The 243,793-nt window shown below is 46.5% G+C and overlaps 1 protein-coding gene across 5 annotated transcripts; it reads right to left on the minus strand.

The window, feature by feature from the left end:
* Positions 1 to 23,133: 23,133 nt before the first annotated feature.
* VPS13D (vacuolar protein sorting 13 homolog D) lies at positions 23,134 to 242,433 on the minus strand. 5 transcript variants are annotated; one of them, XM_084875263.1, is made up of 70 exons: positions 242,294 to 242,433; positions 238,989 to 239,161; positions 233,236 to 233,313; positions 229,850 to 230,040; positions 229,671 to 229,751; positions 227,005 to 227,121; positions 224,005 to 224,109; positions 222,731 to 222,901; positions 222,222 to 222,322; positions 221,272 to 221,440; positions 220,579 to 220,680; positions 220,248 to 220,431; positions 219,076 to 219,255; positions 217,809 to 217,939; positions 216,370 to 216,445; positions 215,799 to 215,969; positions 214,421 to 214,551; positions 212,642 to 212,774; positions 207,288 to 209,492; positions 205,310 to 205,461; positions 201,727 to 202,761; positions 199,346 to 199,436; positions 196,983 to 197,109; positions 195,314 to 195,494; positions 189,103 to 189,285; positions 181,694 to 181,916; positions 178,650 to 178,860; positions 176,455 to 176,626; positions 176,167 to 176,279; positions 174,206 to 174,418; positions 169,034 to 169,299; positions 167,606 to 167,739; positions 165,065 to 165,220; positions 163,353 to 163,563; positions 162,770 to 162,844; positions 162,238 to 162,444; positions 160,986 to 161,075; positions 158,402 to 158,542; positions 156,235 to 156,357; positions 153,540 to 153,614; positions 150,124 to 150,226; positions 148,881 to 149,033; positions 147,024 to 147,159; positions 145,609 to 145,656; positions 143,426 to 143,576; positions 143,118 to 143,328; positions 142,020 to 142,267; positions 140,413 to 140,604; positions 139,975 to 140,101; positions 138,049 to 138,191; positions 133,723 to 133,853; positions 133,331 to 133,506; positions 128,325 to 128,448; positions 127,332 to 127,567; positions 125,519 to 125,627; positions 122,486 to 122,649; positions 121,477 to 121,585; positions 118,802 to 118,981; positions 118,133 to 118,249; positions 117,334 to 117,483; positions 114,076 to 114,225; positions 111,771 to 111,867; positions 109,660 to 109,808; positions 99,623 to 99,757; positions 98,300 to 98,467; positions 68,573 to 68,705; positions 65,700 to 65,895; positions 33,395 to 33,526; positions 25,048 to 25,288; positions 23,134 to 23,644 (listed from the first exon to the last, which is right to left on the minus strand). In XM_084875263.1, exons 2-70 carry the CDS (start codon positions 239,083 to 239,085, stop codon positions 23,513 to 23,515), a joined length of 13,143 nt encoding a protein of 4,380 aa, XP_084731389.1. In that variant the 5' UTR covers positions 239,086 to 239,161; positions 242,294 to 242,433; the 3' UTR covers positions 23,134 to 23,512. The 5 variants fall into 5 exon arrangements, 4 of the variants coding, with proteins under 4 accessions (XP_084731389.1, XP_084731392.1, XP_084731391.1 ...); XR_014794224.1 differs by lacking the exon at positions 65,700 to 65,895; XM_084875266.1 differs by lacking the exon at positions 153,540 to 153,614.
* Positions 242,434 to 243,793: the final 1,360 nt, after the last annotated feature.

Here is a 243,793-nt window from a genome sequence, read left to right on the forward strand (position 1 = left end):
GAAGACCTGCTGGGGGCCCGCCATCGCCTCTGCCTCTGCCCCTCGTGGCCACTCAGCTTAGAAAAGCCTTTTGTCCCCAAGTGGCAGCAGGAGCTCCCGTCCTGAGGACTGGAAGTGTGTGTGTGTGTGTGTGTGTGTGTGTGTGTGGCACGCGCTTGCACATGTGTGTCTGAGGATGGGCTGGGGCTCTCCCTCCCTCCTGGGCCCACAGGACAACCCCCAGCAGATTCTGATCTCCCTTAGGCGACCCTGCTAGTGGTTCTCAACCTGTGGATGGAGACCCACAGGCTGAGATCCGCTGCTGTAGAGCCTGAGACCATCAGAAAACACAGATATTTACATTACGATTCATAACAGTAGCAAAATTACAGTTATGAAGTAGCAACGGAAATAATGTTATGGTTGGGGGTCGCCACAGCATGAGGCACTGGATTAAAAGGTGGAAGCATTAGGAAGGTGGAGAACCACTGCACTGGAGGGTGGGGTGGCAGCGGACTTGGCAGGCAGACACTGACTCCCTGAGATGTCAGCCCAGCAGGAAGAGGGCCCGCCTGGCGTGGTGACGTGTTAGGTGTGACACGTGTCGGGTGGAGGGGTGTGGGGGGGTGGGGGTGGGGGGGTGGCCCTCGGAGAGTGATGTGGAAACTGAGGCCTCGGCCAGTCCCCTTGGGAGGATCAGAGAGAAGGCCCAGCCAAGGAGTGTTTCAGGCGAAGGAGAAGGTCCCAGCGGCTGGAGAGTCAGTAAGGCCAGATCGTGGGGGACATGATGGGCCTGGCGAAGATCTGGAACCTTCCACCACCAGCAGTGACATGGTCAGGTTTTCACTGTGGAAAGATCACTCTAGATGGAGACAGACAGACCGACCGATAGATCGTGGGGGACATGGGCGAACCTCATGAGCAGGAGAAGCAGATATAGAGATGGGGGCGGTGTGAGGGTGAGGTGAGGGATGGCTGCAGGAGCAACCACGGCCTGGGAGATGCCCCATGCGGTGCTGTGAGTGAGCAGCTGCTGAGGGATGTCCGTCCGCAGCAGGATCGGGTCCGTGTACAAATGAGGGATTCCCTGTGTGCACACCGCCCGCCGTGCACACACACACACACACACACACACGCACGCACGCACACTTGTTTGTGGGGGACAGTCACTTGAGATGTGGAGCAGGATGGGCTGGGACTATTCACTCATTTTTTAAAAAAATGATATTTTTTGTTGCTTTTAGAGAAAGAAGGGAGAGAGAAAGAGAGAGAGAGAGAGAGAGAAACATTGATTGGCTGTGCACCGGATGACACTCAGCCAACGGAGCCACACGGCCAGGGCTGGGACAGTTCATTCTTTTTTCTTTTTAAAAAAAATATATTTTATTGATTTTTTACAGAGAGGAAGAGAGAGGGATAGAGAGTTAGAAACATTGATGAGAGAGAATCATCGATCAGCTGCCTTTTGCACGTCACCTACTGGGGATGTGCCCACAACCCAGATACATGCCCTTGACCGGAATCGAACCCGGGACCTTTCAGTCCACAGACCGACGCTCTATCCATTGAGCCAAACTGGTTTCAGCATCATTCTTGATGCACCTTTGTGTCTTCACGGGGCACTGTAACGTGTCCCTCTTATAGTTCTGAAAAGCGTTCTCATGACGGAATGAACAGTGAAGGCAGCGGTGGAGAGCTGGCTCTGGGTCGGAGTGCCCTGGGCTAGAATCCTTGTTCCCTGGAGACCTGGGGAGGGTGGACCGGCCCGGCCCGGCCCCTTCTTTCAGCCATAAAACGGGGCTGCTGTGTGGACCGTGGGAGATTGCGCCTATCCAGTGCTTTGCACAGGGCCAGGGTGCTGTCCTCACCTCTCCTCCCCTCTCCCTCCCCAGCCTTCCTCCCCAGCCTTCCTCCCTCCACCCACAGCCCTCCCTCCACATCCCCGCTGCCTGCGTCCAGAAAAAGGAGGCGAAGAGGAGGCAGTCGGGGTGCCCAGCCAGGAGCGGCCGGGACGGACGGAAGGCCACCCGGGGCCGGGAAGGAGGCAGCCTTCGCGCGGGGTCGCTGGCCCAGGCGTCCGGCTCCTGCCGGGCCGGGATGACAGATGGCCCCGGAGGAGAGGTCACTGTCCCGGGAGCAGTTGTGTGTTTGGCCGAGGCCGGCGGGTGGGGCGCCTTCCGAGTGCTCGCTTGGCCCATGTCTGGGGCTCGGGGGCCTGGACCTCGCCAGCAGCCGGACTTTATTTTGGTTACTGACGATGGGAAGGTCCGGCCATAAATTACCGCCCGGCAGGGCCGCCCGCCTCTCCCCCGGGGCCGCCGGCGGCCGAGGCCTCCTCAAGGCCAGCGTGGCCCCCGCCGCTCCCCGCGAGCGAGCGGGAGGTCTGGTGGCGGGCGGCTCGGAAGCCCAGTGGGGAGGCGGGGGGGAGAGGAAGGGGGTCTGGGGGCCTGGGTTCAGAGCAAGGTTAGCCAAATAGTGGATAAATTAGGCGAGGGAAACAGACAGCTCCCCTCGCGCTGAACTTTTCACCCAGCGAACCTGCTCCTCGCCCACTCTGCCTGGCTGTCACCCCCGGGTGCCACCTGCTCCTCCCGGCACCGTCACCGCCGCCCCAGGGGAGAGGCCGAGGCCGGAGGGCTTGGGACGGGCTCTGGGTTATGGGGTCTCGGGGAGAGGCTTGGGATCTGACCCAGCCTGAAGTTCAGACTTCCTCCTTCCCTCTCACCCCGCACAGCCCTCTCTCTCCCCAGGATCCTGGCAGACCCAGCGCTGCCTTTGGCAGGGCCTGGGGTTGGCCCTGGGGGTTCAGGCAGGTTATCCAGGGGGACCCTGTGCCCAGCCCCGGCCTCTGCTTGTTTCTGGGCTGAGCCACCCCTTGAGCCACCTGCTCTGTCTCCCGGGAGTCCTCCGGCCACCGGAGCCTCCTCTGAGCCAGGCTGGGGACAGGAATGGCCTCAGGCTCCAAGGTGGGGGCAGGGCCAACCCTGGGGAGGACCAGCAGGAAGGGGGGCTGCAGAGGAGTGGGAGGCAGTCCCGGGACCCCGTCTCCCATCATCTCCTCCCACCGCCCCGTTCACCAGAGGCAGCCCAGCCTGGGTACAGGAAGGCGCTCAGAGACACCCTGTGACCGAACAGAGAGCTGGGGGAGCCGAGCCCGGAGGGAAGGGCGGGCGGGCGGTCCAGTTGGGACACGCAGGGCACCTGGGGGTGGGCACTGGGCGTCGCCTGGTGTCCGCTCCATCGTGGGCACGTCCAGACCGGTGCCGGCTGCGTCCTGAGCGCGGGCCCAGGCCGGGAACACAGGCTGCGAGCAGGCCGGGCGCCCGGGGTGGGAGGGACGGCAGGGCAGGCAGACGTGGACAGACGGACAGGTACCAGCCCAAGCAGGTACCCAGGCCAATACCAGCCGTGACAGCGTGGGCGGAGAAGGCCTGCGGAGGAGGTGACATCCGAGCCGAGGTCAGAATGATAAGGAGGGGACAGCCTGGTCAGGGGAGTCGCGCGGGCCAGGTGGAGAGCGGGGCGGGCCCGAAGCCCAGGGTGACAAGCAGTGTCAGAGGCCAGGCCAAGGTCACCACCCCACATGTGACCTTGACCCTCTTGGGAGGTGGTCTCATTGCCTGCTCCCTGGCAGGGCCACCACCCAGTCCTACCCACCACGGGGGCCGGGAATGGATGAGCCCTGTGCTTGGGAGGGAGCCTTGGCTCTGTGACTCGGCTTCTGCATGACGTGGGCACCTGACTTCAGCCTGGGAGCCTCAGTTTAGGTTCCTGTGAAATGGGGATGCTCGCTGACCTTCCCCAGGCTGGAGGGAGAGTGGACGAAGCCAGCGGCGTGGGGCGGAGGCTCCTGGGGCGGGAGGGGAGGAGACACTGAGCTCGTAGTCTGGCCGGAGAGCTGAGCAGGTGGCCTCTGCTCGGCCACAGACCGGGGCCCAGGGCTGAGATGTCTGGGGAAGCCATGTCTGGGGAAGGGCAGGGCCAGCGTCTCCCCGCCCGCTCGCCTCCAGAGGCCGAGTCTCCGTGAGAAGCTGCAGATCCATCGCTGGGCCCAGAGCGGCCTTTTCCATAAAACAGATGTCGCTCATTTCAGGCCAAACAATGTCGAGAACTCTTATTCCCCTGGAGTTGTGTTCCTAGGGGGGGCCTGCCACGTGGGCCGCCATTTCTTCCCGCCGGTCCTTCTGCGGATCAGGAGCCTGGCGGGCATGGACCCCGGGGGCCTCTGGGCATGGACCCAGGGGCCTCGGAGGTAGGACTGGGGCCCAGGCAGAGGAGGGAGGGAATTGGTGCTCCTACATGAGAGCCCTGATCTCAGAGTCTTTCCCGAGTTCCATAAACCATCGCCCTGCTTTGGTCTCCGACCATGAGATTAGCTCTGTCTCCTGATTGGGAAAAGAAGATAGGCTTATTATTATTATTATTATTATTATTATTATTAATTGATTTCAGAGAGGGAGAGAGAAATAGAAACATCAGTGATGAGAATCACTGACTGGCTGCCTCCTGCACACCCCACATTGGGGATTGGGCATGTGCCCTGACGGGGAATCAAATTGTGACCTCCTGGGTCCAAGGTCAGCAAACTGTGGCTCGCAAGCCACAGCCGGCTCTTTGGCCCCTTGAGTGTGGCTCTTCCACAAAATACCACGGCCTGGGCGAGTCTATTTTGAAGAAGTGGCGTTAGAAGAAGTTTAAGTTTAAAAAATGTGGCTCTCCAAAGAAATTTCAATCGTTGTCCTATTGGTATTTGGCTCTGCTGACTAATGAGTTTGCCGACCACTGTCCTGGGTCATTGATCGGTGCTCAACCACTGAGCCACGCCGGCCAGGCTAGGCTGGTTATTTTTAAAAGTTAAAACAATGGCCAAACACACCACGGTCTCGGGAGCCCTCTGCCTGTGTGAGGGCTGCCTACCTGACCCCCCGCGGACAGCTGGACCTGTCTCCGAGGAAGTGCCTGTCCCGTGGCTAAACGAGGGAGGGAGGGAATGAATGAATGAATGAATGAATGAGTGGGTACACTTGCAGGATGACTGCTTCAAGAAGTCATCGACCACAGCACCCTGCCCCCCAAAGACGCAGGGTCCCCTCAAGGCCGGGCCTGGCACAGAGGGGCTTCCCTGGGGCGTGGCGACCTTCCAGCTTCCTGTCTTTCCCACCGCGCCCCGGCCAGGGGCTTCCCGGAGCAGATGGCCTGTCCATGGGCCCATTGTTGTGAAGCATTTATTTAGTATTCTTAAAAAGACAGCGTCGTGACAAGAAAGAAAAAAAACGAAGAAGAAGGAGGAGGAGGAAACACCCCCTGGGCATTCGCCGACTGCTAGCTCAAGGACACTGCCTCCTGCAGATGGTCCTGGGGCCCAGCTCAGCACAAATCTGTCCGAGGCGGCAGTTTTGCGACTGATGTTTACAGTGCAGAGCTTTTTACAGTGTCCTCCGTATTTCCACGTAACCTTTAGGTCTCCCCGTGAAGGCCATCGCAGTGGCCTTCCGGTACGGATGTAGGGGTGGTACCCGGATTTTTTTGTTTTTTCCTGCCATTGACAATGACGCAGCCGCACATGTGTGAGCAGCTGTGGCTTCTGCGTCCTCTAGACCTTCTCCTGGGGGTGAGTTCTAATGGAGGGCCGAAGGGACCAGGAACATGAGGGGTGCTCTGGTTCTTCTGGGTGTAGTCCCATTTCTTCTCAAAAGATGCCACCCCCAAAGCGCCCCCAGCCGTGGAGTAAGGGTCAGACCGCCTCTGCACCCCTGCCAGCGAGGGCTGGGGCCTCACAAACGCTTCTTTTGCTCACGTGGTAAATGTAAACGTCTCTCGGGGATTGTTAGTGAGGATAAACCTGTCCTCTGCCCCCCCTCTCCCCCAGGAGACTCCGAGCAGGCGAGCTCACGCAGTTCATGAATGTTAGCGACAGCCGGTCGGACATACAGGGAGAATGCCACCTTCTCGTGACATCACTGTGGCCACTGTTTTCTGGCTCGGCCCATCATTGTCCTTCTATTTGCATGTTTATAGGAGCGTGGGCCCAGGCAGCACTTTCAAAGGATATACTAGCCAAGTGGTCGGCAAACTCATTAGTCCACAGAGCCAAATATCAACAGGACAACGATTGACATTTCTTTGGAGAGCCACATTTTTTAAACTTAAACTTCTTCTAACGCCACTTCTTCAAAATAGACTCGCCCAGGCCGTGGTATTTTGTGGAAGAGCCACACACAAGGGGCCGGAGAGCCGCAGTTTGCCGACCACTGGACCAGTATATAGGAAAGAAAAGGTCTCTTCCCAAGGGCTCACAGTCTACTTTCCTGTTTCCATGACTCCTCAGCGCCGCCCTCAGTGAGCCTGTGAAGAGCGGCTGGAATATACAACAGCAATTCCATGACCTGCGGAACCCAGCCCAGCACCGCAGTGCGTCCATTATCCCAGACACGGAGGGCAGGGCTGTGAGCGCGAACTGCCGCCCGGCCTTTCACACCTGGCTGAGCGGATGGGAGGCCGCTGACACCTTCTCGGCGGGAGGCTGAATGGAGACCGCAGCGTGAGAGTCTTCTCGGAACAAGCAAGAGGAGCACAGCATCTCTTCGGGAACAAAGAGAACACGAGGAGCAGCTCACAGCCCCCTCCTTCCCATTTCTGGGCTGGCGTTCTCGCTGGACTTCCTGCGCTAATGACACGGGAGGTAAGCCTCTCCCAGGGCACACGCCCAGTGATCGCCGACTGCTTCCCGCCCGTCTCTCTGCACGGAAATGAGCTTTTCACGCTCTTTGCTCATCTATATCCACTCGTGATGTTTCTCTTGTTTATTTATAAATGCTCTTTATATATTGTAGCCATTCCCCAGTTATCTCCTGCTTCCTGACATTTCACAGGGGCCTTGACATTCAGAATGTTGGGAAGTTTGTGGGTTGGGGGGGTCCCCTCCTTCTGAGGGGTGGACTACATTGGGGCCACCCCACCCTGTCCGAGGGGAGTGGGCAGATGCAGAGTCTGGAGGCTTCCCAGTGGAGTCATTTAGTTGATCTTGTCTTAGGCTCAGTCAGCTCTCCCAGACGCCATGGCTCCCTGGGGGTTGGCTCATTGATGCATGGAGAATGAAGGACTCAGCACCTCCTGGCTCCGAGGGGCTCTGGCCCCAAACCAGATCAGCTTTCTCAATATTGTGGCGGTGGTTCTTGCTTCCTTTCTTCTTCTTCTTCTTCTTTTTTAAAAAATATATTTTATTGAGTTTTTACAGAGAGGAAGGGAGAGGGATAGAGAGCTAGAAACATCAATGAGAGAGAAACATCTACCAGCTGCCTCCCACACACCTCCCACTGGGGATGTGCCCGCAACCAAGGGACATGCCCTTGACCAGAATCGAACCTGGGACCTTTCAGTCCGCAGGCCGACGTCCTATCCACTGAGCCAAACCAGTTTTGGCTTCTTTTGTGGCCAAGTCAATCGGGCATCAGATGTCAAGGAGAGCCTTCCCAGTGTAAGATGCTGAGTTTGGGGCCATAGCGGTGAACAAAACAGACAGGTCCCTGACCCCCGGAGCCCACAGCTTATTGGGAGACGCACCCTGGCCCACAGCACCAGTCAGTGAGTCTTCATTGAGCATCTACTGTGTGCCAGGCAGTCTGCCAGGGGCTGGGGACACCGGGGTGAGCAGAGATGAGCCGTCCTTCACCCAGCGACCACATACATAACCACAGGGCGGCATAGAGCAGTGTGAGCTCGAAGGAAGGGCGGTGGAGCTGTGCAGGCTGGGACACGGGTGTGGCTGTGCTGACGGGGCCGGGGCAGGAGAGCTGTGTGTTAGGAAGGCTTCCTGGAGGAAGTGGCATTGGAGGTGAGCCCTGGAGGCTGCCTGGGACTTCACCAGGCAAAGAGGGACAAGACTCTTCCAGACAAAGGGAACAGCACATGCAAAGGCCTTGGAGACAGGAAGAAAGAGAACTCGGGAACCAGGGTGGGGCACTGGGCCTGGGCCTGAGGGCAGGGCCCCGCCCCTCTCCCGGCCCCGCCCACCCGGCAGTTCATGGGTCTGATGGCAGGAGAGGTGGCAGGAGAGCCGAGGGCAGAGCCCATGTGGGATGACGCCCGTGGCCGCCCTGCTGCTTCCTCTGACTCTGTTCGGCCCGGCCTCCAGCCTCCGGAGTCACCGGGAGGTAACGCTCCTCTCCTCCGAGCGGGGGCTGGTGCCTTCTCTCCGGGAGGCCCGCGAAAGCCGAGGCCGCTGTCCAGCTCCGTTCCCTCTCCTCCCCTCCCCGGCTCTAAGGACCAAGCAACCGTGACGTCCTGTCTGGGGCTTGGTGGGGGACCCCAGATCTGGGGACCCTGGGGCTGGGCCAGACTCCTGTGAGCCCCCTGGGCCAGAGGGGCTGGTTCCGGGGTGCCCTGCTCCCCAGGAGGGGCCGGGACCGGCTCAGGACGATGGGCAGGCGGCCACCGGAGCACTGGGTGGGCGCAGGGTTTCTGTCATGGAGGCTTGGACCCCTGCCCTCCGCAGGGCCGGGGCTGCCGCTGGCTCCCCGCTGTCCTTCCAGGGAAATTCCAGCCGTGACGCAGGCCTTGCACACGGACCTGGGAGCCAGACAGCTTTGGTCAGGATCCCCGATCCTCTCTCCTCTCTGCGGGACCCCGGGCAGATGCACCTCTGGGGCCTCAGTTTCCCCATGTGCAAGTGGGTTCAGGTCCCCTGTGGGGCTGCGGGGCCCACGGTTTGGCTCCTGGAGACGGTTCGGGCTGAAGTAGGGGGAGAGGGGACTTTGCCACCACTGGCTGCTCTCAGCCAGCCCTTCGACTCGAACCCGTGTGCAGGGGAGATGGTTGTAGACGACCCGGCAAACGGAGGTCTCGCTTGTAGGACCCTGTGGTCTCGCTGGGAGGCTTTGCCAACAGGTCTCATTTCATCCTCCCAAGAACCTGGGGTTGGAGCTGTAAACAGTATGAGCATTTCACGGAGGAGGGCTCTCAGGCCCAGAGAGGTTGTCAGACTCACTCAAGGTTGCACAGCAAGCCAAAGGCCCAGCACAGTCAGGAGGGGCGTTTGCCGAGAGCCCGGCCCAGGCGTGGGCCAGAGGCTGGAGCCCAGAGGACGACGTTTCCCGCACCAGCTCCTCCTACCAGCCCAGAGCTCCCCACCCCCACCCCCACCCCCGTGCACCACCCCTGGACCCGCAGGGGAGCCACTGCACCCAGAGGGACCCGGCCCCAGCGAGGGAGCTGCTTGTCATTCTTCCCCAGCCCCCGAGGAGCGCGGCCAGCGGGCCCGTCCGGCCCTTTGTTGACGCTGACAAGACGGTGCAGCAACCACACACTTCAGCTGCCAACTCGCCGCGGTCACTCAATCCATCACCAGGGGCGGGGGCTCCCGGCCGGCCGCTCGCCTGCCGTGTTGTTCTAGTCCGCCCGGAGCTGTGAGATAAACGGGGCATGAACTGGGCCCCTGGCAGGGGGTCAGCCCCTTCTGCCCTCATTAAAGTGCCAATCAAGAAGAGGAATGGAGACGAGCAGACGGAGCTCGGCCTCCCAGCCACCGAGGGGACGGCATCCGGGCCTCTCCCTCTGCCCAGAGCGCCCTGAGAATTCCACCCCAGGCCCAGCGCCCGGCTGCAACAGCGCCCTTGGTTTTCCCACAGCCGGAGGGGCTGGGTGGGGGCGGGAATCCAGGCAGCAAAGGCCCCTCGCTTGGGCAGGCTCCAGTTGCTGTTCGGTTACCTGCTGCCGTGTAACAGATCACCCCAAAATTAAGGTGAGCAGACGTCCCGCTTTGGGCGGGACAGTCCCGATTTTTAACAATTTGTCCCGCGTCCCATGGTGTTTTTAAAAAGTCCCAATTTTTGGACTCTTTCCTTCCACTCAAACCCGTGTGCAGGGGAGATGGTTGTAGATTCTTCCCCAAAATCGGACTTTTTTAAAACACCACAGGACGCGGGACAAATTGTTAAAAATCGGGACTGTCTCGCCAAAAGCGGGAAGTCTGGTCCCTTACCCAAAATGCCAGGGCTTACAACAACAGCCAGTTTCTTACCTCTTGAGTCCGAGCGTTGACTGGCTCAGCTCCGTGCATCTTCAGCTCCGGGTAGTGTCATCTAGGGTCCCCCCAGGCCAGATGGCTCATGCCCGAGTCCCATGCCTCTGAGGGCGACGGCTGGTCTCACCTGCCGCGCCCCTGGCTCACGCAGGAGGCGAGAGTGGAAGTGATGAAGCTATGTAGGGGACGACTGCGAACATCCAGGAGAGCCTGGCCAGAGTGGCTCCGTGGGTTGGGTATTGCCCTGTGCACCGAAAGGTTGCAGGTTCGATTCCCCATCAGGGCACATACCTGGGTTGTGGGTTCAATCCCTGGTTGTGGTGCATACCGAAGGCAGCTGATTGATATTTCTCTCTCACATCCATGTTTCCCTCTCTCTTTCTTTCTCTCTAAGCTTGCCCTTGGGCGAGGATGAAAAAACAATCATTAAAAAAATCCAGGAGAGAGAGGATGGTGAGAAGATGTCTAAGATTTGATGGTGGGTTGGGTGTGGAGTTTGAGGAAAGAGAATTTTCAAGGATGACTGCGCGACTGAAGAACTGGAAGGCGGGAGTTATTTGTTAAGACGGGGAAGAGCAAGGGAGAGACAGGCGTGTGAAGGAAGAAGATCCTGAGCCCTGTTCCAGACACGCTACGTTCGGGGTGCTTCTCGGACTTCCAGGGGGAGATGTTGAAAAGGACGCTGGAGCTCCAAGCCTGGGTTCCAGGGCACAGATCCGGGCTGCAGATAGCCGTCTGAGAATTGTGAATTGTTCGTGTTATCTAAAGCCCGGGGGCCCGAGGAGATAACCCGGAAGAGTGTGGTCGGAGAAAGGAAAAGATCTGATAGTGAGTTCTGACTCTCTAGTTTTCGGAGGCCAAGAGGAGGATAAGGAGGACAAGAGGACGAAGACCTGACAACGGAGACTAGAGGGAGCTACCGGGGCATCGGGAAGAAAACCAAGAAGTGGTGGCTTCCTCGAAGCCAAGGGGGAGGAAATGAATTTCAGGAAGAAGAGCAGGATCGACCACGGAGGAGGCTGCTGACCGTTCCGGTTAGACAGGCCTTCTCTCCCAGAGGAGAGTCCCAGTGATGACCTTGAGTAGAAAGAGAGGTTTGAGGATGGGAGCTCCATTGGAAAGGGCTCAGAGGGTAAAAGAGACATCTCTGGTTCTGCTTAGGGCAGAGTAGCTGGTATTGGACCCATCTGCCTGTCATACATAAAACTGGATAAAATACATGCGACGGCCCTTATCATCGAACCACAGGTAACGCAAGGCTGTGGCCCTTGAGAGAAGGGAGGCCCGAAGGCTGAGCTGCACATTCAACTTGACCTTCTGCCAAAGGGCCCAGAGGAACTGGTCCGAGGCAGAGAGCTGCGGTCCCACGTGGAGGGGAAGAGAGAGTCCAGGGTCTAGGACGGCCAAGACAGCCAGTGATTGCGGGGCGGGTCCCCAAAGAAGAGGGCTTTGAGTCAGTCTTCCCAAGCAACACGGAAGATGCAAAGGTTTCTACGCAGGCATGGGCTCCCAGGGAAGGAAGTGGCCCGTCACCATCGTTTCTCCTGAGCGAGAAGTGCCGGTACACGTGAAATCCGCACTCAGAGGCTCATTTCCCCCAGCGTGGCAAACATCTGAAAAGGTGCCGACCCACGAGAGGGGGGAGGGTGTGGGGAAATGCACTCTCATTCACTCCAACTCATACGTCCTCTTATTTATTTATTTTTATTTTCTCTCAACTCATAAATCGATACGCACTCTATAGGAGTAGTTTGGCAATATTCATAAAAACCACAAATGTGCAAAGAATCCAGAAATGCCTGTTCTAAGATTTTTAACTTAGGCTTCAAAACAATCTGGTCTGCACAAGGCGATTCTTGTTGGGAAAAGCAAGGAGACTGGAAACAACCTAAGTGACCGTCTGTAGGGATTGGTTACATGAATGACCGTGCGTCTGTACGATGGGCATCATGCCACTGGCTAAGAACACTAGAAAGCTCTGTATGTGCTGGTATGGAAGGGTCTCCAAAACGTACTATTGATATTAGGTGAAAAAATAAAAAACAACAACAACAAAGAAGTCATATGGTATAACTTCGTTTAAAAATATATATTAAAATTAAGAGGGAGGAGCCCTAACTGATTTGGCTCAGTGGATAGAGCATCGGCCTGCGGAATGAAGGGCCCCAGGTTCGATTCCGGTCAAGGGAATGTACTTTGGTTGTGGTCACAGCCCCAGTAGGGAGTGTGCAGGAGGCAGCTGATGGATGTTTCTCTCTCATCGATGTTTCTTACTTTCTATCCCTCTCCCTTCCTCTCTGTAAAAAATCAATAAAATATATTTTTTTTTAAAAAAGGGAGGAAAGTATATAGATATACAGGGTGGGGCAAAAGTAGGCTTGCAGTTGTGAGTACAAGATACACAGTGTTTATTCTTGTACCGTTATTTATTTGTTTTTGTATTATTTTCCATACAAACGACTGGAAGCCTACTTTTGTCCCACCCTGTATGTATATATCCTCTATATCTCATATCTCTATCTAGTCTGTGTGTGCGTGTGCGTGTGTGTGTGTGTGTGTGTGTGTGTGTGTGCATCTTCCTGGAAAAATACACAGGAAACCAGGAAACGGGATACTGGTTGGTAGGAGTGGGAGGAAAGAAAAGATAACGTAACCATCAATAAAAACAAACACAGGAGGCGACACTTAAACACACAACCCCTACTTCCTGTTCCCTTTCTACAGGCTGCGTTTATCTTCTCTATAGATATGCTCCAGGCATTCCAATCAGGAAAATCTGAAGAACATTTCCCAACAACATGACCGTACGTAGGCCGTAGGCGGACCAGAGGTGAGTTGTAGATAAGTCACAGGTCACACTTGCTGAGTGCCTACGCTGTGCTGGGATGACAAAGCCACACTCCACCACTAGCGGAGGGTGTTTACCGTCCTTGTTTTCCATCTGCTGACATGTTTTCGACACGATGAATCATGACACTAATACTCAGAGATCTTCTCTTCAGAGAACGTGTGAGGGCCCTCTGGGTGCAATGACCAGGTGAATGGGGAGCTGTGAGACGGTAAGAGGCCTCCTCCCCCCCCAATACCTGTGCTTTTGTGAACATGATTGGCATTGCCTTCCGGAGTCTGGAAGCACTGACTCCTGTGCTGGGCCCGGAGCTGTGGGTCCCCACCTGGCCGCCAAGGTCTGGAGTTGGCTGGCTCTTCCCGGACTCTGTCCCACTCCGGGTGTCCACGTGCCCATCTCCTGCCTGTGCCTTTAGACACCTCGGGCTGCGGGCCAGGGGCCTTGGCTTTGTTTACAGAGTTGCCCAATCTGATCCCGGTGTTTGGCAAACAAAGCTCTCCCAGCAAGGAGACAGAGCTGACCCTCTCGCCTCTTCTGACCCCCAGGGAGCTCCAGGGGGTCCAAGCAGCACCGGGAGATGCTCCCCACACCCCATAGCCAGGTAGGCTCGCCAAAGGGCCCCCGAGGCCACCCCAGGGGCCCTGGCAGGGGAATGGCAGCGCGGCCCACACTGGCACCCGGCTGTGAGAACCGGTCACCCCGACAGCCTGGGCCTTGCCCTCTTCCTGCGGAGCCCCACTTCCCTTCTGGACGGTTCCTCACCCTCCTCTCAGCAGATGGTGCTCCCACAGAGCTCCCCAACGAGACAGGTCTGTGACCCCCAAACCGGTAAGAACCTGCCCTCCACCCCCAAGTGCCAAGGCCTAACTCAGAGCCGAGTCCTCATGGTGGCCTGTGGCCGTGGCTCAGGGGGAGGGGAGGAGCTGGGGGGAGGAGCCTTCCCACAAACAGGTTCTTCCCATCAGGCATCGGGCCCGCGTTCCCCGAGGGCCCGGACCCAGACAGGTGCCCAAGCACTTCTTCTGCGTTCCTGCGTCCCAGCCAACAGAGGGCTGTCCTTCTGTCCTGTCCCGCCCGTCCAGTGTGGCGGCCGCGGGCTCCACGTGACTGTGGAAGGTGCCTGTCCGAACTGACTGCTCCGTCCTGGGAAACACACCCGTTGGGCAAAGCTGGCTCAAAACAAGAACACAGAGCATCACACTCAGAATTTCCCCATCGACGGCGCACGGCATGATCCTGTTTGGGCCCCGGTGAGTTACATGCATGAAGGGAATTAATTCCTGTTTCTTTTCCTTCCGTCAAACAGGAGGCTGTAATGACATGGTGGCTTGTGTGTATTTCTATAGGTCCACCTGGCAAAACTAAGAGCTACGTTTCCCAGAACCCCTTCCTGGCAGCCCACGGCAGAGCTGCCAAAGGGGAGGGGCATGAGGTTTGGGGGCAAAGGTGAGCCCTCCCGGTTGCTACGCCTTGAAGGTCACAGTGAGAGACAGACATAGACGGGCCGGTCAGTTCCGTTTTCCTTGCTCTTGTCTCGGCAGCCAGCCTATTCCAGATGGCGGCCTCACTGACCAACACTGACCACCGCCACCCCCTCCCCCGCTGCCTCCCCGCTCCCCCACCCCCATTGCCTTTGCTGCAAACTCACACAGGCAGCCGCAAAGGTGCCCACCCTGGTCCCCTCCTCAGTCTTATCCACCCACAGGAAGAGATCCGTAACCTTGACCTGACCTTCTAATGCCTTCAGCCCTCACCTCCCAGCTCCTCCCATAACTGCAGACAGTCTGACTCCGATAACAGTCAAACTCCGTTCTCTGACGGCTCTCCCGTTCTCGACTTTTGATCCATACCCAACCTTCGTCTAGTTTGATTGGGAGTAAAAAGCAAAACTGAGAAGATTCAACAAAATACTGGTTCATGTGTCAGGTACAACTGGCCACCCCGGAGGCAGGAGGCCTGCTCTGTGCTGTCAGGCCTGCGGCCCAGGCCTCCGGGTTCCCGTGGCACCCACCCTGACCTGTTCTCTCTCCTCCACCGCCCCCCTTCCCACCCGTGCTCCTGCCCATAGCCTGCCTGGCTCTCTGCCGTTTTACAAACACTAAAGGCAGAAACACCTCCTCAGGCTTTCTCTGCCGCCGTCTGATTTGGAAGAGATTTTACACCCACTTCTTCGCCTTTGGATTCCATTTCTCCAGCCCCGCCGGGAGAAGGCTGAGCCGGCCCGTTTCCAAGTCAGGAGACCTTCTCGGTCTTGCTCAACATGACCTCCGAGCAGAGCTACACCCCTGCCCGCCCTCCTCAGCCCTTACTCCCCAAGAGGTCCCTTCGCCATTCTCTCCTCCTGACCCCTCCCCTCTGCTCCTCCCTCCAACCCTCCGTCAGCTCCCCAGGTCCTACCTGCGCCCACGTCCCCTCTCCGCACCCTCTCTGAGGGCCATGATGGACTCCGTGGCTTACTGGAAACGCTCATCGCCACGGGCTGACTCCCAACCTCTCTCTTTCCAACCCCACGAGCCGGAGGTTGCAATGTGTCCAAAATAAAACTCATCAGCTAGCTTCCCATCCTCTCCTGCTTCTTATTCATTTTTTTTTTCATTTTTTTAAAATTCCAAAACATTTAATTTAGAAGTCTGGCATTTCAATACTTACCCATCTTGATTGGCATGGTGACATGGGCTGACACACATAGCACTGTCAGGATATACAGGACAATCACCAAAGGGTTAGAAAAGTAAATCCGTGATTCCTAAACAACTGCAACCAGAAAAAGTTACAGGTATCAACACTTGAGGTGCCCTGCGTTCAGAAGAAGGTTTGTGCTCATCGTACCTTTCAGAGGCCACCAAGGCACTATGAAGCCTCGAGTTAACAGTTTCTGTGAAGCCAGCGGAAGGAGCAAGCGTTCTCTTTCTATCAGCCCCCCTTAACAGTTTCCCATCCGCTGAAGGAAGATGAGGTGGAAGGGATGAATTCTTTTTAAAAAATATATTCTTATTGATTTCAGAGAGGAAGGAAGAGGGAGAGAGAGAGAGAGAAAAACATCAATAATGAGAGAGAATCATTGATCGGCTGCCACCTGCACGCCCCCACTAGGGATCGAGCCCACATGTGCCTTGACCAGAATCAAACCTGGGACCCTCAGTCTGCAGACTGATGCTCTATCCACCGAGCCAAACTGGCTAGGGCAGGGATGAATTCTTTTTTGCATGCACAAGTTGTACTGCTTACTAAGAAAACACTATCAGCTCATTTTAAATGGATCCTTTAATTGTCACTGAGGCCTGCTTCGGCTAACTCTCGTTTCTAAACTTCCCCATTGCTTCCACAGCTACCAACAGGCATCGCAAAATGCCTCATTCAGAACGCATTGTCTGCATGATCCAAAAGAAAGCCCCCTCCAGCGGGCTCCCAACAAAGCCGCCGAGGACTGATCTGAAACTGTGTGTGTGTGTGTGTGTGTGTGTGTGTGTGTGTGTGTGTGTGTATTAGAGGCCCAGTGCATGAATTTGTGCATGGGTGGGGTCCAGCCAGCCTGGCCAGGAGGAGGGGACATGGGTGGTTGGCCTGCCTTCCTGCTGGTCAAACTCCTGGTCGAGGGGACAATTTGCATATTAGCCTTTTATTATATAGGATATACAGTGAGTGGCCAGATTATTATGCGTTCAGAGATCATAATAATCTAGCCACTCAGTGAATATTTTTAAATTGATTACAGAGAGGGAGAGAGAGAGAGAAACATCAATGACGAGAGAGGACCATTGATGGGCTGCCTTCCTGTACGTCCCCTACTGGGAACGGAGCCTGCAATCCAGGCATGTGCCCTGACTGGGAATCGAGCCCTGAGCTCCTGGTTCATAGGTGGATGCTCAACCACTGAGCCATGCCGGCCGGGCTGTTTGGTGCTCTTGAGTCAGACCAGAATGAGCAGGAGGTGCCGAGTTTTATTGTCCCTCGGGAACTATTTACACCGTGAGCACTGCGTGGGCGAGGCCCGGGGAGACCGTGGTCCGGCTCCTCTGGGAGCCACGTGGGGGGAAGGGAAGGGAAGGCAGCTACTGGTGCCATTGTCCCAGCATCCAACGCTCTGCAGCGCCGACCGCATTCCCAGAGGGCCCGAGGAATTCATGAAAGCTGCTGTGTTTTCTCCTTTCTCCTCGCTGTGTTCACTCCAAGGACTCACTGCCGCTGCCGAGGCGAGAGCGGACTGACAAACCGCTCCCCCGGCCGCTTGGCGATGTAGGTCAGGGCTCTCTTGGACACAGAGCTAAAGACGATCGTGCAGGACTTGGTAATGCTGCCCGTGAACTTGTATCTGTAAGTACACGGACACCCGTCTATCCGCTTTCCTACCTGCCTCCATTTATATGCCTCAGAGAGAAGAGGGTTTTGCTTCCTTTTTTTTTTTTAATAAAAATTGGCCAAGTATTTGGGAAAAAAAAAAAAGAAACCCACAGCAGACTTTTAAGCAAATGTGGAAACCTTCAAGTTACATGAACTGATTATAATCCGATTCGTGAAATAACTAACTGAAGGAAGATAATTTTAAAAAATATTTAGAAATTGCAAACCCATTCCCTAGGTAGCTCCTAGACCAAAGATGTCAAAAGTAAAATGAAATACGAGGTAAAAAGAAAAGGAAAGAATGCTTAATTCCAAAGTTTGTGAGATAAACAAGGGACTGAAGATGCAATCCATAGAACTGCTTTGTTTTCCCTGGCCGGAAACGCATCCTGAACTTGTTCTAGAAAGAGAACAATGACGTCCTCAGAAACTGAGTTATGAAAAACAAAGAGTAGAAAGATACAAGCTGAGGAGTGGGAAAGGAAAAATAACCAGGAACCGAGGGCATTAAAATAATCTTAGGAGAACATGTGCAACGAGTTAACAGACCTAAGAGAACTGCGTGGTTTTGAAAAACCAAATAGGCCACAAAAATAGACCCGTGAAGAGAGGGGAAGCTTGAATATTCCAGGTAACAGAGGGCACCATGGGCTGATGGCTGAAGGGAACTACTGGAAAAATTCTAGAACCTGACGGGTGTGTGGCCCACTTTCATAGAACTTTCAAGACTACAACAGGGAATTCTAATGCCATTTAAGTACTGTGTGTGGACCATGGAAAACAGTCCATCTTATAAAGGCAGCCTCATTGTAATTCTAAAATCTGATGAAGGTACTAAGAAAAAAGAAAATTATAGACCCCCCTCATTTAATTTTTTTATTTTTAAAAAATTTATATTTTTTATTGATTTCAGCGAGGAAGGAAGAGGGAGATAGAGATAGAAACATCAATGATGAGAGAGAATCATTGATGGGCTGCCACACTGGGGATTAAGTATGCAATCCAGGCTCATATCGTGACCAGGAATCGAACTATGACCTCCTGGTTCATAGGTCGGTGCTCAACCACTGACCCATATGGGCTGGGTGACCTCCTTCATTTTAAAGATGCAAAGACTCGAAACTATTAGCAAACAGAACAGGAATATGTATCAAAAGAATGACAAATGAACACATTATGACCAAGTGGGATGAATTCCAGGGTAAGGGTGGTGTGGAATTGGGAAATTTATCCACATATTACATTGAAAAAAAATAATGGAGAAAAACAATACAGTCGTAATAATGGATGGAACTCAGCAGCCATTCCTAACTTAAATTCCTATAAAGGAAAATATGGCCCAATGCTAGGGAAACTGAGGCACCACTTTGTACCTGTCTGACGGACAGATGGACGCTGGGATAGGCTGCTCCCGCCTGCCGCGTTCCCACCAGCTTTTGGGAAAGTGATCATGCACCCTCTAACCCCTGACCCCTGACCCCTGGGAGTCGGCACGGAAATAACAGGCACATTCAGGGGAGGCTGTTTTTGGAGGGAAGCGGGGAGGGTGGCCTGAGAGCCAAGGGAAGGCCCCCAGGAAGGAATCATTGAGTGATTACAGAACTTTTTTTTTTTTTTATTAAATTATTATCTGTGTACATATTTTAATGACTACAGAGCTTTTGTATCAATATTACACAGCATCAAAAATATATAAACTATGCAGCATCGAAGAGAAGACAGGTACACCAACCTACAGGTGACACTGAGAAGTTGCAAAAGGGCATGTAGGATTCCAACTTCACAAAAGCAAATGCCGGGAAATTAAGTGTGAACTAGAGGCCTGTTGCACGAAGAGATTCATGCGATAGGCCTTCCTTCCCTTGGCTTCCAGCACCGGCTTTCCTCTGGCACCTGGGACCAAGGCCTTCGCTCTGGCTGGAGTCTGTCATCTTTGTCTTTGCTGCAGATTCTGGAGTCTGCCATCTTGTCTTCGCTGTGGCACTGCATTCCTGTAGATCCCCACCCCCTTTCATAGCAGGTGTCCTGCCCCGCCTGGCCACTCCATGCCTGGAGCAGCTGGGCGGTGCCATCTTTGGCTTTCTAATTTGCATACTCACTCTGATTGGCTGTGGGTGTAGCAGAGGTACGGTCAATTTACATGTTTGTCTATTATTGGGTAAGATGTGTGTATCTGTGTACATGCCTGAATGTGAAGACTATGGGAGTGTAGTGAGCACACGGGCAAAGGGCAAGGCTATTAGTTTTGAAGGGTTGATACTGGGGAGGGGGGTACAAAAAGGGAAAAATGCAGGAGTAACTGCCCTGAAATATTCTAGTGAGCTCTCTCATTGGGGGGGGGAGGGGGAGGGGTGTTAGCCACACCTCCACAGTCTCCCCCACGTAGAAGGGGCATTTGGTTTAGATGCTGGGCTTTGGTTTGGGAAGTGTAGGGTGTGTTTGATATTGGGCTCTCACTGGCTCTTGCTGAGTTCTGGGGGCATCAGCAGGTGGGGTGTTGGAATAGGCAAAGGTGCACAATCCTTGATTAAATCTAATTCTTTGCCTAATCTGTGCAGATCAAGGCTTCCTGGCCTCATTGTAATTCACGACCCCCAACCTCAAATGGGCCCTCGTGCTCCTGGTCAGCCAGCTCCCCTCCCAGTCCTGACTGACAGCTGTTCATCCTCTCCCCTCTCCCCCGCCCCCCCCCCCCCCTGCTCTGTCTGCTGATCTCCCAGGAAACAGAAGCGACCACAGGAGAATCTCCTGTTGCTTCCACACCTGCCACCGGCCTCCTCCCTCCTGTTACTGCCTTCCTTCATCCTGCCGGCCATCTGTCTGTCCTTCCATGAACAGATCACCCAGAGTCAGTGTCGCCTCCGATTCCTCTTTTCCCCTGGAAACTACTGTCATCGCCTTTCACCCTCAGGAAGGTCTTGGGACCTGCATGCTGCACACCCGACAGTAACTGCTGGTCTCCTGCAACCCGACTTCCCGGCAGCACTTGCTGGTTAATCCCGCTCTCTCCAACCATCCTGGCCGGCCCCGAGGCCCCACACTCCCGGCCTCATACGCACGTCCCCCACGGTCCTGCTTGGTTCCCCTCACTGTTCCTCTCCATCGGCCTGACTCTAAACTTGGGGGACCCCTGGGGCTCAGCTCTGGAGCTCTTCTCCTCACTGCCCCACTGTCCTCTGGGGCTTCCGTCCAGGGTCCTCTTGTCACTGGTGCATGGATGGCTCCCAACCGGCGCCTCCAGCCTGGACACCATCTCCTGAATTCCAGTCTCTCAGGCCACTGCCTTCCTGGCTTCTCCCTTTAACCAGCAGGACCCCGAACTTAGCATGTGCTGAGGGAGGCCCAGACCTGCTCCCCCTGAGTCTCCCCTTCTTGGTAAGTGGCAACTCCCGCTGCCAGGCCGAGCCCAGCAGCCTCAGCGTGGTGGAGTAAGAAGCAGCCAGGACACCCGGGCCCCGGGCCTGGGGACGGAAAGTGGCCAGTGCGGCTCAGGGGCAGGATTGGCTTCCGTGGAGCAAAGGGCGAGGGGGCGTGAATGTGCGCACTGTCACACACGGGCATTTGTCACCGGTGATGGTTCTAGAATCTGCGACACCAAGAAACCGGAAGAAAACCACATGTCTGGGCAGTCAACAAATTTTATTCCACAGGAAGAACAAGAACGGCCGCGACATGAGAAGCGAATGGAAGAGCCGGGACGGACTGGCAGCTGCGTTGGTGTTTACACACGGAGCCGGGTGTCTGTGCCCGGGGTTGCCTCAACCAGCCAGAACGGCGTTTTGAGGCACAGATGCTACTTAAAAACGAGTGGCCCTGGACCCTGGAACTTCTGAGCTGGAGGTGGGTACCACCCAGCAACAAGACACTGGGGCTGGGAGGCTGCTGTCCCCTCTCCGCCAGGGTGGCCAGGCCCACGGGTGCCCTCTGGCTGGCCTCTCCATGGGCAGAGCAAGCAGCTGTGGTTGGGCAGCGGCCTGGGTTGGCCAACTGGGCTGGGTCAGGGAGTGAGGAAGGCTTTGGGTTTCTCCTTCCATTTACTTCACTTTCCTCCAGAGGGACGTGACCCAGGCTGCGGGCGAAGCAGTGGAACCGATCCTCCCAGAGCTCCGGGCATCGCTGGCCGGAGGCTTGTAGGAAACGGGCATCCTCAGAGCCAGGGCCAGGGCTGCTTCCCCCAGAGCTCCGATTCTTTCCTGGCGAACCAGAAACCTGTGCCGGAGGCCTCCTCGCCACGCCTGGCATGCAGCGGCCAGGGCAGGGCGCCCAGAGCGCCCTCGGCTGGTGCCCACCTGCCCCCACCCGGCCCCACCCCGCTTGGTCTTTGGATCCCTGGACGGTCTCAGGCGCAAATGTCAGAGGAGTTGCGCAATCGGGGAGATGGACAACTATTTCGAGGGCTGATTAAATTAGAAAGGAGGATGGGGGGGCCTGGAGCCGGGGAGCACCGTCCTGCAGGAGCCCTCGCCCGCCCGCCCGCCCCGCTTTCTGCCGTCAGAGCCCAGAATATCCCGTTGCTGTGGGCGGCGGGCAGACTCGTCCTCTTTAGTAACACGAAGCTCCTCTGTGGCTCAGAGACTCAGGGGACCTCATTCCGGAAAGCGACAGGGGCTCGCCGGTGACAGCCCTCCGAGGGCCTCACTGTGAAGAGGTCCTGATGGCAGGTGGCGGCTGCCATCAGTGGGGTGCGGGGAGGGAGGCCAGGCCCCAGAGCACTGTGTGCGTGCTGCCCGCCGACTGCCCGCCGGCAAAACCAGCCAACCAGCCAGCCAACCAACCAACCAACCAACCAACCAACCACAGCCCCGCAGGACCAGGCTGCAGCTCTGCGGTCCCCAGAATCCAGCAACACCAGAGCTTGGAGTGCAAGGCCCCCCTGCAAACACCCTGAGCGGAAGCACGTGCACACGATGCTGGAGGGCCTTCTTGCTTCTTTGAAAACTCCCTCCCCGCCACAGCCCACCCCCAGGTGGAGGGAGAGGGAGGGAGAGATCGGCGTCATGTGTGTCTTGGAAGGACCTGGGTCCTGAGTTGGGAACCCGGAAGCCGTCTCCTCGCCCACTGGCCCACCAAGTCGTTCCAGATCTCGCTGCATGTGACGCGGTGGCACACGCTGATTGGCTTTATGAAAATAAAAGTTTTAAATCACAAGACGAGTCCTTCATTCTACAGTGACCCCACCCACCCACCCCCCAACTGTCTCTTCTTCACAGAAAAGGGAGACAGGAGGCCGGGAAGCGAGGCTCTCACACGGCCTTGTGGTGTCTGAGCCGAAAGCCAAGCACAGGAGAGTTTGGGGTCACATCTTGGTATGCAAAGTGGCTCAGCCTCTCCATTCTCACACTCCTTCCCTGTCCTAGACGCACCCTCTCGCTCACCCCTCCGTGTCCCCGCGACTGCGTCTGGCCGGCTGCGCGGGGCCGCGGAGCTGTGCCTGCGGCTGTATTCCGAGGAGTCCGGGGCCTTCTCCGCTGCGGCCCAGGAGAGCATCCTCACCGTGGGCCTCAGTAAATGTGTGGGTTTTTGTTTGTTAAGACAAAGATTTCTACGGGACTTTTCCTTCTAAATCAAACAGACTCTCCGATGCTCACCCAGGAAAGCTTATGGTGCTTGTAGGGCGAGTGCCGGAACAACACCCCATCTCCCTCCAAGCCTGGCTACGCCCAGGAGATGGGAGAAACCATCTGTCATAACCCAACGACTGCCTTTAAAACGGGAGAGCAAGATACATGAACGGTGGGTTCCTGGGCCACTCCCGCCTCTGCGAGGCCGGCTCCGGTTCCAGCCCGAGACCCGCAGGTCCGAGGGGGCCCTCCCAGCACCGCCTGCCCACCCCCCGGCCCCTGCGCTGGGAACGCGCTGGTTTCCGGCCCTGAGACCTGACACGCTCCGGCTTTCGGGTGCCTGTCAGAGTTCCCTGACCCAGACGTGAGGAATTAGTGCAACAGAAGATCCAATATAACTTTATATTACTTTACAGTCCATAAGCCTTTACACACAGCACAGGCCCTGCTGGGAAATACGCCTACATATTTACAAACACACAGTTGTACATATATACATGGTAACAAAATACAGGGCAGTCCAAGAATGAGGTTCATCTCAGACCCTTTTTAACGTTATTCAACCAATACCTTTAAAAAATTACTTCCCCATAATCTAAGGTCACCCCCGGCCCACAGATCAGTGCGGTTGGTTTCCATTAGTGTCCCCGTCAGCGTGTGCTTCCTCTGGTTCCTTGAGATCGTCCCCCAAACCGTGCTGCGGCTTGGCCTCCACCTCGGGCTCCCGATCGGCAGGTGGGTCCGAGCCGCGCGGCCGCGGCCTCAGGAGTCCAGCTCCAGCTGCTCCTGGTTCTCGCTGAGCCTCAGCATCAGCTGCTGTTCATAGTACAGGCTCTTGGCGTAGTTTATCTCCTGTGACAACTTGATGGCGAGGACCTCTGACCTCACGTGGACCTGCAGGACAGACGGAGTGAGCACCTGCCCGCCCGAGGGGACGGCCACAGGGCCCCAGCTCTAGACACAGGATGTGCACTTTTAAAAAAATATATATATTTTATTGATTTTCCACAGAGAGGAAGGAAGAGGGAGAGAGAGCTAGAAACATCGATGAGAGAGAAACACCGATCAGCTGCCTCCTGCACACTCCCTACCGGGATGTGCCTGCAACCAATGTACATGCCCTTGACCGGAATCGAACCTAGGACCTTTCAGTCCGCAGGCCGACGCTCTATCCACTGAGCCAAACCGGTTTTGGCACGTGCACTTTTAAGAGATGGCCTCCAGGGCCCTACTCGCAGCCAATGCTGATTTCAGGAGGGGGCGGGGAGGGCACGGAATCTGTGTCTTTTCACGTTCCCCGGTGACTGTGCAGCCAGCCAGTCACTGAGGTTGGGGATGCCTGTACCTGGGGACGCTTCAGCTCCCGCAGGCTAAGAGCACAAGAAAGGGGCTGCACCTTTGGGATTCCAATCTACATCCGGCCCACAAGGCCTCCAGGGGAGGGCTCACTTGCCTTAAAGGGGCAGCAATGCAGCCGGCCAGGCTCCCCATCACGGAGAGGAACTTGTGGAAATAGCTCATGCTTTTGGGTGTTAACGCTGTTAATCTCCCAGCCCTGACTTCAGCCAATGACCCAAGGGGAGCCTGCACAAGCCAAACCAAACCCAAGTGCATTCCTGGGCAGGAGAAGGTCAAGGGAAAGAGGCCCCACAAGGCTGGTTGCTATTTCTGAGCTGTAGAAAGACCCAGAGATAAGCGGGAGCGTTTTAGTGACGCATCCTTCCCACACGCGGGCGGCGGACGCCAGCCTTCCGGGCGAGGAAGGGGCAGGACGAGCCTGGGTGTCATGGAGACACCGAGCGGAATACGGCCAGGACGATGCTTCCTCCACGTGCTCCAGCCGAGCCGCTGTCCCTCCCAGCGAGATGGCCACGTGGTCTGGGGTCACACAGCACCTGGTTTTGAACCCCAGCTCCTTACAGTGATGGTTAATAGCAACGTTCTTTTTTTAAAAAAGGCCCGCCTTAGCAATACCATCTAGCCTTTCATACTGAAAAGTACACACTTTATTTATGGAGCATTTACCCAGGGTAGAGGCCTCTGCTAGACATTGCATCATGTCAGCGGGTCCCCACCAGCACCCACGGGCCCTCGGCACAGGTGCTGGCACGCGCCGGGCGCCCGCAGGCGGAGGAGAGCATGCAGCGAGGTCCCCCGTGCGGGGCTGGGCGGCAGCACCCCTGGGTACCGGCCCCCCTGGCCCTGCGGGGAGCTCCCGGGGGGAGAGGGGGCAGGCGGGGTGCCCTTGGCCTCGCTGTCCCTCCGCTCGGACTACGTGGTTCGGGGGGAGCACTCACCATGGGCTTCTGCTGGGAGGGGCCGGGGATGGACACGCCGCTGCTCGTGTTCACCGCCTTCTTGGTCACCTGCACGTACACCTTCCCGTGGTCTTTGGAGACGAGGCAGTGGTAGAGGTCGTCGTACTTGACTTCCAGGAAGATGGCCTCGCGGTCCACGTAGTCGCCGCTTTTCAGGAAGTAGACGGCCTTGGAGGAGATGAGCACGCAGTAGCTGTCGATGTTCTCCACGGCGATGAAGCTGCCAAGCAGAGGGGCGTGAGCGAGGCGCCCGGAGCCCGCTCCCTGTCTGAGCCAGCGGGGTGGGGAGGGGGTGCCTGGTGCCTGAAGCCTGACCCCAGTCCAGGCTCCCTCCTCCCCCTCCCCCTCCTCCTCCCCCTCCCCGCAGGAGGCTCAATCGCTTTGAGCCGGCTTCCTCCTTTGTGAATCAGGAACAAAAGCGAGGCTGGCATCGCGGGCCCTTCCACTGGGGACTCGACCAGCGTCAGCACATGACTGACAGCCAACGAGGGAACCTCTTCACCCCGAAGGTGACCGTGGGTGTTTCCAGGGAGACCCCTGGGCAGCGCCCGGCGCGGAGGAGCTGTGGCAATGCTTTGCTGGACAAAGCGGAGGAAGCAAACAGTGTCCGTGCGGACTGAGCAGCTGAGGAAGCGCTCAGCCAGGGAGGCCACCGCCAGCCGCAGGCAGGCAGGCCGGGATGGAGACGGAAGGAGGAAGTGGAGCCAAACAGGGCACCAAGGGGCCCCAGGCCCCGCGCTGGCACTCTGACATCTACTTCCTTCCGGTCTCAGCTCTGAGAGGGGCCGCAGCCTCTGCTCAGCACCTCCGGTGATGGCACCGGTGGGACCCCACTCAATTTTCAGAAACTCCACAAAGTAGAAGGTGCTTTTGCTAGTCAAGCTGCAATCCTGATTTTCCTACCTTTCAGCCATTGCTTCGTAGGGCATTTGGGCAGCTCGGAAAAAATCCCCCCCTGGAGCAGCCAGAGTAAGGGGAAGGTATGCATTGTAAGCCCTGGGCTCCGCTCCGCATGGAGGGCAGTGAGCTGGCTGAGCGGAGGCAGCCCGGGCCTGGCTGCCTCCCCGATCCGGTGACAGCCTCACCACGGGCGGTCCTGCCGGCCGGCGGCAGGAATCCTCAGAGCTGACCGCAGGCTGGCTGTCAGGCTGTGCCCCCTGGGCCTTGATGGCCTGAGAGGAATTTGCAAACTGTTGCTCAGAGCCCAGGCTCCCCCTGGAGCTGCTGGAGGACCAGGGTTCCAGGACGGCTTTGTCTCCATGTCAGGGAAGGAGGGGACAGGAGGCTTTTCTCTCCGTCCCAGCCTGTGCCAGGCACTTGCCCCCGGGGGGTTGAAGCTCCCAGACTCACCCTGCATTCAGAACACACGGTCCTCAGCCCACCTCCATCCTCCCTCTCAGCCCACCTCCATCCTCCCCTCTCAGCCCACCTCCATCCTCCCTCTCAGCCCACATCCATCCTCCCCTCTCAGCCCACATCCATCCTCCCCTCTCAGCCCACATCCATCCTCCCTCTCAGCCCACATCCATCCTCCCTCTCAGCCCACATCCATCCTCCCTCTCAGCCCACATCCATCCTCCCTCTCAGCCCACATCCATCCTCCCTCTCAGCCCACATCCATCCTCCCCTCTCAGCCCACATCCATCCTCCCTCTCAGCCCACCTCCATCCTCTCAACCATCTCCATCCTCCTCTCAGCTACCGCCATCCTCCCTGTCAGCCCACCTCCATCCTCCATCCTGAGGTCTCACAAGTCCCAACCTTGCACGCAGCCTCTTGGAGTTTCCCCATGGAGCACTCCAACCCCACTCCCTTTTGAACCCTAACTGCTCCCCTTCTGAAGCACCCCCAGACACCCACATGTCCCATCTGACCATGCTGAGGGAGCAGTGGGTCCACATCCCCTCTCCGTCCCACCACTGAGGACTCGCTCAGCAAGTATCTCCTGCTTCCAGCCGCCATTTAACATGGCCTCACATGACAAACTGGAGTTATTATTCTGTTCTAACTGGTGCCAATGCCAAGAATGCCGACCTGTGAAGTCTCGATGCTCAAATGAAAACTACCCAGCAGCTTTGGGGTCCAGGCCGCTTAGCACATAATCCCCACCTCCTGGGCCCTGCCAGTCTTGGGACACAGCTTGACCACTTGATGGAACTACATGGGACCTACACAGCTGGTCCAGGGGGAGGGAAAGGGACAGAGACAGACAGAGAGCGGTAAACACTGCTTCCTAATGGAGGGAGGCACCACAGGGCCAGCCAGGCTTTGCTGGGAAATCAGGTGCAGGCGGAACACAGCCATGACCTCCGAGTGCCGGTGAGCCGGCAGGGGCTGCTGAGGCTACACTGGGCTCTCAAAGGAGAGCCCTAAAGCTGGCCAGTGCAGTTGGGGTGCGAGCAGGAATGTGCACTAAAAACCCAACTGAGATGATTTCTGTTCTGGGCCCTCTGGGCCCTCACCCTGCCCCGCGCACACCTCAGCTGCAGCCCCGCGGTGACCTCCGTGCACAGCTCAGCCTGCAAAGGGCTGCCTCCCTTCCACGTGGTTGCCGCCCTCACATCTCCCGAGGGGCTGGCATCGGGAGCGCACTTCCCACCGGAGCGTTCACAGGCTTTAAAGCAGACTCCTTTTCCAGATGCCACAGATGGCACACGTCCTGGGTCAGGCCAGAACCCCGGGCAGGGCGGCCCTGAGCTGGGGGCCACACTGGGTGGCACCTCCCATGGTGCGGACTCAAGGCAGCGGAGGGAAACCCGCGGGCAGCGGGTACGCCAGGCCAGCTGCCTTCTCTGCGGTCCAGGTTCTTCATCTGACAGAGATGATACTACCTGCCAGCTTCCAGCACAAACTTAGTGAAGCTACAAGGCCATTCAGAATGGGGCGGGGACGGGAGCAGTAAAAGGCAGAGCTCCGCTCTGGGAGTCCAGAGGCCCATTCACAGGAAGGGAGGCAGGGAGCCACAGCAGGCCGCTGGAGCTCAGGGTCCCCACCCTGGCCGGCACAGGGTCCCACCCCGACCGGCACAGGGTCCCACCCCGGCAGGCACAGGGTCCCACCCCGACAGGCACAGGGTCCCACCCCGGCCGGTACAGGGTCCCACCCCGACCGGCACAGGATCCCCACCACCGTTAGCAAGGGAAGCCAGAGATGGACCATTCTCCATTTTCCTCCTGCCGCTTCCTCAGCAGCCCCCTCCACCCCCACGCTTGCGTGCGCATGCACACACACTCCTTTTTATATTACAAAATCTGGAAACCACATGGAAGAATAATTGAAAACTGAGCTCAAGATGAGGGCTTCTCCCTGGTAATGGAGACCAACCCCAAACTCGTCACTGCCAGAAAGGAGCCTAAAGTCGGGGTGTAGGAGAAGCCGGGCCCAGTAGTGCTCCGGGCGGGTTCCGCTGCCAGCACCGCCCTTCCTGGCCATCCCCCGCGGGGGGCCTGCCGCCACAGCTTCCCCGCCGTGTGCCCGCTGAGTCAGACCCTGGCTTCCCGCTCGGACCCGTGTCACCGCGCTGCTTCCCGCAGGGCTGCTCGGCCCACGGGGGCGTGGCGCTGGGCCACCCCGAGGCGGACACGACGACAGCCACCGGGTCTGGGGGGTCCTGAGTGCGTTCTGCTCGCCTCTGACCTGCTGGGGACCCCAGGGCGGGGAAGAAAAGCAAGTGCAGAAACAGAGCTGGGGATGGGGCCACCCTCAGACATGAGCACCGGGAGCCAGCGGGTCCGGAACCGTCTCAGGTTCCGTAGGTACAGCAACTCCTTACTGATCCACACAAAGCAGGGGTTTTAGGCTTCCGTGAAGAGGCTTACTTTAACGCTCCTGTGCGGAGAGGAAGAGTAACGCTGGCTGGAGACAGTGCTGAAAGTTTCTTCAGAGAGAAAGGCAGGCTGGGAGCTCGGGCACCCGGACACCCCCCAGACCTCGGGGTTTTCTCAGTGGCACTGGCGGCAGCGCCAACACCAGCCCGGACTCGCCCCGGTGGCAGGTGGTACGCCTTCTCCAGGCCGCATGGGCAACGGGCCTTCTCCTGCAGCACCCCCCTCCTCAGCCTGCGGGGCCAGCATGGCCCTCAGCCCCCACCCCCCAGCTTTCCAGGCGGAACGGATCACTTCCCGGTGGCCCGGAACACATGGCTCACACTTCCGTTCTAAGAGCAGTCATGTGTCACAGATAGCTGGTGATACCGTCTGTTCCCCTGCTGGACTGTAAATGTGCCGAGGAAACAGCCAAGCCTGACTCGCCCCTGCACAGTGGGACTCAGTAAGTGTCCGTGCTCGGTTGTCTCAGAAAATGACGATGAAATGGCATCGCAAGGTCAATGGCATGCTGGCTGCAGTCTACCCTGTGGTAAAGGTGAAGCACTCCCTCAGGACTCCCGAGTTTACGCATCAGAGACTTAGCAAGTCCTGAACCTGGGTCAGGACAGTTGGAAAAGCTGCCACGTGAACGTTTTAATTCAGTGGCATGTCAAAGCAGGTCCTAGGTGTCAATGGTTATGATAGATTATTTCCTGGTTTGGAAAAGGAAGCCATGAACGCTGTCCCTGCCTCACAAGGACCTGTCGTGTTTTTACTATGAGCTTTGTATTTATAATTACGTGCTATTTGAGTCAACACTCTGACCTGTGCTCAAACAAATCTTCCCGCTTGCGCTCTCTCTCTGCGATGTCTCAAGAAGGACAGGCAAGACACAAATACCATAAACATCACATTCACAGAGGGGGAATGGGGGGAAGTTTACTCTGGGTTTTATTTCTTCCTGTGCGCTCTGAACTTGCTAGCCATGCGTGAGCTTATTTCATCCAAAAGAGCAAGAACTTAGCTCATTGTGGGTCTACAGGCTATGTTTGTTTCATTTTTTATATTTTTCTGTACGTAACTTGGTCTGCGGTGAAAGATTAGAAATAAAATAGCTACTTTTATTTTTTTTTTTAAATAGATACCAATTAAATTGAAAAATCAATTTAATCAGATAGGACAAATTTTACTTTGACATCAGCTTAAGCCAGAGGGATCCTATTTCAAAACCCAAATTGAGAAAAATGGGAAGCCATGGTAATTCTGCAACATACCAGAGACATATTCGGTTCATTCTAAACTAAAGCCTCCGCAGCTGGCCAGACCTTCAGCCGCATGTCAGTAACTATCTTTTTAATACTAATTAATTAAATAACATGGAAAAAAACAAAACAAAAACGGGATGAAACTTGATCGGGGAGCACAGAGTTGAAGTAACCATGGCGCTGGGACTTTGTGGGGTTTTCGCTGCATCAGGAAGTAATTACACAATATTTTCCAGAAGTGAAACAGTGAGTCTAACTGGAAAAAAATGTGGAAACATTTAGTTAGAACAGTAGAGCAAGGTATTAAAGATCCTTTTAAGGGGTTAACTCTGAAGGAAAATATGCAAATAATTAGGTCTGTAAACATGTTCTTAATTACAATTCTAGGATAAAAGTCAGAGGTGTAATTGGCTCTCGTGTGCTTTTCCTGAAAAGCCCTTTCTTGCAAAGTGGTGATTCTAATGCTCCTGTCGCCGTGGGGACCCTGCCTGGCAGCTGAGGACACATCAGAGGAGCCCCGCCGCGTCCCTGGCGGCGACTCCTCGCACAGAGCAAGGCCGTGGGCACCTGCCTCCTTCCACGCTCACCGGCGCGATTGACCCCACATGCATGGACACACATGGTTTTCATCTTCAGTCGAACTTCATTCATGCCAATCTCTTCCCACAGTTCCCAAGAATTTCAAGAGTTTCAGGAAATCTATTTTATCAACTCCACTCGGATTCCCGTTTCCAGTTTGCCATGGCTGTTCTCAGGGGGTGTGGCCCCTTTCTCCGAGCTCCTGGCACATGTCATTCTACCGAAAATGAATTTTGCAAGGACTAGAGACGGAATTAAATGCACAATGTACAGTAATTTATAATCTCAGCCTCTGATGCCACTCCAAAGGAACAGTGAACATTAATATCATGGTAAACTGCAGCCACACACACATTTCCTGAGTGCCCGTGACGTGCCATTCCGGGTGCTGAGGGCTCTTCCGAGAATGGGGCAGACACAGCTCCCTGCCCTCCTGGGGTCACCATTCTAGCAGCCTCTGCCCTTGCCAGGCTGAACCTGAAGGATGGCTTCTGGGCCTTCTATCCTAAGGCCAAAAGTCCCACCAGAAAAGTGGCATAGCCAGGCTGGCATGGCTCAGTGGCTGAGCGTTGACCTATGAACTAGGAAATCACGATTTGATTCCTGATCAGGGCACAATGCCTGGGTTAGGGGCTTGATTCCTAGTATGGGGTGTGCAGGAGGCAGTTGATCAATGATTGGTGTTTCCATCTCTCTCTCCCTTCCTCTCTGAAATAAATAAAAAAATATATATTTTAAAAAGTGGTATAAAGAGCAGCTGCATCACCAAATCCTCACCACAAGGAAGCAGGAATATACAGTCATGCCTGGAGTGAGACCCCATTAGGATTCTGGATACTGGAGTGATGGCCAGGGCTGAGGCTGGACTAAAAGAACAGAATGTACGAATGATGCCTGCCATGGACTGAATTAAGTCCCCCTTCGATTCCTATGTTGAAACCCTCGCCCCAATGTGACTGTTTGGAGTATGAAAGTAATTAAGGTCAAATGAGGTTATAAGGGTGAGGCCCTGATCCTACAGGATTAGTGTTCTTATGAGAGACACCAGACAGAGATCTCACTCTCCTGGGCCACACCCACAGCAAGAAGGTGGCCACCTGCATGCCGAGAGCCTTCACCAGTAACTAAATCAGGCATCAGCCTGACCTTGGACTCCCCAACTTCCAAAAGTATAAGAAAATAAATTTATTGTTTAAGCCACTCTGTCTAGGGCAGGGGTCTTCAAACTACGGCCCGCGGGCCACATGCAGCCCGCAGAGGAGTCTGATCCTGCCCGCCAGGTTTTTTGGGCAGTGAGCGCAGCCGAGGTGTTACAGTAGGAATTAGTAGTTCATATAGTCCGGCCCTCCAGCTCTCTGAGGGACCGTGATCTGGCCCCCACTTTAAAAAGTTTGAGGACCCCTGGTCTAGGGTGTTTTGTCACAGCAGCCAGAGCTGACTGAGACAATCTAATGTATCTCCATCAAAAGACCTTCCAGGAACACGGCAGAGGGCGTGGGTTACACCAAACACATCCAGGGAGGTGCCATCCTATCCAGTAGGCAGCAAATGAATTCTGCATTTGCCTGCTGATGCCCCCACTCAAACGCTGCTACAGAAATATGAGATGGGGTTAGTATGCCACTGTCTCACCAATGACACCGAAGGCTATCCTGAGAGTTAGCCTCTACTTCGGACACTTATCCACCAACAGAAAGCAGCCACCGCCCTCAGAAACTTCCCTCGTTTGCTTTATCTTAAAGTGAAACATAAGCATTGCAAGAAATTAAACTAGCGCTGGCCAGGGATGGGGGGGGGGGGGTAACGAGTGGGGGTGGGTCGCTGTTTGGAGTGTCATCCCGTACGCCAAAAAGGCTGTGGTCTATTCCCGGTCAGGGTACATACCTAGGTTGTGGGTTTGATCCCCAATTTGGGCACCTATATGAAGCAAATGACCAATGTTTCTCTCTCTCTCTTAAATAAAGACTCGTAAACATATCCCTGGTTAAGGATAAAAAGTAAATAAAATAAATTAAACTAGCATTTTGCTACTCATCAGGCGTAACTAACTGCTTTCTCTGGGCTGGTGGCTCTAACACTTAGGCTAGCAAGCATTTCTATGAAAAAAGCATTTCTATGAAAAGTCTCCGGAGAATACCCTAAAATAGTGATACACTGAATTCTATCCTATCAACTCGGAAAAATTTCACTAGTTTAAAATACTACAAGATCCCAGGAATAGAAGGCTGCTCATTCAAAGAGTAACAAAACAATTGTAAGAAAATTGCATTCCGCGTATTTTCAGCTACTAGTTATTATTGGCGTATCTGCCTTGTTCCACTAGATTTCAGCAGCAAACACTAGAACACTAAAATTTAAGTCAATTTTACAGGTGGAAACAAAACACCTCAAAATTGAGAGTATTTTATTATCGTCTCTCTTTGATTTAGAAAAAATCTGCCATTTTCTAGAAATAAAACATGACGGCCTCACTCTGAAACTCAGTTTGAGAAGCACAGCTTGCAGTAGAAGGCTGTTTTCAAGCGGCTTATCTGAACCTCTGAAACATTTGGGCCTCGGAATCTCTGACCAGTTCCAAGGTCTAAGAGTCATGATGACACTGGGGTCAGATGGGAACTTCTCAGCCTCAGAGATGGAAAAGACAACTCGGCGACCAACACGCCGGGCCCCCACTTACAACTCGTCCTGGATGTTGTCCGTCAGCTTGAAGAGCTGCTCCTGGCCCTCGGCCTGGCTCTCCGAGTAGCGGGGCAGCAGCCCCTGGGGCCCCGTGCAGCACCGCGGCTTCCGCACCCTCTGCGCCTGCGTCCTGCGAGGGGAGATGGACACAAAGCAGAGGTTAGGTGTTAAAATGATCCCCAGCTTCATCTGAGACAAACCCACTACTTATGGCAACACACACTCCACATTTAGTGACTGAACCAAGCCACAGGATTCGCTGTGATGTTCAATGAGATTGGGGTTAAAGACACCAATTTTGAATTAAAACTTCGCTTTTGCCATCTCCTGGCTGTGTGAGAATGGACAGGTCGGTTAACTTCTTTAACCCTCGGTTCCAGTTTTCTCCGTAAAATGGGTGCTGCCACCTGCCTCGGGGGACTGCTGTGAAGATCAAATAAAATAATGCCTGACCAGCCTGAGCCTGACAGAACGGAGCTGCCCCCCGGCAGTGGCTGTGTCTGCTGTGGTCATCACTGCCGGACTTCCACCCGGGCACCTCCAGACTTGTTGGGGTCGGGGAGAGGAGTGAGGGACTGTGGGTATTTAAAAGCACGTGCCCAGCTGCTGGAGACGGCGTGAGGGGCCCGGGAATCACGTGGGGGGAAAAAGCTCCGGGGACGGGCCCGGGCCACAGCCTGTGTCCTGCAGTGGCTCTCACTCAGGCCCCTCGGCGTGTGCTGCCCGGAGGAATCTGCTTTGCATGGCTTTCGGGGCAGTGATGTTGTCTCTGTCCACAAACCACACACAGGGTAACTGATAAGTGCTTTCTGGTGTTTTCCTAGGAACAGGAGTCCGTATTTGCCTTGGAAAGGCTGTGCATATTTCAGATGACTGATAAGAGTGTGCCGGGTCTGTCTGCGGCCTTGTACTTGCTGTTCTTTTCATTATTTGTTCCCGGATTCCTCCAAAGCACAGCACCCCTCTAGACACATCGAGAAGAGGCACAGGCTTGCACCCCGAGTTGGCGCTTCAGAACCAGGTCCTTGCGAGGGCGATGAGTGCCCTGGGGGGCCAATTGGGATCATAATATGGGCAGAGAGTTAGCACGCTGCCGCAGGCCACGCAATGGGGTAGCTGCAAGCCTGGGGCAAGTGCAAACCCCCTGGACAGGCCTGCACTCTGCCCCGCTCACACCTTATTCTACTGCCCCCCGGCCCACTCTCCTCAGCGATGGGACTGACCCTTTCGGAATACAATTATATACCATTAGTCACGTGCTCCAAACACGTTTGCTTCACGTCTCACTTAGATCAAATGTTTGCTCCCTGCATGGCACGCACCAGGAATGTAAGCGCCATGAGAGAAGGATTTTGTCTTGGACAGTGCCCGGTTCACTTAGATGAGTAAATGAATGTGTGTGGGGTGGGGGCAGGGATAGGGGCCACTGTGACCACTGAGCTAAGAAAGGAAAGGCCACACGCAAATCGGTGGAGAGCTAGAAGATTGGAGTCTGGGCTCTGAGAGTCAACACAGTCAAGGCAAAATGAAAACCAGCTAGAACCCCAACTCCTGACGGGAACCCCAACTCCCGAAGGAAAGGGCCGGGGTGGGTCTGTCCCGTTCACTGATCTTCAAAGCAAAGGAGAAGCCTGGGGCAAAGCCATGAAGCTATGGCTCCGCTGACACGTGTACTTCCCTCATAAGAAACGGAAGTGGGAAGAACATGCCCCCAAGGAGAGGAAACTTACTTGGAGCCCTAACCTCCTCTGAGGGGACCCCGGAGCCAGAGAGGCCGAGGAGAGGCGAGCCCTGGGAGCCCACATCTTGCACAGCCTCGGACAATGGGCGATGGCAATCAGCGTGCCTCTCAGCACATCACCACCAGCTTTGGCTGCATGAATGGGTATAAAATGGCACCTTACTGTCCTCTCATTCCCACCCTCTCTGCTCTACCTAAAGGGTAATGGTGTCCAATAACAAAGCCGAGTGGCTAGCGACTGCCCATGGGCACCAGAACTGAGAGATCCCTGCTAGATTCTCAGGTCACCGCTGAGGTCCCCCCCCTCCACCCCCCCCGGGCCTCCCCTGCTGGCCCGCTCCTTTCTTCACCCTCACCCTCACCCTCACCCCTACTGTCCAGCAGACTGGCTGCTTCTAGGGCAGGTCTGGCACTACGTCCTGCCGATAACAGATCATTAAACAAGAGGTGGCAACACTCCACCCACTCACCTCTCGGCAGCTGACAGCACCTCTTGCTAAGTAACCTGGACATAAAAGGTAGTTTACAGCACGGGTCTGCCTAGCGCACATGCAGCAACTCTGACTCCGCGAACCTTTGTTTAGCCAGAGGTCTGTGGTGTACTTAATTGCTGCCAGCTGGGGGCTGCTCGGCCATTTTAAGCCCTCGGCGGCTGCGGTTTACAAATTTCACAGTGTATAGAAAGAAGCAGGCCTTCCAGTCAACCAGCTAATCCAAAATGTCAGCACCAAACCAACCCGGGCTTTGAACTCCACGAGCACGTCAGGGAGTCGGCTGCGCAGCACGGACGGGGCTCCCCGGGGAAGGGCTGCTGATACAGTGGCTGATACGCTGCAGATATCCACCGGCGAGAGAGAGATCAATGCCCAAGCCCGCGCCTGGCCGCTGCTCTCTGACACACGGAGGCCCCGGCCGAGGATCAGAGCAATGAAAACAGTCCTGTTATCCTCCTCCGGCAACAACAAACCCAAACAAGGTGACACAGGAAGACCTGACCGGTTCCACTTGGCTGAGCTCGCCTTTCAGCCCGGGGTCAATAGTTGGCCGGCCATTATTTGTTCTTCGCTCACACGATGAGTAACTATGTCATAGTTCCATTAGTTGAAGACAGATGTTGTACACACATACACATACCCTGTACAGCTGAAGCTATCAGTAGGCTGAGAAATCTGTCATGGCCAATGTCTATCAACCCAATGAGTTTCAAAAACAACCGCAGAGGAGGAGAAAGTGTGTGCCAAACGGGGGACTCCCCTGCACGACAGACTGTTTATTGTGCTGATAATGCCATCTTCCTCAGGCGCCCTGAGTACTGACCCCACGGAGTGATGGACGGTGCCTGCATCTACTTCACGTGTGCGCCCAAGACTTTTGTTGTAATTAAATCTCTTACTTCTATATCTAATCTCTATCTATCTATCTATCTATCTATCTATCTATCTATCTTTACTTGTTTGATGGCACAAATAGGCGGCGAACAAACAGCAAGTCAACCCAGACCATCTCTTTAGATATGGCCAATGGCTAACAGTTCTAAGACACCACGATTCTCGACTAAATGGTTCCATCAAGCGTGTGTCAGTCTCGAAAGGAACTCAATAGTCTAAACCAGGGGTCCTCAAACTTTTTAAAGTGAGGGCCAGATCATGGTCCCTCAGAGAGCTGGAGGGCCGGACTATATGAACTACTAATTCCTACTGTAACACCTCGGCTGCGCTCACTGCCCAAAAAACCTGGCGGGCCGGATCGGACTCCTCTGCGGGCCGCATGTGGCCCGCGGGCCGTAGTTTGAAGACCCCTGGTCTAAACAGTACTCTGCTCAGAGTGCGGTGGGTAAGTTTCCCCTGGTAGCACTGCTGGATAGACAGTGGCTAGAAGGCGGAGAAGCCTGCGGGCCACCAGCTACCTCTGACCTCTGGCCTGCGGGCCTCCGCCCTGCTGCAGCCCCTCCCCGGCGTAAGGGAAAAGCAGCCACACCAATGCCGGCCCTCCTGGAGGGAAGCCTAGAGTTCGGCTCGGTTTACATCGGAGCCCAGGCCAAACAGAAACCCACTTTCTAGAACCTACGCAGGGATGGTACTGGACACGTAGGGTTAATAACTACTGAGCTCTGACTGTTAAATCTTGAACCAAGAAATCTACCAAATACCTATGACAGTTTGGATTTTGAACACAAAGCCAGGCTGGGCGGAAAGGAACCCCATGGCAGTCGAGATTGGCTCCTAAAGGAAGCTACGGAGGATCCAAACCGAGGGGCCAGAAAACAGCCCTGCTCAGGGCCTGAGAACGGCTTGTGCCGCCTCTGCCCCAGCGCCCACCCATGCAGTGGACTCTTCCTGAGTATATGCCCAGGCCAGCGTCCGGCTCGGAAGACAGGCAGGAACCATGTTGCCAGGGGCCTCATGGAACCCAATGGAGGAGATGGACAGAAACAGGCAGCGAGGGCTGCGAGGACAGGCCCCGGGGCGGGGCGGCCTGGGGCTGAGCCCCCGTTTCCCCATTGACAAACTGGGACATATGTAAGGTGAGCAGACATCCCGCTTTTAACCACTTGTCCCGCGTCCGGAGGTGTTTGAAAAAAGTCCAAGAGATTTAAAAGAATCTTTCCAAAAATCGGGACTTTTTAAAAATGCCGCGGGACAAATGGTTAAAAAGCGGGACTGTCCCGCTAAAAGCAGGGTCTGGTCACCTTAGACATACGGGAAGTTGTGTAACTTCTGGAAGCCTTGGCTTCCTCATCTGTAAAACGGGGATAATGATGGGATCGTTGTGAAGAGTAAGTCAACACATGAATGTGTTTCAAACAAATAGGACTTGGTGCATAGCCAGCACTCAGTAGCATGCTGCCTGTGACGATGACAGCAATGACGCTCCTCCGCAGAGGGGGCCTTGGGTACGAGCGAAGGCTCTAGCCTAGCCCAGGTGGCTGAAGCCCAAGGTGGCTGGGTCCAACGTCCAACACAGTTTTCTTATGGGGAACTGGCTTCAAACTGAAACATTCCCCCTTCCCCTTGCTTTCTCGTTAACAACATTCTCCTCCCCTCCCCCTAGAGTTCTGAAGTCAGTTGTGTAACAACACCTAAATTCCCACATTGTATGGTCACAATTGCAAACGTGGGAAAGATGTCGGATCGTATCGTTAGAAATCCTATTACTGTCGCTGCACGTTTTAGGAATTTGACATTCTGAGGCGGGGGAGACATTTCCTGGGCTCAATTTTCTCCCGTCAGTGGGATTCACACCTGACTTGTTTATAGGGGTCAAGGCTTCCTAGAACCTAACACATATTTTGGGGACCCCATGACACTGCAACTGTGACAGCAGGTAGGGCTAATGCCACAGACATGCCTACCGGGATTTAAATCTAAGAACAGCACTACTACTGCTTGTTAACGAACTGCCTGGAGGGGAGCCTGCCTGCTCACGGGGTTGGGGGAGGGGCAGAGCAGACTGGCTTCAAAAAGAATTCCAACCAAGGGGACAACGTCACAGTGAGGTTACACCTGACCGAGCTGGATCTCCCAAACGCCTCACTTCTGCATGCATTCTGGGGAGGCCGTGCTTTAAAAGAAAAAATAGAAGACACTGATTAAGAGGCTTGCAACTTAAAAATGAGGTATTTTACAAACGCAAGCACGCTTAATTTGTGTTCTGGTCCACCACTCTGAGTCAGATGTGTACAGGAACCCTTCAGCTATGGCCAAGCTTCCTGCTGAACCGTCACTTTTAATGCCAATCCGAAGATACTTGACATGGGCCAAAATATACAATTTCTGTAAATGTGACTCTGTATCTATTAAGTACAAATTCTAATGATAACAAACTGACTAAATAAACCAGATATTTTCAGGTCGATTTCTAGAAAATGATTACATAATTAAAAAAAAAATCATTATGTTATCTATCTTCCCCCAAAGTTGATCTCACTTAAAAAAAAAATGATTTTAGAGAGAGGAAGGGAGAGGAGGGAGAGAAATATTGATCAGTTGCCTTTCAAAGGTGCCCCAACTGGGGATCGAACCCAGGACCTAGGTTACGTACACTGACTGGAAATTGAACCTGCAACCCTTCGGTCAGGGGTAGACGCTCCAACCAACTGAGCCACACTGTCCAGAGCAACAAAGAGTTGATCTTACTAAGGAGATAGAGTTTAGGAGTGTGTGGTACAGAGACGAACATAAGGCTTTGGAAAGAAACTGACAGAGGGAAATCACAGTCCAGTCGCTTGTTAGCCGAGTGATCCTGATGGAGCTGCTCTCAGCCTCAGTTCCCTTATCAATAAATGAGAATAGAATACTTATTGATCATATTGAGATGATATGTGAAAAGTGTCCGGCACAGAGCACACAGTAGGTGTCATAAATGTTATCTCCTTTCTCCTGCCCTTATTCACAATCATTGTTTGTCAAGTCAGTTTAAAACACCTCAGTGCAAAACTTAAAACGTGGTGTGAAGTTTGAGTCTGAGGGCTCACTGTGGACCCTGGCTTCCCCACGTGCCAGAGCACAGCGGGTGTCTAGACACTCCGGCTTTTCTAAGGAGCCAGCACCTCGGTTCACAGGCGCTCACTCACTTGGCCTGCCCCACCCAGAGCTTACTTACTTAAACTTTTTTTTAAAGAGCTACAGCTAAGCAGCCTAGCAGCTCGAGAAATGATACCACATGCCCAATTCCTCGGACTGGAATGACCAGCGCTCTAGCATACGGCCATCAGCAAATTCACCACCGCAGAGGTTTTCCGGGGAGAGCCTGCTCTGAGTGGAGTGGGAAAGGCAGCCTGAAGCCATCCACCCTGAAAATGAGATGCTGACTGAGGGGCTGGTTGTCTGTCCTCAGCACCTCCCCTGGGGGCCTCCACACTCAGTGCGTGAAGGGACCCCCTCAGGACCGAAGCTGAGCGGGTCTGGGGGTGCTGCAGCTGCCAAGGGGCCCACTTTGTGGTTTGTTGCTTTTTCAAGACCACCTACCTGTTCATTCAGGCCGGGCTTTTTACACAAGCTTTTGCTATCAAACAAACGAGGTGCAAAAGGAGAAGACGCTTCACAATGGACCAGGCCACTGAAATGTACAACTGCCCCAGGAATGAGAGCGTGCGCACAGCCGCCACACGCACTGGGTGGACAGGATCAGTGTCAGCCCTGAGGTCAGCCTGTGGGTGGAGAGGGACAAACTGAGACCCCGGGAGGGGGGTCACAGAGCCTGCCAGTGGCCCGCCCTCTCCAGCCCCAACTTTCTCCAGGGAGGGGTTCCCGTTCTGAACCTGGGCGAGGCCTGGACAGTCTGGTGAGAGCGGAATGGAGGCCTCGTGTGGCCAGAGTTCTAGTCTCTTCTCTGCGTTGTTGTGCTCCAGCACCTGGAGCCGTGCTGGCACACAGCGGATGCGCAGCACACACACCAGAAAGGAACAGACCAGTGGCCACAAGCCTGGATTACAACTGGGCAGAAGAGCCCCAGGGGCCACCTCTGAAGTCAAGAGAGTGGAGGCAGTTTGTCGTGGGCTCCTCTTCCTCCACCTTCTGCTCCTGCTCCTCCTCCTCCTCTTCCTCCTCAGAGACAGACTAGGGGTTTGGACTGACCCAGGAACCCCTGGAGCATAAGCATGCTGCAGATCCCATGGAGGAGTGACACTAGAAAGTTACTGACCGAGGTCACAACTAGGTTGTGTTCCCCCAGGACAACTGGCCCACGCCCGGCGGCACTTGTCCAGGAGAGGGAAGAGCAGTGGGGCCCAGGGGTCCGGCTTCCTGTGGAGGGTCCAACCCCATCTCGACCCGTAAGCAGCTCAGAACCTCCTGAGGAGGGAGGGACTCTCTGCACTGGCTCAAACGCCACCAACGTCTCCCAAGGGTTTTTCCTGTACGCCTCTCATTCTTCTAATCCCAACTTTTAGGTTCTTTTTGACCTAGAAACAAAGATGCCCACCAATCACCTACTCTTTGGCCAACTGGTGCATTCTTATTCTTTGTCTTCAAATGTAACCCTGGCCAAGCTTTCTCAAGATGCCAAAGCCACCACCAGTCAAACCTGCCCCTCTACATCCAAGAGATGGCACCTTCTCCTTGACCTTGGTCATCCTGGCTCTGGCCCATCATCCTAATGCCCTCAAGAGTATCTTGATTTTTCTTTGTTCTGGCTCTTGCCAGAGCCCGGGTATGAAGCCAGAGCAAGAACGAGGCACGAAGCACGCCCCTGTGTCTGAATGGGGACTGGTTCTGGGGCGGTCTTTCCCTTTGGACAGCAAGGAAGCAGAGCAGACCTGGCACCCTGCGGTGCCTCTAAATGGGCTACGTCTCTGCCCGGTGCCATGACGTTCACTCTGGTGACAAAAGGTTATTGTTCACCTGGCGATAAGAAGGCCCGAGCTGCCTTATAATTAAGCGCCCCAGCGTGAACATGAATGGGACTGATTGCCACAGTCCATCAACCCTTGGCAAACTGGTTTGTTTGGTCTGGACAGCAAACATTCTGCACTACTGGATTTTTTTCTCTCCCAGATCCCCCGAGGCCCCGTCACCCCCTAAACCTTTTATAAAAACTACAATCTGTTCTGCTGTCTCGAGTTACATTCTGTAAATAATAAGCAACGCTGATGAAATGCAAAAAGCTGAAAATTCGCAAAGCAGAAAGATCTGCAGTATGTCCCACATCTGTGTCACATTAAATGTGTGCTCAACAGACTTGCTGATTCCCGTCTAATCAGCACACCAGGGTGACGTGGGCCAGAAGGGCGCTCCTGCTGCGTGCCACGGCAGGGCCACCGAGGCAGCCCGGAGGGGCCAGCGCTGCACCGGGCGGGGGGGACGCCGAGCCCACGACGCAGAGACCGAGCGGCCGGCTCAGGCCTGGGACATGTGCACGGCAGACTGTGGGTCACCACTGCGGTCAGGCTGGGGACAGCCACGGCTCAGAACCCTCCTTCCCCAGCCTCAGTGCGGCTGAGCTGGACCCGTGGCGGTTAAACTAAATAACATGTTGTAATGACAGAATGTCTCGTTTGAAGGGGTTGGCTCCCTATACATTAAAGGCCTACAAAATAAAAATAGAACGAAAGGAAACCAATTAGAGTCCATTTGGCAGAATGCTTAGGGGCTACTAGCGATGTTAGTTGTGGTGCCAGGCAAAATCTGATCCCATCTTTACTTCTTCCAAACATTTTACACGCAAATGCACACACACGCTCACACATACATGCACGTGTGTGTGCACGCATGCAGGCACGCATACTCCCATTTAAGAAACATTGGCAGGGCCTCTGAGGGAACTTGGCATGCTTTAAACTTGTGGCGCTGTGCTAAGCCCCTGAATGATTAGAAGGCTCCGTGTCGGGGGGGAAAAACCAGATTCAGCCTTTACAGGGTCTGTAAGCAGAGGGCAGGGAAGCCTCAGATACACGGGAAAACGCAGTGCACTGCCACCTCAAGCAGCTCCCCCAGATCTGTATGTTTCCATCAGCGTCAGGGAGAGACGTCAGAGCTGAGACTGGGGGCCACCAGACGTCTCTACAGCTACGACTGCAGAGCTGACTGTGCCCGGGGCACTGACGTCACAGCACTCAGTAGGGAAGTGTGTTATTAGCACTGCGTTTCATGGAGGAGGAAGCCGGGCCTGAGAGAGATTGTGAAGTCCGTCCAAGGCCATTCCGCTGGTAAGTGGCAAAGACAAACCTGGTCTTGGGTTTTGCTGACTCTCTGGGACTCAGCACACTTACAAGCAGCATGACTGTGAACTAAAATCTAACTCTGAGTCCATCACTGCAGTAAGCATTCTGGAGATGCTGGAGGCCCCCAAAGAAGGCACTAGTGTGACCCCGAAAAGTTTACAAGGCAATTGAGAAGCCAAAACTTACATCCTTGCAATGACTATGGGAGAAACCTAGACCCTGGCACCCACACTACAGAGGGTAGGATGGGCCAGCTCGGGTGACCGGCTTCATGGAGAGCCCCGCCTAACAACAGAGCAAGATTTCCATTACTGAAACAATGTACAGCATCAGCACCAACCTGCCACGTTTTTGTTGCTTTAATCCTTCCCGATGATATTTCCCATTGCTTTCAGATAAAGTGGAAGGGCAGGGAGAGAGGAGGAAGAGAGAGAGAGATGGAGAAACATGGATGTGAGAGAGACACATTGATTAGTTGCCTCCCGCTTGCACCTTGTCCAGGGCTGAGGAGTGAACCTGCAACCCATGTACATGCCCTTGACTGGGAATCAAACCCTTGAACCTCTCCTTTGGTGTGAGGGCCAATGCTCTAACCACTGAGCTACCGGCCAGGGCCCAACCTGCCAAGTTTTCACAGGAATTAATGTTAAAAACTAAGAATGAGAAGGAAACAAACAGCACGATAAGAGCCAGTTAACAGACCACACCACATATAACCCAAGCACCTGTACTGAAGCCCCTCTCGATGCTAAACCCACCAGCTGAAGAACCATGAACAGTGACAGCGTTCCTTTAGCAGTCACGATGCAGCTTTAACTCACATGATTGAAATAGTCCAGGTGACTAATCTCACTTTCATTAATACCTGCAGAAAAGGTATGTACTAATATGGATGAGAAAGTAAGGAAATGACAACTCTTGGAAGCAGAGGACCAAGGCAGGATGAGAATAAACGAAAAACACACTAAAAGGGAAGATAAATTCTGACCTCAAGGGGGCTAAAAGGATTGGGGTGAAGAAACTATGCAGATAATTCACAAAAGAAGAAATCTAAATGCCAACTGAAATAGGAAAAGATGACTCAACCCTTCTATTTATCAAAGAAGTCCAAGCAGCAAAACAGACATGCTCTCACGTTGGCAGACTCAGCAGAGTGACAATGCCCAGCTCTTAGTACCGTATCCACTTCACAAAACTCCCGCTGGATTCTGAGTGAAGAGCCAGGACTGCAGAAAGGGGCCTCCCAAGCCTGTGGGTGAGAGTTCTCAAGTTGTTCCAACTTCCTAGAAGGCGATTTGTGACATTTGTGTTTCAAAACAGAAAATGTATACACCCTCTAGCCCAGCAATTTTATTTTTAAAATGGAGAACTAAACACATATGAAAAGATATATGTAAAAGATATTTACAATAGCAAAATAAGGAAAGCAATAAAGGACCAGTTAAGTATATTATTATAATTTATTATCATATAAGTGTTAAAAATGATTCACTTTGGGATGGAAAGATATTGTTGAGTCACTGTTAAGTGAAAAAAGATTAGACATCAATATTCATGCTCCTATTTATGTGAAAAAATATATAGGTACTAGTGGCTCAGTCCACAAAATTCGTGCATGGTGGGGAGGTTTCCTCAGCCCAGCCTGCACCCTCTCCAATCGGAGACCCCTTGGGGGATGTCCAACTGCCAATCTATGCTCCCGATTCTGTGGGATTGGGCCTAAACCAGCAGTCAGACATGACCTCTCGCAATCTGGGACCACTGGCTCCTAATCGCTCACCTGTCTGCCTGCCTGATCACCCCTAACTGCCTCTGCCTGCCTGATTGCCCCTAAACCCTCTGCCTGCCTGCCTGATTGCCCCTAATCTCTTTGCCTGACTGTCTGCTTGCCTCTAACTGCCTCTGACTGCCTGCCTGCCTGATGGCCCCTAACTACCCTCCCCTGCCAACCTGATTTCACCCCCAGCTGACTTCCCCTGCTGGCCTGGTTGCCCCCAATGGTCCTCCCCTGCCTGCCTGATCACCCCCAACTGCCCTCCCCTACCTGCCAATTTGGTTATGGTTGGTCAGTTTCTATGTTAGTCAGCATCTCTGGGCCAATCTCCAGGCCTAATCAGAGAGGTGGGGCTGATCAGCAGCCCCTGGGAGGCCTAGAAAGAAAGAGGTGTGGCTGCTGTGAAGTCTGAAGAGAAAAAGAGAGGCAAGGACTGATCAACAGGTACCACGGAGGCTGCGGATCAGACCCTGCCTCTCTGGGCCTCTCTCTGGACCTGATCCGTAGCCCTCTCAGCAGTCAGTGCTGGGTCACCATGGCAACCCAGCACTGACTGCAGGACTGACTTCTGGTGTTCGGTCGAGCCTTTCGTCATTATGGACCCTGAGTTTTTATCTATTAGGATTTTTTTGGTGTGTGTACATATAGACACAAATGCATATAACTTGGCATGGTTACCATGGTTAGCTTTTTAAAAAGGTGATTATTGGCCAGGGTTGAGTTCTTACTTTCTTTTTTCAAAATGGGAATAATAGTAGCAATCTATTCAGTTTGCTGTGAGAATTAAAGAGACAATAAGTACAAAGTCTTTGGAATACTGTCTCTACACTGTACATGCTCACATGTTGTTTAAATTTTCAGGACAGTTTCCATGTGTACACACCTTTAAACTCAAACAATAGAGCCACGGTTTACAGAGACGATCCAGGGAGCAGTCAGGCACAAATGCCAAAATGTCTCAAGCACACTTAAGAAGCAAAGCATGAATGAGGACACACTCCTGCCATCACACACTGCGCAGCACGGGCTGCGTGCAGGCTGGGAGAGGAGGAGCCTGCACGGGCAGGCCTCACCTGGAACGGCTCTCTTCTGGCAGCGGAGTCCCAGGGGAGCTCTCTCCAGAGGCAGCCCATGGATGGGCCGTCCCTATGGATGCTGCTTCTCCCAAGACTGGAGCCCGGCCCCACGCTGCATTGGACGGAGGTGGCCGTGGAGGCTTTGTTCACCTGAGGGTGTTCTGCAGGAGGCTCCTCCCCAGCCCGGCTGACTTACTTTCCCAGCACTATTGCTCTTTGACCTTGAACAGTGGGCGAGAGGGCTTCTCTTGCAGAAACTGACCAGCGCAGAGCAGCATGTCCTGACTGACCAGTGGGAGGGGAGATGCAGAGCCAAAACGGACCCAGGTGCTCCAAGCACTTTTTCTAAAGAGCCCGGTGAGGCAGGCACGAACGGCAAAGGGGAACGAAGAGCAGGTAAAAGAGAGGGCACTCTGCCCCCAGCTTGCCCGAAATCCCCTTCCTGCTAACGCAAGGAGGACATCTGGAACTGGTTTTGAGGCTCTCCAGCTGCGGAGCCACTAGAGTGAAGTTCGTGTTTCTTTGGAAATTGCATTTCAGGGGCTTAGAGACTGTCCTTTCTGATTGTCCTCAGGGTGAAGTACAACCCGGCAGACAGGCTGGTTCAGAGACCAACTAGCTTTGCTTTGAAATGTTCTCCTTTCCCCACCCCCTTTGACAGCAGAATTAATGGTCCAGGTGGTGAGAAATCAAAAACGAAAGAGAAGGACTTGGGGTCATCTCAGGTGCATTTCGATGTCTTCGGAAAAATCAGACACACCCCGTGGGCCAGAGCTGACACCAAACCTTCAGAGCACATGTCCTCCTCGGGAGCAAGGACCCACAAGACTGAATCCATTTAAATCGCTGGACTTGGGCTTGCCTCTTTAGGACCAGGGAAAAAATGTGGATTCAAAATGTACTAGAATTCACTGAAAGCCCAGGAGGCAGTGAGGAAAGACGTTAGACCACTGCAGACAGAGGGGGCGGCATAGCCAGGCCCCCCACATCTGGTGCCAGCGCCGCTCCTGCCCACCACGTGCTTTTGGCAGTTGGCCTCGGGGCACTGGGACAGGGGCTTGCGAGCAGCCCTTCCACCTGGGCCCCACTGTGCCTCTGGGAAAGGTAGGCGCACCGGGAGTCTGTCCGGGGCGGAGGCAACAGCATCTCTTCCCACTGTGTTAACGGTGAACACGAGACCTCCATTCTAGCCTCTGCCAGCCGAGGGTTTGTTCCCCCCTCTGGATGGGGCGGAGGCAGTTAGGGAGGGCAGGCATGTGGCTTTTCAGAGACCAAGTTCCTTGGGACGGAGAGAAGCAGACAGTCCTAGGACACCACTGCTGTGGAGAGAGAGTCACACAGGGCACGGCGTGGCTCCTCATGGCCCCCTCCCCAAAGAATCACTGACACAAGAAGCTGGGACCAGATCTCCTTCTGCATGTTACATAAAGCCCTGGAATTTTCCAGTCCTTTTTGCCTTCAGATTTTTGCAGAGCAGAATTTCTATAAATCCCTGTTAGTGGATCATCTGGTTTCCTCATGGCATCTTATTAAACTAAACAAAAAATAATTCAAAAGAGCAGCAGCCTTTCCCTCTACAACTTAACCACTCCCTTAGCATTTTTCTCTGCACATCCCGAAAGGCTAGCCACAGCAGAGCTCCTCGATGCCAAAAGAGCTCAAATACCGACAGAGAACCCTAAACGGGTGGCCCATGAAAAGAAGCCCAGGTCTGCTGGACTTTGGGGTGAGCAATCATTGCATGGAGTCCTCCAGCCAGGGGCTCGCTACCTGAGTCTGTTTCAGGCTTTGCAAGCATCCTGACCCTGGAAGCAGGACTAACAGGAGCCGACAGCCTCAGCGCTGGCCAGCCCTCCGTCTCCTCTACTTCTGGCTGCCTTTTCCAGGCCCCACCCCACAAGACGAACAGCAGTTATCCTTGGCCACCAAAAAAGGCAAGCACAGGGGCCTTCTCCTCCCGAGGCTTCCTGTCCTGGCATCAGGCGGAGCTCCCAGGTGACCAGCGGGGGGGACGGACCTGGCCGGACGGCAGAGCAAAGACAAGTTGGGAGCCAGGATGTCTGACCGCTTTTTGGTGAATCTGGCAAACTCTGAACACAGAAGGCTGCCGTGGTTCATCGTTGGAGGAGGGGTAAAGGGAGGGGTGGTATGCAGAAGAGAGGATCAGACGGCACAGCTCCTGGACACAAAGCTCAGCGACTGGTTCTGGGTTAGGCTGGTAGGGTGTGAGCCAGCAACAAGCACCCTTCACGCTATGAGGTTCAAAGTTTACAGTATCTTCCCCCAAAGCGTTAGCATCTTTCCCCAAACCTGGTTCACAGGCAGATATCTGAGTCCCACCCTCCACATCCGAGAATCAAAAGGAAGATGCAAATCATGGGAGCTTCTGACGGGAGAGACGGAGAGATGACCCAGAGGCGGCACAGAAGTCAGGAGTGTGCGCTCTGCAGTCGACTGCTGGGGTTCAGATTCTAGTTCCCTCTCTCACTACCTGCGAGATCTTAGACAAGTTATGCAACTTCTCCGTGCCTCAACTTTCCCATCCGTAAAATGGGGAAAATACAGCACCCACTTCACCGGGCCATTGTGAGGATTAAGCAGTCACTCATATAAAACAGCATGTGGCGCGTGTAAGCACTCCAGGTCTGGAGCATCGCCATCTAAAGCATGGGGATCCACCTTCGATGGAAGTGACAGCAACCAAATCTTGCTGGCGGCATGGACCAAGGACGGGCAGGTCCCCAGTCTGGCAAAAGGTGAGGTGAGCTGGTGGACAGATCCACCCCTCACCCACTTTTTCCCCAGGGTCCTCTGACCAGCCTTACACCAAAGCCTAGTGCCTGCCCCTTTATTCCATGTAGGTGACGGTGAGCACCTCGGCTTCCCCACGCCCTCCCTGGTGAGGACGGTGCCCCGACAGGCAGCACCCTGGCTGACAGGCCACTCCGGGGTCAGCCCTCCACCTGCCCTGCTCTAGCGTCTCAGCTCGGCTGTGAGGCCGCTCACCCCTGCAAGGAGGCTGCAGGGCAAGGAGAGGAGAGGGTCATCGGGCCGCGGCAGCGTGGCAACAAGCTCCAGCGCCGGCATCCAGCGCCCCTGCCACCGGCGCGGCCTCCTCGGAGACGGGTAGGTTTCCTGTTGTGTCAGCCCCGTTTCCTTCGGCAACATTATACTGCAAACACGGAGCTCCTCTCGCTGAGGCGCGAGGGTGTCCCGTTTCTGGCCGGGGGAGGGGGCAGACTGCCTCGCCGCTCCGGAGGGAGACATTACCGAGCCGTGACCCTCCGGGCAGCGCGGCTCCCCGCTCCCCCGGCCTGCAAAGCCGTCTGGGGGAAAGGGACACCAGGCTCCCCTCTCTGACCTCCGCTGGGCGAGCCCTGAATGGCAGCTGGGTCCATTACATGCAGTGTGAGAGGGTTAAATAGGACAGCCTCAACTCTTTATAAACTTTTGCCCTGTGGATATGTACTCATTGGCGGCAGTACAAGACTCGAGCTGTATTACACGCCTTAACGATATGGTTCAACTGTCGGTCAGGCTTGGGCCTGGCACCGGGCCAGACCGCAATCAATGGGACACAGAACCTCCCCCTTTCAGATCATCACGAAGGCTCATATTATCTCCTTTTCGTCGTGCTGGTTAAATTTATGGAGCAGAACCCTGCAGCCGCATTCCTCGGCCTGGGCCGGCCCACGCGGCCCTCCCTCCCTCCCTTTGTTCGGTACTGTAAGCGAGCCGTGCTTCGGCCGGCTGCAGGGTTGTTAGTTCAGGCTCTGACTGTTTGCTCACAACTGAAATGAAGAGAGTTCAGGGGAAGGGCAAAAGGACAGCCCAAGTGTAAAACCCCATCCCAGCAGGCCCTGGGCCCCGACATTTGGCCCCGCGCTGCTCCTGGATGTGGGCCTGCACTGTTCTCACAGAAGCACGGTCCGCCGGCCGATAAATCTCCCGTGAATCAACGGCCACGTCCTCCCAACGGCGCTGCCACGTGAACTCGTGGGCTTGAGGGACCGGGCAGGCGAGCTGGCCAACGCCCCGTGGCTCTGCAGCCATCTCCCAGCCTCCCCGGCCCCCGGGGATGGCAGTGCAGGCACTGACTAGGAGCTGGTCGCGTTTTTCGTGTTAATAAGAAAAGATTAAACTGATCGTTAGGCCCTCTCATCGGGCCTTTGGTGAGATTTCCTTACCCACTGCACTGATGGTCAGATAGGAGTTAATGGATTTGTCATTCGAAAGCCAAGGGTGGGATATGTGGGCAGTGCATGGGAACACGCGTGTGCATGTACAGTCTGGGAGGGAGCATGCGCAGCAGCTTCAGTCCCCCGGAATCAAGCAGAGGGTCCCATGCATCAGAACCTCCATCCTCGATGTTCCCGCCTGACTAGTGCACCAAGGGCTCAGCAGCAGCCGGATGCACAGGGCTTATGGCATGAGGGGTGCTCTGCAGCTCACCCCAGAGGATGCCCTGATGGCCAGAGAGTGGAGCGGAGTCCAGGATCCCAGGGGCCGTGAACCCAGGGCCCACCGTGTGTGTCTGTGGTGCCTCGGGGAGTCCCAGCGAAACAGCGCAAGAGGAGAAGGGAGAGGAATGGAGAGAAAGTACCCAAGCCAACCCTCACCGGACACAATGGGAGGAGCGGGTCTCTGAGGGGAGTCACGGTGACTTGCCACCAGCTCTGTCCTCCAGCCACTGTGAGGCAATACCAGACCAGGGCCCGAGCCTGCTTGAAAATAAAACCAGAAACCCCACCAGCAACAACACGCACGCAGGCTTTCCGATTCCGGGAGAGGCCGCTTCTCTGGTGGAGCCGAGGGAAGCCAGGGGTCTGTTTTGAATCAACTCCTGGTTCAGTGTTTCTGAATGGAAGCTGCACACGTTCTGCCTCTTCCCGTCCCCTGGGCTGGTGGTCAGATAGGAGCTAATGGATCTGTCATTCCAAAGGCTACGGCACCTTTTTGGGAGTAGCCAGGAGGTGCCATGGAATGGAAAACAGTAGCTTGCTACAGAGAACCCCTTTCCTATGATTGTTCTTGTATACTATTGGTCCTCATTTGTTAAAAATAAGCCACTCTCAAGTCAAAAAAGAACAGGCAAGAAAAAGTGAGATAGCCTAATTGAGAAAATTCTCTAGAAAAATGTGTAATCCATTCAATCTGTCTCTAGGTATTCATATACTAGTTCAGGGTTCAATTAAACCTTCAGTCATAATAAGGGCTCACACCTCCCGGGACCATCTACACGGCACTTGCACACACATTATCACGTAGGTTACACTCAAGTCGTAAACAAATCCAGCCTCTGGATTCGTGAGGTGTTGGTGCGTAACGGCGGGGCTCCTGGAGGCTTAGCATGGCCCACGCGTGCGCCCAGATGCTCTCTCTGACACACTGAAATGTGAACAACCGGACCTACCCTGAGAGTGCGACAGGCTGAGAACTTACAAACGGTGACCTGGATGCCCCCATTCCTGCTGGATGTTCTCCATCTCGGGGTCACTGTGAGGACCACATTCCAAGGACATACAGTCACAGGAGGCCGGACTCCCAAAGGGCGGGAACCCAGGCTGCTGGCATTGGGGCACAGCGGCCACTGCTGCCCACTGCTCCCTGTGCGTTCAGGATCGCCTGCTCCATCAGCCACCCAGCCCCGCTCTCCACGCTGGCACTGCGGCTCGGGCTGAGGACTAATTTGATACCAGTTTGAGAACCAAAAGGAAGTATGTTTTAGAATCTGCTTTTTCACACCATACACACCCCTTCTTGGTGCAAAATGGCCTCAGTCAAGGCTTTTTCTTTAAAAGAAAAAAAAACCCAAAAAACACTGATTCTGTGGCCATCAGCTAATGGAACTGTGAACACCCCAGCACCTCCACAATGACCAAGCGCGGGAATGGTCCATCGACAACAGCTTGCCTGAATGCAGTGTGCTGTGCAGGCTGTCCTCACAGCCTCCCTCCTGTGGCCTCGCCTGTCACGTCCAGCCACTTCAGTCTGCCCAGGGGTGAGGTCAGAGGGGGAGGGCAAGAGCCACAGATTCCACCCCTTGGCAGATTAGATGTAACCAACTTGAATCGAGCTTAGTCCAGATGAGGTTCAGCAAGGGCCAGGGCTGCTTAGGATATCTGAGGTCCACGCTGCCTCAGACCAGCCCGCCGCCTCTGTACTTTGCGATAACTTTACCGAGCTTGCATAGGCCCCGCCTGGCCTTTCTGCTTCTCCATGCCCGCTTCCTCCCGGATGTGGATGCGGAGCCAGCCCCAGGAACGCCACTTCCCCCTCCCCGCCCCCATCCTTCCAGGGAGTTTCCCAACAAGCTATTCACCTTGGCCAGGGGAGGGAGGCCCCCGGCGTGGGGAGACGGACTTGAGGGGGATAAAAAGCTGTTTGCGCAGGGCCACAAAACAAGAGCAGTGTCAGGGCTGGCTCCAGGGCTCTGGTCTCCCTTTGCAGTCCTCTTCCCATGCTGCCTCCGACACCAAAGGGAACACCCAGACAGGTTACTGTGACCACGAAGACCTGAGTCGAGGAGGAAGTGACCCTCCACAGACAGCTTAAAAGAATGTGAACCGCTGCCCTGGCCAGGTGGCTCAGCAGGTTGGAGCGTCGTCCTGTGCACCAAAAGGCTGCAGGTTCGATTCCCGCTCAGGGCACATACCTAGGTTGCGTGTGTGATCCCTGGTTGGGGCATGTAAGGGAGGCAACCGACCGATGTTTCTCTTTCACATCAATGTTTCTCTCAAGCAACACTTCACAAAAGAAATATACAGCCCTAGCTGGTTTGGCTCTGTGGATAGAGCGTTAGCCTGCTGACTGGAAGGGTCCTAGGTTCGATTCCAGTCAAAGGCACATACCCGGATTGCAGGCTTAATCCCCAGTAGGGGGCATGCAGGAGGCAGCCAAATCAATGATCCTCTCTCATCATTGATGTTTCTCTCTCTCTCTCTGCCTTTCTCTCTGAAAGAAATAAAAAATATATTTAAAAAATATATACAGAGGGCCAAAAAGCATATGAAAAAATGTGCACTATCACTCTCAGGAAAATACAAATTAAAACTAAATAAAATATCAATGTACACCTTCCTCTTTCTCTAAAAAACAATCAAACAAACACACAAACCAATAAAAAAAAGAAGAATGTGAACTATCACTTCACACAGCAATCAGACGATGCTCTGCGCTCCTCTGTCAGCTCCGCCCCAGCACGCTGGGAATAACAGAATTCCACGAGTCCTCCCCCCGCAGTTAAGAAGAATCTGCGCTCTATTAGACCTCAGCGACGGCTTCTTTAAAAGCTCTCCGCAGAGCACGCTGTACTCATCACCTGGGCCTGTGTGAGTCCGGGTCTCACAGGAGCTGCCGCGCCGGGAAGCCTCCCCCGGGAGCCAGCCCCCGTGCCCAGGGACACAGAACTTCCCAGGGGTGCAAAAGGCCACAGGAGCCACATTTCTGGAAACAGTTCAAATGGGAAGATGGGCTTTGGAACGAGTCGAGAAATGAACATTTATAATCTAGAGAGAGCTCATGTTCAAAGGCCCAAAGCCGACAATAATCACAACTTATCGGACTTTCATCCTGCAGACCCAGGAACGATAGGGCTGATGAAAGCAGCGTTTTAAAGAGCCCATCATACCTTGCTGCAAATGAAAGACACGGTTTTTCCTTTAAACTCCAGCCCAGAATGGAGAGCAGTTTGTGTGTGTGTGTGTGTGTGTGTGTGTGTGTGTGCGTGCGTGTGTGTGTGTGTGTGTAACAGACATCGGGGACCCCGACCTACACGATAACATTGTTGTGAGCCCGTCCTAGCGGGAGGCAGACAGATAAGCCCCGGATGGTTCCAGCGGCCCCGCCGAAGGGGGTCGGCTCCTCTGAGTCAAAGCCTGCACCGGGGCTCGCCAGGGACTGTCATGCGTCTGGAAAGCATAACCGTTTTTGAAGAATGCTTTCCAAGCCACGTCATGCTTTTAGACTGTTTATCAGCGGTGGCCTGCAGCAGTGCCAGCTGTTCCAGGGCCACATGCCCCTGCCCCGTCCGCAGGCGCTCCGGCACCCTCGGCCGCCCTCCCCGCGGCAGCCTGCGGATGCCAGCGCTTGGAGACACTCGCGACATAGCTCTGACCCGACAAACCTGGCTCCGGGACAGATTTCCATGTCATGTGGGGCTTTTGGCTGAACTCTGCTCGAACCCAGAGGCGTATCATTTACAGCAGACACTAACAATAGTTTGGGATCACCTGCTCTTCCCAGCGGGTTCAGGGCAAGTTCGTGGCCTCTGCACACCTTTTCCGGTGCGGCTCCCGCACACAAAGGCGGACGGCCCAGGTGAGTGCCTCCGCCCGGCAACGCCGCCCACGTGACGGTCACGGGTGGGCAGGCCTGAATCGAGCTGTCTGCGTGTGAACAAAGGACGGGAAGGACCAAACCCAGCACAGTGTACAACTCCTCGCCTGAGCACTATGCCAAGTGGTCAGCGAGACACATCCCTGTTTCACTTACGTCTCACATTCAGAGAGAATCCGGACACAGATGCCATCTCCCGAGCCCTAGTTACACAGCACACGCCGGGCTAAGAGCTTCACGTACATCACTGAGTCCACATCACCACCCACGGAGGCAGGCATTCTTAGTCCCAGTCCATGTGAGTCAAAGGCATCTCACCTCAGAGACACGGGTGGGGGAGGGCCGGCTCCGGGCACAGCTCAGAAACGGCCGTGTGATGACTCAAGCCAGGCTGTCTGACTCCTCGTTGCCCTCTGCCCTCCTGCCCGCAGCCGTGGGAACCAAACGGTGCCGCGGGAGCGCCCTCTCCTTCCCGCACACGCCTGCCTGCTTCTCACACCGGCCACCAGGGGCTCCTTCCACCTCTCCGCCGAACGGGGGGACCTGCGAGTTTATGTTCTCTCCACATCTCCTTCTGAAACAAGCGCCGCTCTTTGAAGCAAGACCTCTTGCCCTTGGAGTGTCAAGATAAGAAAACTTTCAGCAACTTCCCTTGGAAACTACCAGACACCCATCAGCACCCAGGATCTAAGTACAGTCACTCCCCGGCCGCCGGCCCCTCGGAATAGCTTTTATGGTTCAATGAGGGGTGGTGACAGGGCCATGTCACTACCGTGGGGTGTGCTCCTTCTTTCATGTTCCTGGGATCTGACAAGAGCCTTCTACAACCTGTTTCTTTACAACACACAGGACGGGAGATTAAAGGCCAGAGCCAGATGTGGAGCCGGGTTGGGACTCGCAGCGACCTCGCTCCAGTCTAAATCTTCCTGGGAAAGAGGCCACCGACTGCTAGGCACACTGCTCAAAAGTGGTTGTGCCGACCGAGGGAGATGATACGTGGAAAATACACAGGACAGTTCCAGCATCACAACCAAGGGTTCAAAACGTTAACAATAATGTTATCTTTTAATACCACCAAACTTCAAGACTGTTTTAGCAGAAATAACGGATTTCAGTGAAACTGCATTAATTCTAAGTTACTAGCGGGATGTGAAAGGGAAAGGACACCAAGAAAGGCTGAATGAATCAGTGAAAAGTCTAAATTATAGGACTTGTGATTAAATATGACAGATTGAGTCCAGAGACCCCTCTACAGGGAAGGCGGAGGGATGCAAATGGCACCAATCCAGAAGGATAACGAGAAGGTGTCAACAATATTTTAGAAGCTGAAAAGCAGATGGGCAAGTGGTGCTGAAATGTAAGCCTGAGGGAGTGGAAGCCACAAGCAGTAAGCTAATTAGTACGAAAACCCGCTAAATGTCAGAAAGATGGAGGCACCAGGCCGCTCTGAAGGTCCGGGGCACAGGGGGGAACAGGGAGGATGGAGTGAGGTGGTGAAAAGCCTGTGTGAGAAGCGTTAGACCTGCAGGTCCCTCTCTCACCCCCTCCAGCCTGCTCCTCCTCCGGAGAGGAGAACCCACCCGTCCCCAGCTGACCCACCTCCAGGAAGGCCCCCAGCCCCTTCCACTTCCCCAAGTCCCACTCTGCTGATTAGTGCCTCATCTTTACACAGGAGTAGACAGAGTCAAAAGTCATCAAACATCTGGGAACAGTCTCTGTTCATGAAAGAAAAAGACCAAATGAACAAATGAAAGAAACTCAAGAGGACTTGGGCACTAGCTACACAGATCTAGAAGCAACCAGTCCAAAGAGGAGCCAGAGCCATCTAGAGAAGGAATTTCCAAGAAATTGGTAAATCATTTAATACTAGTGGCCCGGTGCACAAAATTCATGCACATTAAAAGGGAATTAATTAGAGGAAATATTTCAATATTGCTATTCACGTCCCCCGGCCTGGTGCTGGGCAGGGAGGCAGCCTCATGTCTCAGGCTGGCACAAGTCTCCGCCCACTAACGCTGCAAGTCCGAGCGCCCTGCCCCCCTGCCCCCCGCCTGCCTCGCACACAGCCTCCTGCTGTTCAGTCCTTACGGTGTTATAGTGTGATGACCATTTGCATATTAGTCTTTTATTATTATGATATTTCTAAACACACAGAGGAAAGTTTATGGATAAATTAGTAATAGGCAGATAAAAAACAATTTTTTTCACGAAGTTACTGCCCTCGCTGGCCGGTGGCTCAGTTGGTTGGAGTTTTGTCCTGTACACCAAAAGATTGTGGGTTTGATCCCTGGCCCTGGTTGGGGCATGTGCAGGAGGCAGTCAATCGATGTTACTCTCCCAGTGATTTTTTTTTTTTCTCTCTCTCTGTTCTTCCCTTTATAAGTAAATAAATACGTTCTCAGTGAAGATTTAAAAAATAGAAGTGTGGATATTCATTTATTTTGGTAAAATAAAATTTAATTTGAAAAATATTTTTAAATTACTATAGTGAGATAAAGTAAAAGCACTATCCTTATTAATTGTAGATACTAAATAATATTTAGGAAATAAGGTATAAAGAATAATTGAAAATAATCAAGAGAGCCAAGACTGGTTTGGCTCAGTGGATAGAGCGTCGGCCTACGGACTGAAAGGTCCCAGGTTCGATTCCAGTCAAGGGCATGTACCGTGGTTGCGGGCATATCCCCAGTAGGAGGTGTGCAGGAGGCAGCTGATCGATGTCTCTCATCGATGTTTCTAACTCTCTATCCCTCTCCTTTCTTCTCTGTAAAAAATCAATAAAATATATATTTAAAAAAAAAAAAGAAAAAGAAAAAAATCAAGAGATCATTAGCCAATTATAAACCACTAAAGGTCCAGTGCATGAAATTCGTGCATGATTGGGGGGGAAGGGGTGTCCCTTAGCCCAGTCTGCACTCCCTCCAATATGGGACATTCCTCTCACAATCCAGGACTGCTGGCTCCCAGCCACTCGTCTGCCTCTGCCTGATTGCCCCTAACTGCTTCTGCCTGCCAGCCTGATCAACCCCTAACCACTCCACTGCCAGCTTGACCAAGGCCTAACTGCTCCCCAGCTGGCCCAATTGCCTCTAACTACCCTCCTCTGCTGGCCTGATCGCCCACAACTGCCCTCCTCTGCAGACTTGGTCTCCCCCACCTGCCCTCCTCTGCCAGCCGATTGCCCCTAATTGTCATCCCTTATCAGCCTGGTCACCCCCTAACTGCCCTCCCCTGCCAGGCTGGTTACCCCTAACTGTCCTCCCCTGCAGGTTCGTTAACCCCTAACTGCCCTCCCCTGCCAGTCTGGTTACCCCTAACTGTCCTCCCCTCCAGGCCCATTGACCCCTTACTGCCCTCCCCTGCTGACCTAGTCACCCCTAACTGCCTTCCCCTGCTGACCTGGACATCCCTAACTGCCCTTCCTGCTGGCCTGATTGCCCGCAACTGCCCTCCCCTGCGGGCCTGGTCACCTCTGCCTACAGCTGCTGCCCCTGCCAGCCATCTTGTGGTGGCCATTTTTGGCCACATGGGGGTGGACATTTTGTGTCTTGGAGTGGCAGTCAATTTGCATATTACTATTTTATTAGATAGGATTAGTTAAACTACAATGATTTGTTTTGAAAGCTCTGTGAAGGGCCTGGTAATAAGACTGGGAAAAAATGCCTCTATGTACCAAACCTCCACAATATACATCAACACACACATGCAAGTTTGTTGTTTTCAAGAACAAACAGCAAGTAAAATCACTAACAAAGGGTTATTTCAAGAAAGCTAAAGGACACTTGCTTTACCGAACATGTAAGACTAAAACAGTTTGATAATGTTTGAGAATCTAGAAGATTCTTCAAAGCTGTTTGTTCTCAAGCATTTAAATATTCTCAGCACTTACTATTTATTTAGTACATGCTTAGAATACAGAAATAGTCAACACTTAACCAGTTAATGAATTTCTACTGCCAATTTGCCCGCTCTTGAACAGTGTGCTTACTAAGCAATTGGATCTAAATATCACAAGTTCAGAATTATCTAAATTGAATCAATGGGGCCCCTCAATAGTTCAAACAAAGACATAAAAAGTCTTTGATGTTTGCATCTGCTCACAAGGGGTACGAAGGCATTCTACATGCAGTGATCCGGCCTTTGGGGCCTTAGGAGGTGGGCGGGTGTCAGTTATGGCCGCGCTAACCCTCCTGCCGGAGTCCATCCCTGACGTCTGGGGTCCAAGCTCACCCCCGCCCATCCCCGCGGCGCTCCGGGACATAACCCACCACCTAACTCACCAGGCTCACCAGATTCCTGTTACCCACCGGCCTTGGAATGAGAAGTGTTGCCCCTTTGAAGTTTTCTGCCGTCCTGGGATTTTATGAAAAGGCCCAGGTCGCCTCTGCCATGATCTCTGTTTAAAGTATGTTTGGGGAAAACCTACGAGGAGCTGGCTCCGGTGTTAACACAGAACAACTGCCTCATAAAAACTGCTTTCCGCAGGAGTTCAAAGGGCATGTCCAAGCACTGCGGGCTGTCCTGCCCCACCGACTTGCTAGGGTGGGAAGCCGAGGTTTTGCCAAGTAAACTCTGACACAGATAAACCCTCTCTGTTTCCTGACGGGCTCGGGGCAGAGCGAACAATCCAGTGGGCTTCTGACAAGACGGACCTCGCACTCTGAAGTCATCGGCCCCGCACTTTCCATGCCGCTGGAGCTAAAATTTATTGGGACAGTAGGTGAAGGTGAAGGACTAAATTAGGCGAATTATTGTGAAAAGTCTTTCTGATGTGTGATAACATCTTTCCAACTGGTACTTCACGGAACCCAGTAAAAGTCAGGAGCAAACCAGGAGGGCTGACAACTGCTGGCAGGAAGCCAGAGTGAAGCATCGCGTTACTGTGGCTCCTGCAGTTTAGTCCTCATTAATCCACCATGGCCGATAGGTGCCACCGATCAGCAAGGTGAGGGTCCTCACCATATTCTCAAACAGAGCCGCTTGCTAAGGAAGTTCACCGGGTACAGGTGGCTGTGGCTGGTGGCACATTCATGGAGTCACAGAAGGTGTGAGGAGTGGCCCTGTTTTCCATTTCTGCAAGTCTCTACGTCGCTTCACAGAGAACAGCTGTGTTCTCTTGTCTGCCCTTACGTCAATCTGCTGCAATATCACACATTGTGTAGCTTCTGCAAAACTCCCCTGTGCACTGGTTAGAGAATATTGTAAAATAGTTCCCTAACTATATGTGAGTTATTTAAAAGCAGGTTTGACCTTATGGGTCCCTGAAAGATTTGCCCCGGGGCCCCCAGACCATATTTTGAGAACCTCTGTTCTAAAAGGACCCATATGTGCACCCTGTGCTCATTAGAAATCGGTTTCCTCTAGGTGTTAAAGTAAATCCTCTAAGATGGAGATTAGTCACCTTGCTAACCGGATTACAGTTATAGAGGCCAGATATAACAAAATTATTTCTTTTAGCGTATATTGTGATAAAAATATCTTACTAATTCAATCTTATACCCACCCCCACCCTGCCCAATTTGACAAATTAGTGAGAAACTTAGCAAGAAGCTGTCTGAGAGGCAGTCTGGCGAAAAGACTATAAGTGAAGGCACAGGGCAACGAAACAGCGTTAACTGTACCACCCACGCCTACCTCTTCTTCCCCACAGATGACAGCCCTTCGCTTGTAATACAGTACTTCAGTCTCCAGTGCCCTGCTGGCCACTGTCCTCGGTGCATCTCAGAAGGACCTCCCAGTCTGCAGCTCTCTGAGAGCAGGGGATCTGAACTCGGACCCAAACCCTCGCTGGAAGGGAGAGTCCAGCTCCACCCTGGCACAGAGGGATGCTCCGTGAGGGAAAGCTGTGGCAGACAGGGCAGTCACCGAAAGCTAACAATCAGTCAACCCAATGCCTCGGCAGAGAAGGCCACAAACAGTAAATGGCCTCTTATTCTCCGGCAATGCTGGAAACGAGATTGCTTCTCATACACTGTTCTGTTTCTCTTGAAGTTCAAACCAAACATCTCAAAGGCGTAGCTTATGTACACAAGACTGGGTGTCATTCCAGAGTTTTAAAAAGTCAAATCACTGAACAAGGAAGGAATTAGAGGTGCACAATGGCATGATTGACCATTTGACTGTAAACGGAAGAGAACAAAATCAGAGAGCGATCACTACCCATTTCCTTTCTTTGAGCAAAGACCTGCTGGCTGAGATAGAAGGACGGCGCTTTGAAGATGTACACGCCGAACATCCATTTATTTTTACTTTTGGAAGCAGGGTTGTGCTGTTTCCATAAAGTCAGTCGTCTCCGCATGCCAAAAATGGCAAAAAATAGATGCTCTCTTTTCTAGAAATGATTATAACGTACCATGACCAAAAAAGTGGTTTTTCCCTAACAGACAATCTTGCATAGAAATGAGTCATGGGATTTCAGAAATGGAAAGGCTTTTCTCAAATATGTGTGTGCAGGAACACACACACCTCCCGCCTTTTCAGCAGCGGAGCCCCACTTTCCGTTAAGTCGTGTTCTAATGAGGACGGCTCTGTCTGGGCCTGTGAGTGAAAGGGGAATAGTGTATTTAGAGTTCAGCAAGAGGGAAGAAGTCTGTCTTAGAAAATAACATTTCTCTGCTTGTGTTCCTCTGGGACGGATTTTAACTTATAAGGCAAGAAGGACTGGTAGGATGTTTCTTAAAAATAACTTCTCTTGCAACTTCATCAGCTCAATGTCAGCCCGACAGAGACACCCTCTGAGCACAGCTCAGAATGCTGCTCCTCGGAGGCTCTCAGGAGCGAGGAGCTGCTCCCTCCACCTTCGTGTGGCCGTGGGAAGGCTGGCCTGGCGAGATCGGGAAGGAGAATGCCTGGCTCTCATCCCATGTGCACCCCAGGGTGAGCAGAGGGGGGATAAAGTGGCTGCCCCTTCACAGTTCTGTGTCACCTCTGGACAAGAGAAGAGTGACGTGAACAATCCCTTCCCTCCAGCTGGACACAGCAATTTTCCAGCTTCGCTGAAACCCAATTCCTTCTCATGATGAAGCGGACATGCCAGCCAACGCGCTGGCTGCCCCAGGCAGCAGATAGTTACCAAGCCGACAGACATTTATGCTCACAGATAAGAAACACAGCCTCGGGGTCAAACACAGCCTGGACTCTGGCTTTTCACCCTTACCAACACACAACTTCATACCCACGCTGCCGGCGTCCAGGGACCCAAGTGGTGTAGCTAAGAAACATTTTAATTTGGGTTAGATTTGTGCCTTTGGAAGTTCCCTAATGGCTCAAATGAAGCCAGTTCCGCTTGGTGTGTTATGTGTAAGACCGAGGCGAGCACATGGCTGCTTTCAGCGTGGGGTGAGTGAAGGCTGCATTGCCAAAGCAGGACGCAGAGCGGGGGAGTGCTCCCTACTTCCCTTTGCTGACGGCTTTCTGGCCTGTCCAGCCTGATGGGCCTCAGGCTCTGACTCAAGAGGGTCTTAACCCTTTTATCCCAGGGAGTCCCAGTAAGATGCACACACTGTAACTAAAAGGGCTTTTCCCTGAGAAACACCATGTCCATTTCTCATCTAAGAGGCCATTAACGGAAAGCATCTTTTAGAGATCTGGGGTGGTGTCGTAGGAGAGTTTGTACTGAAGAAGTGGAATATGCCCACCATCAATCTTTCCTGGGAAGTCCATCCAAAGGTTACTGCAAAGCTCTCAGCCAATGGAATGCACACGTGCGTGCACCGCACCGCTCAGGGCTGGAGTCCGGCTCTATCGGGCCGAGGGCTGTGTTCTCCACACTGATCTATCACGGCCCTTCCAGCTCCCTTCCTCCTTATCTAACTTAAATACTGAGATAAGCTGTAACAGTCCTGAGCCTTGCTAAATTAGTTCAAATATTTCAAGTTCTGCCAACTCACCCCCCACCCCCCCCCCGACACACACACACACACACACTGTTTTGGGTCTTGACTAAAAAGGTGAAGAAATATTTTGGAGGAAACTCAGGGCCCAGCTTCATCAATCTCCATGTGCTCCTCTCCTGAAATCCATGCAGCCCAGAGCCTCTCACACTATCACAGATGGTATTTAGGGAAATAAACAAGCAAGTCAACAGCCCTGCGTGGAACACTCCTCTCTCTTCGGTGGTATTTTGCCTTCTGTTGTGAAATGGCTGCTCCGGACTCTCTGCAGCTTCTACCAAAGTGGCTTTGCAAACACTACTGTCCAAGCCCAGTGAGCATGCCCAGAGCTGAGCACGGCGGGTGGGTGCCTGGCTTGGCCCGGTCTGTTTGAAGGGCGACAGGCTTCTCCCCGCGGCTTCCATGGCACCACCAGTGGCTGCATCGGTGCCATTTTCATAAACTTTACTTGGGAACAGACAAATGTGGCCCAGTACACGTAGACGAGACGATGCAACCTGAGCCAGCAGAACGTTGCCTTGGAAAAGGCTTCTAATTTCGGTTCCAAACCACACATACTTGTACAGTTAACAAATGCAGCAGGGGCTATTGGTCCACAGCATTCATGTGGAGGCCAAGGGCTCTGCTGTCCTCCGCCCTCCTCTCCCCACCCCCACCTGCTTCCCGAGAACTTGTAGACTGCGTGGGAAGTTCAGAGACCAGTCAGGGGGCTGTCTTTCTGGAATGCTTGCATGCTCCAACCAGGAGAGGAACTCGGACGTGTTTTAATCTAAAAGGACTCACGGAGGGGGGTTCCCTATAAATAACGCCGTGTTCCAATAAACACCAAGAGGGGCCAGTGTTTCCTGTAAGGCCACTTTTCAGATGGATTACTGGAAGGAGTATTCCTTCACAGTTTTATGACTTTCTTTGCTCTCATCTGCTTAAAATTTGGGTCATTTAAAACATAGATGCTAAGATCTAAGCCTTTACTTGGATGAAATATTACAGAGGAAGCGGCAAGTCTCATTCCAAGAGCCGACTCAGAGGCAGAACTCTTGGACTCCTGGGTTCTATTCCTGGCTCAGTCCCTGGGCTCAGGTCAGCGCTCGGTCAGCATCTCACTTCTAATCCCTTCAAATCATTTGTTAGTCCCTGTTGTCTAAACAGTGGGGGAAACCCTGCGTAACGCCCCTGGACCCTGTTCAGTCAACAGGGATGGCTATATCTTACTTCCAAGAAGCCAGGGTGACGCGTCCCGGAGCAGAGCTAGCATGCTCCTAAGAGACCACGGTGTCATCTGGCAGACCCTCAGGCTCTGGAACATTTCTCCACCTGCAAGAATTGCTGCTCCTTTCATCTGTGACCTGCAAAACCAGTCTCACCCGGCATTTTCTAGTTCTTTATAGCTTCGCATTAAGTAACTCTGGTTATTGAAGCCTCAAACCTCTGAGAGGCAGAATAAGTAAACAGGGATATTTCTCCCTAGTTTATAGATGAAAACTGAGGCTTAGATAGGCTAGGAGACGGGATCAAGGGCCCAGAGCTAAGAAGGAAGGGGGCTGTGTTCTTTTCTCTCTCACATGTGGGTAAGAACTCCACTTCCGGACCCAGGGGAACGGACGGAGGGAAGCTGGTTGAAGTGTTTCAGGAGCCTCTGTGATGCCTTCCACGTGCAATAAGGGGTGAAGGGCCAGTTTCTTGGAGGCCCCCGATTAGCATGGGTCTAGCACGTGTCCCACTCACCTCTGAGAGCTTCAGCCAGGGTGCTCCCACTCCTGGCTCCTCTGGGAATAGAGAGGAGATGCCGATGTTTAATGCCCCCTCCTTTGAGCTTCCAGGACCACAGGCCCGTGACTCCAATGCTCGTCCCTTATCACTGAAGCTTTTGCTTCCAGGAGTGAAAAGCTAGGCAGATAGCTGCTCTAGCCAGTGAAACGTCATGAAACTGCCCAGTTACTGTTTGCTTTGAGGCGAACTACATAGCTTCTCTTTCCCCTTTACCGGGAACACGATTCTCTTGTCACCTGGCCAACTCCTACTTGCACTTCAGGCTTCGTCGCAAACACCACTTCCCTAGAAAAGCCTTTCTTGATCTGACTGACCACAGCTCCGACAGCCAGCCTTTCCTCCCCTTCATCTCCTCCAATCACACAGTCTCATAGCACCTGCACATCACCTGTGCCATTTACCCTAACATTAGCAAATGATTCTTTACAGGGTTAGCTGGTTTATGTCTGCTGCCCGCCTTGACTGTAGCCCTTTGAGACCAAGGACAGCCTTGCTCTCTATAGCTCTGCTATGTTCCCAACCCCGAGTTCTTAGGGACTTTTCAACCAGTATTCACTGACTGACCATGCCTGAATGGCAGGCATACGCTGGCTGGCACCAAAGTGAACCTTCTATGGCCGTGCTGGAGAGCGGGTAAAGCGCCATGAACACCAACCATTGTGCCCTCCCTGTGCTCCTACAAAGAATGCAACATTTTACCGAGACTTCCACACTCACAGCATAGAAAAGCCAAGTGATTTCTTCCTGGCCAGGTCATTAAAGTTACCATCACAAACTAAGCTTTGTAAGTGTTAACACGTATACCTCAGACTTTTTTTGAAACCACTCACTCAATTCCTTGACTGCTTTGGGATTCTAAGAATAACGACGGTTCCTTCAGAACACTTTACTTTCACTTCTTTAGTCTCATTGTCCTAGCAAGAAGCTGGAGGTAGACTTCTTGGGCTTTGAGCAGACATGGAAAAAGTAACTGAAAATACTTTTGAAGGCTCTCCCTTCCCCTCTCCCTAATTTCATAAATGGTTCAAAATATACTCCAGGGCTGGTTGGGCTCTGTGTCTGAGAATAGAATGTAAGTTAACTAAAGTAAGCGCTACAGATCCTTTTAAAGAGCAGCTGCTTCCAGATGGAAGACCTTCTGGCAGAACACAGTAATGTGTCATAGGGAACGTTTCCTGGTGACAGACAAGTGGACTCCTTTTCATTGGGGACGATTTTTCTTCAAATCCTATACGAGGGAGCGAGAGGGTGTGGACATGGTCCAGGCCCTAGCATTCGAAAGGGCACACTAATTCACTCAGGGACCATCTATTAAGCAGGCAGCGGCAAAATCTTTCTGGGCTTAAGTGGAGGCCAGCTTGGCTGAGAGCTGTAATATTCATTACCGCGTAGCCTTTGTTGATAAAATCCCCAATTAGTCACTGAAAAAGGGGAGGCTAATCTAGGCCATGCACATAAATAGCTAAGTTAGAGTAGTCAGATTCTTGGGATTTGGAGCCATATGAGCTGTGGCTGATGTCCTGCCTCAGCGGGTATCAAGGCAAGAAAGCATCCTTCCGCAGAAGTGCCCGCCTGGTGGGGTTTCGTTGTGAGGTGGGGACTAGATGGCAGTTTCAAGTAGAAGAACTAGGAAGGGACAGACCCACGTGGTGAACTGCAACTTCAGGGATTCCAGAACTATGCCATGGGGCTCAGGAGCAAGACACCGCTTTTCTTAATGGGCAGGAGGGGATCTGGTTAGTTTGGTGAGCAGGGGAGGTTTTTAAGAATGTAATGCTATTTTCTGACCCCTCTAACGAAGAAAAACAACATTGTGAGTGTGTACCCAGTAAATACAGATACAGACATAGACGTGGATCTGCAAAAGTGCATGCCAGATTTGTGTGCCTTGTTTTCATGTATTTATATTAGGCAAGACAGAAATGTGAGTTGTGTGCAATCAGATATTGAAAAATCATATCATTAAAGCAGGTGAAACACAGCAGGATGGATTAGGAGAGGCAGCAGACCTGGGCTGGAAATTACAAAAGCCATTCCCCCCACGACCACTGACCTGGGGCCACTAAGCGTGGCTGTGTCTCTCACCGCCTGGGCTGTTTCTGATGCAAAATCCAGGGCGCCCGCCACTGGCTTGGTTACAGTGCCAACAAGCCCTTTCCCAAGGCCAGATATGAAACCGCTGACACCCCCTTCTGTTTTCACACCTTCCACTGTTGAGGTTATAACACTGGTCAATCCACCAATGATACCTAGCAAAAAAGACAAGGGCTATTTGTAACCGGGCCGAGAACAAAAGCAACAGCACTTCAAGCCAAACCCCTCAGTTCCATGCACCTGTCAGGTAACTCAGGGGTGCTTCCTCAATCTCCTGACAGGCCACAGGCAGGCCAACTCAAGGTGGAGAACCAGCAGATCTGCCTCTTGTTTGGAGGCAGAGAATGTATATTATATATTAGTCAGAAGTAAAGCATGTTCCAGTTTTAAAAATCAAAGAAGAGCTAAGAGTTTAAAAGTGGTATTTTTCAGTTCCAGAGCATGGGCAGCATATGGGTCACATAGAGGATGTAGACAGTGGGATTAAATCTAGAGTCAAGAAACTAGGGCGCTGGGGGAGACTCGGGGTTCCATAAAATGTAAGGCAGAGAGATAACTAGGTACAGATCCTCAGTTTTCAAAGAACACTATGTGACCTGCCAGCACCACTAAACGTTTGGAACGGGTAAAAGCGGTGGCACATGGAGCTGAAAGCAGGTGTAGGCGACCAGAGTAATGACAAAGCCTGGTGAAGGGCATCCTTAAAAAGCTGCCAGAGCCAGCGGCAACCTCAGGGAGTGAGTCTGAAAGATTAATCAAGGTCAAAAAGATATTCCAAACATTTTGAGAGTTGACAGCAATGACCTTAAAGAGCCTCCACAGAGGCCAGGAGTTGGCCGGGCTGAAGAGGACGTGGCCTCCAGGGGAAGCGGGCCCAGGCCGGGGAGCATTTCCGGGTCCTGTGCCAGGGACACTCACAGGATGTTTACCTGGTGGCGATGGGGGTGTGAGGAGGCTCTTTAGACGCTTCAGCTCTAGTGAGACAAATTGGTAAAGGAAGCAGCTTGGGTGAGAACGTACTAACAATGCACACGCTTCTGGATTCTGGTGCATTCGCCCCAGTGAGGCAATAGCCCTTTCCTGTCCTTCTGAACCAAGTAAATGCAGAGACAGACTCTTTCTGAACTGGTCAAGCAGGGCCTACAGACAGAACTGAGCATGACCCCAGCTTTTAAACCAAGGGTCTGTTATCGGTGAAGGGCCTTTTCATCGTGAAAGAAGGATCTCTCAGCTATGCTTTCATGGGTCCCCCTTGAGGCCCCTGGTTCTTGTCTCAGAATGAACAGCCTGTATTCTGAAGATGTACGTATTACCTAATGATCCCTGCTTGGAAGGGACTTTTCGACCTTGAAATGATTCCCTATTTTCTCACCACACTGGTGTGTCCATCGAGAAAGTGAGGACAGCCATGCTCTCTCCCTGCATCCCAAGAATGCTGGGTAAATAGAGGCAATAGAGCCTAGCAAAGCATTTTATGTTCATTAAAAACAGTCCTCTGTCAGTCTAATGCATGTCACTGCAGTTACTAGAAAGAAGGATTAAATCTCTAACCCCACATGATTGCCCAACAATCAACTTTTAAAGCACATAAACAGGTTAATTTCAGCCAAATTTTACTTCTAGCTTGATGTCTCCTTGGGGAACGCTCCCTTTCCAGTTGGGCAGGCTTAGGGAAAGAAAGGCATTTTAATCCAAACCTCGCCCTTAGAAAGTTGATAAACAAAAACTCTCTCCTAAACTCAAAGAGACATGTGATTTTTAATTATTGACATTCCTTCTTCTTTCAAATGCTGATAATTAAAACTTCTCAGTCTTGACATGACTTCTGATAGCTTCAGACTATTTCTACCCCGTTTCCCCAAAAATAAGACCTAGCGCCTGGAAAGATAAGACATCCCCTGGAAATAAGACCTAGCACAACTTTGGGAGAAAAAATTAATATAAGACACTGTCTTATTTTCGGGGAAACAGGGTAGTAATCTGGTACAAACGGTTCACTTTAGTAACCATTACTAAGCATGAGCTACATGCCAGGGATCATGTGAGGTAGCAAGGACAAAGGTGGTCTTCTGCTCTCCTGGCCATCACAGCCTATCAGGGAGGCAAGATGCACACAGCTGGCTACTTACACAGCCACGCTCGCCATGTGTGCGCTCATCATCATTAATTCTAACTGGGGACAGCGGAGTGGGGCAAATGTCCTTTGAGTTGGGACTTACAGGCTGAACAGAATTTTGAGAGGCAATGAAGTGAGGCAGAGGAGCAGTAAGAGGCCCTGGTTGGCTGGGGACAATGGTCGGGAAAGGTGGCTGGGTTGGTATTTCCAAGGGCCTTAATGAATGCCATGCTAAGAAGTTTTGAAAAAAAATTCAACAAAAGGAAAATGAGTCTGAAGCAAAGCATTAAAAGCCAGAATTCAAACAAATTCAGAGAATGGGTATTTACACAAAACATCTGGGCCACAAACCTGGCGGCCACTTGCACATCTCACTCTGTGGGAGGAATGCTCAGTAAGCGGAGGGCAAGTCTAGAAGCAGCAGATCCATATTCTAAAAAGGGGTTTGTTGCTTACACTTGGTGACCCCTTAGGAACAGAAGCCAGAGCGCAGGAAGGAATGGCCATGGGCATGACACTCTGAAAATGAATGAAGACTTCTCACAGGTGGTAGCAGTTGAAAGGGGAATAAAGTAAGAGAGCTTGGATGGCTACCGACACCACAATGCCAAGCCAGGATCGACACTGCTGTCAGCTCTTTTTCCCCGCTGGCAGTCGGATGGCTGAACAGGCCTCCCTGAGGGACCGCGGCGGAAGAGCCACAGCAGGCGACTTACCGTGGGCCAGGCCGTGGATGCCGGCCACCAGGTGCTCGCCGCTGGTGGCGGCGTGGTATCTGATGTACTCCCGCTCCGACTGATGCCGGTTGTCCATCGTCTTTCCTAAGCCATCCGACAAGGTCCCCGCAAACTGCAATGGATTAAAAACAGGAGGAGAAGTGTTTTAAACGCTTAGCAGAATTTTTATTACTTAATTATCTATAATAATAAAAGTGTAATATGCTAATTAGACTGGACATCCTTTCGAACAAAGCCGACTGCAAGGGAAGCTCGGGTCCTGGGTGCCTGCCGGCAGCTGGAGGAAAGCCTGGGTCCCAGGTGCCAGAGGGAAGCTGAGGGAAGAAAGGCCTACTCCTGCACGAATTTTGTACATGGGGCCTCTAGTTTTAAATAAATGCCCTCCCTGCTCATCGCTGAGATTCAGTGAATGCCAAGTGAGGGAGAGATAAACTGCTGAGTTACGTACACTGTGTGCACCAGGAGAGTGGTTCTCAAGCATGGGACGCTTACTGGTGGACACAACGCCTGCAAACCACCACTGACATCCATCATGACACTTACCTTCCTCGATTCTGCTGCAAACTTACCAAAAAAGTAAAGGTTTAACCAAATGGCCTGGGGGAAGAGATATTAAAGGACTGAGGCTCTCTGCTCTAACAGCCAGTGAGATACAAAATAGGAAACATGGCAAATTAGTGCTTTAGGGTCTGGCATCAAACTTCTTAGGGTAATCAACTGCCCCTAAGTAATGCCTTTTCTTTCACTTATTCACTAATTACCGAGCGCCTAGGTGCCGGCCCCATTTGTCACAAGCAGAAAAAGAAGCACATGTAAAAGTGGCACATGTGAACTCATGGCTTCCCATGTAAGCTCCGCCCCCACCAATCAGACAGAGATTTTATTTATCCTGGCCTATTTTAACCAGAGAAGCTGTCCCATTCATCAACGCTGGATAAAAAGGACATAAAAGTCTGTTTTGTCACAAGACAATTTGAAAAGGTTTAAAGTGACAGTTAATAAACCACAGGGTACTTATCCTCCTCGTTCAGGCATAAAAAGGGAAGGATATCAAATATATAATTAACCTTCTCGGGAAGGATTTACCAAAACAAGTGGTTTAAGTGCCAATGACCCAGGACTAACCTTTGAGAAAACACACAGGAATGTTGCTCAGATAGAAAGCGCAGTGGCGAGATGTGAGGCCCCGAAGACCCGGGATGCTGGGTGGCCACCACGAGGCCTGCCACGTTGTGGTCGGGAGAGGGTCACACAGATCTGCCTGGACGCCCTCAGGCATAGACTCACAGGGGGAGGGGCTTCTGGGTAAGAAGAGGGACTGGAGGAGGAGCAGCGACTCCATGGGAAGCAGCGGTCCCTGCAGCAGCATGTGGGAGCCCCCCTTTCCTTACTGCCCAGATGCCTTTATGACCCAGGGCAGTGATTAAGGACCTTTCTAGAGAGGCAAGCCCTGTCATTAGTTGCTTTTTGCCTTCCCTCCCTGTCATTCCCTCATTAGAGAACTGAAAGTACATGGAAATTAGTTTTACAATTTCCTTTAGGATGGGGACCCCCTGGAGTGTTTGTGAAGCCAGCGCTGTGAATCGCTAAGTGGGGCTTTTAGTCAGGAACCCACGGGCCTGGGCATCTGACCAAAACAGCTTCTAGCCCTCTCTCAACCATTCCAGTGGCTACATGACCCCGATGAGGAGCCCACCCTGGGCCCCCTCTCGGCATCTGCAGAGCAGTGATAGCACCGCCACCGCCATGTGGCCGCGGCTCAGGGTGCGGCATCGAGTCAGCATTCCTCCTGTTATCACCAGTCGCTCCAGTCCAAGGGGAAACCCTGCATCATCTGAAGAACGCCTTTCTTTCAAAGATTTAGCATCATGGTCATTTGCATTAGGACTTACCATCAATAAGGAGAAAGCAACCAACCAGCCCTGTCCGGAGTGAGCTTCTGGAGTCGTACCATCTGTAAAACTAGCGCTGGCCTCGGCGGTTTCCAAAGCCCTTTCCAGCTGACAGCGTGTGATCTATGACCCAAGCTAGCATGTCTTTATCAAACACGCATGGTGGGCCCGGTGCAGGCCTAGGTGCTGCCGGGGGTGGAGGTGGGAACAGAGGGCAGCCGGCCTAGTCCCAAGGAGGACAGTGTCGGTAAGACGCCTCCTCCACCCGTGGACGGCCAGCAGCAACAGAACGCAAACTGGGAGCGCCCAGGAACTGTGAAAGGAGGGGGAACTATGACCCTTGTTTCTGGAAAGGCCCAAAGTGCCCTGCCATGTGCAGGAATTCTGAGTTTGTACAACAGTGCCGCGGGATGCCTCCGGAGGTGGGGACAGGGGTGGTCGGGATGGGTGTGAAGGGAACTTGCGGTCCTCAGAAGTGCACTGTGGGGTGAGGGCTGCCTCCACCTGAAGAGTCACCCAGGCTCCTCTCAGGGCCTTGTTCGCATTCTCCTTAAACTCCTAATCTGCTTGAAGAGAGAGGTTTCATTGGAGGAGTATGAAGCGAAGGCCCATCTACCTATCCCAGCAGCTGACTAGGAAGAAGTTAAAATTGCCAATGTCCTGCCCCCTCCCCCTAGAGAATGTGGGAGAATAAGCTAGGCAAACTGCCCCACACCAGCCCCTCTGCAGCAACCCCCATCAATAAAGCAAGCCTAACACCCAAGGTTTATGAGTGAGCCTGGGCCACAAGCCTAATTGCCAACAGATTCCGGTGCAGCCGCCACGGCCCCCAGCACTGTCTGGTGGTGGGTTCTCTGTAGAAACCACTCTGACCCCAGAAGGAAGAGACGAGAGGGTCTAAGAGAGCACTTTTCCCTTAAATGCTGGGTCTTCCATGTGCTTGCTTCTCAGGTGCCCACCTTGACCGTGGCAAGGTGCCTACAATCTAGTCACCTTATTCCTACTCCTCTGTCTGTAAAGGAATTACTCATGCAAGCCAGCTGAACTTGTCCTTTGTCACTTGTGAGTAAAAGTAAAGGATACAAAGACACGAACAGGAAGTGAATATAAAATCTTCACCCAGGCCCTGCTGGCGTGGCTCAGTGTTTGAGCATTGACCTATGAGTCAGCAGGTCATGGCTCAATTCCTGGACAGGGCATATACCCGGGTTGCACGCTCGATCCCCAATGTAGGGCATGCAGGAGGTGGCCAATCATTGATTCTCTTCATCACTGATGTTTCTATCTCTCACTCTCTCTCCCTTCTTCTCTGAAATCAATAAAAAATGTATTTAAAAAGATAAAATCTTCACCCTTAGGAATGTGGCTTTGAGAACCCAGAAAATACAGGAAGATGTTGAAATCTCCGATCCATCCAACCAGACTGATGAAGGCTAATCAGATTTTACGAAAAGAGACATTTTATAGGAACTAAACTGAAGCCAGCGTGGAGAAGGGTCCTGTGGTTAAAGCCCGGGCCTCGGGCCAGCCGCCTGGGCTTCTGAGCGCTGAATCCAGGGCACCACAGAGCCTTCTCTCTCGCTGTGGGAGCACTTAGTCATCCTTAATTCCATCTCTCACTCCCACCTCAGTGGGAAAGCAAATCACACCCGGTATCTGATTTCTCCCTCAAAGACAGGGTGACAGCTTGGGCTGGAGAGGGAGGTGATTCCAGTAAGCTCGCTTTATGGTGCCCTCTGGCACTGTCTCCCCTGAGGCTGCAGTGTTATTTCACCAAGTCCTTGACTTTGAACATGGTCGTCAAAACAGAGCGGGGACACTCATGAGAGCTACCCCATCCCATGGGAGTGACGGTGCAAGACATCCATCGAATTTATTTCGAAAACTTTTCAGAGCAGATGCTCTCTGGCATGTTCGTGGCTGATCAAAATGGAAAATGAAGGCTGGAGGCAGGTACTCAGATCATGCCCAGGAAAACTATCCGAGGCGGCACTGGGGGAAAGGCTGCAATCATCAGGAGAGGAACAGATTCAACTCAGCTATGCATCAGTCAACCAACCCCAATCCTACCGCGTGCCAGGCTAGCAAGTGAGAACCATAACGAGAAGTGGTCCCTGCCTCCTGCCTTCAGGACGTCAGCCAGGAGGTATGTATGTTGCACAACGGGAAGACATTCATTCATACCAGAATTCTAATTCTGACCGTGCCATTTACTAACTGTAAGGTCATGGACAATAACAGCCTCTGTGAGCCTCCATTTCTTCCTCTTTGAAATGGGGAAAGACCATCCACTTACAAGGATGTACACAGAAAGCACTAGGCAGGACATGTAAAATACTTGCATGGAGCGTGAAGCGTCAATTACTTCACGTGTAAAATGGGAACAGTTAGATCCCACGGGGCTGCTGGGAGGACTAAGTGCGATGGCCTGCTTGCGAGGCGTTTGGCTCAGTGAGTGTGGAGGGGCATAAAGCACGGGGCAGGGAGCATGTGCCAGGCTTGCACACAGGGAAAGGGCTAGCAATTGGGAGGTAATTTGCAGATGATTTGTAACCCTACTCGGCATAAACATAACTTCAACACCACAAGGACCATTTGCAGAGACTTAAGTCAATATAGTTCATTTTGTAGCTATTTCAAGTCCACACATACAAAAAAAAAAAAATCCTTAAGGCTGCAAGTGAAGAGTGTCCTTGCTAAAATGAAAGGTTCCAAGGAACAGAATGTCCTTCAGAAAACCTGCTATTACATTTGCAAAGACAACAGTGCTCTCCGCCCTCCCCTCCCCCCCTCTTGCTCTCAGCAGAGGACGCTCAGAGCACACCACACTCGTGAATTCTGGCCACAGCCTGAAGTCATTGATTTCTCTGAGGCCATATTTTCAGCCAGGGGGTAAAGATGTCAGAACAACTTCAAGATGTCAGTTCTACTGCCTCGCCGACCCACAGTGTGTGTCAATACCCCGCCTTCCAAAAATAACCCCATTGTCTACAGAAACGGAGCCACCACAAATTAGGCTGGCTTTGGGGCTGGGCTCAGAACAGATGGTTTTACAAAACTGACATTCAGGGAGATGCTGGAATGGCGAAGGAGAAACATATTCACACTGTGTCCCTCTGTCCTGGCCGCTCGGTCTTCCTGACCCTTCATGATATGCAGCAGGCCTGGGATGCCAACGGCATTGGGCCAGCGTAACAGGAGCCTCGGCTTGGATTTCCCCCCCTTCTCCGGGGTTCTTCTTTCACAGTTATTGACCTAATGGAAATTTCCTCTTTCATATTCCTGCTCGCTGAGGAGCTGCCGGTGACGGTGCTTTTCTTGTCACCAGGGGAGATGGGGAGCACGTAGAACAGGAAAAGGGAGAGAAGGGCCAGGCCTGCGGTGTGAGGAGAGTCTGTGTTCTTCCAAGTCGGAGGCTGTCCAGCTGCGAGGCTCAGCCCCCAGCACAGCTCCAGCTCTGCTCGGCATTGCCCATGAGGAGCTGAACACACACATTTGCAAAAACCAGCTAGCTACATGTTGTGTCTGTGAGTAAGGAGGACGTGAACAGGCAATCAGACAGGGCCCACAGATTCAAGTTCTTATTCTATCCCTCACCAAGTATGCACCCGGGGAGAGCTGCTGATCTTCCCTGAACCTCAGTTTACCCACTTGTAAACAAACAATCAGACAGATGGCCTCGCCTCTAGAGTGCTGCGAGGGGTTTAGGAGGTGACGCCAAGGGCTTGGCCCGGTGGCCGGCACCCACGGCCGGCACGTTGCTGAGTTTCTGAGCAACGGTCCAAGGCTTCCAGGGCTGGCTCACTGCTAGGAAACCTCTTCAGGTCAGGATGACTCGTCCCTTGCAGCTAAGATGCCACCGCTTCTCCGTTTCATGATGTCAGCATGGCCACGGCTCAAAACGAGGCCAAGAGGGAGTTTGGCCCTGATGTTGAAAGCCCCTCTTGTGACACTTGTGAGCCAGGAGGGGTTAAAGGAAAACGGGATCCAATGAGCAGTGGGTATCTGTCACCAACACAAGGCAAACCAAACAGCTAGTCCTCACTCGGCCAAATGGGGAAGGCGGCGGCGGAGGGGGCAGGGAAAGGGCCTTTCAAAAGGGCATGGAACGATTGGAGGTTTGGCAAGAGAGAGGCATTTTTGGACCCCAGATCTCTATCCAGTAGATGTAGAGCAGGTTTGTCTGTTTTCAGTTCTGCTCGGTTGTGACTATGTGTGTAGCCCCTGAAGGTAGAGAAAGGGGAAAGGATCCAGAAAAGAGACCCTGAGTGAGAACAATCAGGACATTTTACAGCTCCGACTGACATTCTATTCTAGCAACACGCCTAAGCCAATGACCTTGCCTTTGTGTGTGTGTGTGGAGGGGGGTTGGGGGGAGAGGGGGGAAGTGGGTGTTCTCTGGAGACCCGAAGGCCTCCTGCCCTAAGACACACACCATGTTGCTCTTTCACGGATAAACACTTATCAGGCAACAGACACCCCTTTTCAGTTAAGAAACAAAGTCATCCAAAGCCACCCGGAATTATCTCGGCACACAAGGTCCAAACATAAGCAACAAAGTCAGACCTCACGATGGCCCTGCCTCCCAGAGCCCAGGCCGCACGCCTGCTGAACTGGCAAGCCTCCGCGGCGCGGCTGCTCTGACCCACTTGTGAACTCAGATGTGTTTCAGATTAATCTAGAGGCTGGGAGTGGTGTGAAGCACTCGGATAGGGTTTTGCTTTTTCTTTAATAAGGAACGGTGGCGTTCGCTATGAGGCTAGAAGCACAGAAATAAGCAGAAAACCCACAGGAAGACTGATTTTCATCACCACACAAGTGTCATGGCTTAGTCACGTCCTCTTTTCCCGGTCTCCTCCATGCAAATTAGAATCATGTGCGGGGTGAATCTTTAAACCCAGCTGTGGACAGGATGTGTCCCCCCACCTTTCAGCTCTTCATCAGCGAGGCCTCATGCACCTTCCGCAGAAGGGGATGGGGCAGTGCTGAGAGTGCAGCTCCCAGGCAGAGTCCGAGGGGGGTTTCTGCACAGTGAGGGCTACACGAGGGGGCACGCCTTCCCACCCCACGGGAGACCTCCCGGTTTGCCATCTAACAAGGTCACTATGCATAAACAGCCCATGCCTCAGCACCAAACCCCGATAGAATATGACGTGAAAGAAAAAAAGAAGAACCCTGCGAGGTGGTCACACCACAATGTCTGACTCGGCAGATAGACTATTTCAACACTAGGAAAGCACACAGGCTTTGAAAGGCCAGGAATCTCAATCCCAACTCTGTCACTAGATGCAACGGGGTGAACTTGAGCCACACACACACACACACACACACACACACACACACACGTTCTCTTCAGGGTTGGTGTCTTCATCTAAAGACAGGAGTACACGACCCACAGACTTGCTAATCCAGAGAGGCCTTGGTTTTCAAAATACTTGGGGGAAAACACGAAGAATGTGTAAAGGCAGAGGTTACCACTGCAAAGTCTGTTCCTCTGAGTGCCCCACTGCCCCTCCCTCCCCAGCTGAATGCTGTGTGTGTCTCAGCCTGTGACCGAGGAATCACCCATGCCCATTCTGGAACAAAGAGAAGGAAGTCAATTATAACAAAAGAAAATCTCCAAATACGGAAACTTAGAAATGCAACCAAACATTTTACAACAGAGAAGAAGCTCAAGCTTATCGCATTCCCAGCCACAAGGACTTCATTCCTGTAAAGAACGCTGCATTTCAAGTGAACAGATAGATTCTCTCTAATGCCAAAAGCCCGGAGAAAGGTGACGGGTGACGTCATGGAGAACAGTCCCAGGTGGCGGGCACCGGTACAAGCTGAACTTCTTACTGAAAAAGTCAGGTTTGTTTCAAGGGTTTGAAATACCTTGATAAGATTTTCAGGAAAAAATCTCCCCAACGGGATGTTCAAATAAAAGAAGGGTTAGGTGAGTAAATAGCAAAACTGATAAAGAAAAGCTTCCAACTGCTAAGACCGAAGTGTGACCTTTGGAACTGTGAACACGGGTCAGCAACACTCACCTCAGGCACTGCTCTGCAGACTTAACAGTTGGGAAATCATTTAATCCGTTTAATCCTCACAACAAACACACGAGGTGGGTTCTGCTATTGTCACTGCTGTGCAGATGAAAAGACCACGACTATCTCTAACAAGAGTCTGCTAGGTGTTACCCACAAATGATACTGGGTAATATAGGATTTTTGTTATTATCACCATGGGAAATTCCTTCCTGAGCGCCAGTAAAAATCTCATAGAGACCCCAGGTGAGGTCTCTTTCTTTTCCAAGCAGTGGGGTGACAAAGGAAGGCGGCTGAGGGAAGTGTGTCAATGACCCAGTTTCTGAGAAATTACACGTGATCCCTGGACAAGGAAGAGCCCAGGCTCGGACCCCTTCTTGAGCGATGCTCCCACTCAGACACTTCACACCTTCCATCACCTGGACCTGCCCTCAGGCATGCAGCCCAGGCTCCCCCTCTCCCTTCCCCAAACTCTCACTGTCACCCCCTGGAAAGGCCCAGAAAGAGAGGACGTTCTGTAAACATTCATTAGGGGATCACTTACAACTCGCATGTTCCAGTGAGGCTGGGAAGAAAGATGGCGGCCAGCTGGGGCAGGGACCAAGGCCAGTGATTTCCAGAGCTCCTGCCTGTGGAGTGGCCTGCTATTCCGCCCCCCCCCCCCCCCCCCAGCTTCCGGCAGAGGATTTGCTGAAGGAGGTGGCGTGCCGAAGCCTCAAAACTAAAAGGTTTAATTACTCAGAGCTGGTCTGATCAAGCAAACCCAACTCCAGAAACTACACGGGGAGAACAGCACAAACCACCCGTGCTCCTAGAGCAGAGCACGATCTTGAAAGGGCACCCCGTTCAGCCTCCATTCCTCGCCTCTCCATCTCTGCCACTCCTCTCTCTCCCACCACCACCCAGCCATCCAGGAGCAATGCAACTGTCCCAGAGAAGCCAAGGTGCTGTTCCTACCGCCTGCATTTGTAGGAAGCTAAAGACACAAAGGCCACCCTTCGTTCTGGTCCTGTTCAGGGAGGCCATGCCTCAGCAACTGTGACGAATGCTAGATGAGACCACAGACTGGGACTAGGTCTTCAGCATCTGGGAGACCCACGGAGGTTGAACCTCTTTTGTGGAAGGGGGGTGGCGGGGGGGGGGGGCAATAGAGAATGGAAGGCAGATAGATCCTAGGTACTTAAGTCCTGTCTCATTTCTCCTGAGCGTGGCTTGGTCCCAGGCTCAAGTGAAAGGCCAAAGGAAGATTCTTTTTTATTTCTTTATTTTTTATTTATTTATTTTTTTAAAATATATTTTATTGATTTTTCACAAAGAGGAAGAGAGAGGGATAGAGAGTTAGAAACATCGATGAGAGAGAATCATCGATCAGCTGCCTCCTGCACACACCCTACCGGGGATGTGCCCGCAACCAAGGTACATGCCCTTGACCGGAATCGAACCCGGGACCTTTCAGTCCACAGGCCGACGCTCTAGCCACTGAGCCAAACCGGTCCCGGCAGAAGATTCTTTTTTAAATGGAAAGTTTCCACACTGTCAGGTGGAATAAAATAAAATAAAAATGCAATTGGGCTTAGTTCTATTTCCCAGAAGCTCCTCAGAAGCCTCTGGGCTCTGCCAGGAGGCCCCTGGTGGCCTTTCAGAGGGTATTCTTACCTCTGGCATCTTACAACCCTATGAAGGTTGGGAGCGGACACTGAACATTCACACCCATCTGCTGGGTTTGTGGGGTTTTTTGTTTTTGTTTTTGTTTTTAGCAGAATTAGCCCTTCACTGCTGAATTAGCCATTCCTAGGTTAATAAATTTCAGCCTAAAAAACAAGTCCTAGAATGAGGAAGAAAACACAATTCATTGCGCTCAATAGCTAGCTGCCTTTTTGAAGGTGACTCACTGGGACTATTCTGATGGGTTGGTTTCAAGAGAAAACATTCAATTACTAAAAGAATAGAAAATGGGCTCTGGTTCAATATACTTCCTACTTAAAAGAGAGCTAATTAACGCTTGCTTATCAAAAAGATTCATCCGTTTTCTGATCTAAATAGAACTGATTCTTGAAGGCCAGGTTTCCTTAAGGGCCTCTGTTATGATTTCAAGAGCTGAGGCCGATTCTCCAGCCCCCTTTCCATGGCCCTTCCCCAGAAACAAATAATCCTTCCTCAAGATCCTTCCCTTTAAATACCAGGCTTTGATCCTTACTGAATACAAGTCCCGCTGGGAAGTTCTTGCTGTTATATACCCTTTACTGCAAATGAAAGGCTCAGAAAACAAGTTTTGCAGGGGAGGTACACATGGGAGGAAATCAAGCACTGGGCACCAGAAGGAAAGAAGAAATATGAATCCTCTCTGGAGAAAAAGAACTTTTTTTTGTTTTGTTTTTTTTCCACAATGTCCAGCATTCAATAAAAATTACTAGATATGTGAGTGAATAAAATGACTGAAAACTGAAGGAAAAAAGAAACAGAAAATCACTCAGCAGTTATCCAGACATTAGAGCTATTTGATACAATGTTTAAAGGAGAATACAATGATCTTCCAAAAGTTATAAAAAAGATAGAAAATTTTACCAGAGAACTGAAATTAGGATTTTAATAGATGGCTGAAGAGCAGAGTGGACAGAGTATCAAAAAGGATTAGTGAAGTAGAAAAAAAGTCAGCAGAAAATATCCAGATCAAGGCATGAATAAAAACAAGAGGGTGAAAGACAGAAAGGAACTTAACAGACATGGTTAAAAAAAAAAAAGTTCAATTTCTAGGTAACTGGAGTCACAGAAGGAAAAGAGAGAAAGAGGGCAGAAGCAGTATCTGAAGTGACATTAACCAAGAATTTGTAGCAAGAATCAAGCTACAAATTCAAGATATTTTATAAATCCCAACCCAGAGAACCATAACTAGGCACATTTATTATTATAAACTAAAGACAGAAAATAAACATTAAAAGCAGTCAAAGGAAAACAGGCATATCACCTTCACAGAAGCAACAATAACACTGACAGCTCCTTCAACAGAAATAATAGAACAATAACGGGATCATTAAAGGGCTGAAAGAAACTTGCCAATCCAGAATTCTAAATTCAGTGAAACTATCTTTAAAAATATGGGTGAAATAAATATATGTTCTGGAGGGGAACCAACCTGAGAAAACCCATTACAGAGGACCCACAAAAGGAAGTTCTTTTGTGGATAAAGACCCTGTATGGATACGCAAAGAAAAGAATGAATGATAACAGGACAAATATGCGTATAAATCTAAATGAATATTGACCATTTAACACACACACACACACACACACACACACACACACACACACACAAATGGGACGAATAAATACTCAATGACCCAGTAATTCTACGCCTCAGTGTATATTAGAGAGACTCTTGTGCGTGTGCTCCAAGACCTTGAACAAAGTCACAGAAACATTGCTCATCATAGCAAACCACTGGAAAGCAGTCCAAACATAGACCAGACACACTATGACACATTCAAACACTGCAGGACTAGATAGCAGTGAAAACATGAGCTACAGATAAATATGGATGGTTATCAAAAATGTAATGTTGCCCAGCCAACGTAGGGCAGTGGTTAAGTATCAACCTTTGACCCAGGAGGTCACGGCTCGATTCCCGGTCAGGACACATTGCCCGGGTTGCCGCCTCAATCCCAAGAACGCAGATGATCAATGATTCTCTCTCATCATTGATGTTTCTATCTCACCCTCACTCACCCTTCCTTTCTGAATTAAATAAAAGTATATTTATAAATAAGTTAGTTCTACACTTATTGCCTCCCCTGCCTATTTTTTTTAAGTCTTTGTAATTTCTTTTTTTTTTTTTTAAATATATTTTATTGATTTTTTACAGAGAGGAAGGGAGAGAGATAGAGAGCTAGAAACGTCGATGGGAGAGAAACATCGACCAGCCACCCCCTACATACCCCCCACCGGGGATATGCCCACAACCAACATACATGCCCTTGACCGGAATCGAACCTGGGACCCTTCAGTCCGCAGACCAACGCTCCACCACTGAGCCAAACCGGTTTCGGCCCCTGCCTATTTTTCTATTGACTGAAGGGTCTGAAGGCATGTACCACAGTAAATAAGACAAACATCAAAACACCTAACGGTATCCCTCATTACCCGTATGTGTGGCCGAAGCTGGTTTGGCTCAGTGGATAGAGTGTTGGCCTGCAGACTGAAAGGTCCCAGGTTCAATTCCGGTCAAGGGCATGTACCTTGGTCGCGGGCACACCCCCAGTAGGGTGTGTGCAGGAGGCAGCTGATTGATGTTTCTAGCTCTCTACCCCCCTCCCTTCCTATCTGTAAAAAAAATCAATAAAATATAATTTAAAAAAATACTCAGACGTGCAGATGTAACAGGAAACATAGGAACCTAGAGAGGGAGTGGCAGCTGATGAGCTTTCTTAGCACCTCTCAGCTAAGCAGGAGCACGGACATCACTTGCTCTGGGGCTGCCGACAGAGACCTGCAGGGCGTGTCTGAGATCAGCACCAGGGAGGAAAATCAGCCTTTCAGAGCCCCTGGCAAAAAGTAGGAGGCCAGACAGGAAGAACTCCCGGAGGCGGATGGCACAGCCATCTCCTCTGCCCAGCATGCCAATGGTCTGGGGGAGGGCCAGAGGAGGTCTCAGAGGATCTTGAACCTTGCCGACTTAAGTCCCCAAGTGGTCAGAGGCATGAGGACACAGGAATTCATTGCCCTGATGTTTCAGGGCAATGCCACAACCTCTCCTGTTAGCAAAAGAAGAGTGAGTGCAGAATGGACTGAAAATGAGCCTCGGAACTTCAGAAAGAACAAGAGGAGAAAGTCCAGTTGGGAGATAGTTCCTTTAAAAAACCCAACAACGACACAAACCTGAGTTGTGTCATTGTTGGGTGGCTCCAATGCTGTTGAGAACACTGCAGAGAGAAGGGGAAGCTAGGGCGGAGGCAGGGCTGCTTCAATAAACCAGCCGAACGCCCCTGGCCAGCGAGCATCAGGGGGCGGTGGGAAGCAGGTGTCCACACATTGGCCACGCAGCCACATAAGTGCGGTCTTGAGAGTGGAAGGACCAAGCTGTCTCCACTCTGCCCTAAGATTCTGTAGGAAAATGTTAGGGCTCAAAGTTCCAAGAAGCCAACAGGAAACCTACAAAGATTGTTTAAACGCTGGTGAGAAACAGTGCCCACTGCTTCTCACAATACATGTCCCCTTTGAGTTTACCCAAGTAAAACCAAAATTCCACTCAAACACTGTCACCCGCCTTGACAGGAACAGGAGAGGAGGGATTTCCAGAGAAAACCTCCCAATGTGGAGAGAATGGGGCAGGGGAGGGCTGGAGGTAAAGGCCCATGGAGCACACGCCTGTAGATGTTCTTCCCTCTCAAACCGAGGTCACCTATGGGTTAGCTCTGCCTAAAGAAAATGGTAACACGGTTTGATGGACTGGTCAAATGGGGTCAGGTAAATTAATTTCCCCAAATGTGGTTTGGGGCTCAATGGCAAACGTTCCATCTACTGTGCTCCAAATTATGCAAATTATGCACAGCTGAAGGGACCCGCCCCCTTCTTCCTGCCTTGCGAGGCCGCTTGTGTAAGAGAGGGTTAAACCAACGCCTTCTCCCCTTTATCAGAACCGAGTCAGTTTGCTCTGGGTTCTGGAAGGGCGATTTTCCGCTATCTAGATCAGACACTATTAGTTAATTGGAGATGCTGGAGGCAGCCCCCGGCTTAGTCTGGGGCGGAGGTGCCCTGGCCAGAAAGAACAGCGGGGCTGCATTTGCAGCCTTTCTGCTCTGAACAGGTCATGATTTGGTTTTAGCGCTAATTCTACAGGAAGCAAGTCAGGTTTGGTTTTTGTCCCCCAAGAGGGTAGGGGGCTGTTGATTTTATTTTGGCCTCTTCTGTGAAAGTGTAAGCTCTACCTATACACATAAAAATACCTGTAACACTTTAACAGCTAACATTTGATATATGCAGAAATGGTCGTATCATGACAATAATACTGGACTTAAAAAAATAAACATTTCGGTTTGGTCTCTCTCTTCCCTGTGGAACTCACTTATATTGGTCAGGGGAGAGAGAGGGGCCCAGGGATGTAAAATGACCGGCCAGCCTCTCCCAAGTGACCAGTCGGTCCAGAGGCACTGGCTGCTTCTCCCCAGGGCTGCGGCCCACACCGAGCCTCCCCACCTGGGCTGCCTTCGTGTGTCCTCTTGTACCCGCCACTTCATACCCACATGGCAAATACCTCCTTGGACTTCAAGGTTCCTTCCTCTGTTAGGCCTCCTTTGCCCTGAGTAGGGAGGTCTGCCCCACCGAACCATAGACTTCTGACCTAGGGCCTGGGACACTTTCTCCCTGAAGCCTTAGTTATAGGACCTTCTCCCGAGCTAGACAGAGATCCTGGGGAGGGAGAGGGAGATCTGACTTACTCTCTCTGCTGCCCCGCACGGAGCACAGAGCCTGGCACCTTTAACTGTCCCCATGCTGATGTGGCCTTACTGTGTAGATACATAAGCAGAGGAGTATGAGGTTATGGTTCCTGCACACAGGTCTATGCTCAGACAGCTCTCGTGTGGCCTGGAACCCCGTTAAATCACCGCTAAGTGTGTGGGGTGGGAAGAGCATTTCTGGGTCTCAGCCCACACCCTGGCTCATAAGGGCGGAAGAGCCTCAACCAAAGAGCTACAACAGAGGCTGCTGCAGGCAAGCACTGAACTGTGCCTCTGATTCTCTGCAGCCCCTTGGAACGCAGCCTCACACGGTGAATTCCTATGAACATGACATCGCACAGGGTCCAAGAGGGAAGCCCACTCGACAGGCTCTGACCCAGACGACCCAGGTTCCTATCCTGCTCTTCGTAGCCTTGGCAAGCTGCTCAATTCCTCTGGGCCTCCGTGTCCTTGTATACGAAGTGGGACTACACTTCACAGGGTTACTGTGAGGACTAAGCAGGCTGGCGCACGTGAGTCTAGAATAGTACCTGGCCACGGGGAAGCCGTCAGGGAACACTAGCTAGGAGCATCTTTAAAGATGCCACTCGCTACCAGGTCAAATGCAAACGCCCTTCAGCGTGCAGTCCTGTTTCTATACAGCAGAACTGAGGAATAAAGCTAAGAAGGGCAATGAACATCGTCAACACTTCAAGCGCGTGTACACAAACATATTTCACAAGGCCAACCTGATTCCTCCGCTGTAACTACTTCACCGAGTGCAGTGAAGAAGCCTCCTACTCTGCTTGGACAACAGACTGTGTGAGACAAAAGGCAAGGAAATACAAAATTAACATTGTGGTCACTCCTTATCAGGACGCAGACAAAGCGAGCTAGCCAACAGGCCGGAATGAAGGAAGCAGGTTGTTGGCTTGATTGGAATTTCCTAGGATTGCTACCATGTAGCACGAGATTAACCCAAATGTTTCTTTGCACGCAGCTAAGTTTATGCGAAATGTATCAGAAACGATATCGTTAGGGCTCCGGGTTTGTGTGTGAACAAAACTGCTTTCAAGAAATGTAGAAATGTAACATTGCGAGGCTGATTAAGAAAATGCCACAGATTTGAAGCTCCCTGGATCTATAAATATGTTCATTCAGCGCTGGTTGGGGTGGGGTGGGGTGGGAAATCTTCGGGCTAAATAAACAAAGGAGCAGGTAAACCAAACACAGGGGACCTTGTTTCTGAAGTGGGCGTGATTGTCAGATGAATTATATGCCACCACCACGCAGCGTTTTCAAGATGGTGCGTGCTCATGACACCCCCACCTCAGCAGCTAAAACTGAAGAGCATCATGGCGCATTATATTAACTTACCTCATCCTCCCAGAAGCACCCTCCCACACAGCTGGCAAGTGGATTTTCCAAGCGAAAGGGGAAAACCTTGAACACACCACAAGCAGACACTCATTGCCCAGATGCGTCAAAGTGGGGAAAGAGGACAAAAGTCAAGCAGCTGACCTCGTATTTCAAGAACAGGATGTCTCCCGGGAAAATGTGGCAAAATATGTCTTTGATGATAAATGTAACTCCACAAAACGAGCAGCTAAAAGCAATATAAGCACCGGGCAGAATGAACGACAACTTAAGGTTAGAAATAACCAAATGTCAGACGCGTCCATTTGTTTTCTTCTCTTCGGAGGGATGGAGAGAGGAATAAAGAATGTGCTGGAAATTTGGGGCATGTGCTCCAACCCCCCACCCTCCCACTTCCACTTCTTTCTCCCTCTATTCCTCTTTGTAAAAGGCCTTTAATTAGCTCACATCCTCTCCTGACCGGGGCTCCCTAATCCATTCTGACACAGCCTGTTGGCCGGGCAGTGGGGACTGAGCGCAGGCCCTATTAGCTGGCTCCCAGCGGACCCGCTGCTCTTATCTCTGCAGATGCCTGATGAGTTTGGTATCTTCCCTCCCAGGCCTCCTGGGAAGCCGCCCCAGCAGGTGCCCATTGGCAATAGTTTTGTGTTACAGGCCTGAATGAATGATCCCCGCAGGAGCTGCAGACTGTTTTCACAGACTCAGAAGGCAGTCAAAAGTCCACCGCGTGAACTTGAAATGACCCCAGCTGCAGAGTCACTGGCGGGTTCACCGGGAGGGCAGGCACGCTTTATTAAACAACTAATACTCTTCACAGATAACTTTCCGAAAAAGCAAAAGTGTTAACTCTTTGCGATCTCGCTCTGACAAGTGGAGGGGCTCCGCTGTGTGACTGACTGTTTGAACCCAGGTGAGGATTCTGGCCCGGAGGGGGGTCGGGCCAGGCACCATTTGGTCTGCTGCTTTGTTGAAGTGTTCCAGATGAAAGAAAAAAGGCAAAAAGGTGAAGGTTTCAGGCACCTATTCCAGTGAGGACAGAGACAGCCCGAAGCCAGGCCATGCCCAGCGCCATGCTGGAAGCCGTGACGTACAGAGGCCCTGGCCCACTCGCCCCTTTGCCCGCACGCCACTGGGCCACGCAGGAGAAGAGGGTGACCAGGCCAGGAAAAACTTCCACCGCCAGCAGGGCCGGCGTGGAAATCGTTTTGCTCATGGCAGCCAGAGGCAGCACAGTTAATTCCTTTTGAAGGACGATTCAGAAAAGGCACAAGTTCAGATCAAAGTGTTTATAATCAAGTTCTTTCCAGCTTGCTGGACAGAGGGTAATGGAACATACCCAGATTTGCAGTGTTCACTGAGGGGTGGCCAGTGGCCTCTTCTTCCCTCGATTAAAATCAGTAAAAGGTCCACTTTTTCCTTTTCTTTCTCTCTCAACTCAGACTGTAGAAGGAACCCAGTGACAATAATCATAATTGATAATCATAGAAGCATTAAGAAGACATTTAAAAAATTCAGTTTAACCAACGAAGTTACATTCTTTTTGGCATCAACCAAGGACTGTGTCTATCAAAATTTTACCTCTACCCCATCTCACCAATTGCCCTCCAAATCTGATTTTGGAGGGCCTCCCCACTTATTTGGGGGAGATCCTGTCTTGTTTTCAGATGGGGTGCCCTTGCCTGGGTTTATTCGTGCAGGGGTTTCTGCTGAAGGACGATGACATGTTTCAGAGGAGACACACTCCCTCCCCATCCAGGGGAGCCACCCTCACACAAAACACAGCTTCCGCTCCCCGAGGGCTTGGGGTAAAATCACCCGCGTGGACACGACCTAGTACCCGGTCCTCAGGAGCTCAGTCTCGTGTAAAGACCCGGATAAACAGATAAATCCGCATAAAGGATGCTGAGAGGAGGCACACTAACCGCGTCAGGGCTGTGGCCACGACTTTCTTCTCCCTCACCCCGAAAAGGACAAGCAGCAGGTACCCACAACTGCTGCCTCTACTTCAAAGCCAACAGCAGGCCCGTAGCCAGAGGCCTGAGTTCTTGTGCTGGCCCTGAGGCTAGTGAGCTGTGAGACCCTTCCTGGGTCTCCGTTTCTCCATCTGCAACCTGAGAGGGCGAAAAGCTGATCTCCGAGTTCCTTCCTAGATCTATGTCCCGAGTTTCCACTAAAGTGCCCGACGGTGCTGAGGGCCCAGACCCAAGGCGAGTGGCGGCCACGCGCGGCTGGAACGAGTGGGACGGGTGTTGGGGTTGGGACCGCCCTTGGGAAGAACTTGAGATGGGTTTCAATGGAAAGACAGATTAGAGAGTTAAGATACCATATTAAATGTTATTAAAACAAGGTCTCTCAAGTACTCTTTTTTTTTTTTTTTAAACAAAACTTCAGTAAGACACTGTTCACTATTGTGTTCTATCTTTTGCAGAAAAATAGTGGCAAATTCCTCCCTGTGTTTAATCTGAGATTTTCCTCTCTCCGCATAGCTCACTCAGAAAGAGACCTTGATGTGCCCTGCCAGCTGACTTGGAATGTGGCAGTCCTGCGAGCTGCCCTTGCTGCTGTGGCGGGACACAGATCCCACGCAGGCCTGGAGGCAGTGACAGCATCCGTCCCGCTGCCCCCGGCTTCATTTCTCAGGGACCGGGAGCCTGGAGGTCTGCAGGTCCCCTGAGGTCGTCCGGCCGACCTCTCACGCACCCCGCACACGGCCGGGACAGGGAGGCCCTCTCCAGAAGGAAGGCCTTTCCACAGCTGTCTGCCCCAGCAGGAAGCTCCTCCGAGAGGACGCTGTCTGGCAGGGAAAGCAGTGGGCTTAGCCGGAGGCCTGGGAGCCAGCCCCGACTGCAGGATTTTGGCAAAACTATTCGAACCCGTGGAACGGAATGTCCCACCACGAAACAGGAAGTGATGATCACACCTGCCCCGCTGGCCCCATGGGGACGCTACAAGGTAAAATAAATTTTATTTAATTCATAAGGGGACATGGGTGCTTTCTAGAGCAGCAGTGAGGTGGATGGGACAGCTGGGATAGAGAGGAGTCCGGGGCCTCGCCCTCGTCTTAATAAGTCAGTTACCTTTGCTGTGACTCAATTTCTCCTTCTGTCAAGAGAAACTAATAACACTTGCACTCCTTAATGCATAAGCTGGGGGGAATTAAGCAACAACAGGAGCATGCCACAGGGTTTTACATTTCTATAAAGCTCCAGGAGCTGTCAGTAGCTCTTCTTTCAGAACCGACTGGCATCCTCCTTGCCAATGTCCAAGTTACTGGTAAAAAAACAACCCGCTGGCCACAGCCTCCTGCTGGGAAACATCACAAAGGCCATAAAGCTGAGGCAATGGCTGCTTCTGGAAGTAAGTTCTTCTTAATTTTCATTTCAGTGAAAACACGGAAAGTCACTGCTTCCAAAACAATGTGTTCTTATATAAATGCAATAGCTTGCAGGAAATGTTTACTTAAATATCTTCCTCTAATAAAGCAAACAGGTATTTCCCACAAATATTATTTTAATTCATCAGATTAAAAGATGTGCCCTAGCTGGTTTGGTTCAGTGGATAAGAGCGTTGGCCTGTGGACTGAAGGGTCCCGGGTTCAAGTCTGGTCAAGGGCATGTACTTTGGTTGCAGGCTCCTCCCTGGCCGAGGCAACCAATCGATGAGTTTCTCTCACATCAGTATTTCTGTCTTTCCCTCTTTCTTCCTCTCTCTCTAAAAATCAATGGGAAAATATCCTTTGGTGAGGAGTTTTTTAAAAAGATGAATGAAAGGACTGGAGGAGGGTCAGTTTCCCAAGGCTTCCTATACCATAAGCAGAGCCTGGGCCCGATCCAATAACGCACCCCTGTCCTCATTCGATCCACATCAGTATCTTAGATCCGAGGGATGGGAGGGAGAGAGAAGAATCTAAAAGTCAACCACCTTTTCTCTCTGCATTGCTACACATACAGTGAAGTTTTGGATGTAATTCAGCTTATGTGTGGGAGGAGAGTCATGAACTTTTAAAAAGCATCTTGTTTATTTCACATAAAAGCCATAAAATAGCCAGACAATAAGGATACATCCAGCAGGTATTTCACTTATTCAACAACTATTTGTTGAATGTACAACATGTGAACATGATATACTGGATAAAGGAGAGTCCACAACCTGGATCACTTCAATTTTTCCTACAACAACTATTCATGGTTAGTCACGGGGGAAATTGGCAATAAAAATGGTGACAGATAAGATCTTTGCCTTCCAGGAGCTTCGAGTCTCCTGCGGGATGCGGGATGCAGATGAATAAACAGACGGCTGTGTGGAGCCTCTCAGCTCAAGGCCATCGCCGCCCTGAGGAACAGAATGGCGTGTTCCTCCTGGGCCCCACAGCTCCTTATCTCCGGGACTGGAAACCTCCACACGGATTCCAGCCCCCACCCTTGTTCTCTCTGTACCACACTACTGACAAGTACTTCTTGTCCGCCTGACCTGTTCCACCTCCCTCCAAAGAACAGCTAAGCCTTACTTCCCTAAGCCTCTGCCACAGGGCCTAGCACGTGAGCGACACTGTTAACGTTTGTTGAAGGGCTGTTTGAGACGTGCACGAAGGTTACTTTCCAAGGAAAAGTGCGGCCACTGCCTTAATGCAAGCACCAAGTGCCCTGGGGATTCAGCGTGGAGAGAGCCTCACAGGGCATCTGGGTTAGAGACCTTACCCATTGGAGCCCTGTGGCCAGAGATGGGGAGAAGGGCCATTCCAAGCACAGGTAAAATTATGAGCCAAAGAGCAAAGGTGCGAGAGAGCCGCATGGCTGGGGACACAGGAAGGGACCGGATGGGCGGCTTTCTGCCACTTTCTCTTCACCCTTTCCTTGGCTTCCCCAACGTGGCTCCTAGTGTTTGAGCTTATCCCAACCTCCTCATGTGCCCAACGAGGACATTTCCCCAGAGTGGCACGGGAGGACTTTCCCACGGGTATTTACAGAAAAGAAAAACAGAGATGCTGTCTTCCCATTTGCCTGGTTGAGGCTAGGGATTCCCAGATAATAAAGATGATCCAAAAAGCCTAGAAGACCAGTGGGAAATCGCAAGGTCCAGCACGAAGGAGTTAAATCTGGGGACGAACGGGAAGCTGTTTGAGCGGTGCCTGTAAATGGTGCTGTTTCCAGCTGCTTGTGTTCTGCCTCCAGAGCTGGGGGTTGGTGAGAACTACACCTGAGAGGCTGGGGAAGCATACGGCAGACTCCCAAACTCACTTTGATCTAAAGCTTCTGGATCCCACATTGACTCATGATTAAACTTCAGGTGAAGGTAACTGGGCATCCCAAGTCCCACTTTCTCCTCACCTATGAAATGGAGCTGACACCTCCTTCTCCCGGGTCCATGTGACAGTGAGGCGGATGGAAAGCTCCTGGTCCACCCCTGATACAGAGCAGCTGCTCCGTGAAGGATGCCAGGTCTGTCATCACAGCCCTTCCTGGCTCATAAGCATGTTTTCGACCAAGGAACCCCTTCTTTCTCCTAAGAAAACACTTAGATTCAGCTTTTCTTCAAAATGGAAAGAGACTTATACAGATAACTAGAGGCCCAGTGCATGAAATTTATGCATGGGGTGGGGGTCTCCTCAGCCCCGCCTGCACCCTCTCCAACCCAGGATCACTCAGGGGATGTCTGACTGCTGGTTTAGGCCTGATCCCCGGGATCGGCTTAAGTAGGCAGTCAGACATCCCTCTCACAATCCAGGACAGCTGGCACCTGGTTGCCCCCAACCATCCCTCCCCCTGCTGGCCTGGTTGCCCTGCACAGCCTGCTGTTCAGTTGTTTGGTCGTCCCTCACTAAACCCCCTGCTGGCCTAGTTGCCCCACGCAGCCGGCTGTTCAGTCGTTACTGTGACGGCGGCCCGGACAATTTGCATATCCCTTTATTATTAGTATAGATTATAGGGAAGGAAAAATAAAGGAAAATAGAAAGAACCTTCCAAACAGTGTTTTGACATTTCACTGCCAAAAGAGAGTTTGATTTGCCCTTCAGATGTTTATAAGAAGAGGTTATAGTTCACCTTGCCTTAAGGTGGTCAGTTTTTCAGGAAAGGCCAAGTACTGCTATGAGTAATATTAGTGCCTAAAAGGGATGCGGTGCCACACCCCTGGGGTAACCGGCCAACCTAAGAAAGCCTGAACTGATCTTCTCACCATGTTTTCACCAGGGTACAGAACCGCTACTCTTTGGGGGACACAGATATTTCCTGTCTTTTCAATTTAGCAACTGGACATACTTTCCCACCAAGGAGTGTGCAGTTTTGGAATATGAAGTGAATTCCTCTGAAGCAAGATGTTCGGTCTAAGATGACTCAAGGACCTGATTTTTAACCGAGCTATACTATTAGGAAGTGAAGAAAAGTTTTAATTTTTTCCCAGCTTTCCGTTTCAAAACTACAGCTTCGGTGGTGTGGGCCCTGCTCCTTGACTTCTGGCTGAGCTGTCTGATCAGGGCGGGAAGAAGGGAAAGCTAAGCCCGTCCACTGAGTCCTCAGAAGCGAGGCCGCTGCACAGGGTGGGCGGGGCAGCCTGGGAACTCTGGTCACGAATGTGGTTCTCATGCCACCACTCAGCTCCCACCCTCCCTTCCCCACCCAGCACACTCCCACTTCCCACAGAGAGTTGAGATATGACCAAGTTAGGATGGGTCACTGATGGGTCATTTGGCCTCTAAAACTTGCCTCTAACCTAAAGGAGCTCAGACCAAAGGAATCATTTTAGTACTCAAGGTTATCAGAGGAAAATAAAACAGAAATTCTGTTGCCAAGAATTTGAGTCATTTCTCCAGATACGACAACGCGAAGGCACCTCCTCCTGGCTGGAAAAAGAAATCCCTTGGGTGACTTATTTAAGATCAAAGTCTTTTTGAAAAGAGAAAACTCTACATTCTCTAAGGGATAGATTACTGTCTGAAGTGAATTTCATTTAACACGAAGTTTTGTGCCAACTTAAATACACTAAAAACCCCAATGCTTATAAGAAGGCATTCACCTATTACTCGCTTATAGGTACATGGAAAAGCTATTATGGGGATAATCAGCTCAACTATAAAATCGAGCAGTCATACATAATGACAAAAACAGATACAAGTCATAAATTGCCTTTTTCCCCCCGCAGAATCCATGCAGGCAGCCGCTCAGTGCATTCTTTTGTGCAAAAGATAAACTTTTGCCTTGACGAAACAGGGCTTTTAGTCTTGTTTGAGCCTATAAATACACTCCCTACAAGATAAACATAAGCAAATGCTGTTTCTTAAGCAAAAGGCAGATGGACCCCTTGGCCCTCAAGAAGGTCACAGTACACACGCCAGGAGGTTGGCCCATGGCAGGGCTGGCCGAGACCCTCAGGGGCAGGGGCAGGGGCCGGAAGTCAGTTCCCACTGATGCCGCTACTCCCTGAAGGGAGGCAGCTCCCCGCATACTGTACCCCAAACAGAGACGAACACAATCGAGCAAAATAGTATCTGAAGTCCTAGCTGGGTTTCCCACTGAACTATCTGAACAGTCTCCATTTCTCCCTCCCTATTTCCCTTTTGCACTTAACCTGCTTGTACTTACTTCAGACAGTTTTCCCAAAAGCTACGAAAGTTCATTCTGAGACCAGGCAGGGCTTCGGTTGTTTGCTTTTTGTTTTTCTTATTGTTGTTTCTATGTTTTAATATAAAGAGACTTGTCTAGAACAAACAAAGCAGTTAGCAATGTGTATCTAAAGTGTAGCTAAAGCCCAGAATCAAGACTCCAGTGCAAAAGGTCAGGTCTTGGTTCTGCAGTGACCTGGCTGACCGTGGGCAGCTCACCTAAGCTCTCTGGCCTTAGTTTTTTCATTTACATAATGGGGCTCAGACCACCCCTCCTATCTGCCGGCCAGGTAATTTTGATGACCAAATGATGCCACACGAGTCAAACTATGCTTGCAATCACCAAGGTTCTAGGAAGAACCTATATGCCTGAAAGGAGATGGTGATGGTCAAGACAATCCAACATAAGAATGAGCACCATCACCATTTCTTGACGCAAACGATATGGCAGCAGTCACCTTGCCAGCTAACAAAGCTTCTGGTGGAAGTTAGCAGTAATTAATTTTTTATATTCCCTATAATGCGTGGAAGAAAGCCTTATATAAACAGAGGAAATACATTATATAGGGGGGAAAGGCCTTTATTATAGAATTAGCTAGGCTTGGTTTCAAATCCATCTTGCCATTTCTAATTGTATGATCTTGACAAAATTATTTAATTTCTCCAAGTCTCATCTTCCTTGTCTGAAGACATTAGCACACATATTACACCCAATGAATGGGTGTAACGGATTTACCACAAGAGCTGACAAACAAGTATTCAATAAATATTTAGAACTTAGTACGTGTTCCATAGTGAAGGGTGTTCAACCCTGTTCTCTCATCTTTTTCCTACTAATGCTGTTGATAACAAAAAATATTAGGTCTCTATCCAGTTCATAACTAACAAAACTTACTAAAAACAATAAAACAATGAATTACATAGAATAAAATATATTAAGTATAAACCAACAGAAAGCTCACATTGCCTTGACAAAAATTTAGATCTGCAGAATTTGAGCTGGGAAATTTGGGCTCATTAGAAATAAATGCCATAAAGCAAAAGAGAGAAATGAACCTACCATGCCTGCCCATACCACTAAAAAGTTATCAGTAACATGAACATGCAGTAAATAATGAACCATGAATTCTATTTTCCATGAACAACAACTGACTTGGATGAAAATGATTTCAGTTAAAAATAGGGAAAATTATGAAAATATTTGCATTCATAAGCACAGAGTCAAAACATAGCTGGGATCAAAAAAGTACCCAGGATCAAAAGCATCCTATATGGCCTTGATAATGACACAAAGAGAAAATGGGAAGCAGCACAGAACAGAGCAGAGGTCCCGTGATGATCAAAAGTGCTTCTCTCCTTTGCTGGAAGAAATTAAGTCTGCTGCTGGCTTTCTTCCCTTCGGAACCAGGTGACAGCTGGAGAGAGCAAACCCTGCGTTTCCACAGGGGCAGCAGAGAGAATGGGATCATTTGCTCTATTGTTAACATCTGAGGTTTTCCCAGTTTGAAAAGAACTTGTATTTTTTTTTTTTTAGAACTATGTAATTTTCCTGCAAGTATAAGAAAGTATTACACAATAATTACAGACAGAAGGAGAATTGGAGTCTATATAAGAGAGGGAATTTGTCCAATGGGCGTCTCCCCAGTTGTCTGGCTTTGCAGGTAGTCACATGACACTCAACTAGGAAAATTCATGCTGCAGAAAGGAGCCGTTTCTCTGACAGGGTCTCAGGGTTTGAAATGCTGGGCTTTTATTAAGTAAGTCATAGGCCATGAAGGGATTTCAGGAGTGGCGGGTTTGCCATGGCCTTAGGAATGGAGTCAGATCTTTGAGGTTCTACTCAAAGGGTTGGAATCATTTTTCCAAGATCCAGGCAAGTGAGTTGTGGGCCAGAGGCCCCTAGCATGATGGCTAATTCCAGGGTCCTATCTTCTTAGAACCAGAATCCTGAACCTGATTTCTGAGGGTTGGGGAATGAAAGGAAAAAAGATAAGAGAAATAAAGGGCACAGATTATTTTCTAGCTGTATTTCCTTGAGGCTAATACTAAATAAATTAAGTAACTGTTTATGCAATGAGGACTTCATTATGTGAGACCTGAAATTAAGCAACTGGACTGTAAAATTAAAAATCTGCTGTGACGCCGAAACCGGTTTGGCTCAGTGGATAGAGCGTCAGCCTGTGAACTGAAAGGTCCTGGGTTCAATTCCAGTCAAGGGCATGTACCTTGGTTGCGGGCACATCCCCGGGGGGGGGGGGGGGGGGGGGGAGGGGCGGGGGGGGGGAGGTTGTGTGTGTGTGCAAGAGGCAGATGTTCCTAACTCTCTCTCTCTTCCTCTCTGTAAAAAAATCAATAAAAAAAAACACAACATCTATCCAAGATAACTAAGACCTGCAGGCCTATTGCCTTCTTAAGTGGCAGAATGGATTCGCTCTTAACTTCTCACTAGATTTTCACCTACTTCATCTCTTTTGCTCCTCTGGTCAGAGGGTCAGGGGAAATGACCATCACCTTTTCATAGGTTAAAAAATAGCTTTCAAGATTAACAGAGAAAAGGATTCTTTAAAGGGGGGGGGAGGAATATCTGGCCTACAAGGCCCACAAACAAAATCATTTGGCCTGGCCCTGCCAAGGCATTAGGAGTTAATGAAATGTTTGACCAAATATAGCAGGCTAATTTTTGTTGATAATTTTGTATGGCCCGAGAATGATGTTATAAATATCCAAATGGCCCTTGGCAGAAAAAAAGTTCCCCACCCTTGATTTAAAGGGAGGAATGGGACTGGAACTCATCAGCTCTAAGCTCCCCTTAACACACAGCCCTATGTCTACAAGAAAGACAATTTTTGGGAAGGCATGAACCTCTCTGAGAATCTAATAAAAACCTTAAGTCCCTGATCAGGAAAACACACACACACACACACACACACACACACACACACACACAATTAATTTCAAGAGGTTTTATGAGTTTCTGTACTTCACTCAAATCCCACGGAAGCAAAGTCAGAGCCCTCTAGTCTTCGCAGCCCTGAGGGGCTGGCTGGCTGCTGGGGCTCTGTGAAGGGCAGTCCCGTGTTCTCTGACCCCTTTCTTTCTTTCTTTCTTTCTTTCTTTCTTTCTTTCTTTCTTTCTTTCTTTCTTTTTATATAAAATATAAATTAAATGCACTGTGGCTTTCTGAGAGGCCTTTTTCAACCTTGACTAGAAATGCACCTTATTGGCTTTCTGCGAGAATAAAAGGAATGTCATAAAACCCAGGACCTTTCATCAGCTCTAAGCTCCCCTTAACACACAGCCCTATGTCTACAAGAAAGACAATTTTTGGGTCCTGGGTTCTTTCTTTTATATAAAAAGAAAGAAAGAAATTTAATTTATATTTTATATAAAAATATATTTTATTGATTTCTTACAGAGAGGAAGAGAGAAGGATAGAGAGTTAGAAACATTGATGAGAGAGAAACATTGATCAGCTGCCTCTTATACACCCCCTACTGGGAATGTGCATGCAACCAAGGTACCTGCCCTTGACCGGAATCGAACCTGGGACCTTTCAGTCCTCAGGCTCTATCCACTGAGCCAAACTGGTTTCGGCTGACCCCTTTCTTTAATCACGGCAACCTAGGCACTCTTTAAAGGAATACTTCCCACAGGCCAACAGTTGATTATTGTGGTCATTTGCACTTCCTTAAACTCCTCTTTTATACACAGAAAAGCAAACACAACATTCCCCCAAAGCAACATTAAAAGTCTGAGTTCAACCCACAGCACTACAGGAAAATGGAGATCTTTAGCCACTCTACGTACATGCAGAATCACCGATTACTTGAATTGGTATTTAGTCAATGGACTTGACTTTTGGAGCTATCATTTCTGATATGAAGTAGTAACTTTAAGTCTCTTTGCTTTCTTATCTTAGAGATATATGGACTAATTTTTATAACATATGCAGTGTTCTTAGTATCAAGATAAATTACACAGCAATTCCTCTGAGTAGCAGCCTGTGGCGCCAATACTGACTAGCTTACTAAAGGCGAGAGAACTACATGCGGAAGGACCCACCCACCGGGGAAGCCAGCTTCCCATTCAAGAGCCTTGGGGCCTGGAAGGCAGTACTTTATGCAAACCCACCAACAATACAAAGCATGAAATCCAATAAAATGCATGACCATTGACACCAGGCCCTGGGACAGGTTTGGGAGAGAAGATCGGGTAAGGAGTATTGTGCCCTCTCTTTCTGCTTAAGTTATATTCTCATGCTGACTCTTAAGCTTCAAAAAATTGCCAGGGGAAACGAGAACCAGAAAACCAACGAGACTGCCATAAACGAGAGAGAATAGAGAGAGGGCCGACCTTCTTCCTCGGATGCAGCGGAGGAACTCTGGGAAAGCCCATAGGGCTGACCTACGGAGAGTCTCCAGCTTCTTCCCTCACACCCAAAGGTTAACCCTGGAGGGCTCCTGAGGCCACACTGGCCCGGATGGAGCCTGAGCCTCCGCTCTCTGTGCCTGAGGCCTCCTCCTCTGTAGGCGGTAACGTACTGGCTTTCATTTCACGGGTATTAATAGTTTCCTGGTGGCTACAGGCTGAACGTTTTACATTCAAATCGAAGCCCATTTCTCCTGCTCAGTCTATATTTTTTATGACATTATATCTCCTTTTATTCTCGCAGAAAGCCAATAAGGTGCATTTCTAGTCAAGGTTGAAAAAGGCCTCTCAGAAAGCCACAGTGCATTTATTTTTCAAATGAAAGCAAAGCCCAGGGATACAAAGAAATTTTAAGACCAAGGAGACTTGCTGTGCTGATTAGAATTTAATGAAATTAAATGAAATCTTTAAACTGGCACTTACAGCTAAACATTCGCACGCACCTGTCCGCACCGAGCGGGTGGGAGTGTGCGCCACGACGGAGCAGGCCTGTGCTGCCGGCAGGGGAAGGTCCAAGGGCAGTGCAAGAGACGGGTCAAGGCTGGAATGTGTGCTCATTCGACTCTGAACCCGAGTATGTTCCCAAACACGATTACAAAATCTCTTCCTCCCGTCCTCTAAAAGCCAGAGGGTTGCCTATTTTGAACCACAAATTAAACTATACACTTTGGGGCTGGTTTAATAGAACTACAGGATTGAAAAAACTGATCAGCTCTAGAAAAGAGTTTGGAAAACAGGAATACATTCCCAGCTTCCACACATTACCAAGATGGCTGGGCAAGATAGGGATGCCACCAACTCCACTTCCTTACCTGCCCTTCAGGATAAATTCCTATGTGGGGCCATCAGCGTCTCCCCTGGGAGCGCCACTCTTACACCTAGTGGCCAAGGGCGCCCAGGGTTTCCCGACAACAAATGCTCTACAGCAGTGTTTCCCAACCTTCTCTCATGATGAGAATCACCTGGTGGAGTTGTTAAAACACAGATTCCTGAATCCCAACTAAGAAGTGCTAAACTAGAATTTTTGGGAACATATAGGTAAAATTGTATACTTAACTAGTGCTCTAAGACAGATGTTATATACAGAGCACTAAGTTAGGTATGCAATTTTACCTATATGTTCTCAAAAATTCTAGTTTAGCACTTCTTAGTTGGGATTCAGGAATCTGTGTTTTAACAACTCCACCAGGTGATTCTCATCATGGGAGAAGGTTGGGAAACACTGCTCTACAGTAAATGAGCAAGGGCTCAGGAGCTCTCCAGCCTGCTCCCTCGTGAAAAGGTCAATCTCTACAAGTCTGTGCAGCTGACAGGAAGGGGAGGAGGACAGAGACCTTTAGTGCCTTTTGTCTATTGTCAAATGGCAGCCCCCTTTCAGCTGCCGGCACCTTTCTCAGCTTCACACGTGAAATCAGCCCCTGCCCAAAAGGAACTGCAACAGCATAATGTCCACCAAACAAGAGGCCAGTGAACGAAGAGCTGCCGGGACAGCCAGGCTTGGAGGACTGCCCCGCTGTCCTGCTGCTGAATGCAGACAACCCAAAGGATCGCCGTGTTCTAGAAGGCCGTATTTCAGTTTGGACTTCATCGTGTAAGGTGGGAGTGGGCACTGGGCAATTCTAGACAGGGAAATGGCACAATCAAATCCCACGTTTTCAAGCTCACTCTGGGGGCTCTGGAAGACGCAGTGAAGTCCAGCAGGAGGACTGCAATGGCCCAGGGAAGACACCAGAGTCTGGACGAAGGCAGTGGTGATGGGGAGGAGGAACAAGAGATATTTCAGGGGTTCGCGCAGTGGCCGGTGCCGGTTATCAGAGGTGAGGGGAAGACAGAGTACATGAAGCAAAGACCACGTATGCAACTTCTCACAACCTCGTACTGTCTGTGAAATGACTGGAATGCAGAGGACTCACAGGGCTGATGACGATGGAATATCACCTCTATTTCCTTACCTTGGCCGCAGAGTTAGATACTCCATGGGTAACGTTTCGGATAAGGCCCCCGACGTTTCCATACTTGATCAGTCCCGTGACCCCTTCAGAAACGTCATTCAAAAGCCCCATGGGATTGCCAAGGAAGTCCACCGAGCCCAGGATCCGCGCTGCCTGGCTGAGGAGTTCCTGTCACGTGGAGGAGGGAGACAAGAAGAAGATCAGCCCGTTTACACTGCAGACAGTGTCCCAGGCACAGAAGCTGACATCAGCCTAGTCCTCCACGCCCATCAACACCAACAGCCACCTTTCCATCCTCACCAACTACAAGCTCCTGCCCTTTCACAAGCTCCACCTGAACTTCTCTCAAATGCACACATCCCAGGGGGTGCCTCCAATAATCATACATTTTCTGTAAAAATATTCCTCAAAGCCATTCAGAAGAAGAAAAAAGGTATGAAGCAGGAAAGATTCTTTACACATAATTACATTAGTGTGCACTTGATATTCCCCTTCCCATTGTTCCCACAAATAGGGAACTAATCAGCAGCAGAGAGAATGTGAAAAGTGAGGGAGGAGGGAAGATCTGGGGTCCCTCATGATCCAGGCCCCAAGAGGACACGTTCAGACCTATCAAGAGCCCCTCCATTTTCTGTGCACCTCCACTGCCGGGGTCCCGGTTGAGGACACTGCCCTATCACGCTCCTTACAGCTCAGTGGAATTATCACCAATTAGGAAGAGCAAGGGAGGAAACAGGAGGAAAGGAGGGAAATGGGGAGGAGGAGGAAAGAAAGCAAGAAAAGGGTATCTTTTGACTTTGACAGAGAATACATTTGATATGACCGTGACCTATCTATTCCTTGAGGATTATGCCTTGGCTTTATGTTTTGGTCTTTGCAGCCTAGATAATAAGTACAATTGGAAAATGAACAACTTGATAAAAAACTTTTTTTTTTAAGTTCAACTCTAGGGCAGGATCTCACAGGCTCTAATCCCATCGGAGTGGTTGCTGAAAGGAGGCCCATGCCTGGTAAATAAAGAGTTCACAGCATTTTGTGTTATCATCGAAGCATCAGCTAAAGTCTTGAGAGTTGTGACTAATCTCGTGGAAGCCTCTGAGGCTAGTTCTGAAGAACCAGACTCACGGTTCATAAATCAAATTCGCTGTTTTGGGGTTTTCATGATGTGTACAGGCTTCCTGGGGTATGACCTGACCCCTGACTCAACAATCTCAGCTGAAATGTGGGTTCTCAATAGGAAGGTCTTAGTAGCCAAAGTTCCCAAACAGCTAAAACAAACATCCTGCTTATGCTCCAGCCACGAGACCCCTCTCCAAAGCTCACCTCCTGGAAATGTTTGAGGATGTCATTGATGATGAACTCCTTGGTCTCATAGGGATGGACCCGAGTGAATGGGTCCAGATTAATCACAGCATCTTCGAACCGAATCAATGGGAATCCCAAGGTGCTCTTCAGAGCCTAGTTAGGGGAGAAAGAAAAGGACACAGTTAGGCTGTATGACGGCCTTCCAGGTACTTAATTCTGGAAGGTACTTAGCCCACGAGAGTTACAAGTCATGTCAACTTTCCCACAGGAGTAGGGTTCTGATATTTATTTATAAGCAAGGGATTTCCCTGTAATTATAAAAGTAAAATATGAGGGGAAAACATATATGTATCACCCAAAGCAACATGTATCGCAGCATAATTCTTTCTGATGTTTTGTGTCTGTTTGTTTGTCATGTTTTACTTTTTGACTGAAGTATACCAAACATACAGAAAGGTGTACTGATCAAATGTATACAACGACTCTCCCGAAGTGAACACAACCGTGGAACCATCCACACTAGAAAATGGATTATTATCTCCAACCTAGAAGCACCCATCCCCATCTTCAGACTGCCAGTCACTACTCCCTCTGCCCCTAAGTCCACCAGTAATCTAATTTCTATCACAGCAGATTAGTTTTTCCTGCTCTGAATCTTTATATAAATAAAACCATAGGCCTGTACATTGTTATAGATGGCTTCTCACAGTCAACATTGAGTTTGTGAGATTCACAAGATTGCTGCACATAGCTGCACTTTATTTTTATTCTGCACTGTATTCTAATGTATGACTAGAACACTATTTAATCATTGCTGTTGATGAACAGTTGTGTTGCCTCAAATTTTTTGCTATTATGAATAATTCTGCTATGAGCCTACTTGAATATGTCTTTTGGGGCACATTTGTATCCATTTTTCTTGATATATACCTGGGAGCAGAATGGCTGGGTCATAAAGAATGTATAAAACAAACACACAAAACAGAAACAGACTCAGAGATACAGAAAACAGACTGACAGCTGTTAGAGAGAAAAGGGTATGGGGGCTGGGTGAAAAAGTTGATGGAAATAAGCAAAACCAACCAACCAAACAACAAAAATCAGACACAGACAGCAGTATGGTGATTACCAGGGGGAAAGAGGGGTTGGGAAGTAGAAGAGGATAAAGGGGGATAAATGGTGACAGAAGGAAAATGACTTGGGGAGGTGAACACACAATTTATACTAATAAAAAGATAGGTGGCCCTCACGTGCCACGTCGCCACAAGATGGCTGCACGCACAGCCCAGGTGGGCCCCAGTGGCTGCTCCGCATGGTGAGGCCTGGGGGGTGGGGGGGTGTCCCACGGCTCCACACAGTGCAGAGGAAGCTGGTCCCAGCGGAAGAGGCAGATTGTGGCAGGGGAGGGCAGTTGGGGGTGATCAGGCTGGCAGGAAGAAGTGGTTAGGGCCAATTTGGCAGGCAGGCAGGTGAGTGGTTAGGGCCAGCAGTCCCAGATTGTGAGAGGGATGTTCAACTGCTGGTTTAGGCCACTCCCTGCAGGATCACTAGTATAATATACAGATGATGTATTATAGAATTGTACATTTGAAGTTTATATAATTTTATTAACCAACTAGTGGCCTGGTGCACAAAATTCGTGTATAGGGGGTGGGGAGGGGAAGATGTTCCCTCAGCCCAGCCTGCACTCTCTCCAATCGAGGATCGTTTGGGGCATGTCTAACTGCCAATCTACGCTCCTGATCCTGTGGGATTGGGCCTAAACTGGCAGTTGGACATCTCTCTCACAATTTGGATCCTAACTACTCACCTGCTTGCCTGCCTGATCGCCCCTAATTGCCCTCCCCTGCAGGCCTGATCTCGCCCCCAACTGCCTCCCCTGCCAGCCTGATCTTGCCCCCAAGTGCCCTCTCTGTCTCGGCCCCCACCACCATGGCTTTGTCTGGAAGGAAGTTGGATGTCCAGAGGATGGCCGGTCGACCTGGTCTAATTAGCATATTACCCTTTTATTATTATAGTATAGATAGATTATATAGGATAGGATTGCTTAAAATGGGGTGGGGAGCCTTTTTCAGCAGGAAGAGATGCTCTCGGTAGACAAAAATACATTTGGACTGATAGCCAGCCATATGCACTATGCTGCCAAACCGGTCATTAAAAAATTGAACCACTTTCTTACACCTTACACCAAACAGCTGTTGCCCTTAAAACCCCTCCTCAGCCCCCACCTTAGGTTCTGCCTTTCCAGTTCACCCAGATTAGGTTCTGATTGGTCGGTTTCTATGCCAGTCAGTGTCAAAAGCTCCACTTCCTAGGCAGCCATTGGCTCCTTGCTCTTCACCCAGATTTGGTTCTGATTGGTCAGTTTCTATGCCAGTCAGCATCTCCAGGCCTATCTCCAGGCCTGATCACAGAAGCGGGGCTGATCACCAGGCCCCCACCCCCAAAGGCCCGTAGAGAAAGAGAGAGGCAAGGGCTGATCAATAGCTGCCACGGAGGCTATGGATCAGATCCTGCTTCTCTGTCCAGACCTCTTTCCAGGCCTGATCCACAGCCCCTTCAGCAGTCAGTGCTGGGTCACCATAGCAACCCAGCACTGACTGCAGGACTGACTTCCGGTAGGTTGAGCCTTCGGTCATTACAGACCCTGGGTTTTTATATATTAGGATGTCACCCCAATAAATTCAATAAAAATTTAAAAAATATAAAATAAAATACCCCCTAATAAAGAATGTACACGTTCAATCTTAGTATACACTACCATGTATTTCCAAAGCACTTGAACTGCTTTACAATGAAATTTGTCTATGAAATTTCTTATTCTACATCCTCATCAATACTTGATATAGAAAGGTTTTTTAAAAAAAACAAATATTCTGAAGGGTGTACAATGGTATCTCAGTGTGGTTTTAATTTCCATTTTCCTCTTGAGGAATAAGATTAATTTTCTTTTAATATGCACACTGGCTATTTGGATATCCTTTTTTAAAAATATCTATTCAAGTCTTTTGCTCATTTTTAGAGAGTTGTCTGTTTTTTCTTTGCTTTGTAGGAATTTTCTTATACATTCTGTATACAAACAGTCTGCTGATTAGATATATTATAAATATCTTCTCCCATTCTGTAATTTGTCTTATTACTCTTGATAGTTTTGTGATGGTCACACATTCTTATTTTTTCTTAATGAGGTGCAAATTATTACAAAGTATTAGAATGGAATAAGATTACTTCATTGAACAGAAACTGCAATCAGAATTCTAACATGTTATCCCTGTCACACTAACAAAACATCAGTATAACAATTCAAATCATCTGACATTCTTAGTTTTAATGAAATCTTTGTGTCCAGATTATTATCCACACCAATTCATAAAAGTATTCCCATATGTTTACTTATAAAATTTTTACTATTTTACTCTTCACATTTAAATCTAAAATCTACCTGAACTTGATTTTTATATATTGTGTGAAGTAGAGCTCAAAATCCATTTTTCCCCCCAAATGATTATCTAATTGACTAAGTAACAATTATTGAAAAGATCATTCTTCCCCCTACTGCAGTACAGTGCAAACTCTGCCTCAGTCAAGTGACTGAACTTACATATCTGTTTCTGTATTCTCTTTTCTGATTCATTTTCTCCTGCCTTCTATCAATACCACACTGTCCTAATTACTGCAATTTTATAACAATCTTTGAAATCTAATAGTGTAGATTTTCCAACTTTATTCTTTTTCTTCGGTGTTACCTTGGTTACTCTGTACTTTTTATTTACAAATAAATTTCAGAATCAGCCTGTTAATCTGCCACATAAAAATTGCTGGAATTTTCAACAAGATTGACTAAAATCCAAAGATCATTTTTAGGAGTAATGACAATTTTACAATACTGAATCTTCTAATATCCCTTTTAACTATTTAAAATTTCTTTCAATAATGTTTGTTTTCTGGGTATATTCTTTGTTGGATTTATTCCTAGATACCTGTGGTAGATTAAAAATGACTATATACCTAGCCAGTTTGGCTCAGTGGACAGAACATCAGCCTGCAGACTGAAGGGTCCCGGGTTCAATTCCGGTCAAGGGCACATGTCCAGGTTGAGTGCTTGATCCTCAGTATGGGGCATGCAGGAGGCAGCCGATCAATGATTCTCTCTCATCATTGATGTTTCTATCTCCCGCTCTTCCTCTCTGAAATCAATAAAAATACATATTTCTTAAAAATGACCATAAATTCTTTGCATTTGCTGCGATTAGTGGAATTTATTTCCCTTCCACTTGAATCTACAATGACCTTGTACTTTACGTCAACCAATAAGATGCAAAAGAAGTAACACCGTGTGACATCTGAGCCTAGGCCTCAAGAGATAGTGGAGTTTCTTCTCTATGCTTTTTGATGCTGCCACCATGTGAAGAAGCTGAGGCTGGCTTCCTTGAGGATGAGTGACCATGTGGAAGGTGGTTCTGTTGACAGCCAAAACCAACCACCTGATATGTGACTAAGTCATCTTATATCATTCAGTCCCAGTTGACCACCAGATGACTTCAGCCACATGAAAAACCACAGGTGAGAGCAACAGAAGCACCACTCAGCTAAGCACAGTCCTAATTGCTGACCCACACAATTATGAACAACAACAAAAAATGGTTGTCTTAAGCCACTAAGTTTTGGGTGATTTATTACACAGTAATAGATAATGATTCTGTATTTGATATTTTCTTAACACTATGATAAATACATTCTTCGAATTTCCCTTTTCTCAGTAATTGGTGCTGACATGTAGGATGCAATTGGTTTTCGTGGCTCTATTTCTAGTGTCTGTTTCTTCTCTTGGTAGGCCTGTTCATTTGTGATTGACTGTAACATTTTGTATGGAAAGTTATAGAGAATTAGGATGAGTCTTTAGCTTCTGGCAGGCAGTTAAAGGGGCTTTGTGCCTCCTTAAATCAGGACTTGTGCTTTATCGAAGCTAGATTTCAGTCTTCCTAAAGGCCTGGTATAGTTCTTCAGTGATCTAAACTGAAAACCAATTCTATTCCTCCATTTTTACTCTCTCTAGTACAACTGCTAAAAGGTCTACTTAGCTCTTCAGTCTCTTGGCTGTCACTTTTTGCTTGGCTTCTGTCCGACTAGGTTACTTTGAAATTGGCATCTGCCTCAAGAAGTAAAGCAGCTCAGGTTATTGGGGTCTCTTTTGTGCCTCTTCCTTCTCTATAACATATTAGCCCCTCAATTACCAGCTCTCTTAGTAGCAATGAAGTCCAACTTTTGCTCTGCCAGCCTCAGGAAACTGCCAAAAGCTTTACTCGGATTCTCTGCCTGTTGGCAGCTGCTTTCCGCCTAACTTCCCTACCTTTCTCCCCACACCACTTACAAATTAGAATGTCTTAAGAATAAACGCAGAGTAAACGTTGTGCTCACCTTATCGAGTTTCCCTCCTCTCATAAATCTTGGACCCTCGAGTCCTGGCAAACTTGGTAGCTTTCCAATACCTTCAAACAGACTTTGCTTTTTTGTATGTTTTTAAAAAATATCTAGCTTTTCTTGTAGTTCTCAGCTGGTTTGGGTCTGCTATAAACCAGTTAATAATTTTCAGATGTAGTCTATTTTCCAATTTATATTTTTGTTCAACATGATTGATATTTCAAGGATTTTAGAGAGCATCCCAAATTCTGTTTTTTGAATGTGAAAACACTTGCTCACGCTAATAATAGTACACCTCTGAGCCACTTAGAAGTTATCCTTTTGTAGAATGTGAATAATAAATCTAATTTTATGTTTTTCTATATGGCTATCTAGATAGTCTAATAGCACTTATTAAGACACTTGTATGTCTCCCACTGAGTTAACATGTCTTTTTGAAGTAAAATCTCATGTGAAATTTAATGGACTTTCTATTTTATTTTCTCATTTATTTTTTAATCTTTTAGCATGTATTTTCTTTTAACAGGAGTATGTTCATAATTGAAATGACACCACAAAATTGAAGATGACAATGTCTAAAACCAGAGTGGGGAAACTTCTTTGTGACTCAAAATTCAATTTCAAAGAGGCAAAAGACTGATAAATTTGACAACATAAAAACAGAAAGCTTTTATATGATTTACAAACACCGAGAGCAAAGTAAAAAAAAATAAAACAAATGAAAAGCCAAAGGAAAAAAATATTTGCAACTTATATTAAATACAGAACTTACATAAAGAGTTTCTAAGTCAGATAAAAGACCAATTATATGATTTTAAAAAATGAATAGTGATATAACCAAACAGGTCAGTTCAGAGGAAAAAAAAAGGGGGGGCCTTTAACATGTAAATTAGGAGAAGGAAGAGTAGAATAAAATAAAATTGTGAAAAAGACAGAGAAGCAACAAATAGGAGAGTAAGAAGAGAGCAGAGAGGACTGATGTCAAGAGGCAGCAATATCAAAGTCGCCGAGGACCCAACAAAGAAGGGGAAAAGCTACTGTATTTGGGGCTTTTACTAAAAATTGGAGAACAAAACATTTTAGAGATTAAGAGCATCCTCAAATTAATTCACGCTAAGACTCTCCTTTTTGTTTTAAGTAAAACTAAAGAAATGCTAAGAGGATGATCAAACTGATGGAGATGGTTATCAGTAGGTCTCAGGCTTGAACATGCTAATTTTCACACAGGAGACCAGAATGGAGGATTATATTATCTCTCCTAGAAAACTTTCCGCTGCGCATTCCTGCATGTCTCAACCATCCATGGGTGAGTGGTGATGAAGTAATAAGCAGGCATTATCTTCCTCATTTCCTTGACAGGGAAACTGAGGTCCTGAAGGCTTAACTGTTTTTGCTTTGAGCAACACAGTGAAGCCAGGTACTGACAGCAGCTCAGAGTTTGTTTTGTCAACACAGCTCAGAGCACGGCTTTCTTCTCGGAGAAGAGGAAATGAGATCAAAACAAAGGCTTAAGGCAAAAAGCTTTTACCCCAACTTCCTCATTGCAACCAAACATTTGAAAAGGAGGAACCACACCGAGTAGCAAAGACTCTGGAACCTGTACTAAGTTGTCAAAACCCTCACCCACCCGGAGACACTACCCCCTTTCTGAATGGCTGTTGTGCTTTGTCTGAACCAAGGAAATACTACTATTATTCTGGCCCTTCAATAAAATGACCTGCCCTTGTCATTGACTGCTCTGGGGCCTCCCATATTGGAAAAAGCTGCCATACAGCCATTGGTGTGAGTAATCCTGCCACCTTCAGGCTGTTCTGGTTGGAAGTAGAAGGGATGAGAGGGAAAGAGCCAAACTGGGCTTTTTCTTAGAGTAACCAGAGGACTAATCACATACAGTAGTATACAAAGTTGATGCTCATTTACTCAAGTAGCAGTTTCCTGTTATAAAATGGATTCTGGGGAAAACAATCTGTGCTCATAAGTTCCTAATAAAAACAGGAAAGTGTCTACTCAGACCTCCGCCAGACCCAAACGGCTGAAGTCTTCCAGAAACGTCATAGAGCTGAAAGGAGAAATACCTGTCCATACGCCATAAGGTCTCAGATCGCAAGCCAGCCCCTGGTCCTTTCCTCTCTCAGTTTATCCTGCACTAAACAAAACTGTCTGGAATTCATTCTTTAAAGGTTTATTTATGGTGCATAGAGACTGTTTATGTGAAGCAGGGTATCTGCCCATTTCCCTCTTGGGACGGTGTTTAAAACTACAGGGATCTTTCCCTCTCTGGCACTTTCTGAAATACAATTAACAATACTGGATCTTTTTTCCTTTAACAAATCTGGTTTTTATTTAGGAAAGGGAGGAAAAAAGTAAAGGGTCTGAAGTTTCCCAACAAATTATTTCAAGCCTTTGAGAAGACAGTTTTAGGCTTTTTAAATAGTGTCTTTGTTTGAAATCCCCCCTCACCCCCACCCTCTTGCTCTCTGACCATTAAAATGTGGGTTTTCTTCCAAACTAGATTGCTCAATTAAAGCCCTTCTTTTGTAATACCCCCATGCTCTAAATGGGAAAAGAACTGCTGTAGGCCACCTTGTGAAACCTTTTAAAGGCTCCTGGCTCCTTTTGATCTTTAAAAAAAAGAGAGAGAGAGAGAGAGAGAGAGAGAGAGAGAGAGAGAGAGAGAGAGAGAGAGAGAGAGAGAGAACATATAAGCTACCTGGCATTCTCCATATGAGCCGGCTACGCTAACTTGCAGACTTGGGAGAATAATGGGGAGACTGGGGGTGGAGATGCTGTGCTTTCCTCTCCGCATTTGTGAAATGGAACTTATTACCTCCCCCTTCTCCCATCACAGAGGAAGGAATCCAATGGAGATAGCAGATGTGAAAGTGCTCCGAGTCCCTCTGAACAGACTATCTGCAATAACGTTCCCTTGGTGCAAACCTGAAGAGACTGCGCTCTGAGGTTTCTGACAGCCTCACTTCTGGCCTGGAGTCAAGGGAATCGAGATAATTATTCCTTCAACAACAAAGACACGGTTACCTTTTAGTCAGACTCCTGCGACTCCTGCTCTGGGACAGGGCTCCATTTCCTAAGCACATTCGTTCAGCCATTGCATAGCATCACAAAGAGCACGCTGCTCTTCCGAAGAGCGGCTAATAAAGGGCTATTACTCTGTTAGGAAACTCTTTGAATACATGACATTATTTTATGAGTCCCAGGCTCCACCAGGAGAAACCAAGACACGCTAACACGGTGACTTCTACAAGCTGAGAATTTAACTCTGAAGTCCCAATTCCCAGCACCCCACTCAGAGTGGCCACCGCCCACACCTCATGATGTGGCTGATCCACTGAATTTCTTTAACAATTGTTTGAAAAATGCCTTAAAATGTTCCCTAAGCAGAGTGCCAAGTGAAACTCTGGCCTGAATGCTTCCCAGCCTATTGTATGCAGAGCACACAGCAGTGGCAAGACCGGGAACAAGGACCGGGAACCTGGAGCGGAACGCTGTCAGGAGCCACTCCCCCTGGAGAAAATCATGCTGCATTTGTCAGTCTGGGGGAAAGTTTTCTGCTGGGAGCAATTTAAAAGGAATATTTAGGTGTCTGTGTTTCTTAGTAAGACGATTTTAAAAACAAGAAGTCCTTAACTCTCAGGAAATGCTTAACACTGGTCCGCTGGGCGAGTGCCAAGTGCTCGGGGGAATATACACTTTATCAAACAAACCCATTCCGAAGGGTCACAGAAGTCAAGTGGATACTTGTGGATATTAGCAAGATAGTGGTTTTCCCATGGTTTTCCCCCACTCCCATGCTAATTGTAAGTATCCGCAGTCTCCTGGGAAACATGAAATTAAAGCAAATAAGCAGACGGGACCGTGGGCAGTGCGTCAGGAAGGGCACCCTTGCCAGTCCACGCTGCAGGAGCAAGCCCCGGCCCCTGATCCTGACCAGCAGGCCCAGCAGCTCAGCCCCACTCTGCTGCCTTCATGAAGCAGCCAACATGATCTGCTGTTGACCAGACTAATGAAGATTTTATTGCAGAAAATGAAGAAGCTACTCAGACTGTATCGCTAGGTGCATATCAAGATGATCATGTTGCATCTGGTCTGGGGGTAGGCAAGGCCACGTCTCTGTGGGTAAAGGGTAGTGGCCACGTTTTCCTTGAAGTGGCCGGCATTTCTAATGTCACCCATTCAAGAGGAGGAAGACAAAAGAAGGAGGAGAGAACCAGGAGGGCAAGCAGGTCTTGGGCCCAAAAGGAAGATATTGTCTCGGTGGTAGTTTTCCTCTTGAGTCTGGGAGCAGCCCTAGGCAATGAGGCTTTTACCTCATTGAGATGAGCCAAGAGCTAAGCAGAGAGCAGGTGAGTTCTAATGTATTTCTCCATCTTCTCTTTTGTTACTCCCTAATCTTCAGCAAAGTCATACTTAAACAGTTTTAAAAAATGGGGACTTCATGTACACACACACACACACACACACACACACACACACACACGTCAGTAAACCCCCTAAAGAAGGAAACCTGTAAAAATGTCTGTGAAAAATGATGCTGGACAGAAAAAGCAAAGAGTAAACACACTCACTCTTTTCTGAGGAAAAGTCAGTGTTTAAAACGTATCCAGATCTCAGCTCACCTTAAGGTCCAGCGGTAACTTGTTGGAGGTGAACACGCTCAGCCTGATCTGGGGAATGCTGATCTTGAGGTTTTCAAAGTAGTAGCGAATCGGTGTTCCACCTGGCTCGTCTGTCTTTTCGTGGAGGTTTTCGTCATATTTTTCAACCTCTGGTACAAAGAGAATTGTTTTTTTTTATTTAAATGAATCTCCTGAAGCCTCATGACTCAAACACTTGATTCACATATTGAAAAACTCACAGGAAAATGTAAACACCAATTCCCTCTAAGCTTAGTTTTTAATGGTTAGAATTATGCACAGTATCCTGATGCATGTCCTTGTGGAAGCAGGTCTGTTTCATGCTGCTGACCAAAAAGCACAATAGCTCCATCTCTGTCTGTGACTCTGTACCCCCGCAGGGCACCTTTGGAGAGACAATCCAGGTGGGGAGGTGAGAGCTCACGGGTGTGTTTGTTGATAATGAGTTTTCTAAAAACCACGTTGCTGTTGTCATCATTATTATTATAATAAATGACCCAGATTTTCTGAATTTATTTCAGAAGATGACATCCAAGTAAGTACTTGGAGTGTATTTTAACCGAATCAAAATAAACAATGACCCATAAATAACGAATTGGAACCAAACATAATGCCTTAGAAAGAAAAAGGCTGCAGGCCATGGAGAACTGATGTCACAACCAGCAGCATTCTCTCTCCAAACATGAGCACCTGTTTGAGTAGCAGAGTGGAGGCCTATTTTTTACTCATTTTCTTATGAAGTAGAAAGGTTAAGGGCTAAACCACAGCAATGTGCCCTTTGACTCGATGTTGTGCCCATAACCCATTTGGGCAGCTTATTTTCACTTGGCTTCATGTGCCTTAGAAATAAAAACAAAGATATTATACATATCTACTTACCAAATACATTAATGCTGTAAGCTATTATAGTTCTATTTATAGAAAAAAAGGTAAAAAAAAGATATTGCAACAGAGCCCAGCTTATCTGTAATCAGGACACAGAAACAGGAAGCAGAGAAGACACTCCAGTGAAAGGCAGGCCAGGCCATTAGAGTCTAAATCCACAAGACGATGCTTGGCAGAGTGGGGGAGGGGGAATTATTTAGAGTAACTTACAGGAAAAGCACGTCCAATCGAATTTAAAGTAAAACTTCTCAGGAAGTTACCAAAAGAAAACAGATACCTGCCAGGCAGGCTCTTAAGTGACTGTCTAAGCACAAATAAACACTGGCATTCCAACCCAAAGTGAAAACACAGCACTAAACAGACAGCATCTTGCTCTTAATCCCAAGTACACAAAAAGCTTAAATTCCAAGTCTGGAATAAGAAAGCAAAAATATTTTGTTTGCATGGTGTGGATGTATATGCATATGCACACATGTCCAGGGATCCTTTTTTTCTTTAGCAGACATGGGCAATAAACATAAATGTTCCTGTTTTATCATTTCTCCAGGCTCAACTATTACTGTAGTCTTCAGAAGACTAAGCATCACTGATTCTCTCTAGGCTGTATGTAGTCTTGCAAAGGCCACGATGAGGAATCTAAAACAAAAAGGCAGCAGCTCAATTATTTCTGTAGCTGAAAAACGTAGCTTTCTCAGCAGCTTATCTTACTTCCCTCTCCAAAGAAGAATAAGTAATTAAAAACCTATGTAAGGCATAAAGGGTGAATGTAAAAAGTGAAGGAGTTGAGACTAGCCAATTTTTTTTCTTCAACTAAACCAAAGGAACTGCCAAAGGGATTTCTGATTCTTGGCCCTCAGTCTGCTTCATAAACAAAGGTTAGGAAACAAAGTGGTTTGCTAAATAACTAACATCATTTCTGTCAGCCTAGAGTAGAGGATTCGAAAAACGCAACACAAGGAGGAAGAGTATACAGCATCCCAAAGGCTTAGCGCCGGGCATTCCAGGACACCTCTAAGCAGCCTCCTTCACGCCCAGACGTACTTCAATCTGTCAACAAGCAATACTTTGAAAACTGAAACACAAACCTTCCTAGTTCAGGCTGCGATGTGGAAAGAGCTTATACCCAAAATCCTTATTTCCACAAGCAGGCTAAAAAATGCCACGCTTGGGCCAATTCCCAGATACAAACCTAGAACGTCCAACATTACCTGATTCTGCTTGATCGTAGCCAAAGAAGCTCAGCAGCTTGAGGAGCAGCTTCTCTTCAATTTGCACCGTGAACCTCTGAGCCGTGACCATCAGGTGCTAGGGGAAAAAAAATTCTCACAACGTGAAGCCCAGAAAAAACTCCCATTCAGTGTTTCTGTGCCATTGTAAGGCCCCAATGACAGGCTATGGATTCTTTACTCACGTAATTTTATAGTCATACTAGTGGCCTGTTGCACATTGAAAGGAAGTTAATGCACATTGAAAGTAAATTAATTAGAAGAAATATTTTAATATCGCTATTTGCCCTTTCTCTATAATAGAAGTGTCAACCAAATTTATGATCAACAATGACATATGGAAACACATGCATGCAAGTGGAGCCAGTAAGAGCTTTATATATATAGACTGGAGGCCCGGTGCTCAAAATTCGTGCACTGGGGGTGGGAGGGCCTCAGTCCAGTCCCCACCCTCTTGCAGTCCAGGAGCCCTCAGGGGATGTGTGACTGATGGCTTAGGCTCCTTTCTCAGTCCCAATCTGAAGGATCCCAGCAGCAAGCTAACCTACTGGTTGAAGCTTCTGCTCCCTGGTGGTCAGTGCACATCATAGCAACTGGTCGACCAGTTGACTGCTCCCTGGTAGTCAGTGCATGTTATAGAGAGCGGTTAAGTGGCCTTAGCAAATCATTAGCATATTACGCTTTGATTGGTTGAACAGACTGGACACTTAGCATATTAAGCTTTTATTATATAGGATAACCTTGCTTAATTTGACCTGCTTTCTGATTTAGCTAAACTTTTTCCAACCCAGTGCAGCATCCCAATTTCTCTTTCAGGTAATTGTCAACGAAACAACAGTAAATATCAACATGAAGCAGATTATTATTGTAGATCACACAGGGAGAACAAAGGGTAAAATGTTTAACTGCAGCAGTGTTTGACTATATTCTGCACAGTGAGAAAACCTGAAGTCATTTTCAAGGTCCACCATTTCTTACTTCTTTTCAGTTGGGTCAAGTTTCTAAGCTGTCTAAATCTCTGTTTTCTGGCTAATGAAAAGAAAACAGGATTCCACAGAGTCTCCTATCTACCTACTCCAGGACTTCTGTGAGGATCAAATGAGATGAGGCATGGGAAAATGCTTCACAGACATTTGGTTACAGTGTGAAATGTTTGCACCTGGCTATAAAGCAAATAGTGTTCCTGAGCTGAAGAAACTGCAAGGAGACTAGTCACTAGGGAGAGGAAGCTGGGAGTTGCCACATGATGTCATTACCTGGATGGACAGACACTTAGCATATTAGCCTTTTATATATATAGATTACCAAAGTATTCTGGTTCATCTCTCTCTACATTGTTACAATTAGCCCCAAATTCCACCTTTTAGATAATTCATCACCCGATTGTTTTTTCCTGAGGGCACCTGGGCCTCGTTAGTCAGCATGACACTTTCAGATGCACTGTGGAGGGTGAACCTCACAGTGCTGAGCTCACATGGCTGGCAGCTAGTTTAAGGAGCAGCAAGTGTGGGCTTATGGATGTGAGGCTTGGCCTCATCACACCAGTGACCAAGGACCAGAACTATAGTAAGCAACCTCCTTGTCAGCTCCTACTCTCCCAGGACTTGCTGCCATATAGCCTGCTTATACATGAAGATTCTCCAGGAAAGAAAGTTTATCTCCGAATGGTCCACTTTCAGCAAACGGTGTGGTGGCTTCCATAGAAGGATGTCAGTCACAAGGTCAGACCCCTCCTGCCCCTTTTCCAATAGTATTCTGGATTACTCTATTTTAATAACACATCTGGATCATGCCTGGGTCCTGATCAGACTAGGAGACATTCTGCTTTCCCACCAAGACTTCACACACTGGCCCCCAATGGAGCCAGAGCTACCACGGACAAGGTCATCACACACACAATTAAGAACACAGTGCTAAGAGGAGTTCCTATCAATTCCTTTCCACAATTTAATGAGCCACTGTGCCTTTGCCCCACTGTGCCTGTTTCCCCAAAAATAAGACAGTGTCTTATATTAATTTTTTCTCCCAAAGTTGCGTTAGGTCTTATTTTCAGGGGGTGTCTTATCTTTCCATGCGCTAGGTTTTATTTTCGGAGTATGTCTTATTTTCAGGGAAACACGGTATTTCTATTTATTTTTTTTAGCGCACTCATTTCTTTCCCGTTGCGCGTAGGAAGTCAATCGCACTCTCTCCGGAAACACGGTATTTCCATCCTCACCCTGCTCCGATGCTCAGACACTTGGCTGTGAGAGAACAAACCTGGCACAGCTCAACCCCACCAGCCTACCTTGTAGATGTTGGTCAGCGCACTCTTACTGGGGAACTTCACCGCATTCACCTGCACAGCAGGGCCTGTCTCAATGACCTCATTCTCATTGCTCACGGGCGTCACGTAGAGCATGAAGGGCTGAGTGGTACCAATGAGCTGATTGTCCACCTAGGACATGAAAAGGCAAAATCAAACAAAAACAGCCAAGTGGTTCAGTTCTCATTTTTACCTTTGACTGGGGTCTCACAATATGCAGGCCACTCAGGAAGTACCCTTGCCATTTGACTCTGTCTAAACAGCAGCTGTAAAAATACAGTCTCACTGAAGACCCACAATAGCAGCATTTCAATCTCGGTGAAGGCTGGAGAGGAGGATGCCAGGAATGATGTCAGAAAGAGAATTGTCTTGATGGCGTCACAACAGAGCTGGCAAAAATTGTCAAAATCTAGTTTTTCAGAACTCTGAAAGTTAAAGGTTTGCAACTATCCAGGGATCATTTATTCGAGAAAATTAGCTAAAACCGGAGAAGAACAGAAGCTCTGTGGCATTTTCACTTGTCACTCCCCGCGTCCTCTCCAGGTCCACAGTGGCCTCAGAAACCAACAGCCCTGCAGCCACAGTGAAAACACAGGGGCCTGGCAGCCCGAGGAGGGCCGTGCTGGGCTTGCAGCTCCCGCCAAAGCTCCATTCCCAGAGAGTCATCCATTTGTGTACTTGTCTGGCACCTCTCCCTTTCCTGATATTGGTAATTGTGCCTTCTCTTTTTAGTCCTGGCCGCATTGATCTCAAAGAACCAGTTTTTATTTGATTTTTTTCTACTGTAGTTGCTGGTTCCTACTTCATTAATTTCTGCTGAGATCTTTATTATTTCCCTTCTTCTGCTTGTTTTGGGTTTGTTGTTGGTGATGTTTAGCAGCTTTAGCAGCATTCCACAAATTCTGATATGTTGTGTTTTCGTTCTCATTCAGTTCAAAATATTTTCTAATTTCTACTTTGATTTGCTCTTTGATCTATGGGTTATTTGGAAGTCTACTATTTAGTTTCCAAATATTTGGGGGATTTTCCTAACTCTTTTTCCATTATATCTACTTTGATTCCATTGTGATCAAAGAGCATACTGCGTGTGATTGAATACTTCTGAATTTTTTGAGAACCGTTTTATGGTCCAGAATGTGGTTCATCTTGGAAATGTTCGTGTGTGCTTGAGAAGAACATGTGTCCTGCTGTTGCTGGGTGGAGTGTTCTATAAATATCAATTAGGCTCAGTGGGTTGGTAGTGCTGTTCAAATCTAATATATCTTTCATGATTTTCTGCTTAGTTGTTCTACCAAATATTCAGAGTGGCAATGAAATCTTCTACTATAATTGTGTATGTCTATATTCTTCTTTCAGTTTTTTTGCTTCGTATATTTTAAAGCTCTGTCTACATATTCAGGAATGTTATGCCCTCTTGATTAACTGTCTCTTTTATCATTAGGAAATTACCTTTCTAACGCCTGGTAATGTTCTTTGCTCTGTAAGTTATTATGTCTGATAATAGCCAATCCCACTTTCTTAGGACAAGTGTTAGCCTAGTATATATTTTTCCATTCTTTTGTTTTGAACCCATTTGTGTCTTTAATTTTAATGTGTGTTTTTTGTAGGAAGTATATAATTGGGTCGTGCTTTTTAATCTAATCTGATGAACTCTTTTAATTGGAGGTGTTTAGAGCATGTACATTGAATACAGCTAGGTTTGATGAGTCAACCATCTTCCTATTTGTCCCATCTGCTCTTTTCTGAGTTTTCCTCTTTCGTGTGCCTTTTCTTGGATTAATCAAGTACTTTTTATGATTCTATTGTATCTCCTTTATTAGATTATTAAGTGTAAGTTTTCTGATAGTTGCTTTAAAGTTTTTGATATTCATTTTCTATTTAAATTCACAGTTTCTGTTGCTACATCTTCAAGTTCACTAATCTTTTGTTCTACAATGTGTCATCTGCTATTAATCAAATCCAGTGTATTTTTCATTTCATTTTAATCTGTAGAAGTTTAATTTGAGTTTTTTATATCTTCCATGTTTCTACTTAACTTTTTCAACATGTAGAATACAGTTATCATAATATAGTTTTAATGTCCTCTGAAAATTCGAACATCTGTGTTAGCTCTGGGTCCCTTTTGACTGATTATTCTGATTTTATATTGTGTTTTCCTGCCCCTTTGCACACCTGGTACTTTTTGATAGGATGCCAGATATTGTGAATTTTACTTTGGCTGCTGAATATTTTTGTTTTCCATTACATCTTGAGCTTTGTTCGGGATGCAGTTAAGTTACTTGGAAACAAATCTATCCTTTCAGACCTTCCTTTTATGATTTGTTAGGTAGGTCTGGAGCAGTGCTCAGCCTAGGGCTAATCATAGCTCAGCATGGAGGCAAGACTTGCTGGAGGACTCCTCCCAACACCCAGTCTGGCTGGGAGGAAGAAGCGCCATCTCCAACGCTGGCGAGCAGCAGGCGCTAGCTCTGAGATCCTTTCGGACGGTTCGGATGGCAGTTTCCTCACACACATCACTGATCTGACCTCTGCTGAATACTCAGAGGGCCCCTCTGTAGAGCTCCCATGTTTTCTTTCTGTGAAGCACGTTCCTCCCAGGTGTGCTATTCTCTGAACTCTAGCTGCCTCAGTGCTAGGACTCCAGCTCTGTTTGTTCAACTCATCCACTCTAGTTCCCCCTCCCCTCCCAGTGCCATGGCCAAGAAACTTTCTCAGTAAGCTGAGCAACTCCAGGGCTCACCTCTTTGGTTTCCCACCTCTCACACTGCTGCCTGATGTCCAGTATCTTGGACCTGTTGTCTTCGTTTTTATCTGGATTTGGGGGTCGATTCATGTAGGAGAGTAAATCTGGCTCCTGTCACTACATGCTGGCTAGAAGCACAGCCCAGTTCCTTGTCTTTTCTTCCTATGATGAACTTCAGTTCCTCTGAGTGATGGTTAGGTGATTTCCTGTTGTTTCTAATATTGGCAAGATGGGGAACCCTGGGTTCCTCTATGCCACATTGACTAAGTTATCTCAGTTACTGTTAGACTAGCTGCTATATTCAGAATTCTGCTATATACCAACATTGACACAAATGTAGGTAGAAACAATTGCTTTCATAGAATGACTTTTTGAAGGCCACAAAAAGGTAATTTGCCAAAGCACTAAAGTTTTTAGAACGCCAAACACTGGATCTGGTTGGGTATTCAGCAAGAACACAAGGAGATTAACAATTTCTAAACTGCCCTGCCCCTTACCTGCACATCCTGTATGCTGAGCTCAAGCATATGGCTGGTTGCCAACTGTGTATAGTGCACATTGATTCCTGTAAGACTTGCAAAGACCAGCTCTTCGGGCATTTTATTAATTAAGGACAGGCCGATTCCACCTTCTAACTTCACAAGCACCTGAAAGGAAACCAAAATATGGCATACTGACAGCTTAACACGGAGGGATTTCACCCTGAGCAGATAAAAACCACTTACTAAGTCATATTATTCACCTCGGTGACTCTAAGTTCCATCACCTCCCTACCCACCCAGAACTCTAGTCTGATATGATAATATCTCTATCAGAATATTGATGACATTCTGCATTTATTATAAGGGAATCGTTATTTACAATATTTCTCCCTATTTGAGATGCAAGCTCTTTATAAGTTATTCACTGAACTAGCATAACATCCAATTACACATAGATATTTGATTTTTAAAGATCACTGAAAAAAGTGTGCTTTTTCATGTTCATCTCATGCTCCTTTTCAAATTTTACAGAGAGAGGGGAAGAGAGATATCAGAATCAACTGGGGGAAAATAAAAGCACCTTCATTCCTATCTAAATCAAGTAGTTTAGCTTTGTTTACTATCATCTTAATTTAGCAACATTTGTCACATACTCACACATTCATGTTGTGATAACATTAAACACTGAAGCTACACCTATATGTAGGGTTCACAGAGGCAGAAAGAAAAGAGGAGGCCTAAATTGAGAACACCCAGAGCAAAATTCTAACCAAATTTAGGATAAAGAAATGAATTTGCAATACTTAACACTTACTTCTAATTCCTGCTCTGTGCCTGGATTCTTTAATTTCTGTAGCTCTTGTTCAGTAATAGGAAGTTCATCCACTTCATATGATGAACGGTCACTTTTCCGTTGAGAGAAATCCGTTATCTGAGGTCAAATAAAACAGTGTACTAAGAGGGCTTATATTCATACAGCAAAACCCATTCCATATAGATTGTATCAGTCAAAACTCACTGTATGGTCAATAATCCTATGGAAGTTAATGGTTTCTAAAGCACTGCTAAGGTAAGATTTATGTAACAGTGAAACAAACTTGTTCCCAGTCTACATGGCAAAGGCCATGCTACATGTAGACCTGAAACCCTCTTCTAGTGGGGCTGGCATGTGTAGGAGATCTAGAATTACAGCTCAAGTCAAAGTACACAAACTTCAATTCAGCTTTGTCTAAAATGAGGATGTTTTTTAAAAAGGTACTATGGATTATGATGCATTATCTTCAGTTCTTATACTAGTACTTTATTTTTTATATCCTCTTATACTTACTTATACTTTAATTCTTCTAACAACTTGGTGAGGTTGGTCTTATCCTCACCTTATAAATGAAGACACTGTATCTTTATAAATATTTGTTGAATGGCTAACCACTGAGGGGATGGTTACTAGGATTCTTTCATGTCAGTTTTTAAGATAAATTATCACCTGTAGTGCTCTAGTCGGTCCATCTGGGATGACTCTGATAGATAGCATTCCAGAACCAGGCCTCAGTTTTTGGTTAATAAACTGTTGTTCAGGTGGAACTGGCCCCAAAATCTCCATGGAAGTGTCAGGACCAAGAACGACCTCAGCTCCATCAAACAAACCAGAAAGCCCTCCTTTGGCCTAAAAGACACAGTAAAGATGTGTAAGAAAAGACGAAAGTAAAGGCATTGACTTTGACAATTTAACAAGTCATTTGAAACAAGTTATCAAATTTAAATCTTCTTTTGAAGGGTCATGGTTAATGTACAGTAAAACATTATCTATTTTTTTCAACATTATAGATGATGTAAAACAGTAGAATTATTTAGGCAAGATGAAAAGTCATTCTCTATGAATTTAGGGAATTCTGAGTAAGGGACTTCCCTGAATAGAGTATTTTGGTTTAGTAATAACTGCTAATCATTAAAAACAGCTTTTTAAAAAAATACTAAAGGCCTTGTTTCTCTGAATAGCCTCATTAGGGTTGTTTAAAAACCTGAAACAATCTGAAAATAAAGCAATTATCACTATCATTCAGCTTTCCAACAAGAAGCACATTCTTGAGTTGAAAACCTCCCCAAACAGGCCTATGATTGAACAATCAATCCAAAGAGTCAAAAGATGGGCCTCTTCTGAAACAGGAGGCTGGGAATATCATCTGATCCTCGGATACTCAGGCCTTTGCAGAAAAGGACTGTACCTCCTGCTATATGCTCCAAGTAAAACGGAAGTCTACAGGATGATGCCTATGGCAGAGCAAATACAGGGCTAGAGAAGACAATGGCTAGTCTCTATATCCCCTTTGTTAATATTTAAATACTGAGCAGTGAAAAGGATACTTTGAACTGGGTTTATAAGACAGATTTTAGCATGGAGAAAGCTTTCATGACTGTTGTAAATTTAGAAAGAAAGTCATACACAACTTTATAAAGGCAGTGTCATAAAACATTAAAATGCCTATAATAAACTTTATTCTGAATAATATGATTGAAACAAGCTAATTCCCTACTCAAAACACATTCTGCTCAGCTGAACACTGTTATTACAGGGTCATTCACAACAGGAGAAATGATACCATAGATTCAAGAAACAACAACATCCGGCCAGCGTGGCTCAATAGTTGAGCGTTGACCTATGAACCAGGAGGTCATGGTACAATTCCTGGTCAGGGCACATGCTCAGGTTTGCAGGATTAATGATTCTCTCTCATCATTGATGTTTCTATCTCTCGCTCCCTCTCCCTTCCTTTCTGAAATCAATAAAAAGATATTTCTTAAAAAGAAACAACACACACCAAAAGGGATTTTTTGGAGGGAAATGCTCTAAGAAAATCAGAATTTCATCGGCTTTAGAAGCAAGCCAGAAGTAAATTCAGGATCAGACTCAGAACCCAACAATTATAACAAGCCCCCTTTTGCCTCTAGAAGTCTGAATTGTATTGCTAATTGAAAATCACAAATCCATTCCAGATGTGTGCTTCCTATAAGTAAGCAGCTTGTCTTTGATGAAAAAAAGCTAAGGGTAATAGAGATAAAGAAAATAAATCTCACCAAATAGCGCTCAGAGGCGCTTGCAGTTTCGCTCACTACCCCAGAGAACCTTCCATTCTGAAGGACAGCCTGGTTTCCACCAGCAAACCTTACAGTTCTCAGCCAGGGCCTGATGTTTTCGTTTGCCTCTTGGGTAAAACCCCAGGCAGAGGCAGATCTGCATGCACAGTCACACATGTTCTGCTAATGCCCAAACCCCCAGATCCATGGTCTCATTGAAGCCTGAAGCCCAAGGGAAGGAAATCCAAACTCCTGGTCATTTTCCAAATGCATTTGTTTATAAAGCACTTGTGAGTTCATCATGGGCACACTGGCTGACTAGGGGACAGGGGAAATTGACCACAGCAACAATTAAATGCTATTTGGGCACCCCTAAGAATGCAGAAATAAACAGAATCAAGAGCCCATGATGGCTACTCACCATCTCTGCGAACACTTTACCAAGGACTCTTGCAACTATTATATTAGCTTCACAGGCCTCAAACCAACCCATCTCACTTAGTGGTGGGCTTTTTCAATAGGCATTTTTCTTTCCTTCTTCTTAAAATTATGTATAATAAGTAACTGATGTCAAAGAAAAAAATCTAAATAAGCCAATAAAAAAGAAACCCCATCATCCTGGAGGCAACCATTCCTAATATATTTCTTATATGTCACCTTCAAGAACATTGCCCATATAAATGCACAAAGGTGCACAACAAACGTTTCCTGACTTTCCTGATAAAATGAGATGATACACGCCAAAACCGGTTTGGCTCAGTGGATAGAGCATCGGCCTGCAGACTGAAAGGTCCCGGGTTCAATTCCGGTCAGAGGCATGTACCTTGGTTGTGGGCACATCCCCAGTGGGGGGTGTGCAAGAGGCAGCTGATCAATGATTCTCTCTCATCAATGTTTCTAACTCTCTATCCCTCTCTCTTCCTCTCTGTAAAATATCAATAAAATATATATTTTTTTAAATGAGATGATCCATATTGGCTCTGTAATTAGTTCTCTCCATTGAGCATGTATCTCCTCATTGAGACCTTGTTTCAAAGAAGCCTGAACCACTGCTCCTTGCCACCCAGGATGCCAAAACCTACAGACCTGGACGACCAGCCCGTGCAGCCCGCAGGTCAGCTTTCCTTCGCGGAAACTCCAGGTCTGGGTGGTGCTTCTCCTGCGATCGGGCTTCCTGAGCATCAGCGGCTCATACCTGGGATGAAGGGAAATGCAGTGAGTCCTCTGAGTCGCACAGTTCAGGCTCAAGGGAATACTAGCACCACGGTTTTATTCTTCATCCTTCTAACACCCTCTTCCTTAAAACCTAATGGGCAGTTAGCTTGGACCCTATGGCAGCTGGTATCTCTTAATGTGTAAAGGGGAATAAAACAAAATGGAAAGCAACAAAAAGGGACGTGGAGTAACAGTAGTACTTTAAGGACTCATTGTATATGTATATATTTATATAAAATATTTATCATTTACATATACAACAATATAGGTTCTTGCATTCTCACAAGGACTAGCTATCAATGCAGTATGAGAAGGGTTGTCAAACTCATTTTAAAATAGTTTCAGTAGTCTTTGTTCTGTTTTATTTCCTAACACATTTATTTATAGTGGGTTTTAACTTATAAGTCATCTAAAGTTGTTCTGGAAGTAAATAAGGTATTACCTGAAAATAAATACACTGACTTCACAGACACACTGAGGAACAGCAAATAAAGGCATTTAGTCAAAGCTAAAGAGCTGATTTGAACCCAAGGAGTTAGCCACAACTCCTTGATTGTTCTCTAAATAATTTATTTCTGCTTTCAAGAGATTTAGCATAATTTTTAAAAAGATTTTTAAAAAGAAATTGTTCACTTCTAGGGGGTAATGGTGAATGGAAGTTTGGGTGAAAGAAACATTCACTTTTTATAATATGTCCTTATTGTTTGAATTTTAAATATCTCCATAGCTTAAAAAAATAAAGGCCCAATGCTCACATTTGGGAACATACGTCTGTCACTGAGAAAAACAACAAAGCCAGTGTCCTTCATTTACAGACTCGCTTTTTGATATAGCACTCCTCTGAACAATGTTGAAAGCAATGAACTTGAATCAATATTACCTGTTGTCAGTTACGGCAGCCAGCCCAGCAATATCTAAGATGGCAGAGCCCTCCGTGGAGCGGGCTGCGGACGGCTTATTGGGGTTGTGAGGCACCGACGAGCCCTCATGGGCCAGCATGCCAGTCCCGGTCATCCTCCACAGCTGAGAACGCTTCCCTGGCTCCTGTGGGCAAACCAGAAAGAGCGGTCATGTGCAGCCACAGCTCTGTGTAAGGGAGAAGTTCTCAAGTAGGAACTACACTGAAAGACATTTCCACCTCACATAAAGGCTTAAATTCAACTTTCATAGTTTTAATTTCTAGTTGCACTTAGGATGAGTCTGGCTACACTCTTGAGCCAAACAACCAAAAATTACAAATAATGTAAATTAAAAAAATATTATCTGAGCAAACTAGTCAGGTGAAGTTCAATCTAATCACCTCGACTGGCAATACTGCTGATTTAACTGCTGTTCCAAATGGTGACCCTTGGGTGCCCTTAGCTTAAAGAGTGATCCAATTATATAAAGTACTAGTGGCCCGGTGCATGAATTTGTACACATTGAAAGAAAATTAATTAGAAGAAATATTTTAATATCGCTATTCGTCCTTTATAACAGAAGTGTCAAACAAATTCATGATACACAATGACAGATCGAAACACACGCATACAAGTGGCAACAGCTAGAGCTTTATATGTATCGTGCATGCACAAGTCAACTTAGCCTTTTATATATACAGAATAAACTTGCTTAGTTAGACCTGTTTTCTGATTTATCTAAACTTTTTCCAGCCCAGTGAAAAACCCCAACTTCTCTTTTGGGTAATTGTCAACAACACAGCAGTAAATATCAACAGGAAGCAGATTATTATTGTAGATCACACAGGGATAACAAAGGGTAAAACATTTAACTGCAGCAGTGTTTGACTATATTCTGTGCATTGAGAAAACCTGAAGTCATTTTCAAGGTCCACCATTTCTTACTTCTTTTTAGTCATGTCAAGTTTCTAAGCTTTCTAAATCTCCATTTTCTGGCTAATAAAAAGAAAATAGGATTCCATCGAATCTCTTATCTACCTACTCCAGGATTTCTGTGAGAATCAAAGGAGATGAGGCACAGGAAAACACTTCACAGACATTTGGTTAGTGTGAAATGTTTGCACCTGGCTATAAAGCAAACTGTGTTCCTGAGCTGAAGAAACTGCAATGACGCTAGATGCTAGGGAGAGGAAGCCGATTGTTGCTATGTGACATCATTACCCGGTGCCCATAGCCACCATTTCTGGGTTGGGCTGGGCTATGAGCCACATTTTGTGCCATGGGGTCTTAGCAGCATCAGCTAAGGTGTGGTGGCGGGGCCCCGTGTCCCACTTGGGGGAAGGCGAGTGTTGATCTGTGAGCCCCAGATCTGCGGTGCCATTTCTCTGTAAATGGCCAGTGCATGTCATAGCAGCTCCTGCATTGAGCATCTGCCCCCAAGGTGGTCAGTGCATGTCATAGTGACCGATCAGACAGTCGGACACTTAGCATATTAACCCTTGATATCTATATCTATATATAACATGTGATATTTTTAATATGTGATCATTGATAATCTCATAATTGGCTGACAATCAGAATTTACCAGAAATCATCTTCCCTCCCATGTTTATAATGAAAGTATACTATATTAATAGTTTCCAATTTATAAACTGATTGTATTCAAAAGTCATACTAAGTTGATTGCTGTTAGTTATAAATATTTTCTCCTTGGAAATTTTGGGGTTTTTTTGGTTAATCTTTACCTGAGGATATTTTTTCCATCAATTTTTATACAGTGGAAGAGGAAGGGAGTGGGAGAAAGCAAGAGAGAAGGAGAAACATCAATTGGTTGCTTCCTGTACACACTAGACCGGGGATCGATCCCATAACCTAAGTATGTGCTCTGGCCAGGAATCGAACCCACAACTTTTCAGTGCATGGGACGATGCTCCAACCGAGCCATAGCAGCCAGGGCAAGCTCCCATATATATATATATATATATATATATATATATATATATATATATATATTTTTTTTTTTTTTTTAATTTTTTAATTGATTTTTTTCAGAGAGGAAGAGAGGGATAGAGAGTTAGAAACATCGATGAGAGAGAATCATCGATCAGCTGCCTCTTGCACACCCCATACTGGGGACGTGCCCGCAACTAAGGTACATGCCCTTGACCGGAATCGAACCTGGGACCCTTCAGTCCGCAGACCGACGCTCTACCACTGAGCCAAACCGGTTTTGGCTAAGCTCCCTTCTCTTAAAGTGACTTCTGCAACTCTGTGTCCTGAAACTTCTTTTATTTTGAAGGTAGAACTATTTATTATCAGTTCTTCTGTCATTTGTAATATTTCTAGCCAAATTTTACTTTCTTTATATATATAGGTCTATTAGCATAAACATTTCTCTAAACGGACTTGAAAATAATGTCAGCATAAAAATGGGGGAAATTGTTAGTTTGATCATTTTTGCATTCCCTTTAGGAATACGTAGATTAGGGGAGTACTACAACAGAAAAATAGAGTAATGAAAATGATATCACAGATCTGAAAAAAACAATTAAGTTTTCCAAAAAGGGCATCAAAGATGGGAAGGGCGTGGGACTCCTAGCGCAGTGTCATGGGACATGGGAAGAAATAAACCAGATCAAGGCTCCGTGTTCTTGCCTTGAGCAAGTCACTCAGTCCAAGCCTCCACTTCCTCGGCTGTAAAATGAGGGGTTGGACCAAAAGAACCAGTTTCTTCCAGCGTTAAAAATCTTTCATTCTAGCCGGGACCGGTTTGGCTCAATGGATAGAGCGTCGGCTTGGGGACTGAAGGGTCCCGGGTTCGATTCTGGTCAAGGGCATGTGCCTTGGTTGCGGGCATATCCCCGGTAGGGGGTGTGCAAGAGGCAGCTGATCGATGACTCTCTCATCGATGTTTCTAACTCTCTATCTCTCTCCCTTCCTCTCTGTATAAAATCAATAAAATATATTAAAAAAAAAAAATCTTTCATTCTAAACTCCAAATTCTAGGTTCTTACCTTCTTCTTTAAAATGACTCTTTGTGTCTTTGGCGAGACATCTAAGACGAGCTCTGCACAGGTAACGGCCTTGTTGGAAGCCACAGGCCTTCCTGTTCCCTCCTGTAAACTAGAATTTTAAAAAATTATAATATATAACTCACACATATGTATATACTCACACATGTATTTAAGTACTCATAAGCAAATACCTAAAACCTCCATTGTATGAAAGAGAATTCTCTTTAAATCATGGAAGAAAGTCTGACTTGAGTTGCAGAAAGATTAAGGTTGTATTGTTTTCCTGTACAACTGAAGATTCACTTGTCAGAAGACACACTCTGATATTTCTCCTCTCCTAATAATTTTAGTGGCTTAGGATTCAGGGTGACTATGTATCTGTGGAGGCCAAAAAACAAAAAACTGAGCCCAACATTCCAAGGGTCCGAGGATGAGCTCTACCCCTTGCCAGGCAGCACACCAGCATCACAGCGTCCCCAAGTCTGGGCAAGAAGTCAGAAGTCCCTCTGGGAGGAATCTAACGTGCTCCAAAAGATGGTTCAGCCCCTTAGTACAAGATTCTCTTTCCATTGGCCCCGTAGCTGTTCAGCCCATAGTCCTCCATTAGGATTTGTCAGTGAAAGAGCTTAGTCACTGCTGGAACTTAGCATAAGAACATTAAGGGGAAAACATGATTAGCAACCAGATTAAGAACTGGTTTTTCAGGCACTAAAACCCTAAGCATGTCACACTGTTAAGTGTCTTAACCTTTAAAGAGAAACAAACAAACATGACTGACTCAACTACAATATAACGAGATAAGCATCTTGGACCTTAGTACCAAAGAGAACTGCAACCAACAAAGAAAAGTGTGCTAAGCCAAGATGTCCTTCAGTCAGTCCCTTCCCACTGACATCTGGGCTCGAGGAGGAAGACCTGGAGATTACTTTATGGGCCTCAGGCACATGCATAAATAGGCACAATTATTCACATTTCGGAAAGGATTATGACTTTACATGTCACATTGATCCTTGGTGTATATTTGCAATGCTAAAAAGATTCAGCAAGATTTTCCCAGTTTCTTCACAGACAAACTTTAAAATTGGCCCTGAAACCCGCACAGCAACAATGAAATTTACAGGTTGGTGCAATGATGTTTTGAAAGCCCAATGTTTGAATCTCTATGTACCAATCTACGTACCAATCTAACAGGAGAATTAGAATAAATTTCCTGTTCTTCACCTGAGTTTCTGAAATACAACTAGTCAGGCGTCAGTGAAGATTATAATCCTAAAGCAATTAGAACTACTTCCAAGGTAAACTACTGTGCTTGGCTTTAAGTGAATATGAAGGTAGACCCTGAAGTGTCTGTCTAATCAGTATTCTAATGGGAGAGGGAGGTAAAAATGATAATTTGAATAATTATGATGAAAATTAGTCAGTTTCAAAAGAGGAATTAAATAAAACAAACTTAAAAATAGCAGCAATGTTTTAAAAATATTGATACATAAAAATAATATCTAGAAGAGGAATTTAGGATACTGTAAGAATTACATCTTATGAGGAGTTATTAAATACTAGGATGAATTATTGGGGAGATCTTTAGAAAGAAAAGACTCTTGTCTCTTTGAATAAAGTTTAATCTAGGCAGAAGACAAGGGTTTAGACTAAAGACTTCTCAAGACCTCAAGACAGATCTTGAGCCGAGGATTTGGCAAAGAATGAAAGGAATCTTCCTTTATCCTTCGGCCTCCTAAGAACTGCTTAGAGTTTAAAACCAGTTAATAATCAGAGTGTTCTGCTTTATAAGGATAACACTTTAACCCAGAATTACCCGGAGAACGTGTATGTAGCAGCAATGTAAATGAAATTTTCATAATAAAGCTGTCGGTTATCCTGGAAATCATTCATGTTGCAATTGATCTCAGAGGAGCCTGCCCCTTTAACAGTCAGAGTGATAAACGGTGGCAGGGCGGGTTCATCCCAGGCGTAATCCAAGGAGGACATGGGCTTCACTTCAGTCCGGAGCCGGGGCTCAGCTACACCGTGCTGAGTGAACACAACGGGGACCTACAGTGGCGGCAAGAGGAACAGGGCTTTCACTCAGATTGGTGTTACTGGAACATGACTTAGCACTTCCTAGGTTTAAGTTCCAGATCCTTCCCAAATGAATCCTACTACACACACCACAACCACAAGTGACGTTCACCATCTTGCCCTTGACTTTCTAACCATCTTCCAAATTATAAAAAGCCCACCAATTAAACGACACTGGTAATCGCCTGTTGGACAAAGAGCTTTAAGAAGTTTTGCAACCCAAGTACCAAGGGAAGCAATTCTGCCCTTTCAGTGGCATCTCTGAAAGCCACATTATAAGACACTGTTATAAGACACTGTTATTCAAAGGCAGAATTTAAAAATAGAACCTAATGGTTTCCAGTTTGGCTTTATTGGTTAAGATTTATAAAAATGCTCGCTGCAACTGAAGCAACGTCATTGTCAATGGACGATCTGACTCATCGTCCACTATCATTGGATGATCTGACTCAGGCTCCTCTCTCCGGGTGGAATGTCCACAGGGCCACCACGTTGACCAAACAATCTAGTCACATAAGCACTGGTGACTGACAAGTCACTTCTGGGTATGGCTGCCCACCCAGCAAAATAACCAGCAGAAATCACCTCTTAAGGGTGAGGACTTATATGGTTGTCCAGCCACAGAGATTCCTGTGTGGCTTCTTTTAAACCCAAGTTTAAATGCATTTCATTATCTTAAGGGCCCTCCTCAAATGAAACAGCCAAAATGGCTCTCAACGCCACTTGATACCTTAGAAAAGTTGTCAATTCGGAAAGGAGGGGGCAGCTGATCTGTGTCGCTAAAGGAGATCCTGTAGGTAGCTCCTCGGAGGGTAATTTCCACGCGTAGGAAGAAGCATTTTCCCAAGGTATCTCTGCAGAAAAAGGGAACAAAAGAGGCTGCAGAAAATGGAGAAAACAAGTCACAGTTCACTTTCCTCTCATGCTTCTCACAATCACCATACTGCTTGGACACCAATCAGTGCTGCTGTCTTGTTCTTTGATCATGTTAAAAAGGTAGGAAATGACAGCATAATCACACAATAAAAAAGAATCTATTCAAGCAATGTTTGACTAGCATGTTATAACTGGGCAGCAAGAGGATAATGGTGTCATGTGTAGCAAATGAGTAAATGGTGGTTGAATAGAATTGTTGATACTAGAGTACTTTTGACATGGACACAGAGCAATTTCATATGGTTCAAACTGACATTATTGATGTTACTGATAACCAGGGTTCTCACTATAAGTCCTATAGTATAGGACAAAGGCAGGTGAGGAAGAATCCTATGTAATGGAGGTACCAGTATGTGATCATAATTTTTATGTATTTGTATGTGAGAATGAAAAACTGTTCTTTACAGAAGACTATCAGTTAATTAATGTCAAAGAAATGAGAGAATTAAAAAGTCACCATTTTGCAACCACCAATGTAATAATTGATTCCGATAAGAACCATCAAACCATGGAGTGAAAGGTTTTTAGGAAACAATATACACACAGTCTCAAATTATCCACTGATCGATTTTCTTGTTACAAAGAAGAAAAGGTAACTCTGTAAGAAAAACCTGTTAGACACCTCCTTAACCAAGCAATGATCCAATTTAGCAACATCAATAATGGGACAACAGCTGTCACATCCCAGGCCTCCAGGTGTGACGCAACAGGAAACATACAATACCACATATGTAGTATTCTTACCACAAAGGTGTTACCCAAATCTATATTAGGAAACTATCAGGAAAATCCAGGAAATAGGACATTCTACAAGAAACTGGCTTGAACGCTTCAAAAATGTCAATGTCAATAAAGACAAAAAAGGAAAAGTGACGACTTAGATTAAAGGAGATGAACTATATGGGTCAAATAAAATGCATGATCCTTGACTGAATCCTAGATCAGGAGGAAGGGATTGCTATGAAAGACATTTTAAAGAACTATTTATTAGAAAACAAATCAATGTTAAATTTATTCAGTGTGTAATATTAGTATATTTATTTAGAAAAATGTCCTTGTCTTTAGGTGATGAGTAAAGTTTTTACCGCTGAATTACCATGATGATTTCAATTTACTTTCAAATGGTTCAGAAGAAAAAAAAAAAGTATGTATGTGTATGGAGAGAAATCAAGAACACAGCAAAATGATGAAATGTAATAAATCTAGGAGAAAGATGTAGGGATCTTCAGTGTACAACTCGTAAGTTCTCTGTAGGTTGAAACTGTTTCCAAATGACATGGTGGGGAAAGGAGAGAAGACAGATGACATACGTCTATGCTCAGTACTTCAGGGCGACATTTCAAAAGGGTTAACAAGGGTAGAGTCATTTTCTCTCTCCCCACCCCCACCTGTACTTACTTTCCTTCTTCTTTTTTTTAAGTAATCATGAGTAGCTGTTTTATATAATCTTAAACTGGCTTCCCCTTCTAACACAATAAATCTGGACAGCCTCCTCCTAGGAGGCATATACACCAACAGTGGCTTTAGCTGCAGAACTCCTCCTCTTCCCCCACCCCTCTGCAGACCCCAATGAAATCTTGTGAGAAACACATGATATTGACAGGCAAGAGTTCTGATTGAAGGAGGGATGATGGCACTGAAGACCTGCCCACTTGGCTCCCTGGGCCTCTAAAGTCACCACCTTAGACCCCCAACTATTCTTAGGAACACAGCCTAAAAACCACTATAGCAGATGTAATTAGTTCTACTAAGGGCTATTGACAAAATGAAAGAAAATAAGAGTTCTCTCTCTCTCTCTCTCTCTCTCTCTCTCTCTCTCTCTCTCTCTCTCTCTCTCTCTCTCTTTCTCTCTCTCCTGTGCTTTTCCTCTTTAGCTCATGTGCCCCTCCCCCATCTCTCTGGAGCACTCCAGCATCTTTCCCCTTCTCTCCCTCTCCTAAGATCCAAGGGCCCCTTCTTTTGCCTCTGTAACTTGTTTTCCAAGCCCACACAGCCCATCCGGCTAACTTTTTCTAATTCTGTGACTTTCTAAATAAACTTCCACTTCTATGAGTGGGAGGGAGGAGGGAGGGGAGGGGAATGAAAGAAAATAAAACCTCAGATAATGCATTTTTTAAAAGTCAACTATAGGTACTGCTATATATCATTATTATTTTTCTGTTCCCTTACAATAGTGTTCTCAAAGAAGAACAAGCCATAACTATAAAAGATTAAATTTTGCCTCTAAATGTGCTGAAATAGCACTGATTTTACTGACTTTAGCTTCAAAGTATTTGATAAAAGAAACTGAAGAGGACACAAACAAATGGAAAGACATCCATGGTCATGGATCAGAAGACTTAATATTGTTAAAAGATCAATGCTACCCAAAGTGATTTACAGATTTAATGCAATTCCTATCAAAATCCCAAGTTTCCCCCACTTCCCAAAACAAAAAAAAAAATTCATCCTAAAATTCAGATGGAATCCCAAGGGACTCCAAATAGCCAAAATAATCTTAAAAAAGACGAAGTTGGAGGTCTCACACTTCCTGATTTCAAAACTTATTATAAAGCTACTAATCAAAACAGTGTGATACTGGCATAAAGACAGACATATGGACGAATGAGACAGAAAGCCATAAAATAAATCCTCACATACAGAGTCAAATAATTTTAGACAATGGTGCCAAGACCATCCCATGGAGAGTCTTTTCAACAAATTTTGAAATAACTGGATAGCCAGAAACAAAAAAGTAGAGTTGAACTTTTACCTTACACCATCTATATATAGAAAAGGCTAATATGGAAAGTGTCCCCTCGGGAGTTCGACTGGAAGATCAGGAGTTCAATCGCTCACTATGACATGCACTGACTACCAGGGGGTGGTGTGGAATGAAGGAAGGCCCCGGCCAGCAGCATGGGAAGGGAGGCCCTGGTCAGAAGCTGGTCACCAGGGAAGGGAGGCCTGGCTGGCAGCAAGCAGCCGGGGAAAGGAGACCACAGCTGGCAGCCAGAAGGCCCCGATCAGCCCTGATTGCCAGCCAGGCCTAGGGACCCTACCCATGCACAAATTTCATGCACCAGGCCTCTAGTGTACAAATATCAATGCAAAATGGATCAAAGACCTAAATAGGCTAAAATTATCAAGTACTCAGAAGAAAACAGGGTAAATCTTCATGACATTGGATTTGGCAATGATTTGTTAGCTATAAAATAAATAAAAGCAGAGATAATAAAAGTTAAAATAGATAATTTGGACTACATCAAAATTAAAAACTTCTAAACTAAAATAATCAACAGAGTAAAAAGGCACTGTAAGAAATGGGTGAAAATATATACAAATCATATATCTCAAAAGGTTTATATAACTTTTATACAAATATACAGAAGATTTCTATAACTCAACAACAAAAGAACAAACAACCTAATTCAAAAATGGGAAGTACAAATGGCCAGCAAGCACATGAAAAGAAGTTTAACATCACTAATCATTAGGGAAGTGTGAATCAAAACCACAGTGGGCTGTGACCTCACCCATCAGGTTGACTACTATCAAAAAAGCAGAAAGTAACAAGTGCTAGGAAAGATGTGGAGAAATTGGAACCTCTGTGCACAGCTGGCTGAAATGTAAAATGGTGGAGCTGCTATAGAAAACACTATGGTAATTCCTCAAAGAAATAAAATTGGAATGACCACATAAAACAATAATTCCACTTCCAAGTATAGACCCAAAAAAAATCAAAAGCAGGGACTCCAACGAGATATTTATACCCCCATGTTCAGAGCAGCATTATTCACCACAGCCAAAAGATAGAAGCAGCCCAAGTTTCCTTCAACAAATCAATGGAGAAGCAAAATGTGCTACATCCATACAATGGAATATTATTCAGCTTAAAGAGGAAGGAAATTCTGACACTTGGTAATGCAGCTGGACCTTGAGAACATTATGCTAAGTGAAATAAGCCAGTCACAAAAAGACAAATACTGTATGCTTCCACCTATCTGAGATACCTAGGGTAGTCAAATTCAGAAAAAGCAGAGCAAGGGCTGGAGAAGGGGGAAATGAGGAGTTGTTGTTTGATGGGTACAGAGTTTCAGTTTTGCACGATAAAAAGAGTTTTGAGATTGGTTGCACAACAATATGAATATACTTAACACTAGTGAGCTTAAAAATGATTAAAGTGGTAAATTTTATGCACCTGAAGCCCACAAAACCATCTCGGGGTCTTTGTGTTATCTTTCTCACATGGTATGTGTTTCTTACCACTATTTAAAAAAACCCACTTTTAATACTTAAAAAAAAAAAAAAAAAAAAAAAAGCATTTGATGAACGCAGAAAAAAGAGAGTCATCCTGGGCTAGCTGAGGCTAAATCTGGTTGATTTTTCTTAACAAGGACCCAAATGTCACTGGGTTTGGCAAAGAAGGTCAGATAATTACTGAAACAGCATCAAACGAGGGAAGATTTGGTAAAAACATTTATAATCAGTGTTAACGTCTAAATGCAGAGTTCTCAAACATGCTACCCCTTCAACTTGACACCTGAGACCACAGCAGTTGCACAATGGTCTCAACTGCCAACATTCCCTTTAACTCAGCCTATCAAACAGTTCATTCATACATACCTGGTCTTTGCTAGTTTTAAGAACTTTGTCTGAGCCAGAAACATGTGTGTCCATTTCATGAAGAGTAGTATTACTATTTACTACTTACTATTTATAGCTTTATAAGTATTTAAAATTTATATGGTATTTATAGCTAACTATTTAATGCACCTCAAACAAAGCTACTTTTTGTCTCAATGTAGTCTCTGAACTTACCTCATGTTGATGTGGAAAGAATTATTCTTGTTGACCTCAAAGCCTCCAGACCAAATACAATTGGGAACATCCATTAATCTGACACACAACAACTGATCATAGTCATTCCGAGGCCAATGGAACACCACACTGGAACCAGGAAGGGTAGAAATGTAACCTTCGGGATTGGCTGTTCCCTAAAACACAAAGAATCACTGGCTTTGGTCAACAAGTCAAGACAGTAAATGTTTACTAAGTACCTTCTCTGAGCCTGGCCCTCTGCCAGGAGCTAGTTAGGGCAGGAAATGGTTACTCACATCACAGAACTTAGAGGTTGCAGTGGAGATAAGCCATGACATTAAAACTCCCTGTGCTATTAAACACTAGTAATTCTTCAAAAGCAAACTGCTTACCTGTCCCCTGGCAAATTCCCTCTGTGCAAATGCAAGCTTGTGGGATGACTTATTATCTAACAGGTAACGGGGGGCAAAGATGACCATACAGGTGTCAATATATCGACCTCGGCCTTTCTTGACATCAATACCTACAAATAACAAAAACCACTGCCATGAATTAATCAGAAAAAAGATAATCCATGCTCTAACAAAAATAAACAGCCTTCACAATTACTTCGTTTCTCTAAGAAAACAATTATATCACCCAAAGAGGCTGTCAAGTCTTCCAAGAGTGGAATGAAAGCAGCAAGCACACTCAAAGTATTATTCTTCATTCCCACTGAGGCCTTAAAAAGTCTCAGTGGCAGTATCAATATCCCCTTAATTTCTAGCTTCTTCATAAAGTGTGCATCATAATAACAGCAACTAAAAAGCACAGGTGTTCGGTCATAGATACCTTTGGTTTCCATTTATGAAGCTGACTACATTTCTGCTCACATCTGGGACACAAAATTTCCACTAGAGAATTTTCCCCTTTTACAGGATACAGTAGAAATTTCAGATTACTTAATTGGATTCTGACTACGCTGAACTCAAAGGACTTTTCTCTAGTATTTTCTTTTAGCTCTCGGCCCAAGAATCCAGCTAAAACCGAATGCAAAATATTACAGGATTCATTCATTCATACAATACATGTTTTCAGCACCCACTGTGTACAGGGAGGAAAAGGCAAACAAAACACAGAGCATGGAAAGACAGTCATAATCAATCAGAAGGAAATCTCAAAAACACCCAAAGAAAGGAAAAAATAAATAAACAGCAGTGAATTAGCTTTAAAAATATGATAGTTTTTTAAAATATGAAACTCAGTGGGATGAACTATTTGTTCATTCACACAATAAATATAGCAACTGGGCTGGACTCTGTTTCTACAAGGATAAAAAATATTTGTAGTACAGATAATGAATATAATAATATTAATTGAACTCTTAATACAAGTTAGGCCCTCTACCAAAGGCTCCACATCGAATTCTCATAACAACCTTATGAGTTAGGTATTTTCATTCTTTCCATTTTACAGATGAGGAAACTAAGGCATGGAAAGTGAGGTAACTTGCCCCGGGTCACACAGCCGCCTGCCTCAGGAGCCCGTGCTCACATCACGACAGGACATGTACAAGGACCTACTCAGCAGTGAACAAGAGAACCATAAAAAGGAAAGAGACCTTAGATGTGACAACTACCATGTTTCCCCAAAAATAAGACATCCTCCGAAAATAAGACCTAGCGCATGAAAAGATAAGACAGCCCCTGAAAATAAGACCTAGCGCAACTTTGGGAGAAAAAATTACAAGACACTGTCTTATTTTCGGGGAAACAGGGTAGGTGTCCGGGATGTCCTAACAGAATCCCAATGATAAAGATTCCAATCTGTCGTGCTGGCTTGAAGAATTGGGTGTGCCTTCAATGTAAGCCTTCAATACAAAAGACTGAGCGAATCTCAAAAACAACCCTCTCTGGACTGTATTTAAGAAATGCTCGGGAACACTGGAGCAGCGAGGTATTCCCTATCACTCATATTTCTGTGACACACAACAAGCATTAATTGTCAGAAACTGACATTATCTTAGCTAGCTGATCTCAACTAATATAAAGTCTGCCCACAAAAGATGTGTCTAATTTGACAATGTGAAAAAAATCTACAGTACCGAGACTCAATTTTTGGAGAGAAAAAAAAAAAAGTAGGCTTTTTGTTTCCCTTTTCATCTTAGATTGCTCTGGCAACCCCCCAGGAAATGAATAGCTGATAAGATAAAAATGTACAAAATCCCTCTTTTTGGAGGTACATGTGAGGCCACCCTGAGCCTGGGACTGTGTTTTTAACTTTCCTGATAGGGAGCTAGTTATCTATTGAACTCTCCAAAAATATTCAAGTAAGAGATTCCACAAATTCCCTTGATATTACATGCCAAGATCTCATGAATCTTAAGAATTATAAAGTCCTATCTTAGCCCACCCCATCTATTGCTTTTTTTGGTATAAAAACAAAATTCAAATCAGTCTTGTCCCTAAAAACGTATGTAATTAGTTTTAATGAATGCTCCCAGCACAGCAATTTTCAAATAGTGTGCCACAAGAATTTTTAAAACGTGCAATACCCGACTACTTAGTCAGCTGCACAGACCCCTTTTCCCTTAGACTGTCAAATTAAAAAATGACAACAGTCAACACAACAGCCATCCAGTATGAATTTCCTATCTTAAACCATAAATAAATAGGTCACATAATAAGAGTTGTATCTTACTGGTCACACTGCATAATAAGGTTGCATCTCATTGGTTAATTCTTGGAACCAAAAATCTTTATATACAAGTATAGGCACCTGATTTTTTTTTTTTTTTAAGTCACTTTGGAGTGAAAAGAGTGGGCAATTTCTTTTCTTTTTTTTTCTTTTTTTTTAATATATATATATATATATATATATATATATTATTGAATTTTTACAGAGAGGAAGGGAGAGGGATAGAGAGCTAGAAACATCGATGAGAAAGAACCATCAACTAGCTGCCTCTTGCACACCCCCTACCGAGGATGTGCCCACAACCAATGTACACGCCCTTGACAGGAATCGAACCTGGGACCCCTCAGTCCGCAGGCCAACGATCTATCCACTGAGCCAAACCGGTTTTGGCAAGAGTGGGCAATTTCCTTTTCTTTCTCTTCTTTTTTGTAAATCAATCAAAACTGTATTTTTGTTTTTTACTGGCAAAGAATATATATTTTGGTGTGCGACAGAATTTTAGTAATTAGTCTGTGTGCCAAGCAATGAAGAAGGTTGAAAATCACTGTCCTAGCATATAAGTATACACATGCTCTCAATGCATAATTCTGATTGGCCAGCTCAATTTGCCTCCCTGAAAGAATTCCGGGATTCCTTAGCGCCAGCTGCTAAGAGCTCCATCACCCCACCCGCCATTTGTTCCAACTACAGTTTCTAGCCAACCTGCGGGAGCTTACTTTGGAAAGTGTATCAAGGACTAGATACCCCAAAAGAAAACCAAACCCAGCATCAAACAGCCTTTGCCCGTTCAAGGGGCGGAGCGAACAATGTGAACAAACGTTAAAAAGAATGATCCTCAGCTGGAGGATCAAATTAAAGTTTATTTCTTCTGTTAAAAATCTTAATGTCAACTTTAAAGGAGGCAGCCCCAGGACAAGGGGGGATGCTCCCAAATTCAGGTTTAAACAACACGGAAAGCAAACTATACTTGGAGGAGACTCTATTACTCATAAAAACTCAAGCACTTAAGTCCTTGAGTCTGCATGCGCCCCAGAGCAAATCGCTAAATGACTCCACCTCAGGCTCTCCTACAACATGACTATTTCTGCCCAGTCCCATATGTAGCCGCTAGGCATATGTGGCTACTTAAATCCATTAACACTCAATAAAATGAAAAACTCAATTCCTTGGTCACACTGGCCACATTTCTTAGTAACGTACTCCCAAGGGTTCGGCAGCCACGCGTGGCTAGTGCTACCACACTGGACAGTGCAAACCAGAACATGTCCCTCATCGCAGAATGCTCAACGGACAGCACAGTCCTAGGTGGTTTTCCAACGTTCGACACTGAGTGGTGCTTGGACCCTTGGAAATTATACACTGAAGGAAGGACGCACAGCTAACATCTTAAACTTGAAGCGTCATTTAAATAATCAAATGTATCCTAGCTCTGCAGAAAACCATTGAGGATTCCAGGTGGCTCTGAGGTTTGTAGGTGCAGTATGCTCCCCCCGTCACCCTCCACCTCTGTAAGCGAAGCTCGTTTAGCGGGCTTCTAATGACTATAACCACCGAGTGCATTTTATTACATTTTCTGCCTCAAATGTGCACACTGCAATCATAATCCCACTCTGACCCAGACTTCCCCTTTGCATCTGGGCAAGTCACTTAACCTCTCTGCTTCAGTTTCAGGGAGAACAATGCTTCTTGCCCGCTTAGGGTTTGCCGGTTTTAATGAATGCGTGGGAAATGCCTGGAGGATGAAAAAGGCATTCTAAGCGTTCCTATTATCCCCACGAAAAACAAGGATTTAAGCCAAACTGATACTTTAAGTTAAACAGAGCCGCAGCCCTCAAAGGGGGCAGTGTTTAGGTAGCTCCTTAGATCCCCAGATCAGATCTGTGCTGACAGCCATCAAGCATTCAGAGGAAAGACACCTAACCCAATGCCAAATGAGAAAGTCAGCACGGGCGGCCGAGCCAAAAACGCATGGCCAGCTCGTGGGCCCAGCCTGAGCTCAGGGGCCAAGGGTCAGATTTCCCCGCTGCCCCCCAGTAACCCACCAATGTTATAGATCAGCCCCGGGCGGTTTCCGTGCTGGATGACTTTCAAAGCTCGGACACCACTACCACCATCCAGGGAGAAGCCCTGACACCAGCCCGGCATGCCTTCGGGATGAATCCCCCTTCCGATTCTCATCGTGCAGCTGTGGGGCAGAAAAGCAAAGGTTGATACATTCATCCATAAGCAAGTCTTGTCCACCTGTCCTAATCAGGAAACAGTGCTATCACTAACACCTGAGATTAGCACTCTAATGCTGACTCTTCCTCACTCATGTTATTCCCAAACATGGCAAGGCAGTCACTGTCGGTTAACCCCCGTCTTACTGGCAGCCACAGTACAGCAATGTGTAAAGTGTATGGACATCTTCTACTGAACACTTAAAGACCAAACATTAAGATTCTACAAGCATAGAACATACAGAAAATGCTACAATATCTATTGTTCCTCTGAAAAAACAAGGATTTGAGTCAAACTGATACTTTCCTGATTCGGGTGTTTCAAAGGCTCATGAAATACCCTGAACATGGAAGGAAAGTGTGCCCACAATTCTGTACATCCAAGGCAAGCGTGTGCAGAAGATGTGGCTAATCGTAAGGTGACCAGATCGTCCCGCTTTTGGCGGGACAGTCCGATTTTCAACAATTTTCCCCATGTCCCGGGGCGTTTTTAAAAAGTCCTGATTTTGGGGAAGATTGGAAAGATTGGAAAGATTCTTTCCAAAAATTGGGACTTTTTTAAAATGCCGCGGGACGCGGGGAAAATTGTTGAAAATCGGACTGTCCCACCAAAAGTGGGATGATTAGCCACTAATGGTACATTCCCTCCATGGTCGGGTACTGTTCTAACAGCAAAGCCCTGTTCAGTTGGCCAGTATCTTATCATGGGCCCTGGAACCATCATTCCTGAATGTGTGTTCCAGTTCTGCCCCTAACAAGCAGCATAACTTTGGGCAGGTAACTGTCTCTCCCGGAGCCTGTTTCCTCATCTTAAAATAAAGCAGTGCTTCCTGCCCTGCCTAATCCACTGGGACGCTGGGAGAATCCAATGAAATGGTCTAGGTAGAAATGCTTTGGGAACTACAAATTCCCTGGACAAAATAAACTGTGACAAATGTCAGGAAGAGTGAGACTGGCTAGTGACATTGCCAAGCGTCTGTACAACCACCATGTGCAGACCCCCGTCAATCCTCTCCTGACCCCAGCAACAACCTACACTTCAGCCCTCCCTGAAAGACACATCTGCAACCACTGACATGTGGTGCTCCCTAAACCTTCCTCTTAAGCTGGTAGCAAGCATACATCTGCAGATACCAGGGTATGGCATTTCATGCCCATTTGGATTACTGCTACAAATTAAGACTCCTGTAAAAGGCAGAATGTTCAAACCAAGAACAAAAGTGAATTAATGCTCATACCATACATTAGGACATGTCATCTAATCCTCACTATTGTTGCTTTTCCCTGCCTTTAAATGTGCAAGGAGTGCTTGAGATCTTAAATGGCACCTTACACAAAATGGCCTGGCTTAGATTAATGGGGCAGAGGCTTTACCAGAGGTCCAGTCACCCCCACACACGCCCCCATGCCAACTCTTCTGCCTGTGCTGAGCTGACAGCAGAAGGGAGCCATGCAGAGCCCAGAACATGTGGGTTTCTCTTCATTGGCAGAGTTGTGAATAGAACTACTTCAACGCACGTAAAATAAAACTAGCTTTCATTATAAACCTACCAAATGGTTTATTTTCACTATCAAGTAACACAGAAATTAGATCCCAAAGAATCCCATTAGGTCATGGTCCTGCTCCCCTGCCAAAACGGGATCGTTATCTACGGTACAATTATACTTACATGGATACACTCTAGCCTGTGCTGATTTTTTCCCCTCCCTAGGAACTTATTTCCCCTTCCCATAAATAACTATACTCACAGGTTTGGCTGCTCTTTGTCAGCATAGCAAAATAGGAGGGGGCTCAGGCTCCGGGCCAGCTCATGCTCCTCGAACTGGCCTGCAGCATCCGTCTTTGCGTTGTCCTGTCTGAAGATCAGTGGTAACCCTTTAGGAAGGAGGAAAAAAGTATAATCAGTCCCACCCAGTCTCCCCAAGACAGACATAAATGGTAAAATTAAAATTTTAAAAACGATCAAGGGGGAAAAGAGTGGAAATTGAATTTATTTAGTGGGCTCATTTTATTGTCTAAGAGGATAGTTCTGACCATGACTGAGCACTAATTATGGAAGCGGGAAAGTTCCAGCAGCCCAGACTGTTGATGGAGTTACTTTATTGGCTCCATTTAGTCAGCTGAGCAAAAAACTTGAATTCCCATGGCCCAAGCCAAAGACCCCCTTGAGCAGCCTCTATACTTACCTGTTTTGTTAATCAACCAATACGGAGCAGAAATGAAGATCTTTAGGGATCCTTCTGCTCGACATACAATCCGGATGGTGAGGTTCAGCTGCCGTCGGTTGGTGTCATAGAGACGCATCCTTACCATATAGTTTTGGGTTCCAGGTGGAATGAGCAATTCTTTACAGAGTGGAAAATTCTCCAGTGATACCCCTAAAGGAGATATAAGCTATTGTCTTTCTAAGCTCTCACTTTAGTTTGTTAAAATACTCAGCAGTCAAACAAAATTGGATTCCTTTTGGAAAAGTCAGTAACTGTTTCTTACTAGCAAAAAGATCTCGTTAGAATGGCCATTTTCCTCTAGCCAGGGTGAGAATACCTTTGAAGCAAACCTGATGGGCTGGAAGCCACACTGGGGAGTCTGCACTGCATAGTTAGAAAGATGAAAATACCAGAAAGCTACCAATAAAAGCTACGAGTACTAGGAGCTTACTAGACATCAGGCCCTGTGCTGGGTACCTAGTCTACAATAAAGGCAAGGACAGGGTCAGAGTCAAGGTTTCTGCAGCCGAATGCCTGGCCTTACGTCCCAGCTGCATGGTGCAGGGTGAGCGATTTACCTTCCCTGTGCCTTATCTGCCAACGGGGATAACGACAGTATCTCCATCGCAGGGTCGCCATGAAAGTGGTGGCCCACGGGGAGCGGACTGGGAAGACAGAGTGGTGGTGGGTGGGAGGACGTTTCCATTCCATCCAGGGGCTCAGAGACATTTGTACTTAAGTGTCAGAGCACAGACCTCTTTTCTTTAGAAAGACACCTAGCACTGTACTGCTTTTGTGTTCTAATTGAAGTGTAAGTTTATCGCTGTGGGACACAATTTCAATGAGTTTCAGGTTCCTATCTGTATGGGGGTGGCAGCTGTCTCTCTGCCCCAAACGTGCAGTTGTGAAGATCAAATGAGAAGATATACAAAACTTTAAAAAGATGACTATCTAAGGCATTATTTGTTCAGCATTTCTAGAACAGCATTAAAGAAACATACTTCCTGCCCAAACTCCAGAAGCTCCTCTTTGCTGTAAGTACTACAAATAGGATGATGATTCTAATGATTCTCTACCTCAAGTTCATTCATCTGAGCGTACTTGATGCATTCAACATTCAATTTCTTCATCAGGAATGGGACAAATAACTCTTGCTTAAGGATTGCATGAGATCATGTGTGTGGAGCACCTGACATAAGGCCTGGCGGACAGTGCATGCTTGGTAAATGTTTTTCCCTCTCCTGAAAAGAGAGGAAGAGACGTGATTTGCTCCTTTTATAGCTGGAGAAAGCCTGGTTTGAAAAGATGAAATGACTTCCTATCATCATACATCAAGTGAGCAACATAAGAAAAAAGCCACCATTGAGTGCTTCCTCTGGGAATCTTTTGAATCGGTTCAATTATTTTCTTTTGATAAATTTCTAACTTTGAAGTTTGATGTTTTTTAAACTACACAAATCCTTTAGCTGGTTTACTGAGATAGTGTATAGGCTATAATTTCTCCAAAATGTTTACCAAATAGTCACAAAATACTCACTGATATTTTCATAGAATTGCTACCAATGATAATGTGACCAAACGCTTACCCAGTTCAATGTTCTGGGCTGTGTCAGCGGTGTGGAGAGCCACCTCTTTGCCAGGTTTCAGAGTCCCGTTAATGGGCATCCCTTTAACATAGAAATCCAGTTCACAAGGGAGCAAGTTGCAGATTACCACAGTTGGCAGGAGATAGATGGTATGCCCCGGCTGCCTGAAAATCTGTTTTGCACTATCAGAAAATATGTGTGAGGGCATGTAATCTGGATAATTCTCTTTCTTTATGGCCACACAAAACCTATGAAGACAAAATGGTATAAAAACCACCAATGAACAACTTGAATTTTTTCACCTTAGCCGAATCTGAGAAAGCATAGCATTAAAATGGTTCAATAGCCGAAACCGGTTTGGCTCAGTGGAAAGAGCGTCAGCCTGCGGACTGAAGGGTTCCGGGTTCGATTCTGGTCAAGGGCATGTACCTTGGTTGCGGCCACATCCCCAGCTGGGGGTGTGCAAGAGGCAGCTGATCGATGATTCTCTCTCATAGATGTTTCTAACTCTCTATCCCTCTCTCTTCCTCTCTGTAAAAAATCATCAATAAAAAAAAAAAAAAAGTAAAATGGTTCAATAATTCAGTAAGATACCTACAATCTAAGTCAGAATAAAATGAATAGATTTTAAATGTTCCACTTTGTGGGCTTTTGACAATTATATGCATACTATAGCTACCACCCAAAACCAGTGATAGAATATTTCTCTCACTTCAGAACGTTCCCTCATAACCCTTTCCAATCAAAACCCTCTCCCCTATCAGATAAGCGACAATCTCTGAAACTTGTACAGATTAGTTATGCCTGTTCTTGACCTGCATAAAAAGGGAATGACAGCCCATCCAGTGTGGCTCTGTGGTTAAACATCGACCTATGAACCAGGAGGTCACAGTTCAATTACTGGTCAGGGCATGTGCCTGAATTGCAGGCTCAAACGCCAATGGAATGCATGTAAGAGGCAGGGGACCAATGATTCTCTCTCATCACTGATGTTTCTATCTCTCTTTCCCTTTCTCTTCCTCTCTGAATCATTGAGGGTCCTTAGAGAAAGAATAAAGAAAAAATGCCCACAAATACACATCGCAGAGCCATGCATACCTGAAGAATCTGCTTTTCTCCGTGTCCATGGAATGGCACTCTCGTTTGCTGCTGCTAACCTCTGTGGTCTTCACCACGTTTGTCCAGTGGATAGGAGCCTTACAGAAAAACACGCCCAGCCCTTTGGGCCGGGCCTGCAGCCGCCAAGAAGTGAGGTGCAGAGGCACAGCGAAGGAGTCTCCCGGCATGACAGCGGGGAGCACCACGGGCTCTGCCACAGAAACAGGCGTTAGCGTTCTCAGGGAGGGTCTTCCCCCCAAAGCTGACTTTCTCAGAGTAAAAGGGGGACAGACTATGTCAAAACTCACTGTCCGGAGCCGATGGGCTGTCCAGTCTTAGTTCCATTGGTGTCTCGAGTCTGTTCTTCACAATGAGGGCAGACCGGACAGTGATCACTTTGCGAGCACTGCCTTCCATGGTCACAGCAAAGACCACCCGGACAGGGGGGAGTGCTGAGAACTGTGAAAGAGACATGAAAGTAAAAGAGCGTCACTGTGATTCTGAAAATACACAGAAAAATACAACCATACCAACCAGAATGCCTAAGTCACAGCATTTTACTATTGTATTACCATAGCTCTTCGGTAAAATTAATAATTAAGCCCTAAGACCACTCAGTTTTGATAGGAATGAAAGCTTATATATATGCACTCTTAAAAGAGCTAATTCTAAACATTTCTATAAAAATAGTTAATACATTCAGCCCAGCTGGTGTTGCTCAGTGGTTAAGTGTTGACCTATGAACCAGGAGGTCACATTCCTGGTCAGGGCACATGCCCGGGTTTGCAGGCTTGATCCCCAGTGTGGGGTGTACAGGAGGCAGCCGATCAATGATTCTCTCACATCATTGATGTTTCTACCTCTTTCCCTCTCTGAAATCAATAAAAATATATATTTTTAAAAGTAGTTAATCTATTCAGAAGTGACATCACAAAATGTGTCATTATAAAGAACTTCCCCTGAGAAAGGTAACAACCCATCCAGCTGCCCACACTGGTGCCGGAAGTTATCCTGGGTCGCGGCACACCAGCCCTCACGTGGAGACGGACCAAGACTCGCCGTCAGCTCTGCCGGAGGGAACTAAAGACCGTGCAAAGCAACGCAAAGTTCAGAAGCACTGAGGCAGGGCTTCGTAAAACATTAAGTGATTTACCTTCTGCGGTATGTTCCTCCCAGATTAATATTAAAGTGAGAAAACATTCTTTGAACACTAACAATGGGTTGGGAACTGTCCAAAATACACAAACGCAGGAGGAAGTCTTCTGAGATTATAACCTGTCTTTGTAAAAGCCAGAGAGTGTATAATAAAGAGTTGTCTGCATTGGTATGCCTTTCCCAAGAACAATAACTTTGTTCCTAATGTCATAAAAATTACTCTCTGGGCCCATACACCATTCGCTGACATGCCTATAGAGAAAAAGCCAACATTTGTATTTCAAAGAACTTCAAAAACAAACTTCTCTTTCTTCATAATGACTTCCCAAGTTCCAGTCAATGATCGCTCTTTAATAAAGAGGACACTGAGTTTCAGAAACTCAACATAATGGAGGGAAACAATTTATGTTTGGTCTTAGGTCGCAGCCACTACGTTCTTTTTCCATACATTCATTCACACATTCAGCACACAGTGTGTGCCCCAGAACTCATCAGGTAAACCAAAGAGAAGGTTTCTGAAACTATTATTCTCAGCATGAGTGTCCAGAACATACTGACAATGCTTTTTTATTGGAGAAACAAATGACACCACGGCCAAGCGTCTCATCCTGCCAACTATTTTATTAAAAACAAACAGTATGTGAAACCAACCTAATAAACAATAAAATGAAGAGCTCCATGTTTTGAGCCAAGACTTCCAGGAAGCCCAATGAAAAGGCAAACTAGAACTGTCTGGAATGTTTTCAGAGACAACCCCAGGCAATCAGCACCGAGGCGTCCACGGACCCAGCCTAGTGAAGCTCCGCTCAGCCAAGGCCAATTACAATTGTTTTAAATCTTGATCTTAACGCCTCAAGTTTCACATTTCAAAACTTACCATCCCTAAGGGAGAAGAAAATTTAAGCAAAAATTAAAAAAAAAATAATAATTTTTTAGTGTCATCTTATGATGATGTTTCAAAAGCCAAATGGGAAGGAAAAAAGAATCTTACTATCTTTCATTCTTATTTACCTTCACGACCCCAAATCTATGAAATAGGTATAGCCATACAAGGGTTAATTTATATTTTAACTTAGAAAGAAAAGGAGACATTGGCCCCAAACATGTGTTTTTTTCTTTCTGTTGCCTGTAATATTCATTCTCACGTAACAAATTAGGTGAAATATTTTCTTGCACATTTTTAGAAAATGAGGTAATCATCAACAGAAAAGCAGAAAGATAAATTCCAATCACTTATATGTCATAAAGTATCTGATCATTAAGAAATAAACATCTACTTATGGTTCGGGCAGTGTCAACACTCATACACACAGGGACATAGGACAATCATACTCACATAGACCTGGGGATGGATAATATTTGTTCTGCTGCTTGGGCTGCCAATCTAAGAAAGATTCCAAAAGTCAGAGAGTCAGCGCAGACCCAAGATCATAGGCATCATTAAGTTCAATGGCAATGAAATCTGCTTGAAAGAGTGGTGTTTGCAAATACCTTTAGCAAAGTATGGTCTATTACTAAGAGAAAGCATCTTAACTTAGAAGGTCTGGGGAAGACCTAGCTGGTCTGGCTCAGTGGATAGAGTGTTGGCCTGGAGACCGAAGGGCTCAGAGTTCAATTCTGGTCAAGGGCACATGCCCGGGTTGTGAGCTCAATCCCAGCAGAGGATGTGCAGGAGGCAGCTGATCAGTGATTCTCTCATCGTTGATGTTACTATCTCTCCCTCTCCCTTCCTCTCTGAAATCAATAAAAACATATTTTAAAAAGAAGAAGGAAGTATGGGGAAACAGCCCTCATTTTACTACCACTCCATATGAAGACACAAATTTCCAGAACATATCCCTGCAATAGAAAAATATCTCTTGGGGGAATTATTTCTTTCATTATCAGATAAGAAATTAGGCAGAAAATTAATCTTGAAAGAAAATGTCCTTTCCTAAGAAACTTGGGGCACAAGAGAGGACGAGTAGAAAGAACAGGGTTTCTCTATGAAAAAAGCAGGACGAAAGCCACAATCTCTGCAAATCTGCACTTTCCCACTCATCACTGGCTCCCTACCAACGAGGGAGTCATCCTGGGAGGCATGTCCGAGTCCTGGGCACGAGCACCATGGCGGACACAGGGGCTGGGAGGCCAGCCCTCACCTGCACACTCTAGTGAGGGATGCTACCTGCATCATCCCCAGGCTGGTCCCTCCTAGCCCTAGGGCTTCAGGCTGGGGTCAAGTTCGAGCAAGGATGTGTGGAGGGTCTGTGATCAGATAAACAGCAGCGAATAGCTGTCTTTATGCTAGAGAAGAGAAGCTGGAGAAAAGGAACTAGATGGATCAAGGAGCAGCACTGTAAAAAATTGAAAGAAGACAGTAATGGAGGAAGCATAACAGCATGTGAAAGAAAGGCAACACATGTTCAGCAGACCTGCACACTGCTAGGTGGGCCAGCTGCGTATGAAATGGGTCTGCACGGGTGAGGTAACATGCATTAAAGTCACTTCTATTTACTTATTATTTTTCATTAAAATCACTTTTAGATCCCGTGTTGTTGTTTTTTCTTTCTGAAATCATCCATTGCCTGGCTCATCTAAATATTGATTATCAGTGCCGATGATGGCTTGATATAATCTTACATCTTCCTAGAGCTTGTGTCAATGAAGAACAAGAACTCTTTACTAGAGCAAGGCTATTCCACTGTGTGAGGCCTGGCTTTACGGGAGTGCGGCCAGGACACAATGCACACCCATTCCCCCATCACACACCGTAGAGGAAGATGAATTCTTATCTGGCGCTGCGTATCGGAAAAAGGTCCCAACTTTGTCCACAGACACGGGGCTCACTTGCTCCCAGCCATTTACTCTCACTTGCAGTTGGTGAATCCGGAGGTCATGGGTGTGTCTGTCAGGCAGGACATGGAAAAAGACATGAAGCACAATCTTCAAAAGCAAAGAAAAGCAGAAGCAAAGACTCAAACCCGATTTACTATCTAGTGACATAAAAACCCAGCTGTCCAAGCCTTGTGGTGATTACCTAATGCAAGAGAAATCAAGAGAACATAGTAACTGGGCTTTACATTTAAAACTGCAGACTTATAAAGCTGGGGCAAGCATAACATTTGTCCTCCCTTTGTATGAACCGCACAAACTCTCCACTCTAACCCCAGGCCCTGGCCCACCCAAGCTTTTACAAAATGGTGACATTAGCTACAACCATTTCTGCGGGGCAGTAAAAATGCTCTACTAGCAAGCTGATCGCCAACCATACTCTTGGAAATGCATGACACGACATTTCCTCTGGGTTCTTTTGCTGAATACCCTACTTCTCTTAGACACACACTCGGTCGCTTGGCTCCGGTCCTACAGGCCACAGACAGGTTAGGTGTTTTCAGGCTGAAGGCTTGGCGGAAACAGCAGAAGGCAGTGGGCAGAACAGGAGGAGCAGGAGGAAATTACACATTTAATTCTATTTTAGGTTTCGCCTAATTCAAGCCAGAAGCCTAAAATGGGGAACTGGATTTGAGGCCGACAGGAAGGAGGGAGGCAGGGAGTGGGCATGGTGTGCCAAAGGGGGGAAAGCCAGAAAAGGCATTTATTTTGATGAATTCAAGCAGAACAGTGGGACTTGAAATGCGTTACAAAACGTGGAAACGAAAACAGAAATGATAGAGGGGTCAAACCCCTTCTGATATGACAGAGGCAGTGCTTATTAAGACAAACAGCCAACAGTTCATAATTAGCCTCTTCAGGAACTCTGTGGAACAGGACAATGCTCACTACTCAGCCCTGGAGATGCTAACGTGGCTTTCAGGTACATGTAACCAGCTTAGGGATTTTTTTAAGCCCTATTTTTCCTGAACAATCACTGGGGCCCACAGGTTCAGACATGTGCCCCAGGGAGAAATGTGTGCCGGTAGAAAGCTGTGCAAAGGGATGAAGTATCTGACTTAGGAGCAGGTCTGCACACAAAGACTTAGAGCATCATGAAAGCATAAGGCGGAAGCCAGTCTCCCACACTTCAGCTCAGCTTGCAAACAGATATGAGGCTGAAATCTTAGCCTATTCACTGGACAGCCTTTCCACTTAACAATGTCTGCAAACACAAGAACACTTTGTTAGATATTCTGTGACCTCTCGCTAACAAGCCACAATCGTTTCTAGCGTTCGCTCCAGTGCTAGCGGCCTCCCTAGACGAGTGGTTCCAATCGCCCTCAGCAGCCATGTGCCTCCTCATTCGGCTCTGCTTCCTGGAAGCACCTGCCTGCGCCAAGTGCTATGTGGCACATATGTGTCTTAAAACTGAAAAAGACATGTTTGCACCATGTCACCAGTGCATCATGAAAACCAGGCTGGGAGGCAATGAACTTGAGTGTTATGCTCTGTCAATCCTTCAACTAAGCACGCATGTCAAACAAAAAGATAATTAATGGGGGGAAACTTTATTTCCAAGATAGTAAGAAAGTCATTATATTTTTTTAAAAGGAAAGGAACCACTAATTTTTAAAAATATCTTTTAAAAATAAATCATTAAAATCTTTAACAAAGGAAGGTGAGTAGGCGAAACACTAGGGACAATCATATCATATAAACATTTTTTTAGGAAAAGAATGAATCATACTTTACCTGTGCCTTAGCTTTCCCCGGGCTTCAAATTCAAAGGGAATCTCTTCACCCGTGAGGACTTCCCGCCACTCGCTGACCTTGTGAGTGTCATCGAGAAACGTCCCGTCCCCTTCTGGAACTCCCCCTGGACTCCCGCTGTGCGACAGTGCAGCCCTGGAATCAAATCAGACAATGCCAGCCTGTGCCTGTCTCCCAGCTCCTCCTCACTCGGAGCTGGAGCTGGGAACAGAAACCCTCCCGGAACGCGATTCACGGCAATAAGGCCGCATAATCTGGCTCCAAAGGATGACCTAAAACAGGGGTCTTCAAACTACGGCCCGCGGGCCACATGCAGCCCCCAGGGGAGTCTGATCCTGCCCGCCAGGTTTTTTGGGCAGTGAGCGCAGCCAAGGTGTTACAGTAGGGATTAGTAGTACATATAGTCCGGCCCTTCAGCTCTCTGAGGGACCGTGATCTGGCCCCCACTTTAAAAAGTTTGAGGACCCCTGACCTAAAAGGTCAGTAACTAAAGGTATATCTTCATGATCAAACGCAGCTCATGTGACACTTCAGAAGCAGCTGAAAGCTATAGTACACAGTCACCTGCCTCAGCAGTAGAGCTGCTACGTAAGTGCTATGTAAAGTGAGTCGTGACTTTTAAAAGTGGGTTTTAAGTGACTACCAAGAACTTAGCAGGCCTGAACTGTGTTTAAAAAACAAAAACTGTCTCCTGTAAGGCATTATCATACTGCGTGGAGGCAGGAAAATGTGGTTTCCAACCAGTTGATGCTGTTACTCATTGTGTGTTCTCATTTCCTAGGCTGGAGAGATCAGCGTGGATTTGGAAAGTCCAGCCAGGGTCTGAACAAACTGAAAGCTGCTGAAAGACCTTCTCACTTGGCTTAGGTAAATTCTCACTGGTTCTCCAAACTCCACCCATTCCATCTGGATTGAAGTGTGCATTAGGTTGGAAAGTGATTCTTGAGGGGATGACTTTTCTTTCATGCTTCCCACTCTCAGCCTAAATTTGCCGGACTGACTTAAACGTAATGTCTACCGGGATCAGGATCACATTTGGACATTTCAAACTATTTCTCTGACTACAGATCCCACAGAGAACCGGAACCTCCACCAGAAGTCTCGGCAGGACAGCACGTGATTGCTTCGAATACAATCTAAGGGCCTCAAGAAGGGGCCCACTGGGCTGGCGCGCAGGAGCCTCGGGTGGCAGAGATGGCTCAGTGACAGACAGAGTGCTCCTTACCTGGTGGGCGTGGTGGTCAGGGTGGCGAACCACAGAGTGCAGCCCGTGTGATTCCTCAGAGCGAAAGGGACAAAAGGCTGCCGGCGCTTGGGCGTTTTCACCTCTGCTGTGAACAAACAAGGTGGCCATTAGCACCCGCCTCCATCTGTGTGGGAGAGCCCCCCTCCCTCCCCCCGGAGACAGTGCCAGAAATGGTCTCTTGGCAAAAGGGCTGGAGGGGGGGGAAATGGGGACGGATGGAACCTCCGTGTACTTTGCTGCCTGCTACGGGGTGACTCGGTCCTCCCAGACAAATGGCTGTGGTGTGTGACTGCCAGCCCCAATTCTCCCACAATTCTTAGGGGCCTCATCCCCACGGAGGGCCACGGGACCTAACTTTGTTGGAATCAAAAGAGGGAAAAAGAGAAATGGACCTCACTACTCCCAATAAATAGATTCTAAATAGGTAACCCAAACTGTAGCAAGTTTATCACACCTACTTGATTAACTTTGTCCAAAACGCCTGTGCTGTAACAAAGCCTCCCTTTATGCCAAAGTTACACTTCAGTCGTATTACTCACATTATAACGAAATAAAAACATTCGTCCCTACGCTCTTACACTGATAGTTGGGATATTTTTCTCCCAGAAAGATCAGAAATATACTATTTCAGAGCTTTTTAAATGAAATTTTTAGCCCGTCTCTGGCACAGATACCACCACCATAAGTACTATAGAGTCTACAAAAGGAGCACAAAATATGATTTCTTTTCACAAAATAGTTGCTAGTCAGGAAAACTGGAAACACTGATCACTACACGACTAATCTAATTCTAGAAAGAGCTGACCTGACAATAAATACTTTAAAAAAAGTCAGCAGAGTGGGAGACCACATGGCCAGAGAGCCGACAAAGGCTGTAAGTGCCCGGCCACTGCCCCGGTCCGGCTGCCGCAGCCTGCCTGTGTTGGTGGTCTGGCACAGACCAGAGGCTGCCCAGGGAGGGGCTCAGCTCCTCTGACCACGGGCCTGAGTCGCCTGTGGGCCACAGGAAGAAAGGCGGAGGGAGCAGCCGGAACCACAAACGCAGCGGCAACCCAGCGCTGGCGCCTCCTGGCTGCGGTGCCCATGCCACACGCACACTAGCAACAAAGCAGGGGCAGCCCAGTCTTACTGTGCGCACCGCTTTAAAGCACAACGACAACACGGGACCCAAATGGCCCGCAGCTGAGGAGAAAAGGACTTCTCGGGGTGACTGCAAATGCTGACTGAGAACACTACAGCAAAATCAAACTCGTCTCCCAGGACAGGAAGGCAGACGGCACCAGAGTGAGGCGTGGGGCAGCATCAATCAGCAGTGGTCTCTGCCTTCACAGGAAGCACTTCCTTTCCCCCTTTTTTATCCTCTAAAGTTTTCAGGAGTCAGTACTACCAACACTGCAAGACAAGCAGTGTCAGGTTAAGGCAAGTTCTGCTTTGGTAACACAGTGGCTCCAGGAAGTCTGGAAGATGGCAGCATGCTAAATAAATGGGCGTATAAATATTAATACTACATATTCCCTCAATCCTATGGACAGTCTTTAGCGACACCCTCCAAATGCGTCTAAAGATACTCTCTGCTCAAAACATACCCATTTCTCCTCCAAATGGCCTCCCTTAGCTCCCAAGGTTTGCTTTAAAAAAAAATAACGCTCACCAAGTAGAACATTACAGAGTAGCTGTGAGGCTGCCGACAAGAGCAGAGGGGGAGTAAAAGCTTTAAGAGCTGTCTGCCGGGTAAACAGTGCTGACTGTGGCACCTCGAGAGGCGCCCGCTCCCGGAGCGCGGGGAGAGCGGCTTTACGGCGGGAGATACGGGGCCCGGAGGACAAGCAGCCAGCTGCGCTTTCATAGCCCACGCACGCCAGGCCGCAAGTTTCCATTTGCAAATTAGATTTTAACAGAACAGGTGGCAAGTGGCTTTGATCATGCTGTAATACGGAATAAAGTGCTAGGAACCCACATAAAGGTCTTCACAAGTATATGACTTTGGAATTAAATAGCCTGGGAAGGCACGCTGCTGAGGTCCCCAGGCTGCTTGTTTTGATTACACATACCGGCCGAGAAGCCAGCATCGGCCTTCAGTAACAGTTCGTGGAGTGCTCACGAGTCCAAACCCAGCACCGGGGGCAACCTGACATCTCCTGCGCTAGGGTCCAAACAGGCCACAGGCTTGCCTCGGCGCAGCACCGGACAGCAAAGACCCCAAGGCCATCAGGGAGCAGTGTTCCCTGCCCAGGGAGGGGCTCTGCCTCCAGTGACCACACCTAACTTCTTCACGGGCTCCGAGACCCTGAAACTCCTCCCGTCCGACTCTGGCCTCACGTGGCTCCAGCTGAGAAATGCCCACCCTTCTGGACTCGTTTCACGGAGTAATTGGCCATGATAAACCGTGCGGGTTTCCGTGCTATAGAAGCAGCGCAGCCTGTTCGAAAGGACCTGCTTTGTAAATCATATGAAATAGATTAACGTCCCAGGCCTGCTACTAGCTAGTCAGGTGAGTGAAGGCCAATCACTTAGTCTTTCTCAGGCTCTCTGACCTCATCAGCTAAACTGGAATAATACTCTGCTCAGCCTGAAACATTAAATCGCAGACAGAGGAAATCTTAGGGTATAAATCCCTGAATAAATGAAGATTCAATCGTGGGCTATCTTGGTGTAAACATCACCCTCAGTGAAACTTTTCGGAAAAGCCCATGGTACTACCCCACGGAATACTCTCCCTGCTCTGAACTCCTGGCAGAGGAAACGCAAAGATCTTTTCCTGCAAAAGATGTCATGGCCCAGGCAAGGGCCTGCTGTCAGCCCAGTACACACACAAAAATCATTCCGATTACATGTATGTCCTGGGATGCCAATCCCTGCATGCTTGTGGTGTATTCTGTCATATCTACTGACCAGACAAATTCCCAAGGAACCTTACATGGTCAGAGTGAGAAAGACATTTGCTTTCCTGTCTCCTAACAGCTCAAGTCACAGCTAAAGTTGAGATTTGTGTGTAAGGGAAGTATTTTCTTAGATCTATTCCCGATCAGGAGAGCCCTTTGCGTTCTGGGTAAACGTTCGCTGAAAGTGCGATGCACAGTCTGGCAGCACTGCTCGGTGGAGGCCGGCTTCTTCTTCTCACTTGCTTCTCCCTGAGCGGGGTATTTCTGCACCCCCGATGGCGGAGCTGATCCTGTTTCCGCCAAGGGATAGGCAAATGCAAGAGACCACATACATACGCCAGCGCAGCGCTTCCTTCTGATAGAAGGCATCTCTGTTCATTCGTCGGAATTCTCCTTCCTGCTACTAAACCAAAGCACTCAAAACCTGGTATGCCCCCACTCACAGAAAACGGATGGACATGGCAGTTCTTAAAACAGGAAAAGAAAGCAAGCCCTCGCTTGGCCGTACTGTACCTCTAGCATAGATCTGGTGCTCTAGGTTAGTCAGACTGGCTGTACTCCTAGTTCTAAGGTAGACAAGGGGGAGGCCTGGTAGACAGGAGAGACAAAGTTAGAGAGTAAGAATAAACACAGTGAATAAGAAGACTCACCTCCAAAGCAAAAGCACAAACGGAGTACGTTACGGAGACAGCAAGCACCATGCACCTGCACCCTCATTCCCCTCAGTGATTTCTAAGCGCTAGGAAGGTCCCTGACCGAGTGGGCAGGGCGTTCCCACGCTGGCTCTTATTGCCGAGGCATTGGCAAAGAAGCGCCTTTTTTCCTCAGTTGGGGAAAGAAAATGTATGCAACATTCTTTTGAACAGAATGACAAGGCTTTTGAGGATTTTTAACTTTAAAGCACCATGTTCTTAAATGTCATAGAAAAGTCACCAGCACTGCCCTACCAGCTGGGGGAGGCGCTCGTTCTGCTGGCAGAAGCAGAAGCAGAAGCAGAGGCAGCAGGATGCTATTCCTCGGGGGTCTCCATACTCCAGGCTAAGAGCCCATCTGTGTTTCAGTTTTCACATCTTTACTAAGGCGTTACCTCAAAGCATTATTTACGTTACACATTAAACATGAGAGTGTTTAGAATATTTATATTTGGGCCGAGACCGGTTTGGCTCAATGGATAGAGCGTCAGCTTGGGGACTGAAGGGTCCCGGGTTCGATTCCGGTCAAGGGCATGTACCTTGGTTGCGGGCATATCCCCAGTAGGGGGTGTGCAAGAGGCAGCTGATCGATGACTCTCTCTCATCGATGTTTCTAACTCTCTCTCTCTCTCCCTTCCTCTCTATACAAAATCAATAAAATATATATTTTTTAAAAGAATATTTATATTTGGTGTTTCCATACAATGTCTTTGGAATACAAAACTAGTCAGTTCAATAAGGTGCTATGCCAGCCAGGTTTACCTGCAGAATCTCAGCCCTTACTGAACAAAGCCAACAATAATGTCAGAAATGAGGCTTTTTTCTTTCCCCTGCTAAAGAAACAGTGGAAAATCAGCAGCTCCCCGAGGCTAAATTTCACATTATTCCAAGAGCTCCCACTGAAACTGCCTGGAATAAATAAAATGTACAGATCTGGGGGGGGGGAGGGGGGGGTTTACTGAATAGTCATGAATAAGACCTGAAAGTCTGTGGTCAGTTCCACAAGGTTCAAACCGACTGGCTTTCAGAACAAATGCCCCACAATTACTTCACTGAGTCTAAAACAGAATACAATCCCATTTGATTTACTGCCACCCAGCAATTTCCAGTCAGAAAAGAAGTCTGGAAATTTAGGTATATTCAGTTACATCTAATTAAGAAGAAATATTTCACCTTTATAAACCAAAGTAACCATAAAAATCTATAAGTAAATAAAATCCGGCTTTCATTTAGCAGAGGCATTTAACATAGATAAGGCAGCTTATTAACTTTAAAGAAAGAGGAGAACCTTTTTACTTTCTGTTTTTAAAAGGGCAGGGAGGAGAGGGACAGAAGAAAACCTTTCGCTAGGATCCTAAGATTGGGCCTTCCAGTGTCTGCACTGACTGGATTTAAGATCCTCCTGTATGAAGGCTTTTAGAAACACACACTCCCTAAGACAGAAGACATATTACAGAAGATTATTTAGTCTTCTGGGTAGAATTCTGTGTTACATTCTCCGGACACAGAAGCTGGGAAGGTTAGGGGAGGAGCCAACACTGAAGCTGATGGTATCTGAAAAGCCCTGGCTCCGAAGCAATGACCTTGAGTCTCAGAAGCAACAGCCTGGGAACAGAGAGCAAGCAGAGCTGACATTTCCTGGTCCCTCATTCTGGAAGTACAAGGCAGATAGACAGTCCATTTAAACATCCTGAGGAGAGACGGACAAGTTCAAATACTTCATACACTAGGAAAATCCGTCTCCCCGCGACACGTTTGCAGACCAGATGGAGTATTTATGTATGCATGAGCTAAGTGAAGTCCTCATGAGCTATGTGAAGCCCAGCCAAGACTCGCAAAGAAACCACACTCAAAGAGCTGGGGCTGAGCTGAATTTGAATGACAATGGCTGTGGAACAACTAAGAACCATGCAGTTGGCCATCACAATCTCCCCAGCTACGAGGCAATCAGAGCTCCATGGTGAAGCATTAAATAAGGAAAGAAAACATCGTTAACAGAGAACAAACTGACTCCTCCCTCTCCAGGCGGCTGGGCATTCAATTCTTTTATATTTTATGAACAATTCAGGACCCCCCTTACAGTTTTTTCCACATGGGATAATCTGCCCTCCCTCTCTTCCAGAAAATAGCCAATCTCTGGATTTAGCAGACTGAAAAGATGTTTTTAAAAGACCAGTCAAAAAATCCCATCAACAGGAATGTTTGGCTGAGTAAAATGCAAACTGAGCAATGGCTGGTCTCCATGCACTGCCAGGGCGCCAGTGCTGTGCCACGTGGCCAGAATTGAGGACCCGTATATTGCAGGTCCTCTCTCTCCCACAAAGGTGAGACTGGAGCTCATATTAAGAGTCGAGTATTTTGCGCCAGAAAAACGTCTCTCACAAAGATTAAAAGAGAACTGTAGAAGACAGTCAGAATTTCCTGTTGGTTTTTCTACTGAAAATGATTTCGGAGTTTTCAATGAAACATGGCCTTATAGATCAATAGTGACAGACATTTGCAGAGAAAACCCTTACTTTGTCCAAAGCAGGGAGGATCCACTGAAGAGCCCATCCAGTCTTCTGTTGTAGTTGAGTCTACTTCCTTGTCCTCTTTACAGTAATCTGCCATCCATGATTCCTTGGTACTTACATACTGGTCTGGAAAATATGCCCCAAAGACATTTAGAACAGAAGTAGAAAATATGAAAGGTTCAAGTCAGATCATGTCAACTCAGCAAAGCAAGCTTCCATGGAATGCCTCACTACATGCTGGGCACATGCTCATTCTCCAATGATAGAAATTAATGTTAACAACACAACCATTAATTACCACAAAAAGATACCACAATGTGAGAGGAGCTAAAACAAAGACAAGAATGAAATTCTGTGGGAGCACAGAACAGGGGAAGATTTCGTCTGCTTTGGCACAAGTGGAGGTCCACACATGGGAATCTTGGGAGGTGGGGGGGGAGGGGGATACCTTTGTTTTAGGTCTAAAAGAATGAGTAGAAATTACAGTTTACCAATGGGATTATGATACAGGCACAGAGAACAGCATATGCAAAGGCTTCAACAGGTAAGTATTGATACATGGTACAATCAGTAAACATTAAGTACTTTAGCGTGACTTTGGCACAACATACTGGGGAAAGGACAAAGCCAAGATGATTTAGTGTGTGTAGAGGGTGGAATCCCATGCTAAAGATAGGGTTTAGAGATAACACTTTAAAAAGACCAAGTGGAGGCTTTTAGAAAACCACTAAATTCAAGAGGCTGATATCCAATTGATAGTCCTCAAGCTGTTTTGTGTTTTTTTTTTTTTACTCTTTTGAGAGGAAAATTACAATGGGGAGAGCAAGTTAACAAAATGATGTACCACACCCAAATAAAGACCTTTTATACTAATTAAGATATACTTCTTAGAATAGGCAGAGTGGTCAGGGGCAATCAGCCAGGCAGACCGGGCAGTGGTTAATAGCCAGTAGTCCCAGCTTGCAAGAGGGTGTAGACTGGTCTGAGGGATAACCTCAAAAACCATCCCCCTCCCCCGCACAAATTTCATGCACGGAGCCTGTAGCAAAAAAAATAACATTGGAAGCAAAATAAAATAGTATAGGAGGATCATGAGATCAATTTACTGTTGTTGCATAGGTAATAATATCCAGGCAAATTAGTGAATGAAATCTGATCACGTGAAACAATGGTTTTAAAATATGAAGATCAGCTGAAGCCGGTTTGGCTCAGTGGATAGAGTGTCGGCTTGCGAACTGAAAGGTCCCGGGTTCGATTCCGGTCAGGGGCATGTACGTTGGTTGCGGGCACATCCCAGTGGTGGGTGTGCAGGAGGCAGCTGGTGGATGTTTCTCTCTCATCGATGTTTCTAGCTCTCTATTTCTCTCTTCCTCTCTGTAAAAAATAAGTAAAATATTTTTAAAAATTTTTAAAAAAATAAAAATAAAATATGAAGATCATTACACTTATGGTCTTTTTTCACTATGCATTCTCTCCATCTTACTGAAATGGAATAAGCCAATGGATATTCTGAGAGCCTCAAGTTCACAGATTTGCAACAATGTGTATATTATCTATCACTCAGAGATAACTACAGTTGTCACCAAAAATCATATCACTAGGTGAGTAATTCCAACAGTGAGTGTGAGTTGTATGATAAATCATGTATGAGTTTCACATGATGTAAATACAAGCATAGAGTGCTTCTGATTCACGACACTGAATCCAGGAATGTACATTTCCACACTGTCCAAGAAACTCTTAGAACATACACCATTAGCTTGGTAATCCTTTTACAAAATCACATGATACCTGATGGGAGGCAGCACAGGCAACTTATCCTGCTATAAAGACAAGGTCAAAATTATACCTTTTAAGAATTACTCAGTGAATTGCCTGAGAGAAGTGAATCTAAAGCCATTCTGCACCCCCGTGACCAAGCATGATGAGGAGGAAGTTCATCATGAACATTCATGTTTCCCAAGCAGGCTAAGCTCTTGTTTGATCGGTGATCGCATTAATTGGGATGCTAACTCTGAGGCTAGGTTAGGGATTTTCAGAAAAGAGCCACGATGCATAAGTGATGTTTTGTACGGGCCTAAGCATTTACTAAACTAGGATTAATAGTCATCCAGACAAGGAACTTATGTACAGAAATGTACCAACCTTCCGAAGACAACTTTCCACTCACCAATTAGTACTGAAGTGATATTGATATCCAAACGGGTTTTGGCCTTGGCTTCCAGCTTCAGCCGAGGAGGATGGAGACGACTAGCTGCCTGCTGTTGCCAGGATACGGTGCACGGCCAGGGCTCAAGAAATGGCTCCCAGCCTAAGAGAGCACAGGGAATAAGACATCTGTTCAGCAGATACCAAGCCTTTATAGTGGAACACTGTTCACAAATGCTTAGCAAGAACAAACTGTAGCTTAATGGCTTTCTATTTCCAATTGGATTTCACAATGAAAGCACCATCTTTAGCTACAGGTCACCCTACAGATGTCTGTGCTATAGAGGGGATATAAGTAGAAAAGCATATCTGTGCCAACCACAGTATTTCAGGGGTGAAGGCGATGTGTCTCTCCCCTTAAAGGGCGGGCAGAGCCTGTTTTTGATCCTCTCAAGATAAAAACGGAGTCTCCGAAAAGTAGCATCAGTGACTGATGCAACTATTAAATTTGATTCTCCTGCTTACATCATGAAATCATTGGTTAAATAAATAGGTATGCTTGGAAATCCATTAAGATTTTCCAATTTTTTAACTTAAAACGCTCTATGTACAAAGGCATATAAACTACATATATGTATAGTTTAAAGAATAAAATTACTGCAAAACTCATGCACGCACTATTCGGTTTTAAGAACTAGAAAATCACAAGTGCCTTTGAAGCTCAAGCCCAAGTGCCATGCCCCCATCTCCGTCCCGCTTCTCACCAACCCCCTCCCATCCAACTCCCAGTCACCCTGCACTTAGATTTCAGATCGTTTCCTTGCTCTTTGTTACAGTTTTACCACACCTGGATGCATTTCTTAAGGACATATTAATTAGTTTGTCCTTTTGGGGATCTTTACTTAAATAGAATAGAATTGCATGCATTCTTTTGCAAGTTTCTATTTTGCTCAACAAATCTTTGAGATTCACTCATACTGATGCCACATAGCTGTAATACATTTGTTCTCACGACTGAATTGTAACCCACTTAGGACTAAGCTGTATAATCTATCTCTTCTACCGCTGAAAGATAGTCATGGACTCGTTTCACTGCTGTTAGGAAGGCCAGGGCTATCAGCCGACTGTGCTCCTTTCCTGGGTCACACAGGCAAGAGACTCCCTGAGCACAGACCTAGAGGCAGCATAATCCTGGGCTGTTGGAGATGCTTACACTCAACTTGTCTAGGTCATGACATATTATTTTCCAACACGGTTGCACCAATTTACAATTCTAGCAGCAGGAAACAAGAGTTCTATGGCTCATGTCATCATCAATATTTAATAGTGTCACATTTCATTTTTGCCAGGCTGTTGGGTGAGAAAAATGGTATCCCACTTGGATACCTTTCAAGACCAGTTAATTTTTGACAGTTCTAAATACACTCAATCAACCACAGGTGAGCTGATTCACTAATACAAATCCAACCGTTGGCACACTTAGTGACCTGTGTTCATACAACCTTAAAAGTAAGCCATATTTACTGAGAATACAAATGATTCCCAGAAAAATAGCTGCCATGTGCCCTGTAAGAGTTTCTCTCAAATAGCAAGACTTGGGCCATTGTTCTCAAGTGAAAACATTTTGAACAATTGGGAAATGAGATGGTTACTCTGAGTGAATCCGGAACAGAAAGGAAAACGTTAACTAAAAGAGAATTAAATGAGACGGACTCTAGAACAGAGGTCGCCAGCCGGTGGTCCGCAGACCACTGGGGGTCCGTGAGATCCGAAAGGCTGGTGACTGCGGGTTTAAGGAAACCTTTGGAGCACAATTGGTGGCCGTGGACCACTGGTGGTCCGTGAGGTCCGAAAGGTTGGAGACCGCTACTCTAGAACACCCAACAGCAGCGCAACACACTGCGGCTTAATTTTCCATTGACAGCAAAAGGAGCAACCCCTCGCCGAAGCTCAGCCTGCACAGCAGCACTCTGTTACTTGGTCCACAGCTACTAAACACTCTCTGAAGGTAAAGAACTTCACAGCCCAACCCGCTCGGCACTGGTGCAGGACAATGCCTGAGTGTCAATCTGTCTAGGCCCTTAGCTTGGTCTCTCCGTGGAAGGAAAGACCCTGGAAATGCCTTGTAGGGTATGCGGGTTTTCTTACTCCGGAAGGAGAGAATGCTCTGATGAACCGTGCTTCACTTTAGAGAGTAGGTATGGCCGATTAGACACGGTCACTGACTCAGTCCTCTTCTAATAAAACAAACAAGTCCAGCAGGGAGTGAGGAGGCTTGATATTTAAAAAGATGATGGCGATAAATCTCCTTGGAAATTTAGCTACTATCAGGGCCAGCCAAATGACCCTTCACTATTGAGCAATTTCAGATTCTAGAATACGCCAAACTTCAAGGTCAAAAAGACTTAACTAATCACACACCTTTTGAAATAACTCAGTTGAATTAGAAAAAGGAAAAACCTTGATCTTTTGTGCTTATGTAGGCACTTGTTTTTTATCTTTCCCTGCCCTGGCCTGTCCCCACCCCCCTCATGTAAAATTTATGTAGAAATAGGCCCAGGCAAATATTTGTGTTAAGCCCCACAATAATATATGCTTAGACTGACCTGACAGGGCCCGGTTGTAATAATCTCCAGAAAGGGTGAAGTGGGCGTAGCCTTCAGGGCTAGTTCTTACACGCTGGAGAAAATTCAGACCTGCAATGAAAGCGAAGCTGACTGCAGAGCCGGGGCAGAACGACCAAAACTTTCTTTTGCAGACAAAGCCCATTAAAGACATGTTAGTTACAGCTATGACTGATGATCTCACAAGAAAGCACATAAAAATCTGATCCTTAGTTCATCACAGAGTTCTTTGTATGGATTCTGATTTTTAAAATACTGCATTAAAATACTGCCATTTCTCTCCATTACTGAGTTGTGGGCACCCTCTAAAGGTTGTGACTAAGTTAAATGCCTCCTTTGTCTCCCTCCAGAGCCAGACCCAGGCCCGGCACCAGGTGTATTTGAAGCCAGGGGATATAAAGACATTTCCAATTGAGGATCCTACAAGAAGGTACAGTGCTAGGAGGAGTCATGTCCTGATAAATATTAGCTCGCATTTTTAAGCTTACCATAGGAAAATAAGGAATAATGGTGCTCTGCAGAAAAGAGACTCATGGAAACAGTCCAGGTCCCAGTTGCTAGTTTTAATCACGTGGCCCTTGTAAGTGCCCAGAAGCACAGGAAAAGGAAAACCTCTACAATGGGCAAAAGGTCAAATTAAATCCCCGGAACCGATTTTCTTTGAAGGGACTAGAGGGCAGCAAGATCAAAACAATGGAAAATTAAAAGTAAACACAGCAGGGAGAGGTTCCTTTACTCTCTGCAGCCGCCACAGGTAACACAGCTAACAATGGTGCGGCTTAGGGTAACGCACTTCTACCCGAGTCCCTGTTCAAACTTCCTCTTCCCTGCCCTCTGAGGGGAATCTAATAGGACTGTGTTTTCTATTTTCAAAAGATATATAGAGCAGAAGCATTCTAAATGCCTTTAATAATGCTACAATCACTACGGTATTCAGATACATAAAAAAAATAAGGTGGAGAGATCAGGAATTATTGAGCTAGAGCTGTTAATATAACAGAAATTTTGTCAATGACAATTTTGATTATTCCACAGCTATAGGCTGAAGTCCACATATGGCAAATAAATACACATTTCTTTAAAATACAAATAATGAAGAACATATGTAAAACCATCATCTAAATATTCATCCATACTACTAAGTAGAGGGCATGAATAACACAAAAAGGCCCCAAATAATTCGGCAATCACGGGAAATCTTCAGGATGAGTCTGGAGACCAGGAGCACACTCACGGGAAAAGGTGAGCTCGGCAAGAGGAACGTCACGGTCCATGCAGTCGTCGATGAAGCAGATGCACACGCTCTCGGCCTTAATCTCCACGCCCGAGATCAGCTGAGCCGGTGTGGTCCCCTGGCTCTCTTGGCTGTTGGGGGCCTGGGAAAGCGACTTCAGAGGCTCGGCATTCTTAAACAACCAACTTGCTGCCTTTTTCAATTGGCCTGCAAGGAAATTAAAAGGGGATGAGTGCAACCAGTTCCCATAGCGACTCAAGCAACTCACAGAGGAAGCAGAGAAAGGGTATGAGGACCTACTGGACAGCCCAAGAGAACCTTGGTCCAGCTGTATTCTTAGACATAAAAAAGGAAAAATGGCATAATAACAGGAATTCTGCTTTTAAGCAAATAACAAGGCTCTCTTCCAGTCATTTTATTATACCTTTTATGTATTAAAGCCAGAGCCATCTTTCCTCTACTATGACACCTGCTGAAGGAGAGGAGAGAAGAGAAAAGGATACAGAGGAGTTATGGAGACACACTGAATTACCTTGGCACACCAAAAGAGCCTTGCGACAATCGTCCATGCTGAATCCCAGCTCCTGCAGTCGAGCCAGCTGTAACTCTAGAAAAAGGAGTACAATATTGTTATTAATATCTTTGTTAATGAATCCATAGACTAATTTAAGGCAAAAGAAAAATTTCAGAAACCGGTGACTAAAACATTTCATTTCTCTAGGCAAAAATGGGCTCCTGATTAAAGACTTTGGTCACGTGTACCCTGAAAATTATAGGAGCCTTTTTCAGTATATTGATTGTGTTTTTAAAAGTTTAAAACTGAAACTTAGTATTGTCAACATAACTTTGGAGGAAAACTCGAAGCTGAAAACCAAACCTTAGCATTTCCCATATAACTCAGGAGGAAATTGCAAAAGGAAACGGAGATAGGCTAGAACAGATGGCTTGGGGTGTTAAAAGTTTTTTAAAAATAGAGAAGCATATTTAGGCTCCCAATTATACTTTCGGACATGCAATTACACTCTGAACAATTAAGTTGTGCAAAAGAAAATCTTAAAAGTAAACAGAAGGAAAGTGATTAGAAGGACTATGTGGGTTTAAAGTTAAACGCCTACCCAAGACAGGATCTAAGGTATGTCTTGTCCCTTCTCTGATTTCCTCTCCAACTCGAGTCGCACCAGAAAGGCCACTGCTAACGGGACTGGCCTCCGAGACCGCTGTGTCGGGCACCGCAGCGTTAGCTTGCTCAGGGATGGATTTTGCAATGGCGAGAAACAGCTGGACATCATTATAGGAGAGTCTGATGTCCAGGGCTTGTAACTGAATCTGTCAAAATGAAAACGGTGGCAGTTTTTAAAGTTTGATTTTGCATCGACACCTCTTTCAGATACAATTCCCTAGTTCAAGTTTCAGAAATCCAATAGACACTACACTTCTCATTTTGAAAAAGGGAAAGCTCACTATAGTAAACTCTAATGGCCAGGAGGTAAGGCGTAGGGAGACTTTCACACAAGAACATTAATCATTGAAGCAGAGGACCAAAGATTGGCTGCAGGGGAGAATAAGATCCCCTTTTAGCAACGTTGTGTTAGTCCGTTTGGCTTTGTTCTATTTTTTCTTTTTAAATCTCTGAAACAAAATGACCAACAAAAGTATCTCATGTTTATTCAAACAGAACCTAAAATGATTCAAGTTCCACATGAATGTTTCCTAAATCTCTGGTCCTCCTCAGAGATTAGCCACACAGCCAACACTAGCAAAAGCCACACAGACGACATCAACCCACTTTAAAAATGGGATGACTGTTCAAATGTCTGTGTATGATGCTTTACTTACTTATTTTTATTTTTTTTTTTTAAGACTGAACATTGGAATTGCTTTTCTCTCTCTTTCAGGCTCCTATTCCCCCTCTACCAAAGAAATAAAACATCAAATCCTTAGGCCTTCGTTGCCGGGCCTCGCCCTCCCTGCTTCACCATACATCTTCCTCCTCCTCAGTTCCCCACATGCCTCTTGTTCTAGTGCAGTGGTCGGCAAACTCATTAGTCAACAGAGCGAAATATCGACAGTACAACGATTGAAATTTCTTTAAAGAGCCAAAATTTTTAAACTTCTTCTAACGCCACTTCTTCAAAATACTCTCACGCAGGCCAAGGTATTTTGTGGAAGAGCCACATTCAAGGAGCCAAAGAGCTGCATGTGGCTCTCGAGCCGTGGTTTGCTGACCATGGTTCTGGTGAGACTTATCTGTCTCATGTTTGCTGGGCCATGTGCACTCCTGACCTCAAGGCTTCCTAACATGAAATGTTCTCCCTCTCTGCCTATTTACCCTCCCCTCCACTCGGACTCACCTGACCTGGCGTTCCACTCACAACCAACAGTCCTACCTGCGTGGAGTTCTGCTTCCCACAAACCTTTATAGAAATTCAAGATTATACTAGACCAGTGGTCTGCAAACTGTGGCTCGCAAGCCACATGCGGCTCTTTGGCCTTTTGAGTGTGGCTCTTCCACAAAATACCACGTACCCTAATTAAATTAATAACAATTTAATATAGTTTAAGTTTAAAAAATGTGGTTCTCAAAAGAAATTTCAATCGTTGTACTGCTGACATTTGGCTCTGTTGACTAATGAGTTTGCTGACCACTTGTCTAGAGAATTAAAAGGTCTTTTAGCCTCCACAAGACAGCAAGATCTTCAGACAGAGTTGATGATATTTGTATTTTGCTGCTGAAGGACCTAAAACATGGTTGGGCCCAGCAGAGGCATCTAGTCCCAGCTCAGGAAAGTGTGTGAGAGGGCATCGACGTGGCACGGGTGGTCCTTACCTCCAGGATGGGTGGGAAGTCGGTGCTGTTGAACGCATCCATCAGTCCTGAGCTGTTCTGATAAGAAGAATTCCCCACCAGCTCCACCTGGATTTGTACTGGATCAACAATTGAAAGAGCCGTATCGTGTTCATTCCCCAGTCGGCACGAAAACACCTAGAGCGTTAAATGTAATATGCTACGAATTAATGTCTGATTTAGAAAGAGCCTGACCATCAGCTGAGAAAGAGACAAGCTCAGAAGCAACACCCATGACAACTACTGGGATACTGTGAAGAGAGAGCCTGGTGCTGCCCAACTGCCCACGGCATGTTCAGCGGTTCACGTGAAAGGCACTTTAGCAACCGGTAACAAAAGACTTAAAACTCTCACACCCTTTAAGCCAGCAACCCCACTTCTTTCTGGGAACTAGCCTAAGGAAACAATGCAAAATACAGAAAAATTCACTGAGCCATTACTTAATACTTAATAAAAACAATTAAGAGCAATCAAGGTTAAAAAGTAATAACAAATTTAAAAAGAGCAATCAAGGTTTAATCACTCAATACACACAGCTACTCAATGGAATATTTTGCAGCCACTTAAAGTGACAGTTAAAAAGAGCAGGTGAAATGCAGGAAGACAGTCACAACACAGGTTATGTGAAAATGCAGCCCAAATAAATAATTATGACACCATGACTTTAAGGGAAGAAACATACTGAAATATCAACAGAGATTATTTATGAAGGGATAGGTGTTTTTCCCTTCCCTGCCCCAATTTTATATACTATAGTTGTTCCGTTAGTAGTTAAAAATAACTACATTAATTATGGAAGCTGGGTCCATTATATTACTGTTTCCTTTGTACATGTTTGAAATGTCCTATTAAAAAGCTTTAAAAATAAATATCTTTTATTTATGGGGAGAAAGAAGAGAAGGAAGGAAGGACTCCTATTCTAAGATCAAATTATTCTGCTCTCTCAGAAAGAGTTCAGAGAGGAAAGCATTCGTGTTGGTTTCCCTTGCTCCTTTTTTTGACATTTTTTAGAGCTACCGAGGTCCTTTGCTGTATGTAAAATTAACTCACTTTGCTTTCTTAATAAGTTTGACACTGTACCAAGGAGGGCTTCCAGCTCAGATTCCACCGTGCTGCCTGCTGAACAAGGCGGCAATCGGTTTCCAGGAAGCTCAGTGTGCGTGCACTTGTTCTAAGGCTCTGGAGCAGGGGAGTTTGGTTTTCCCTTTTCCCTCAGGGGCTTCTGCTACACAAAACCCAATTGTACCTAACAGCTCATTAATCAATCACCAAGAGTGTCCGTTCAAAGCTGGCATTGTGGTGGCTCAGAAAGTAGATGAATTGCAATTTCATGATCAGCTCGCATCACACCAGCATGTAAATCCTTCCTCTCAAACGGAGGTTTCTTTACATGAGAGAAACAAGTGTTCGAGAAGTGAAATCTCTACAGGTTTTAATCAGCTATATCTGACCAGAGGGGGGGGGAAGCACCATATGCGGTTGACAGTGAAAATAAGTTTTCTCATCAACTTCTGAACGATATCACTGGGAAGAACAGGGCATGGAAAGTTCAGTTGTGAAAGGAAAGGAAATGATGAGTAACCCTGACCCAGGATTGTAGCACTGTAACAGGAGGAATGTTAGCCGAGATCAGGGAATGAAGAACTTTTGATAGAGATAACAATCTGCCTCATTTCCCCCTCTCCCCACGAGTCCTGGCTTACAGAGAGGAGAGCATTTTTATCTAATATTGTACAATATGACTTCCAGGCTACGGAGGGCACTCCAATGCATATCTCGTTCGGGAGGTTAAACCAGGGCCAGGGGATCACTATTCAGTCCCTTAGGTAATGCATGACTCTCCAGAGTGGCCCTTTTATAGATCAGATATTCCTAAAAGGATACATAAAGCTCTTAACCCCTTTTATAACTACGTTTCCATGACCACAAAGCCTTCATCTTCATAGACAAGCAGTCACTGTGGAGAAAGGTGCCAAGGACGAGGCCTGAAGAGCCAGAGGACAGAGCAAGGAGCCTGGCCGGGTAACGGGGAGCCTGACCTTCTAGGAAGGAAGGTGTAAGAAAGAGGTCAAGCCGAAACCAGTTTGGATCAGTGGATGGAGCCAGTCGGCCTGCAGACTGAAGGGAACCAGGTTCAATTCCTGTCAAGGGCATGTACCTTGGTTGCGGGCACATCCCCGGAAGGGGGTGTGCAGAAGGCAGCTGATTGATGTTTCTCTCTCATTGATGTTTCTAATTCTCTATCCCTCTCCCTTCCTCTCTGTAAAAAAAAATCCATAAAACATATTAAAAAGAAAAGAAGGAGATCAAGTCCCTCCACACATACACGACCCAACACTGGAGGACTCCATTCACGCTTTAGAGTAAGCAGGCAGCTTTGAGGAGAAAACAAAGAGAGGGCAGGGATCCTCCAGTTCTGCTCATTATTTCTCCTAATAAAAGCTCGGGAGGCAAAATGCTCTTCCAGCTGCTCTTCTTTTGAGCCAAACAGGTAGTCTTTTGATCAACTCATAAACTTCTTACCTCGATACCAAACAAACTTCCTGAAAAGGGGCGGTCCACAAATCGGGGCTTGTAAGTAAGCACGGTGGTGCCTTTGAGAATAATGGCGTTGGTGTCGAAGCAGGACACGTCTTCCACGACCACAAACTCTGTACCTGAAAGGAGAGCACCGTTAACCAGGCCCAGGCTGACCATCAGACCTGTTCTCCGGAGTATCCACATTCTCCTTCACCGTCACCCTGAACTATTCTCTGCGTCTGGCCAGGCACAGCTGAGCCAGCAGATCCTACCCAGACAGAAGGGACTGCAGTACAGTTTCTCTCTTTAGAACATGTTTTTAAGCTAGGTCTCCTCGGAGAACTAACATATTCAGAAGCTCAGAGAATCATCCCTCCTCCAACCGATGACCTGCTTTAAAATCCCAGGAAGTAGATTCAGATAGGAATGCTGGGCAGGCAGCATTAGACACTGTATCATCCATGTAGCCGTTCAAGATTTTTCAAAGAATGAAGAACAATCTAATGTAGAGATTTTTAAAATTAGTGCCTGCAGTTTCCTACTTATTTGTATATGGAAAATTTACTTTGCTTTATGTACTGTGTGTCTTCATCAAAAACCATGTATAAAGTGATCTTTCAAAACTAAATCCACTTAAAATGTTAGCTGCTTCCAACCCATTGAGTACTTCATAGGGAATATCACAAACAATAAATACACAAATACATACAGATGTACTAGAGTAGTTCACTAGTTAATAAAAACCATAATAAATCTATTTGTAAAGGAAAGTATTCTATTTGTAAAGAGAAAACAATCCCCTCACTTATTATAAAATGAAATTTTCACATTCCGAACTTGCCCAAGCTCAGTAAGCCACATCTGATGAGGCCTTAAAGATCCAATAGAAAATTGAAGGAGATATTTAACACTGGGGGAGTCAAGGGAGGTGGAGACCACTGCCCAGGAGGTACTCAAGCTGGGATGTGCATTAGGCCAGCAGAGGAAAGAGACAAGAGACCCTGAAGCCTTCACTTAAGGCCAAGTAGTTCACACCCACACAGAGGTCAGGAACATCAATGCTTATTGTTGGTCAATAAAAGACTCAAATGTGGCCAAAACCGGTTGGCTCAGTGGATAGAGCGTCGGCCTGCGGACTGAGGGGTCCCAGGTTCAATTCCGGTCAGGGGCATGTACCTTGGTTGCAGGCACATCCCCAATAGGGGGTGTGCAAGAGGCAGCTGATCGATGTTTCTCTCTCGTAGATGTTTCTAACTCTCTATCCCTCTCTCTTCCTCTCTGTAAAAAACCAATAAAATATATATATATTTTTAAAAAGACTCAAATATGTAAGTGCTGTCAAAAAATGAAAGGCAATAGAAAAGTTATCCTGCAACACACTGAACCTAACAGTTAAACTCAGAGCAGTGACTCGCACCTATGAATACTCACCTGTGACATTGACTTTGACCTCCAAGTGCCTTTCAGTGGACACAGGAAGGGAAGACCGCCTGGTAACTACTCCACTCTTCACAGTTTTGGGAACTACAGCAGATTCACTGCTAGAGTTCCGGTGGCGAGAAGGGGTAACATTAGCTTGTTTCTTAATGTCACTGGGAGTGTGGAGAAAATCATGGACTAACAGCAGCCAATCAAATATGAGAAACACTCGGAGATTGTTGAGAACTACCGTAAAACAGGAGGAATCCTTCGTAGATCTATATGAAAGAAGGAACCAAAACATAACATCAAAAAGGAGAAGCATGATATTTCTTTAACCTACAAATGTATTACCCATTTTTGGCAGATAGTATTCCATCATTTTCTACACTGACAGCTGTATCAATAAACTCTGAAAACTGTTATAAATAGAACATTAAATGTATGTTTTCAGAAATTAATCATATTTTTAATAAGCAAGAAGTAATTTATATATAGCCGGGACTGGTTTGGCTCAATGGATAGAACGTCGGCTTGGGGACTGAAGGGTCCCAGGTTTGATTCCGGTCAAGGGCATGTACCTTGGTTGTAGGCATATCCCCAGTAGGGGGTGTGCAAGAGGCAGCTGATCGATGACTCTCTCTCATCGATGTTTCTAACTCTCTATGTCTCTTCCTTCCTCTCTGTACAAAATCAATAAAATATAATTTTTTTTAAAAAGAAGTAATCTATATATATAAAAGGCTAAGTGACCATCCGACTGGTAGCTATGATATGCACTGACCACCAGGGAATAGATTCTCTGACAGGTAGCTACGACACACACTGACCACCAGGCGGGCAGACACTCAACGCCCAAGCTGCAGTGACTCGGCAGCGGCAGTTCTCGGGTGATGCACCCCGGAACCAGAGAGAAGGGAGCCTGATTTCAGGTTCATCACGAAAGAACTGCCTCTTACAATCCAGGACCTGTCAGGGTGGGGGTGGGGGGGAGGAATGCTGGAGAGCTGGTTTCAGCCTGATTCCCGCAGGCCAGGCCAAGGGACCCCACCTGCTGGAGGTATCCCGCTCACTCCACAGATGCCCTTCGAGTCTCTGGGCCACCCTAGGTGCGGCCAGCCGGGGAAGGTTGGCTCCAGGGCTTGTCTGGCCAGTCTTGCCCAGTCCCGCCCTGCGGACCACCTTCTAATCAATATCCTCTCAATGTGCATGAATCTGTACACCGGGGCACTAGCATGCTATAAAACAGTCAGGTGGAGTCCAATGGTTCTCAACAAGGGTGACTGTCTCCCAGAAGACACCTGGCAATGTCAGTAGGTATTTGTGGTTGACACAACTGGGGGGGAGGGGTTGTTATTGGCATCTTGTGGGTAAGGCCAGGGATGGTGCTAAACACTTCACAATGCACTGAATTATCTGACCTGAAAATGGTAATAGTGCTGAGGCTACAGTAAAAAGGACGCAGGCTTAAATCCTGTCACTTAACAAGACGTGTTGTCTTGGGTGAGTAGCCTACCTTCTCTGAGGCACAGAATATGTATTTGATAAATGTCAGTTCCCTTCCCTAAGGCTGTTTCAAGGGGATCAAGGAGGCTCTCTTTCCTTGATGTCTAGAATGACTCTTTATAGACACCAAATTTATACACCAACACCAGTGGCTTTCTCTACTGGAACTGACCTGAGAACCCAGATCTTTGAACCTGAGCAGGAGGACAAATAAGATAGCGTTTATTGTGGGTATGACCCCCAAGCACCCTAGAAGTAGAATGGGGGGTGAGGGGGAGAATTCCTTGTTTTTTAGTCCCATTACCCCAAATTCTACATTTGAGGTGAAAAGTCAAGGACTCTCAGACCTGGCCTGGCCCACGGGGGCAGTAGGCAGACAGACGGGTAGCACAGAAGGACAGTGGGCTAGGGACATCTCTACAGCGTTTTCTGGGTTGAACTTTGTTCTGGAGCTCTAGCTAATGCATGTACCTGGTTCTCTGCCCTAACAGGGCTCCTATTCTGGAAAAACTGATTCGGAGATATTTGGAAGGCTGGCTTCCCTATGCTCATATTTCTCATAAACCTGGCTCACTGCCTCTAGAAAAGAGGCACAATGATGTATGTCTCCTTCATACAGTCACAGCATTTTTCACAGAAACACTTTACCCTTTTGTAATGGAGAAAAAATGTTGCCCTCAGTGAAAATTTTCCACCCCATTTTGAACACAGATCGTCAGAGCTATGCACTAACTGGAAAGTCAAAGTGTGTCTGATCCTTTTTCTGGAAAATATTTCAAGCCTTTAAACACTGTGAAGTGATTTATATTTGACACACAAAATCCCAACAAAAGAGCAATTCTTTTTGAGACACAGAAAGCGTTCAAAAGTTCCAATCAAGAGAATATTTTAACCCTCTCGCTAACAATGGCACCTCTGTTAGCAAGAGCCAAGGTAAGACTTCATTATTTGACTCCAAGAAATCATATACCTTGAGTATATAAATAGAATAATATTTCAAGGCTGCTTATATATCAAAAACATGATAGGCTAAAAAGCTGGCTGATAGTTTAGGAAGCCAGATCATTATTAGATCAATATGAATAAAGCAAACCTAAAAAGAAATTGTTGCTGCAGATGAACCAAATATATGCGAGATTCCTGTTCAAATAAACATTGCCTTCAAACAAAGGCGCTGCAAAGCACAGCCACCTGTCATCTGACCACAATCAGCCCATCCGCCCACAGACGTCAGGAAAGAAAGGACTTTGATATCAGGGGCCCAGGTTTGAGTTCTGACTACTTTGCTTACTAGCTGTGTGACCTGGAAGAGTTACTTAACCCACTCCAAGCTTCTAGTTCTGCATCTGTCCAATGGGGAAGGAAGTCACTCACCTTGCAGACTCGTGGGAACTAAAGATTAGGTAAATTGCCTGGCTTGTGTTTGGCTCAGTAAGAGCTAGCTAGCATTCCTAGTACTGAGCTTTTATTTTTATTTTTTTATTATTGATTTTTTACAGAGAGGAAGGGAGAGAGATAGAGAGCTAGAAACGTCGATGAGAGAAAAACATCGACCAGCTGCCTCTTGCACACCCCCTACCGGGGATGTGCCCGCAACCAACGTACATGCCCCTGACCGGAATCGAACCTGGGACCTTTCAGTCCGCAGACCGACGCTCTACCACTGAGCCAAACCGGTTTCGGCCTAGTACTAAGCTTTTAAAAAGTTCATACAAAAGCTTAAATGTCTACTTTGCTAGTTTCCTATGGCTTATGGAGAGACCGCAACCTCTCCCTAAAAAACGTTGTAGCCCTGAGGAATTCACTAAACAGCATACTGAAATGGCAGGTATATTTAAATATATAAATACAAGAGATAATCTTGATGCATTTTTTTTTTCTTTTTATGCCTAACCACGAAATTTTCACTTACTTCTTCTCTCTTAACCCAGCCTTTTCGTTACTGGCCTATATTTACAACGTATCTTATGATATTATGCAGCACATACAGAATGAAATTGATATTGCTGCCACAAGTCTCCTTTTGGATTTGCATGGAGAGATTTCTTTATGTCAAATTTGATTTTTTAGTTTTCAGGCCAATGCTCACTTGGTCACCAAATCTTACTGTAGTATATCATAAAATAACCTGAGCTACATCAGGAATAATAATGGCTTCTACCATCTGTGCCAAACAGAATGCCAGGCAGGTACAGTTGTGCTTTTCTGTCTTATAAGAAGAAAATGCACCTCGAAAAGGTTAAATAGCTTGTTCTAGGGACACACAGTTAGAAAGTGTAAGTGGAGTTTTTGATCCCAGATCCGTATGACCCCCGAACGTTCACACTTGCCACAGACACAACTGCCTCCCCTAACACCAAAAAGAAAACATAATCGAGTTTTAAAGCTAAAGCTCTTTTTCATGACAAAGTGAGTCAGCAAGACTTGCAGAGGTAATCGGCAATGCAAGACAAAACCACGGTCCCCTATCACCAACAAACACCGAGAGCAGGGAGGAGGCGTGCTCTGCTGGTGGGAATGTAGACTGGTGCAGCCACTGTATGGCGTTTCCCCAAAAAACTAAAAATGGAACTCCCATTTGACCCAGCAATCTCACTTCTAGGAATATATAAAAAGAAATCAGAAATACCGATCAGAAAGGATATATGCACTCCCATGTTCATAGCAGCACAATTTACAATAGCTAAGATTCGGAAACAGCCTCAATGCCCATCAGCAGATGAGTGGATTAGAAAACGGTGATACAGCTACACAATGAAATATCAAGCTGCTATAAAAAGGGAGGAGTTCTTATCATTTATAACAGCATGGATGGACATGGAGAGCTTTATGCTAAGTGAAATAAGCCAGTCCAAGAAAGATAAGTATCACACGACCTCACTCATTTATGGAATATAATGAACAACATAAACTGATGAACAAAAATAGATCCAGAGACAGAGAAGCATGGAACAGACCATCAAACCTCAGACGTGTATGTGTGAGGGTGAGGGGTGGGGAGTGGAGGGGAGGGTAAAAGATCAACCAAAGTTCTTGGATGTATACATATAAGCATAACCGATGGACACAGACACTAGGGGGGCGAGGGCATGTGCTGGGGGGTAGAAGTAGCGGGGAGAGGTCAATGGGAGAAAAAGGAGACATATGTAATACATTAAACAATAAAGAATTAAAACACAGAGAGAGAAAGAGAGAGAGAGAGAGAGAGAGAGAGAGAGAGAGAGAGAGAGAGAAACACCTTCCCTTCTGTTATCTCTATAGAAAAAAGTCTTTCTTTTTCCTTAAACAGGCATAGTATTCCCTGCCCAAGTTGCTTTACATATTAAAACAGCCTACAGCAAGCATGTCAAACTCACAGCCGCATAAGCATGTGGCCTCCCAGCTTTGAGTTTGACATCCTTGGTCTACAACTTATAGGCAGATGGATTTCAAAAACCTGGCTTAACTCTAAACTACTTTTTTTAAACAACAGAGACACCTTTTGGCCAATAAATGAAGCTGCAAGGTTACAGGAATTCTGAGTCAACACACATTACATTGCACACTGATGGATGGACCATTATGTCTTTATATTCTCAGTGATTCCTTGGTCATTTGCTGCTCCAGAGCCAACATGGCCATGGCTGCAAAAAGAAATACCTCAATAAAGAAAGGCAGACCAGGGTCTGGATGTACTACCTGAAATGCAACTCGATCTGAATGGATCCCTGGGCTGTGCTGCTGTTCTTGGAGGGCTGGAAGATGCAGCTGAAGACGTTGGTCATGCCAGGACTGGCCTTCTGCCCAGCATAGCGGGTGTCAAAAGCCATCATGGAATGGGAAACCAAGTTAACGGATTTGGTTTGGTTGGAAAAGCTCTCAAAGAGCAGTTTACATTTCTTAAAGTCAAATCTAAAAGGAAGAAATCAAACAAGATGTTAAACTCTTACCTTTTCCAAAATTATGTAAGTTCAAAATAAAAGAACAAAATAATAAATATGCTTAAGTTCTATGAAGGAGGACAACATTCATTCTGAGATCTTTCATTGATCTTAACAGATTCCTCAAAATGGACTTAATATCACTATGCTCTGTATCTTACTTTCTATTTCTAAAGAGATGATCTTGTCCATAGAAATCTCATGAGGAACAGCAATACCATGTATGTATTATACAATATTTTTGGTTCATTTTCCATCTCAAGTCTAAGAAGATTGAATACAGGGTTGGGCAAAAGTAGGTTTACAGGTTTTCGGATGGAAAATATAATAATAAATAATAACACAAGAATAAACTCTGTTTCCAGTACCCATAACTGTAAAACTGTTTTGCCCCATGCTGTATATGCGATAATCCCCAAAGGATATCAAGGATCCCTTTAGTCCTTCATCTGTCAACTTCTAGCCTGCCTAGAGGAGTCTCTCTCCAGAGTTTGCCTAATTTTTACTCAGACCACTATAGTTTAATGGGAACTACCAGAACAAAAAATACCCTTCATTACAGAAAAATAACGCAACTCACCCACCAACAGGAAATGCATTTGGGACTGACTTATTTAATAACAGAGAAAACTGCAATGGACAACTCATAATCACTCAGTGCCATCACAACAATCTGTACAAAGTTGTACAATCTGTACAATTGGAGAAAACTAAGGGCATAGACAGTCATCAAAAAATTTGCAACAAAACCAGCAGCATGGAACTCGATCTGAGTTAGATACAGACCAGGATGGATTTTCAAGGGAAAAACAAGGTAGAAGATAGAGTGCTTCTGTGAGGAAATCACTAGGCTGAAGTCCTGTTTTCAAACATTGAAACACTTACCCAGCCATATAATCTGACATTTGTCAAAAACTCTATCTAGAAACCAGAGAAAAGTAATGCCTGCACAATCTTACATGGCTGTCAAGATATCTACATGAAAGGTGATCAAGTGTGAAAACGCAATGCGTCCTTGAAGGTTCCCACTGCCAATAAATTCCTGGTCCACACTGACCAAGCAGACAATATAAGTAAGTGAATCCCTGCGTAAATGCATGCCCTTTCAAAAGGATTCCCAAGTTGCCACTGGCTTCTAGGGCTTCCAAATGAAAACATGGGCCAGCCAAAGCTTCCGATTCTTCAAAAGAAACTAACTTTTTGTGTGAAAGCCCCCAAGTTGTAAATGTTGAGCAGTGGGGGCAATGTCAGTGCTGCTCACCAAACAGTCTGGGTCTCCCCTATGCAGACACAGGAAGACTGCATGCTGACTCAGCCATGCGTGTGTGGGACCATGTTCTACCCCTTGAGGTTTGCAGGACATTTAACTGCTTGATAAGACCCTCTGGAGCTCTTATTTTTCTCGCTGGCATGTCTGCTCTGTCAGCCGCGGTGACTGTAGTGGGCAGAGACACCCAAGACCCCTGTAGCAGGAGGAGAAACCCTCTCCCCTGTTCTAAGTCACTGGGATCTTAAAGTGCCTGCTACCAGAGCACAGCCTACGCTACCTGGACGAAGACACAATGAATTTAAATTCTTGAAAAGCACTCTGCAGACCACATTCCGCTGTGAACCAGCACTCCGGAACCTCTGCTCTCTGCTAAAGCAAAACATGTGGGTCGCTGTATTAATGTTATGTATTACTGTTGTTATAAGACAATGTACTAATGAGAGCCATACCTCGCCAGGGAGCCGGCACCTTCCCTTCCTTTTGGATCCTTCAGCTCCAGACTCACGTTCACCATGTCCACGAGGAAGCACATGCATGTGTACACCTCTCCGCTCAGGACCGTCTGGAAGAGAAAACGCTGGTCAGCCCATGCTTGATGGTGCCAATGAGGAGTGGGAAGAGGATGGCAAGAAATCTAATTGGCTTATTGTTCCATCTTCTTTCGCTGGGTGATGTGAGGCACGTATGCACAGGGGGACTATCTGCGGAGTTACAGAAGAACATGAGGTCTCACTCACATGAATTCTTGGGTCTTGCAAATCATAAGGCCGCATAAATTCCTCTATGGGCTCTCCCAGGTTGTTCTCTAGCAAACCACGGATCAGCTTGTATTTGTACAAGTCCAGGGAGCAGTGGACTGAGGAGAGGTTGCCATGGATGGATATGTCTGGCACAGTATGACTTATCTCTCTGTGAAAAAAGAAAAGGGGCAGATTTTACAAACAAATCACTAACGTGACATTGGCATAGTTCACACCCAAATATAAGAGCTAAAAAGTGCCCACCTACATTATTGAACAGTTAATGTCTAACTTCCAGTGACAAAGATGTCACGTGCCTCCAAACGAAGCAAGTTTAGTACGACTAAATGTCATGCTTCAACTACAAAAAGCCGCTTTCTTCCAAAATACATATTTACAAAGTCCCACATTTGATGAGTTGACTAAGGAATATGTTAATAAGGAAAAAAAATCTCATGAGACTCAAATACTTTAAACATTATAGTTGGAAAAGCAATAAAGAAATAATGACAAGGTCTTCATTTAACTCTTCAGATTTAGTGATAACTGAAGGACGAAATCAGTGTTTTATCCCAAGCCCAGTGGGACATGAGGACAAAGTCTGTCAGTGACGTGTCTCAGCTGAGACGGCAGGAGTAACATGGAAGAAGCCAGGTTGAGGAGTAATACATCGCTCCCCCACGGAAGACCTTTTTCTCTGCCCTCCTCGGGGCGAAGTGGGCCTGAGAGGTCCTGCAGACGCCATGCTCCGAGTACATAAAATAGAAGGTCAGATTTCACGTGGAAGGGGAATATAAAAAGGTACACGGTATATAGAGAAAACCTACATGCAATAAAGAGAAAAAGGACCAGTGGTGCAACCAGCCAAGAGAAGCTGGAAGGGATTACCGAGTGCCCTCCCAGGTCCCTGTTTGTGTGGAGTGAGGGGCGGATAGGATACCTTATGCTCAGTTATCACCTTTTATCTGGGCCATAACCATTTGCACATAAACACCGATGAAAGTGGGTAACGTTTAGATAAGGAGAGTAGCAAAGCACTTTTTTTTTTTAAAGCATTACTTGAAAAGAAAACAAAGTGTTCGATTTCTAAATAATGAAGCTCCTCTTAAGTCTGCTAAGCCAGTAAAACCAAATATAGCCCATGCCAACCATAACTGAACACCAGCCAAGGCGCACTTGAATAACAAGTAAGAATGAAATGCAAAAATCCCAGTGAGAGCAGCTACACTCTTTCATTAATCCAGACAGAAACGAAAAAGTGACATAAAAGGACTTGCCCAAACCCAAGGACTGCAAAGGGTGTGGCCAAAGAGGGACTCCAATCACTCTCTGTACCAGCAAGGAGGCTGCTTTCCAAAGTGTTCCTTTACAGCCCCTGCTCCTCTCCCAGGAGCTGAGATGCAAATGTGGCTGCTTATCCAAAACCAGCGCCTCAAACTGAATGCCTCGTGCACTGAGGCCAGCAGCCTCCTGTCTGGCACCAACACCCCCGGACGACCTTGCTAATACACACCGGGGCTCTGCCCTGAGAGTCGGCTTCTGGTGGACTCAGGCGGGCTCTGGGAATGCCTATTCTCAAGACCTTTTCCAGCCGGGCCTGGAACTAATGACAATTCAAACAATGTTCCCAACTACAGAAAGAAGCGTCCTGTGTTTTGAGAGACCAATGAAAAGGTAAAGTCAGTTCACTAGTGTTTATGGAGTACTTTCAGACTGCTTAAGAGAGTGAAATGGGCAAAACTGCATCGAAACAGTTATTCTGGTTAAATGGAGCTCCAGGGAAAATAGCAATACCAGGCCCAGAGCCCACTGTATTTGGAACATACAATCCAACTGTCGCCTCTTCCAAAGTCTTTTCCCTGCCGTCACCACCTCCTACACCAAAATCCATGCTAAGTGTATGTCCCTTCCTGTTTCTAAGGCGCCTGCTGCAATCCCAGCACAGTTTGTAACACTGACTCAAACACTAAATTAGAGCCATCTACTTGCCTTCCTAATCGCTCAGCAGAGCTCTGTGAAGGCAGATGTTTGTTCTTTCATCATAGCTGCCCTCATGTCTAGCACACAGAACTCAATGGACATTTATTATATGAAGAAGTGAATACCTATTATCTTTCACATATTCCTAACATCACTGATTTCCATCTTATGAACATTCCACTTGTGATATTATTCAGATATAAAACACTCACTTATCCAAGTTCCTTTCCACTTGCAGTTTCAGCCGGCAAGGCTCCGTTAAGAGGCTTCCTCCCGTCTGTCGCACAAAATAGGAGGGAAAGATCAGATCTCCGCTGCTGTCGTCCGAGGCCTTGGAATACTCCCGGGGACGCCTCTCGGCAGCAAAGATGTCCATGTCCTGCAGGTCCACGACAATGCAATCCAGCAGGCAGACATGGTCTTCTGTGTGGACCCAAGAAAAGAGAGAGAATGGAGAAAGTGAGACCCAAAAAAGGCTGGTCCTGAGCAAAACTAAAAAGCCAAAGGAAGTTCGTTCTGTCTTTGGGAGAACGTGGAGAGCTGCCTGCTTCAGGAAACGAGGTGCCCGGAAGTCTCCACTCAGGCACCAGGACCGCCCTGCGCAACGCTCTACGTGCTGACACTTCCTGCCTGCACCTCCACTTCCGGTGTACACTGTGCCACAACCCCTCAGCATCTCACTACTGTCCAGAGACACGAGCTGAGATTAAAAGGTTTTGATTAAACTGACTTAACATGCATCCCTCCCAGAACATCCAGCAGGCACCTGCTGTAGAGATAACATTACCCAAAGGTTACAAAGTCTCCCAGCAACAAAATTCTCTGACATGCACCACGTTATATATCATTTCCACCACCACCTTCGTTCTTGCTTAGATCACCCTAAACCCCCCTCCCATATACCAACCAATTCCCTCCCGGCCCTCACAAAACCATTCTGCCCACAAAATACCAGTGTAATCCCTTTAAAAAAAATAAAGTAATGAGACATAACATACATTCTCTTCTTTCACACGCTTTAATGGCTATGTTTATTCCAATTTTTTCTGTAAATCTCCCCTAAGCCCTGTAAGACCCTACATAAGCCTACTCTTCCAGCCTATCTGAACAGCCTTACCTATGGGGCCGCCCTCCCTTCTCCATCTCACTTGTGTCCTCTCTGTTCTTCTGTCTTTCCTGTAACGTTTATCTTAATCTTCCAATATTTAGAAGCTTATTTAATGTCATTCCCACATTATTCACATGGTGGCAGGAACCATGTCTAACAGCACACCTGGCATTAAGCAGGCACTAAATAAATTAGTTCTTGATTTCTTAACTATACTGATAACTATGTGAAAAGGATAAAAGTAGAGCTGATTTAGAAGGAGGAGGAGGGGATAGGAACAAAGGGCTTCAGAGAGTCCATGGGCCATCATGGAATCCTAGGGATAAATAGAAGAAGTAGGAAAATCACTACCTTAATCCAATCTTATACACAAATAGAGGAATCCCAGAAATAAACAGTAAGCCTGGAGAAATATTGGTGGAAAAGAGATCTTTCTATATCCCAAAGCCTTTCCTGTATGTAAGGCTGTCCTCATTCCTCACCAGCATTGTCATCATAGTGACAGAAGACAACATTCGCTGAGGATGCTGGGAGTGCACCCACCCGTGTGCTCCACATGTGTCACATAACATAGATCGAAAGGCAACACCATGTGGGTTAAGAATTCAAGCTCATAGTCCAATGCTACCATTTACTATAACTGGCAGGTTAAATTACTTAATCTCTCTTAGCCTTTATCTCTTCATCTGTAAAATGGGGATAAAAGTAAAACTCTGTAGGGGTGTTATTAGGTTGAAATGTGTGTGATAATTTACCTAAATAGTAAGTGTTCAACACTTATGATAATCATATAATGCCACTAATCATCTATTATGATAATCATATAATGCCACTAATCATCCGGGGAACCAACCTCCTGTCATCTCGAGGGCTGTAAGGCACTGTGGGGATTGGCTCTTCCTCACATCTACCGTGTTTCCCCGAAAATAAGCCATCCTCTGAAAATAAGACCTACTTACAGGTTTCCTTTTGAGTGAAATATAAGGCATCCCCCGAAAATAAGCTCCCCCCCCCACCCCCCGCCGCAGGCTAAACATGAGAGATTTGGTCCACTGATTCTGAAAGAAATGGAGTCACAAGAAATTCACCAGGAAATTCAGGAATTGGATTGTTATGATGATGTTCCAGAAGATGATGACATGATTGTCAATGAATAAATGAGTAAATTCTTGATACTGTAGGATTCACAGTTTGTCTGGTTTGTGTTGACAACTACCTTACTACCGTACCGTATACAGGTAATAAATTTCCTTTATTTTCATTTAACAATAAATGTGTACCGTATTCTTCTTCATGGAAAAATAAGACATCCCCTGAAAATAAGACCTAGCGCATCTTTGGGAGCAAAAATTAATATAAGACACTGTCTTGTTTTCGGGGAAACAGGGTATCTAACAGGATGCTCAGCAGTCTCCCTCAGCGGGAGTCCTCTAGCTCCCGAAGACCAACCACGATGGACTGGTTTTTGTGGCTTATCATACCCTGTTTCCCTCTCGAGCTCCTTGGAGTAGCATCTCACTTATCCACTCCATCGCCCAACCAGAACCCATCTGAAAACTAAAAGGCCAAAATCAGGCTCTCATCTGGACGGCCCATTCTTAAATTCCAGAGCAGGAAACCAATGACTAGATGGCCCATGTCTTTTAAAAATTTTTCATTTAAAGTATTTCTGTTGTTACCTAATTCACATTGACATTTTATAAAAGAGTTACGTTTTATTTTTTAGAATTAAATAGTGACTGCCAAGGATGGTGTCTGAATAGTAGGTGTGTCTAAGGATGCAGAAATCATTCTAGTTATAAATATCACCATCTGGTGGCAACTCTCTTGACCTATAGGAAAAAAATCCTAATAAATGATCTAAATATCTTTCTTTACACTGCTAATTTAATCCACTTTAGAAGTCACCCAATGCTAAGTCTACATCCTAAATATCTTAGGCCTACTAAAGCAATGTCAAAATTCGATTAGCACAGAAGACATGCTTTACCAGCATTTGCCCTTACAGGGGGCAGCCTTCTCTTCCATTCCCCGCCCCCCCAACATACACACACACACACACACACACACACACACACACACACGACCACCTACAGCCATCCCAGGAATTCCCCACCTTCATCACACAGTTCCTTTCTCCTCTCTTACCTGGGCTACTGGAAACCTGGCCGGCAGAGGGTGTGGCTTGCTGCCCTGGCTGCCTGGCTGAGGCACTGGGCATGAGCTCACTCTTCAGGCCGCCTGCACTCCCTCCAGCAGGAGGCGTCATGAACAGCCCCTCCGCGTGGCCTTCCTTCGGATCCTCCGAGCTTGTCGTTTTCCTCATGCTGTGCTTGGGAACGCTCACTGGGGAGGCTGAAGGCACTGATTCCTGGAAGAAACAGAATAAAGCTAAAAGGCAAGGATGGGGTGGTCGCTTCACTATCCTGGAAATCCCAGCCAGTGCCTGGGCTTTTCAGAGACCCTACCACTTGGTGCTTCCCAAGACAACCTGATCCCATGAGCAAAGGGTAACAGGATCACGACGTTTACATCGCATGTAATTACCTGCAGAGATGTTACATATAATTCAATACCTGCTGAAAACTGGGCCAATTTTGCAGGAAGATATTCTTTTGTCTAAAGCACATGTGTCAAACACAAGGCCCTCGGGCCAAATCCAGCCCGCCAGGCCTTGCAATGTGGCCCGCACCGCGCTGTCATCACTGCACTCCGCTGTCAGTTTATGACATTGTCAGTTTATGACTGTTCAGTAAACCATTCGGCCCGCGATTTAGGCTGGATTTTAGATTTTGGCCCCTTCTCTGATTGAGTTCGACACCCCTAAAGAGTAAATGTTAAGATGCTAATTGCCAGTGGTTTAATCTACGTGAAATGAAGCAAAAGCTAATCTTTCAGCCAAATGATAGATTGTCACTGTATTGGAGGAAGGATGCTTATTGTTCTAAGAACTGTATCTAACAGCAAATTTGGTTCCAAGGGAACGATTTACGTAACGTGTTTGCACTTTCTGGAAGTCTCTCCTCATGGGTTCCCATTTCTTATCTCTCCCAGTAACTGTACGTCAACGGAGGGGGGGAAAGAAAGGAAACACAGGCGGTTGGCCATTCCTATTACGTTTCTGCTCAAGGACATAAAGATTAAGGGCTAATCCAGAGTAAAATAAATTCTACAAATATACTGAAAATACTACACCCTGCTCTTACATACTGAGTGCCTTCAGTTAATTGCTCATAAGGATAAATCTTTTCACCAAAATGATTCAATAACTGCCTTGAAAACCTCCCGTGACTGCTCTGCCCAAGCCTCAGAGCCCTGCATCCCTACGGCGTGGGCCTCACCAGTGTTCTCACCTATCCATTCTCAAGAGCGAAATGGAGGAGGGGAGAGCCGTTTTCCGCCAGCGCGGCCTTGCATGTTATTCCTCTCGGCCTTCGAGAAGGAGATGATAACAGTGCTCTCCTTCACAGTTATCTTGGGTAGGAATTACATGTAACACTGAAAGAAACCGGTTCTTACTTTCCAAAAGGTATTTTGCAAGTCAAATTCTAGGTAAATGCTGTTATTTAAGTATTTCCACATTAAAAACCTTTCCTCTTGCTTCGTTTATTTAAACTCTAGAAAGTTGCTCTTTCATTTGACTCATCTCTACATCCTCGCTGCAGTTGGTCTAAGTAAATCAATGGCTTGAGGAGATTAACTCAAAGCTTTTGAAAGGCTGACTTAGAAATTATGGTTTAAGCAAAAGCTCTGATTGAGGACAATGAAAGGAAGAGCATATGTAAAATTCAAACCTGCACTCATTAGGACATGGATTTATGTAAAACAATTCAAAACACACAGGAGTCCTAAGCTCAAAGGCAAATAACCCCTCCGCAAGCTTGGGTTGCAGGGTTACTTCCTGTTCTTCAACCACTGGAATGCATGCTAGACAAACCTCACACGTGCAAATGTATTCAAGGGCAAATGGAAATGCAAACTGGTTTTGGTGAGGAAAGTAACTATCCACTTTATATAGGCCAAGGTGCTTCACAGATATGTTTATCTGATGGCAGATACTGTCACAGGCAGCACACTCCACACAGCCCTTATGGAATTCTACAGAACCACCACTAGTATGCGAAAGGATAAGGCTTTCCTAGGGTTTAAGGGGGGAAAAATGCACCACCAAGAACTCACAACCGAGAGCAAGAAAGAAAGAGAAGGAAAGGAAAGAAAAGAGAGAAAAAGAAAAGCAATTGCTTTTCATAGTCCTTGAGAACTTCTCTACACAGGAGGAAAGCCACACACACACACACACACACACACACACAAAACACACACACACACACACACACACACACAATAAGCAGACTTTCCCAATGAGATACTTTAAAGGGTTAATTTTTAAATTTTTCTTTTTTTAAGCATAAGAGTGTGAATTGACTGCTGAATCCCATAAGGTTTTTCAGAATAACCAGGAGGCAAAAAAAGCATTATACCTTGAAGAAAAAGCGATCCTTGTATGCACTGCGACTTAAAATCAAATCCTCAAAAACAAATATAGGGAAATTTTTTTCATTAAAATGCTGCAAACTATATACAGTTATCTGGCTTACTTAACAAAACTTTCTCGGGATAGTTTGGCAATTCTTTGTTAAGCTAACTTCAGTGTCAGTTTGTGAGCCCATATATAGATACTAGAGACCCAGTGCACAAAATGCGTGCACAGGTAGGGTCCCTAGGCCTGGCTGGTGATCAGGGCTGATTGGGGCCTTCCTTCTCCCTGCTGTCAGCTGCTGCCAGCTGGGGCCTTCCTTTGTTCTATTCCGCCCCCTGGTGGTTAGCACACGTCATAGCAAGCAGTTGAACTCCCAGTTGGTCAAACTCCAAAGGGTACAATTTGCATATTAGTTTTTTATTACATAGAATATCTGAGGAAATAAGTCCTTTACTTTAGGAAAGGTAGACACACAGAAATGGTACTTTTTTTAAAATATATTTTTTTTATTGATTTTGTACAGAGAGGAAGGGAGAGAGATAGAGAGTTAGAAACATCGATGAGAGAGAGTCATCGATCAGCTGCCTCTTGCACACTTCCTACTGGGGAAATGCCCGCAACCAAGGTACATGCCCTTGACCAGAATCGAACCCGGGATCTTTCAGTCCCCAAGCCGATGCTCTATCCATTGAGCCAAACCGGTTTCGGCTGAAATGGTACCTATTGAACTTAATTACCCATTCCAGCTCTAACTGATCTTTTCCTAAAAATATGTAGGTCTCAAAACAAAGATTTACCACAGAACAAATATGTTCCCAAAAACTTACTATAAACTCAAAATACAGTTCCCAAGGAGGACTTCCTGGGCAGTAATGGCAGCAGAGCTGGAACAAAGATGCAATATCCATGTGCAAACACTGGTGCTGATAGGTTTGTTTAAATCTACTCATCCTATCCTATATAATAAAGAGGTAATTTGCAAATTGACCATCACTCCAACAAACAAGATGGCTGCCCCATGTGGTCAAAGATGACTACCCTCATGTGGACACAAGATGGTCACCATGAGATGGCCAGTAGGGGAGGGCAGTTATGGGTGATCAGACCAGCAGAGGAGGGCAGTTGGAAGGGACCAGGCCTGCAAGGGAGGGCAGTTGGGGGGACCCTGGCCTGCAGTGAAGGATAGACAGGGACAACCAAGCCAGCAGGGTAGGGCAGTTAGGGGCAACCAGGCCTACACGGGAGAGCAGTTGGGAGGGACAAGGCCTGAAAGGGAGGGCAATTGGGGGGGACCAGGCCTACAGGGGAGGGTAGTTGGGGGGGACCAGGCCTGCAAGGGAGGGCAGTTAGGGGTGACTGGGCCAGCAGGGGAGGGCAGGTAATGGTGATCAAGTCAGAAGGGGAGGGTAATTAGGAGCAATTGGGCCAGCAGGGGAGCAGTTAAATGTCAATCAAGCAGGCAGTGGAGTGGTTAGGAGCAATCAGGCAAGCAGACAGGGAAGCAGCTGGGAGCCAGTAGTCCTGGATTTTGAGAGGGATCCCAGATTGAGGGTGAGGTTGGGCTGAGGGACACCTCTCCCCTTGCATGAATTTCATGTACCAGGCCTCTAGTGTTAATTATAAACACTTCATACTAAGAAGTGAATAAGAAAGTTTAGAAGCAGTTACCAATTTTTCTTTTTATGAATGAACCTTTCTTTTATATTCTTTAAATCAGCAAACAGCAAAATGCTTATATCTCAACTATGAAAACTGATTTACTTCATTAAGGCCAAGGTTACTAGTTCCCTAGTAGGCCTACTATGAAAAGACCAATGGTGGTGGATTTCACTTTTACTGTTGCAAAAAATACACATAAGTGGCCCTGGCCCATGTAGCTTGGCAGTTAGTGTTGGCCTACTCACTGGAGGGTCATGGGTTCAATTCCTGGTCAAAGGCAAGTACCTGGCTGAAACCGGTTTGGCTCAGAGGTAGAGTGTCGGTCTGCGAACTGAAAGGTCCCAGGTTCGATTTCGGTCAAGGGCATGTACATTGGTTGTGGGCACATCCCCAGTAGGGGGTGTGCAAGAGGCAGCTGGTCGATGTTTTTCTCTCATTGACGTTTCTAGCTCTCTATCTCTCTCCCTTCCTCTCTGTAAAAAATCAATAAAATATATTTTTTTTAAAAGGGAAGGGAAGTACCTGGCTTGCAGTTTCAATCGCTGGCCCCAGTTGGGACATGTGCAGGAGGCAACCAATAAATATATATTTTTCTCTCTCCCCTTCCCTTCCTTCTCCTCTCTCTAAAAATCAATGGGAAGAAATATCCTCAGGTGAGGATTAACAAAGTAACAAAAATACACGAGTGGGAGCCTGTTTCTCCCAGTAAACGCAGCCTCTGGCAGTAAGGCCTCTTATTCCAACAGGAGGGCTTCTCGCAGGAGGTGACCAGCAGGCTTCAGTGGTCAGCTCTGCCTGAAGGGATGCCTTTGAGCCTGGGTAAACCCGATGCTGCCCTTCCCTTGTATCACTCAACACTGCAGCCCCTGCTCTGGTCACCAAATCTGGTTTCTCTGAGCGAGTGGCTATAACTAAGGTGATATATGGACAATATGACCTCCAGCACTTTGTCCAAACACCCCCACTCTGGGTCCAGAGCCCAAGGTTACAACACATGGACCCGGTTCCTATGATTGTCCCTGTTCCATCTTCACTCTTCTCCTTCCTCCACCCATTCCCACTCACGGAATCAAATATCTTTGGTGGAATCAAGTATCTTTGGTTCAAAGTGTTTACATAAATAACAGTTAGTAACTGAATGAGTGAAAAGTAAAAGAAATAAAAAATACAGAGACAGTAACTAAAAAATCATAACATTACTTGAGTTTAAGCACTGCCAACAAATAATTATTTTCTTACTACTTTCTGAACTGAGTTGCAGTCCTTGGCAAGGTCCTGGTAAGGAATACCACCCCACTCATGCTCTTTCATCTGCTCTTCTTTCTTTACAGAGGCAAACAGTAACTGCTCATTCATATCTTTTCTGTCTAAGTCTTCGGAGTTCTTCCATCTAAATTATTTTAATGAACTCACTGCCGCACCCTTCAGAAAATTCAAAGTGTTACAGCTACGCAGTAAGGGCCACTCACAACGCATAACAGGAACAGCGTTTGTCAGCTTATTTTCCCCACATTAACCTAATCCTAATCCCGGGAGGTAAAATCAAATCGCAGCATCTAAGTATGAGGTCCACATGTCCTCCTTACTACTTGTACAGTCCAAAAGAAATGGCTCAATCTTTTTTAAAAAATATATATTTTTATTGATTTCAGAGAGGGAGAGAAAAAGAGAGAGAGGGAGAAAGAAATGTAAATAATGAGAGAATCATTGATCGGCGGCCTCCTGCACTGGGGATCGAGCCCAAAACCTAGGCATGTGCCCTTGACCAGAATCGAACCTGGAACCTTTCAGTCCATAGACTGATGCTCTATCCACTGAGCCAAACCAGGTAGAGTGGCTTAATCTTTTTAAGTCTCAATTTCTTTATCTGGAAAAATGGTGTTAATAATACTAGATACCTCTTAGGTTACTAATTTACTAATGAGAACAACGTGAACAAATATGTAAAGAGCAAGGCTGATGTATAATAAGCATTCAGTAAGTGTCTCACTGCTATTATTGTCAGTCATAAAATCTTACAATTAAATCAAATTTTATGTACACCCCCATTCAAAGGCCATCTCTCTCCCAGTGTTATTAGCTGTTAGACTAAAATGAGCATAACTAGCTGGGGTTTTCAGTAAGAGCTATTCTGACAAGCTAAAATGAGTTTGTACTGAATAAGCAGACTGAAAAGCTTCTGTAGAAACTAGCAAGGTGCCATCAAAACACACAGGGAAAAAAGAAGACACCTCTAATTCCAGCAATGTTACCAGTCTCCTCAGGGCAAATATGAGTGGGAGGGGCTAATCAGACCACCTCCATGTCCTCTTGGCACTAAGTCTGTGATTACTAGGTTCTCTCTCTCTCTCTCTCTCTCTCTCTCTCTCTTTCCTTTTTTGTTTTGTTAATCCTCACCCAAGGATATTTTTCCATTGATTTTTAAGGAGAGTGAAAGGGAGGGAGATAGACAGAGAGAGAGAAACATCAATGTGAGACATTGAGAGACAACACATCAATTGGTTGCCTCCTGCATGCACCTGGACCAGCCCAAACTGGGCTGGGGATCAAGCCTGCAACTGAGGTATGTGTCCTTGAACCCGGGACCCTTCAGTCCACTGAGCCAACCAACTAGGGGGGTGCTCCCATTTTTATCACTTATTCTCAATGAGTCCCCCTTTTTCCAAATGTAAAATGAAAACAACAGCAATCCTCATGCCAATTACCTCCAAACATTATTGTAAGAAATAAATAAGTTCTAATATAATTTTAAACTATAGAGCAATATCTGTATAAGACTTTATTATAAAGGTACTTTTTAATGGCTTAAGATAAACCTTGGGCCAAATCAGGTTCCCTGAAAAAGCCAAATAGTGTAAAAAGTTGATTATTCTGAGGTCAAACAGTGAAGAAAGCATTATAAAGATGGAAGATTGGTTCTGTTGGTTTGTTTGATGAAATAACTTAGTACACAGTTAGTAAAGTTATAATTTCTACTATGTCTATTAAAATGTTAATAAAATGTCAATAAAATGTCAAAAATAGAAAGAAAGAAAAATGTCAAAAATAAGTCTTCAAGCCCTATTTGGTTGCTCAATGGTTAGAGCATCGGCCCGAGGACTGAAGGGTCGCAGGTTCGATTCCCAGTCAAGGGCACATATACTTTGGTTGCAGGTTTGCTCCCTGCCCAGGCTTGGGGAGCGTATGGGAGGCAGCCAGTCGATGTTTCTATCTTTCTCCCCTCCTCCACCCTCCCTTTTACACTCTCTAAAAATCAATGGAGAAAATATCCTTGGGTGAGGATTAAATAATAATAATAAATTCTTCAAAGTCACATACACTAACAGCAGTTAGGAACATCTCACAGCAACACATGAATTTTTTGATTGGTGTTCAAATGCTAGTTCAGCTGACAAGGGAGTGGGTACTGATTGCTCACCTTATCTTGTAAGGAAAAGGTCCCAGGAAAACCAGCAAAGAGAAACCTGTTCTTGACTTTCAGCTTCCCCAAATTTGCTACAATCAGGTTGTTTGATCTGGAACTTTCTGGGATAAGGAGAACAGGAGCACCAGCCTCGATATCCAGGAGAACCCGTGAGCAGCGCTGAGCTTGATCTCTCACCTACAAGAGAAAAGAGAATGGACTCAGAGGATCAATTAATTCCCTAATTTTACAACCAAATGAGCTCAGGTCTACAAAAAGTTCCATTAATTTATAAAACTAAAACCCCTAAAATCATACAGAGCACTAGTATTATCCTATAACCACCATGGAGTTAAATTAGAAATTAGTAACAAGGAGATAATGAAAAATATTTAAAAATCAGACTACACACTTCTAAATAACCTATAGGTCAAAGAAGAAATCACAAGGGAAATGGAACTGACTTACTGATAACTAAGTCATTGCATGCTAAAATTCATGGGATGTGTTTAAAACTAAAGAAAAATGTTCAGTAAATGCTTATTTTATATTTAAAAATAAAGATTTAAGACCAATGATCAAGGCTTTGACCTTAAGAAGCTTAAAAAAAAAAGAAAACTAAGTAGAGGAAAGAACATAAAGAACAGAAGTTACTTATTTTGAAAACAAATAATAGAAAAAATAAAAACATTCATGGAACACTACATCAACAACCGGAGAATATACATTCTTTTTAAGTTTAATACCAGGCTTCAATAAATTGGTTCTTTGAAAAGACTTATCAAAAATGATAAACCTCTACTTATAATAATAAAAGGAAAGAAATGAAACAAAACCACCACTATAAGGAAGGTGTGGGGGACATTGCTACAAAACTTGCAAATATTAAGAAGATAAGGGAACCTATGAAAAATTCCATGCCAGCAAACTGACAATTTAAATGAAGTGGACAGACTCCTTTAAAAAAAACTATCTACAGTTAACATCATATTTAATGGTGAAAAACAATATTTTCCCCCTAGGACAGCAATTTTCAACAGGTATGCCGCAAGAATTTTTAAAACATGCAAAACCTGACTATTTAATCAGGGGCTCTGACCTCTTTTCCCTTAGATTGTCAAATTAAAAAAAAAAAAATGACAATAGCCAATACAATATTTGTCTGGTGTGAATGAATCAAAATTATACCTATTTTTTGGCCAGATCCTCAAAAACACAGATTTTTTCGTGTGCCACAGAATTTCAGTAATTAGTTTATTTGTGCAGTGGAGATGAAAAAGGTTGAAAGTCACTGCCCTAAAGTAAGGAACAAGGGAAGGATAGCCACTCTGACCACGTTTATTCAGTGTTGTAGTGGAAGTCCTGGTCTGGGCAAAAAGGCATTTAGGTTGGAAAGGAAAATATAAAATTATCTTGTTCTCAGGTAATAATCATCTACAGAAAAGAATTTAAAGAAACTAGAATGAGGAACTTCATTAAGATGACAGGATATGAGGTCAACATATCAATATGATTTTTAAAATTCATATAATTTACAATAGCATCCAAAATTGGAAATACTTAGAGACAAATATAACAAAATAATTGTAAAACCAGTACACCCAAAACTATAAAATATTGCTGAAATGGAAGACCTAATTAAATGGAGAGATGTACCATACTCAAGGATCCAAAGACTCAAGATTGCTAAGGTGTCAATTCTCCTGATACACAGATTCAATGTAATCTCAACCAAAATCCTCAGTGGCTTTATTGTAGAACTAGACAAGCTGATTCTAAAATGTATAAAGATAAACAAAGGACCTAGAATAGCCAAAGCAACTTTGAAAAACAGAAGGGGGGGAAAAAGAACAAAGTTGGAGAGTCTAATCAAGACTAGGTAGTACTGGCATACGATTAAATAAAAATCAGTACAACAGAACAGAGAATAAAGAAATACACATAGACATATATAGTTAATTGAATCTCAACAAAAGTGCCAAGATGTTTCAATGGGAAAAAAACAGTCTGGGGATGTACATGGGGGGAGAAACTCTCAGCCCTTACTTCACAAAACACACACACACACACACACACGCACAAAAGTCAACTAAAAATGGAAGAGGTCTAAAATTATAAAACTTCTAAAAGAGGACAAAGGAGAAAATTTCTGCCACCTTGTGGTAGGCAACGGTTTCTTTGATTAAAAAAAAAAAAAAAAATAGCACTAACCATAAAGTAAAGAAATTGGACTTCATCAAAATGAAAAACTGCTTTTTAAAAAATAGTGTTAAGCTGAAACCGGTTTGGCTCAGTGGATAGAGCGTCGGCCTGCGGACTGAAAGGTCCCGGGTTCGATTCCAGTCAAGGGCATGTACCTTGGTTGTGGGCACATCCCCCGTGGGAGGGTGCAGGAGGCAGCTATCGATGACTCTCTCTCATCGATGTTTCTAACTCTCTACCCCTCTCAGTTCTTCTCTGTGTAAAATCAATAAAATATATTTTTTTAAAAAAACAAAAAACAGCTTGATGCTGATATTCTATTTTTTTTAAAAAATAGTGTTAAGAAAATATTTTTATATGTAAGATGAGCCACTGCCTAACCTAATAGGGCCTAATCAGTTATCATCATAACTAACTAACTTTTTTTCATGTGTCTACCTTCCCACTAACATATAACCTCCATGGAGTCAATGAACATGTCTTTCTTGTTTTCCATTATATTCCCAGCACCTGGCACAATGTATGACACATCATTCCACAATAAACATTCACTAAATAATTGAAGAAATGAACAAACAAGGTTGTCATAAGGATCAAATGAGAGTATATGAAAGTACTTTGAAAACTCCAAAGCATTGTTAATATAAGTAATTATTACTCGAATGTAAAGCACACTTATTTTTTCTATCTCCATTTTCCTCTACAACCGAGTCAACAGAAGAACAGCAAGAAAAATAACTCGCCACCGGTCACACAGCTTATAGTGGCAACACCCAGACTCCAGATTCTTGTCCCAAGGTTCCTAAAGCGGATGTCTTAACTCCACCAAAAGTCTGTACTCCAGTTCCTCAGTGAATAAAGGAATTTAATATAAGAGACACCATGTAAAGTAGAAGACACAGGATACCTATATCATACTTCTGGGGTAAAAAATAAAGGAAACAGCTGTATTTTTGGCCGATTTTACTTAGTGGTTACAGCGTTGGCCCTTGGACCAAAGGGTCGCAGGTTGGATTCCCAGTCAAGGACCTATAACTAGGTTGCAGGCTCAATCCCCAGCCCTAGGTGGGGCATGTGCAGGAGGCATGTGTCTCTCAAATACATGGATGTATTTGTCTCCCTCCCTCCCCACCCATCTCTTTTTCTCTCTCTTCCCCTTCCTCCTTCTCTTCTCTCTAAAAACCAATGGCAAAAATATACTCAGGTGAGGATAAATGAAAATTTAAATTAAATTAAATTAAATTAAAATAAAGAGCCCAGCTGGCATGGCTCAGAGGCTGAGTGTCAACCTATGAATCAGAAAGTCACGGTTAGGTTGCCAGTGAGGGCACATGACTGAGTTGTGGACTTGATTTCCGGTGTGGGGCGTGCAGATGGCAGCCAATTAATGATTCTCTCATCATTGATGCTTCTCTCTCTCTCTCCCTCTACCTTTCTCTGAAATCAATAAAAATATTTTTTTTAAATAAAAGAAGAAAGAAAACAATTTCTCTTTGCCCTAAATTAGGCAAATGATTTAGGTAAATATGTTCTTCTAATTTCAAGCATCAAGATTAATCTCTTTCTCTCTCCTTCACTCTCTCCCTCCCCTGCCCTTTCTCTTTCTCAAGTCAATAAAAAAATTTGTAAAAAAAAAAAAAAAAAAGGTTAAAAACAAATGTAAAGTCCCACCAGATCAGTATTTGCAGACATTAGAAAATGTATGACTCGAAATCCAGGTACAAGTTAACGGTAGATAATACCACCTGTCAACAGTACAATAATAGGAGAAAGGAATTTAAATTTCAAACCAAATAATCTTATCTGCAAACAAAGAGGTCTTTAGCTCTCTCTGTAAATCTAAATAATCCAAACAGCTAGATTAAAAAGCCTCGAGAAGATTGGCTTTTCTTCAAAGACCACACATTTAGCACTATTCAAAACAGGAAAATATGCCTTTACCTTCTGCTGTCCTATATAATTTAAAACTTAGCTATTTAATGTCTTCCTCCCCAGGAAGTTAAGCCCAATTACTCTGTAATGCAGTGTGTACTTTCCTAACCCAACTGGCTCTTCACAATTACTTATTACAGTTTAAGCACATATAAAAATAATTGTTTAAATATATTGTACATAATTCTAACTGACAACGTTTAACAAAGCTGGACTGAAAGTCACAAAAATGTTCATGGCTTTATAGGATTCAGTCCTATAAAATAATACCACTTAAGTATTTAATACCATTTACAGGATTCAAACCTATAATTCAGAAGTACTCAAAAATAAACTATGGGCACAAAGATACTCATGGAAGCATTACAAGAAAATGGTTAAGTAAACTAACTTGCTGGATTACATAGTTATTATTAAAAAGAATTGCTATGAAAAATGCAAACCAAGATGGAGAAAGATTATGAAAAAAAGGGTTATTCCCAAAGTGTATGCATGAAGGTAACACACTTTCTGTACTTTCCTATATGAACTATATGCTTTCCCTCAATTTAAAAGGTTTTTAAAAAGTATATGTAGTCCACAATACCATTTTACACTCAGTAACTGACCCAAAACATAAAGGTTGACAATACAAGTGTTGGCAAAGATATGAATAAAAGGAATTCTTTACACATTGTCCATGGGAGTATGTAATGGAGGGGCCATTTCTGAAAACAACCTGGCATTATCTTATAAAGAGAAGTATGTGTATCTCTCCGGCCCAAAAATTCCACTCCTAAGTATCTCAGAAAAACTCTAACACATACATGTACATTGGAAGACACTGTAAACAACCCAAGTGCTCAATGGAAAAGTGAATAAACCATATGTGTTATTATACACAATGAATTATCACAGTGAAAATAAATTAAATGCAATCACATGTAATAAATCTGGATGAATCTTATTAGCACAATGAACAAAAAAAGCAAGTCACAGCTCAGCCGGTGTGGCTCAGTGATTGAGTATCAACTTATGAATCAGAAGATCATGGTTCAATTTCATCAGGGTTCATGCCCGGTTTCAGGGTCAATGGGGGGAGGCAGGGGCCAGGAGGCAACCAATCAATGATTCTCTCTCATCATTGATGTTTCTAGCTCTCTCTCCCCCTCCCTTCCTATCTGAAATCAATAAAAATATATTTTTAAAAATAGAACTGCATTATAATTGTTTTCTATGGTCCCCAAACTGCACCAGGACACCATAAGATGCTGCTGCCCACTCACAAGTGGGTGGCCAGGCCCTGTTAAAGTTTTAGATAAACATGTCATCTGTCAGACACCGCATAATGCAAACAACTAGCTTGAGTTAGTTCATATTCAATACTAAACCATGTGACATCCTTTCAAGGATGTCTCATCTTTGTGAAGCTAGGTCTTAAGCAGCTGCTGTGACAAAAAGCAAGAACCATGAGGAAGTAAATGCGCAACAGGAAATTTGGGTTGTCATGTCCAATCCAATCCCAAGTTTGAGAAGTTGTGATTATTTGAGAATGAAATAAAAATATTATTCTTTCACTTATGTGTTATTATTTTTCAAGCAGCTACTAAGTTGTTAGGACATATGTACTTATTCAGTCTTAATTACTTCGTAAATGGGAAGCCATTGGGTGTTTCTTTTGGCCCAGGATGTGCCACGGAAAGACTCCCAAGACATTAAGGGAGCAAGAAGCAGTTTGGGGGATTCTAATTCTATCTGGAAAAAAGCGCTCTTTATATATATTCTTCAGGACCACTTTCCAATAGAAGAATCCTCACTCACGTCCTAGGAGGGCCAGAGTCTTAAGTATTATCCATAAATTTCATTAATCATTTTTAGAGAAGGTTAAAGCTAAACTTTAAAGGTAACTAGGTATTCACAATACAATGAATAAGAAATATAAGTCTCAGATTGCAGCAAGATTTCTATAGATAACCAGCTACATGGAGGGCATTAGTAAGCATTAAGTTACCTAATAGCTTTAGTGACATTTTCCAGGTTTAGCTTTAGCGGCTTACAAGTCCCACTAACCAGTCAGACTGAAAAGGCAGCTTGGAGAAAGGAGACTACCTACCGTCTGGCCCTCGATGGCGGCCCGCTGGCGCCCCAGGACGTCCTGCAGCTGCGTGAAGTGCTGAATGAAGGCCACCACCTCGGCCTGGAAGCGCTGCGTGTGCACGTACTGCACCGAGGCCATCTGCAGGCTCACGCGGACGTCGTGCTCCCGCCGCAGCAGAGGGTCGGGCCGGCCGTACCTGCCAACGGCAGCACGTGACTCAGCGGCGGCAAGACGCCAGTCAGGATTGGAAGACAACTAGGACTGAGCTTGGGGTTTCCCTAGAGAACACACTTAAGGATTAAAATGGAAATCCACATCAAGTTTTACAAAGTGAACTCCAATAACCGCGCCCTTTCTGAGCTTCGGCAAGCGTTGAGGATGTGAAATAGAAGGCTGGTGAGAGACAGCAGGGCTGGACACAGGTGGGCAGCTCCAGGCACTAGCTCACTCCCAATTCCAGGACTCACTCACAAGCCCCCTGTTGTTCGGTCCTTTCACCTGCCTTTAAGGAAAAGCAATGATTCCTGCTCACTCTGTCTAGCAATGATTGTGACAATATGGGTTTAAAAGATAATAAAAATAAGACCATGAAACAATGTCTAAGAAAACTGGGCAGCCAAACCGATGTTCCTGGGGAAGACTCTTCTGGAGGCAGAAAGAAGTCTTAATTTAACTCCAGTGAAACACAGGCCAAAGAGGCTTAGCATCAACATTCCAAGACAAATTAGAAAACCTTAGGAATGATTTTGAATTTAGTGGGGTATGGAGCACGGTGTCATAATAATAAATTAATATACAGCATACAGTCACTGGGGAGAGGATCTCACACTAGCTAAGTACCTATTCTGTGACAGAGAATTCAGAGTTTTATATTAATTATCTCATTTATTACAGAACCACACCACTGTGGTAGGTAACAATAGAAACTAATCCATCTAAATGCTCAATACAGTATGGCATACTCCCCCTGAAAATGACAGAAAAGTTCCCAGATATCTTTAGAAACAGGTGTTCTCAGTTCTGGTTGAGTATGAGAATCACTGTGGCAAACTGGGGCGCAGGGAGGACTGAGCATTACCTTACCCTACACCAAAATGTTAGGGGGTAGAGCTGGATATTTGTATTTTCTAACAGCTCCCCCAAAGGTTGAAAAACCACCGTTTTAAACTTTCTGCCTTTTAATAACTATGCAGGCCTACAGATGCCTTCTAAATTCTAAAACTGAAAAGATTCAATATAGATTGTTTCTACAGAAAAAAAAAAATGCACGATGTAATTTAACACCTATATCTTCAACAACTTTCTCAGGCTGCAATCATTCTAGAATGTTTACAGCCTGATGGAAACCGATCTCAGTCCCTCAACATTTCGGTAGGAAAACAGATGCACAGAGATGAAATGAGCGGCCTAAGATCATATAACCAGTTAGCGGGAGAACGGCATGAGCCAGGGTTTTTGGTAATCAGAAGGACTTCAATCATGCCCATCTGTTTATGAAACCCGAGGAGCCCACTTCAGCTCAGATCCATTTCAATAGAAATCAGGATTCCTCACAACTAGATCATACCAGTTTTGTGTTAAGAAGGTACATTTTTTAAGTCTTTTCTTCATTGATTAGTCAACACTAATTCGAAACAGCCAGCAATAATGACAAAAGGTCAAGTGAGAAAACGGAGGTGTTTACTTGAAAGTCTGGAAGATGAGTGCTTCTTCGCCCCTGGTGGTGAACCGCTCCCGGTAGAACTCCCCGTGGGCTGTGAGGTCACTCAGCGACAGGCTCCCGATGCTGCCCTGCAAGGCCAGGTCTCCTTCTAGGGGCGTTAGATTAGAACATGTTACATACCCTCTTTGTCACACACCGTAAAGGTGTCTGAAACAAAACTGACATACCCATGCCTCAGACTTCCCACCATCTGATCGAACTACATAACAAAAACAAATTTTCCCATTCCAACACACCCGGAAAAAATGTCTTATGCAATTTTTCAAGTAGGCTCAGTGCAAAAGTCCGCAGGGGACTGAAATGACACGGCAACATCACACTTGAACGTTTACAACAGGGGAGAAATTAAACTAAGTGCATACACAATTTAAAGAGAAAAGCATTTACAACTGCAGATAGGAGCATGATCCATTCTGAGAGTGGACACCTAATTATTGATAGAATTAGTGAAATAACCTCACTTCTATTCATTGTACTATGGGATTAAAAAATGAAAAAGGAAGTATTAGACATATGTCAGGTATTCAAGCAACCTTAAGTGGTTTGGTATGATTTAATAACAAATAAATAAAAACAGTATTCATGAGAGAGACACTAAAGACTCTGACACTGCAGCGAGAGGCCCCTGGAAGGTGGGCAGAAAGGATGCTGAAACTCGGGCATCTGAGCAGTGAACCTATATTGAGTCATTCTCACCAGGGGGTGGATAGTAAGAAGAAATATGCTGAACTATTGCTTCTATAAATTTTTATCATCATAATTAGCATTATAAAAACAATTACTAGTTCAGCTCCCAATGAGTCAAAAAGCACATTCTAATTTTTTATTCTTAATGTCCTCTAAGAAATACTCAAGCTTCTCCAGTTTTATTTATTTATTTTTAAATATATTTTATTGATTTTGTACAGAAAGGAAGTGAGAGAGATAGAGAGTTAGAAACATCAATGAGAGAGTCATTGATCAGCTGCCTCTTGCACACCCCCTACTGGGGATATGCCCACAACCAAGGTACATGCCCTTGACGGGAATCAAACCCGAGACCTTTCAGTCCCCAAGCCGACGCTCTATCCATTGAGCCAAACCGGTTTCGGCAGCTTCTCCAGTTTTAAAGAACTATCTCTGGTAGGCAGCTTTTAGACACCGATTTATACCAGGCAGAAACACCTCAAGTTCAGTTCATTCCTTCCCCAAAAGACATTCTTGTTTTTAATTACAGGGTCCATATTTCATTGCCTGGTCCTTACGGAGGAATAGTGTTTGATTCACTTTAGAGATCCCTACTATTTAAAATTTGATGTAGATGATCACAGTTTTTCTACAAAAATTGCAACTTACGGAGTCCCACTGGAAAGAATGCCAGGGCCCTGGCCGGGTGGTTCAGTTGGTTAGAGCATCATCCTGTACACCAAAAGGTTTCATATGGGAGGCAACCGATAGATGTTTCTCTCTCTCTCTCTCTCAAATCAGTAAAAACATATCCTCAGATGAGGATTAAAAAAAAAAAAAAAAGAATCCCAGGTTTGCAACAATATCTTCCTGCCCACCGAAACCGGTTTGGCTCAATGGATAGAGCATCGGCCTGCGGACTGAAGGATCCCAGGTTTGATTCCCGCCAAGGGCATGTACCATGGTTGCGGGCACATCCCCAGTAGGGGGTGTGCAAGAGGCAGCTGGTCGATGATTCTCTCTCGTCGATGTTTCTAACTCTCTATCCCTCTCTGTAAAAAATCAATAAAATATATTTTTAAAAATATATATATATATATCAATATATATAAAAAAATATATATATATATATAAAATATATGTATATCTTCCTGCCTAAAATCATACACCCTATTGGTGGCTCCCCTCTTTACTGCAATAGATAGAACGAACATATGGCCTAGTTTCCCAGAAACAGCCTGTTACACACCAAGTGTAATTAACGAATAATCGTTCCCCAGATGTAATTATTAATAATGCCTCCTTTCACTCTCAAAAATGTCCCAGTGTAGACAAAAAAAATTATATAATCGCCAGATAGAGTTTGTTAAAACCACAGACACTAGGGCTCCATCCCAACCTCCTGGATCTGAGTCCTGACATAGGGGTGGGAGGGAGGGAACTGTGCCAGACACCTGCATTTTCATCAAGATGACCAGATGATTCTCATCCATAAGGCAGCGTCTGAGAATCACTGTCATAAACCTTGGCCAGGCCAATAAGCACAATCAAGTCGTTGTTGATTCCACACTTTATTCAGCATGTGAGGACAATTAGATTTGTGAGCAAGATATTCAAATTCTTACCAGATTTTGCAAGTTTGATTTTCCCCCACTTACCAATCATTTCCAGGTGTGCCATTAATTTGGACACATTTGCTTTAGCAAGCTCACTGGTGGTCTTATTCAACACGAGAGAGAGCGAATGAACCTAAACGCACACAAGACAAAGTTAGACAAATGTTACTTGCGGGGAAGGATGGGGGAGGGTGTCCTTCCACAGAACAAGAGAACAAAGTCAAGGAAGAAGCAGAAAGGTAAAACTTCAAGTTAATGCCAATTTCATTTCAGCTTTCTTCAGCCAGTCGAACCATAATCTGAGGACTAAGGAGAGAGCTGATAAGATAGAAACTCAACGGGGCAATCTACAACCCAGATTCTGCAGTGTCTTCTCTATGGCTGCTTGTCTATGCTGTCACCACCTGAACCCCCATCTTAGCATGAATGGGGCGTCACTAAAAGTGGGCCAACCAGATGTCTTATACCTCCTGGCATAGTGTAACAGGATGCACTCAGCACCACTTTAAAAATGTTTTTACCAAAAACTCGAACCCAGCCAAAGCCGGTTTGGCTCAGTGGTAGAGCGTCGGTCTGTGGACTGAAAGGTCCCGGGCTCAATTCCGGTCAAGGGCATGTACCTTGGTTGTGGGCACATCCCCAGTAGGTGGTGTGCAAGAGGCAGCTGGTCTATGTTTCTCTCTCATCGACGTTTCTAGCTCTCTATCTCTCCCCCTTTCTCTCTGTTAAAAATCAATAAAATATATTTAAAAAAAAAAAAAAAAAACTCGAACCTGAATCTGATCAAGTCTCTAGAACTAACTTCCATTTCTCACAGTAGAAGATAAAAGAATCAAATGGCAAACCCGAGATGTGGGACACCTTACAGCCACTAACCCAGTTTCTACAAGTCAACTGCATGGGGGGTGAGGGGGAATAAAAGAGAAGGAAAATTGGCTAAATTAACAGATTTCAGAGACATGACACAACTGTAACGTGTGACTCTTATTTGAATCTCCAAGCAAAAAATTCAAATGTCCCGTCATTTAATTCTCCTCATTTTGTAGATGAGAAAACTATGGCTCAGAAAAGCAAAGTATTCCACTGAATTGTAGACCTCAAAGGAAAGACATGAAGCTTTTTAAATCTTTCATTCCTCTACAATGCACAAGTAAACAAGCATTTTTGAGACAATTAGGGAATACGTAGTACAAAGGAATTCTTGCTAAGGCAATCATATGTGACAATGCATTGTAGTTCTATTTTAAAAGTCTGTATTTTTCAGGAATGAAGACTGAAGTTTGTACAGATGAAATGTTATCTAGAATCTGCTTTAAATACTTCAGCAAGGAGAAAAGTAAATGTGATGATTCCCACAGGATTTGGTACACGGACGTTCATTATACTATCAGAGGTCCGGTGCACAAAATTCATACACAGGTGGGGTCCCTAGGCCCGGCCAGTGATCAGGGCCAATCAGGGCCTTTCGGCTGCCAGCCAAGGCCCTCCTTCCCTGGCTGTCAGCTGCCAGCCACTGCATTCTTTCCCCAGCTGCCAGCTGGGGCCTCCCTTCTTTCTGCACTGCCCCCTGGTGGTCAGCGCACATCATAGCGAACAATCAAACTCCTGGTCTTACAGTCGAACTCCTGAGGGGACACTTAGCCTATTAGCCATATATATATATATATATATGACTAGTGGCCCAGTGCACAAAATTCATGCACTCGGGAAAGGGAGGGGCCCCCCAGCCAGGCCTGTGCCCTCTCACAGTGCAGGAGCCCCACGATCAATTGCCCCAAAGAGGTAGGCCAGAGCCAGGGGTCCCACCTCCGCAGCACATGCAGCCACAGGACCCCCAGGGGCAGTCACACGAGCAGCCGCTGAGGCCCACCCCCGCATCATGCACAGAGAGTCAAGCCCTGCCCACCCTGGTGATGGACTGACAGCGTGATGGCATGGCAGCATCAGGACATGACGACCACCTAGGCTTTTATTAGTATAGATTCCCTCTGTTTGTGATATATTTGAAAATCTTCACATTAAATTTTTTTTTAAGTTCTTATTTTAAAAAGTCAATTTTTGAGGGGCAGTTACCCAGTCCTGTTGTCTTAACCAACTACATCTGTTATCTTAATTAGATGATGGAAGATGAGGAAACTGAGGCACAAAGGAACTAAGTAATTCCACTGAATTATACAAACCAACGTCCATGTACCAAACGTCCATGTACCAAACGTCCATGTACCAAACCGTTTACTTTCCCTGCCTCCAGATGGGATTTACACTCAAACCTTTTCTAAGCCATTGTCTACCTTTTTGTAACAGATAAATATAGCTCCCCTGCCAATGGATCTATTTTCTAGAGTAAATGCATGATGGTCCAATTTCAATAAACAAACTAAAATTCATTCTTAGAACTTCAAGGAGTGAAAGGGAGCTGATACCTTGAGATCCAGCCTGGTGTTAACTGGATCCTGAAGCTCAGGCTCCGGCAGAGCATTTGCTTCTGACTTCACGTTTTGTAGAATGTCCTCAGGCGCAGGGACCTTCATTGCATGGTTGTCTGCAGTGGAACCGATTCCAAAAAAATCTAGAATCACGACCCAAGTTTGCAGTGTGATGAGCACATCCAAGCAGTTAAAATCAACATCAATGCTCCGGTTAATTCGGTTGTAAATGGAAGAGAATTCTGGATGCTTCTTATCCACCAAGAATATATTGATGTGGACCAAGGAATCATCAAATTTACTCTTTCCAGGAAGTGTCTTGGGCTCATCTACTGATGGAGAAGGAGGTGGGGTCAAAGGGCAGTCCTGGTCTTGGACTTCCTTTTGCTTCTTCTTGGATGCCGAGGTAGGTCTCTGATACAGCTGAAAGACATTAGGAGCTTCTTCCATGTGGGAGGGGAGAGAGCGAGGCATGTCAGGATACTCCACATTGGATATCGAAGGGCAAGACTGAGAAAGATATTCTTTTTGTGCTAAACTTGACGGCTTAGGGGCTCCCCGAGACACCATCAGGTTCTTGTATTTAGAATCCGGATTTTTCTCCAATAGGTCTTCCATCAGCAGAGAACGCAGGGCAATCTGAATGGATAGGGTCTGAGGATGGTCTTTATTGAATTCCACCTCAAAATCCTGAAACTTTAAGCTCACCAGCCCCTGGGCCCCCAAGGTCAGATCTCCGCTTAGCTGAACTTGAAGCTCTGATATACAAAAGTTGGCTTGAATCTGGGTAAAGGATTTGACCTCCTTCACAGACAAGGACTTCTGAGAAGAGTTAGAAAGGCTGGAGTGGCTGAACAATCCGTTCTCCTTCCTTTCCAGGGAAGGCTCTCCGCAGGTACTGAGGGAAGGCAGAGGAGAATTAGGGCACGGTGAGGAGGCGGCACTGCCTGGAAACTTATTCAGGTCTTCACTGTACACGAGATTGTCCAGCGTTTGTAAAACCTGCTCATACACATGCTTTGCTAACACCACCTGTATGCAAAGATAAAAAATTCCGTTATTCTGTTACCATGATTAATTGTACTCAGCTGCACTGCCCCAAAATTACCAAAGTTGCCTTTTATGGGTTTCCAAAGAAGTTATAAATTAGTTGATGGCAAGAACTGTCTCTTTTGTTTCTCTTCTGTCCTTACCTCTCTCTCTGACCCTGTCTGTTTAAAGGTCTTCCCCCAGTACCTAATGGAATAACCTATACACAATAAATGTTCATTAAGTGCAACTGGTTGTAGGCCTCAATCACACTTTCTAACCACATAAGAACAACTGCAGAAACTGAAGGGGATGCTGCTAAAAGTCCAGAGTGGTTGCACCGCAGGGCTGAGAAACAAGATCCATGGTTCTAAAACCTCTGATCATCACCAAGCAGTGTAACCACCTATGTTTACAGCTAAACAAATAGATACTGCTCTTAATGGTAGTATTAATGATCTATTATTACCTATATTTCCTTTCTCCCTTATTTTGTTGTTTTTTTTTGAAGGAAAGCTACTTTTTTTCTTCTTTTTTTAATATATTTTATTGATTTTTTACAGGGAGGAAGAGAGGGATAGAGAGTTAGAAACATCGATGAGAGAGAATCATCGATCAGCTGCCTCTTGCACACCCACTACTGAGGACGTGTCCGCAACCAGGGTACATGCCCTTGACCGGAATTGAACCAGGACCTTTCAGTCCGCAGGCCGACGCTCTATCCACTGAGCCAAACCGGTTTCGGCTTATTTTGTTTTTAATTACAACTTCTCATCTAAAATATTTTCAAGCAAGTTTTTTATTTACTTAAGAGCAATTTTTTAACAGAGGAATTCCAAACAGATATAGAAATGATGGAATTAGAAGGCGATCATTTTATAACCCCTAATTAAATAATTTATCCCATCACAGTTCATCCCTGTAGAATAAGCTCTTCTATGAATGACTGACGGAGATTTTTGCAATGAAGGGATCAGGTTCCTGTCACAGGGACACAATCACCCATCTTAGCATCACTGAGAGAGACAACCAATCATTACATGTCTCCCACACAATGCAATACGAAGCCCACAGCACTACCTTTGAAGTGTCTAGCCTAAACAAAAAAACAAAAAATGAACCGGAATCCAGTTAAAGCTGTAGAGTTAAGTTACAGTTTACAGGAAATGTGGGGGGACAAGTTAAGTAACACCACAAACAAACAGCGAATCCAGAAAGTGGGACATTCTATAGGACAAATGACCTGGTTTTCACAACAAAATAATAGCATGGGGGGAAATGAGAGGAAACCTAAATTAATAGAGACCCACAAACGCAGAGTGCAGACCTTGTCTGGACCCTGATTTGAACAAGCCTAACGTGAAAAGACATTTTTGAAAAATGGATTAAAATTTAATGATGCTAAGAAATCCTCATTTATTTCATCAGACATGATAATATTATTGTAGGTGTGTCAAAATGTATGTAGTCTGTAGAGATACATTCCAAAAATATAGATAAAAATGGCATGAGGTCTGGGATTTGCCTTAAAATCCAAGTGATTGGAAAAAAAATCTGAGTGATGCGTGCATAAGGTTCATTAGATAGTCTACTTTTGTGTATGTTTAAAGTTTTTCATAATAAAATATTTTACATTACTTAAAAAATTATTTTTAATAATTTAAAATAATTTATAATAAAGAATATCACCAAAAACTATAGTAAATCAATGATAACCATAAGAATAAGGCTATAGAACTCAATAGAATTCACATTATGTGCTAGATTTAAGATGAAAATGCATAGAAAAGCTTTGGGGACAGTTCTATTACCCAGAGTCTCATATCCAAGAATCACTGATACTAAGAAGTACACACATTCTGTTAGCACTCCTGACACACAGACTGATGACCAGCTAATGCCCAAGCCTAGGATCCACTGTCTTAAAATCCTGCCTGTCCTTGCTGTTTTATAATATTATGCTCTTTTCTCTCATCCCTGTGAAAGCAGGAAAAATTACACTTTTAAAGGAAAAGGGATGACAAGTGTATGTACACACACACACACACACACACACACACACACACACACAAGAAATCCCTATCCAGGCCCATTTCATTTCAAAGCGGGCAAGACTAATTCTAATTCTCCCTTGAAAGGATCTGTCAACAGCTCAGATAATCAGATTATTTTATAGGTTGGGCCAAGTATGTCAAAGATATTATGTCCTCCTGGGAAAGAGACACTGACTTTTTAAGCAATAATTTTCCTCGTTTCTGAATGGCAATGGAACTTAGGATCTTCCATCTTCCTCTATAAAACACACCCCTCCTCCACAGGAAGATGGCTGATAAGACCGATTCCCAGGGATAAAAGGACACAATAAAAAGACTCCATGTTGACTAGAACAAGTTATCAATAATAATATGCATTAATGATATCTCCTTGAGTTTATATATTTTCCTTCCAATAGTTTATATATAATATGAAAATACATAAATACATTTATTCTAAATATAAAACAGGTGACTTTAACTGTCTGGACATGAAAATCCACAAGGTATTTATTTACCTGAACCGGATTGACAAACTTCCCTTCAATCTTCATGATGCTAGAAGTTCCCAGGTCATCTGGACTGAGGGAGAAAGTCAGTTCAGATTCTCTCTCTATAGGGATCTTCTCCAGCTTAAACTGAATGGTGGTGTTGTTCAGGATGTGAAAGGCTGGCAGAAGAGAGGAGAAATGACAGTCTGAAAACACTACTATGTACTGGTTATCACTGATTAAGAGCAGGATACAGAAAATAGAGCAGGAGGTCCATGATTAAATACAAACTTTGATGACTATCCCAAGACCAAACTCAGAGCAAGCAGGGGCACAAGATCAATTTATACAAGAAAGAAACAATATTTTCATGGCATGCTCCATTTGGTGGCTTCAAAACACGATGTGGTGAACATGAATCCAGGCCAGGGTTTACAAGCTTCTCGTAGCCCCAAGCTGGCATTTTTCAAACCAAATTGCTCATCCTTACCCAGCTTTCAGGCATAGATGGGTTCCTCTTAATTGGCCCAAATCAGAATTTGAACAACACAAGGTTCTAAGTGAACAGCCTTTATACCAAGCAGAGAAAGCAATCGTTGGGTAAGCATGTAAGTAATCAGGGAATTAACATCTGAGAAGCACAGAGGAGGAATTCCTCAAAGGCATTCATTTCCTCACCAATAAATAAAGCCATGCTCTAGGGCTTACCTGATTTCTGAGGATGCCAAGACCAACAGATTCAACTGTTGGGTTTTAATATATCAGATCGGGAACACAAATGCAGGCATCTTATTTCTAGAACCCTGAACCCATTATAAAAGGGTAGGACACTAAAAAGCGGACATAACATCCACAGACTAAATTTCAGATTCTTTTTATGTCAATCCCTCCAGCTGCCTTGGACTATAATATTTAACTAGGAAATATTTAACTAGAAATTAAAAAATCAGATGTATTTCACCAAATTAAACACTGGTTTTAACAGAATCCACTCCTGAAACATCTCTATATATAACCAATTTCAAAGGGGGCCACTTAAAAAAATTCTGATTTCACCAAATATGGCATTGAATGGAAAAGCTGAAAACATATCAACCTAATATGAAGCATTCTATTAAAATTCCAGTGTGATTTCGTAAATAGTAACTGGGGATAATACTAAAGGAAAGGTTTTTGTTGTTGCTTTAAGCAAAGTATACATGAGCTGGGTTTGGAATCTATAATAATAAACACATAATATGCTAATTAGACCAGACGACCTTCCAAATGAAGCTGGGACTGCTAGGGAAGCCGGGATCCCAGTGCCTGTCAGCGGCTGGAGGAAAGCCCAGGTCCCGGGTGCCAGAGGGAAGCCAGTACAGGCAGCCAGGGGAAGGAAGGCCTTCTCTTACACGATTTTTATGCATCGGTCCTCTAGTCCTATCTAATAAAAGAGTAATATGCAAATTGGCCATACTCCAACACACAAGATGGCCACCCCCATGTGGACACAAGATGGCCACCACAAGATGGCCTGCAGGGGAGGACAGTTGGGGGCAACCAGACCAGCAGGAGAGGGCAGTTGGAGGTGACCAGGCCAGCAGGGGAGGGTAGTTGGGGACGACCAGGCTGGCAGGGGAGGGCAGTTAGGGGCAACCAGGCCGGCAGGAGAGGGCAGTTGGGGGCAACCAGGCCTGCAGGGAAGGGCAGTTAGGGGCAACCAGGCTGGCAGGGGGCAGTTGGGGGCAACCAGGCCGGCGGAGGGGAAGGGGGAGGACACTTAAGGCGACCAGGCAGACAGGCAGGTGAGCGATTAGGAGCCAGCACTCCAGGATTATGAAAGGGATGTCCGACTGCCAGTCCCAGGTATTAGGCCTAAACTGGCAGTCCAACATCCCCCAAGGGGTCCCAGATTGGAGAGGGTGCAGGCTGGGCTGAGGGGACCCCACCACCACCACCATACATGAATTTTGTGCACTGGGCTTCTAGTCTTTAAATAAAATGAGACATGATTAATACTCCTCACCTTGGCCTCTATGCAAAGATTCAAAGAAATCATGTCGGGTGAAATGAGCTTCCTCCTGGCTGTTGGTACTGGCAGACCCAGAGGGAGGGCAAGACGCCCGGCTTGCGTCAGACCCAGGACCCTCTCTGCCTGCCAACTGGGTGCAATTCAAAGAGTACAATTTAATGTCTTTGATTTCCACCTGCAGACGGTCGCTTCTGGATTCATCATCTCCTGACACAAAATTCCGGATAAATATCTGTCCCAAGTGTCCTACCAACAACTCCGGGCTCCCAGGCTTCCGAGGGATGGAAACAACTGGCGACTCAATGTTTATGTTCAAGATTAGCTTCACAGTGTCAGCCTGAGAGGCAGCTGGGCTAAACCCATATATCTCATTCTCTTCCAAGCTAAAGGATTCCCGCGTCTTCCTTGGCGTTTCAAAGAGTGATACCATCTCACTGTACTCGGCTGTCTTGGTAGCTAGCACTGTGGTGACTTTGGTGGCTGCGCTTTTCAGCATACTTCGAAAATTCTCCTCTAGCTCATCCATGGACAATGTCAACTCCTTCAAAAATTTAGGGGAGTGGTTATAATGCAGGGAAGCCATCTTGAGGTTGAGAAAACACTCCTGCTTCGATTTCTCAACAAACGTGAAACTCAATGCTTCATGGAGGGCTCCCTCTTCCATTCTGACAAATACAGATTCGAAGTAACTGATATCGCTGACGATGTTTTCATAGCCCATGGAATTCCCGATACTGACAACATACTGGTTCTTAATATTATCTTGTGTCAAATCCATAAGCTGCAAACAACCGAGAGAACCATTCATGTCAAACGTGCTCCCCATTGAGACGTTGACTTTGGTGCCCCCTATACTAGCAGTCGCAATTTTTCTGCCATGTTTCTCTCCATTCGCCATCCCCACTGTCCGGAGGAGCAGTAAGTTAAGTCGGTGGATCTCCACTGCAACCTCAGTGTTTTGTTCATAGGTAGCTTGGTAAGTTTCTTCTTCCCTAAAGCTTCTCTCAAAGTCAGTCATTAAAGGCTGGGGACTCAAATCATCCTTTTCCTTGGGAAAAGATTTTTGAAGAAAACCAATCAGCTCCACAATTGTCTCTGGATTTAGAATAATATCCAAATTATTCACCTGCAATGAAATCACCTGGAGAGTGCTATCCAAATTCATTGAGGGGCACTCTGAACTCACAAACTGATACTCCAATTTAATGAGGGACTCCTGTTCTTTGGTGAGAATCCTGTCAAGTGAGACACCAGCAGCTGACGGGTCGGTCACAGGGACAGCATTAGCGAAGGGGGCCACGTTGGATCCAGAGACAGGAGACTGGGACCTGCTAGCTCGGAGGCTTCCTGTTGGGATATCAAAGCTCAAGTTCTTGTGTGACGCCATCAAAAGGTCAAAATCTGCACCGTATGTCTGCATGGTGTCCACCAGGAGCAAACCGTGAACAGTCAGGGAGACTTCGGCATCGTAAGGCCTCTTGACAAAGTGAGCGTTGGTGCCAAATACCTTGAGCACGGAAATGTACTGGCCATTGCTCTCCACACCGAGCTGCATGCAGTTCACTTTGAACTCGGCCAGGAGCAGCTGCGACTCCACCAGGACCTCCCGGGTGTGCTGCTCCAGCATCACGATGCTCTGGGTTAAGTTCATTACAGAGTCCTGCAGAGTTCCCCGCGGGCCCTCTTGGGGGAAAATCTTCTCTTTAATCTGAGAGTCTGAAGTCTTCATTTCTGGCATGGTGAGGAGAGCGAAGCAATTCTTCAGGGCAGATATTTTATCTTCGTTGATGTGGATCTTTAAGTCAGGCAGGTTACCTGAGAGCACGGCTCCGGGGTACTTGGGATCGGAAGTATAAATCAATCGGCGTTCTAACTGCAGGTGAACATTGAATTTCTCGACCACGTGGGTGGGCCCCACATCAATGTCCTGGACATGCTTCCAATTGTCCTTCACTCGTCCCACCATGATCTGGAGGTCCATAAATGACAGGGAGTACCTCTCGTACATCTTCGTGCTCAATAAATGTGCTTGGAGCTGCTCTTCGCTGATAGAAAATGGAGGTGTTTTCTCCTCATTGCTGCTGCTCGTCTCGGGGGGTGGGGTGTTAGGAGGTGTGGCAAGAGGGGTCATATACTCGTCGTCACTAAACTGGTTCTCTTCAGAGGCTGACTCATCCACACTCTTCCTCTCGGAGTCATCTGCGGGTAAAAAAAGAGAGGATTCAAAGTCTATGTCTGCTCTGCCTTCTTTCCTTTAGAGAATCAACCAACCCCAAATTAATAAAAATAAATTAACAAAAACTCGAAGCTGATATCTGTATTTACCATTTTTCTCAGTGGGAGCTTACCTATTATTTGGAAATCAAAACGCAAAGAGAAAGTATCTGAACACGAAAAAACAGAGACCTGCTGGATACACAGGGACACATATAGGGGTGCACAAACCATCAAGTTGCTACCCCAAACTGCGTCCCCACCATGAGCTGCACTGCTGAGCTGCTATTACCAACCCTTTTTACAATACATCACTCTCCACAAGTCTTTGCTTGCTTTTTCCTGTTTTTGTCTGTGTGTTCATTTTGTTCCTCCCGCTAGAATGTTCCAAAAGAACAGAGGCCTCATCCATCTTACCCAACACAATATCCTCAGCTCCTAGATCAGTGCTGGGCAAGCAGTGACTTCTCAATATGTCATGTTCTAGCCCCAGGGTTCACACTCTCTTGTACAGACGAACAGAGCTGAGACAACTACAAAAACACGCCACTGGGGCCCTGGCTGGTTTATCTCAGTGGTTAGAGTGTTGGTCTGAGGACCAAAGGGTTGGGGGTTTGATTCCCAGTCGAGGAAACATATCTCAGTTGCAAGTTCCTCAGCCCTGATGAGAGTGCATGTGGGAGGCAACCAATCGATGTGTCTCTCTCACATCAATGTTTCTCTCCGTTTCCCCCCCCCTCCCTCTCTTCAACTGTCTCCAGAAATCAATGGAAAAAACATCCTCAAGTGAGGATTTAAAAGGAAAAAACCACTGGGTTTGCTCATCTATGTCCCTGTTCCATGTTGATGTCTTATAAGTGGGTACTTGTTTTGTGGTTGTGATCCTTTCCTTCAGATCTAATTCCCTTTTAACATTCCCTTCTGTACCAAACTTTACCACTCCTGCTCAAATCATCTACCCTAGTCTGTTTTTTAGGGTTTTCTCAGTGAAGATAAGGTTAAAATTATTTGATAAACTTCCTTAATCTCTCTTATGCCAGTAATCCTCTCTTTCTTCCCTCCCACCTCAAGATAAAAATGACTATATTGGGGATTTTATAATAGCAATAAAATTACCTTCCAGGTAATCTCTCTTTACTTTTTATTTATTTTTTAAGTTTCACCCAAGGACATGTTTTTACTGATTTTAGGGGGGGGGGGGGCAGAAAGATTAATGAGAGAAACGTCGATTGGTTGCCTCCCTTAGACACCCTAACCAGGGATCAAACCCATTATGTGCCCTAATTGGGAATCCAACCCTCAACCTTTCAGTGTATAGGACAATGTTCCAACCAACTGAACTACACCGGCCAGGGCCAGGAGTCTCTTTTTATATATGTCCCTAATATTTCTAAATAGATTAAATCTCTATTCCTGAAATTAAATGCTGAGAAATAATGTTTATTAAAATATAAAATGTTGCTGAAACCACTTTGGCTCAATGGATAGAGCGTCGGCTTGGGGACTGAAAGGTCCCGGGTTCGATTCCGGTCAAGGGCATGTACCTTGGTTGTGGGCATATCCCCAGTAGGGGGTGTGCAAGAGGCAGCTGATCGATGACTCTCTCTCATAGATGTTTCTAACTATCTCTCTCCCTTCCTCTCTGTACAAAATCAATAAAATATATTTAAAAAAAAAAAAAATATATATATATATATATATATATATATATATATATATATATATAAAATGTTACATAAAAGTCACGAGAAAAATAAATTGAATAAATTTTTAAAAGGCCTGGCCAGCATGGCTGAGTGGTTGAGCATCGACCTATGAACCAGGAGATCATGGTTGGATTCCCAGTCAGGGCACATGTCCAGGTTGTGGGCTCCACCCCCAGTGTGGGGTGTGCAGGAGGCAGCTGATCAATGATTTTCTCTCATCACTGATGTTTCTATCTCTCTCTCCCTCTCCCTTCCTCTCTGAAATCAATTTTAAAAAATATTTTTAAAAAAGAAACCATAATGATACTATATTATTCATAAAAATGGGTATAATCCAAAAGACAGATAATAACAAGTGTTGGTGAGGATGTAGAGAAATTGAATGTAGAGAAATTCTCTTACATTGCTAGTAAGAGTCAATGGTGTAGTCATTTTAGGGAACAATCTGGTAGTTCCTCAAAATGTTTAACTAAAGTCACTATATGACCTAGCAATTCAACACTGAAGTATACCCAAGAGACTGAAAATACATGTCTACACAAAAGTCTACCCATAAATGTTCATATCAGCATTATTCAAAATAGACAAAAAGTGGAAGCAACACAAACACCCATCACCTGATGAATGGAAAAGTAAAATGTGATATGTTCATACAAGGAATATTATTCAGCCATTAAGTGGAAATGAAGTACTTATACATGACACAACATGGATAAGCCCTGAAAACACTATGCTAAGTGACAGAAGCCAGACATAAAAAGCCTATTGATAATTCCATTCTTAAAAACTGTTCAGAACAGGCACTCTCTGTCTCTCAGAAGCATACCCACATCCTCCCCTCCACTTCTTTCCCCAAAGACATGCATCTCCCAAACGCTAAGGAACACCATAAGGCTTGCAACCAGGGCAGCAAAGGGCAGCAGCAGTTCATCCCAAGCAAACCCCTGGAGCCTGTCTCCAAGGCCCCCTTTTCTCTAACTTCTTAGTGAGCCAAAACAGACCAGACTAGGCTCATTTCCCCAGACCTTCCTGTCTCATTGTCTCCAGCTTTAATAAACATCCTCTAAAATTCCCCGCTCTCCCCTCCCCCCCAAAAAAAATGTTCAGAACAGAGAAATCCAGAGATAGATTAGTAGTTGTCAGGGGCTGGGAGAGGGGGTGATGGAGAATGAGTGACTGCTAATGGGTTTAGAATTTCTTCTTGAGATGATGAAAATGTTCTGGAATTAAGTAACAGTGACAGACGCACGATTCTAGCAATATGTCAAAAACGAATGAATTATACATATTAAAATATATCCCAATAAAGTAACAAACGAACTTTGGAGTTTTAAAATGTTAATAAACCTTTTTGAAGCTTTATTTGGTTAAGCATAGACAGACTAACCTACCAAGTTATGTTTTCATTACACCCCATTCGCACTGTACCTTGGGTATTTGTCAGTAGCATTCTTCCTAGATCCACAACAACTAACACAGGATTCTTGAATTTGAAATCATCGGGAAATATCACTTGAGGGGCAGAAATATCTAGTCGTACAGTCCACCGTTTACTGTCCTCCTGTAAAAATAAAACAAACTACAATTAAATAACTTTTAACTACATTGCTGAAACTGAACAGCTTCATAAGTCAGGGTTCAAGCCTTCTGAAGGCCACCTCTAGTGATATCACATGACTTAATGGTCTTTGATATTAGACACAAAGTGTAAAACAAAAGCAGATCCAAAAGCTTAACCAATTATGACATTACCACAGGCAATGTCAAGTGGGGAGAAATTAGCAAATTACTGGTTTGGAGGTTTATCTGCTCTTAATTGTGATAACCCATCGTTTAAGAAAGATCTTGTTTTTAAATCTACATAACTTAGTACTATAAAGTATTGCAGAAATAATGGAACTCAAATAAACATAGAAATCCAAACATTTTTATTTATTCACTAGAGGCCCGGTGCACGGATTTGTGTACCAGTGGGGTTCCCTCAGCCTGGCATGTGGGGATTGGGCTGAAACTGGCTCTCCAACATCCTCTGAGGGATCCGGGATTTGCAAGAGGGCACAGGCCAGGCCTATGAACCCCACTAGTGCATGACCAGGGCCAGGGAGGGACTGCATGAGGGCTCTAGGGAATGTCCAGCCCACTTCACCCATTCCCATCGGCTGGACCCCAGCAGCAAGCTAACCTACCAGTCAGAGTGTCTGTCCCCTGGTGGTCAGTGCATATCATAGCAACTCATTGAACAGTCAAATGGTTGGACACTTAGATTATTAAGTTTTTATTATATAGAATAGAGTAGTAACTATGGACTTTCAATCTAGAGTACCTTAGTAAAAAATATAAGCTTTCACATGTGAAATATATTTTTAAAAAACAAAAACAAAAACAAAAAACAAAAGAATTCATGAATGTGTCACCTGTTCTACTCTGCAACTAAAATGGCCTCAATTACATGTATGTAGTAAAAGCTAATGTGTATGTTATCAAAGAGAAATCTTTGTCTAATAGGACACTAATTGTAATGTGTGTTGAAACACGCACACGAAAACAGAAAACAGTACTGATTTTCCGTCCCCTACTATGCATAGACCCTGAAACATTTTATTAGAACATTCCTGCCATCCCTTACACCCCAACGGGCTCTGCACTGTCCAAAAGCTACACTCTAATTGCGCCATCTACTGCCGCGTCTTGGCAGTACACCTCCATGCTAGTGTTAGGAAACTGAGTTTGGCTGGACTGATGTTTTTTGGCTCTCCCTGTCTATGACATCCATGCATCAGCTGGTCACTTAGCATCACAAAGTGACCATCATATCCTGGAATGGAAACTGAGGGATAAATCTGGTTATTTTTCTTCTGTAACAGTAAGTGAAAAGGGGGTACTCTTAAGTGAAACATTTATAAAATATCAGGTCTAGAAAATGGAACAAAGATAAGTCTTGAGGATGTTCTAGATTTGGTACAAGGAAGAAACATGATCTGATCACAGACATTCATCTTTATTTATCATCTTTTAATTCACTAAACTCTGACTATAAAAGGTGTTTTTTTGTTGTTGTTTTTTTTTGCTAGCTGATAAGGATTTCAGTTTCAATTTAACCAAATTAACTGATATAAGCATGCCCATCCGAAACAGGTAAAGAACTTGACAGAACGCATACCTGCCCCTTCCCCAGCCCTGCAAGACTGCTGATGTACACCCACTTACAATGAAGTCCCCCACTAGCAGACGATCGAGAGTTTGTCGGATTTCTGCCTTGGTCTGCATCTTCAGTTTGTTATACTGCCTTCGGGCAGCTTCAGCCACTCTCAACTCAAGTTCAGACTGATAACCAAAACCTGCAAGATTGAAACAAACAGGAGAATCAGACCTTGCAAATGGCGTGGTGGTCGAAAGCGCTGTGACATCTGTTCTCACCAAGAATTTCCACCAAAACTAAAAAACAGTCTCTGACAACAGTTCCTTCCTCCGGCCTGGCCGGGCACTATAGAGGGTAACAGGGACGAGGCACAGGTGGGTGAGGGACAGCCCTGAGGAGAAAGGCAGGGAAGGTACATAAGGTACTAGGATTTCTTGAATTATTGTCTGAAAGAGTCAAACTATTTTATTGCAAAACCTTAAAAGCATGGCATTACATTGAAAGAGGAAATGGGCTCTAGCCAATTTGGATAGAAGATCGGCCTGCAAACTGAGGGTCCCGGGTTCAATTCCGGTCACGGGCACATGTCCGGGTTTCAGGCTCAATTTCCAGTAGGGGGTGTGCAGGAAGTAGCCAATCAATGATTCTCTCTCACCATTGATATTTCTCTCTCTCTCTCCCTCTCCCTTCCTCTCTGAAATCAGTAAAAATATATATATAAATATATGTATTGATATGTGTGTGTGTGTGTGTGTGTATTTTTTTTAATTTTTTTTTTTTTTTTTTTTTTAAGAAAGAAGACATGGAATTTAGAGGGAAATACCTTCTATATTCTATCAGTGAAGGAGCAATGAAGCCAAGACATGTATGGCTAGTATTTACATGAAAAGAATTCAAAAAGAGACCAAAAACTAAAGAGCTTCATTAATTATTATTAGAAGGAGGGAGAATACATTTAGCCAAGTAATGTTGTTTTATCAATTTCCCTTCAACAAAAGTACCTTTTCTGCACCTACTGCAGAAAACAAAGGAAAACTAATGTCAGTGATGTGGGAGAGAGCAGTGATGAACTTGGCAGTATTTAATGCTGCACCAAGCACAAAAAGCAGACACTGATTCTATCTGCCATCCAGAAGGGAATCCTTGGACATGCCTCCTAAATTCAAGTGATCAAAAATATCCTGGGTAGCCAAGGAAACCGCCATCCGAATGGAATGGGAAGAATTAAAAAATGTTTGCTAAATGGAGGCAAAGACAACATTTAAGGATATTGACTCCTCCTGGAAAAGTGACTTTCCGAAGACAACCCCACCCCCGCGCTCTGCAGGCCTTTTGCACCACTACCAGGCCACCTGAACGTGCAATAAGCCTCGTCCAGAGCGCCAGAAATGACAGGAAAGATGTCCTGAGAAAGGAACATTAGAGCAAACAAACAAAAAAGTTAACCTGAGGTATGAACCTTTCCCTTGTAGAAAAAGTCAGCTACTTTTTTGATAGCCTGGGGATTGTATATGATGTTCAAGGGCCTGGTGCTGACGTTCAGCCGCCTCTCAAAATGGCTGTGCACTGGGTTTCTTTCATACAGCATCTCAAACACCGGGGCATCCGGGTCCGCAGCTGGAGAGAGAACCAGAGTGAGAAAACGGAACACGGCAAAATCAACCACCCGATTCTTAATGGCCCTAGGAGGCATTCAGAGAAAAGACATCTCCTAAATATTTCCCAATTAGTTCACGTTTACACACATTTTATGACCCTTAATAAGGACTGACCCTTAATTATGACAGGACTCCTCAAGAAAGGTGGTTGCATTTGCTCCCATTATGAAAAGCAAGCACCCTGAAGACCTGAGAGGCTGCCCCTGAGAGCACCAGGCGGCCTCCAAGTCACACGGGTCCACACTGCAAAGCACCGGGCACACAACAGGGCACGCCCCCTCTTTTACTGCTAACCAAGACTACTGAGCTGTAACCATCGTATTTTTCAGGATTAGTTCTAAGAGCATATTACAAATTACCAGGGTAGTGATCACTTCTGTCTGCAGATGTTGTTTGGAGACCAAAAGACTGTGAAACTCTGCCAACTTCTTTTTGCTATTAACACACAAAATGCATCAATGTCAGCGGGAGAGGGCACAAAACTTTGGCATCGCTCTCACCGAGCACAAGCAAATCAAAACTCATCTGACATCAGATCACAGACAACTTGTAGAACAATCCCGCTAGTCTGTGCCTTTCTCCCACCCTAGGGAAAACACACATTTTCTCCTGCATTGACAGTGCCTCTTGGCATTCTGAGCATTTAATGAATGACTGCTAAATAAGGAACATTAACCGTGTACAGCTGTTCAAACCCTCCCTCTGCACTCCCACTATCTCCACAAGTCCACACACACCCCAACAACAAAAATTATGGGCAGAGTAAGTGGCTAAGTTTATTCAATTATTCTAACCATATCTTGGACAATTTGTCAAGACTGAAGATCTAACCAGTAAATAATATTCTATGTAAAAATTGGCATATATAGATATAGATATAGATATAGATATAGATATAGATATAGATATAGATATAGATATATAGATATATAGATATATAGATATATAGATATATAGATATATAGATATATAGATATATAAATATATAGATATATATAGATATATAGATATATAGATATATATATATATATATAAATTGAGGTGTTTTTTCTTGGAACTTTAGAAAGAGAATAGGTCCTATCAAGTGACTAAGGGCCAGAATGCATACAAAGGTCTGTCAGACACAGAGGAGATTCAAACATTAACCTTGAAATGCAGAAAACAACAGTGTTAATGGCATTTTCTTCCAAATCAGAGCAAACTATTCCATGTACGCTACAACACTGATTTATAAAGCTGTTAAGGAGAAGAAGAGGGCATTGCCATAAATTCCACCAACATTTGCTCTCTAACAAATGTTAAAACTTATCTAGCCCTAGCCAGAGTGCTCAATGGTTAGAGCTTCAGCCCACACACCAAAGGATCTCAGGTTCGATTCCTGGTCAAGAGCTTGTACCTGGGTTGCAGATTTGATGCCCAGTCCCAGTCAGGGTGCATGTGGGAAGCAGGCAATGTCTCTCACATCGATGTTTCTCTCTCTTTCTCTCTCTCTCTCTCTCTCACATCAATGTTTCTCTTTCTCTCTCTCTCCCTCCCTCCCTACCTCCCTCCCTATAAAAATCAATGGAAAAAAATATCCTTGGGTGAGGATTAAAATAAATAAATAGACAAATAAATAAAAATAAAAAACTATCTAACTCTATATTGTCTTTAATTGTCCATCTGTCTCAAAATGATCAAATGTCAAAGTGAATCAAGTTAATGTTAACTATTGCTTGCCTAAAACAGACCCGCATCACCATCACCCAGATGGACTCGCCACCACCCCCCCACCCCGCCCCACCCCCGCTGTACATACCGGGTTAGGGAAGACCAGAAGAGGAAACATGGTTCCTTCTGTGGCCAGGTCTCGAAGAAACAGTCCACCCAACCGGACTAGAAGCAAGGAAGAATTTCTTCGAGGAAGGGATTCTGCCAAAAGCTTTACGTCTATAAAAAAATAAATATTCCAGTTGATACTATGCCATGACAGCCTAAAGTGTTTTATAAGCATTAGGTATAATATTTTACAGAGGACTAGTAGGTATCATGAACTATTTTGCCTTGAAATCGGAACAAAAAACCCCTGTTTTTCTATAGGTCTACGTGTGTAAACCCACCTATACAAATATATAAGGATATCAGACACTTCATAGCAGAATGGATTTTAAAGAGAGCACTTTACAATTAAATTCAAGCAATCCGTTAGTCCATATTAAGTTTATGAAATCCTAACTGACTCTCAAGATTATAAAGTCAAACAAACTGGCTTTTTTTTTTTGGGGGGGGGATGGGGGGTGTCATTTACCTCTAAGCTATACTAGAAACTTCAGGTAAGTAACTATTTTATTAAATGAAATAAGGTATTTGTGAGATGTAAAAACCAACATCTGTATTTATTTATACAACTTTAATGCAAAGTCACAAGAAGAAGTCAAACACAGCTGATCTTCATCATTGGCCAATTCCGTATTTGCGAGTGTGCCTACTCACTAAAATTTATATGTCGCCCCCAAATCAATGCTTGTGGTGCTTTCGAGGACATGGGCAGGGCAGCAAAAAATGTGCGTTCCCAGCTGAGGCTGAACAAAGCACGCTCCACCTTCTTGTTCCAGCTCTTGCACTGTACACTGTGCCCTTTCACGGCCCATTAAGTGCCAAGGTTTTTGCCTTTTCCTGCTTTTTGTTGATTGCACTGCTCACAATGGCCCCACGCATAGTGCTGCAGTGCTGTCTAGCGCCCCTGAGCACAGAAAGGCCCGGTGTGTCTTCCAGAGAAATTTCTGTGTTAGATACGCTTCACTCAGGCAGGCGTTACACTACTGTTGGCCGTGAGTTCAGCATTAATGAATCAACAGCATATATTAGATAAGGTGTCTTTAAACGCATCACAGGTAAGACAAGGTTCTGTACTGACCGGTTAATGGGTGTTACAGCCAGAGGCTCCTAGGCACCTAACTGTGTGCTTCCCCCTGGGGACAACAATCTCGGCAACTTTCCAGCACGTAACTACTCAAATAAAGAGGTTCGCGTGGACACGGGTCCTCTGAGAGATCGCCACCAGCAGGGGGTTCCTGGGGCGGTACCTGAGAACTCGAGCTGCATAAAAGCACTCTCCGGGGTCTGCGGGGTGCCCGGCTCCTGATGCGACAGAGTCACGGTGCCACGCTGCAGCTGCAGGTTCAGCTTGGCAAAGACGTGGTCCCGCCGGGTGTACGTGTTCATGCAGGAAGCGTCCGCGGCGGGGTCAAAGAAGTCCTCGGTGCCTGCCCAGGAGGAAGAAAAGGCGTTAAGAAAGTTCGTGGGACCAAAACTGGTTTGGCTCATTGGATAGAGCGTTGGTCTGCGGACTGAAGGGGCCCAGGTTCGATTCCGGTCAAGGGCATGTACATTGGTTGCGGGCACATCCCCAGTGGGGGGTGTGCAGGAGGCAGCTGGTCAATGTTTCTCTCTTATCGATATTTCTAGCTCTCTATCCCTCTCTCTTCCTCTCTGTAAAAAAATCAATAAAAAATATATTTAAAAAAGAAAGAAAGAATGTGGGAAAATGTCCGAAGCAAAACCAAGCACACTGATCAGTCATGATGACGTGTGTATCCATTTTCCCTTTCTTTGAAAAGAACTCAACAGTTGCGGGTGACTGTTTTGTTCGATAATTTAAAACGACCCAACTGCTTCATCAGGGCTCTTATCAACTTATCCCAACCGGGAGGACATTCAGGTTCACGGGCAAGTATGGGATAAAGCCGTGCTGCCCAACACAGTGCAACCTTCTCACCTGCACTGTCCGGGGCAGGGGGCACCCCTGGCCCGTCTGGCTAAGGTGGCCAGCGTGACTGAGAAAGTAAATGTTTTATTTTATTTTATTTTAATTAGTTAGAGTTTAAACGGTCATGTGTGGCTATGGAAACCATACTGGGCAGGGTGGGTCTGAAGAGCCGCTCTGGACTGGGATTGGGGCGTCAGAGTTTAAAATTTCGGAACTCGCTCACATTTAGTTCTCTTACTATGCCTGTCGCTAAGATCCACCTGACAAGGTGCTCATGTTCAAATCTAGTAACAGAGCTGCAAATGAAGTGTCTCCCAAAACCTCCTCTCTGCTCTATGAACATGAGACAGACCGTTTTACCAACCTCTATTTCTTTTTGTTTGCTTGAAAATAGTATGGGTTGTTTCAAAAGTAACAGACACATTATTATGAACCCAGCATCTCCCTTCACCGCCACCCAGGGGGCTAATGGGAAGGAGCCCGCCTTACCCAGGATCTCCTCGGGAGTCCACTGCTCGTGCTGCTCTGCCGACAGCCCCTCCACTGGCTTCCCGGACCAGCCGCCCCAGCCAGGAAACCAGGACTGGAGGTACTGCAGCATCCCACTGCCCGCACCGCTGCCTGGCTCTCCTGGGCAGTCTCCTGGAGAATCAAACTGAGGCTCTCGCAGGCTCTGTGGCAATCAACAATGAGCAACATGAGGACCCACAGACAGAACCAGCTGTGGCTGCCCACCCTCCACCTCCCGAAGCGTAAGTACATCCAAGGGGAAGTGCTCAGAGTGCAGGGTCCGAGCACGTCTTCTCAGAGGGCTCCTTACCTCTGCCAGCTCCTCTTGCTTGTAAAATCGTTCGTGCACCAGCTCACGCAAAATCTTCAGTTCCTCAAAGCTCTGTTCCTCTTCAATCCGACACATTTCCTCCTGTTTGGGTGGAAATAAAAACAAACAAACAGGACAGGTGTTATAGCTCCAGAGAACTGGACACTCTCGCAAACCACTCACTACAAGGACCGGTCCCCAGCATCTCCACCGAAGGCCAAGAAACAGTGAAGACAAAGAGTGAGGTCCATGGCTGCTCTGCTTCCGGTTTAAACAGCTCGTCCACATAACCCAACCGTACTTGGTCCCTGAGACCAGCGGTAACTACAGCGAAGGTGACTAGTTATGATTCTTCCCACTTCAGATGAGGGAACTGAGGACCCAGTTTACACCGGAAGTGTGCAGGCCTCCAGCTCCTTTGTTTCACACGAGCATTTGCAAGGAGGTAGTGATTTTCATTTGTTTCTTGCTAGTTTGGAAAGACCAATGGCCGCCAGCTACATACAAATGTGCAAAGGACAGAATTAGCTACCCTGACATTAGGAAAGGAAATGACGTGTGTTTCACTCTATCCCATGAAGGAAATGCCTTAGCAAGGGACTTGATTCCTTCCCAGGTTCCATTTTCTTAGCCTTTGAGAGAACAGCATTCTTAACCCCTGACGACAAGATACTCAAGGAAGGGTCCGCTCACCTTGTCGTCTGCAGACAGCACGCCTCCTTTCAGTTTGCTGAAGTACTTGTCGGTGTAGGACACATTGTCTCGGGCGCGGTGCAACAGGAAGTCCCAGGTACAGCGCTTCCTCTGCTCTCTGATCTCGTGCAGGTTAGCATCCAGGGCAAAATACCACCATTCTCGGCAGCTGAAATATTTCATAACAATGTCATTACTGCTTACATTAAAAATAACTAAAATGCTATCAACCCAGGGCAGCCCACAGAACACCACTCCTATGAGACAACTTTTCTCTTGTCAGCCATCACTCTTTGCCGCAAACTCATTTTAAAATATTGGGATAAACTCAACATGGGGGAAAACAAATTACATCATATAATATCATTTCCCTCAATTGGTTTGAATGACCCAAATCAGTCTCCTCCACCGACAGTCAAGTGGTGACTGGAAGGTAAATGCCATCTTAAAATAATTACCAAGGATTTGACCACTGAAGATTTTAAGTGGAATACTCCAGAAAAGATATGGGAATGCACAGGACCTAAGAAAATTTTAATATACTGGTTTGGCCCGGTTTATCACTGCAGCATGAAAAGATTTCTTTTCGCTATAGAAGTTAGAAAGTGCACTACATAAGTGTCGACCAAACAACCTGGGAGAAAAGACACAGGAGAGCAGATTCAAAGAATCAGGTCCCATCCAAGCAACCCCAGTCTACGTGCTAACCAAGACCAAGAGGCCCTTCTCACTTCCACCACGCCCAACCGAAGGCGAAACACGTCACCAAATCAGCAGCTGGTCAGAATATCCACAGTGATAAACAACAGAAATGGCATTTAAAGGCCAGAAAAATCAACCCTACTTTGATCTCTAGCCATGATGTGCAAAGAACAGTGAGGGATATTTCTGATCTATTAACAAAAAACAAACAAACTGTACTTCATATACAACAACTGGAGAGCCCTTACTTCCCAGAGATGGCCACTTTGGGCTTCCATTTTCGAAACTTCGCCTGCCTCTCCTTCCGTTCCAGCTCCTTGAGGAATCCCATGATTTGCCGGTATTGCAGCTTTTAATAGAGATTAAGAGATGCTAGGTTAGAACTGATTTGTTACTTTTACCCAGTTAAGACATGCATCTCACAAGAACAATTCATATTAGTCAATCCACTGAATTGAAAACCAGTGCAAACCGGAAGACCAAATTTCAGCACCAAGTGGCACTTCTCCCGGGACATGGACAGTTCAGTGTTGATATGACTGTGCTCTTGTGCTCTGCCCAGCACTTAAAAACCAACTCAGAACTAACCTGAGATCCGCCCAATCCGATCGCACTACAGTCCATGGATTCTACACTTACCACAACTGTGGACACAACCTTCTGTGCCCTTTCCTCCCTCCTGGGGTACCTTCTACGGACATGCTCACTCACCCCAGTTCCGAGTCTGACAGTGAGAGCACAGACCACTAGGGGGTACCTGAGAGAGTTTCAGGGGGATGGTCTCCAGCTGGATGTCGCATTCAAAACGGGGAGTGTGCCGAGACCTCAGAGGCTCTTTGGAGCAGTTTCTCCTCAGAAGGGCGGATGCGCACACTGGCTCCAAGATGTAGTGATGATCGCGGCTCTCCATGCTCTTGCCCATGGCCTCCTGAGCGACACCAGAACCTCTATCAGTTTTCTGGTTTTGTAGCCATTCTTACACAAATGGTATATATCCTGTTTTGCCTTGGTTTTTTAAACGTAATATTGTATCTTAGAGACCATTATACATGGCCTTTGCCCTTATTTTATAGTTGCATGCTGCTGTACTGTATGAAAGCACGGTATTTACTTAATCAAACTAACAAAGCAAAACCATTCCGTACAATAGCATGCAAGCCAAAGATCTTGGGTGGGACAAAAAGTGAATCCTTTTTCTCTACTTCACTTAAATCAACTACAATTACTTTAGAAAAAGATGAAACAGATTTTTTTGTAAGCCTTCACAAACAGTAATACTTTATATACAACTAGAGACCTGGTGCACGAATTCATGCACAGGTGGGGTCTGGCTGACCCGCCCACAATTGGGGTAAGTGGAGGGCGATCTGGGACCAGCCAGGGGGAGGGGCCAAGGGCTGTTGGCGGTTGAACTCCCTGTCAAACTCCTGGTAGAGAGGACAATTTGCATATTAGCCTTTTATTATATAGGATGATTTATAATGATCTAAGTCAGTGGTTGCCAACCATTTGGACTCAATGACCACCAGTGGTCTGCAGACCACCGGTTGTTCTAAGTAGTTCTTAACGGAATTCCACCAAAGGTGAAGTGTCAACATAAACATAAGAAAGATCTTCTTTAAGAAGCCTTTCTGGTGCTTTGTTCAATGAAAATCTGAAAGCCTACTATCTGGTGGCTAGAAGAATGGATAACCATATATTTGATGCATACGGTGGATTATGCAGTAGTCAGAGCAATGAGCTAGAAGAATAAACAGCAACACTGATCCATCCTAAAAACATAGCCTTAAGTGAAAAAAAGAAAACAAGGAAATCTAAAATGCAATGTAAATGTAAAACATACACAAAACACTACATATTGTTCAGTTACATACATAGCAAATACCTCAAGCAACACACATGGGAGTGGGTGCCTAGAGTAGGATGGGCACAGGAATCAGAGACATGGAGAATAAAAACCTACACGACAGTGACCCTGCACCACTTTACTTCAGTGTAATGTTGTGATAAAGCCCTCTGCCAGAATCATACCTGTAGCTCCAGCTGAGGCAAATCCCCCAATAAAGTGCAATCGACATCCCAATAGATGCTAAACTCTGCCACATCTAACTGCTTTTTCCGCATTAACTTCTGCACCTGAGGTAAGACAGGGAACAAAACAAGATGACTCCATATTCATGAATTCATTCATTCATTCATTCATTCAACAAGCCATTTTGCAAAGAATCATCTATCAGACACTTCTGCAAGGTGCTGGGGATACAAAACTAGACTAAAGTGTGGTTTTACTCTCCTAGAGTTCAAATCCAGCTAAGTGGGAACACAAACATGCAAATAATTTTAATTAAGCAAGGGGAGAATATTTAAGATGCCATGAGAAAACAGCACTGTAGACAGAGATGTGTAAGTTTCAGGCATAAGGCTGGTAAAAGAAAAGGCCTGGGACGCATTGCAAAGAGTAGGGCCAACGATACAAAATGCCTGATAACCTCAGAGGACAGCGAGTTTGTGTAACGGGAGCATGGCTCGTGTGCAGTAATCATACGTGTGTGTGAACATATTTGGTAGTTAGGTGTTGAGAAAAGTAGATCGGATGTTACTAGGCATTCTGGGTTGAATAGTTTCCTCCCCCAAAATAGTTATGTCCTCCCAGAACCTGTGGGTGGGACCTTATTTGGAAACAGGGTCTTTGCAGATGTAACCAAGCTAAAATGATGTCATACTGGATTAGGGTGGGCCCTATGGTGCCCTTAAAGAAAAGGGGGGGGGAAAGACACAGCCGAGAAGGCCATGTGAAAAAAGAGGCAGAGATTGGAAAGATGCATCTGCAAGCTCAGGATGCCAAGGCACCGAGGCAAAGAGAAAGGCCTGGAACGTTTTTCCCTCAGAGCCTCCAAAGAATCCACTCTGCCAACCCTTTGATTTTGGATTTCCACCCTCCAGACGAGAGAATACATTTCTGTTGTTTGAAGCCACCCATTTGAGGTCATTGGTTATGGCTGTGCCCGGACCCTGACACACTAAGAAAGGACGTATGTACCACACCAGGGACTCTGGAGCTCAGACTTTTTGTGACAGGGAGCTCTGAGGGTTCTGACGCACGTATGCACCAGGACCGGGTAGTGTTTTAGAAACAGAACTCTGGCAACAGGGCAAAGCAGAGCTCCCCATGGTGTGCCAGAGAAAAGGAGCCATGAGTCACGTCAAGATAAAGAGCAAACCCTAGCCAGTTTGGCTCAGTGGATAGAGTGTTGGCCTGCGGACTGAAGAGTCCCAGGTTCAATTCTTGACAAGGGCACATGCCTGGGTTGTGAGCTCAATCCCCGTAGGGTGTGTGCAGGAGGCAGCCAATTAATGATTCTCTCTCATCACTGATGTTTCTATCTCTCTCCCTTTCCCTTCCTCTCTGAAATCAATAAAAATATATATTTTTTTTTAAATGAGCAAATTTATAGGATCAAGTTACTTTTTAGAAATACTTGGTTACTCTGAGCTAGCCACATCCTTTGCCCCCGTGTCCTGTACAAATACTATCTTTGTTTTCTGTGTGCTGTGGCGTGGAAAAGGGTGGGAAGTGTTGGCACAGAATAAATCAAGAGCCCGGGATGGGAGCAAGGAGGTCACCGAACAGGATGCTTTATCACCACCGAACAGGATGCTTTATCAGCCCGCCCAGGCAGAAGTTGACAGGATCCTGAACTCAGACAGCTGCAGTGTGACTAAGAGAAGAGCCACATTTGAAACACTGTGCAGGAAAAATTGGCAGGACGCTGTGATCCAATGCACATGGACGTTGAGGAATGAGAAGTGGAAGGATGAGCAAGGAGCTTCTAGAAATTAGGGGAGTGGGTAAGAACACATGAGCTGGAGCAGGGATGGTAAACTTTTTCTGAAAAAGGCCAGGGTGTGCATATTACGGCTTTATAGACTCTACAGTCTCTGTTGTAACGACTCAACTCTGCCACTGTGGCACAAAAGCAGCCTTAGACAATACACACGAAGGGCACGGCAGTGATGCAATAAATATTTACAAAAACAGGCAGGGGACCAATCTGCCAAGCCCAGATGTAGAGCTGATCCACCCTCCCTTAGTGCTCTGCACCTTAGCATCCTCAGCCATACAAGGAGGACAACAGTGGTGGCAAAAAGCACGGAGAGTTCAATGAGCAATCGTGTAAAGCGCAAAGAACAGTGTCTCACACATAAAAGCATTCATAAGCCGAGACTGGTTTGGCTCAGTGGATAGAGCGTCAGCCTAAGGACTGAAAGGTCCCAGGTTCGATTCCGGCCAAAGGGCATGTACCTTGGTTGCGGGCACATCCCCAGTAGGGGGTGTGCAAGAGGCAGCTGATCAATGATTCTCTCTCATCGATGTTTCTAACTCTCTACCCCTCTCTCTCTAAAAATAAAAAATGAAATAAAAAAAATAAAAAAATTCAATAAAAGCGTTCATAAGATGCTGGTTTTCATTTGCTTGTTTGGACCTTCAGTAACATGTTAGAAAAAAAGGGAAAAAGTTGGTGTCAGGGAAGCAAATTGGACAGATGGGATATAATGGGATCGTTTTGATTATGACAAGCCTAAATGCCCGAGAGGAGTCTGTATCCACAGGTAGATGGATATGAACATAAAGGTCAGTCAGGAGGGGGCGAATGGAGTTCAAGTGGAATCCATCCACAAACATTCCCAGGTGAAACTGAAACGATGAGACAGATGAGTTTTCCTGGGAGTGCACATGGTATGAGAAGAAAACCAAAGCCTCTCATACCTTGATTCCTTTGTGGGTAAAATGAAAGGGGCTGCACCAGCATTTAAAGGAGGAGTGACTTAACAAAAGGTCAGAGAAAATTAGCTGTTTCCCTATGTCAGCAAATGAGATGTATTACATACAGGCAGGAGGCACGCATGCCAGGGGAAGACCACGGTGGAAAGAATGCAATCTCATTCACATGATGCAAAATGACCAAAGGCAGAGCCCAAACTCCCCACAACGACTGCTTTCCTCCTGGCTCAGTCAGATTTCATACTCACAGGCTCATTCACAGCATTCTGCATGGACACATTCTTAATGCAGATGCCAAAGGCAAAAGGATGGGAAGGGTTGGTAATACCATCTTCAAAGCGCAAATGGACATCTTGAATTTTTAACTGCAAAGGGGAGAAAAATAAAAGCACATTTAGGCAACTGCTACAGATGTAATACTGGCAGTAGGAGTCACACTGCCCTGAGCCACATTGAGTAAATCATAGCTGGCATTTTATACACACATCACAAAACCACTGTTCCTCAAGTTCCTCAGTATAGAATCACAAACTGGACACACACAGAAGAGAGTTACAATACTGTCACTAAGTCACTCAGAAGACACATAAAGACACACTAGAAGGAACACCGCTGTGCCCAGGTAACTGGCCCTCCCTCTTCTATGACAGAGTTGCCTGTGTCCCCACACCTAGACATAGGAAATCAGCGGGACATATACGCTTTGTACCTACTTATTTCTTAACTTCCCTCTGCCCATGAAGGCAAGATAGCGAAAAGGCATGCTGCTTCAATGAATTAAAAAAGAATAACAAAAAGTGAAAACAAAATGGGAGAAAATATTTATAAATCATATGTCTCCTAATGGACTAGAATTAGATATTAAAAATACACTTACAACTTAATAATTTAAAAACAAAACAAAACAATAAACCAAGTTCTACATGGGCAAAGAATTTGGATAGACATTTCCCCAAACAGGGCATATAAATGGCCAATAAGCATCATGACGATATAATATATTCATATCGTCAGCCAAGGAAATGCAAATCAAAACCACAGTGAGCCCGGCCAGCGGCTCAGTGGTTGAACATTAACCTATGAGCCAGGAAATCACAGTCTGATTCCCAGTCAGGGATCATGCCTGGATTTTGGGATTGATCCCCAATGTGCCGCATATAAGAGGCAGCCGATCAAAGATTCTCTCTCATCACTGATGTTTCTATCTCTCTCCTCCTCTCCTTTCCTAAAATCAATAAAAATATATATTAAAAAACAAACAAACAGTAAAACAACTTCATATCCACTAGCGTGGCTATAATCAAAAGAGATAATAACAAGTGCAGATGAGGAGAAGGAAAAATTGAAATGCTCATACATTACTGGTACAATTGTAAAACAGTGCAGCCACTTTGAAAAACAGTTTGCTAGTTCCCTCAAAAAATTAAACATATAGTTATCATATGACTCACCAACCCTACTCCTAGGTATATAATACTCAGGAGAACTGAAAACATATGTTCACTCAAAACCTTATACACGAATGTTCGCAGCATCACTATTCACAGTAGCCAAAAACTGGAAACACCCAATGTCCATCCACTGATGAATGGATAAGCACAGTGTGGTACATCCTGAGAACTGCAAAAACTCTCCAAGAACATTCTGTTCAAGCCCCTCCCCTAAGAACTTGACCCAATTTTGATGTGGCTTCCTGCAGCCTAAAGCTGTGTCCCTGGGACAATCCAGCCCCTCTCTGAGTTCCTCTCCAGAAAACTCAGGGCTATTTGTCTGTTCTAGCCAACACCTGACAATCATTTCTTAGAACCTCCTTTTCTTAGAACATTTATAACTGCTCTAAGGGCTGAAAATTGTTAATCCTTTTTCCATCCCTTTGAAGTGTGTGTGTATAATCTCCTACAACTCAAGGACCTGAAAGCCATTCCTTTGAAATGCGATCGTCATGCTCAGTTCAATTCTAGGTGAGAGCACATGCCTGGGTTATGGGCTCAATCCCCAGTAGGGGGCGTGCAGGAGGCAGCCAATCAATGATAGTCTCATCATTGATGTTTCTATATCTCTCTCCCTCTCCCTTCCTCTCTGAAATCAATAAAAATATATTTTTTAAAAATAATAAAATGATGATGAATTTTTAAAAATCAATGACAGCTTTAAAAAAAAAAAAAAGTAACTTCCTGAAACAGAATTCAAAGCAGTCACCTCAAATGTAGCAGCCTTTTCATCAAAGTTATGAAACCAACAACCTCAGACTATTTTGGGGGTAAGTGATATACCGGGCATTGCATTGCAAGAAAACCCTGGAGATAGTGAGTATGGGCTGACGAAAATGGCCTCTGGTCTAGTTTTTTGAGGACAAAACAAATTTGTAATTAAAGTGGAAAAGGTGGCCAATAGCCCTAACACTGATACTCATCAAATTGCCACCAGATACATCAGTGAGAGATTAAATATCTTAGTGAGCTGTTCACAATTCGTTATCTAATCAACTAGAAATGGTACATCCGACCTCTCTCGTTTTCCAGATGAAGAAACTGAGATCAGAGAGCTTATGTGATTTGTGTCCTGAAACAGAAGTCATGAAAGCTTACTAGCAGGTGACGTGGCTAAATCCTTCCGCAAGTGGGACTCCAACATTCAAACAGAAAGTGAAGTGCAATGTAAGTGAAACGAAAACTCCTCCTCACGCTCACCGAAGCGAGCAAGGCCTGGGCCCACAGCCTAGACGTGGGACTTGCTTTTCAGGTTTTCCCTTGGCACCGCCTGGAAAAGGGCACACCTGCACAGTCATCCTACCTACAGGGTACACCCTGTCTCCGCGAGCCCCACAAGAAACAAACAGCTCAGAAGTAAATACAGGGGAGCCTGAGAAATGAGCCCCTCTCCTGGTCCTACTTTCTAAGTCAGCAGGACTTACTTCAATGTTCTCCACAATTCTCGTAACTACGGAGGCAGTGACGGAATACCAATAGGATTCCCCTTTCTGCTGGCGTTCGTTCTACAAAGAAAAGAGCCAGTGTTAGCCGGAGCTGGTGCTTTGCTCACGTCACGTGTCTCACCACGATGCTCTTCTGGCGCAAAGGATTTCTGCCTTGCCTTCCATTTCTCCTCCAGGGCTTGAAGCAGAGCTTTCTTGCGGTCCCTTTCCAACAGATTCTCATTTTCATCGTTGAAATTTTGTATTTTTTCAGGGGCTCCGATTAAGTGAAGGCTGGAGATGGAGATCACCCAAGGGTCCACATGGGGGCGATAAAAGGGAATCTGAAGGGTTACTTTCCCAATTAAACCTAGGAGAAAGAAAATCTTGTTAAGGGTCTTTACATATTTTTAATTCCTCCTATTTTTTCTGCATTCTTCTAGTTTTCTTGAGGGGGCATTATTATTTTTACCTTTTTTTAATTTAAGAAAACAAGCACCAGGTCCTCGTACTTGGGAAGCAAACGTTAGTAGGCTGAGATCGGTAATAATTAGGTACAATAAACTGGAAGCTGGGAAAAGTTCAGTGCGACTTGACCTTAGCAATTGTGAAAGCTCTCTCCTGCAAACTACCTGTCCCCCAGCTGCGGTATCTTTCTGCTCATGGTACCTGCACAAGCCCATGGGCACAAACCTCACTTCCTGTTTGTTATTAACCTGCTGGCTGGTAAGTGCTTATTGGGAGTTATCAGATCTACAGTATGCCCAATCTTGCACATACCCCCTGACACGTCAGAGATGCTGCAGTGGCACTCCATCGAGGAAGAATTGATTCTTTATGAGAACTTGGCCTCCTGGGAGAGCTAAAGAGCCTGGAAGAATTGTGATGCTTATTTCCCAAGTTCTACCATTTGTAGCCAAGCCTCCTAGAACTCAAGCCTTCTTTAAATTCAATTAATTAGAGGTAAGTCACCACTGAGGAATAATGCACAAGAATATCTGGCCTGTCCTCATGGATCCACCTCTGAAAGCCCAACCTCTGAAAGCAGCACAGTTCTCGGGGAGCGATCATCATATATAATAAAAGGCTAATATGCAAATTGACATAATGGCGAAATGACCATTGCTATGACACACACTGATCACCAGAGGGCAGACGCTCAACACAGGAGCTGCCCCATGGTGATCAGTGTGCCAGAGGCGGGGCTCACAGGTGCCAAGCGCAGGGGCAGTGGCGGGAGCCTCTCCCAACTCCGTGGCAGTGCTAAGGATGTCCGGCTGGCTCCCCTGTGGAGAGTGGGCCTAAGCCATCATTCAGACATCCTCCGAGGGCTCCTAGACTGCCAGAGGGAGCAGGCCGGGCTGAGGGCCACCCTGAGTGAATTTCATGCACTGGGCCTCTAATTACCCTACAACCGAGGTCAACAAACTGCAGCTCGTGAGCCACAGGTGGCTCTTTGCTCCTGGAGTGTGGCTCTTCCACAAAATACCATGGCCTGGGCGAGTCTATTTTGAAGAAGTGGTGCTAGAAGAAGTTTAAGTTTAAAAAATTTGGCTCTCAAAAGAAATTTCAATCATATTACTGATATTTGGCTCTGTTGACTAATGAGTTTGCCAACCACTGCCCTATAAGATCTAAAATTCAAGTGAGACTGATCAGTTATACAGGGTGGGCAAAAGTAGGTTAATAATAAGCAATAACACAAGAATAAACTGTTTCATGTACTAACAGCCGTAAACCTACTTGTACCCACCCCCGTGTTTAACATAAAAGAATATCATTAACAATGGCATTTTTAATGATGACACCAAGTGATCAACTGTGCAATCCAGTACCAAATTCAGATATCTACAATAATGAAAAAGAAAACATATTTTAATTTGGATTTTATCTAAAACAATAAAAATAAGTTTCTTATATTTAGTCAAATTTATTATATTAAAACTGAAACATATCACTTTTCACAGCAAAGAATTTTAACAATAACTAGTGCACAGTTGCAATTCTAACCAAAATTAATTGGGGAGAGAATACGTAATATTCTAATAACTATATGACTAAAATATAAATTCTGTGAGGTTTTAATTTTGCAGAAGCATAAAAATGATCATTTTTGCAAAAATATCAGAAAACATCAACCTCTCCCAAGAGCTTTCAATAACTCTTTCTGAAGTGTGATCATCTTGAGAGTTTTCCTTCAAATTCTAATGAGTCGGTGCTTCTGCTTCTGACTGGTAGATCACTCATCACTTGAATTGATTTCAAGAAAGCCTAAATCTTCTGTAAGGTTTTTTATGTGCATTGTACTTGCATTGTATTGTAATATAAGTTCTCCAAAATAAAAGAAAAACTGACTAATATTAACTGGCTACTGTTGAATGATGAGGGATGCCTAATAGAGACCAATTCTATAAGTGATCATTTAATGGAGAATATTTTATTCCAGAACAATTCTTGCTTCCTCGCCAAACCTCACAACTGTAGAGCTTCTATATAGTTGCAAACATCTATTGAGTGTGTCGGGCATCGTCCTGAGTAAGTTTAATGTACTAACTCAGGTATTCCCCTTTGATGTAGGTACTATTATTAAAGATGAGGAGGTACACACAGAGTTGTTAGGAAACTTACCCAAGGTCGCACAGACAGAAAATGGCAGGTTTAGAATATAAAAAATTGTTTGCACCACACAAGGCAATTTCTGTTCCAGAGCCCACTTTCATGCAATAGAGTAAATTCTCTCAGTAATATTTATAATGAACTATCTGAAAATAAAACCCCCTGTACCTAGAACAGAAGGTCTCATTCTCCAGTAAACATAAGAATCACTGGAGCTGAAACCGGTTTGGCTCAGTGGATAGAGCGTTGGCCTGCAAACTGAAAGGTCCTGGGTTCGATTCCGGTCAAGGGCATGTACCTTGGTTGCGGGCACATCCCCATAGGGGATGTGTGGGAGGCAGCTGATGGATGATTCTCTCTCATCGATGTTTCTAATCCCTCTCTCTTCCTCTCTGTAAAAAAAAATCAATAAAATATATTTAAAAAAAAAAAATCACGGAAATGTTTATTTAAAAATGCAAGCAGAGCCCTAGCTGGTGTTGCTCAGTGAAGTCAGCCTGAGGATTGAAGGGTCCCAGGTTCAATTTCAGTCAAGGGTACATACCAGGTTGTGGGCTCAATCTCCAGTGAGGGGTGTACAGGAGGCAGCCAATCAATGCTTCTCTCTCATCGTTGATGTTTTTATCTCTCTCTCCCTCTCCCTTCCTCTCTTAAAAAAAAACAATAAATATATATACGTATATATTTTTTTTTATTTTTTAAATACAAGTTGAATGACACATCCTTAGAGATTCTAATTCAGTAAAGTCGAAGGCCACGTGACTTCCTCCACCACCCCAAGGTCATCCTGATACTAGTGGCCTAGAGACCACATTTTAAGATGAGTCTAAACTCTATACTTCCTACCCTGCCTCTTCCTGGTCACGGAGAGCCCAAGTCAGGGACTCTCAATGTCAGGTCCCAAACAATGAACACTCAACACTGCCTCCCTCTCCTGAGCTCCACGTACCAGCTTTGACTTCAAATGGTAATTCCAGTTCTTTCAAGGCATCCTTCTTTAATGGCAAGTTTTCTAATTCAACTGCACCTAAAAAATAAAAACAACATCATGTGGCTGCCAGAGGAGAGGAGGGTTGGGAGACTGGGTGAAAAAGATGAAGAGATTAAGAACTATAAATTGGCAGCTATGGGGACATAAAGTCAAGCACAGAGAATATTGTCAATATCGGGATCAGGCTGTTCCCATTAAGTGTATGGCTGGCTAGCCACTATGCTGTACACCTGAAACTAATACAAAATAATATGGAATGCCAACTGTAATTGAAAAATAAAATAAAAATAATTACATAAATAAAATAATATCATGAAATGATATTGTACATCCAACAAATGCGGCTGATGCCTGCTCTGTACAAATCATTGAAGGTTAAAGGGAAAGTTTTACAACTAGACCAGAGCGACAAAAAGCCAAGGGAAGCACCAGCCTATGGGCCTAATCAATACTAATTTCCTGGCTCCCGCTCTGACATGTAAATAACAGCTGAGGTTTACAGCACATGAAGTAATGTACCAGAGAGTACATATTTCAGGCTTTTTGGTGTCTGATGTATATTTTCCTTTTGTTTTGTTTTTTCACAAGCCTTTAAAAGTGGAGAAGCCATTTTCATTCATCTCACAGGTGGGAGCCTGGCCAGTTGGCCAGTTTGCAAGGCCCTAGTTTAGGGTAATGTTCACCAGAGGACCATTAACATCCGAATCTCCTGGGAAGAAAGGCAGGCTCCTGGGCCCCCTGCCAGACATCTCTGGGATTGAAACACAGAAATTTGCAAAATTTTAACAAGCTCTCCTTACCAACACACACACACACACACAAAGCAGGTGTATTGCACACAACATCTGGGAGCCTGGGAGAGCTAGACGAAGTTGGCCAGGAAAAGGAATCAGACTCTCTCTTCTGGAGGGACCAGCTCCGCAGGTTCTCCTCCGCACTTCCGCTTGCAGGTGCAATAACCAAGCAGAAGAAAAAGGAACGAACAGGACCCCCACTGAAGACCTTTTCAGACCCAGCTCTGACAATGACTTAAACCCCAAAGTACAAGACGCCTCCACGGAATAGTCTAGATCTCTCATCCCCCCTCCTACCCTCAACTATGGAAGTCATTCATTCACACACATATACCAATCCTTGTCCTTAATAGACACTATATCGCTGGGATTACAAAAAGAGAAGGCAGTCCAAAACCGGTTTGGCTCAGTGGATAGAGCATCAGCCTGCGGGCTGAAAGGTCCCAGGTTCAATTCCGGTCAAGGGCATGTACCTTAGTTGCGGGCACATCCGCAGTAGGGGGTGTGCAAGAGGCAGCTGATCGATGATTCTCTCTCATCGATGTTTCTAACTCTCTATCCCTCTCTCTTCCTCTCTGTAAAAAATCAATAAAATATATATTTTTTTAAAAAGAGAGAAGGCAGGATTCCCATCCTCAAAGAACTCGGGAGACAGCCATCATTCTTACAAAATTGTTTGCACCATGCAAGGCAATTTCTGAGTCACTGAAATCTGTCTGAGATACATTATTTTCAAGAACAAGCAGTACAGACAGCAACCACCCAGCAACCCTTAACTGGTAAGGGAATCCAGAAAAAAAGACAAGCAAGAATTTTTCTCCAAAGACAACTAATGCAAGACACTTGATTACTTTTCCCGCTAAATGACTGTTCAAGACCAGCGCATACTTGGCTTCTAAGTAATCAAATCTAGCAATTTGGCAGACTCTGAGCAAATGCAGCCAATCTCCATCTCAGCCTTTTGCGGGCACATCTGTCCACATGGGGGATCCACATACCTAAAGACTAACCAAAAGTCAATAATCCCAGAGAGCCCGGACAAGCCGTATTTCCACATTTGGGGAGAAAATAATCTTAAAGGGAAAAAAATACCATCAAACATGTTCCTTATCAGTGGAAAGTGGCTTAAAGGGAGGAAAGTATGTAGTTTCTCTTTTTGAGGGGCAGCATTTGCAATCGGAATCATTTGCCCTATTTTTCAATCCCCAAACGAGGCTGACGGCCCTACGCTTCCTTGGCCGCTGTGCAGCCTGGAGAAGTGGGACGAGCGGTAGGCAATCCACACCATGAAAAATTAAAGAAGCTGCAGCCCAGAGAATGCAGGAGGTGACCTGGGAAGGAGCGGAAACAGAAGAAAGGATGAGAAGGACTGAAGACCAAGGCAAACCCGCGGCAGCCATGCGTGGTTCCAAAGGCCTCCTACTTCCCCACCCACTCAAACAGGCACCCACAACCGACCCTGCTGGGAGAGGTCCCTCCAAGGGGCCGGCCCTAAAGCACCCAGTGTAGGCAAGTACTTTATAAACGATAATGATGTTTACTATTTATTTACACGTAAATAATATGCAGGCATATTCATAGATGTCTCTCTCATCCAAAAATGTCTCAGCTCAGATTAGCAGCAAATCTAGTCATTGGAACTGGGCTGAGTTTAGAGATGGATCATTTCTCAGTAATTGCTAATGACTATTGAACCCTCTTCCCTCGGCTCTAGGTCGTTAATAGGGCCAATTTGACATTCAGAGCTTATAGAAAGAAAAGGAGGGGAATCTAAGTTTTGGGTTACAGATAGGCAGATATGCCCACAGCCCGAAGTTCAGACTCCTTGGCATGGCGCTGGCAGCCACTACCTTCTGGCTCCAAACATGTCCTGCAAGTTTTCACCCTGCAAGCTTTCTGCCTTCTGCCTCCACTCACACGCTTCACTCTCCCTGGAGCCTGGTGGCCCACCCACACTCCTATCAAAACCCTCTAAGGTCCACTCTACAGCTATCTCCATACCAGCTTTCCCAGAGTCCCACAGACAGGAGGAACGGCTCCCCTGCTTTTACCCCACTGCATTGTGCCTAGACGTCTAGTAATTAATTACCATTAATTCCGGTCTCCCCAACAGATTATCAGCCAGCTCTCCAAGGACAAGGACCATAGAGATGGAGGTGATAAGTAACCATCGTTTTTGGAGTAGTATTAACAGCCATCATTTAGTGAGGACTCACTAGGCGCCAGGCCCTGCATAAGCATGATCTCATTTAATCCTCACAATGGTATGAGGAAATACTATTATCTGCTCCATTTTTTAAATGTGTTCATCGATTTCAGAGAGGAAGGGAGAGGGAGAGAGAGATAGAAACATCAGGGGATGATGAGAGAAAATCATTGACTGGCTGCCTCCTGCATGTCGTGTTTCCCCCACCCCACCCCCCCAACCCCCCCACTGGGGACCAAGCCCACAACCCAGGCACGTGCCCTTGACCGGAATTGAACCCAGGACCCGTCAGTCCACAGGCCGATGCTCCATTAACTGAGCCAAACCAGCTAGGGCTGCTCCATTTTTGAAACAAGAAGCTGAGAGGACAAGCAGTTCGCTTAAAACCCACAGACCCCGTAGGTGGTAGTGCTGGAGTTCGTACCAGATCTGTTGGTCTCAGGTGGCAAGAAGGAGAGGGGGTGAAGGGGAAGCTGAAGTAACTGAGTCACAAACAGCTTTCAAATGGTGAAACCAGGGTTAGCTCCTATGCCTGAGCTCTGAGTATCCCCTTTCTGTATCATTCCATAACAGAGCTGTACCCAAGGCAGGTGTTCATCGAGTGTTTGCTGAATGACTGAAGGAGTGAAATCTTACACAATGCTATCTCTGTCCTTCACCACTCATACGCTAACTATGCATTTTTATTGCTTTTGACATGGATGCACAACTTGTCTTTCAAGTCCAACCCACCAGCACATCCTGTATTAATGACCACGATGGGATGGTGGATGATGATAACCCCAGTTGAGGGGTTCACTACATGCCAAGAACCTTTGACTGAGGTTAACGTGTTTATGAGGTGGTTTCTATTCTCTCCAGCTTACAGAAAGTGAAACTGAAACATGAAGAATTCGAGGAACTTGCCCCGGTTACTAGTAAATGGAGGAACTGGGACTCAAACCCAGCCCGGCTATAAAGTCCGTGCTTTGACCACTGTGTCCATGCAGACAGTGTCCACAGTGTCCATGCAGACAGTGAATATGGGCAGACAGATTAACATAACACCTAGTGTCCTCCACCCCTAAACACTGCAAAACTATAACTGTGTCTTCAAGATCAACAAAAACCCTCCACTTCTTTACAAAGCCCTTCTTCTCAGTGCTCTGTGACACCCAACTCTCTGGGGTCCATAAGGATGGGCAGCATACTAACAGTGGTAATGAAAGAAAAAGCAACTTTCAATTTTTCAGACTCCACAGGTTCGTTAAAAGCCAGAGAGAATATTTTTTTAAAGCAAATAAGTATAGAAAAGCAGTTGAAAGCATCAGGGAGAGACACAGTTGTTGCAAGATATATTCCGTCTACAACTGCTGATTAGAAATCTGTTATTAGTATAGAGTCCAGGATACATCATATGCCACAAAAATTTCTGTGTATTCATTTCCTCGGCAAACATCCTCTCTCCATCCCCGCTGAGAGCCAGCTCTGTTCTCAGAAGGCCACGGTGTGCCGGTTTCTTTCCAGGCCCTGCGCCTGCCCTGACAGCTTGGTTAGCTTCACAGCGTGGATGGGAACTTCAGTAAGTAGCCAAAGGGGTGAACTTGGCTCGACTACTGAACTTTGAACATGGCTTCTTCCGGGAAAGGCTGGTCACTTTCACTTTGCATTTCAGCAGCTCCCTTCCCAGGATGGGAGGACAAGCAGCAGGAGGGGTTGGGAAAGAACCCGTTTCTGTTTCCAACGACAGGAAGGAATAGGAGGGGTGACCATGATAGCTCCCCACCATCCTTCCACCGGGGTAGATGGGTCAGAAAGACCCGGGAAGCAGCACCTCTGGGGGAGGGTACCCACTGCCTGGCACCCTATGCTCAGCCTGCACCATCCTCTGCTTCACTGCTATCGCCACTGCCTGTCCCGACCCACCTGCCAAGAGTCACCCTCCAGGAAGCTGAGGTCTGACCGCACTGGAGGCCTCCTGTCCACTTGCTAGGATCCCACATGCTTGCGGACTGACTTTGTCTCCTTTCTCGGGATTTAGTCTAGGGTTACGTTTTGAGATGAGCAAAGAGAACTTAAAACACGGAGGAGGAGAAAAAAAGCAGTTTTCCAATCCCCCCACCACACCCCGGGACTGCGTTTACCGAGTAGAGACCTATACAGCCTATAGTGTCTCAAGCTTTCGGTTCTCGACTACTGAGCCAGACAAAACCTCAGAAAGCTCTGGGACACCTCACGGGGGTGTCTGTGACACGCCAGCAGAGGAGCTTCACCTTTCTCTCCCCCTGATCTTCCCAGCAACCCTGGAGAAGTGTGTCTGTCAGCCTCGCTTTCTAAAGAAACTGAGGCTCCAAATGTCAATGGCTTGTTTCTACAGCTAAAAAGTAACACAGCAGGATTTAAAGCCAAAGCCACTATCAGTATATCATGGCTGCCCTCATAACCCTTCATAAGGCTAAAACATGAACTGGGGTAAAGCAGTCACCAGTAGTATAGCTTTAAAAAAAAATTAGTAACTCCCTAAAATCTACAGCAATACAGCTACATGTTTAAGTTACCCTATAATAATAATCAGTGTCATATGGGAGGGAAAATTGCCTTTTACACATATTTAATAAAAAAGCCCCCTGAGCACCATGTTTTATCCTTCTCAATCCAGCAAAGAGGATACAGAAAGGAGAAGTGCCGTCTGCAAAGGCAATTCTGTACCAAAAAGGCGCACACGCACTCACCTTTCAGAAGCGCAACAGAGAGCTGGTCAGTGTTGAGGTTGTTGACGTATTTCCCCAGGTAGGTATTGAGAACCCAGGCTACAAGCCCTTCCAACATGACTAGATCCCCAAGACAAGGTGTTTAAAAATCACGGATCATTCTTCATTTCTCTCTCTCATGATCACAGAAGAATCTGAAAGAAAATTTAAAAAAAAGGAAATCAACAGAAAAACCAGATGGTTTTCTAAGCTGATGTTTCCTACTCTACCTAAAGGCGGAGGGACGCAAAGCGCAGGTTTCAGAAAACTTTGAGAAAGCCCCTGTAAGACACCCCATTAGTAAATGGAGGACCAAACCGACACATCCACGTTCTGATGCAACTGCAAGGAAATTTACCAAATATCACCCACAATGCAAAGGTGCACGTCTTTTCCATGTAACCGATCATTGAACCGCTTGCTTTTAGTGACTCACCTTGGGACCAGACTGTCCTGACCAAAGGTTCTCCTCCAGGTATGGTTTGGCAATGTCCAGAGACATTTTTTATTGTGAGGAGTGGGAAGTGCTACTGATATCTTGAGGGTAGAAACCATGGATTATGTTAAACATCCTACAATGCGTACGTAACACCCCACAGCAAAGAATTACGGTGCTGAGACTTGAAATCCTGTTTCAGATGAAAGCAAAACTGCACTAAGAGACTGTACCAATGAGCTTCCTATTCTGCAGTGATCCTCTTTAAGGCTCCCCTGATTCAATTTTGCAGATTTGTTCATTGGGATCTTTTGTAAAATAATATAAAAGGGAAAAGGCAGTGGTTGTTCACAGTTCTTAAATGTCCTGGAGGTACATTACTGGGGCCTGATGCTGATACAATGAATTATCTTATTGTAGTAATTATACACCCCAGAAAACATCTGGTTCTGGCTACAGTACTTACATTCAGCACTAAATCACTACTGCCTGTCGTTATTAATAATAACAGGTATTTATTAGCATTACAGAAGTACATATAGATTTTTAGTATTACAAAATGTTAATATTCAAGCCAGACCAACGTGGCTCAGTGGTTGATCACTGACCTATGAACCAGGTCATGGTTCGATTCCCGGTCAGAGCACATGCCTGGGTGGCAGCCTCACCCCCTAGCAGGGGGCATGCAGCCAATCAATGATTCTCATCATTGATGCTTCTATTTCTCTCCTCTCTGAAATCAGTTTTCTAAAGAAGCTAATATTTGGGAACTTGCGACACCGCTGAAATGGGTCCCCAGATCGCTCAATGAGCAGGTCCCAGCGAGAACTGTGAGCTCCAAATCGCGGGACAGCAGATTAGCTATGGCAGGCATCCCACTGGAGCCAGCCCTTTCGGGATCCTTTCCAAGCGCTCTGCCCCTCCTCCAGCGATTCATCTCAGCGCCAGAAGACACACTGATCCCAACCGAAGGGCTGCCACACCCAACGGAGCCCCAAAACAAGGCCCTGGAAGAGCTCACCCCCAGGAAAGGTTTGTCAACACTGTCTCGCACTTCCACACAAGACTAACTTCCGTTTGTCAACTATGACAGTACAAATTACTAAGTAAACAAATAGCATTTGGTGAAGTACTCGTTTCTCTCCAAAGATTTCTCCTTCCAGCTACATGTTGTGTCAACCTGGGATTGTGCTGAAGATTCCCGGATGCATTCACTTCAAGAACGGGTTTTTCCGAGTGTTTTCTTTTTAATCCTCACCCGAGGACATGCTTTTAACATAAGAAATGTGTAACGGTCCGAGTCAAAGAAACATTTCTGTATTTTAAACTTCAAAAAGCAAACCAGCCAAAACAAAAAATGTGAACCTGACCAACCTGGTCCGATCTGTGCGGGCTCCGAGCACCCTTGGGCAAAGCGCCAGCGTCAGAGTACTCTTTATTTTTGGAGTCCCTGCCACTGATTGCTGCCCTACCTGCCAACAAACTCTCTCTCTCTCTCTCAAGTGCCCACGACCAACGCGCTCTCTCTCTCCCGGTAAACGGACACCGCCGTGGGCTCGTACACAAGATCGGGCCTGACGGTGGCAGAATGCAAAGCACGGATTATAAGATGGGGCAAGGGGCAGAGGCTGTCAAATGCCCCAGCAGTGGGTACACCGAGCCCCGAGCCAGGCAGCCTGATGGCTCTGCCGGGCACCCAGCCCCGGCGGGCGGCCGCCTCGCCATTCCCGGGAGGAGTCCGGTGTCAGGCGGGCCGCCAGCCCGGCCAGAACCCCCGTGTTTACACTCGCGTCCAGCCCGGATTCCGGGCAGCGGCCAGGCGGGCGGGCCTCCCCCCGGCGGCGGGCCTCCCGGATCGGCGGGGCCGGTGACCCCGGGGGGGATCAGCGCTGCGCCCACGGACGGACCCAGGAGCCCGGCAGTGACCTTGAGCCAGGCCACTCCCTCGAGGGGCGGCCGGGGCCCGGGGAGGAAGGACTGGCCCCTGGACCCCGGCGCCGCACCCAGAGGCGGCCGGGCCGGTGCACCCCGCCCCCGGGAAGCTCGGGGATCGGGGGCGACAGTGGGGGGGTGGGGAGGAATGGGGGGGCGGATGCCAGGCCCGGGGTCCCCAAGGCGAGGCTCCCACAAGCCCTCCGGCCGCCTCCTCGGCTTCACGGAGCAGGGACCCCACCTCCCAGGGAAAGCCTGGCGGGACCGGCGCCGGGGACCCCCATACCTGGGAGGAGGCAGGGGCTCAGCCAGGGCGTGACCCCGGGAGGCGAGGTGCGAGGGCAGATGGGAGCCTGAGGTCCCCCTGCGGAGCGTGACCCCAGAAGGCTGGGGGGTCGGGGGGTCGGGACCCTCGGGAGAACTGACTGGCGCCCCATTCCTGGTATCAGATGGAGGGGTCGCACGCTGGGGCCCCGGCTCGGAGATCGAGGGTCAGGGGAGACGAGGCGGGCTGACGCCGCGCCCCAATTCCGGGGCGGCAGGTGCCGGACCCTGGGGAGGCGGCGGGTCCGGCGGGGCTTGGACTCCCGGGGTCCCTCCCGGAGGCCCGGACGCCGGGGTCCCGGAGGCTCAGGCAGCCCGGGCCCGAGGCGGCGGTGCCTGCGGGGACGCGGACGCCAGGCCCCCCTTCTCCCCCGTGAGGGCGGCCGCTCCCGCCGTCGGAGGCTCCGGGCTCCCGGAGGGTTTCCGATGGGGCTGAGGCCGGACGCCGGGTCCCGGCTCCCGGCGCCGCGCTCCCCGCGGGCGGGCGGACCCCGACCCCCCGGTGAAGCAGCGAAGCCCGAGCGGCCGGCCGCCAGCCCACGCCCGCCCCGGGCCCCCGCTCAGCCCGGCGCCCCCACCCCGCCGCGGCCCGTACCTGTCGGGGTCCGGCGCCCGCCCGAGCCCGGCACTGCGCGCCGCTTCCTCCCCGCCGCTCCTCAATGGCGCTGAGGCGGCGCTCCGGCCCGCCCAGGCCCGACCAATCGAGCGGCCGGCGCGCCGGCGCCTGGCCAGCCGAGCGCCGAGTCATCGAGGGGGCGCCCCCTGGCGGGAGCGGCCGCTCCTGCAGCGCAGCGCGGTGCCACAAGCGAATCTGGCAGCAGGCCGTATGGAAACCCAGGGTCCTTCCTCCTGCCATCGCACCCACCCAGTCAGATCTCTGCTTAACAGCCTCAGGGGTCTGTGAAAACATAATTCAGACCACGCCGCTTCCCTGCCTGAAACGGCTTCCCCATTAGACTTAAAACTCACTTCTTGCCCTAGCCGGTTTGGCTCAGTGGATAGAGCGTCGACCTGTGGACTCAAGGTGTCCCGAGTTCAATTCCAGTCAAGGGCACATGCCCAGGATTCAGGCTTGATCCCCAGTGGGGGGCGTGCAGGAGGCAGCCAATCGATGATTCTCTTTCATCATTGATGTTTCTATCTCTCCCTCTCCCTTCCTCTCTGAAATCAATAAAAATATATTTTAAAACAAAAACAAAAAACACACTTCTTCATTTGAGCTGACACCAAGATCCTATTGGCTTGGGCCCATTCCTGTTTCTGCCCCTCTCTCCCTGGCCCACTCTGCACAGCATCCTCCAGGCTGCCTCACCCCTCCTCTGCCGTTCTCACCACTCTGCCATGCTTTCCCCCTGCACCACTGCTGCCCAATAGAAAGATAATGCGAGCCACAGAGTCATTTTAAATGTACTGAGTTGGCACATTTTTAAAACTGAAAAGCGAAATGAATAATGCATTTTATTTAATCTAATATGTCCTGAATATTGTTATCTCAACCTGTAGCTAACAGAAAAAATATTAATGAGATACTATAGGGGTTTTTATAGTAAGCTTTGAAATCTAGTGTGCACCAGCCACATTTCAAGTGCTCATTAAACTCATATGGTTACAGAGCAGCCAGAAAGTTGAATCCTCTTGCTTCGAATGAAGCACTCCACCCTAGCCATTTGGCTCAGTGGATAGAGCTTTGAACTGAAGGGTCCCAGGTTCCATTCTGGTCAAGGGCACATGCCCCGTTGCGGGCTCAATCCCCTGTAGGGGGTGTGCAGGACGCAGCCAATCAATGGTTCTCTCTCATCATTGATGTTTCTTTCTCTCCCTCTCCCTTCCTCTCTGAAATCAATAAAAATATATATTTTTTAAAAAGTTTCCACTCCCAGAGGATTTCCCTGCTATCCTACCTCAAGTTCCCCTCATCTACTACCCTATTGTATTTCCTTACAGAATGCAATGCTACCTGAGATTATCTTATTTATTTGCTTTCACGTGGTATCCTTCCCCATCCTGAACACTCCCTGAAGCAGGGATTTTCTTTTCACAGAGGTTTCTGCACCTGGACATGGCCTAGCACAGACAAGACTCAATGAAGGCGCTA

The sequence above is a fragment of the Pipistrellus hanaki genome (assembly GCF_964339955.1).
Source record: "Pipistrellus hanaki genome assembly, chromosome: 2".
Taxonomy (NCBI): domain Eukaryota; kingdom Metazoa; phylum Chordata; class Mammalia; order Chiroptera; family Vespertilionidae; genus Pipistrellus; species Pipistrellus hanaki.

Coding starts and splice junctions, on each gene's coding strand:
- VPS13D (XM_084875263.1), bottom strand. CDS start 239,085: ATGTTGGAAGGGCTTGTAGCCTGGGTTCTCAATACCTACCTGGGGAAA. Junction 222,902..224,004: donor TGCCTCAGCTGGAGCTACAG/GTATGATTCTGG, acceptor GGTGTCGCTCAG/GAGGCCATGGGCAAGAGCAT. Junction 143,577..145,608: donor TTATCCATCCCCAGGTCTAT/GTGAGTATGATT, acceptor TCTCTTTCACAG/TTCTCAGCACTCCCCCCTGT.